The following is a 288,358-nucleotide window of genomic DNA, read 5'->3' as shown; positions in this document are numbered from 1 at the left end:
CCCTCGACTTTCCATACACTTACCCAACTCCCCTTCACAGAAAGTGAGCTCTCACGTGAAAGTCGAGGGTCAGAGGCAGTGTGGAAGGAGGGAATAGATATTTACTTGAGTGTTTTATGTTATAGAGAGATCGTTTTGAGGTGGGACACACATCGCCCCATGAGGAAATGTATATGAAACAAGCCTAAGACATCCGGGAGCTTGTTGGGCGCAAGAGCCCCCTTTGGGGGTCTCCAAGCAGTGCATCACACACCCACCTGAGGATAATATCATCTTTTCTCACCACCGACATCTCCTTTCCATTCCTCCCCCGAGGGATTTTGCATCGGACTGCATAACATCAGCGGGTGTTCTCAGCATTGAGATTTGGAATACACTTACAAAGAACAATTGCAGGACTGGTTTTTTGCTTGAGGACACGCACGCTTATCAGTCAAGGTTTACTCTGCTGTTGATATGAATTCTGTATGTAGCAGTTAGTTATGGTTTATGGCAGTGGTTATGAACTTACATGCACCTTTTGTAGTAAATAAATGTGTATATGGTGTTGATAAAAACTTTTATAAACACTTGTATTATACAGCATATTGGTACTGCTCACACGGTTCTTCTCAGCTAGGTTCAAGTAGCCAGCTCAAGGTTGACTCAGCCTCCCATCCTTCTGAGATCGGTAAAATGAGTACCCAGTTTCCTGGGGGTAAAGTGTAGATGACCGGGGAAGGCAATGGCAAACCACCCCGTAACAAAAGTCTGCCAAGAAAACGTCGTGATGCGACGTCCTCCCATGGGTCAGTAATGACTCGGTGCTTGCACAGGGGACTACCTTTACTTTACCTTTTTATCAGCATATAAAAGCTCTCTCCAACCCACACTATACATCATTAGATTATTTAGGACTACCCATTTGAGGGCTCTGTTTCTGCAGTGGAACGCTCACCCCGTTCCCAATTAACTGCTTACTGAAATGCTTCCATTTTGGCTTCTGCTTCTCTATTGTAAACCCATCCCCCACATCAATTTCCTTCCCATTTTGTGTGCATTTCAGACTGGACCCCCCTCCACTGTCTGCCACTTTGGGTCTCTGTTCCTGTGTGCACACACACACACGCACACACACAATCAATATGACATTTTAAGTGTGAATAATTCTCTTTGTTTATGTTAATTAGAAACATTTTCAGCACTGGTCCCTCTCCTCCAATAGCTTCCTTTTCCAGGAAAACCAAGGTTGGCTCTCCCTCCTACTGTGCTATATGAATACAAGCAGTGATGGCTGACTTATGGCAATGCCTTTTGGGGTTTCCAAGGCATGAGACTAACAGAGGTGCTTTGCCATTGCCTGCCTCTGCATCCCTGGTCTTCGCTGGAGGTCTCCCATCCAATTGCTAACCAAGGCTGACCCTGCTTAGCTTCCAAGATCTGATGAGATCAAGCTCACCTGGTCATAGTGTTGTCTCAGGAAGTAAACAAAAGGACATGCCTCATGACATCATGCCCTCCTCCAGCACTCCACACACTCTCTCCTGGATTTGGAGCAACCTGGTTCAACAGGATGCAAAATCCATTAATTATACTCAGAGATCAACCAAATAATACAATTAGCCACAAAAAAAGCTACTGTGCAGCTGCCAACCAGCGAACTAATCCCGGTACCAGCTCAACCCAACAGCTTCCTTCAAATGTGGTAAGTTCACCAGGTGAATTTGTTCACGGAGAAGTTTGTGGCATTTCTCGCTAATGCATGGAGGAAAAGGTCCTGTGCTTTTAATAGAGGCTTAATGGGATGTTATTTTGCAAGTGGTGTTCTTTGCCTCCATTCCATAAAAGGCTTCCACAGCTCATTTCCCACACTATTAAAGGGAAGAGACATTTTTATCCAGGGCTGTTGGCAACCTTCATGCCTGGCCTATTCTCCATCCCTGCCTCATTGACTATTCCCTGGTGCTTCTGCATAAGGGTGGCCCAGCGGCAGCTCCATGTTTTGGGTTGCCCGGGATGTACACGTTCCTGTGCGAGTTCTCTTACGCTCCAGCTTCCCAATGCTGAGCATTAAATACTGATTAACTGTGACACACTTGCTTGTAACCTTTTCATTAGGAAATTATGTTTAATAGAAATTGTTCTGACACCTCTCAGTGGCGTTTCCTTGCAATTCATTACAAGCACACAAAGGCAGGAAGGGAGAAGAGAGGAGAAAGGAGAGAACTCCTGCGGTAACGGCAGGAGGAGGTCTCTGCGTGGAGGGAAATGATTTAATTGAGGGAGGGGGGGAGAGAAAACACATGGGATAAATACTGGGATGGCAGGCTGCAGAAGCTGCCTGGAGCCTTGAGGAGGGAAGCAGGAAGAGCCGGCCTGGCAGCTTCCTTCCCTCTGATATGACATGAAACGGGGCCATGCGCTCGCAAAGCAGGACTGCCCCGCCAGAAGAATACACTGTCCCAGTTCCAACCCCGCCCCTCCCCAGGCTGCATACACACAAATATCCTTGAGCCTCATTATAAAGATGGTCCACACATCGCCTTTTAAAACACTGCATTTTTTAATAGCACAAAGTCCAGGCCAGACTCGCCTCCGAGAGGGGAAGCTGCAGGAGGCATAAATTTAGAAATAATTGGGGACTGCAGGATTAAGGGGAAGAGCTCCCAGCTTCCCACCTTTCTCCGGAGGAGATATTTTAAAACGTTCCTGAAGGTGGTTTTAGGATTTTTGAGTGTGATGTGCAACCAGTTCTTGGCAAAATGAAGCCCTTCCTGTTCAATGAACCCCTGTGACCTCATCCCATTTGGAATGTAAATTCCAATGGGGGATGGGAATAAAATAACGTTCCACATCAGATAATGGTTCAAGCTGCTAGTCCTCGTTATTGTGACGATATACTTGAAACCAGCCTAGCACTGGGGAACAATTCTTACCTAATTGGCCCCTGGCACAACCTTGTGCTTCCACGTTGCTCCAGGAATGATGCTGTTTCCAGTATCTGAAGAAGTGAGCTAAGAGACTCACAAAAGTTCATACCCTACCACAAATTTTGTTCATCTTATAGATGCTATTGGACTCTTGTTCTTTTCTACCACCACATCAGTTTCCCACTAGGTAGCTTGCCTGCGTCTTGATTTGTCTTTTGTTTTCAGCAGAGGATGTTTTGTTTTCTTTCTTCCCCTATGCCCAAGTAAAGGAATGCCACCAGAACAACCTCATAAACTATGAGTTACAGTGATGTAGCATGGGGAGGACAAGAGGGGCAGTCGCCCTGGGTGCATAATTTTTAGGAGGCACCACACCAAGGAGAGTCTGTGCTCCATCCGCGGGAGGCTGCCCACAGCACCCTGGCTGCCTGCAGTGCCAATGGGGCGACCAGCTCACTGGGTGCTGAGCTGGCCATCCTGCAGCCGAGGAGCGTGTCGAGCTGGTGGTGATGCTGCAGGTGGCTGCTGTGGAGAGCTGCCTGGAAAGGAGTGGGGAAGCGAGCCTGAATCATGGGAGCACTCCCGGAGGAGCAGCTATACTCTCCATGATGATGTCACTTCCTGGAAGTGACATCATCACACAGTCCCAGGAGCATGTGCATGCAAAGCAAGTGTGTGTGTGGTGCCAGGGGTGCCACCTCCTGCCGGGAGTTGCCCCAGGCGCTGCCAAGCCACACTATGCCACTGATGAGTTACTGTCTGCTGGGCTGTTTCAACAGATTTTTTAATTTGTGAATAGTTTTTCTGTCTTCATAGAGTCCGCCCTCTTTGGGAAATCAGTCATTTGTATCCCCATTTTACAGATAGGAAACTGAGGCTGCGAGAAAGACGGACAAGCAAGCACATAAAGAACTTGTCACAGAAATTTAAGGCTTGCTATCTGTGTGTGTGTACTATTGTGCAGCCAAAGACAAGCACTCCAAAGAGGAGCAGCAACTGGTTGTCACTGCCCCACCCCCAGCAGATTAATCAAGATTTACAGGGCAGAGGTTTTTTTAATAACAACAACAGTGTACTTATATACTGCTCTTCTAGACAGATTAGTGCACCACTCAGAACGGTGAAGAAAGTCAGTGTTATTATTATCCCCACAATACAGCTTGGGAGCTGAGCTGAGAGGAGTGGCTTGCCCAAGGCCACTTGCTGAGCTCGTGGCAGTAGCGAGAGTCAAACCAGCAGAGTGCTGATTCACAGCCCAACCACTTAACCACAATGCTATAGCAGCTCTCATAGTGTATTATTATCCCCACAAGATGGCTGGGAAGATGGAGCTGAGAGGAATGGCTAACCCAAGGCCACCTGCTGAGCTCATGGCAATAGTGGGAGTCAAACCGGCAGAGTGCTGATTTGCAGCCCAACCAATTAACCGCTATGCTATAGAAGTTCTTGATTCTGCCTATTCACTTCAAAGTCAGTGCTATTATTCTTCCCACAATACAGATGTGGAGCTGGGCCACCTACTAACCTCATAGCAGTAGTAGAACTAGCAGCGTGCTGATTCATAACCCAACCAGCACAGAACTGGGGTCACATAACCCTGCTCCTTCCTCAACATCGGAAACGTTACACCAGCAACTTCCCAGAAGAATGCTGGTTCAGTTCCTTCTTGAATTCCTTGGCAAATTGTTCTGTCAGCCAAGCTGAAAGGGCGTTTTTTCCCCTAAATATTCATATATAAATCTAGGTGGGATGATTTAAGCCTCTTGCCTCTTCACTTTCCCTCTGTGACAGCAGCAAAGAGTTGTGCTCCATCATTTTTATGGAGCGTCTTAAGTGTTTGAAAACTCTTGTCACATCACTCCTTTATCTTCTGCTCTCCCTGGGCAAAACGGGCCCCCTGATCATCATGTGGCTCCTCATATGTCTTACAGTGACTGTCCTTCAGTGTCTCTTTTGCTCTTCTCTGGATCCCTTAAACCTCCTCTGGCAACCTGGAAACACGAGGAAAGCTTCGTGAAGGCCTTACAGTTTCTAGAGGAAGGGGTGGTCTTAGTGAGTCTGGAACCCTTGGCAAACGTCCAAGATGGATTCCCCGAATCATAGCCACTACCACCATACACGGGCCACCCCAAGCAAGGGGCAGCTCTTATTCTGTGTAAGGCAGGGGGGAGACAGCATGCAACCCAGCTGCCCAAGCCCTGGAAAGAAAGATGTGTGAATGTAGATGGCAGCTGTCTGTTTCTTTGCCTTTCTTTGGGGGTGCAGGTGGGTGGGTGGGTGGCGGCCCACCAAATCTGGCACAGCTTCCCCAGATGCCCCATGAGAGGGCAGGTCTAGGGGGAATAGCTGCCATGATGGTTACGTGCAAGAGGGATACATGATCATTTCTTCATTTCTCTTCCTTTCCATGCATAGTTGGGAAATCAATTTTTGTCCTGCCTGCTTTCTTTTGCACATTTTCCTTTTTGTTTCTTTAACGTCATTTTTATACTCTTCACACCCAAATGATGCAAAAACACGGCTGTTTTTCTATCTGATTTCTTCCAACACCTCCCCCCCCCCCAAAGATGTGGCTGCATTTTCCTCCTGAGTGCAAAGCAACCGTAAAAGAAACCTGAAGCATTCCAATCAAATTCATGTTATCCCACAATTCAGTAACCTCCCTAAATGCAATCTCCATATTTAGAGCAGGGCTGCAGCTGCAGGAGAGATGGGCCCAGTAGATGAGCTCAGAGCATGCATGTACCCTACCAAAGATCTTTTTTAAAGTGGTGACATTTCCATAGCTGCTGTAGCACAGGGGTTAAGTGGTTTGCCTGTGAATCAGCACTCTACCGATTCAAATCCCACTACTGCCATGAGCTCAGCAGGTGGCCTTGGGGAAGCCACTCCTCTCAGCCCCAGCTCCTCAGCTGCATTGTGGGGATAATAACACAGGGCCAAGCTACAAGTGACAAATGGCACTTGAACGGCAAGTGTATTTCTCCCTGTTCACTTGCCCTCCACTCAATCCACTTGCTGTTCAAGTGTCATTTGTCACTTGTAGCTTGGCCCTCAGTCTTTGTTCCCTCTTGGTGGGGCATTAAGTGGTTGAATTGCAAATCAGCACTCTACTGGTTCAAATCCCACTCCTGCCATGAGCTCAGCAGGTGGCCTTGGGCAAGCCACTCCTCTCAGCCCCAGCTCCCCAGCTGTATTGTGGAGATAATAATAACACTAACTTGTTCACTGCTTTTGGTGGGACACTAATCTGCCTAGAAGAGCAGTATATAAGCACAGTTGTTGTTATAGAATGAGAACCATTTTTTTAAAAAATAGGAAGGTTTCTGGGGGGGTTCCTAATCGATGCTGGCTGGTGCCCCCCATCAAAGCAATAATTCTTCAAAATCCACACACCCCTTACCAGCCCATATCTGTCCATCCAAACTCCCTCCCATGCACATACCATGGCTCTTTATTTCCAGATCAACGTCATATTTGAGTCGTCTAGCACCAAATGTTGCTTTAACAACTGTGAGCTTGGCAAGCTGCTTAAAGGGCCTGGTTTCAAGTTAGTTGCTTAAGGATGGTGTGCCTTATAAATAGATCGGAAGTGTCTGCCGTGTAAGAAAAAAGCATTCCTGTTCACCATATGCATTTCTGATGCGTGAAATCCATAGATGTGGAAATACAGCCCAGGGCTTTGGGGTTGACAACAAGTTTTTAAAATTTCTTTTGGCTACTTGCTGATTTCCCAGCTGTCTTCAAAACCCGCCTGTCGGTATCACAGCCCAGCTTAGCAAAGAAGGTGGTCTATGATCCTTCCTTATTCAGAATGATTCCAAGACAGAGGCAGATAGTTCTTATCAGGGCTTTTTTTTCTGGAAAAAGAGGTGTGGGAACTCAGTGGGTTGCCCTAGGAGAAAATGGTCACATGTCTGGTGGCCCCGCCCCCTGATCTCCAGACAGAGGGGGGTTTAGATTGCCCTCCACGCCGCTCGGCGGCGTGGAGGGCAATCTCAACTCCCCTCTGTCTGGAGATCAGGGGGTGGGGCCACCAGACATGTGACCATTTTCAAGAGGTGCCGGAACTCCGTTCCACCATGTTCCTGCTGAAAAAAAGCCCTGGTTCTTATACCATTGCCGCCACTGAGAGCCAAGCTACAAGTGACGCCTGACCCAGGTTGGACACTTGTCAGCTTACCTCAAGTTCTGATGGGAAATGTAGTCTTTCAGCTGGTCTCTCCGTTTAATTGAAGTTTACAGAAACCCCACACACACACCCAGCAGAGGGGAAGGGGAGCGCCTGGTGAGAACCCGACACCTGCACTCCCCTCCTGACCGCATGTTCTCTCTCCCATAAACTGCCGTTCTGTAAACTTCAATTAAATGGAGAGCCAAGCTGCAAGACTAGGATGCCTACATTTCCCATCAAAACTTGAGGGAAGCTGACAAGTGTCCAACCTGTGTCATTCGTCACTTGTAGCTTGGCTCTGACTAGAACAGGGTGATTTACATCACCTGAGGGCCAAGCTACACATGACGAATGACACTTGAACGGCAAGTGTATTTCTCCCTGTTCACTTGCCCTCCACTCAATCCACTTGCCGTTCAAGTGTCATTCGTCATGTGTAGCTTGGCCCTCAGTGTTTTGTGCTCCTCCGGTTTCCAAAACTGTGGGACGTTCTGCAGGCAATCTTCTTTGGATGAAAGATCACTGGAGACGGAACTATTTCCGTTCTTGACAAGTATACACACAACTCGACCCAAAACAGGAAACCTCCTATTCAAACCGTACAGAAAAAGCCAAAGCTCAAGGAGGTGAAACGGGTTAATTCAGACCCTTCTATACATATATCACTAGTCAATAGCAATATAATATACAACACAATGTCTATCTCATACAATACAAACACTCATATCGTCCGCTTTCCCATTGCATTAACCCCTGAATTAACCCCTGTTTCACCTCCCTGAGCTTTGGCTTTTTCTGTAAAGTATACACACAACACCTAAGCAAAGGCAGTCAGACAGTCTTCCAGAGAAAAGCTCAGGCTTAATTCGCTTTGGCTAACAATGCAGCTCTCCTTTTATTTACCTACTTACACACTTCTTCCAGCACAATTGGTGCTGGAAAAAGTGTTCAGACCAGGGCTCATTTCGAGGGGGAACATGCAGGAAGGCAATTCCAGCAGTTCCCCAAAGAGGTCATATGTCAGGTGGCCCTGCCCACCTGACTCAGCCATTTTGGGCTCGTTTCAGCCTGGATTGGAGCCGAAACAGTCCGAATCGGGCCTCTGACAGGTGGTGGATCACTTTCCCACTCAGCAGCAGCCTGATCTTAACCATTTTGGGCCCCTTTTTGGCCATTTTCAGCCCTTTTTTGCCATTTTCGGCCCAATTTCAGCCCTGAATGGCCAGGATTGGGTCCAAAACAGCCAGGATAGGTGATGCCAGGGAGTGTGGCATATGCAAATCAGTTATGCTAATGAACTACTTCCGGTGATGGCAAGGGGTGTGGCATATGCTAATGAGTTATGCTGATGAATTATGCTAATGAGTTCCTCCAGCTCATTTTCTACGAAATGACCCCTACTAACCAAGCCCAACCCTGCTTAGCTTCTGAGATCTGATGAGATCAGGCTCTCCTGGGTTTTCCAGGTCAGGGTGATAGTTACATAAAACCTGCATATTCCAAAGCAGTATGCTTACGAATTCCAGGTGCAGGGGAAGCGAGGGAGGGTAGCCTTCAAGCGTTGCTTGGAGGCTTCTCAGAAGTGTTGAGCTCACCACCATTGGAACCAACATGTAGAACCAGATGGATGTTCAGGGTGATCTGCCCAAACTCTTGGCGCCTTCTTGATTCTCTGCTCTTTATCTGGTAGACAAAGGTGCCTCGGAGGACATGAGTGGCTTGGGGCTTAAGGTGACCATTCATTTGGGGTCTCTGATTCATAATCCTCTTTAAAGAGGAGCCCCTGCCCCGTTTCCTATTCAAGGTTTAGATTCACTTTCTTTCCTGCACTGTACACATTGCAAGCCCGTAAATGTATACATGTTAAGCTGAAGCAATTGTATGAATGTGGCATGTCTTCTAAGGAGGGGCGGGGGTTGGTAAAACACGTCTTTATTTATGGATCAACTAATTGTGGAGACGCTCGTAGGGTTCACAGCCAGCACAGGCAAAATGCATCCCTCAACTGTGTTCCAATTAGTCCTGATCACAGGAGGGAAAACAAACCTACAAGCCGTTCTGACAGCTAGACACGGATAAGCATTTTCGCAGCTGGAGGCGTCTCCCAGGGGAGCTGAGTGCATTGTAAGTACATGGCCGGTGCATAGAGGTGGGGGCATCATGGATTCTGCAAACACATGATCATTTTCTGGGGAGAGCTGGGAATGAAGCCAGAGCGGGCTGGAGGCAGAATTTCCAAGAGGCAGAGTGTGGGAGCTTCAGTGCTCTGCCTAAATCATCTCAGTGGCTAGCAGTTGCACGATAAAGGGTGTCATTGTATGATTTTTTGGTGTGTTGCAGAAACTGCCTTTTTTACAGCAGGATTTGGGTTCTTTGTAGGGTTGCTATGCTCTAGGTGGGGCCTGGGGGTTTCCCAGAATTACAAATGATCTCCAGGTACAGAGATCAGTTTCCGTTAGGACTGCTTCTGCAAGACCTCCAGCTGGAAACCTTCACTGCCTGCCTCTGCTCTGGGAATTTTTTTTAAAAATGCTAGTTTTACATGCAGCATGACCTCACTTCCAGGAAAAACCTGGAAATGACATCACATCACCCTAGGAGCTGACAAAAAGTTTATGGTTTTGCCATAGAGTTTCTGCTAATCCCTAGAAGGATGTGATGTCACCTCTGGTTTTTCCTGGAAATGATGTCATAGGACACGTGACATCAGCAATCCCCAAGTTCCTGCCCCCAACGTTGCCACTGGTTGGCAAACACAACCCGGCCACCCTAGCCGCCCTAGAAAAATTGCTACTTTGGACGGTGGACTCTATGGCATCATAAACTGCTGAGATTCCTCCCTTCCCCAAACTCTGCCCTCCCCGGGCTCCACCACCAAAATCTCCAGGAATTTCCCAAACCAGATTGGGCAACCTAAGTTCCTCATCATGCATATTTCATTTTCTTTTAAGCACACAATAGACAAGTACTTGTATGTGAGATTTTCTTTTTCCTTAAGGCACGTGACTCTCTGCAATGCATCTCTCTACACAAAGCTCAGCCAGGCCTCCACTTATTTAAGTTTACTCAGCACACATATATCCCAGTGCGTTTCCACTTTTGCCTCCTTGGGGGGGTTCTCAGCATCCAGCAACAACCATCCCACGCCTGGCCTCCCAGTCTGGCACCATCTCCCTTCCTCGCATCACCTTGGGTCCCTTCTAATGAGTTCTTGTCCTCCTTTTGCCATGAGTGGGTTTATTCCTCCTTTCGTACCATGAAGATAAAGTTGTCATCCATTTCTCCCATTCTGCTGGCTTGTTTGGGACTTTCAAAGCCTGGAATAGTATTAAATATTCAGGCTTTTCCTTTGGGCTGCATTTCGAAGCCTGTATTCCTCTCCTTAATTGCGCCGTCAAGAACAAATTAAATTTTGATATTGCAGCGTGGGCTAGGATGTGCTTTGCCCCTGCCTGACACATTTGTTGGAAACCACTCCTGCCTAAGCTTCCATTTGGCTTCACCCAAGATCTAATGATGGGTGGCTTTCATTAGCTACCCTGGACCCTTCCTCTTTGCCCCCAACATCACCTCTCTTGTTCCTCTTCGACATCAAAGTATCAATTCTCTATGGGTTCTTCCACCGGGCAAGTTGTGTGTTTGTTCTTTCCTATTTTCCCCTAATTATTGTGTAAAATGAGACTCTCTGGGGCTCCACCGTGAGAACTGTGGCCAGGAAGGGAGAATAAAGCTGTGCTGAACATCAGTAAGCGAAGAATTGGGAAAGAGGCCCCTGGCTGGTTGGAGGGGAATTCTCCAAGGCTGGCCATGAGATGTGGCCCAAGGCCAATATGTGTACATCTGTCACAAGGAACTGGGGATGAGGTATATAGCTCAGTAGCTGAGCACCTGGCTGGCATGCAGAAGGTCCTGGGTTTGATCCTTGACATCTTCAGTTAAAGGACTGGCAGTGTTGGGGGAAGAAATTCTCTGTCTGGGATCCGGGAGAGTCACTGCAGAACAAAGGAAATAATGCTAATTTTGGCAGACCCGGGGCCTGAGTCAACATAAGGCAGCTGTCCGCGTTCCTGTGTGGGTCATTTAGACAGAAGGGATCCACAGTCTCATGTGAATGTCCCCCATTACACTGACATTTGCACATGGAGGAGGAACATGGATGGAAATGGTGTTCCTTCCCACGTGCTGACATTTAGCTTCTAACCTCCACATTACTTCTTGTCAGCTTGCAAAGTCAGCCAGCCCAAAGAAAGTAAAGAGTCCAGTAGCACCTTAAAGACTAACTAACTAACTAACTAACTAACTAACTAACTAACTAACTAACTAACTAACTAACTAACTAACTAACTAACTAACTAACTAACTAACTAACTAACTGACAATGCATCTGACAAAGAGAGCTGTGGTTCTCAAAAGCTTATGCTACAAATAAGTTGGTGAGTCTTAAAGGTGCTACTGGACTCTACTATTTTGCAACTCCAGACTAACGCCTCTGGATCTAAGTTCAAAGAGAATGAGTGAGGTGTGGGGGGAAAAACATTTCAGCCCTCTTTTCAGTACTGAGGAAGTGTGTGTTTATGTTGTTTGTTTAAAACTGAGTTTATTAGTGTTTTCATTTTATATAGCCTGGCCAGCCCAGTTGACTGTTAACTAACAATGGAGATCTATATATGCTTACTCTGAAGTTCATCCCACTTTATTCAATGGAGATTACTCCCAGGAAACTATGTGTGTGATTGCAGTCTAACTAGGGCGAAACTAGATATGAAAGTATGCATCTTTGGCCTCTTTTGCTTTTTGTTCACATGCCCCCCCCCCTCACCATTCACCTGTAATTTTAACATCCAAAAGGATACTTGGGTGTAAGGAGCTGACCCCTTCTCTCCTCTCCTCTCCTCTCCTCTCCTCTCCTCCCACAGCCGGTTTTCCAACCACCACCACCAACCCAGCATGATTTCTATATTGAAAGGGGGCTGAGTAGGGAAAGCAGTGCCAAGGCCATTGGGAAGAGCTGGCTCTCTTAGCCTTATGTGCTTTTTCACATTACACACTGGCAGGTCATCTGTTCTGTATCTGGGGAAGTGAGCTGTCACTCATGAAAGCTCATAGCCTGCCACAAATTTTGTTAATCTTTTAGGTGCTACTGGACTCTTGCTCATTTCCACTGCTACAGATAGACTAACACAACTACACTTCTTGGGTCATCTGAAAGCCAAGCTACAAGTGACGAATTACACTTGCATGGCAAGTGAACAGTGTATTCCTCCCTGTCCACTTGCCATTCACTTGTGCTTCACTTGATCAAGTGGAGAGCAAGTGAATGGCAAGTGAACAGGGAGGAATACACGTGAGTCTGTTCACTTGCCAGGCAAGTGTAATTCATCACTTGTAGCTTGGTGGTCAAGTTACTGCCCCTGGGCAGCAAGCCTCACATGCCCACACCTGCCCTTTGAGACAAGTCTGAGAGAGGGAATGGCCCAAGGTCTCTGTCATGTCTGTGTACATGATTGTTTGGTTATGTCACTGCCATGATTGTTTGGTTATGTCACTGATGCCACAGTATATTGAATGCTAACCTGATGTATTCTCTTCTGAGCCATGTTCTTTCCATATTATAACACTGATTTCTCCAGGCCCTCTCACCAGGATGGGCCTCTCAGATTATCTCACAGAGCTAAGCATCTCCGAGCTAGAGACGACCTTGGAGACTCCAGGTACCTGCTTTTGCTACTTTGCCCAAACGTTGGGAACCTATGATTGTGTACTCATTGTTTAGCCATAACTATAAAGGGTTCTCACAGGACCCGTGTAATCTCGTGCACCAAAACCTTAACAGTTACTGAAGCGCTGGAAACTCAAGGATAACATAGACTTTTTGCAGAGGAGTTAGCCGTGTTAGTCTGTAGTAGCAAAATCAAAAAGAGTCCAGTAGCACCTTTAAGACTAACCAATTTTATTGTAGCATAAGCTTTCGAGAATCAAGTTCTCTTCATCAGATGCTGTTCGGATCATGCATCTGATGAAGAGAACTTGATTCTCGAAAGCTTATGCTACAATAGACTTTTTGTTTTGCCTTGTCACTTCTACCAAGCTCCGTGATGGAGTTCAGACCTGAACCGTAAAGGTCCTAATAAAAAACTTTCTTCTGGAATCAATGTGTGTACACTGGAGAGGGGCTGAGGGACCTACCTAGCAGGAACTGACAGTCACCCAGCAAGCTTCATAGCAGAGGCAGAATCTGAATCCAGCTCTCCCACACCCTCATCCCAACACCTTTTCCATTACACCACACGGGCTCGGGGCAGGCTCAGCCACGTACTGGTGAGAAACATGGCGGACATACAGAGGGACAAACCGGGCTGCCGATCGAGCCAGTTTCCAGCCGAAAGGATGTTTGCAACATCCTTTGCAATGCTGGTCTGACTCTCCACCAGCTTTCAAAGACAGCAGCTGGGTGAGATGTTCTTCTGGTTTTTTTTTTATTTCCAAAAGCCTTTAGCCTTAACACAGCATTTTTACAGGCTGGTAAAGGTCATCAGCTGCCAGGGGGGCCCCAAGAGGCACGAGTCACCCCAGATCCGCTTGCCCTCCTTGTTCCTTTGATGTAATTAACACCCCCTTTGTGATTGCCTGCAATCGCCGTCTGTCTGCACTTTAATCATCATCTTCCCACAATGAGCATCCTTCTCATTAGGGGCTTAAAAACCTCTATTATAAACATGTAAATGGGACACAGCAAGGAGGGAAATATTTTGCCCTGCCAATTTCCTTTTGTGCGGCTGCCAGCGCCTCGTGATTTTATTATTAAAGCATCTCTGAGTGGCCCAGGGATTACGGCACCGTTCCCACCCCGTCACACTTTTCAATCTTCTCTTATCGGGTTTTAATTACGCCTCCCCCTGCCTAATGTTTTTCAAAAATCCTCTCGTCATCAATTGATTTGGAGACTGAGAGTTTCAGCAAATGATATCAGCAGTTTCTTGAAAACGGCTGGCATTCATCTGCAGAGTAAAATCTGGTCCTTTTTTTTTTTTTTTGATGAGCGTAAGCATGTCCTAGATGCTAGCTTTGCCATTCTCCAGGCGGAGTCTGGAGTTCTCCTGCAATAACAACCCATCTCCAGTCTACAGAGATCAGCTCCTCTGGGGCCTGGAGAAAATGGCAGCTTTGGATGGTGGGCTCTATGGCATTGCATCCCTGAAGAGCTCCCTCTCATCTCCACTTCTCCAAGCCCCGCCAATCCCAAGCTCCATCCTCAAATCTAGGAATTTCCCAAACTTGGGTTGGCAACCCAGTTGCAATGTAGCTGCCTGTGTTTAATTTTGCAGAGCAGTTTTGAATTGAGAATGAAGCCAGTGAGCCAGAACTCTTTTGGATCAATTAACGTACCATAGGAGCAGATGACTATTTTAGAAAAGACCAGAGAGCTCCCGAGTCCCGACACAGCTTGTTCTCAAAGATTGTTTGTAGCCCAGATGTGCAGAATTGATGCATGTCATTGCTGATGCCCACACAGCAAACAGGGTGACGGAGCAGGGGCACAGACAGCTCTGTAGAATCGTGTGTGCAAGAATTTTTCTTTTCCCCTGAAGCACCAGGCTAAACCATCCACTCCTCTGGTGTTGAGTCCTGCATCCAAGTCCTACCATTGCGAGAGTGCTACTTTTAAAGCCCTTAGTGGACTGGGACGGGCATACCTGCAGGACCGCCTCTCATCATATGTTCCTGAAGTTCACTTCGCTCAGCAGGAAAACATCTACTGGCGGTTCCTGATCCCAAGGAGGTTCGCCCTGCCTCAACCTTTTCGGCCCTGGCACCAGCCTGGTGGGACTCTATGTCTGTGTCAGAGCTTGGTATGTTTAGCCTGGAGAGGAGACGACTGAGAGATGATAACCATCTTCAAGCATTTGAAGGGTTGTTGTATAGAGGATAGAACAGAGTTTTCCATTTCCCCAGAAGGTCGAACCAGAACCAACAAGTTGAAAATTAAAGAGATTTTGGCTAAACAGTAGGAAGAACTTCCTGTTCCCTCAGTGGAACAGGCTTCCTCGGGAGGTGGTGGACTCTCCTTCTTTGGAGGTTATCACGCAGAGGCTAGATGGCCATCTGACAGCAATGCTGATTCTGTGAACCTAGGCAGATCACGAGAGGGAGGGCAGGAAGGGTTACATCAGCGCTTAGTTCTCGTGGCCCCTTCTTACATGTCCAGGTAATGCCAATTGCCATTTTAGGGTCAGGAAGCAATTTTCCCCAGGCCAGTTTGGCTAGGGATCCTGACAGTATTTCGCCATCTTTTGGGAATGGAGCAGGGGTCACTGAGGCTGTGGGGGAGGTAGTTGTGAATTTCCTACATTGTGCAGGGGGTTGGACTAGATGACCCTGGAGGTCCCTTCCAACCCTATGATTCCATGATTCTATGAAATCCAGGCCCAGCAAAACTTACTATATTTTTGCAGGGCCTGTAAGACAGAGACTTTCTACTTACCAGGCATGTGGTGGCTGAGGCGGGCTGGCCACCCAGGAGGCCTCCTACCATAGCGGGGTGCTGCCTCCCCCCACCCAGTCTGCAATGCATCTGGCAGCTGGCCACCCCGCCCCGTGGGATCCTCTGGTGTTGAGGGATTTGTGCAATAGGTGCGCTGCTGTGTTTTACTGAATTGTATTGTGGATTTTAATGCTATCTTACCTTGTTTTTATCTTTTATGTTGTGTTTATTGATGTGATCTGCTCTAAGCCTTTCCATGGGGGGAGTGGACTGTAAGTATAACTAAATAAATAAATAAATAAGGCTTGTGGTAGGCTTGGTCACATCATTCCCTCTGTGCTTCAACTCTCCCCAAGCTGTAGACTACACTGGGCTTTGCAAATTCAAAAATGGAAGGCTGTTGTTTAAAATTTTAAATTATGTAAATGAGCAGCACCAGGAGGGGTCCTTGTTGAGCAAAGCACCCCCTTGCCACTGGAGTGTGACTGCCCATTTATTTTGGCTGTGCAGGCAGATGTTGGCGGGACGCTGTGCGCCGTGCCATGCTTTGCTTTTTTTATGCATAGTTGTTTCTCTCCACACATGATAAAGAGTGACAGAACCTGAAAAGAGCATGAACACCCTTGGAAAGCGCAACCCTATTTGAACATCTGTTTGCTTTTGCAGTATGTGGATGTGAAACGTTTCCTCAGACTTCGGCAAGCAGGGAAAACTCTTCCGCTCCAGTTCTGCTTCTCTTTTAGAATCGAGGAGGGTTTTTTTTTTTTTTCCTGAGCTCCCTCTTCAAACGGGTCGGCTGCCAGCTCAGCAGGCTGTTGATCAATTAAGACAACAACATCTTCCTCCAGGCACTTGATTTAAGGGAGGGGGAGCCCAAACCTCTTTCATACAGATCACAGAATGTTTACGGTAGAGTTACTTGTTGTCTCAAGCTGTTGGCTGAGTTTGCAAAGCCCAGAAACCTGTTTTCTCTTGGCCTGGACCTGGAAAACGGTGAGTGGAAGTTCACACATGCGTATTCACCATTTTCTCTGCCCTCCACATGCGCCTTAATTATGGAACATCTTATGGTTGGCAGCTGAAAGTGTAAACTGATACATGTCACTGAAACTGTTGCGCATCAGGTAGCGTTGTAACCTGCCAGGAGGGGGAAAAAAAGAATTTGGATGGGAGACCTCCAAAGACAACAAGGGTTTGCAGAGACAGGCAATGGGAACCCACCTCTGATAGTCTCTGGCCATGAAAACCCCACCAGGGGTCGCCATAAGTCAGCTATGACTTGAGGGCACCACACACACATTAATTTAATAAAGATTTGATGTTTAGAAATGGGAATATTGACAAATAAGAACCTACATGGTCCCTGGCCCCAGGGAGGCCCGGCTGGCCCCGACTAGGGCCAGGGCATTTTCAGTCCTGGCCCCAACCTGGTGGAACTCTGTTGGAGGACACACAGGCCCGCCAAGACCTTATATCCTTTCAGCAGGCCTGTAAGACAAAGATGTTCCTCCAGGCATACGGTTGAGGCCAGTCTTTGATCATTTAGGAGCCTCCCTACTGGTCTCCCGCAAGGAGGGGCAACGCTATCATCTGCCTCCCTATAAGTGCAGCCACCGAATTATTATAACCTGTGGCCCCACCCCACCTCTTTCTGATTTGTTGTATAAGATGATTGGGAAATTGGAGGGGGGCTGCCATCTGAAATGCTTGTATTTATGATCCTTTTGGTTTTTAACTGTATTCAGGGCTTTTTTTCAGCGGGAATGTGGTGGAACGGAGTTCCGGAACCTCTTGAAAATGGTCACATGGCTGGTGGCCCCGCCCCCTGATCTCCAGACAGAAGGGAGTTCAGATTGCCCTCTGCACTGTTGGAGCAGCGCAGAGGGCGATCTAAACTTCCCTCGGTCTGGAGATCAGGGGGCGGGGCCACCAGCCATGTGACCATTTTCTCTGAGGGCAACCCACTGAGTTCCACCACCTCTTTTCCCAGAAAAAAAGCCCTGACTGTATTTATATGTTTTAATACCTATTGAGCATTTTATTGTAACCCGCCCTGAGCCCGTTCATGGGAAGGGTGGGCTATAAATTGAATCAATCAATATGAAGCTTTTCATGGCATGGAGGTGGTTGTTGTTGCTGTTGTTGTTGTTGTTGTTGTTGTTGTTGTTAGTCTGCCTTTCTCACTGAGATCCAAAGTGGATTACAAGTACAATAAAAGCTATCAATCCATAAGCAGATTGCAAAATATGATGACTTATGAATCTAACAACAAAGATTCCTAGATTCATGTGGTTGGGTAAATAGCATCACCTGCTAAATAACTTCCCATTAAGCCTCTGTTAAAGGGTCAAGGCATTTTTCCTCCAGGCTGTTGGCACTGAAAACAGGTGCCAGAGGAGAATTTCGGTGAGGCCAGGTACAATTTAAGCTCACTCATCTGCAGTCTTCAGATGCTTCTGACAATGCTGGAACAAAATTCTCATCTCCCAAACTGGAACGGGGCTGTTGGGAGCAGATGTGAATTGAAACGGACATGAACACAAAAGGGAAACTGGGAAGAGGGCTTAGAAGGGAGCGCGTTGAATCAATTAAAGAGGCAAAGATTGTTTCCTCTCTGACACTTCAGAGTTCAGGAACATGCCTAATGAAGAGTCCCTGCTTGGCATGAGAAAGGGATACTTTGCCAGGATATAATCCTAGTACCAAAAGGGGGAAAAAAGCAACCAGTGGGATAGGTAAAGGTAAAGGTAGTCCCCCGTGCAAGCACTGAGTCATTACTGACCCATGGGGGGACGGCGCATCACGGCGTTTTCTTGGCAGACTTTTTGTTACGGGGTGGCAGAGGAAAGATTTGGTATTTACGAACTCATTGATGGCATAGCATGGTGCTGCTGGGACGTTACAGAAACAAAACCAGACCACATTTCTGCCAGGGCAGCCTCTCAGCCAAACAGGACCATGGTTCTAATCCCACCTTAACTTAACATTCCTGCAGAAAAAGAAAGCAGCAGGGTTTAGCAAATTTTTGTGGGACTTGGGCAGGAGAGACCCAGGTTCAAATCCTGACAGCATGCTAAGAAGAGCTGTGCCGGATCAGACCAATGATAACTTGGCCTATCATCCTTTTTCCTATGGCAACCATCCAGACACGCCAGAAGATCCAGCGGGGACAGAGCAGGGGGACAGAGGCACTCTTGATGGTGGTTACGAGTGGCAGGACTCTAATCTGGAGAGCCAGGTTTGATTCCCCACTCCTCCGCTTGAAACCAGCTGGGTGACCTTGGATCAATCACAGCTCTCTCAGAGCTCTCTCAGTCCCACCCACCTCAAAGGGTTATTGTGGGGATAATAATAACATACTTTGTAAACTGCTCCTGAAGGGCAGTATATAAACCGAATGTTGTTGTTGTTGTTGTTATTGTTGTTGCTCTCGCTTGCCCTCAGCAATAGCATGACCCAGCCCAGTCTGTTTGGCTATGTAGCATTCTGACATCATCCTGTTAACTGCATGGTTCCAAACTGGCCCAGCATTAACCATGTGGCTAATCCAAGAAAAAAAGAGAAGCCACTACCGGAGAAGGAGACGTGGTTCTAAAGGAACAGCATCAGCCAGACCCAACACAGAATATTTCATATTTTCACATTATGTTTATCAACTCCAGGTTTGGAAATTCCTGGAGATTTGAGTGGGGGGGAGCCTGGCAAGGACAAACTTTGTGGAGGGAGGGATCTCAGTGGGGAATAATGCCATAGAGCCCACCTTCCAAAGCAGCCCTTTTCTCCAGGGGGACTGATACCTGTCACCTGGAGATCAGTTGTAATTTTGGGAAATCTCCAGGTTCCGCCTGGAGGTTAGCAACTCTCTCTCTCTCACACACACACAAATGCAAACACAAATCTCTCCTACTGGAATCCATATTTCTGGAAAACAGAAAACCCTACTGAAAACTGAACTTTGTTATCCATGGACTGCAAATCCTCAAGTGGTGTTGCAAGCAACAATCCATTCTGTCTCTTCTGCCTTCTCTGCTGTGCTCTGATCCTGCGCAGACATTTGCCCAAATGAAAGAAGGTGTCCAGCCCTTAAGAGGCCAAGACAACAGACGGGGCACAAAACCTGGTGAACAGAGCTGCCCTCCGACCTTCAGGAGGTCCCGCCTTTCCACCGAAGGAGCATGTTCCCTCCAGAGGCCATCCAAACCTCTCTTGTGCTCTGGTTTGAAAAGCAAGAGGCATCCCCGCCCCTCTGAGGCTGTGCTTTCCATAAAACTGCCGCTAAAGATCTCTGCAGGCAGAAGTCAGGCAGAAAATATCACCAAAGGAGACGAGCCAACCCCTTGTGGAGGATACGGCAGTAAAGGTGCGGAGCAAAGATAGCAATTTCTGGACTGTCAAGCTTTCAAGTCCAATCTCCCCGAGCAAACCTGCTGATAAAAATGTTGCTGAGGTTGGTCCCCTTCTCCCAGGCTTGTGAAGTTGGCATCTTTTTGCGTTTTCTAATTTCATAAGCCATCAGCGCTTTGCCGTCTCTTCTGCGCTCTCCTGCTCTCTTGAAGCCCCCAAAGCCGAGTGCAGCAGTTCAATAATTACATGTAATTGGATCTCTTCGCTGCTGGAGGAAGGGGAACTGGTGACATGGAGCAATGAGGAAAGAAGGCTGTTTCTTTCAGTGGACGGCACCCGAGGCAGGCCTGAAGCCTGATTGGAAGCCTGCAAAGTGGAACACAGCCAGGGGCAAAGGTCCCCCCTGAGACTGGATGGCCTCAGCACAGGACCCGATTATCAGCTCTGTTTATTCCACTAACTCAATCACAGTTGGGAAGTTTGTCACTTAAGCGGACTCTAAATAGCAATGAGCTGTCTCACTGTCACTTGCAGTATCTGGGCCCATTCTGCACCAGAACTGCTAGAACTGCATGCAGGGCTTTTTTTTTAACCTGGGGATGGGGAAGTGCTCAAGAATCCCACTTGCACATCCCACTTGCTCTCTGAGCAGCGCAATCTTAAACAGGGTTAATCCAGTTTAATCTTAGGATTGCACTGGAAGTTGAATACTTCATTCTACCACCACCTTCCGGCCCCTGTGCAGAACAGATCTCAGACCAAACCACAAGTTCCTCCGGCTAATGAATGAATCCATGCAGGTCTCTGGCCATGATGAGTCTTTTGCTAATGTCCTGGCAGGGCCCAGCGACCTCTTGGAATTGCACCCGATATCCAGACTACAGTTCAGCTGGAGAAAAGGGCTGCTTTGGAGGGTGGACTTCTTGGCCTTATATCCCGCTAAGTTCCCTTCCTTTGCCAAACCTTGCCCTCCCGAGGCTCTACTCTGAAATCTCCAGGAATTTTCCAATCCAGAGGTGGCAGTTTCCAGTGCATAGCAAACGTTTGCCCTGCCGCCGGCTCTATCTTTTTAAACTACCCTTCCTGGCTAACATTGCACCTTCACCTATCAGACGTCTTGTGTAGAGAGACTCTGTGTGAAGGGGCTGTGAAATGCCAGAAGGGAAACTTCAGCCCATTATATCCTCTCCTGGTCCAAGCCTGGCTCTAGAAGGCAGCTCCAGCCCATTTCCATTCCTCGCTGCCTTCTGGTTGCCATCCCTCACAGTTTTAGTCTGGAGAGGTGAGGCAAAGGTGAAATTAACAAACCCTGCGTGTTAGGGTCTTGGCATCCCCTGCCATACTTCAGCGGGCTGGTTTGTCCACCCCCTGACCTGAAAGCGTAAGAGCCTGGGCCAAGGACTGGACTCTAATGGACATTGTGCTCTCATGTTAGAGACAGCTGTGGCTGGCTCCTCTGTCTCTGTCCTGTGACAGCATACAGAGGAGGGGGCCCCTCCTGAGCTTATCTGCCTGTCTCCTGAGAAGAAGAGCCATTGCCATGGATACATAACCTTGGAACTCCTGAACTTTCTAAAACATCCTCTTTGCTCTCATCCTTAGTTGCTTTGCTTTGTGTTTGCTTACATATACTCTGTAGCTATTGGGGGATAGGAAGTAGGAACCTAGACTAGGCTGGCAGCTAAGGGGGTGGGAACGGGCTTTACTTTGAATTCAATATAGACTTGGGGGCTTGGCGCAGAACTTCATTCCTGGCAATGAACCTGTAGTGGATTGCTGAACTAGTAAATTATCAATAAAGCTTTCACTCATGCAGTTCTGGACTCTTGTAGTGAAGTCATTGAAATCTACCTGGCAGGACTTTACACTGTGAGGAGAAATCTCTGCCAGCTCTGTCTTTTAAACTATGCTTCCTGGAAAACCATTGCATCTCCCTACACTTGAGGAACACGCGTCTCATGTAGAGAGACTGAGTTTAAGCAATATTAACCTGGGGTGTATTTGAATGCTTCCGTTTTACCAGAAAGGAGTTTTAAAATTCATTTTTGATATTCAGGCTTCAAAATTTAATCTTTAATCCCATCTTCTTGGAATCAATGTGGACCAATATACTAGACTAGCAACAAAGCCCGTTGTGTTTAACAATAAAACGGGTTCTAACAGAGCCTCAAACGGGGAAATTGGGCCAGTGGGGAGCACAGGAGCACTCCGGGGCCCATCGTGTCGCCCCAGCAGTGTCCCTGCACCCTGCACCAGCCTGATTCGGGCTCAAATGGGTGGAAATCGGGCTGGTGCAGAGCACAGGAGCACTCCAGGGCCTGTAGCTCCACCCCGGCAGCCTTCCTGTGCCCCACACTGGCCTGATTAAGCCTCAAACAGGCAGAAATCAGACCAGTGCAGAGTGCAGGAACATTCCAGGGCCTGTTGTACCACGCTGGCAGTATTCCTGCACCCTGCACTGGCCTTTGGCCTCAACCAGGTGTAAATCAGGCTCGTGCAGCACACAGGAGCACTCCAGGGCCCTTCGTGCTGTCCCAGCAACGTTCTTGTGCCCCGCACGGGCCCGAATCGGCCTCAAACAGGCAGAAATCAGGCCAGTGCATGCGAAGCTGGGGAGGGCTGCAGGCCTTAAAATGAAATTCAGAACAATAAGAAATATAGGAATTATCTGTCGAATGTGCAAAATCCAGAACGTGACAGAATCCTTCTTCCTCCCTTCCCCCATAGTTTTGAGACTTAGGCAAGTGTGTGTGTTGTTAATTGCTCGAGCCCCCTCTTTTTGCACAACCGACTACAGCCTTACCGAGCACAAGAGAGTTTTCCCAGAGCACCTTAAGCTGCAGCCGTTTGAATGCAGCCATTTGAGCGCTCTTCGGAGCCCAAGGCAGAGGTGCCAATACAGCAGAAGAGGGTTTAGAAATGACCCGAATGCGGAGTGATGAATGAACAAAGAAGGAGCAAGCGTACTTTAGTGATAGACGGAGCATGTGCTTTTCCTGGCAGACGGCTGAACTGTATTGTGTAATAAACTGAAAGATGAGAATACGTGGAGAAAAGGGACATGGATAACACGCCTGGTGATAGATAGATCAAAGCGTGGTTCTCAATAATGAGAGAGATTGAGATCTGCGGCAGGCAGACGAGCAGACAGTTAGCATATTGATGGCTAGACAGGGTTAAACACAGAGCAAAAGGGAATGATACCTTTTTTTACAGGGCCAATTATAACGCCAGCAGTCTGTGCTTTGATCTACCTATTCTTCATCACGTTTGACAAGTTCAGAACACAAATAATTTAAAAAGGGAAGATTTTTTTTTTACAAGATATCTGTAACCTGGCAGAAAATCAGGCTCCCTGGAACAATCAGAGTGGGGCGATTTGAGCAGGTATCTCTTTGTGTGCTACATTAAGTGTGAACGTGAGGTGGGTTTTTTTGTTAAAATTGTGTGCCTGGAAATGTCAAGCAGGTGTTTAAAAACATGTGTGTCACTCCCACTGTAGCACGGCAGTTTTCTGGAGGTTGGGTTGCCACTTACCCGGTTTCAGCAGGCATTCTTGTGCTCGGGCTGTGGCCCTTCCACTGTTTTGCTCTGAGCAGCAGGAGGGAAATGGGCACATCACATCACATCACAGCATCACATCCTGCAAAAACCCAGATGTGACATCATGGCCACACTACAGTGCTCTAGGAATGCCCCGCATGTCTATGATTTTTGTCATAGAGAATGGAAGAAATCCTAGAGCATCATATTGTGGCCATGATGTCACTTTTGCGTTTTTGACAGAAATGACATTGCAATGCTATTTTTTCAAGGGTTACACCCCCCAAAAGCTCCTGCTATTTGCAGACGCTGGGTTGGCTCCCCTAGCTGAACATTGCCGTACAGCTGAACATTGCTGAACCGGGAGAGGCATCTAGCAACCTTTCCAAAGGATGTCAGAAAGAATCAACAGAGGCACCAGAGCTATAGTTGCAGGACTGTGAGAGAACATGGCAGCTGAATGGCTAGCATTGCCTGGCCCTGGCTCAGGTGATGACATCATTGACCCATGCTGGGCTCTGCTGAGCCACTTGGCAGTCAAGTGCTTGCACAGGAACAAATCTGATGGAGCCAGAATCACTTCCTGAGCCCCCCTGGCAAGGGCATCAGATCCTCCTCCACATTTAGCAATGTTCAGTGGCAGTAACCAATAGACATAGGGGCAGGGGTGTGGTCATCAACCAACAGTGTGATGTCACTTCCAGGAAAAACCAGAGGTGGCATCAGTCCTCTCTAGGAATTGCCAGAAACTCTATGGTTTCCCCGAAAGTAACATCACCCTATCGGCTAACAGCCATTTTTTATTTATTTTTCTCCAGCTGTCACTCAGAGAGGCTGCGGGAAACACTGGATGGGGGCAAGGAATCCCCCTCCCCAAACAGGGTGCTGGTGGCAAGCAGCCCTATCAGCAGGAGCAGTCTTACTTATGGGGCAAGAGCCCGGGGTCACATGCTAGGTGGGCCCCTCCAGCTGATGGGAACAAGAGAAGTTGCAGTAGAAAATAGAGCAAGGTCCAAATGCAAACTGTGGTGCATTTTTAAGGGACCTGCATTGTGAAAATTGTGCACTTTATCCTTGTTCTCAGAGGGCTGGATGGGAATAAAGAGGTTGGGGGTCCCATCATGGGCTTTCATTCCGAGCTCCACAACTCCCAAGACCGCCTTTGCTTAGAAAAACACAATATGTCAAAAGGATGTTAAAAATGGCTCCCTCTCCCATTCCACGTCAGTCGGGTTGCTTGTTTTTAATGTGTTTCTTTTTCTTTCAGCTCTCCAACTGGAAAAAGCAAAGGAGCAGCGCAGGGAGAAACCGGAGCTCTTCGCTGGATGGATGAGCCCGGCTAGCAGTGCATAAAATTGCCCCTCTCCTCTCCTCTCTTCCCACATTCCCTGTATTCATTAACTATGGCAGGGGTGCTTCTCTCCCCTTTCTGCATCCTCCTGCTGCAAGGTTCGTTATTCCATGCCGGCGCCTCAGAAACAGAACCTGGGCGGTTCCAGAGGTCGAGTGTTTGGGATCTGAATACAATTGGGGTGGGGTGGGTGCTGCATGCTGGTTTGGCTTTTTGCATAATTTATTCTGATTTTGCTAGGCAAGAAGAAGAATTAGGAGCTATGCGGTCCTCTGAAACCCCACCACAACCCCTAGGAATCTTTTTTTCCCCCACACACAACACACCATTTGGCTTCTGAATGCAGAGCGAGCTGTCTACACGCGTTTTCAGGATAGAGGGACGAGAAAGTGTTTCCCTTTATCAAGCAAAACTGCTACACCCAGGAAGGTCAAGTCTGCACCCCGTCACACATTCTGCACTTTTCTCTGCACCTTGGATAATTCATGCCACACCTGCCTATTTATCCAACCAACTGCATCCTAAAGAAAGAGAAGAGTTGCGCTTGTTTTGTAAAGTTGGGGAGGTGTTAGGCTTAAGCCTGTAGGAAGCCACAGAGCCAAGCTACAAGCGACGCCTGACACAGGTTGGACACTTGTCAGCTTCCCTCAAGTTGTGATGGGAAATGTAGGCGTCCTGGTCTTGCAGCTGTAATGGAGAGCCAAGCTGTAAAACCAGGACGCCTACATTTCCCATCAAAACTTGAGGGAAGCTGACAAGTGTTGTAGCTTGGCTCACAGTTCCAACCAGACCCTGCTATTAGAAGCTGTGACTGACCCAAGGTCACCCAGCTGGCTTCAAGTGGGGGAGTGGGGAATCAAACCCGGCTCTCCAGATTAGAGTCCCGTGCTCTTAACCACTACACCAAACTGGCTCTGGAAGGAAGGAAGGAAGGAATAACAACAACAACAACAACAACAACAACAACAACAACAACAACAGCATTTGATTTATATACTGCTCTTCAGGACAACTTAACACCCACTCAGAGCAATTTACAAAGTATGTCATCATTATCCCCACAACAAAACATCCTGTGAGGTAGGTGGGGCTGAGAGAGCTCTGAGAGAGCTGTGACTGCCCCAAGGTCACCCAGCTGGCTTCAAGTGGAGGAGTGGGGAATCAAACCCAGCTGTCTAGATTAGAGTCCTGTGCTCTTAACCACTACACCAAACTGGCTTTCCCAGTTCTAAGGATTAAAGAATTAATTAATTCCCAAGACAAATACCAGTAGGGAGGACAGCAATGTTACAGCGCAATCCTAAGCAAAGTTATTTCAGTCTAACCCATTAGTTTCAGTGGGCTTAGACCGGGATAACTCTGTTTAGGATTGCACTGTTAGTCTGTTGCAGCAGAGGCAAAAGGCAGTCTTATGCTGTCTTAAGGACTAACACATTAATTTCCAGTATAAGGTTCATAGCTGGAACCTACTTCATGAAATGAATCCTCAGCCAGCAGATATGGAAAAAATGGGGAACAGCAGAAGTCATGAATGAGATGTAAAAGGTGTCATTTGTGACCTTTCTATGCAAAACCCAAAAGTACAAGATACTTACTTAAGTACTGGCCATTCACAGCAGCCATGGTGGTGTCTGTTTCAGCCCTCGTTAATACAATTAAATCTATTCTTGAATTTGAATTCAGCAATTATTTATTCAGCAATTATCCATGCTACAATAAATCTGTTAGTCCTTCAGGTCCTACGAAGTCCCTTTGTGTTTGTAAGGAAAGTGTGCAATCGTAACATCCATTAAAAATGCATTCTGCTATGGAGCTGTGATTCTTTGCTATGAGTGACTCATACATTTAATGGGAAAGAAATGAAAAGTAAAAGAAAACCGTATCTCAGGATATTGTAGATGATTTTCCTTGAATCTGGAGGTGGCGGACAAAAACTGTGCGTTGCTTGGAGTGGCAAAATATCTTGCCGTGGCCCAGATCTCCGTCAAGCTTAAAGGAGTCTGATAGAGTCACTGCTTCTTCCAGATGTGTCTTTCAGCAAGGAAATTGGAGGGCTTCCAGCGTGACTCTTTCAGGCTCTGTAGCCTTGCAATACCAACAGGAGTCCAAAAAATTGTGTTCCACTCTCTTTTGCGGAGTGGGGGGGGGAAGGTGTTGCGCCTGCGCATGTGCATGCATGGAAGGGTGACATGCCTAGAGCACACTGGAGGTGTCAAACCTGGAGCCAGCTCTAGCCCCTGTTAGATGGGCTTGGACTCTCCTTATGGCTCCTGCTCTTCAGCTCGGTGACAGCCTGTGTAGAGTAGTGGTTAGAGTGTTGGACTAGAATCTGGGAGATCCGAGTTCAAATCCCCACACAGCCATGAAGCCAGTCACATCATCTCGGTGTAGCCCGCCCCACAGGCTCATTGTGAGGATAAAATGGGGAAGTGACAGCCTCATTCCTGAGTTCTTCACAGAAAGGAGAAATTGAATAGATAGTTCACCCCGTATGGTTTCGCTGGGCTTGCAGTAACCAATGTATGTTCCCTTTCCAGGAGATGAAAGATCTGGACAAGTAATTCATGGCTTCATTAATTCCAGATTAGATGTCTATAACTCAGCCTAAGTGAGGTTGCTTTTAAAAGGTGTCTGGAAGCTATGACCCATCCAGAAAACTAGCCAGCAATATGGATCTTGTTACAAGTTTATGACATTTGGATCTACAGCCAGTGTGTTCCCGGGCCAGATTTTATGTGCCAGATTTAAAACACTGGTCTCTGCCTAGACGGTCCAGCGTGACACCTGCTCATCTATGAAAACCTGCCCACATGTTAAAAGTTTCCTTCTTAGTGCTCCCATCGCCAGAAGTCAGATAAAAGGAGGGGTGCCACAAATGTCATGATGAACAGGTCCAGGTGAACATACTCTTTTTGACAGGCACAATCACTCATGAAGCAAGCATCATATTCCACACACAGAGAGGGCTTGAAGAAGGGATTGAACAGATTTGTGGATAGGTCCATCAGTGGCTACTAGCCGTGGAAACCAAAGGAAACCTCTAGTGAATCTCTAAAACCCAGTGCTAGGAGGCACCCTCTATGTTCCTGCAGATGATACTAAATTGGCAGGGGTAGCAAAAATGGTAGAAGACAGAGTCAGGATACAGGAGGATCTTGACAGGTTGGAAAACTGGGCTAAAACAAATACCCTTGTGGGAAGGGTGGGGTATAAGTTGAATAAAATAAAAAATAAATAAATAAAATGAATTTCAACAGAGGTAAACGGAGAGGAGTTAGCCGTGTTAGTCTGTAGTAGCAAAATAGAAAAGAGTCCAGTAGCACCTTGAAGAGAACTATGGTTCTCAAAAGCTTATGCTACGGTAAAGTTGGTTAGTCTTAAAGGTGCTACTGGACTCTTTTCTATTTAACAGAGATAAATGTAAAGTTCTGTGTTTAGGTAGGAAAAATGAAAGGCACGCTTACAGGATGGGAGAGACTTGTCTTGGCAGTAGTATGTGCAAAAAAGGATCTAGGAGTCTTAGTAGACGATACACTGAACATGAGTCAGCAGTGTAATGTGGTAGCTAAAAAGGCAAATGCTATTTTGGGCTGACTCAACAGAAGCATGGTGTCCAGATCACGCAAAGTGATGGTATCACTCTACTCTGCTCTGGTTAGACCTCATCTAGAGTATTGTGTTCAGTTTTGGGCACCACAATATAAGAAGGATGTAGACAAGCTGGAACGTGTCCAGAGGAGGGCAACAAAGATGGTGAGGGGTCTGGAGACCAGGTCCTGTGAGGAAATCTTGAAGGAACTCAGTATGTTTAGCCTGGAGAAGAGACAACTGAGAGGTGATATGATAACTACCTTCAACTACTTGAAGGGCTGTCATATAGAGGATGGTGCGGAGTTGTTTTCCATTGCCCTAGAAGGTCGGATCAGAACCAACGGTTTGAAATTAAATCAAGAGATTTCAGCTAAATATTAGGAAGAACTTCCTGACAGTGAGAGCGGTCCCTCAGTGGAACAGGCTTCCTCGGGAGGTGATAGGCTGGAACTTTTTAAGCAGAAGCCATCTGACAGCAATGCTGATTCTGTGAACCTGGGCAGATCATGAGAGGGAGGGCAGGAAGGGTTACGTCAGTGCTTAGTTCTTATGGCCCCTTCTTACATGCCCAGGGTAATGCCGATCACCACCTTGAGGTCAGGTAGCAATTTCCCCCAGGCCAGTTTGGCTGGGGATCCTGATGGTGTTTTGCCATCTTCTGGGCATGGAGCAGGGGTCACTGGATATGTATGGGGAGAGGTAGTTGTGAATTTCCTGCACTGTGCAGGGGGTTGGACTAGATGACCCTGGAGGTCCCTTCCAACCCTAGGATTCTATGATTCTTTTCATTGGCTCTCCAGGGCAGCTGGTTGGCCACTGCATGACGCAAGATGCTGGACTAGATGAGCCACTGATCCAACCCAGCAGGGCTCTTCTTGTGTTCTTATATATCTCTTTGTCTCGCCACTGTCCACCTCGAATGGCTGCCCTATATCTTTGTGGATACACAGTAGCTATAGTGCATGTTTCATTTCCCTCTTCCTTGCATGTCCCTTTTGCATCTGTGCAAGAGGTGACATCTATTTCCCCCCAGGGCCTTGGCTTGTCAGGTCAGGTAGTTAAATTATTCAGGGAAGGTGCTACGACTCCCATAAGACCAGGCAAAGACTCACATGTGTAAAATAACCTTGATCGCATGCGCTTCAATATCAAACTGTGAGCTGTTATTATGGAGGCAGGTTTTTTTATTTATAATGATTGGCTGGCTCATTAATTTGCTCAATGTTTGTTTATGCAGTTGGCTGCCAAGTGACAAGCAGTCATGACAGGTCTCAGGAGGAGAGGGGGAACTAGGACTCCCACCAGCATACGCGTGAAATACTACTGATTGCAATGGATTGAGTTGTACCGTTGGAATACATTGTGGGGGGGGGGGGGACCCACCAGACAAGTTCAAACTGTTTGTGAATAGGTGAATGATTTGGCAAAAAATCGGCTCCTGACCATGAGTTGAACTAGCAGATATTCAAGCAACTACAGATAAAAGTAGAGCTTTGGGGGACAGCCTTCGAGGGCTTTGAGGGCTCTCTCGCTAGCGGTGGTGTTTTTGATCCTGTGGTTGGCTTCTCCTCTTCCCTGTTGGGTTTCCTAGTTAATATGCTGTGATGTTCTGTCTTCTTTGTTTGCATTTTAATTGGTATTGTTTGTTTTAATTGATTGCTGTTAGCCACGGTGGGGATTTTATAGAATCAAAAGGTGCAATATAAAAGAAAAATAAATCGTTGTTCCATCTTGCTGGATACCGTCTCTGCTCCGACTGGCAGCAGTTCAGGCCGTCTCAGGTAGGGGCCATCCCAAGGCCTGCTACGTGACATGCTTTCTTACTGGAGATGAATGTGAAATCTTCAGCTTTTGTAACCCCTGGGAAGTAATTGGTTTGGCCCAGTAGGCTAAACCAATTCAGTGGTGAATAGAGGCTAGCAGAACTGGGCCAGTCCGTTTGCTGAGGAGCTGGAAAAGATTTCCAGGGCTATCATCACTTTGTATAAATCAATTTAAATTTATATATGTGAGATATTAATTGGAAAAGGGTGTATAAATTTAATATGCAATCCCATTGCTATTTCAGGGCTATAATTATCAAGCTGAAGATGTAGCTGTCAGGCTATGGGTGACAGGCTATGGCAGATAGATCCCTGTACCATTGCAGCAAGAAACCCAGGTTCTTGGTTAAATGGCTTTATTCAGAAATCCGATCATTTCCACAGATATGTCCATAGAATTATTCAGAAGCAAGGTAAGCAGTAAGAACAGCTTGACAGGAATGGTAACCTGTGGGGAAATCCTTCCTCTTAACACATATGTTTGCTCCTTCCCCCTCCCAACAGTAAAACAGGACCTTTGGCGCCGAACTCGTCCTGAGATCGTCTCGCATATTTGTACTATCGAGACACTGAGAAAGCAAGAGATCAAAGTTGAGACATAGCAATGCATGGGAGTGAGCAGCATAGAAGGTCAGAAGCACTGAAAGTTTCTACAGTCCATTAGGTAAGGCACCTGCAGCTTCAATAAGCCTGAGAAAGGAAACAGTGATGGCACTGGCAGTATGACATCAAGGCTGATTCTGCACATGTTGGATAATGCACTTTCAATGCACTTTATCAATCGTTTAAGGTGGATTTTTTGTTCCACACACAAATGATCTATAAAGAGGACTGGAAGTGCATTATCCAACGTGTGCGGAATCACCACAAGTTATAGCATGAAACATTGGTTCAGAAACAACAGGTCAGCATTGGTTCAGGAACAACAAGTCAGCAAACAACAGGTCAGCATTAAGTAGCGGCATGGATGGGTCACAGACATGACAGTAGCCTGGATTTCATGATGTCTAGCAGGTAACAACAGTGGACAATGGGATGGGGGGGACCCCACCCCAAGCTGGGAGAATGGGACCCCTAGCTCTCTGTAAACAGCATTCCTGTCCACCTGGGAGTGATGTTGTCTGTAGTCTGTTGAGCTAAACAGGCAGGTGGAAGATCAGAAATGACTGTTCCACATCTAGATCCCTGAGCCGTAGTGCAAGTGTCCAGGGGTGTTTCGAAATCCATTTGTGGCCCGCAGTTGGCCTTCCTTTCTATGAGATTTGCAGACAGTGGGAAGCATTGAAAACACCGGAGGACAGTATATTAGAAAGAAGAACTGGGTAATGTATTAATTTTATTAACCTCTTTCCAAACTAAACTCATTTTCAACAAAAAATACTTTATAACAACAGTTTCTAAAGCACACCAACCAGCCGAACAGATATAGTACATTGTCGTAGATGGCAGTGATGTACTAAGCTGCAAACGTTCCACAGAACACACATTCCATTAGCAATTCGATTCAATGCGCTGGTTTCGTACAAAAACAGCTTGGAATGGGTATTTCTTAGGCTACGCTGACCAAATTCATAGGAGCAACAGAACTAACAGTGCGACCAGCCACAAAAGTCCCACGGAATACTCTTTCTGCTACCCTTTTCAGCCTATGTACTATTTTGCAGAAACACAGAGGAGTTAGCCGTGTTAGTCTATAGCAGCAAAATCAAAAAGAGTCCAGTAGCACGATGGTTGTTGTGGGTTTTCCGGGCTGTATTGCCGTGGTCTTGGCATTGTAATTCCTGACGTTTCGCCAGCAGCTGTGGCTGGCGAAATGTCAAGATGCCAGCCACAGCTGCTGGCGAAACGTCAGGAACTACAATGCCAAGACCACGGCAATACAGCCTGGAAAACCCACAACAACCATCGTTCTCCGGCCGTGAAAGCCTTCGACAATACATAGTCCAGTAGCACCTTTAAGACGAACCAACTTTATTGTAGCATAAGCTTTCGAGAATCACAGTTCTGACGAAGAGAACTGCATCTGCATCTGACGAAGAGAACTGTGATTCTCGAAAGCTTATGCTGCAATAAAGTTGGTTAGTCTTAAAGGTGCTACTGGACTCTTTTGCAGAAAGAAAAGCTGGAAAGGATACTTCCCCTTAGTCCACACCTGCCCCAGTGACAGGTGCCACAGAATTCTTCATATACTGTTAAATTTCATCCACAGCTGCTCTGGATCTTGATGGAAAGGAGAGGAAGTTGAGGGTCATCCACCTATATTGGTGACCCTCATCCAAAATCCCAAGATGGTCTCTTCCAGTGGTTTTATGTAGATCTTTAAAAGCGTTAGAGGCAAGATAGAACCTTACAGTTTGGTGTTCCCTCACTTATTTATCTTTGTTCGTGTATTTTCTGTTTTTAACCTTTATTTTTAAGTATTTTAAAGTTTGTTTTAGTGAACTTTAAAGTTCGTTTTTAATGTTTTTGCCTGTTGGCTGCCTTGGGGACCCTACATTTGGTAGAAAGACAACACTGAAATATTTTAAATAAATATATAATAGTACCCCATTGACCAGTGGACCAGAGGACAGGCAGACTTCTCCCAGCAGCATCTGTTGAAACTTCCTTTCCGGAAAGGACTCAAACCAGTCTAGCATAGCACCAACCAGGCCCATCTCTGCCACGTGGTTCTGAAAGATTGTTATCCAAAAGGCCATCTATATCTGTACCCCTTTCCTTAATGAAAGTACTCTGAGCATATTTAGGGTGCATACCAGAAACCAAAGGGTTAACATAAAGTGGGGCTCTCCTTCTATTGAAGGTGCTATTCTTGCTACTAAGAGAAATGGGAATGGGGGGCAGAGGGGACGGAGAAGCCTGGGCTTGCTGCCTCCAGATAACTCTGCTAACACAGTAGGGGGTTAACCAAACACAAGCATTTACAAGAGGAATTAACCAGACACAACTCTTAAGAATCCTCTGGTGATGCAATAGAGTCCTTGCTTCACAGCTGTGGTCAAATGGTAGAAAGGAAACAAATTGAAATTGAACCCAGATAAGATGGAAGTGATGCTGCTTGGGAAGGCAGAGATTTTGAAAACATCGTGCTTCCCGTCTGTCTACACAAGATGCCTCGGCGCGTGTTCATCAAGTGTAGGGAGACGCAATGTTAGCTGGGAAGCATAGTTTAAAAAGACAGATCCAGCGGAGATCACTCCGCAGAGGGTTTGTTAATTTCATCTTCACCTCCTGGAAGGCCTCCTCCAAGGCTCTGTCAATTTCACCTCTCTGTCTTGTTAAACTACCCTTCCTGGTTAACATTGCATCTCCCAACACATATTCTTCACGTCAGATGTCATGTGTAGAAAGACTCCCATTAAGAGAGGGAGTTATAATGAATCCAGCACTGTAGTTAGAAAGCAAATTAATGCAGCTGCAAAAAAAGGCTGGACACAGACTAGCCTTCTTGACATAGTTGCTTTAGCCACCTGGATTCATGCCATGGTAACATCTAGACTAAACTATTGTAGTGCACTCTATATAGGAGACTCCCGTGGCTGCAGAAAACTGCAGCTCATTTACTAGCAGGAACTAGGCAGAGCATGCATATTACTCCCATTCTGCAGTCACTCCACTAGCTACCCATCAGTTACCAGGCTCAGTTCAAGGTTTTGACTATCATATGGCCTTGACCCCTCATATCTGTAAGACCACCTCTTACCCTATGTTCCACCATGACAGCTTTGCTCATCTGAACAGGGCCTTCTTCATATACCATGGGAGAGGGAGGGAGAAAGCAGCCATATCTCTATGGCTGTAAAGCCTGAATGCCTTTGGTCTTTGCATATGTGAGGAGCCTTTCTCTTCTGCATCCCATTGTTTTTGATGGTACCACTATTTGTTTAATGCCCATTCTGGCCCATTTCAGCCTGTTCTGGCTTTTACCTATTCCCTGGCCTGTGCCCCATCTGGGCAGGGGGAGTGCAGGGTGGCATGGCCCCCTCCCCGTGCCTCATCTGGGTGGGGGAAGTGCAGGACACCCAGGCTGGGCTTGGCACGCACCCCATCTGGACAGGTGAGCCCAGAGCAGCCAGGCCGGACATGGCCCCCTCCCCCGCTCCCCCTCTAGGTGGGGGGAGTGGAGGGTGGCCGATCAGCTGGGGAGGGAGGCAGTGGGCTCACTTGTCACAGCTTTCCCAGCCAATCAATCAACTGGGGAGGGAGGAGAAGGAGCCAGTGGATCATAGAGGGGAAGGGCTGGGAGGCGGGCCATTTTTCCGCCCGCACTGCGCCTGTGCCAGTGAGTCATTGAAAACACGGCTCGTCTTTTATAGAATAGGATGTTGTAACAAAGATGCTTATCTGGCTAGGCTAAGTACCATGGTAATAACCCAAAAAAAATTAAGCACATCAATATGAATTTAGAGCACGCACACACACACACGGATAGAGCATACAGGTGAATTGTTAATGCCTTCATTAGTCAAACTCGCTTCTCTTCCTCCCCATCCTTTGTGTAGAAATTAATTATCCTCCAAGAGTCACGGCCTGCTGCTGCAGCTTTGACTGATGACTGAACTTTATTTTCTAAAAAACAAATGGAAATGCATTTACATAGATTTGGGCCTCTGAAGAGAATTATTTATTTAAGCTTAGCAGAGAACAGCCCAACCCATGCAAAGAGGATTCTCAAATTCCAAATCTGCCATCTATATGCATTTAAAAAAAAAAAAACACCTTCGTGTTTATGTTGATCTTTGGTAAACTCAGGTGTGTCCACATGCTGTGTGACTGAGCATGTGCAGAATTTCTTTCCAGCTGGGATTATGAGGAATGGTTTACAGGTCAGCAAATGTAAGTAACAGCCAGGCGTGACCTTCAGCTCCTCCATTTTTATACCTTTCTGTTCCCCATCAGTGTATTTGCACCTATATTGTCTGTTCAGAAAGTCCTTGAATTCACTCTACCCCGTAGATTAAATGACGGTTGCACATTTGGGAAGCAAAGGAGTGGCCATCCCACATTCCCTTGTAGCTTGTAAGGAAGCAGAGTGACATAGAAAAAGACATTGGTTACAATATTTACATTCTGCCTTATAATAACAACAACTCATCATCATCAACAACAACAACAACTGCGCTTATATACCACTCTTCTAGACAGATTAGTGCCCCACCCAGAGCAGTGAACAAGTTAGTGTTATTATTATCCCCTCCCCAGCTGGGGCTAAGAGGAGTGGCTTACTCAAGGCCACCCACTGAGCTCAGGGCAGTAGTGGGATTCGAACCAGTAGAGTGCTGATTCGCACCCGAACCACTGCACCACTGTGCCACAGCAGCTCCTTTTTGCTAAGAAACTTCAAGACAGCTGGCTGGATAACTAATAAGAGTCACATTACCAAATTAAAATTGTCAGACAATAACAAGATTATGCAGTGCAACAAGATTATACACCGCCCTTCAGGAAAACTTAATGCCCACTCAGAGCGGTGTACAAAGTGTGTTATCATTATCCTCACGACAATCACCCTGTGAGATGGGTTGGGCTGAGAGAGCTCTGAGAGAGCTGTGACTGAGCCATGGTCACCCAGCTGGCTTCAAGTGGAGGAGTGGGGAATCAAACCTGGCTCTCCAGACTGGAGTCCTGTTGCTCTTAACCACTACACCAAACTGGAACTATCATAATACCCCTCCCCAAGCGGTCTGACTCTGTGTAAGGCAGCTTGATATATGTTCAAGATCTCAAAGAACAAACAAGTTTGTGTGACAAGGCAGCATTGCATTATGGTTGGAGTGCTTACAGACCCAAGTTCAAATCCCCACTCCACCATGAAACCCAAATATTCTCTCTTAGCCTATTCCACCTTCAAGGATTCTTGTGAGCATACAATAAGGGGCAGGGGCCATGAACGTGGGCCTGAGCTAATTAGAGCAAGGGCGGGATAAACTTGTAATAAATGTCATTTATAGTACCAAAGGTGAAAGATGTATGCGATCCGAAGAGAAACCAGAATATATAATTTATAGGAGAAGGGGTTTTGTTGAAGTTTTGTGCTGTATTCTACCCACAGGTCCCAATAGCAAGCAGCTCTGGCCTGCATATCTGCCAAAAATTCTCTAGCTTGGATGTCTGCTGAACTCCAGAGCCTGGTATAGATCTCACTTCACTCTTTCTCACTTGCCCATGAGCCCTTATTTATATTGTCAAAGGCTTTCATGGCTGGAGAACATTATTGTAGCATAAGCTTTTGAGAATCACAGCTCTCTTCATCAGCATCTGACGAAGAGACCTGTGGTTGATGGTTGTTGTGGGTTTTCCGGGCTGTATGGCCGTGGTCTTGGCATTGTAGTTCCTGACGTTTCGTCAGCAGCTGTGACTGTCAATGTCAATGTCACTGAGAGATCCCTGTCTTTCAGTGCTACACCTCTGAAGAAGCCAGTCACAGCTGCTGGTGAAACGTCAGGAACTACAATGCCAAGACCATGGCCATACAGCCCGGAAAATCTACAACAACTAAAGCCCTTATTTAGTTGCTTTATATGGAATCTGACCATTGGTCCATCAAGGCCATTACATTCTAACTGGCAGGAGCTCTCCAAGTTCTCAGGCAGAGTTCTTTCACATCACCTGTTACCTGATCCTTTTAGCTGGAGGTGCCGGGGATTGAACTTGGGACGTTCTGCATGCAAAGCAGATGCTCTTCCACAGAGCCATGCCCCTCTCATGTAGGACTCACGTCACACTTAATGTGTATTTTAGCCCTAAGCCCCTTGCTTGCAAAATCCCAAGAACACAGTCCATGAAATGCCTTTTATTAGGGCCACCCTCATGAGATGTAACATTGTGCAAGCTTCAGGCTGGAAGTTACAAAAAATAGTTGTTGAAAAGGGGTTGGCGGTAGTAGAGAAAGCCCTCGAGTCATAGCTAACTTACGGAGATCCCTGGTGGGGTTTTCATGGCAAGAGACTAACAGAGGTGGTTTGCCATTGCCTGCCTCTGCAACCCTGGTTTTTGTTGGAGGTCTCCCATCCGATTAGCCAACCCTGCTTAGCTCCTGAGATCAGGCTCATCTAGGTCATTTAGGTCAGGGCTTTAGGAGAGGGAGAATGCTTCTGGACACAGTTTTGATCATGAGAGCTCTCCAAGGTGCTGAAAGAAAGAACAGTGGAGAGACTTCTTTGTAATAACAACTACAGCAGTGTGCTTATATACCTCCCTTCTGGAGAGATCCGTGCCACACTCGGAACAGTGAACAAAGTCAGTGTTACTATTATCTCCACAATACAGCTGGGGAGCTGGGGTTGAGAGGAGGGGCTTACCCAAGGCCACTTGCAGAGTTCACAGTAGGAATGGGCATCGAATTAGCAGAGTGCTGGCTCAGAGCCCAGTCACATAACCACTAAGCTACAGCAGCTCCTTTCTGCTCCCTCCAACAGGCGGGTTCCATCTGTGGCAGCCCATTCCAGGGCTTTTCTAGTGGTGGCTCCACACCTCTGAAATGGCTTCCACAGGAAGTGAAATCTGTCCCCACTTGCGCATGTTTAGGAAGGCATATAAGGTGGTATTATTTAAAAGGATTTTTATTGACTTGATCTCCAGGGTGCAAAGGGTGATTTGCTGTGTGTCATTGTGGTGGAGGAATGTTTTTATGATATTACTGTTTTTAATGTACACAGAGTAGCATGTTCCGCTGGGCCTTTGGGTGAGAGCAAGCGAATTGTCCCTTTCCTGCCCGCCACATCCCGTGCTGTGCCAGTGGCTACTCAAGGCCTGTGCCACAACTATATCCATGGTTTTTAGGGATTTATTGTAGCCTGTATTGATCAGGGCACCAGCTTTGTATTATATTTAGCTTTTTAAATTTTTGGTGTTGTTTTTAGATATTTGTGTGTGGTTTTAACGTACGATGTATTCTCCTGATTTTAGCCACCCTGAGCGTGTTTGTGGGGAGGGTGGGTATAAATCTAAATAAATAAATAATAAATAAGCATGTCTTTTAAACCATCCTGGGCCCATTTACACTGGCCCTTTTGAAGAAAGCATGCTTCTCTAGCCACTCACGAGTAGAGATGGGCACGAACCGAAATACAAACCAAAATTAAGCACGAATCAGGCCAGTTCATGGTTTGCAAACTACGGTTCGTCAGATCCCATTTCTGACGAACCGTCACGAACTTTTAGGCTGTTTCATTTGGCTCGTTTTTTGGTTCATCACTGCAGACAGCCTGGTGCCAATCAATCAGTTTCCTAGGCAACAGGGGATGAATTTCCTGCAGACCTTCTGCTGGCCCAGAAGTGACCTTCTGCTGACCCAGAAGTGAGGATTTTCTGACCTGGATGTGATGTTTTCACGAACCAAATGAACCAGTTCGCGAACTAGGGGCAGTTTCGTGAAAGTTCATGGTTCATGGTTCATGAAATTTGACGAACCACGAACCGCATGGTTTGGTTTTTTTTCCAGTTCATACCCATCTCTACTCACGAGAGGTTATGAGCCTTTCTAACCATTGTTATGGCTGCACCTGGCCTCTGCCTCCTTTTGAGCTGTCCCAAGATTCCACTGGTCAGCCATTGCAGGGGCTCTTTAGAACTGATCTCCATCATGGCATCCTTTCCCCCCTCCCTACAATGACCGCTACTCAAAGATGGGGACTTGCTCACACCCAGACAAATTGCTCGGCTTGTTAAATGTTTTCAGGCCATACCACTTCTGAAGAGACCTGTCTACACAAATTCTTGGAGAGGAATCAAAAGCTGAACATAAACTGGTTAGATATGCTGAACAAGGAGTGAAACGTCAATGCCCTTCCTTTGGTCAAGGGGCTGGACTAAATGGACTTTGATCCCCTATGACTCATTGATAATCCTCATGTATGACTTTGCAGGAGACTGTAGCAGGGCCACTGCTATTACAGAGGCTTTAAATGTTTGTTTGTGGTTTATGGCGGGATCACTTTCTTTCACTTCAGGTAGCCAGTGTGGTGTAGTGGATAAGAGCGGCAGGACTCTAATCTGGAGAATCGAGTTTAATTCTTACGCTTCCACTTGAAGCCAGCTGGGTGACCCTGGGTCAGTCACAGCCCTCTCAGAGCTCTCTCAGCCCCACCCACCTCACAGGGTGATTGTCATGAGGATAATAATAACACACCTTGCAAACCATTCCAAGTGGGTGTTAAATTGTCCTGAAGGGCGGTATATAAATTGAATGTTATTTTTATCATTCACAGACTGTGTGGTTGTTACAACAGAGGCCCAAAACCAAATGGCAGGGCTTTTTTTCAGGGGGAACGCAGGGGAACAGAGTTCCGGAACCTCTTGAAAATGGTCACATGGCTGGTGGCCCCGCCCCCTGATCTCCAGGCAGAGGGGAGTTGAGATTGCCCTCCGCGCCACTCAGTGGCGCGGAGGGCAATCTAAACTCCCCTCTGTCTGGAGATCAGGGGGCGGGGCCACCAGCTATGTGACCATTTTCTCCGAGGGCAAACCACTGAGTTCCACCACCTCTTTCCCCAGAAAAAAAGCCCTGCCAAATGGTATGCATTGTTTTTAGCTTGCCTGAAAATGACTACAAATATTGGGCTGTACATACTTTTGCAGCTATCCTTGGGGCTTCGGGTGGATGTTTGGACATTCCCAGCCACCACACTCTAGCCTTCTCCATCTCTGTTTGGCCTCTCCTTCCCCTATGATTGAGCTGCCCCCGGTCTTTCCTTCCCCTGTCTGCTTGCTCCGCCCATTCTTTTCCCCCAGTCTCATTGGTCCTCCTCCCCTCTTACTTCCCCCACAATTTCTCCTTCACCTTTTCTCCTCTTCCCCTTTCTTGCTTTCTTTTGTTGTCATTTTGGGTAGCTAGAGTAAATCAAAAATGCTACCTGAAGATTTTATTTCCCCCCACACACATACACACACTGTCTGCATGCAATGATCATGCTGTTACAGTTGTAACTGTTAGCACCACAAGCTTTTTGTATTTTTCTGCAAGCTAAGCTTCCTCCACATTTGCAGAAATATATACCTAAGCTCAAAGCGGAGCCACCCAAGGCAATTAGATATATGATAAGGTAATTCCCCCAGTAAGAATCCCATTGTGAACTTTCTTTTCCTGGACTTGAAGCATGGCTTTCTGAAAGAACAACTCTCTAGTCCTTGGATATAGTGGAAGTACTGCTCATTAATAACACCTGCTTAAGGGACAGATATTTCCCAGCATGCATTCTTGTTTCAATTGCACTGCATCATAGGTTTTGATGGCTATCCGGTTCTGTTGCATCCATCTCAGAAATTATGCACGCTTATATCCAAGAAGATCAGGAAGCTGCCATGTTAACAAGCAGATTTATATCCTAAATCATAGTGCACATACACACACACACATGCAATGTATCTTACTTCAAATTTCCACCCAGCAATTTAATTTGGACACCAGAGATTCCACTCCAGATAGTCTCTCTTTTTCACACACACAAACACACACACACACACACACAGAAAGAGTCCCATAGGCTAGCTAAAATAAGCAACCAGATCGACATCATCCGTGGTTGACAGCTGCTCCTGCAACAGCTGGCAGAGAATCCAGCTCTTTTAAGCCTAATGGCAAACAACTCCCCTCTCTTCCAAGGAATCCCTCTTCTAATTGCTTCTGCTCTCTGCTAGGTCATGGCTGCATACCCCGAAGGCAGACATGATCGGAGGGGGCATAGCAAAGTCACAGTCATTACAGCTAATGCCTTCTAAAGCCAGCTAAGTAAGTACAAGTTCATGCGCAATCCTGGAGGCTGAACTCAATGGGGATGGAAGAGCAGGTCTTGCCTGTTGCCTTCTTTCATTGCAGGCATCTAAAAAAATATGCTCAGAACCAGAGAAGCGACTAGCGGCAGGAGGCACTATTAGGATGCATTTTGCTTGTTTATCTCGGCAGGGGAGAGGCACCAGGGTTGTGCTTCACTGGTTATGCGCAATTGTTCTGTGCACGGTGCTCCCAGGAGTGAGTTGTGTGCAATGATTACACATCAGGTAAGCTGGGGGGCGGGTGATGCAGAATGAGTGCCTTTTCCAAAAAGTATAGAGAAATCCCAGTTAATAGATCTGGGGGTTTTTTATTTCATTTATGTATATAATACCATGAATGTATATGGGATTTTAAAGCACAATATAAGCAAAACAAGAATAGTCCCTGGCCTGAGAAACTTAAAATGTGAATTTGGAGAATGGGACAGAAAACAGGAAAAAAGGGGGGAAGGAAGGCTAGTAGACTAAAGTGAACAAATGGACTGATGCTTTGAAAGGGGTCCTTGATCTTGACTTTTTTTCCTCAGAACTGTAATTGCAAAATGTCTCTATCCAGTCCAAAATGGATAAAACAGTCTCTCGACCAGTGTATTTTTGGTAAAAGCCCTAATACATTTATTCCATCTTTTAGAACCGTCTAGCACTGCAGTTCTTGAAGATACTCCTTTCTCTATTGAGCTGCATTTTAATTGTTGTGTGGTTTTCGGGGCACGCATGGTGTGCGCACAAGCGGAAGCAATCAACAAAGAAGCCAGAGCTAAATGAAACTATTTTGTTTTCATTTTCTAACTAATTAAAGTTCCCAATTTGGTGGTGGCAGCCACCTCCCGTATGTGTGCGCTAAAGCAGTTGAGGTGCGCAATCAGGATGGAAGAAATCTGGGCTCCATGGGTACTGACTCTTCTATTTCTGGTCTTTTGGAGCCATCATTCTTGTACTCAGCAAGGAGGATTCTAGCTAGTTTTCTGCACAGTTAGCCATCATAAATGAGTTGGGGACTGGGTGAATTGCAACATACAGAGAGAGAGGGGGGGGGGAGGGAGGGAGGGAGTCCAGTTTTTTATGTATGTGCTTCTTGATTACTCAGACTTCTGCTGTGCCAACATATCTCCAATCGGGAGATTCTCACCAAGGTAGTAAACCTGTGTTTGGGCTTCACACAAGTAGAGCCTTGTAGGATTAAATTCTACATTCAAGAAGTTCCTTGCACAGAGACAAGTAGCCGGTAAGGTAGAAGTGATCCAGCAGAGCTAGTTTTCTAAATATAGAAACATTATGTTTAGGGAGAGCATTCTATCATGCGAGTCTCCACCAGAAATCTGACATGGTACAGTCCTGATGCACATATACGCCTTCAGTGAGAAATATGGCCAGACCGTACCATATGCGAGAGAAGGGCCCATTTGGTACAACCAAAGTACATATTGTCAGTGCTTCTCTTCCTGGCTCGTCACACTTTTGCTTGTCATATCAGCAATTCTGTCCATCAAATTCATATTTGTTGTCGAGAACGTGAGGTCTTGCGATGCCACAACACATTGTTACTGCAGAGAATCCATAGGAGATTGCTGCCATCTGTTGCAATCTTTTGTTTTCCATGTTGCCTTCCCATCTTTTTTCTCAAACTTGGTTTGAGGCAGAATTCTGGCTTTGAATGGAATGGCAATGCTAGCCAATACCAGTGGGACTGGCCGCATGTTATTGATGCACCAGGCAGGAGAAATACCCCACTATTGCTTTGTTCCATAGCCATTTTAAAACACCCGGGGAAATGGTTCTTTATCCAATTATACTTAAACGGCTGAAATTGTGAAAAAGAAACAAGATCAAAAATTTATTAGCTGGATGATGAATTGTGTAACACTGCCAATGGCCCATTAAGTCCTATTGCACTCATGAATACATGTAAGAGGGCTTTATGTGGGGAGGGGCATTATGAGATCTTCGTGGGGATATAGCAGTGTAACAAAAACACTGCAGAACCACCATAATTACCCACCAATTGCAGAAGAGCAAAGCTCAAAGGGGACTACTTTGAAGGGCAGCTGCTCTCCAAGGGTCTTTCCTAGCACGTGCCTCCAAAGATCCTTCAACCTGAAATGCTAGCGTCTAACAATGCATTGCATTGCTCTGCACAGCACTGACTTCAATGGGGTTAGACTGGAGTAACTCTGTTTAGGATTGCCCTGTCAATTCAGAAATTTCTGCATGCAAGCTAAACGGGTGCTGTGGCTATCACTGATCTCAGCTGCTCCCCAAAGTAGCAGAGGTGGGGAGAAATAACCTTTCCCTCTTGTTTCTCTTGGCAATTGGCCTTAGAGCAAAAATCTGGCTAGGCCATTTTTCTGTTCAGTTGGCAACTCTAAATCCAGATAGACTGAGATTCCTTTCTGTGTATTTTTAATACTATACTCAGACACACCAATAAATTACAGGTCTTCGTTCTTGAGATAGAATGAATATTGTTTTACTGGAGATGAAAGCCGATAGAGCCACAAAACACTGCCTTTTATTGCATTTATACTTTTTTTTAACTCCAGTTTTTTTCCAAGGTTTCTCGATCTCTGCCTGATGTATCTGTTTCGAATCAGCCAGCAGTTTAAAGAGAAAATTGCTTTTTCCACCTCTCTTTCTCCAGCTTCTTTTTTCTTAAAAAGTCTTTTCTCTCTTTTTTTCCCTAAAAGTGCATTTAAAATCTTTCAACAATGGCAAGGGGATGTACCTTGATCATTCTTGATGCACCTTTCCAACGCACAAGCACAGCTGACAGGAGAAATAGCTTGCCAGCCCGCCGGCTCTCAGATGAGAGAGGTAATACGAACAAGGGGGGGTGGAAATTAGGAGCTAAACAGAAATTGCGCAAAGAACCAGAAGTGTAGAAATACCCCCAAACTTGCCTCTTTCCACCACACACAACTCTAAGTCTTCAGATCATATTTCTTCTTTTAAAACTCCTAGGCATCGAAAGGGGAGAGTATATGGTAACAGAAAGCAGAATAAGGCTCAGTTATCCCATAGAAGGTTTCTTTCTATGGCTGTATGAGTTAACTTCATATAATCCCATCTCTGTAGTAAAGAATGACCTGACAAGGTGTCAACATTTCTCTGTATTTAAAAAATGGTTATAGATGGAAGACCACATAGCTCTTCATTTCCCTCCCTTTTTCCCTACTATTCACAATCATTGCAGCTACTCAGAGAAAGCTGGCAGAAATAGATCATTGACAAAATAGAGTAGTTCATGTGAGGAATCTTGCCATATCAGAAACTAACATAAAAATCTGGGCTGACACAAATTAATTGTCCCATTTGGGGACTTCAGAATGACTTCTAGACTTTTTAAAAACCACCCTATTTCCAACGGGGTTGATGGGCTGTTAAGGGATAATTTCCTTATATTTAAATGATCCTAACCAGGGATTTTTTTCAACGGGAACGCGGTGGAACGGAGTTCCGGCACCTCTTAAAAATGGTCACATGGCCAGTGGCCCCACCCCCTGATCTCCAGACAGAGGGGAGTTTAGATTGCCCTCCGCGCCACTCGGCGGCGCAGAAGGCAATCTAAACTCCCCTCTGTCTGGAGATCAGGGGGCGGGGCCACCGGCCATGTGACCATTTTCACCGAGGGGAGGGCGATTTAAACTTTTAAAAACTCCTGCCTTGTTCCAGCTGACCCAAAGTGACGTCATTGTGCGGTCTTGAGTTCCACCACTGAGTTCCACCACCTATTTTCCCAGAAAAAAAGCCCTGATCCTAACTATGTGCTATAAGACTAGAGAACAGTGATCTTTCAAGAAGGCGACAGGAGGCTGGGGGAGAGAGAACATTAATGGAGGTCCCACAGAAGGAAAAAGATCTCTGTGACCCACTGGAAAGGAAGGCAGCCACAGGCTCCTGAGCCTTTGCTACATGTATAGAAAAAGGGATTGGGGATTGAATTTTTTCCCCTTATCCCTCTCTACTCTGGGCTTCCCCTGAACCTGATCCGGCGGTTACAGCTGGTACAGAATGCAGCAGCATGGGTCATCACCGGAACGCCGATGTGTGCGCATATAACTCTGGTATTGCATCAGCTACACTGGTTGCCGGTGGAGTACCAAGTCAGGTTCAAGGTTTTGGTACTAAACTATAAAGTCCTATACGGACTGGGACCGGCGTATCTGCGGGACCGCCTCTCCCCATATGAACCCCAGAGGACTCTTCGCTCTAGAGATAAGCATCTATTAAAGATTCCTGGCCCTAGGGAGGCCCTCCTGGCATTGGCCAGGGCCAGGGCCTTTTCAGTCCTAGCCCCAGCCTGGTGGAACGCTTTGTCCAATGAGACCAGGGCCCGGCGAGATTTATTAGCATTTTGCCAGGCCTGTAAGATGGAGCTGTTCCGCCAGGCATATGGTTGATGCCGGGCGGTACCCCCTAGCTGGGGGAGCACAGTATATGCCCTCCCTACTACTGATACCTCCATCTCTCATACATCCCTGGCAAAATACTCTGGCGATGGCTAAATAGGGGGTCGTCTGGATTATGTGCCACTGTGTTTACATACATACATACACATACATATGTGTGTATGTGTGTGAATATGTTTAGATGTATTTTAATCTATGTATTGGGATGTTTTATGATTTTAAATTGTATATATGATGAAATATGTTTTTAAACTTGGTTGTGATCCACCCTGAGCCTGCTGAATAAATAAATAAATCTATAAATAATATAAATAAATAAATAAAACATGCTGCCCTGCTTAAATTATCCTGTTCTGCAAAAAAGGGGGCAGAATCCCTTGGAAGCTGGTCACCCTACTGACCCCCCCCCTATTTACCATGACTCATGGAAAGAGAAATAAACAATAATCCAAAGATTGGTATGCACATCATTGCTGCGATACTTACAACAGCCCTGAAAGGTAGGCCAGCATTCTTAATGGCAAGGGCCTATAGTGCAGTAGAGCATGTGGTTGGCTTGCAGGGAGTCCCAGATTCAGTCCCTTGTGTTTCCTGTTAAAGGATCTATGATATCACAGGTGGGAAATCATCTTTCTAGCCTCTTGGTGAGCTGCGGTCATTCATACCGGATGGCACTGGGCTAGATTGGCCAACAGGGCAATGTTGTATAAGGCCGGTCCACCAAGAACCACCATGGGTCCCAAGAAAAAGATTCCCTCCTTTAGGCCCTCCTTTCCACCTCCTACACCCATCCCAAACCTCACATGCAAATATGACTCGCTGTTTGCATGAATTGGCTCATCGCTGTCTATCAACTTGTCCTCAGCTTCAGCAGGTGTCAGGTCCCTGAGAGAGCTAGTATGGTGTAGCAGTACTGAATTAGGATTTGGGAGTTCTAGGTTCAAATCCCCACAATGCCATGAAAGCTCATAGGGTCAGTGGTGCATTCTTTGCCTAGCCTACCTCACAGAGTTGTCGGAATGATAAAACAGAGGAACGGAGAACCAGGTCCGCTGCCGTGAGCTCCTCGGAGGAATGGCAGAATAGATTTTCAGGGAGTGTGATCATTGCTGTGCAGAGCATGTAGGTCAAAGAGATCCCACACTCCTCTGCTGCTTCCTTAAGTATTCAGTTGCACAGAGAAGTGCAGGGTGGTAACAGAGGAACTACTCGCATGAAGCTGCCTTACACTGCATCAGGCCCTTGCTCCATCAAGCTCAATATTCTTAGACTAGCGGCAGCTCTCCAGGGTATCAGGTAGAGAAGTCTTTTTGCATCACCTGCTGCCCGGTCCTTTTAAATGGAGATGCTGTGAATTGAACCTGGGACCTTGTGCATCCCAAGCAGATGATCTACCACTGAGCTATGGACCCTCCCCGAAAGCCATGACCCTTGAAGGTGTAACAGCGCTGCCTTGACCAGTTCCCCAGGCCTCCTAATATTCCTCCTTACCCTGATTAGTGTCACATTATTATGAAGTAGTGTTCTTTCAATATTCCATCTTTGCAGCTGTAGTGGAGCTGGGGAGGGGAGATCCGAAGCGGAGAGATGGCAGCTTGCATCATGCAGCCACAGCCAAGACCAGATTGGAATGCTGGACTTCCTAGTTTGCAGCCGGGGGGTGGGGGGGTTTGCCATGGTGTTCTGCTTGGGCCAAGGGAATAAAGGGAGAAGAAAGCTGGACTTTTTCGCCCCAGATGTCGCTCACCAGATGAGTCAGTCGAACATGCGTAAAGACCTAAATATAGTACAAACACAATTCCCTCCTCCTCCCTCTCGCTTTTTCTGGGCAGTGAAAGCCACTAACGATCTCCCCATTACAACATGAGACACAGCAGCAATAAGATAAGATTGCTGTTTCATTAGGAGGGTATTGTTCCTGTGATTGACAGCTGGCAGGCCAAAGAAAATTGCATCTCTCTCCACAGCTGCACATCCCACCAGGTGCCATTGACACTTCAGGGTGGGGGGAAATGAGGAGGAAGAATCTCGGGGGACGGAACAGACTTCTCTCTTTGACTGGTCGCTCGGCTTCAAGGACATGGCTTCATCTGACTCAACAGTCATCGCTTCTCGAAATCGGAGCATGGAGACCTGGAGCAGGGAGGAATCTTTAAAATCCCAGGATCCTTTTGGAGGAAGTAATAAATGTTAGCCATGGTAGAAAGCCAAAGCACAGTAACCAATGTGGTACAATAAGAACATAAGAGAAGCCATGTTGGATCAGGCCAATGGCCCACCCAGTCCAACATTCTGTGTCACACAGTGGCCAAAAAAACCAGGTGTCCTCAGGAGGTCTGCCAGTGGGGAAGGGACACTAGAAGCCCTCCCACTGATTGCCCCCCCCCCAAACACCAAGAATACAGTGCATGACTGCCCTAGACAGAGAGTTTCATCTATACCTTGTGGCTAATAGCCACTGATGGACCTCTGCGCCATATGTTTATCCAATCCCCTCTTGAAGCTGTCTATGTTTGAAGCTGCCACCACCTCCTGTGGCAGTGAATTCCATGTGTTAATCACTCTTTCGGTGAAGAAGTACTTCCCTTTATCCGCTCTAACCCGACCACTCAGCAATTTCATTGAGTGCCCACGAGTTCTTGTATTGTGAGAAAGGGAGAAAAATACTTCTTCCTCTACCGTCTCTGTCTCATGCATAAACTTGTAAACCTCCATCATGTCACCCCTCAGTCGTCGTTTCTCCAAGCTAAAGAGCCCCAAATGCTTTAACCTTTCTTCATAGGGGAAGTGTTCCATCCCTTTAAGCATTCTAGTTGCCCTTTTCTGCACTTTTTCCAGTGCGATAATATCTTTTTTGAGGTGTGGTGACCAGAATTGTACACAGTATTCCAAATGAGGCCGTTCCATTGATTTATACAGGGGCATTATGATACTATCTGATTTGTTTTCAATTCCCTTCCTAATAATCCCCAGCATAACATTGGCCTTTTTTATTGCTGTCACACACTGTATCGACATTTTCAGTGAGTTATCCACCACGACTCCAAGATCTCTCTCTTGGTCAGTCTCCACCAGTTTGGACCCCATCATTGTGTATTTATATTTGGGGGGTTTGGCCCCAATGTGCATTACTTTGCACTTGGCCACATTGAACCTCCTTTGCCACGCTGACACCCACTCGCTCAGAACATTCTCCCTAAGCCAGGGAGACCCAGGGGCAAACCATAAAGAACAAGGAAAACTTACTGGGTGAACCAGGCCAGTTTGGCTGGGGATCCTGATGGTGTTTTTTTCATCTTCTGGGCATGGAGCAGGGGTCACTGGAGGTGTGGGTGGGGAGGTAGTTGTGAATTTGCTGCACTGAGAGCCAAGCTACAAGCGATGCCTGACACAGGTTGGACACTCGTCAGCTTCCCTCAAGTTTTGATGGGAAATGTAAGCGTCCTGGTCTTGCAGCTTGGCTCTCCATTTAATTGAAGTTTACAGAGCGGCAGTCTATGGGAGGGAGAACATGTGTTCAGGTGGGGAGTGCAGGTATCGGGCTCTCACTGGGCCCCCCCTTTCCCCTCTGTGTGTGTGGGGGGGGGGGGTCTGTAAACTTCAATTAAATGGGGAGCCAAGCTCTAAGACGAGGATGCCTACATTTCCCATCAAAACTTAAGGTAAGCTGACAATTGTCCAACCTGTGTCAGGCATCACTTGTAGCTTGGCTCTGAGTAGGGGGGTTGGACTAGATGGTGCTGGAGGTCCCTTCCAACCCTATGAGTCTATGAACTTGGGATGTCATCATCTTCCAACCTAGCCTGCCTCACAAGGTTGTTGTGAAGATATTATATTGGGTTTTTGTGTGTGTGTTTATTTACTTTATTTATACCCCAAGTTTTTCCACAATTGGGACCCAAAGCGGCTTACATCGTTTGACTCTCCTCCACTTTATCCTGACAATGACAACCCAGTGAAATAGGTTAGGCTGAGAGTGGATGACTGGCCCAAGGTCACCTAGCAAGCTTCATAGCAGAGCGGGGATTCGAACCTGCTTCTCCCAGATATTAGTCCAGCCCTCTAACCACTACACAGTGCTGTCTCTCAGATAAAAGGAGGGGAAACAACCATGCTGCTGTAAAAGAAGGAAGGAAGGAAAGAAATAAGGAAAATGCAACTGCTGTCCTAATTCAGAAAATGTTCATATGTTGGGATTAAATTGCCTTTGAGCCCGTCACACGCTATGCATGTTCACATCTGAGCATCATTAGTATGAAAGAGAATGAAGCGGATGGGAGGAAACATTTGTAATGCAAATCAACATCTTGACCAATTGAGTTATTTTGGGGGTTTTCATTCCAATGGGTTTTAATATCATTTAGTACTTGGCTTTTGTTTATTTTTGGTTGGTTCCAAGGTTAGTTCATTTTTCACTTTCTTGGAATTTTGCAAAATTATATCTGAACGAGAGGAACAATGCACTAAAAATAATAATAACATTGAAATACTAGGAGAAGTGAAAGGGCAGAGGAAGGGAGGAACAGAGAAAGGATTGCTGTTTGTATATAACATTAAATCTTAAATTAGCCAGGATAGTCAAGAAGAAACAAAAGATACCACAACAAGGGCCACATAGATTTCAATACATTATTACAAGTGAAGGGTAGGAATGGAATCATTTGGGAAGAGTTGCCCAAGAAGTCCAGAAACGGCTACCGAACAATGAGCGATTCCGCGCACATTGGAAAATGCACTTCCAATCCTCTTTATAGATCATTTGGAATGGATTTTTTTGTGTGCGGAACAAAAAATCCACCTCAAATGATTGATAAAGTGCATTGAAAGTGCATTATCCAACATGTGCGGAATCAGCCAATGTCAAAAGAATCTGCTTCCGCACCAGTCTTCTTGCCTGAAATATCTGCCGTGTACCATTGTCCATGATGCAGGGGTCCCCAACCTTTCTGATCCCGCAGGCCCCTTTGGAATTCTAGCACAGGCTGGTGGGCACAACCACAAAATGACTGCTGCAGGAGGTGGATCCAACCACAAAATGTTAGGGAGTGCGGTAATGCATAACTCTAATAGTAACTCTCCAACCGTTCAGATAGACGTCCTGCTTAACAGAAGGCCTTTTGAAATGAACATATTATTGAAAAATAATTTCTGGCTTGCACACGGCTTACCTTCAGTCCTGCAATGAAGGTGCTGAAAGCTGCTGCCAAAAGTAATTTTTTTTAAAAAAAGTGCACAACCAATCAAATCTCCACTAGCCAATCAGAAGCCCTGTTGGGAAAAAGCCCCACCAGGTATTACCAATTTTTAAAAAATATGTGGCAGGTGCCAGGAAAGGTTTCCGTAGGTGCCATGGTATCCCGAGGCACCACGTTGGAGATTCCTGCCATAAGGAAACCAGATTTTAGCAAGCCAGGTAGATAGCAGTGGTGATGGTATAATAATAATAATAATAATAATAATAATAATAATAATAATAATAATAATTGTTTAACTTCTATAAATAATACTAACATATCACATTGTATTATTATTATTATAACAATTTATTATATTGTAACAACTTATAATAATAATAACTGCACTTATATACTGCTCTTCTAGGCAGTGCCCCACTCAGATCAGTGAACAAGATCAGTGTTATTATGATCCCCACAATACAGCTGGGGAGCTGGGGCTGAGAGGAGCAGCTTACCCAAAGCCAGCTGCAGAGCTTGTGGCAGTAGTGGGATTCGAACCAGCAGAGTGCCAATTTGCAATCCAACCACTTAATGCCTCACCAAGAGGGAACAAAGTCAGTGTTATTATTATCCCCACAATGCAGCTGGGGAGCTCGGGCTGAGAGGAGTGGCTTACTCAAGGCCACCTGGTGAGCTCATGGCAGTCATGGCATTTGAATTAGCAGAATGCTGATTTGCAGCCCAACTACTTAACCACTATGCTACAGAAGCTCTTGATTCTGCCTTTTCCATATGCATATTCTCTTCAAAGTCAGTGTTATTATTATTCCCAGAATACAGCTAGGGAGTTGGGCTGAGCTACCTGCTGAGCTCAGAGCAGGAATGGAAGTTGAACCAGCAGAGCTCTGATTCACAACCTAACCATCTAATCGTTATGCTACAGCAGTTGGTTTGTTTGCCAAGGCAAGATGCATTTTCTCATGATAAAGCGCATATTACCTTGACTACGCACACACTCATACCCCTGGTAGACTTTATTATTTATTATTAGGAAGGCACAAAAAGGGTAGAATTTTAAAAATCAATCTCACTCTTCCAAAAATTCCAAAAAGAAATGGCTGTAGAGGGATTCGGACCAGCAGAGTGTTGATTCACAGCCCAACCACAACCACTGTGCTACAGCAGCTAGACTCCACTGCCTAGGGGGCTTCCCATTTTGCTATATAACTAACACCGAGTTAAAGCCCAGATACTGTCTTCTCATGGAGATCAGTGGGAAAGAGATTCTCAGATGATCTCCCACTTTCAAACTGGGGGACACAGCCTTCCTTGTGAGGGGGCGGGGATGCCTTATTTGCAGATGGGGCTTCAAGTGAATGGAACTCCAGTGGTTTCCTGAAAAACCAACAGGAACATCTATCACCTGGACATGGAGCCCAAGTATATCTGACTATTTTAGTGTCTCCCAACCTAATGTCATTTTTGAGTAGAGAAGGTTTCTCTACTTACTAGTAACAAAGCCTGTTGTGAGGAAAAAATACAACGGGTTCTAGAAATGGCAGGACAGGCAAGGCAGGCGTTGCCCCCCCGCCCAGTACCCTGATCTGGGCAGGGGAGGGCAGGGCAGACAGGCCGGGCATTGCCCCTCCCCCGCACCCAAATCTCAGCAGGGGGAGGGCAGGATGGCCGAGCCAGGCATTCCGGCCTCCGCTGCTGGCTTGGCCTGATCAGGGATGGGAAGGGCAGCGCAGGTGCACCAGGACTTCCTGCCACCTGCGCCTGCACCAATATAAAGGTGAGTCGTCGCCAATACGGCTCACCTTTTATATAGTAGTAATGAAAACCACCCTTAGTTAAATAACTGCTGTAACTTACCCCTTATTCCCTTCAATCACCTTGCTAGTTTACAATTCTTTTCTTGTTCCATGGCTCCAGTTTTGCCCACTAGATTCTGAGGCTCACTGGCAAATTAGATGAGTCTCCCACTTCATCTAGGCTGTTTTGCCTTATATTGAGTTCTCTGGCGTATTTCTCAACATCCAACTCCAGACGAGGCTAAATGTTGGCTGGAGTCAAGGAAGCAAACACCATCTGCTGCAGGCAGGTCTCTGAAGCCAAAGAGGTGGGGCTGCAGGGAGGGTAGGAGAGCCAATCACGTCCCAGAGAGACCCCAGCGTCTCCTTTAACATCTGCTGTATCTGTTCCCATCCGCCTGAAGGTAGCCGACTCTCTAACTTGAGACCTGCGCAGCCCAAACTTCCTGCACTACAGCGACTCGTTTATGCAAAGCAAAGGCAGGTGGGTAAAATGAGCAGAGGCCTTCCAAGGCAATGGATGCCCAGCACCAAGCGCTTGAAAAAGCTGTTTATGCAACTGCCATTTTGCTTTTGCACTGCTGAGATTTGGGCTGTGCACTGCAATCATCTTGCCCCAAGCAACTGGGCTGAGCTCAGCCGATATTCTAGGCCTTTCAGTCCCCTCTGCTTCAAATGGCCAAAGGGGCTTTCTTATAGCCTTAAAGCAAATAGTTCACTTTGGGGCAAGGGGTCTTTTTATAGAACAGTCAGTGATGCTCTTCCTGGAGAGATGGGGGAGATGGATCTCTGGTTTGGATTTGGGACCGGGTTTGATGCCAAGAGGTGATTCTTGCGACCTTCTTGATGCCTCTTTGTATACTGACAATACTTGTAATGTATGCATTTAGTTAATAAAATAGTGTTGCCAGCTGACTGTTGGAGGGGTGGAATCCTCAATCCTTGTTGCTTACAAACTGTCAAGAAAAGAAAATGCTTGGCTTTTTTTTAAGCTTCACACCTTAGGTGAATTTATTTATTTGGGAAAATATATCCTGCCTGTCAGTTCACAGAATTCTCAAGGTAGCTTACAGTACTTTTTAAAAGCATGATGTAAAAAGCAAAATAACTAAAACAACCCCATAAAAACAAACACACAAGGTCAACAGTTTCTATGGTTGCTGACCTTTGGGCTAGACGTAGAGATCTCCTGGAGTTATCCAGACAACAGAGATGAGTTCATCTTGGAGGAAAGGGGAAGTCTGGGACGGTGGACTCTACGGCAGTAGACCCTGCTCTTAGATCCCTCCCCTCCCCAAACCCAGGCACCGCTCCCAAATCAACAGGAATTTCCCAGTCTGGAGTTGGCAATCTTAGTGGTGTCACCAGCAGAGAGCAGACCAAAGTTAGATACCAGCAAAAACCTCAGCCAAGGAGTGAAATAGCGCCAAAATCGCAGAAGGTCATAGCCCCACTCTACAATGCCTTGGTCAGGCTGCACCTGGAGTACTGTGTGTAGTTCTGGAGGCCTCGCTTCAAAAAGGATGTGGATAAAATCGAGAGGGTGCAGAGGAGAGCCACGAGGATGATCAGGGGTCAGCGGAGACTGAGCCCTACAAGGAAAGGCTGAGGGCCTTGGGAATGTTTAGTTTGGAGAAGAGGAGACTGAGGGGGGACATGATTGCTCTCTTTAAGTATTTGAAAGGCTGTCATTTGGAGGAGGGCAAGGAGCTGTTCCAGTTGGCAGCAGAGGGTAGGACCCGAAACAATGGGCTTAAATTACATGCACAAAGGTACCGGCTGGATATTAGGAAGAACTTTGTCATGGTCAGAGTAGTTCAAAAGGGGAATTAGCTGCCTAGGGAGGTGGTGAGCTCCCCTTCACTGGCAGTTTTCAAGAAGAGGCTGGATGAATATTTGTCAGGGATGCTTTAGGCTTATCCTACATTGGGCAGGAGGTTGGACTAGATGGTCTGTATGGCCCCTTCCAACTCTATGATTCGATGATTCTATGAAATAAGTAACTCTGCACTGCACTCCATTCCCAAATCTATCAGAAGCCCAGGGACAATTCATCCTGACCCACTCTCAGTTCCAACCTGACCACATGCAGGTATGACAATTTTTCATTCTGAGAACTGTTAACCTATATGTAAACTGCCATACAGGCTCTATGTACCAAAAATGGGTTAGAACTAGGATTTCCAAATCCATCTTGGGAAATTCCTGGAGATATCAGGGTGGCACCTGGGAAGGGAAGAGCTTGGGGTGGGGAGGAACCTTGTCAGGGTACGTGTCATAGAGTCCACCCTCCAAAGCTGCCATTTCCTCCAGTATCTGATAACGTTGGCCAAGTTGCCACGCCAGAAAGACAGGAAGCCCTGCTCCTTGGGGGTCCGGACCACACAGTCAATGATGCCCTTGTACTGCTTATCTGCTGCGATCTGCTTGCTTGCGTGTTGCACCTGCAGAAGCAGCTTGACCCTCTCAATGGGGGCCACCACCGTTTTGGAGATGGCAGCGGCCACTCCGCCTGCCAGGAAATCTTTCAGGAAAGAAACGGCCACGTCGGTCATGATGCTGGCAAGAAAGCGGGGCACGCACAAGAATCACTTCGCTCCAATGGAAAGGGAGGCCAATACCACTCTGCCGCTGATGGAGACTGCCGGCTCACTGAGAGGGTCATTTCCTCCAGGGCCCAGATATTCATTGTAATTTCAGGAGAACTCCAGCTCCAATCTGCCAGTTGGCAATCCTTGTTAGACAATCTCTGGCAGTGTGTCTGAATCCTCTGTGGTATTAGGATAAAGAGAGTAGACAGCTTATGGCTGGGAAGCCTTGGAGGTTCTATCAGTGACCTCGCACGGAGTGCTGAGGTGGGATTGGACATAGCTTATAGGAGCTTTCATCATAAAGGCCAGATTGGAAGTCAACGCTGGACCCTCGACATTAGACCAAGTTGGCCAAACATCTAAAAATTCTGTTCCTAGTGCTGATTAGAGATGGGCACGAAACGGGAAAAAAACAAACCATGTGGTTTGTGGTTCGTCAAATTTCACGAACCACGAACTTTCACAGACCTGTCCCTGGTTCGCGAACCAGTTTGTTTGGTTCATGAAAACGTCACATCCGGGTCAGAAAACCATCACTTCCAGGCCAGCAGAAGGTCACTTCCGGGCCAGCAGAAGTTAACTTCTGGGTCAGCAGAAGATCTGCAGGAAGTCCATCCCCTGTTGCCTAGGAAACTGATTGATTGGCACCAGGCTGTCTGCAGTGATGAACCAAAAAGCAAACCAAAATGAACCAGCCTAAAGTTCGTGGCGGTTCATCAGAAATGGGATCTGATGAACCACGGTTTGTGAACCACGAACCAGCCTGGTTCGTGCTTAATTTTGGTTCGTATTTTGGTTCATGCCCATCTCTAGTGATGATATGACTTGGAAGAGATGGGGGAGTGCTTTCAGCCAATCAGAAGATCGGTCCAAGAGTTGTTGAGTGCCAAGCTCCACCTTGGCAGGGTGCGCAAGTGGCTAACTGGTGGATGTTGCCTCTAAAGCATTCAGCTTTTATTTCCAAGAGGACTGGCACTCTTCGGATAATGTTTGGAGACATAGCATTCGGATACCTCACAATAACTCCTTTGTATGGTGACATTTTGTCTCTGGCCACCTTGCGAACACAGAGCCCTTTGTGCCATTGCCAAGCGAGGCCTTCGGCATCACCTCCAATGCCAGAGAAGCGACGTGTCTGTGACAGATAAACCTGCTTCCAAGCGTCCCTCCCCTCCCCGCCATATTGTGTCTGTGTACGAACATCCCAGCAGCAGGGCCAAGCTCATTTCCATCCATTGTTTGCTCTTCGCCCTTCGTCAAAGGCAGCTCTCGACAAAAGGAGGCCTCAGCAGGATCATAACACTGTTTGGAGAAAAAAAAGAATTAGTTAAAAAAAAAACCACCTCTCAAACCATACGCAAAAAATTAAAACCTCATTTGCGTCTGCCGAGCGAACAAACCATGGCTAATTAAATCCGGTAACAATGGGCCATTATACAAATGGCTGCTGCCGCCACAGCTGGGCACGTCAGCTTGCATTTGTACCTCGTCCTCTGGAGTGGAAGGGCTGACGCATCTTCTGCCGAGAGTGCAGGCGGCTGGCTGCGGAGGGAGCTCCCTGGCCCCCTTTTACAACCATAGAAAAATAATGATATTTGCTACAGAGAAGGTGGGGGCAAAGAGGCACGCAACCCGTGATTATTCTGTCGACGGCTCCCTAGGAGGCAGTTCTGCCTCGCTCGGAAATCAGCATTACTTTTTGGGGAAAAAATATATACATATTATTGCTTGTGCCTTGTTGGCTTTCTTTTGATTTCATTTTATAAGGCTCTTCTCTCTCTCTGCTGCTTTTCTCTATGGCAACAAGCAGGAGCTGAAAACCTTGGCTGCAGGGAGGGGAAGTGAAGCTCAGGGGACGGACGGAGGCGTGAGATGTCAGCCTGCCCGTGACGGTAGTGCAAACTTGGAAGTGGCATGGAGAGCCGCAGGTCAAGCGGGATTTCATGTGAGCATGGAAGGAGCGGAACCTTTGCTTTTCCAACCCCATGCTGAAAGTCAGTGTGGTGTACTGGTGAAAACGAAACCTGGGAGATTAAATGCCTGCTGATCCCTGAAGCTTATCAGGTGGCCATGGGAGAGTCACTCTTGGCCTAACCTACCTCACAGGGCTGTTATGAGGACAAAAGGACGAGGAGAACCCTGTACACCTCTCTGAACTCCTTAGGGGAAGGATTGTAGGGATACCAACTTGAAAGAGGCACCTGGAGTTCTCCAGGCATGACAGCTCATCTCCAAACTACAGGGATGGATTCCCCTGGAGGAAATGGGAGTTTCAGAGAGCAAGAATGGAATAAAAGCCAAGAGACAATTGGTGCAGGAAGAAGTGTTCAGACCAGGGCTCATTTTGAGGGGGAACACGCCAGAACACAGTTCCGGCAGTTTCCCAAAGAGGTCACATGTCAGGTGGCCCCACCCACCTGACTCTCGGCCATTTTGGGCCCGTTTCAGCCTGGATTGCGGCCCAAACAGCCCAGATCAGGCCTCTGACGGGTGGTGGATCACTCTCCCACTCAGCAGTGGCCCAATCCTGACCATTTTGGGCCCCTTTTCGGCCATTTTCAGCCCGCTTTTGCCATTTTGGGCCCAATTTTAGCCCTGATTGGCCAGGATTGGGTCCAAAACAGCCGGGATAGGTGATGTCAGGGGGATTAGCATATGCAAATCAGTTGTGCTAATGAGTTCCTCCAGCTCTTTTTCTACGAAATGACCCCTTGTTGTGAGTTCTACTAATAGTTGTGCTATGGCATTTTACAGGCCCCCCTGATGACGTATATGCAAAAGGCACAGAGGCCTTCAAGTGAATTACAATTAATTATTCTGCGACACCAATTGTCTCTTGTTTTTAGCTTCAGAGAGCAGACACTATGGCTTTATATCCCTGCTTAAACATCCTCCCCTCTCCAAAACCCTCAACTCCACCCCCGAAATCTTCTGGAATTTCTCAAGCAGAGTTGGCATCCCTAAAGGGTAGTACAAGAATTGATGCACATCCAGATGGTGTTGGTGGACAGTGTCCTCAAGTCATAGCTGATTTATGGCGACCCCAGGGGGGTTTTCATGGCAAGAGATTAACAGAGGTGGTTTGCCATTGTCTGCCTCTGTGTTGGCGGGTGAGATTAAAAAGAGATAAGTAAGGTAGCAGATTTTGGTAATAGTGCATTGGAAATAAGTCGACAGACTTCTGTGGTTTTAGCTCTATAAAAATACTTTGCTACATAACAGGGAAAAGGATACATTTGGTGAGAAAATAAAGAACAGCTAAATAACTACATCTTGATGGCTGGACTAGGAGCTCAGAGAGAGAAACCTAGAGACTGAGACTGAACAAGATTTAGACTAACTGAAACAAAAAGCAATAAAACCTTAGTATATGTTGCTAGCTAATTGCCCCCAATAAACTGGCTCATCCAATAGACAATCCTAGATTCCTTCATTAAGACTAAAGACTCCCCTTTCTATCGTGGAAACTTTTTCTCGAGGCCTAAGTGGTCCTGTGCTAACTAGCTATCTGACTAAACAAACAGAATAACAACTTAAATCTTTCATGACTGAATGCAGGACACTTGCAAAAACCCCAACACTCTGCAACCCTGGTCCTCGTTGGAGGTCTCCCATCCAATTACTAACCAAGGCTGACCCTTCTTAGCTTTCAAGATCTGACGAGATCAGGCTCACCTGGGCTATCCAGGTCAGCATGCACATCCAGGTAGAGCTTCCTAATATTTTTGGACCAGTGGCATGAGGCTTAGCAGGTGACTTTGATGCCTGCAGAACCCTGCAGATTCCCTACAAAAGCACTGGGTTTAGTGCATCAGTGGGGCATGATGTGATACCACTGAAGCTAAGCAGGTCCCATTTTGGGCATCACCTGGAGATTGGCTGAGTGCCAAAGGGGAGAGCAGACTGAAGGAGGCATGAGCCAGACAGAAGATCCACTGTCTATATCAGCAGCGAAGTTTGGATCTGCCCCAAAGCAAGGGGGGGCTATCTTGAACTGAGGGACAGCCCCAGATCAACACTGAACAAACATTATCAAGAATTTGACTTTGAGGGAATGTCAGTTGTATCCCCTGGAAAATTTCCCTGAGGTCTGTACTATTGGTAGAAGCCTTTTCCTGGCTTGTCAGTTTGCCTGCTCAGTAATTTGCATGCAAATAACCACTGGCAATTAATTAATTAATTCATATTGGCACTGTAGAACCTCTTAAAATGACCACCAGGAGATCCCAGGGGTACACATGCTCAAACTGAGGCGTGTGTCTCTTCAGCATGCTGTACATTTCCTGACACACCATTGGTACTGAATGAATATTTAATACCTACCGAGTTCACGGGAAAACAAGCTTCGTCCTGTCTTCTCGGGGTCCATTATTTCTCAACAGACACAAACTTCAATAGATCGAATTGACAGACAAATCAACGAAATCTTTAGCTGATTAATCAGCAAGGGCCGGTTTTAATCCGTGAAGACAATAAACATTCATTTGGGAGACTGTGAATTAAGTACATGCTTTAAAAAAAAACAAACCTGAAGCTCTTATAGACTGAGTTTGTTGCTGTAATGAAACTGTGAAAGAAAATATTATTAAAGATGGCTTTTCTTTCTCTGGATGAGAGGGAACGCTTATTCATTTGCAGCTTGTCTTTTGCTTCCCTCGTTATCTCGACCAAAAAAAGACACCTAGTTGGAAGTTTGGATAATATGCAAATGCATTTAAATGTAATTGATGTCAGACTGTGGCTAAATAAGGCACTCACTACAGGGTTCCCTTTAGAAGCAAACACAAGTCCATTGTTTGGAAAAGGAAACTTTACTGCAGAAAAGGTCCATTATAGTCCACTGTCCTGAATAGGAGAATCAGGATGGTACATGATCATTGTTACCAATGAAGAGCAAGCATAAGATACAGAGTAACAATACCCATCTGGATCAGCCTCCCCCCACAGTTCTCAAAACAACATCTCTCAGTCCTGGGAAGCTGCTCTCCTTCAAGGCCAATGCTTGGTAGAACGGTGTTAGACAAAACAGTCTCCTCCGGTGGGAATGCTGCATGGGAACTGGTGCACCTGGGAAGAGAACACTCAAACACTAGAAGCATTAGAAAATGGAGTCAGTACAGTTTAGATATACACTGGACCTGACATTCTGCCCCCCTTAAAACAGATCCCCCCCTGGCTTATATGGGTAGCGAGTATGAAAAGCTTTAGTTAGTCTAGGAGCATGAACATGTGCAGAGTGTACCCATTCATCGTAACCAGAATCAAAGTCCTTCCATCTAATGAGGTAAAAAAGCTGATTTCGTTTGAGTTTAGAGTCCAGGATTTGCTGTACCTCATAGTGTATTTGGTCGTCAATTAAAGTTGGAATGGGTGGAGCTTTGACGTGCCATTTGTTGTCGGTGGGAGCTTTCTTTAGAAGACTGACATGGAACGTGTCATGCACATGGCGCAGGTTCTTGGGCAAAGTTACAGCAACAGTCACTTTATTTATTATCTTGCGCACAGGAAAAGGTCCTAGGAATTTCAGAGCGAGTTTGCGGCTGGTCTGAGCAAGTTTTAAATTTTTTGTGGAAATATACACATGATCACCGGGTTGTAATTCCCATTCGGCCGCACGATGGCGGTCTGCGTATTTTTTGTAATCCAGTTTGGCTTTGTCAAGGTGCTTCTTAATAAGAGTCCATTGCTGCGCCGCCTCCCCCCACCACGAAGATACATCCGGCAATTTAGAGGAATGGAGAGGGGGGGCATCCAACGGGAAGGGATTGAAGTGAGTTCCGTAGACAATTTTGAAGGGGGCCTCCCCCGTTGAAGCGTGTACACTGTTGTTATATGAGAACTCGGCCAGAGGGAGAAGGTCCACCCAATTATCTTGTTGAAAATTAATGTAGCAACGAAGAAACTGTTCTAATATTTGGTTTGTTTTTTCGGATTGCCCGTCGGTTTGTGGGTGGTGGCTTGAACTGAGGCCTTGTTCAATATTCAACATTTTCAAAAGCTCCCGCCAGAAGTTGGCAACGAACTGTCCGCCGCGATCCGAAATCACCTTGGACGGAAAAGAATGTAATTTTACGATGTGTTTCAGAAACAAATCTGCTAGTTTTCGAGCGGAGGGTATAGTAGTACAGGGGATAAAATGAGCTTGTTTGGAGAACAGATCTACCACTACTAAAATGCAATTATGTCCTTTTGAGATAGGTAGATCAGTGATAAAGTCCATAGATATTATTTCCCAGGGTCTGTTTGGCGTTTCCAATGGTTGCAGGAGACCCGGAGGCTTCCCTTTTCTGGTTTTGGCGCTGAGGCAAATGGGACAGGAACTAACGTATTGGGAAATGTCTTTGCGCATGCCCGGCCACCAGAATTGTCTTTGGATGAGGTGCAAAGTTTTCAGATACCCATAATGTCCAGCAGTGGGAGCATCATGACAGCGCTGCAAAACTTCCAGTCGGAGGCTGTCTGGGACATAAAATTTGCTCCCGGCTAACCAATCCCCTTGTGGGGATTGGGTCAGTTTGCTTCGCGGAGCCCTATCCCCCTCCTTCTCAACCTCAGTTTTGAGTTTCGATTTCCACTCTTGGTTGGCCGGGAGGGGCTGCTTGGCATGGCTGCGAGTAGTCACCACGCCCCCAAGTTGCGTAGGTGAGAAGACAGTGTCGATAGTCTCCTCCCGTTTGCTCTTATGTTGGGGCATGCGCGATAGGGCGTCTGCCAAAAAGTTAGTTTTGCCCGGGAGATAATTTAGAGTGAAGTTGAATTTGGAAAAGAATTCCGCCCAGCGCAATTGCTTGGCATTCAGTCTGCGTGGGCTTCGGAGGGCCTCCAGATTTTTGTGATCCGTCCAGACCTCGAAAGGGTATCGCGCCCCCTCTAGCCAATGTCTCCAGTTAGAGAGGGCCGCTTTTACTGCAAAGGCCTCCTTCTCCCACACATTCCAATTTCTTTCCGCCTCCGAAAATTTTCTAGACAAGAAAGCACACGGCCGCAGCCTACCATCCTCCCCCTTCTGCAGTAAAACCCCCCCTATCGCCGCATCGCTGGCGTCAACCTGTACTATGAAAGGGGAGTGTTCGTTGGGGTGGGAGAGGATGGGTTCTGTTACAAATTGCTTTTTTAGACAATCGAAGGCCGTTTGGCAATCGGGGGTCCATTGCAGTTTAGTAGAGGGTTTTTTAGCTTGGTCCCCTTTATCTTTGGTTTTCAGCAAGTCTGTTAAAGGGAGCGTGATATGGGCGAAATTTGCTATGAAGTCTCTATAGAAGTTGGCAAACCCCAGGAAGGATTGTAGTTCTTTACGGGTGGTGGGTTTCTGCCAATCCTGGATCGCCTGTATTTTGGCTGGATCCATTTTCAGACCTTCTTGGGAGATACAGTAGCCGAGGTAAGTGAGTTCGGTTTTATGGAATTCACATTTGGACAGTTTGATGGGCAGTTTATTCTCCATCAGGGTGGCTAAAACTTTTTGTACCGTTTGAATATGTTCTTCCTCGGTGTCCGAGTAAATTAACACATCATCAAGGTACACTACCACCCCTTTGTACAGAAATTCGTGTAGAACTTCGTTTATCATGGACATGAATACTGACGGGGCTCCCGTCAAACCAAAAGGCATAACTAAGTATTCATATTGTCCGAGGGGCGTATTGAAAGCGGTTTTCCACTCATCCCCTGCCTTGATACGAACGTGGAAGTAAGCATCCTTGAGATCTAATTTCGTAAAGATCTTACCTTGGGCCACGACGTTGAGAAGGTCTCGGATGAGCGGTATAGGATAGGCGTTGTTGGTGGACACTGCATTCAAGCCTCGGAAATCTGTGCACAGTCGAAGTCCCCCATCCTTTTTTTTCACGAAGAGGACTGGGGCGGCGTGGGGGCTAGCGGCTGGGCGGATGAACCCTCGTTGGAGGTTGGTGTCGATGAATTTCCGGAGCTCTTCGCGTTCATGGAGACTCATGGGATAAAGTCGTCCTTTGGGCAGTGAGGCTCCGGGTAAAATTTCTACCGCACAGTCCGTTCGTCGGTGCGGGGGTAGAGTATCTGCTTCCTCTTCAGAGAAAGCATTTAGAAAAGGCCAGTACGGTTCGGGTATTTGGTTGACTTCTTCTTGGGTGAGGAGGGCCTTTTCTTTATGAGTTGGATCTTCGCCCCAGTTTTGATTCCAACGGTGATTTTTGCAGTTGGTATGACTGAAGGTAATACATCCTTGTGCCCAGTCTATGTAGGGATTGTGATCACATAGCCATTTGCTGCCTAGAATTAACGGGTACTTGGCAGTCGAGCTGATGACAAAGGACCTCTTCTCCCAATGTTGTCCCATGCCTGTGATCACTGGGATGGTTTCAGTTGTTACAGGATTCATGTTGGTACCATCCATTTGCTCAAAGATTACTGGATTTTGTAGATCCCGAGTTGGTAGGACTAGTCCATTGACTAGAGCAGGGGCAATGATGTCTCTTGAGCAGCCCGAGTCAATAAGAGCTTGCACCCGAATATGCATCTTCCTCTCTGGGTTGATTAGAGTCACTGGCATGAATAAGATGGACCCAGGCGGCCGGTTCCGTGCAGGGACTGGCTTAGGGCGGATCTGTCGCTTGGGTCCTTTCACGACAGATCCATTTCGTTTCCCGACTGGGGACTTTCTGGATTAGCTTCTGCGGTTGGGGAAGCGGGATCATATTCCATGACTTCTTCCGCTTCCAGCCCTCTGTCCGAGGCTGGCCTTTGGGAAGCGCCGCGACCTCTATTTGTTCGTGGTGCTGGAGTCGGGCGTTGGAGCGTAGGAAATGGAGCAAGGGTTGGACGCCGTAATTGGAGCGGAGGTCTTTGCACAGGCCGGTAAGGGCATTGTGCTGCAAAGTGACCAGCCTGTCCGCAATGCAAACACAGCCCTTGTTGCCATCTAGCATCTCTCGCTCCACGGGTGGCGTAGCTAGCTCCCCGTGTTCCCCTCTGTAAGGTCAATGCTCTTCTTTGTCCCGTTTGTTGTTGTTGTTCAACCAAACGGACTTCCAAAATGCGATTTTCTACTTCGCAAGCAAGTTGGATCCACCCTAACAACGTGGGGGGATTGTCTTGCATGAGGGCTCTGTCCAAAAGTCTCGGGTTAAGGCCTTGTTTGAACAGGATAATCTTGGTGGACTCCTCACACCTAGGGCACTTGGCTGCTAATTGCCGGAATTTTGTGACATAGTCTCTTGCTGACATGCTGCCTTGTTTGATGGCTTGCAATTCTGTTCGGGCCCGGGTTTCTTCTAAGGGGTCTTCATACTGCGCTCGGATAGCATCCACTAACCCCTGAAGAGTATCGAGTTCTGGGGCCCCGACATTGTATAGTCCTACATACCAGTCTGCTGCTTTGCCCTGTAAACGAGATCCAAGATGTTCGATTTGACTGGCCTCACTGCCGAAGAGGTGCCCCCACCGGTTGAAAAACTGTACCACTTGGACTAGGAAAAATCCCAATTTGGATGGATCCCCATCGAAGGTGGCTTCCAGCTTCACCCAACCCATCGGGAGTTCCTGCCTCGGAGCAGGCGCTGGGTAAAAGTCCATCGGCAGTCTTAGTTGCGCCTGAGGAACAGGAGGAGGTAACTGGAGTCTCGGTCGGGGCAACGGTGCCGGCTGTACGGGTGGCGGTTGAACCGGCATTGCCGGCTGGGGTTGGGCTGGTTGTGCGGGCGGAGGTTGCCGTGGTTGCGGTGTCGGGGTTGGTCTTGGTTGGGCCGGAGGCTGTAGTGGCAGGCGAGCAGGAGGCGGCAGTCTCGGTCTGGCCGGTAACACGGGAGGCGTTAGTGGCAGCTGTCGAGGTGGAGGAGGTTGGAGTGTTTGAGTGGAGATCGGCCGCTGAGGAGGGGGTTGAAGGTGTCGTAATGGTGCAGGCCGTCCCGGTTGGTTCGGGGGTGGTAAGACGGGCTGGTCCTGGGGCTGCTGCAACAGTATGAGCTGCGGTCGAGGTGAGAGGGGCCGCAGCGGCGAGGGTTGAACAGGTGGAAGGCCGCGCGGGCTTGCCCCTCCGGGTGTTGTTAATCTGGGAAGCAGCTGCTGGCTTCTTGGCGCTGTTAGGCCGTCCCCCGTAGGTTGCCCGACGGGGACAAGGTCTCGCGGTTGACGAGGGGCTCCCTCTTCGGATGGAGCCGCGTGTGCTCCCGCTTGGTCCGGCCGGACCGTTATAGGAGAAGTAAGAGGGGGTCTCACCGGTGTATTACTGGGCTTTTCTTCCCCTTCCGTAGGCCTCTCAACGGGAGTTTCGTCTGGCGGCGCCTCCCCTGTCTGGTTAGGAAGTTCGGTGGGGGTGTCTCCGGGTGGTTCAACCGGGTCTTCCTTGCTCGGTGGAATTTCCTGCTGTGCTGGAAGTTCCTTGGGTTGCTCTCCCGCTTCGCCCGAATGGGTGTCCCCCTCGCCGGTAGGTGACGGCCGCTGCTGGACATCCTCCATCGGATAGGAGATAACACTTTGAAGGGTAGCTATCTGTATCGCCATCTCTTCAGGGGACAGTCTTTCCCCTGCTCCCATTGCCGAAATTAAATGGATGGCATGAGCCAAACTTTCTTCCATATCCATCAGTTTAGCTTCTAACTGTTGCATTCGACTTGCCCCCGGTTGCTCGCTTATTGAAGCTTCATTCGTTGCACTCACCGGGGACAAGGGGCCCCAAGGAGGAGGGTCCCCTTGGACGACTCTCGATCTCGCAGCTAGGATTCCCTTGGCCATACCCGTCACGGCCGAGATGCTGGTATCCACCGCATAGGTGCGACCTTGTATCTGCTCCCAACTTTGTTCAGGGACCTCCGTTGGCTCTTTCCATGAAACGAGTTCGGAGTAATCCCAACTCAGGGCGCCGCGGCGAGACGTGTCCCCCTCCGCCTGCTCGGATGTCCTGTTCCAATATCTCCATGGTTGGCTGCTGTCTAGCTCCGGGACGGTTCTTAGGCTTCGGCGCCCTTCCATCGAAATTAGTGGATGGAGTCCACCTGCCCGACGCTCTCTGGTTTCTCGGGGTCTGGCTCCCCACTCCGACGGGGTGGGTACCGAAATCAAAGGGAGAGCAGTCGCTTTCGGCCTTGCCCCGAGGTCAGCTTTGGTCTCGTCCCGAGTATTGAGATCGATGAGAGGCGGGGTGGAAGTGGAGGCTCCGGTTCCGTTCCCGGCTGCTCCCAGCTCCTGGGAGTCTTGGGCTTGCACGGGTTGATTGTCGGGAGACGCATACGGATCAAACAAAGGATCCCTGTCCGGGACAACCTTGGATTCCGTTGGGTCCGACTTAGACATGATTGGTAACAAAATGTCAGACTGTGGCTAAATAAGGCACTCACTACAGGGTTCCCTTTAGAAGCAAACACAAGTCCATTGTTTGGAAAAGGAAACTTTACTGCAGAAAAGGTCCATTATAGTCCACTGTCCTGAATAGGAGAATCAGGATGGTACATGATCATTGTTACCAATGAAGAGCAAGCATAAGATACAGAGTAACAATACCCATCTGGATCAGCCTCCCCCCACAGTTCTCAAAACAACATCTCTCAGTCCTGGGAAGCTGCTCTCCTTCAAGGCCAATGCTTGGTAGAACGGTGTTAGACAAAACAGTCTCCTCCGGTGGGAATGCTGCATGGGAACTGGTGCACCTGGGAAGAGAACACTCAAACACTAGAAGCATTAGAAAATGGAGTCAGTACAGTTTAGATATACACTGGACCTGACAATTGATTCATCAGTTTTAAGGCAGCTGATTAATCAATGAAAAGTTCTTTAATTGGCTGACAGCCTGAGTAAACAGGTATGTGCCTATGCGTTCATTATGAACATATTCCCCCATAGGGAAGCTTTGGATCTTTCTGGTTTATTAAGGGAGAGGGAAATATCCTTCCAGCTGGTTAAAAAGAGCACAGCTCCCCCCCCCCCACAATGTTGTCAGGCATTGACTGAGAAAGGAGGAGGCATTTTAGTGCATCTATTCTCTGTTGAGAAACGACGGGGACCAGCTAAGGGCTTCAGTCTCTTCCGGCTACTTTTTGGCATTCAACAGCAACAAGCAATTCAGAATATATATATCACAAAGCAACTCCAATATACCTTGTTAACTTTCTGGAGGTTTGAAAGAGTCCATTAAACATCTGGGCCCCTCCAAGGTCAGGGACTTAATGTACTTGCCAGGTGCTGCCAAAGAGAGTCTATAACGGTGGCTTCAAATGTTCAGGAACCAGGGAACCCTTACAAATAAAGTGTTTAAACAGCTTTCTTTCCACTGCTGGCTTTTTAGCCACCAAAGCGGCTTCCCTCGAGGAAGCGCACATTCAGTGTTCAGCCTGACACGTGAGCACTTCATCACTGCAAGGAGATTGGCTCGTTTTAATGGGCCTGCCTGAATGTCTGTAAGGCAATTGGGTATTTTTTAGTCCCATTTGGATCCTTCGCTTTCTTAGGGTAGCTCAGGGCTAGAGATGGGCACAGACTGAAAAAAACCCCAAACCATGTGGTTCGTGGTTCGTCAAATTTCACAAACCACGAACCATGAACTTTCATGAACCTGCCCCTGGTTCACGAACTGGTTCGTTTGGTTTGTGAAAATGTCATATCCGGGTCAGAAAATCATCACTTCCAGGTCAGCAGAATGTCACTTTCGGGCCAGCAGTAGTTCACTTCCGGGTCAGCAGAAGGTCTGCAGGAAGTCCATCCCCTGTTGCCTAGGAAACTGATTGATTGGCACCAGGCTGTCTGCAGTGACGAACCAAAAAACGAACCAAACGAACCAGCCTAAAAGTTCATGGCGGTTCATCAGAAATGGGATCTGACGAACCACGGTTTGTGAACCACGAACCGGCCTGGTTCGTGCTTAATTTTGGTTCGTATTTTGGTTCATGCCCATCTCTACTCAGGGCCATGCACAGGAAGTGATCATAATTTATCCTCACAACAACCTTGTGAGGAAGGTAACGCTGAGAAAAAAAGGAAGCAAAGTTTATCCTGACATGCAGGTGGGCACAGAAGCCAGGGATGCTACTTTTGTGGGCAGCTGGATTTAATAAGGAGCTGGACTGTTTGCTTTTAAAAGACAGAAAATAAAAAGACATAGGAAATGAAAACTCTCTTTTCTCTTTCCTCCAACTGTTTTGTCCTCTGTTATTTTTCCTTTCTCTGTCAAGGTCTCTTTTAGTTTTCTGCCTAGAACATTTTTGTCTGTTCTTTCCTCCCAGGAGCTCAGAACAGCATGTATAGTTCTCCCACATTCAGTCCACATCGGTGAGGTTCTTTAGGCTGAAAGAAAAAGACCGGCCCAAGGCCATAGTCACCCCATGAACTTTAAGGGAGACTGGATACTTGAATCCATACCTCCTAGATCATAATGCACCAATGAAGTCTTTTCCTTTTTTCCCCTGTCCTGGTCTCTGTTATTATTTCTTCCTTCCTTCTGGCTGCTTAGAAAAAGTTCCTCCTTTTGGACTTGCAGGGGAACATGTGATGGTTCTTGGCACAATGGGTGTGCAGCAGGGAAAGTTTAGAATACACTCTGCCACCCCCATCTCCTTCATGGAGATCTGAGCCCAAGCGGCCTTTCCTGTTGATACCCAACATCATATTCCCTTCCACTGGCTCATGTGTTAGTGAACACCACCCCCCTCTATCAGTTTTCCAAGGACAGTGACCAGAGCTTCATTTTCTCCAGAACAGACTTATACTAACCCATCCAACCAGCTGAACACAGTTTACCAGGCAGAGATTGTGGCCTGCCTGGTCCTTGTGCCCTGGCAGGGCCCCCCTCCCATTTTTAAGGAAGTGTATATTAAATATAGATAATGATCCAGTTGATATGTGGCAGTAATCTTCTCTGACTATCATATGAGCCTGTACATAAACAGTGAATAGTTTAACTTGGATTTTCCACCTGCCCCAGTTGGTTGTAAAGGGGGGGGGAATCAATCCCAAAATTCCAGTTCTGCAACCATTTTTTTCCATCTTGGGTTTAGGAGAAGGGAATAAACTGCAGCGGCTCAGCAACTGCCAGGGTTGCCGGCTCCAGGTTTGGAAATTCCTGGAGATTCGGGAGGTGGAGCCAGGAGAGGGTGAGATTTACAGAGGGGAGCAACCTCAGTAGGGTATCTTCCAAAATAGCCATCTTATCCAAAGGAACTGATCTCTGTGGCTTGGGGATAGGGCTGCCAGGTGTCTGGTTTTCACCGGACAGTCTGTTGTTTTAGGAGACTGTCCGGGGGAAACATTCCCCAAACACCAGACTTCGAGTCCCTCCCCATCACCCAGCCTAGCTGCTCAGCCTCCTGTGGCTGCATGATGCTGCTAGCAGTCCAGGGAAGTAGCCAGCAGCCCAGGCAACGTCCTGTGGTTGCATGGCTCCAACAGGCCTGGCCAGCAGCCTAAGCACCTGGGCGGCCTCCTGCAGCTGCACAGACCTACCCAGGAGTGGCCAGTAATCCAGGCACCCAAAAGTGGGTTGTTGCAATGACATCATGTTCAGTAGTGATGTTATCATCCTGGACAGGAGAGCGCGTGCACTGCGGCAGGCAATTGTTAAACAAAAGGTTAGTCTGCCCCACTCCCTCTCCCCTGTATTATTCCAGACCCCATCTGGCATCCCTCCTTGGAGATCAGTTGTAATTCCAGGAGACCTCCCGGAGGCTGGCAACCCTAGCAACTGCCCTTCCACCCACATCCAGCATAACAGTATCTGGGGTACTGTCTGTGATTGCCTGGCCAATTCAGACTGTTTCCTCGGCCATCTGTGCCACACACCGTACACTCTGGTGGGGGCAGGAGGGGGAGACAGCCATGGGGAGGCCCACAGAATTTAGTTATTCCCAATATTGATATACCACCTTTCCCCCACAGACGTGTACCTACCTGGGGGCTGCTCACACAATATACTGAAGAACAACTAAAATGATGAAGAAGGTGAACAAGCACACGCTAATAATTTCCAAAAGTGGCAACATTCCAAAAATGCTACCAGGTCACAATAGTCAGTAGCTAAATCCCACACAGCCAACTTCTGCCTTACCAATTAGTGTGCTCTTTCAAAGTCATAAACGATATCTCCACTGGGAGCTTGTTCCAGAGCATCAGTGGAAGATGCTCTAGAAGGGGTCAGTGCTGTTGCGAGAACCTCCATGTTAGAAGATGCACCAGAGATGTATTGGCTAGAGGAGCAGAAGTCCGGGATCTCCCTCATACCGGGAGATGCAAAATTTCAGAATCCTGGACAAACGTCCCTTCTATCCAGTGCTTGGCCACCCACAGATATGCCCCTTTCATAAAGCAAAATAGTAAAGAGTCTAGTAGCACCTTTAAGATTAAGCAACTTTACTATAGCATAAGCTTTAAGAACCACAGCTCTCTTCATCAAATGCATCATCAGAAGAGAGCTGAGGTTCTCAAAAGCTTATGCTACAATAAAGTTGGTTAGTCTTAAAGGTGCTACTGGACTCTTTACTATGTTGCAACCACAGACTAACACAGCTATGGTTTCATAAGGCAGTATGAGTTTCCTCAAATGTACTAGCACCTTGAATAGGCCTTAGTTCAGTTTTCTTGTTCCCTTAGGTTAGACATTGTCTACATATTTGTGTTAACAGGAATTTCCCTTCCAAAACTGAACCCAGAGATGAGGGGAAACGGGTGGACAGATGGCGGGATGTCTGCATCAATGAGATGCAGCTTTTCTCTGTCTTCTCTCCCACTTTCCAGAAATTATTTTAAATGACACACCTGAAACGTTATTTTTCTGGCAATAAACAATGAGCAATAAAGTGCTGCTTTTTAATGACAAGAGACCCGGTGAGTTTGGCCTATTTTTAATTTTAATGTTGTGTTTAATGAGCTGGAGTCCCCAGCCTAACCCTCGAATGTCATCTTTTTTATGGCCAGCCCTATACGAGCCCAGTGGGGCCGCTGGGAGAGGCAGCTCGGAACAGGGATAGAGGGAAGCTGCCTTAACTGCCAGTGCGGGGAGAGGAGAAGGGTTTATGTAAGTGTTCCAGGAGATCAACATAAACAAAAGAGCTTTGGGAAGAGATGAGGAAGACTGATGACTTGTCGATATTTTCCTGCATTTGTAGCCATTCTAGTATTCATGAGTGAATATGTGAGTTGTCTGGGGGTCAGAGCAAGGCTAAGAGCTGCAGGAGCAGGACTCTAATCTGGATGGTCAGGTTTGATTCTCCACTCCTCTGTAGGGTTGCCAGCTTCCAGGTAGTGGCTGGAGATCTCCCGTAATTGCAACTGGTCTCCAGGCCACAGAGATCAGTTCACCTGTAGAAAATAGCTACTTTGGAGGGTGGACTCTATGGAATTATGCCAGCCAAGGTCCTTTCCCTCCCCAAACCCCACTTTCTTCAGGTTTCACCCCCCAGATCTCCAGGAATTTCCCAAGTTGTAGCTGGCAACCCTACTCCTCCATTTGAAGCCAGCTGGGTGACCTTGGGTCAGACACAGCTTCTCGGAGCACTCTCAGCCCCACCCACCTCACAGGGTGATTATCATGAGGATAATAATAACACACTTTATAAACCGCTCTGAGCGGGCATTAATTTGTCCTGAAGGGCGATACATTAGTCAAATGTGGTTTGTGTTGTTGTTGTTAGGACAAGTTTTCAGCCCAAGGGCCCCCCGACCCTGAAAACAGGAAAACCCACATCCAATTCAGAGCCTTCAAAAGAAAGCAGAGACGAGACCCAGATGTGGCCCTGTCTCCTAGACTGCTGCTTTTCCTACTAAGCCTGCCTGGCAGGGTTGTCGTGTAAAGAAAAACTCATGATCTCTGGAAGAAGAGTGGAATGCTAATAGGATAGAAAATGACTTAACCTAGTGCCAGGCTTTAGGTCTGCCTGTGTAAAAGAGTGCCGCTCAGTGATTACAGCATAGAGACACCATCGTGCTACGAAAGGATAAAACTCAGAATGCCCAGTAGGGCTTTTTATTGTAGGAAATGGCTGATTCCACACACGTTGGATAATGCACTTTCAATGCACTTTATCAGTCGTTTGAGGTGGATTGTTTGTTCCGCACACGAAAAAATCCGTTCCAAATGATCTATAAAGAGGATTGGAAGTGCATTATCCAATGTGTGCGGAATCAGCCAAAGTTTGTGGCGGTGACTCCTAGGGTTGCCAGGAGTCGGTTTTCACCCGGATAGTCTATTTTCTTGTACTGTCCTGGGGAAATCGAGTCAAAATACCAGAAACCAGGAGCCAGGCTGGAGGGAAACGAGATGAAGAGGAAGAAGGGAAAGGCACGGAAGGGGAGGGAGCAGAGTGGCAAGCAAGAAAATGGCCATGGAACAGGCAGGACTTTGCACAGTGCACCTGTTTCTCCAGAACTGACATCCTCACGCCAGGCCCAGGAGCAAGTGCGAACTACTATGGTGGGTTCCAGGGGCTCCCGATATCCAGGATTTTTTAAAAAAAGAATCTGGCAACCCTAGTAGTTTCTAAGCCACTGATTATGAAAGTGTCTTTTTCCCGAATTAAAATTGGAGGTGCACCCTGGGAAGGAATGGACCGGCACGTCCCTCCTGTTCCTTCGAGTCTCTCCCCCCAAAGATGGAAAAACCCACAGTATCTTCTATGACTCACAGGAGATTTTACTTCTTTACATCTTATCAAGAGGCACTGAATTTCAGGATTTAATACATAAAGAACTCAGGCCAAGGCTAGAAAGAAAGAAAAAAGCCACACTGGTTGTTACATGTCTGCAGGGCTTTTTTTCTGGGAAAAGAGGTGGTGGAACTCAGGACCACACAATGATGTCACTTTGGGTCAGCTGGAACAAGGGGGGAGTTTTTTAAAGTTTAAATTGCCCTTGGTGAAAATGGTCACATGATCGGTGGTCCCGCCCCCTGATCTCCAGACAGAGGGGAGTTTATATTGCCATCTAAACTCCCCTCTGTCTGGAGATCAGGGGGCGGGGCCACCGGCCATGTGACCATTTTCAAGAGGTGCCAGAACTCCGTTCCACCGCGTTCCTGCCGGAAAAAAGCCCTGCATGTCTGGAGCCTTGGGGGTAATGATTAGATTGCAGAGCTTCGACTGGAGAGACTGGGTTTCACCTGGGAGATTGTGGTCTCGCCCTCGTTTTAACCTACATCAAAGGATTGTTGTAAGGAAATATGCTGAAGAAGAAGTCAAGAATCGTGTAAATTGTTTGAAGCTCCTTGGTGGGATAAAAATATACAAGACAGGAAGCAACCTAAAAGAACTGTCCATTCCAAAGGCTGCCCCTGCTCTAACTGCTGCTGTCTTCGAAATATATGAGTCATGCTCGGAGCAGCAGCGTGGAGCAGGATTAAACACCTCCAAAGGCAGGTGGGAGAATTCGTGTTTGTGATGGTTGATTTGAGCTCAAGTCCTCTCCCAAAAAATACTCTGCCTTGCCAGAAGCATGGGGGTTTTGTGTGCGTTGTTGTTTTTGCAAGGTTGGGCAGAAGGGAAGACCCTGTGAGAGTCTCTCTACATGAGACATCTGACACATGAAGAACACGTGTCGGAAGATGTGATGTTAGCCGGGAAGGGTAGTTTAAGAAGACAGAGCTGGCGGCAGGGCAACGGCTTTGCTATACATTGGAGCAGTGTGAAGGGGCTATGAAACGTCAGAAGGGAAACTTCACCCCATGATAACCTCTCCAGGTCCAAGCTCGGCTCTGGAAGGCAGCTCCAGCCCATTTCCATTCCTCACTGCCCCTCTGGTTGTGATCCCACAAAGTTTTAGACTGGAGAGGTGAAACTGACAGAGCCTTTGGGGTGATGAAGATGAAATTAACAAACTCTCTGTGGCACAATCTCTGCCAGCTCTGTCTTTTTAAACTACGCTTCCCAGCTACCATTGAGTCTCCCTACACTTGACAAACACATGCCGAGGCATCTCCTGTACAGAGATTCTCAGTTGGGCTGTTACCTCTGAATGGGAAGAAGCCCTGGGAAGAGGCCCAAACTCACAGGAAGAACGCATGAAGAGGGTTCAGACCCTGGTCCATCAAGGACACTCAGACTGGCAGCAGTTTGTGTATTGAAATATGTATAGCCCAACTTTCCTTTTGGCTCATGCCTGAAGCCTTCTTCCAATCCAAAGAGACTTCCTCTGAATTAAGTGGCTTATTGATTGGTGGAAGAGACGTTGAAGATGGAGAAGAGCTACCTGGAGGATAGTTGGATCTACCCCAGGGTTTAAATCAATTAGTTGTTTTTAAATGCCATCATAGGCACCATGATTCTTCACAGAAGAAAAGGGGGTGAAAGGCGCCTTCCGCAAAGCAAATGCAATAAATGAGTTACATGCATTAATGTCACCTTATCTCCTACTATATAAAAGGCAGGCCGTGTTGCCGATGACTCACTTTTTATCCTAGCGCAGGCGCATTGCCAACAACTCTGGCCTCAAGGCTGCTGCAAAGCACCCGCTTGCCACCAGGAGGGGACTGCCAAACCAACAGCCTAAGAACTCCTCCCCGCACCTCCCAGCCAGAGCATGGCAAGTTACTTCCAAATTCCGAAAAAAATGTTTACAAAAAACATTGTATACAAAGAAATCTTTCAACATTGATGACTGATCGTTACGTTTCATGAAAATTTTTTAAAAGACCAAAAACAGTTTTCTAGAGCCTGTTGTGTTTTTTCACACAATGGGCTATGTAGTGTCCATAATAAACCTTTGTCGTGTCCTTAATAATCCTTCAACTTCAACCACGCGCACCCCTTTCAAGTGCCCATTGTTTAAAATTTTACTTTGGACCCACGTGCCGTAGGCTTCGTCTGGGGCCAAGGAGCCATTTCTTCAGAATGGAGCAAAATGTCTAGCCAAGAGTTTACAGGTTTTGCAAAGTCCATTGTAGAAAGATGCAAACTGTGAAGTGCCTTTTGTCTCAAATTACTGCCCGCCCAGCCCATTTCTTGAAGGACCTCTGCAAGTTCTTTTTCCAAGGAGGTTGAATTTTGTGCCTTTTGACTTTTCATACTTAAGCTCTGCTACCCGGTCACGGTGCTTGACTTTCAGGCCCCGTCTTTTCCCTGGCCCTCCTTTGATTTCTTGGCTGGGTCTCCCTGGATACCCTCATGAGATGCTGTTTTCCATTCATCATTGATAATGATGGTGGATAAGGGACAAATACAATGAAGGCAAAGTCCCTTGGGATGGCACTTGTGAAAGTTCAACAGCAGAGCAAATGACAGTGCATAGTTGCAAGCAATGCAGTTGTGTCAACACTGGGCCAGAAGGACAAAGAGCTCTCCAGGCAGAGACCCCATGACCACGCCAACTCTCCAGACTCTAGGGTGAACCAGGCAGGCTGAAGCAATACATCTCTGGGGGCAGATCTCGGCATTCAGTTACAAAGCAGCCAACTCTTAATTAAACGCTTTGCAAGAGGGGACCTGCGAGAAAATGTTGCTAATTGTGTTGGGATGATGTTGGGGCGGGGGAGAGCTGTGCCAGGCGGGGTGGTTCAGGAGGGTGGCAGCAGGGGTGGTGTTGGGGTGGGACAGGGCAATTGCAAAGAGGGGGGATTCCATTCCCCGCCTTCGCTTCACCTCTAAAAAAGATCATAACATCTTCCTTCCTCCCTCCTGCCCTCCAGCAGCATAGTGGTTAAGGAGTTGAGCTGCATATCAGCACTCTGCTGGTTCGAATCCCACTCCTGCCATGAGCTCAGTACGTGGCCTTGGGTAAGCCACTCTGCTCAGCCTCAGCTCCATAGCTCTGTTGTGGGGATAATAATAACACTGACTTTGTTCATTGCTCTGAGTGGACACTAATCTGTCCAGAAGGGAGGTATATAAGCGTAGCTATTATGATCAGTATTTTGAAAGAGCCCACCCTGTCTCTTCCTCTGCTCCCCTTTCCAAAGCGTGTTCTGAAGTGGCCCCAATCCTCAGATATAAACATCAGATATAAACAGGCGTGCCAGAATGTGTCCCCTTCTGGAGCTTTTACCCTGCCGCCCTTGCTGCTTAAAACTTTGAATTTAATGAGCCTCCACAGGGCAAAAGCTCCGGAAAGGGAGACACCAGAGGCGGTGGAGGGCTGAGAATCCACCCCCTCCGGAGCTCTGTTGGCTCTGTCTTTCAAAATTACACTTCCCAGCGAACATTCCATCTCCCGACACGTGAAGAACACGTGTCAAAAGTATTAGGTAGAGAGACTGGCAGAGGCAGCTTCGTCATTGTTATGGTTGGCTAAAATTCTTATCACTCGATGCTCTTAGCTGATCGTTGATGAGGCACCTTACGACCCTTTAGTATTATTAAAAACAAGAAATAACACTTCAGATCCCAACATAACAATATATCAGCACCACCTATAGAGGCTAACTACAAGAAAGCGGCAGCAACCAGTAAGAGATCAACGGTAAAGTTAATAAAAGTGATTCTTTTGCATGCTCCCGTTTGGGCTTTGGGTTCTTTTTGAGCATCTCTGCCTTGGCAGGGATGTCATTGGACCCCCTTTTCTCCACCAACCTCTGCCCAGGTCAGCAGAGACACCTTTCCAGGCCTCTCAGGATAAAAATAGACCAGTCGATGAAAAGTGATCCGACCCTCTGGTCCTGCCAATAAACTCTCCAAACTCATTTGCCTCTTTTTTTTTGTTAGACGGGCTTTGTGCTAAACAGTGTACAGATCGGGAGAATAAATCTGTTCAAGGGCTAAGGATTTTCTGACAGGAAGACGGATATTGAGATCGCAGCCTCCTCCACAGCATGAATAGAAGTGCTCACAAAAGACCTGCTTCGTGAAAGCCCGTGAAAGCCACGGCCTGCGGTGCTGTTCCCATTCAATGGTCCAGACCCGTGGGCTGTGTTGCTCATGTTGCTTGTCCTTTCCTACAGGGCTTGTGACTCCCATTGTTGGCACTGAAGCTTTCCTCCTCTGCCTCCCTCCCTCCCTCGCCAGCAAATCTCACTTACTGAAACTAGAGCTGGCGCCAAGGCTGGCCCAACTGCACAAGCAGACCAAACGGTCTCTTGGGGCACTAATGAATCGGTGTTCGCATCGCAATGGAGGAAACTAACTGCAGGAGCCCTTTCAATGTCACAGGAGGCACCAGGGAGCAAATCCGCAGGAGTGCGTGACCAGAGACTTTCTTCACGACATCCTGTACCGGGCACAAGTGCCAATCCCTTCTATTGGCATGCCACACGGAAAAGGCCAAGCAAGTTGCAACGTTCATAAAGGCTTTTGAGGCAGGCCTTTGTCATTCCTAATTTGTAGGGCCTCAGCTTCTGGTAGGGCTGCCAATCTCCAGATGGAGCCTGGAGACCTTCCAGAATTACAGCTGATCTCCGCACTACAGAGATCAGGTGCCCTGGAGAAAATGCAAAGGAAGGAAGGCCACTGCCCACCGGAGGGTAACAACGATGAAGATTTAGTCACAATTCAAAAGTGTCAATTTGCAAAATCTTTAAAGTGCTAGAAGTGCTCTATTATGCAAACAATGAATACAATAAATACAATTTTATGCATACAATATATAACAGTAGGATTTCTAGGAAGAGTTCGAAAAGTAGCTTCATATTGAATGCCAGTTTCCAATAGACACACCATACATAAGTGAACAGCTTAATGCAATAAATACTAGTCCTTGCACATAAATAATCAAATGCTAGAAATAAATTTTGCAGGTAAGTAACAAATTTTCTAGTCCATAAATATGTTGTATCTTCTTTCTCTATAGGTCCATATAGGAAAAGATGTAATGTCTGACTTCTTCCGAAGGAACTACTTGTACAGAATCTTGAAGAAGAGACTGCCCAGATGGGGTCTAGCGGGCATTTGCCAGCCTTATTAATCCCGTTTCGTGATACCCACTTTCTCAAAGGCTCGGCATTATCAAGACCATCAGAACATCATATTGCCAAACAATTTCAGTGACCAAATGGTGTGTATTCTAGATGGAGGACAACTTAAGTTAACACCCACTCAGAGCAGTTTACAAAGTGTTATCGTTATCCTCCTAACAACAATCACCCTGTGAGGAGGGTGGGGCTGAGAGAGCTCTGAGAGAGCTGTGACTACACCAAGGTCGCCCAGCTGCCTTCAAGTGGAGGAGTGAGGCATCAAACCCGGTTCTCCAGATTCGAGTCCTGCTGCTCTTAACCACTACACCATACTGGCTGTCTAGGAATTTCCCGACGTGGAGCTGGCAGCACTACCGGGCCTGCATGAGTGCTGCTCTCTGCCCCTTTAATACCTGCTCAGCTTCTGCACTGAAAAGAAGCTCTTCTGAATTTGTTGGGCAGGACTTGGCAGCAGTCTGTCAGGGATATAGATAGATTTCCTGCACCAAGCAGGGGGTTGGACTAGATGGCCTCTAAGAACCCTTCGTCACTCACACCCTGAGCCCAGCTGCAGCATTCCAGCAGCAGAGGGGCCTGATGCCTCTGGGAAGCCTGCCAGCAGAACACAAAGGCTGTCAGCCTCCTTTGCTTTTCCCCTCCTGCCACTGAAGCTCAGAAATGTAATGCTTCGTCTTCTAAGATGCATATAAAGTATAACAGCTGATTGACTGATGCAAAACTGACACTCAAAAATGTACAGTTTCAGGTGAGCAGCCATGTTGATCTGTAGTAGAACAGCAGGATTCAAGCCCAGTAGCACCTTAAAGACAAACAAGTGTAAGCTTTCAAGAGGTGTCTGAAAAAGGGAGTTCTGACTCTCGAAAGCTTACACCCTGAAAATCTTTAGTCTCTAAGGTATCATTGGGCTCAAAAAGAAATGCTTATCTACGGGACCATCACTCCCCATATATTCCCTGGAGGACACTCCGATCAGGGGACAAACAGCTGTTGGTGGTCCCTGGCCCCAAGGAGGCCCACCAAGCCTCAACTAGAGCCAGGGCCTTTTTGGTCCTGGCTCCCACCTGGTGGACCGCTCTGTCTGCTGAGATCAGGGCCTGGCAGGACTTATTATCCTTCCACCAGGCCTGCAAGACAGAGTTGTTACGCCAGGCATATGGCTGAGGCTGGGCCTCCACCAGCCTGAAAAAAGGAGTGTATAAAATCTGAACCCTCCCTGTGAAGGCTGTCCACCCTCCTATTTTAAATGTGTATTAATACACTGCTGTTTTAATGCAGATGATTTTTTATCGTATTTTAATATGTTGCTATCCGCCCTGAGCCCGCTCGCGGGGAGGGCAGAATAGAAATTATAAATAAATAAAATAAAATAAATGATTATTATTTTTAAAAGATTTCCAGGGTATAAGCGTTTGAGAGTCACATTTCTGTATCAGACAAAGGGAAACTTGAAAGCTTCTACCATGAAACTGTTGTTAGTCCATAAAGTGCTACTGGACAAAAACCTTGCTGGAAAATGTGTGCATTTTATGAGGGAAATTTGGTGCAAAGACACAGGAAATGGTTCAAAAATCAAGAACCACAGGCTCAATTTGGCACACAAAAACAGGTAAATTAAATATAGCTTCAAATGAGGTTGGAACAAAAATGGGAAAGTATCCCACCGCAACCCCAGTTCAGTTGTAGACCAGAAGTGCTAACAAGTTCTGCGTGGAGATTGCTGCCCCCTGGCTCCGTGCCCCAGCACCTCTTCTTTGAGAAATTAATGTCACGCAGTTGGGGTTAAATAAATCAACAGCCAGGCTGAAGTAAAGGCTTTGCAGCAACAATGGCAACTCTTCGGGTTTTTTGTGAGTCCAGACACACACTCCGATGGCTCACAGGCGTCTTCTGTCTCAGAGGTTCCATGTTGCATCAGTGTCACCAAAAGAGCCAGGAGCATTTCCTGCCATCTCTCTTGGACCTTGCTTAGGTTGTTCCACATTTCATAGAATCATACCGTTGGAAGGGACCTCCAGGGTCATCTAGTCCAACCCCCTGAACAATGCAGGAAATTCACTACTGTCTCCCCACACCACCAGTGACCCCCTGCTCCATGCCCAGAAGATGGCAAAACACCGTCAGGATCCCTAGCCAAACTGACCTGGGGAAAATTGCTACCTGACCCCAAGGTGGCAATTGGCATGTAAGAAAGGGATATATCAGGATATAAGCTTTTGAGAGTCAAATTTCCCTTTGTCAGATCCAGACATTTTTCTGTTTGGTGCCATCTGGCCCATGAAAGATATGACAGATGTGTGGCCATCGTGGCCAAATCTCACTCGGCTTTTGGGGAACACGAGAGGTCATCTTCCTCTGTCTTCTCCTTCCAAAGCACCTTCTTCGGTAGCACAGAGAGCAGAGAAAAAAAGCAAGCCATGCCTTCTCACAGCAAGCCACGTTGCTGTGTCATGCAAAATGGCTAGATGCCACTTTCCACCAGCACAGCACGGCCTGGCCCTGGTTATGGATGCAAATGGGCAATTATTAGTTGCGAGGTTCCAGAAAGCAAATTCTATCCAGCAGCCACTGCAGCAGGCACTCTATGAAATTATTGAGCAGTCGGGTTAGAACAGATAGAAGAAAATACTACTTTACACAAAGGGTGATAAACACATGGAATTCGTTGCCACAGGAGGTAGTGGCAGCTACAAGCATTGCCAGCTTCAAGAGGGGACTGGACAAATATATGGAGCAGAGGTCCATCAGTGGCTATTAGCCACAGGAGATAGATGGTATTCTCTTTGTGGGGAGGTGATGCTCTGTTGTCTTGGTGCTGGAAGGAAGGCAGTGGGAGGGCTTCTGGTGTCCTGGCCTCACTGACAGTCCTTTAGATGGCACTGGATTTCTAGCCACTGTGTGTGACAGAATGTTGGACTGGATGGGCCACTGGCCTGATCCAACATGGCTTTGCTTATGTTCTTATGTTCTTATGTTCAGAACAGGGTCAGAACCCTCGGGAAGACGTGTGGAGCAGAAGAGCAGCAGTGTGAACCTGGCTGGGATTTGGACGGGGCAAGAGAGATCATGCTTTGGGATATACCCTGCCTGCTTCCTGTGTCTTTGCTTCTATACCCCACCCCCTTATGCTGGATAGGAGCAAAAGCAATCTGTAAAATGGAAGAGAATGTCCCCAAAGTAGGCAGGCAGTCACCTTGCTCGCAAATATCAGAACTTCAGATGGAATTCTACCACCCAAAAGGGAGGCAACAGAATCTGCAGGCACATAAAGCCTTTAAAATTTTCCATGCAAGCTTCTCTCCACCGCCTCTTCTTCCATGCCCAAAAAGATCTTGTCACCTCTCATTAGACACAGAGCTCTGAGAAACTGACTGCCCTCCTCCAGGGGAAGCAGCAGCGCTGGTGGCCTCCTTCCCTCAGCAAGCTGCTGTTAACGACGAGAAATCTCTCCTTTACATCAGGAAAAAAGCCCTTCGGTTAAAAGCCACACTGCTGATTTCTCAGGGAGAGAAGCCACCTCGGATGAACCCACAGTAAAGCGTAAGGGTTTCTTCCTGTTCTTGTTTTGGAAATCAAAATATCAAAGCCTTCATTCCTCTGTGGTTTGGATTCCTACAGCATGCAGCTTCTTTGGCCCTGGGTTCAAAGCTTCTCTATCAACGCACCACATCACACGATCCTTTCTTCATTCAGGCAACTGGAGTTCTTTCTTTTGTGCATGAATTTCTTATGGAGCTTGACCTGGCCAACTAGTAGCATGAAGGAAACAAGTACAAAAAGATTCCTTTGAGAGAGCCAGTTTGGTGTAGTGGTTAAGAGTGCAGGACTCTCATCTGGAGAACCGGGTTTGATTCCCCACTCCTCCGCTTGAAGCCAGCTGGGTGACCTTGGGCTAGTCACGGCTCTCTGGAGCTCTCTCAGCCCCACCCACCTCACAGGGTGATTGTTGTGGGTATAATAATGATACACTTTGTAAACCATTCTGAGTGGGCATTAAGTTGTCCCGAAGGGCGGTATATAAACTGAATGTTATTAGTATTAATAATGGCAGCCAGAGACCCCAGTTTCTCATCCAGAAACAGGATCAGGTTGGAAAGCGGGCAAAACGCCATTCCAATAAATACAAAATATTCCAATAATCATCATAAAAACTGTTTTTTTTGGATCAGACGCAAGGTATCTCTGGCTCAGTAGTTCTATCCAAGTATCCAAAAGAAACCACTAGAGATGGGCACGAACCACCAAAAAATGAACCATGAGGTTCGTGGTTCGTGGGTTTTCACGAACCAAGAACCATGAACTGGCACGAACTAGGGCAAGTTCGTGGTTCGTGGGGTTTAAATATCCCTTTCTGGCCACTTAACAGCGGCAGGGAAAGGGGCATTTGACAGTTTAAAGGGCCCTTTCCTGCCTTGCAAGTGGCAGGCCCCTTTAAACTATCAGCTGGCAGGCGGCGGCGGGATCCCCGCCTTGCCGTCTGCCAGCTGATAGTTTAAAGGGCAGGAAAAGTTTGTACAGCCATTTCCCTGGGGAAATGGCCATTTAAACTGCTGTTTTTCTACCCAAACGAACCAGTAGACCAGTTCATGGAAGTTCGTGGAAGCAAGCTTCCATGAACCATTGGTTCGCGAACCATGAACCGGCCTGGTTCGTGCATTTTGGGGGGCTGTAATTCGATTTGTGCCCATCTCTAGATAGGACCAGGAAGCTGATAAGCAGAAGGGGAAAGTTAGCAATCCTTGCCTCTTGTTCAACCTCAGCATCTGCAATACTGCCTCTGTACATGGAGGTTCCATTGAACTACCACACAGGTACCCAACCTTTTTGGAATTCTGACACAAGGTGGAGGGCACAACCACAAAATGGTTGGCATGGGGGGGGAGCCAACCACAAAATATCAGGAAGTGAGGTAATGTATAACTCTAATAGTAACACTTCAACATTTCAGGCAGAGGATCCATTGAACAGGATACCTTTTATCAGCCTATTGCTTTAAAATATTTTCTAACATACGCTCAGTTTACCTTCCATAATACAGTGACAGCTGCCACAAAAGCAACTTTTAAAAAATCTACACAGCCAATCAGAAGTCCGGCTGGACAAAAACCCCACCTGGCCCCACCTATTCTAAAAACATTTGGTGGGCACCAAGAAAGGTGTTGGCACGGAGCCCAAGGACACTACATTGGGGAACCTCAAACTATCGCCACTGAGTGTTACTTGAATTACTTGTTTTCTTTTCAATATAACCTCTTCACCTTTATATGTAGTCAATTCCTTTTATTATAGAAGCTAACCACACAAAGCGTCTGCTCGGCTTATTCTGCTATGTCTTATTCACTCTGCTTCAAAGATCCAACACGAGGTCTATAGGGTCGGCCTGAACTCAGCCTAGTGGCCAACGAAACACTATCATTGAAGTAGCTGCAAGCGCAAAGAACCATTGTAGCTCTTGTGGGTTAGTCCAGGTCCCTGGTAACATTTCTTGTGTATGCTGCCTCAAAAACATCATTGCCGCAAACAGTCTCACTCGAGTTGTTCATGCTCTTAATAAGTTTACCTGTCCTTCACATCCACGAGTGTGAGTTGGCTGGCCGCCCAAGCACATTGCTCCAAGCCTGAGTGCTCCAACCACTATTCCACACTTCCCCAGGAGGCACATTACTCCCTCACATCTGAATGCAGGCCTGAAATCAGCATTGCTGGGGGGGGGGGTGCCTGTAATCCCTCTAGGATCTTGCCGTAACAAGGAACTCGTTGAAGAGGTAATTGCGTCAATTCTTTTCATGCCACGTTTTAGTCATTAAGAGAAAAATCGCAGCTTGGAAAATCAAAAGTTACCGAAGTTGGAGAGACTCAAGGGGCAAACCTTTTCTACTACTCTTTTACATTTCTGGATGATAGATGGGAAGGAGTGCCGCGCTTTCAGGTTTTCTACTTTAAGATTGCCAGCAGAGACAGGATCAAAATACCGCACCATGAGCTCAAGAGAGCAGAAAGGCGACCGTTCTCTCCAACTGTGGTGTGCCAGGAGGTCTTGGGCAAAAGGCAGCCAGTTTACAGTTGCTAACTGCAGAGTTACTGCAATCTTAGCCCACTGGTTTCAGTAGGCTTAGTAGGGAGTAACCCTGTGTAGGTAAAAGGTAAGGGTAGTCCCCTGAGCAAGCACCGAGTCATTACTGACCCATGGAGGACGTCGCATCACAACGTTTTCTTGGCAGACTTTTTGTTACGGGGTGGTTTGCCATTGCCTTCCCCAGTCATCTACACTTTACCCCCAGGAAACTGGGTACTCATTTTACGGACCTTGGAAGGAGGGAAGGCTGAGTCAACCTTGAGCCGGCCACCTGAACCTGGCTTCTTCCAGGATCGAACTCAGGTCATGAGCAGAGCTTGGACTGCAGTACTGCAGCTTACCACTTTGCGCCACGGGGCTCGTAACCCTATGTAGGATGGTACTATAAATGACAAAGATAAAACCTGCTAGAGAAATTCTGCTTTGTGATTCATCTCCCAGTTTGGACTCCAGAGGCCAATCTGAATTTCAGTGAGCTCGAGTTACACACCAACCCATTCAATACTATCAGCACCTTATCTTAAGGAAAGACCCCAGGTGTTTAGGGGCACGGATGCTTCATTCGTTGTTGCACTGCATCCTGAGTTTTGTAGCCTTGAGGCTGCACAGGTAATCAATGAAAGCCCCTTTTTCAATGTCAAAGCTCAGCTTTGATTCATAGAAAATAACATCAAGAGTACCTCTTAACAGATGCAGAATGTGTATATCTCAAAAGATTAGAGGCGCAAGCAAGGCTTTCAGATCACTGTCAAGCTGGCTTGATTTCCATGCTTTTGAGAAATTAACCGCCATCTGCAAGACTCATATAAAATACCAAGAAAGGCCACCTGCTTCATGGGTGGTTAATTTGGCAAAGGTGACCTTAACTTCAGTGATTACTCCAAAGAAGAAAGTTGCATCCTAATTTTCATCAAGCTCAAGTGGCACTCTCATTATTTCATTATCAGCGACTTGCTCTAAGAAAAAGCCCCTGATGGTTGTGCTCATGCACGTGGTTAAACTGCATCATGGGTTCTGTAGTCTACACAGACAAGCCGTTGTGTTTACATTTGCTTACATATGTATGTTTTACTGGTGAGATTACAACTATTTTAGAGCCCAAGGGATTAACCATCCCAAGTGGTTTGGGTACAAAAAGGCTAATGTTGATAGAATGCAGATAGTTGGAAGAGAAACTGAAATATTATTTGGTGTGCAATTAGAATTTGCATGTTTCGAATTTACAGATATAAGAAGCTGCCGTATATTGAGGGAGGCCAATGGTTTACCTAACTCAGTATGGTCTGTTTGGACTAGCAGCTGCTCTCCAAGGTCTCTGAAAGAAGAGGGTCTCTTCCAACTCCAGCTACCTGAGGCTTTGTTTAATTGGAGATGTCAAGTGTTCAGCCTGGGAGTTTCTGCATGCAAAGGAGGGCTTTACAATGCAACCTCAGCCCCTCCTCAATTCAGGCCCACCAGCCCAGATCCTTAGGCTAGATTTATTTATTTATTTATTAGATTTATTATTAATAATAATAATAACAACAACAACAACATTCGATTTATATAGCGCCATTCAGGAAGATTTAACACCCACTCAGAGCGGTTTACAAAGTATGTTATTATTATCCCCACAACAAAACACCCTGTGAGGTGGGTGGGGCTGAGAGAGCTCAAAGCTGTGACTAACCCAAGGTCACCCAGCTGGCTTCAAGTGGAGGATTAAATTAAAGGAGGATTATTAAATTTATAACCCACTCTCCCTGCAAGCAGGCTCAGAGTGAGTAACACCAATTTTAAAAATCACATTAAAATCCATTAAATATATTTTAGTTACATTAAAACATTAAAACCATAAAAAATCAATGCAAGAGGCAGCAACTTTTAACTACAACTCATATGCCGAACCCGATCTAATACCTCCCGTGATATGAGTGGTGGCGTGCCTGTTAAGTTGGTCGACATTCTCCCCTTAAACAGGAGACTGGCAAGGAGCCATTAACTGGTATGGCTCATTCTCCTCTGCCCTTCGCACTTTACTGGTGTGGCTCTCTGTCTCATTTCTCCTCTGCCCTTCTCACTTGCTCTGTTGCTGGGTAAGAGTCTTACAAAATGCAAAACTGATATGCAAATCTGACATTTCATTTAGACATAAAGAGGCTGTGGGGAGATTCGATGGCTCGCAGCCCCCACAGTCCAGAAACTGCCACCATGTGCATTCTTTCCCCCACCACCCCACATCAAGTCTGTTTTGTGATTTTGGCATTTACGGGCCCCGTTTCTCCTCTCCCTTCCCAAGTAATACAAAGAACAAAGCGTTTTCTGTTGTCACCACCTGCTTCCTTCTGTCCACCTTTCCCTCCCAGATGGAGCCACTGAAAATAGAATCCCTTAAATTGCTTCCCTGTACTTTTGGATCTTGCACAATAATGGAGCGCCCAAAAGACAAGGCATGGCGTGTCCAAGTGGAATATCTGCTGCAGGCTTTAGTGACCCACCATGGCTGTACCAGGTTTAGATTGTAACCCTAGTTGGGGGAGCAGCAGCCTGGTAATGTGTCTGCATCCCCCCAGCCTGCAGTGATTCTTTCCCACCACTGGGAGTGCTGTGGCCCATCCCTGGCTCCTCTGCAGGCTGAGGTGAGGCTCAGAGATGACACAGCAGCAGCTAGGCATGCTGGAGCCCATCAGGCCTAGCTGCTGCAGTGGTGAAAAAAGAGCAACCCAGAGACCTTGTACTCCACTACCAGATCAGGCCACCAAGAGCCTCTCAGCTGGGCTAAAAGAGCTCCCTGCTGAAAGGAAACGGTTTGTTGCTCCATTTTGCATATTGCATCACATTTTTATTGAAATCTCTTTTGGAGACAGGAGAAGGGGAGGAAGAGAAGGTAATGAGTTAGGAACCATAGACTTCACCGCTATGTTGCCTTGTATATTAGCTGTTGCTTTGAATATGTATTCCTATATACTACCTGTGCTTCATGTTATCTAATGTCAGTCCGAGAACTGATTATATCCTGTTTCAGCAATTCTTCAACTTTGTATTGGATCCTTGCTAAAGCTATATCTTTGTAAAATTCTATGACTGTTTATGGAAATGTCCTTGACACTGTAGGGAAATATCCTTGATACTGTATGGAAATGTCTTTGATACTGATTGTACTAATCTCACACTATGTAATCTGCCTTGAGTCTCAGTGAGAAAGGCGGACTACAAATGACATAAATAAATAAATAAGTTTGGATATGCAGTGAAATATGAACACAGTTCTTCCAGTTGTGTGTTTAATCGTTGCTTATATTCCAGTGGCCTGTTGGGGGAAGGAAGCAGCCCTAGGAAGTTACCTTCCATGACACAGAGAAACTATGGCGGGTCACCAGAATGCCAGGGCCGGATCGAGGGAGGGCAGGGGGGTAGTCTGCCCCCCGGCGCTGCCAGGGAGGGGGCACCGGGAGCAGCTGCCAGCTGCCGGGAGCACGCAGGCGGCAGCATGGGCAGCCTTGCAGCCCCCCGCGCTGCCTTTCGCCTGCCCCACAGGACAGGGAGCGGCCAGCTTGCCCTAGATCCGGCCCTGCAGAATGCAGATGCTATAGCAAATTAGGGCAAAGAATTAGGGCTACTTTTGAGAAACTGCAAGGTTGGGGCTGATTGCCAGCACAAGAACTCATGCCAGGCTGTATCTCTCTTCCCCTCCACCCTCTCCCCACCATCTGCACTCACTTACTTTCCAAGGCTTCTGGTCTCTTGTAAAAACACAGCCTGGATGAAAGAGGCTATGGCTGGGTCAGTCGACACACACGGTAAATGTCAGCGCTTTCTCCCTTTCTGTCTCCTGGGGCAAGAGGTCTTGCCTTGTGAAACAGGAATCCTCGCCGTCTCTCTACAGATTCCCCAGCACGTTAATAACCATGGCTGTACATCCTCCACGCTAAATGTCATGTAAACCACTGCCCAGAGAGGTTAAATTCTATGCAAGGAGGGCAAATCTGCAGGATATTTTTGCTTTGCATCTGGCTTTCTTAGTCATGGAGGAGGAACAATAGGAGCTCAGCGGGTCACTGAACCCCTCCTTGGGTTGCCAACCTCCAGGCGGTGGCTAGAGAACTCCCAGAATTATTACTGCTCTCCAGGCTACAGAGATCTGTTCCTCTGGAGAAAATTGCAGGCTTGGAGGGTGGACCCTATGGCGTTATACCCTGCAGAGTTCCCTCCCCCTCTCCAAACCCTGCCCTCCCCAGGGTCTGCTCGTACATCATCCAGTGGAGCTCTCATTTAGTTGCCTCTCTGGCTTCTGAGGTTTGAGTAGACATGGCCTGCATACTTTCCAGCAGGGCTTTCCTCACAAAAAGGTTCCCAAAAGCAATTTTTCAAATGTTTAACATACACATGAAGCTGCCTTATAATACATCCAACCTTTTGGTCTATCTAGGTCAGTACCGTCTAATAAGATTGGTAGCAGCTCTCTGGGATCTCAGGTCATTTGCATCCTCAGAGAGCCAGTTTGGTGTAGTGATTAAGAGCAGCAGGACTCTAATCTGGAGAGCCGGGTTTGATTCCCCGCTCCTCCACTTGAAGCCAGCTGGGTGACCTTGGGTCAGTCACAGCTCTCTCAGAGCTCTCACAGCCCCACCCACCTCACAGGGTAATTATTGTTGTGGGGATAATAATGACTTACTTTGTAAACCGCTCTGAGTGAGCATTAAGTTGTCCTGAAGGGCAGTATATAAATCAAATGTTATTATTATTATCTACTGCCTGGCCCTTTTCACTGTTGAATCTGGGGGTTGAACCTGGGACCTTCTGTGTTCGAGTCAGATGCTCTACCACTGAGCCACGGCCCTTCCCTCTCATCTTCCATAAATGGTCGAAAGTGTCCACCCGTTTAGAGTGAGGGCAGTGCTAATCCAGAAGCCTCTTCACTGAGTCGCCATTGGCTTCACTTGCCCTTAATGATATTGCCATGCAGCCTGATCTAATTGGTTCCTTAGCACTGTGACATCACAATGTACAAGATGGCTGAGATTCCCCACATGGCTATACCCAAAAAACCATAGTGCCAAAACTGCAGTGAAAGAGGCGATTACAGCAGTGGGCCAGACGGAGAGAAACGGTGAACATTCATATCATTTCGGAGGTTTTGTGGAACCACTTCAGCTTCCCCGAAAGCACTTCTTCCAATATGGGGGTGGGAGAGAAATGTGTGAATATTTGATGCAGCCCGAATTGTAACCTGAGTGAGTGGATTATCTGCAGGGCTGTGTGTTTTGGCACTAATCGAACACAGAAAAATCACAGATGGAGCTGGAGGCTGCAATATCTGGTCACCAACACCTCTTCCAGTTCTACCTAATGTTCCAGGTAGATCCAAAAGAAAGTCATACCTCTGCACATAAACACACACACACACACACACACACACACACACACACACTGAGTAGGAGGGCACCTTGAAATCTGGAGCCAGAACTGGAACAAACTGGACTCTCAATCTGCCTCTTTAACACCAGTCTCTACTGTTCCATTTTTGCAACACATTCACACACATGTGCCGCACATCGCAGTTGTGTTAGCCTAAATGAGGGGCTTGTGGGGAAGAATTTCTGGGGTGCTACCAAAACTCAGGCAACCCTTTAAGAAATGTGAGCTGGCAGAATTCTACTAAGAAATATCCCATGCAGGGATTCCTGACGGAGATATTCTGAAGTATAAATGACTGCTCTTTCATCGCTGGAAAGCTCAGAGTGGCTTCCGGGGGGCTCCTAGAGGTCTCCCACCTGAACACCATTTCAATTCACACCTGTATTGTGTTTCATTAGCAAGAGATCCCAGATCAGTTTGATGTAGTGGTTAAGAGCATGGGACTCTAATCTGGAGAGCCGGGTTTGATTCCCCACTCCTCCACTTGAAGTCAGCTGGGTGACCTTGGGTCAGTCACAGCTCTCTCAGGGCTCTCTCAGCTCCACCCACCTCACAGGGTGTTTTGTTGTGGGGATAATAATAACATACTTAGTAAACCACTCTGAGTGGGCATTAAGTTGTCCTGAAGGGTGGTATATAAATTGAATGTTGTTATTGTTATCATCATCATCATCATCATCATCATCATCATTCCATGGACCCTGATGGACAAGGGTTTCTTGTGTTGACTGTGTTGAATGCCAAAATGGCCATCCCAGACCCAATTGAAGACCCGTTCTCAAGACTAAGAGACACAGAAGTTCTGTATGGGTATGCAATAGGGTCTAGATTTGGGTTGTGATACAATTGTGTGTATTGTGTGTATTGTAGATGGGCCTACATGCATTCAGTCCACACACTGCATCGTGAGTGGTATATAACTCCCCACCCCCTCCCCAAGTCTCCCTTCCCATCAGTGAAGAGGAGGCACATCAACCCAGAGCTAAAGCTAAAGGGAAGGAAGCCCCCTTCTCTCCACAAGCCCAGTGATGTTGTGGATTTCTGAATATTTACCCTCCAACTGAAACTCTACAATCAATCCTTCATCTATTCTCTCTTCAAAGGCATTAGAGCTCCTGGATTCATGCTCAGCAATAGAGTTTATCTCATTAGTGTCCCTCTTTGACTTGTTCAGCTGAATGTGCTCGTCTTGGAAGATGAATTCCATGAGTTTACACCGAATTCTGAAATTCCAAGCGCTTAACATTTGGGGAATGAGAAGTTGCGTGTCCACAAATCCGTGCACACTGGCATAGAAAACAAGGGTAGAAGAATCACGTTTTCTGCATTCTAGAGAAATGCAACACTTTGAAGACACCCATTGGGCATGCACAGCTTGCTACAGAGCCTTTAAAGTCACTTGGAGAAAAGTGTGAATGTTGCCCTTCTTTCTAGTTGTGGCTGGAAATGGTCAGAAGGCTGGGCTGGGAAAGAGGGGGTCAGCATGCGGCGGCAGCTGGGGGCGACAGCACTTGTTGATCCGCCATTCTTTCTTACCTCCCATTTTATCTGATCCTGACTGGGCCAAGGTCGACAGTGAGCTTCAAGTCCGATTGGGGGTTTAAACTCGGGTCTCTCCAGTCAAAGCTCAGCAATCTAACTACTAGGAAACATCGACTCTTTCTCTCAGGCTGTTGTCTGTTTCAGACCAGGCTCACACATGTAGGGAAATGAAGTAGCAGAAACCTTTGATGGTAGAACGGACTGTACCACTTCAGACTTCCAGAAGATAATCATGCAGAGTCACATCCCTACACTAAAAACTCCCTGCAGCTAGAAAATCAGCACAGCAAGCTGAGAGGGGGGCTAAAACCTTTCCCCACACACACACTGAATAAGATTTCTGCTTGCATGGATTTTTTTTTCTTTTTACTCAAAGGAAGATTCAAAAAGCTGGAATCCACCCGCTGTAGTTAGAAGGGATACAGTCCATTCTATCCCTTTTTTGCCCTACAGGTGAAAACCAAGCCTTACTCAGTGATGCTGGAAGGTGCTTATTAAACCTTATTATTGTCATTACTTTGCGTGCTTCTTGCAGTGCCATGAGCTGTGTGCGCGCGCGTTTGTGTGCATACACCAGCAAACTCCCACTTTCCTGATGTTGCTCCCTGATAACCATTGATTCCGTTTTTCATTTTACTTCATTTATACCCCTCCTGCCTCCCTAAAGCTGCTTACGTTATTCTCCTCTATTTTATCCTCACCACAACTCCATAAGGTAAGTTAGACAGATTGTGCATGACAGGCCAGAGAGCTTCCATGACAGAGAGGGGATTCAAACCTGGGTTTCTCAGATCCCAGTCTGACACTCTAACCACTACACTGCACTCTCTCGTGCCTTAGGAGGAGAATTGAGGGTTGCCTTTTTCCAGTGTTACTAAACACACCCAAGCAGTGGACTTCTCGGATTTCACTAGAGGCTACGTCGGAGCTGGTGTGGGAGGGTGACGGTGGATGCAAGTTGCCTGTTATGCTCATGTATGTAAATTAATGCGCAAGAGCACTCGAGAGCCTTACAGTGCGTGACCTCCCCTGGCGATCGAGCCGCGATGCTCTATGCAGCGTGCAAAGGCTCGTCGCCTCTGTTTCATTTGTGATTTGCCGGCAGGGATGCAAGAGGTTCTGGGGCGGAGGCCTAATGAGTCCTGTTCCAAATGACTCCCTTGGACACCAGGCCTGGTTTGTCCAGGCAGGTTTGGGGATTATATATTAATGCTGCGTTCTGTTATGGCAGCATCTCGCATCTGCGCCACGCAGTCATGAATAAAAGATGGGCCAGCAAATGGCGGGGAGCAGCAAATTAATTAATCGAAGCACAACACTCTCCGTTTCTGTGAAAGTGCCCGAGAGTAAAATAAACCCCAGCCCCAGCCAGCTGAGGCTGGAGAACCAAGCAAAACTGAAGGGAAAGGAAGGGCCTGAGGTGGGCAAAAAGAAGGGGAGACTTGTGGGTCCTGACCCCAAGAGCATCAGCAATCCAACGGCCATTCACACATGCTGCAATTCCATTGATCGTATGCATGCGTGAACAGGTCAGACAGTGTACCTCACACTTGGCAAATGCATGCCGAATATATTATGCAATGTATGCAAACGTTCACTCATTACTCATTTGAAATGGTGGCATTCCATCATGTTCTGCATCCGGATTCAAACAGGGTTGCTATTTTCCCACTCCCAGATCCAAACCTTTAAAGGACTTTTTGAAATCCACCCTGTTTTTGACGCATCCATAAATGACACACGGGCGAGCATCGTGCATGACGGAATATCCAAATCCTTGCAACCCTTCTGCTCTCCTCCGCAATCAGTCTATACTCTCGAGTCAACCTGCTTACACCAATTCTTCCTGCAATTCCTTTTCATGTGAAACATTTTCATTCTTGTGAGCAAAGCACTTGTGTACTAGAGCAATACATGGATCTGCCTTATACCTAGTCAGGTCCATTCAGGGGCGGTGCCAGAGTTTCTGGCACCCGAGGCTGGGGGCAGTGCCAGGTATGTTGCTGCCCCTACACACGCACACAGAGCACAGGTGCACCCCAGACTGCATGATGATGTCACTGCGTGTGACATCATCATGCAGCAAGCTGGCCCCATTGGTGCGGCAGGTAGCTGGGATGGCGTGCGGAGGCTGCCCACGCTCCCAGTTGGGCATGACTGGTGGCTGGGGAGGTGCATGCATGTCCTCCCAGCCCTCCTGCTCCGTTGTTCTGCATGCCGCCCTGGACGCCTGCCATGCCTGGCCTGCGGCTGCTGAGCCCAACCAAAGGCATGTGTTGGCGGTGGCGGCAGCGCAGGGGGGGCTGGCAGGCTGTAGTAGCTGTGGACCAGGCACGGCAGGTGGCCAGGGTGGCGTGCGAGCAGCTTCCCATCCCTCCCACTCAGCCACCAGTGCTGCTGCCACCATCTCCGCAGCACGCGCCCACTCCGGCGCCCCCTTCAGCTCCTCAGCACTCAAGGCAGGGGCCAGACCTGCCTCAATGGGCACGCCAGCCCTGGGTCCATAGAGCTTTCTGTCATCTATTCTGACTGGCAGCAACTCTCCAAAGCCTCAAGGCAGAAAAGGTTCTTTCTCTGAACATCCACCTGAGATCTTTTAACCAGAGGAACTGGTGGTTGAACCTGGGACCTTCTTCGTACAGGATCACTGCGCTACCACAAATCTCGAGCCCCTTTCCAATACAGACTGGAAACAACACAAACCATGATGCATTGCGATGACGAGCAAAGAGCATATTCATGAAAATGTCTGCCAGCATTCAGGGCAGGCAGCCGGAGAGATGCAGTCTAAGGACCGTGTTTTTTTCCTTGCAAGCTCGACTCTAATTATTAATGCTGTGACAATTTTTCCACAGTATTGCCTTTCTCAGCTGCATTGCCAGCTGGTTGCTTTGTCAAAAGGCCTTGTGTGCCGGAGTTGCTCAGTTGGCTGCCTTGAGTAGAAAGCTTTCTTTTTCAATGCACTTAATTAAACATCTAGCCTCCCTCCACCCACAGATTTAATATGGGTCTCAAGATGAATGCTCTGACCCTCTGCCCGTGAACTTTGGAATAAGTTCCCTGGAACTTAGTGGCAGCATTAAGAGATTTATCAAATAAAAGCATAAAAAGACAGTTACACAAAAACTAACTAAACAAAATATCAGCTAATAAACAAACAAAAATAATAAAGCATACAGACAAAACAAAACAAAGAAAAAGAAAAAATGAAATAAACTAAAGGAAGGCTTCTGATTTTCTCTGCGACAAATATTGCTATCATTTTCAGATTTCCTCTCACCCTTTGTTAAAGATATAGGATCTTTTTTTAAAAAATCAAAATTCCTTAGTCCATAAATCTACAAATCCTCAAATCATTCTTGTCTGTCTTGTATAGAAAGTCTATACGAGTACAGTTTTCTCATTGAGTAGATCAAGATGGATAGCCATGTTAGTCTGTCTGTAGCAGTAGAAAAGAGCAAGAGTCCAGTAGCACCTATAAGACTAACAAAATTGGTGGTAGGGTATGAGCTTTCACAAGCCACAGCTCACTTCTTCAGATACAGCTAGAATGGGAGTCCATCTGTCCTTATATCTTGGAGAGTGGAATGATTACAGAAGCTGAATGATAATAGCCAGCGAATGACAAAGGGTGGGGTTTGAAGACGGGTAGTGAGTGCGGAAATCGGCATTGGTAATGAGACAGGAAGCCTAGGTCTCAATTCAGTCCAGGTGAATGCATTGTCTTGAGCTTAATTATCAGTTGCAATTCAGCTTTTGTGAGTATCTGAAGAAGTGAACTGTGGCTCACAGAAGCTCATGCCCTACCACAAATTTTGTTAGTTTTATAGGTGCTACTGGACTCTTGCTCTTTTCTACTCAGTTTCCTTGAGCAAACACATGTAAGATCATGTTGTAAAACAGCAGTCCAGTCAAGCAGCCTTACAGAGAGGCAAACTGACACCAAATAGATATTTGTGATAGTCCCGCTGGCATTTGGCTAGAGATGGGCACGAACAGCAATACAAACTTTAAAAAAGCCACAAACAGCCCAATCAGCTGTTTGCGAACAAGCTGTTCATGAGGCCCCATTCTAAATGAACAGGTGGTCGTTGCAAGCCTCGTTAGTCGCTGTTCGTTGCTGTTCGTCAAGCCAGACAATCTGGCACCTGCAATCAATTCCCTTGGCAACTTAGGCAGAGATTGTCCGAACTCTGTCTGAACTTCTGCTGTTGCCCTGGAAACCCCAATCTAAGCCCAATTTAGCTTGATAGGCAGGTCTTCCTTCCAAGTGTGGAGCTCCAAATTTGTTACAAGGAAGCAAAGAGCAGGGGGGAGGGGGGCTCCCAGCTCCACTTTTGCAGACAGTGAGGGAGAGACAGTTGCTGTTCGCGTTTTGAGAGCGAGACAGGGAAAGTGCATTGGAGCTTGATTTTTCTTTGTGTAGTGGGATAGGGAACTACCTCTTCAAGTTCCAGGGCTGTGGCCAGGCTCTGGGCCAAGCTATTATTTATTACTGGTACCTTTCCTGCTGCCTGCTCAGGTAAGGTTTCTGGGAGTGGTGTCGTAGGAATCTACCCGTTTGGGTTCCAGGGCTGCTGCCAGGCTGGGGCCAAGCTCTGGGCCAAGTTATTATTTATTATTGGTACATTTCGTGCTGCCTGCTCAGGTAGGGTTTCTGGGAGTGGTGCGGTAGGGATCGTGTTGGCTGGAGGAGAGCCTGCTGGCCCCCATGAACAATGAACAACAAACATATTCATGTACAGGTCAGAGGCCCAATCCGGGCCGTTTCGGCCCCAATCCAGGCCAAAACGGGCCTAAAATGGCCGAGAGTATGGTGGGCGGGGCCACCTGACATGTGACCTCTTTGGGGAACTGCCAGAACTGCATTCCCGCACATTCCCCCTCAAAATAAGCCCTGGATGTGTTGATTAAATCAGAAACTCCGGGAAGGGTCTATTGGATCAGGATCCTTAGCGCACCCCCGGGGCAAGGGAGGGGGTTGACCTGGCCTCGTCTTTTTCTCCCCGTTTGCACGTTCCATCTCCTAGGCGGGATCTGGCTTCCTGCTTGGGCAGTGGCTTCCATGTTTTCTGCTTGCTTGGGGGGTAGTTTTAATGCTGGAAGCATATTTAGAGAAGAGGTTCATGGCATAGCCATAGCCTTCTAATACCATGGGGACAGTTCTGTCCGCTTACACCGGGAGAAACAATGCTAAGCAAGACAGACATTTATGAGAAGCAGCCATGGCTCTGTGGTGGAGCACCTGCTTGGCATGCCGAAAGTTCAATCCTGTTTCAACCCTTGGCCTCTCTCTCTTGAAGAGACTTCCACGGGTGGTGCTGGGCAAGGCTTTTCCTTGCCCGGGAGCTACTGCCAATCCGAAGAGATGCTCTTAAACTTGATTGGCCAAGGGACTTTCACATTTTCGATCGTCCCTGCCTGCCTTGGAGGGGAGAAATCCTAATGCAACAGAAATGGATTGGCTTGGGGACAGAGAGTGATGCTCCGTTTCTGGGACTAGGGCTGACAGTCCACCCAGTAAACCCCTGAAATGGAGATCCCTACACTCTTCGGTCAGTGCACAGAAATAAAATTGGGTGAGCTACTTGGAATTTTTTTTTAATTCTAGCATTTCCAAAATGGACATTCCTATGGTCTGACTTGGATGGCCCAGGCTTAACTGATCTCACCCTATCTCAGTAGCTAAGCAGGGTGGGCCCTGGTTAGTGTTTGGATAGGACTTCCATCTAGGAAGTCTCAGGGCCAAACTACAAGTGACGAATGACACTTGAACGGCAAGTGTATTCCTCCCTGTTCACTTGCCCTCCACTTGCTCTCCACTCGATCCATTTGCTGTTCAAGTGTCATTTGTCACTTGTAGCTTGGCCCTAAGGCTGCTACGCAGAGGCAAGTAATGGTCTCTGCACATCTCCTGCCTTGAAAACCCCATGATGGGGTCGCCATAAGTCGGCTGCGACTTTATGGCACTTTCCGCACTGAATGGGAAATGCTGTCCAGCCATCTCAGCTCTTCCCAAGATTATAGCAGCCCCACGTGGTCCCCTCTTGAGTTTCTTGTAATTAAATATATCCGTGCTGAATATTATTTGCATAGGATAAATATAGCACCTGCCACCCACCCAAGCTGTTTGCCATCCACTTTAACACATTTATCCATGCCGGGCCTCTTAGTATTCCTGAGCTGGCAGCTTTTTTTGTGCAGATTCATCTTGTCAAGCTGGCTGCACCAAACGGCTGCTTCCCCTTCTCGGGCTTTCCCGTTCCATTTGGGGTGTGTTAGTGACACAAGATGCATGGCATTCCACTTCCTAATAATAATAAAGCCAAGCAGGGGGGAGAGAAACAAGAAGGGCTCTGTGTTTGATTATATACCCAAAACGGCTGCCAGGTTGATGGATCCCCTGCGCCAGGAAACACTTTTTATCAAAAAGAAGAAAGCTCTTTTGGAATGCAGGCGCAGAAGACGGATGGCCTCAGCCCTGTCACATCATACTGAGTTGCTTTGGAAGCATCTGCAGCCACCGTTCTGGGGGGGGCAAGAGAAACGTCAAAAAGTTCTGGAAAAAAAGGACAACCCCCCCCCCCCCCGCTCCTCCCACCTCCTATCTCGAGGCCAAGCAAAAATCAGAAGCTTGCAGTGGGAGATAAGAGCTCAAATCCCCACTCCAACACAAAGTTCACCCTCTCTCAGAGCCGAGCTACAAGTGATGCCTGACACAGGTTGGACACTTGTCAGCTTCCCTCAAGTTTTGATGGGGAATGTAGGCAGCTTGGCGGAATGTTGGACAAGTGACAGTTGAAAAGTCCATTGGACAGCAGTCGGAGAGCCAAGCTGCAAGACCAGGATGCCTACATTTCCCATCAGAACTTGAGGGAAGCTGACAAGTGTCCAACCTGTGTCAAATATCACTTGTAGCTTGGCTCTCAGGCTACTCTGTCCCACAAGATCATGAAGATATAATGGGGAACAAGGAATCAAGTATGGTGACGTGTCAGGTTTCAGAGGGGGACAAACCAAACAGTTAGAAAAACAGAGAGATCCGGGCACTCTGTTTACTTACTATTGTTACTGTTCTGACTGTCCTTTGATATATAGATTGCTATTCTCAGGACTTCCTCCTCCTGACTTCCTCCAGCTCCCTCCTTCTCTTCCTGGCTTTGTTCCAGGCAACACCTCTCTCCTTCTCCTCCCTCCATCTTGGCAGCATGGATGCAGGTCTTGCCCTGCCATCCATGCCCATCCTTAGACTAGATAGGAAGTTAGCATCTGTCTCTCCTCCTTTCCTATCAGAAGATGGAGTTCCTTCAATAAAGAACTCTCATTTCTTTTCTAAATATAAACCAAGTATATGTTTGTACTATTTTCATTCCTGCACACACACCAGCCAGCAGAACAAGTGCACAACCACATATAATCCCACTTCCTATGCCGAACGATAGCCTCTGCTAATGGCCCAAACATAGAATCTTTTAATTAGGTTTCTGGGGCCTACATAACGATTTATTTATCAACATGTTCTCCTTGGAGGAAATAGATAGATCCCTCTTGGGCCTGAGAAGATCTCAGTGCTTTGCTGATTTGTCCAGGTGAGGCATTAGCAGATGAATCTGAGAGAACCCTGCAAAATCCAACATTCTGTTTCCCACAGTGGCCAACCAGCTGCCCCTGGAAGCCTTGCAGCCGAGGTCTAACACACACACCCCTCTCGCCCCCTCCAGCAATGGGAATTCTAAGCTCCACTGCTTCTAAACATGGAGGATCCCTTTAGCCATCACGATTATAAACCTATCCCACAGGAATTTGTCTAATCCCTTTATAATCCTGTGTCTAACCCACTTGAAAGTGGCGCTCAAAGCACTCACCCTGGCTCTAGGCCATACATAGGGTGGCCAACAAGAAACTGGCAAATGGCAGGAGTCTATAAGGTTACCAGCCTCCAGGTGGGCACAGACCTAAAGAGGACCAACCACAACCGAAGGCATAGGAATAGAAATTCTCTAGTAATATGAATCCAATATATCACCAACAATTGTAAATTCTTTAAAGTTTTTTTAAATGTGTGTGTGTGTATACACATGTGTGTATTTATATATACATATATACACATACACACATACACACACACACACATATACACACACACACACACACACACACACACACACACACACACATATATATATATATATATATATATATATATATATATATATTTTGCAAGGTGATTAAATACATATTACAAAGGTAAATATCCATAAAATTCATACAAAAGTCAGTTCATTCCATAAATATATATCAATCCAGCAAATACAATTCATATATAGTTAGCTTTGGCCATCAGTGGAAACGATGAAAAATTGAAAGTTTAACAGAGCATTGAAAATTATCGTTCTTTCTCTTTTTGGTGCATTGTGGAAGAACCTGAGAATATCCATCCTACGGACCCAGGTAAGTTGGAAGCTGATAACTGAAGAGTGAGTCTGAATTAACAAAACTATTTCTTCTCTTTACAGGTAGGACCCCATTCCTGAGGTGTAGGGACCACCATCCGTATACTCCCTGCCCAAGGGGTTATTCAGACCGCATGTTTTCATATATAACTTTTTCAAGGGCATTAATATGCAGGGCCAATCTTTACTCACATCCAACAGTAAACGCCAACTTTATACATCTCAAACAAAGACTCACTGAGCAAATGGCCCAGGTAGAGGCCTGGCAGTATCCTGGAATTACTGGTCTCTGGACTACAGAGACCGATTCCCCTGGAGAAAATGGCTGCATTGGAGGGTGGGAAGGCTTTATAGTATTATATCCCACTGAAGTCTCTCCCCAGGTGTCACCATCCAAAATCTCCAGGAATTCCATAACCTAGAGTTGGCAACCATAGGGGCAGGAAGATGTGGGCACCATTAGGCAACTTCCAGGGGAAGCCCTCAAGTTAGTAACATCCAGAGCTTTTTTTCTGGGAAAAGAGGTGGTGGAACTCAGTGGGTTGCCTGCAGGGAAAATGGTCACATGGCTGGTGGCCCCGCCCCCTGATCTCCAGACAGAGGGGAGTTGAGATTGCCCTCCGCACTGCTGAGTGGTGCAGAGGGCAGTCTAAACTCCCCTCTGTCTGGAGACCAGGGGGCGGGGCCACCGGCCATGTGACCATGTTCAAGAGGTTCCAGAACTCTGTTCCACCGCGTTCCAGCTGAAAAAAAGCCCTGGTCCCATCTCTCTAGGAATCACTGGAAACTCCATTATATAACCAAAGAGTTTTCCCTATAAGTGATGTAACACCATTGCACTGACAGCAATTTTTAAAATTTATTTTTCTCCCACCTGTTAGCAGACCCCTGGTGAGCAGCAGGAATGGCTGTAGCAGGAGACCTGACCTGACAGCCCTTGCCAGACGCTATCCTTTTTCAGTGGCTCTCTTGTTTAATCACTATGAAGCTGGTTCTCAGAGTGGCTAAAGAAGATGGAAGGAATTGCTCTCCAAGCCTCTTCAGCTGGATAGGGGGAGCCTGATTAAGGTCTGGGAGACCTTGGAGGGAGAGTCATTCCTAAGAAGGGAGCTAATTGGATTTGAATCAGCAGGCCAGATTCTCTAAGGTTGAAGGATACAATCAGTGCTATCAAAATGCCTCCTGGGGACGAGGGGGCTTGAACTCCAGGCATTCTTGCCCTGGCTGCTTTTTAACCAGCGGGGCACTGGTTCTGAACCTTCTGTGACAGCATTTCCAAAACATCAGAAAACTGATGGGCACACCCTTTTTAGTTGTGGCATTCTTCCTTCTTACACCCGCCAAAAGGTTACTTCTAATATGCGAAGAATGAAAAAATTACACGCTCTTGCAAAGATTTGAGTCCAGTTGCGTCTTAAGTTATGCGACCAAGGGAGCTTTGACTCTTGACAGCTTATGTCCTGGAAATCTTGCTGGTCTTCAAAGTGCTTCAGGTCTCAAATCTTGCCGCTCGACTGCAAACCTACATGCTACCCACCTGAAACTATCTCAAAAGGAGTCATCCCTCAACTTCTGTATGAGTCACCGTACTTATTGGGAAAAGAACACTTAGTAAAGCAAAGTCTGTGGGCTGCTTTCCCTGTGAGTGGCTACTTTGGGCCACAGGAGTCTTAAATAAATAAACTCAATGACTCACCGCTTACAGTTTGGAAATTATTGTTGTGTAATCCTACTGCCTTTGTCCACCCCATGCTGTTCTTCCCCCCTTCCTCCTTCCACAAAACCAACTTGTCAGTTGCAAAGGCATTCTAACAGTTATAAGGAATTGTGGGTTACATTCACAGGCTAGCAGCAATACAAAATATTTTTCAGGCCCTCTCGAGGCAAATCTTCTCCTTTGCAAAACTCGCATTAGGATGCAAAATCAACGCTTGTTTGCAATGAAGCTCACGGCAGGGTTCCCCGCTTGCTGAAAGGAATCGAAAACATGTGGCTCTCAGACTTACTTCCTAATCTTCCCGGGCAATGAAGAGGTGTGCACTGCCAGATTTATTTGCCAACTGTTGGCAACTGTAGGTTGCACTCAAGCTATCTGGATCAGGGCTGAAGGAAAAGACTAGGGAAACTCCAGTTGGAGAGAGAAATTGGAGGATTTTTCACAGGTCACTGGCAAGCAGCGATCTTGAGGCGTTCCAAAATAGGTGCCGTTGCTCCTGGGAGGACTGACGGAGCTTCAACAGCTGCCTGTTTCCTCCTCGCTCGAGTCTCCATTCATTTGAATGCCGTCTCTACCTATTGAGATTCCACACACCTGTGCCATTATTTTATATCTTTATTTAAATCTTTTTTCCGATTGCCTCTTAAGTTTGCACAGCGCAAACCTGCGCTGAAACAAATGCGATATTGTAAACTGCATGGTTATTTTTAAAAAATACTCAGTAGCAAATTCAACAGGCAGCCAAACAGCAATAAAAACCTCTCCAATGAAAAGGGAGATTTGAAAACCACCGAAAACACCCGCCATACAATTCTTGTGATCACCGAGTGCCTAGACAATATAAAACCCTCTTCACAAAGCACGAAACACTCAAAAGAGGCAAACAGGGAGAAAGTCCAAAAGGAAAGGCGCCACCACCCAAAAGGCCCTGTGTCTGGTAGCCACTCCTAAAGATACAAGCCAAGCCAACCAATGAAAAGCTTAACAGCTGGGCAGGTTAAAGGCCATGTTGGAGGAGGGCCATATGTGGCAAACTGCCCCCTTCTCCATCTCCACCACTGTGAAAGATGCAGACACCCTCTCAGTTCAGGAATTTCCTTCTCCTGCCTGCCTCTCTCGTCTTTTACTGTGTTCAAGATCCAGCCAATTCCTCGCCCAAACGCTCTTGTTTACAGCTCTTGTTTACAGCGTGACATCCACCAAAATAAATTGCTCTGTTGTTTGTAAAATAAATAACAAAACTCCATCTCCCTGCCTTGTCTGGGGACTCACTTAGCGTGCCACGAAGGCCGCAGCGCATGTTTATGGCCAAGTTATAAACCCTGGCGCAAGCAAGGTTAGTAATGCTGGCAGGCTCTTCCGCAGAGCAGCTTTAAGGCTTGTGCGTATGCAGGCAAAGAAAGCACATGAGGTGGGGGATGCAGAGATGTGCCTAGGTAGGCAGGGACAGGTGTGGGTGGATCTGGGAGAGGAGGTGGGTTAGCAAAGGTGCTCACCCTCCTTCTTCCAGAGGTGCTGTTATTTCTGCAAAGATGAACACCGGACTTGCAAATTCATCCTCTTTTTAGTGGTTCCCTTACTTCCCAAGGCATTGGGATTCCCACCCCCCTGAGGTTTACCCATGGTTCCCCCCCCCCCGAGCCCAAACACTGTTGCCTGGATTCCCAGGCTGGAAGCTCAAGACATGCCCAGAACAGAAGCTTCAAAAGCCCTTGGGCTAGCTCTGAGATAGCCAAAATGTTCTGTAATGGGTTTGCACACTGCACACTTTTGTGTCTGGGCTGTGGACAAAATGCTCTACTTACATTCCAGCACAATTCCACTTATAAACAACCAAGCAATGTGATATTAGTACAGCAGGTAATGTCTATGTATCACAACTGCTTGGAAGCCACCTTTCTTTCTTCCAATTTCCAGGTACGTGGGGTAAGCTCAGATTGGTCAGTGGGGAGGGCGGTGCACTCTGTACATGCTCCAGGAGGGATGTTCTTCATGTTCCAGGGCACAGCCCTTGTCAAAAACCGGCTTCAGTACAGAACCAGATGAATGATGTCCTGGATTCAGATTCCATAATACAGGACCCAAATCTTGCTCTGTAGCAATACCGCACACAAGTAAAGAAAGGAACTAAAGGAAACGACAACTCACCACAGCAGCCACGATGACCAAACACACACAACAGCCAGTGTGGAGTCCCTGCAGAGCGTGCAAAGAAGGGGAAGTTGGGGGAAAGACAAACTGTGCCGCAAAGTCCCAGATCTGAAAGCACCAGTGCCACTGCATGACTCTGCAGCTGCAGTTGCTATGAAAGCAGTGCAAAGACTGCGAGCATCTCCTTACAAAGACACTCACTTCCTCGCCATGTTCATCATAATCTCTCCAGGCACTGCAACAGACACTACTGTCTTAAGAGCTCGGTGCTCGAAATGGCAAGCTGGAGCATCTACCCAGGAGTAAACACACTTGTGACGATACACCTCCGCTTGCTATCTCTCCGGAGGTCATTGTTCCTGAGATCTTGAAGAGCCTTATTTTTCCGTTAAAAAGGGGGGGGGCGCCTGGGGTTACCTTGGGCTCTTCTTGTTTTCTCTCGGAGCCTTTGGCTCTCTCTTTATCATAAATCAAGCAGGCTTTAACTCCCAGCCACTGATCCTTCTGACAGTAATGGACCATTAACCAACTAGACATAAAATTGAAAGTGTAAATCTCGCTCCTGCGGGGAATTCGAATGCAGGTTTTAGGATGCAGGCCATGAAACACAAAGAGTTCGTAGCCTTGGCAAATGAGGCCTGATTAACGCTCCCTCCCTAGAATCCTCCACTTGGTGATGATGTTGGATCAGGGAAAGCCTGGGGCAGAGACGCGATGGCAGCAGCGAGAGCAACCTCAGTAGGGGACGTTCCAGAGAATTTGGCAGCCTCTGGAGCCAAAGGCCTGGCTTTCCCCCAGCATAAACATGCTTTGCTTTTGGAAGCATGCACGCGCACACACTCTTGCACAGTAAGTCAGGCAGATCCACAAAACGTCCAGTAGAGCACGCACAAACCCTTCTCAAAAGAGTTGTCATCGGGGCTTTTTTTCAGCCGGAATGTGGTGGAACGGAGTTCTGGCACCTCTTGAAAATGGTCACATGGCCAGTGGCCCTGCCCCCTGATCTCCAAACAAAAGGGGGTTTAGATTGCCCTCCACGCCTCGGTGCAGAGTGCAATCTAAACTCCCCTCTGCCTGGAGATCAGGGGGCGGGGCCACTGGCCATGTGACCATTTTCGCCGAGGGCAATTTAAACTTTAAAAAACTCCCCCCTTGTTCCAGCTGACCCAAAGTGACATCATTGTGCGGTCTTGAGTTCCACCACTGAGTTCCACCACCTCTTTCCCCAGAAAAAAGCCCTGGTTGTCATAATGCTAGGAAAGGTGTAGGGAAAGGAAAGTAAAATGTATGAGGAATTGGCGCATCTTCCCTACAAGTAGAGGCTTCAGAAAAAATCACAAAGTGGACCCAGCTGGGGTTCTTTTTAGTCCCAGTGTGGCTGGACTGCAAAGAGGGCCAGCAGCCCACTTCCTTATTCAGCTTCACAGAAGAATACGGGCTGCAGATGCAATTTTTTCCTCTTTTTTTGAGATTTCCCCTTTTTCCAACCATCCTGGCTCTGTGTCCCACCATGCATATATTTTAGCAAAAGGCAACAGCGACCTCTGCTGGCTGTTGACAGAAAGATATTCCCCCTCCAGTGCACCTTTTTCACACCTAAAGCTGTCTAGCATGGATCACGTTGACCTACACTAAAACTTGACACCACAGCGCGCCAAAGGCTCTCACAGACACAGAACTCTGTTCCTGCCATTGCCCTGATGTGACCCGAGAGGCGCTGTAGACATTTGCAGAGTTTAGCCTTTCTTAAAGTAGAATGTTGTCTGGGCTGGCAACAATTTATAACCTACCGAGCTGGCGGGACCACCAGAGCTTTCGGAAACCTAGCTTTGTTGCTTTTGAGGGGGGAAACGTATAGGGTGCTGTGGAGGCAGCAGACACAATCGGAGCCATCTCTGTAAATAAATAGTTGCTAGTTAGGTTCACAGACTTAGCCTGTATACACAAGATACCTCGGCACGTGTTGGTCAAGTGTAAGGAGACGCAATGTTAGCTGGGAAGCGTAGTTTTAAAAGACAGAGCCGACAGAGATCGCTCCTCAGCGGGTTTGTTAATTTCATCTTCGCCTCCCCAAAGGCTCTATCAATTTCACCTCTCCAGTCTAAAAATGTGTGGGATTGCAACCAGAAGGCAGCAAGGAATGGAAATGGGCTGGAGCTGCCTTCCAGAAATGGGTTTGGACCTGGAGAGGTTATCATGGGCTGAAGTTTCCCCTCTGGCATTTCACAGCCCCTTCACCCCACTCGAGTCCAGTGTATAGCAAAGCCTTTGCCCTGCCGCTGGCTCTGTCTTTTTAAACTACCCTCCCTAGCTACCATTGCATTTCCCAACATGGGATCTTCACGTGTCAAATGTCTTGTGTAGAGAGACTCTATGATACCAGTGTGAAACTTAGATGGGGACAAAGCAGCAGTAAAACTTTCATCTAGCATCTGGGGGTGGGGGGGCGCCTAGCTCATCCTGTGTCCTTCAAATGAAAACAGCACCAGCTACTGGCTGAAGATGGGACTGAATCACTGCTGAAAAGTGCTGTGAAACTTCTGTAAACCTGCCAAGAAACACACAGTTGAACAAATGCACTAACCTGATTGCCTGTGTAAGGCAGACTGTAATGAACTGTATTCAGCTTGAGGGCTCTTGAGTTCCTCTAGCTAGTCAGTGCCTAACTCATTGATAGGATTCATTGGCACTAAATGAGGGAGTCGCCTGGGGTTTGAAAAGGGTGGAAAACATTCCTGGAGTAGAGGTCTATCAACGATTACTAGCCGCAGCAGCTATATCTTTTTTTAATATACTAGCTTAGCGATTTCTAAAGTGGTTGCAGAGTTTTTAGTGGGTGTGCTTAAGATTCATACAAGTTTTGTATAAATATATTGACTTCTGATATTTTATGTAATTTTATAGTGACTTGTTTGCTCTCTTAGATCTTTGTATGCCATTAAAGGTATTTGAATTGAATTGAATTGAATTGAATTGAATTGATATACTAGCTTGATACCCATGTTTTGCTACGGTATTTAACTACTTTATATCCAGTATAATACTTATGGGTATGTAAGATTTGTTTTTGTTTGTTTGTTTGTTTGTTTGTTTGTTTGTTTGTTTGTTTGTTTGTTTGATTGATTGATTGATTGATTGATTGATTGATTGATTGATTGATTGATTGATTGATTGATTGATTGATTGATTGATTGATTGATTGATTGATTGATTGATTGATTGTGTTGGTTTTGTAATATAATAGCATAGTACTTGAGCTTCACAAAGGTGTTTGAATAAAGCGAAGCGTGTTATCCCTATTCAGGAGTCCTGAACATCTTTCTTCAACTGTCTGCAGTTTCCTTTACCTGATTTTCACCTCACAACACAGAGTTCCATAGCTGACCAATTGGGGGGGAGGGGCAAGCAGGCAGAAGCCTGCAGGCCACATAGGAAAGCCAGGCCCCGCAGGGAGATTGGCAACCCTAGTGAACTTTTAGGGGAAGACTGGGAGGTGCATTTATCTCAGGACACATTCTATGACTCCCAATAGCATACTGTTTAGAATGTGGAGGGCGAGGACCAATCAGGCTGCATATGCAAATGACCTGTGTTCCAACTGTCTCTGAGGGGAGGATGATGTGTAGAATGTTGTGAGCCCCAATCAGCCTGCATATGCAAATAACCTTGAAATGTTGGCTCAATCAGGGAAGAGTGGCCGAGCTGGCAGTGGGCAGGGATGCAAGTAGGCATCAGCCTGCCAGCCACACAGGGAAGCTGTATCCCTTTGGGAAAACACATTTTACCCCCTTTTACCCCCTTAGGGGGAAAATTTCTTAAAATCCCTTCTTAGTGGGTGTTTACATCATGAAAGGAATGCTCTCCCCAAATTTCATGTTTCTAGGTCTGGGCATTGATGAGTTAGTCAGAACATTTGTCTTTATATAGATACTAGAAACAAAGCCCATTGTACAAATACATACAACAAGCTCTAGAAAGCTGGGGCTGGGGAGGGCTGGAGTGGGGGGATCTGGGGAGGGCTGGCAGGTAGAGGAGCAAGGAGAGTCTTGGAAGAGCTGAGAGGCAAGAGGGGTCTGGGGAGGATTGGCAAGTAGAGGAGCAAGGGGGGTCTAGGGAGGATTAGCAGGTAGAGGGGCAAGGGGGGGTCTGGGGAGGGCTGAGAGGCAGGAGGGGTCTGGGGAGGATTGGCAGGTAGAGGGGGAAGGGGGTCTGGGGGGAGCTGAGAGGCAGGAGGGGTCTGGGGAGGATTGGCAAGTGGAGCACAAGTGAACAGGGAGAGGAATACATGTGAGTCTGTTCACTTGCCGTTCAAGTGTCATTCGTCACTTGTAACTTGGCTCATAGATATATAGATATAGATATAGATATAGATATAGATATAGATATAGATATAGATATAGATATAGATATAGATATAGATATAGATATAGATATAGATATACACAAACACACACACCACTTTTAAAAGCTACAATCCTGGGCCACCTTTCACTAAGCTACTGAAACATATATCCGAAAAAGAAAAAAACCTCCATGTACACAAGCACTACCTCTGATTACGGGATGCTGGGAACAAACAACAAGCGAGAGCTGTTTTCAACATCCTTATGGGGGACTGGGAGGCCACAGTGGCTCTGGTACCATAAGACTCTTTTTTTGTTAATATTATCAACAGAACTGTCAGTTCCGCAATCAGATTACACACCCAGAGTGGTTTTATTTATTTATTTACATTATTTATAGTCTGCTTTTCTCACTGAGACTCAAGGCGGAACACACAATGTGGGTCAGTACAGTCAGTTTCAAAGACATTTCAATGCTCGTGCAATCGGGTATCTGCATGCAAATTTGCAAAGATTTAAAATCAGCAGAAATTCAATACAGTGTTGAAGAAATGCTGAAACAGAGCATAAGGAATTCTAAGGCTGACCTATTAAACAACATGGGATCTATCCAGTAGGATCATGCACCAATAGTAGTAAAGTCTACAGTCTATCATACTTACAGTAATCATAGTAAAGTCCATAGTGACTCCCTATCTCTTTACTGATGCATCTCTTTGAGACCATTGAAAGGTACTGGAATGGACTAGACTCATTCATTCATTTATTTATTCATTTGCTTTGTTTATACCTCATTTTTCTCCCCAATGAGGACACAAAGCAATTTACATCAGTCTTTCTTTCCATTTTATCCTCACAACAACTCTGCAAGGTAGGTTTGGCTAAGAGCCAAGCTACAAGTGATGCCTGACACAGGTTGGACACTTGTCAGCTTCCCTCAAGTTCTGATGGGAAATGTAGGCATCCTGGTCTTGCAGCTGTAATGGAGAGCCAAGCTGTAAAAGCAGGACGCCTACATTTCCCATCAAAACTTGAGGGAAGCTGACAAGTGTCCAACCTGTGTCAGGCGTCACTTGTAGCTTGGCTCTAAGAGTGTACGACTGGCCCAAGATGGCCCAGTAAGCTTCCACCATAGCAGAGTGGAAATTCGAACCAGGGTCTCCTAGATCCTAGGGCAACCACTAGACAACGCTGCCCATACACTGGCCCAAAGCAATCCTTATATTCTCAGAGGCAAGCCAGACATGGCGGTCTCATAGCAGCTCCCCTCGTGTGATGTTCTTCACTCCATCATCAGAAGTCCACGGTTTCCAGGTGAGTGGCCACTTCAAACGGCCAGCCCACCCAACTTTCAGGGGATAAGCGAATGCCTCATTTGGAGGCTCTTTTTTGCCCGCATAGTGCTTTGGGTCTCAGACATCTACCCAGCTGTCAGTTCTTTTGCTAGTGAAGCATTTGGGGCCCTGAGCTGCTTTGCTTTCAAGATGATGAATTTCCACAGTGTACCCGAGCAAGGACAGTGACCCGCGATGGGATCGAATTTTGCCTGGCATAGCAGATCAGAGACTCGGCCTCCATAGCTCCACCTTCTCCTTTTTTGTGATTCTCAGTTTACATGGAGGCAAAAGCAATTAAAATAGCTTTACACTGACTACTTCGAGCCCCCTCTCCCCCCACCTCAAAGATTCAAGTGGGGGAAAGAGAGGAAAGTTCAGAACGGTTTGAAGTATTTATGGCATTTTCACACTTGATTTAATTCCTGTTTGCAGATCTTTGGTGGCCTGTAATGCCTCTTTTCTTGATTTATCTCAAATATATTTTTGCAAATGGAGTTGCAGAGCTGGAGAATCGTTGCATTTAAATTGTCCAGAGCGGTGTATGTTAAATATTACTACTGCAAAAGGCAGATTACACTCTGCCAACTATTTCATAAATCTCCTTTTCATTAAGTTGCAGTGTGTGTATGTGGGGGGGGGGTTACGTGTGCAGCTTGCCTTCTCTTTATTCTCTTTCTCTCCCTGACTGCAGTCAGTTTGTCAGAACCAGAACTCACAGAATTGATGTGAACTCTGGGTCTCTTTATTCGCCCCCAAACGTGCCTGCACGTGTGAGCTTAGATACTTTCTTGGGTGAATACCAGCATGGTCATAGATATAGGAAAGGTCACCCCTTGAGGGGGGGGGGCGCTTTCTTCGTAATGTTTTAACCTGCTGATGCCTTCTTACATATGCCCCTCCCTCCCACACACCAATACACAGCAAAATTAAGACACAATAAGAAAGGTCACCACATGGTAAGCTGCTAGGGACAAACGATTCTGAGTTTCTCACTCGCATCCCTTTCGCTTCTGCAAACGCATTTCCCCATCTCCTCCTTTATTCGTGATGGGCAAAGTTCCAAGTTTAAACATATTGATCAGCCACCCTCCTACTTCTAGATAAAAAGTAATGACTGTTGTCAATTTTAAAGCTGACAATGAGGAAATTGAAAATTGTTCAAGATTTTTTATTCCTTGGCTCAATCATCAACCAAAACCGAGACTGCAATGAAGAAATCAGAAGAAAATTGAGACTTGGAAGAGCAGCTGTGAGGGTACTAGAAAAGATCCTTAAAGATAAAGATGTCCCTCGGGGGACCAAGATCAAGATAATCCAAACTATTACTATGTATGGATGTGAAAGTTGGACGGTGAAGAAAGCTGAGAGGAAGAAAATTAATTCATTTGAAATGTGGTACTGGAGGAGAGTTTTGCAGAATCCATGGCCAGCCAAAAAGACAAATAAGTGGGTACTAGATCAAATCAAGCCTGAATTCTCCCTAGAAGCAAAAATGACAAAACTGAGGCTATTGTACTTTGGTCACTTCATGAGAAGACAAGATTCTCTGGAAAAGTCAATAATGCTAGGAAAAGAGGAAAGCCGTAGGAAAAGAGGAAGACCTAAAATGAGAGGGCTTGACTGAATAAAAGAAGCCTCATCCTCCAGTTTTCAGGATCTGAGCAAGTCTGTTAAGGAAGGGACATTTTGGAGGCCTTTCATTCATGGGGTCGCCATAGGCTGGAGGTGACTTGACAGCACATAGCACACACACTCTTCTACCTGGTTTAGCAAAGACAAACCATGTTTCTATACAGAGAGAGAGAGAGAGAGAGAGAGAGAGAGAGAGAGAGCACTCAAGCAATTAAAGCACTTTTAGTTGATTGATCAGTTGAAAGGAAGAGGATTAATCAATACCTTTAAATCAATGCACAGATTACCAAAACCTCAATACAGACACTCCAACGTAGGTGCACGCTAGAACCAAAATAGCTTCCATCAAATAAACCACACGCAATCTTCACTCTCAGATGCACCCTTTAAATGCATGACCCCTCTCAATCAGTTTATTAAATGACTCCTGAGGTTATGGTGGAAACCATACGGCGTGTCACGCACTGGTTTATCCTCCTCTGTCCGGAGTTCTTTTTCTTAACCCTCCAATATGACAGCTAAAGGTGTCCTTTGAGGGGCTGGATTCAGGTAACTAGCTAGATATGCAGGGTATGAGCTTTCGAGAATCAAAGCTCCCTTCGGCAGAGCCCCTAGTTAGCCTGCTGAAGGCGCCCATGTCCCTTTAGGGAGCAGGGTCAAGGAAACGCCTGAGTTCCTAGAGAACCAAGGCCAGTCCATACGGAGCTAGATGGACCAGTAGTCTGGCTTGCAGTTGCATCTCTTGTGGCATCTGTCTTTTCTGCCCCCGGGGACAAACCTGCAAAGCATGTCAGCGTCACAAGTCTGTCCCCTCCTTGTGTTGTACCAGAAAGGGATGGCCCGATCTTCTAGACAGTGGCCACTAGGTGTCAGGCGTGGATTGCTAAACGCGTCTCAGGTGGCAGACAGATTCCTGTCCTCTCTTATTCTTGCAATCTCATTGCTTTGGGTGGCATGTCAATGGTACTTAACTGCCCTGCAGGGCTGGCTTGTTTGCTTGCTTCTTTAATCTGGTCAATATGAACGCCAGTAGCTTGAGTCCTTGCAAGCCAGAAGGGGTAGCAGAGCCCTTAAGTCAAGCTCTTTCCTTCATTACACACACACTGATCATTGAGGCAAAAAACACACCTGGACCCTCCAGCAAAAAGCAATCCTACCTGAGCAGCCTCATCCCCCAAAAGCGCCATTTCCTCCCCCAAGGAAAGAGGCAACTGGGGGGGGGAACCCTTTCTCAAGCGATGCAAAATGTCCTGGCATGTGTGACGTTGTCAGTAATAGCGCTCCTTCCTCTGCACCATGCCCAGGAAACAAAGCACTTGTCACTCGACCAGACCATCTAGGTCAGCAAGTTGAACGTAGGCCCCCTCCTAAGCAAGACTGCTCTTTCGAGAGCTCAGATTGAGGCAGATCCAGGAGGAAGTTGGCAACAGCTAGAGTTGCCAACTCTGGGTTGGGAGAATCCTGGGAAGGGTGGGGTTTCGGGAGAGGGGTCTTCAGCGGGTATAATGCCATAGAGTCCACCCTCAAAAGCTGCCATTTCCTCCAAGGGAACTTCCTTGTAGTCCAGAGATCAGTTGTAATACCAGGAGATCTCCACCGTAGGGTTACCAGCTCCAGTTAGGAACGTTCCTGGAGACTTTGGGGGTGGAACCTAAAGAGGGCAGAGTTTGGTGAGAAGAAAGACCTCGGCATAGAGCTGCTGCAGCATAGTGGTTAAGTGGCTGGGCTGTGAATCAGCACTCTGCTGATTCGACCTCACGACTGCCATGAGCTCAGCAGGGGGCCTTGCATAAGCCCCTCCTCTCAGCCCCAGCTTCCCAGCTGTATTGTGGGGACAGTAATAATGCTAACTTTGTTCACGGCTCTGAGTAGGCAGTAATCTCTCTAGAAGAGCATTAGAAAAGCTCTATAAAAGTTTGTTGTTGTTGTTGTTGTTGTTGTTGTTGTTGTTGTTGTTGTTGTTGTTGTTGTTGTTGTTGTGGGAATTGAACTGATCTCTGTCATCTGGAGAGCAGTTGTAATTCCGGGAGATCCCAGATTCCACCTGGAGGTTAGAAACAAAAACAGGACGGCTCTCCTGGTGATAACAATGTGCAACAGGAAGGGAAAAGCTTGCCAGGAGGAATGTAATTGCACTACTCAACCATATAAACAAAAGAATCGTTTATCAAAGTTAAAGTGCCCAAGTCCTAATTTGGCGTGACTGAAGATACGAGCGCCGCTTTCCAGGTTGTAAGAACGAGTTCTTCGTGAAATGGTAACTGATACTGTGGAGTAGACCCATGCCCCTGAGGAAGTCCGTTGTTGGTTGAAATCTGTGTGATCTAATAGCCGGCCCCAGTTTGGGCTTGGAAGATTTTTGCCACCGTCCCCTGGAACATCTGTGAAAAGAATTAAAGAGGCAGCATTTAAGAACTGGATACAAGATTTTCTACAATTTTGAAGGACTTACCTGCTGGATAGCTTTTGGACGCTCTTGGAATTGTCATATATTGGGATGAACTGTGTGATGTTCATTCCTTGTTGAATGTACTGAGATTGTATGCTTTTACTATGATACATTGTATATGAACAGTTCTAGAAAACTAGCACTTAGGCACCCTAACTTTGATAAACGATTCTTTTTGTTTATATTGTTGAGTAGTGCAATTACATTCCTCCTGGTAAGGTTTTCCTTCCTGTTGCACATCACCTGGAGGTTGGCAACCCGAATCTCCAGGCCCCATTTGGAGGTTGGCAACGGTACCAACGGCACATACCACGCAGTGCCTCCTCCTCAGCCTCTCTGAAGAGCAAAAGCTGTCTCTGGTCTGGCCCCCACCTTCAAATGAAGCTGCCCCTGTGTTCAGCACAACCATCCCCTTGCTTAGGTTGCCAGCGCAGTAGCACCTTCAAAGGGAGACGGATTTCTTTGGGATCTCGCCCTCTGGGACTACACAACCAAGCTGGGACTACACAGTGCACTCTGTATCCAAGGATGTCTAGAATTGCAGCTAATTCTAGCAGTATGGGTCAGAAAATGCAAAAATGAAGCAGGAACTGAGAGAGCAACCATTCAGCCACTCTGGTTTGCAGGGCTAAAAATCAAATTACGGGGCATCTGGTCTAATGCATTTTGACTCAAGTAAATTCTGTGGAGGAATAGAATTTATGGTCAAGTCAGGGAACAACAAGATTGCAATGTAAAAGAACCACTGGACTATAGATCCCTCTTGATCAGATCTTCTAATATTCAACTTAAAGAAAAGATGCTGAGAATTACTAAAGGAGAGTACAGAAGCAGAAATGGCCAAATTAACATTCCAATTCCATACTCTTTGTGTAGGAGTAAATCTCATTAAATTCAGTCAAACTTGCTCCTGAATAAGCAGACCGAAAATCAGGCTTCACCTCATTGTATAAGAACAACGGAAGAGCAAAAAACCAGTGAAAATTGGATTCGTTCACTTGGCACGTGCATGAATCCATGTGCAGCATGCATTTCATTTGTTGCAATACTTGGCATCCTCTTATACAATACTTGGCATCCTCAATGTACAATTTATTTTTTAAAACAACATTATTTACATTCTGTTTTTTGGGGGGGGAACAATTTGTGTTCAAAGCAACTTACACAATAGTTAAAACAACCGTAGTAATAATTCGTGCAATTAAAAATGACAAAAATAAATCAAGGAAATCACCAGCAAATGAGTTGATTATTAAAGCTGATTGAAACCTGAAAAAAACAGACCAGCCATCTACCCAAAGACTCCTATAGAATCGAAAAGGGGTTGCCAGCATTAATGGCACTGAGAGCCAAGCTACAAGTGACGCCTTACACAGGTCGGACACTTGTCAGCTTCCCTCAAGTTTTGATGGGAAATGTAGGCGTCCTGGTTTTACAGCTTGGCTCTCCATTACAGCTGCAAGACCAGGACGCCTACATTTCCCATCAAAACTTGAGGGAAGCCAACAAGTGTCCAACCTGTGTCAGGCGTCACTTGTAGCTTGGCTCTGAGTGGTTCCCATCGGAAAGGGGATTCCAGAGGTCTTGAAGGTGCTACTTAGGAATCTTGCTCTTCTACTACAGAACAACACCGCTACCCACCTGAACTGGGATTCCAGGGGTGTGTCCCCATTGCCACTACAACAACAACAACAACAACAACAACAACAAAGCCTTTATTGGCATATCTCAGGTTGTCGATACAGGCAGTAAACAAATATAACGGTAACAAGGGTAATTTGAGTGAAAGCAGAGAGATTTTTCAATCGATCCTTGATTACCAGACTTAAAAACAGAGCAACCTTTTCAGTTATTTTGGATGATGAATCATTCAGAAGATGGTACACCATTAAGCCCTTCACATGGCCCAGCATATTAATCAGGGCTCATTTCGAGGGGGAACATGCTGGAACGCAGTTCCAGCAGTTCCCCAAAAAGGTCACATGACAGGTAGCCCCGCCCACCTGACTCTCAGCCATTTTGGGCCCGTTTCAGCCTGGATTGGGGCTGAAACAGCCCGGATCGGGCCTCTGGCAGGTGGTGGATCACTCTCCCACTCAGCAGCGGCCCGATCCTGACCATTTTGGGCCCCTTTTCAGCCATTTTCAGCCCCTTTTTGCCATTTTGGGCCCAATTTCGGCCCTGAATGGCCAGGATTGGGTCCAAAACAACCAGAATAGGTGATGTCAGGGTGTGTGGCATATGCAAATCAGTTATGCTAATGACACACTTCCGGTGATGTCAAGGGGTGTGGTATATGCTAATACGTTATGCTAATGAGTCATGCTAATGAGTTCCTTCAGCTCTTTTTCTACGAAATGACCCCTGATATTAAGTAAAATTGGGTCTAAAAGATTGAAACTGTATATCAGCATACTGGGAACAACGGCGTAGGATATGAGGAACCTACTCAACTGAATTTGAATTACAAGCACAAAGTCTTGCAGAATATGTGATCTTATTATATCTGCCACAGGTGACTGCACCGCACCTAGCGAGTCCGAACGCTCTGCGCATTTGTGGGGCATAAGAGGCAGATAAGTAAGGAGCCAGTCGGCCAGTAATTAAAGGGATTTCAAAATTCAGAGGAGACCAGGATTTTGGGGCAGAACTGGCAAGCTTTTGCAATTCAATGTCCAAAATTCAGTGTTTAATTGATTGATATGCATTGGGGAAAGGGAGCATAAATAATGACTCTAAAGATAAGCCCACTGTAGGTTTTTTTTTTCTTTCCCTATGGAGGGATTGCCACTAGAAAGAATGTCCTGGCACAGAATATTTGGGCACTACAGAATGAGAAGTCTGTGTGGCAGGCAGACACCAGGCACTGGCTCTGCTCCCAGCAGAGGAGATGCCACAACTATTGTGTGGGAGGGGGTCTCAGATGCTTCGCAAATGAGTTAGGGACCATAGACTTCACCACTATGTAGTCTTGCATATTACTTGTTGCTTTGAATATGTACTCCTATATGCTACCTGTGCTTCATGTTATCTAATGCCCAAGAACTGATTATGTTCTGTTTCAGCAGTTCTTCAACTTTGTATCGGCTCCTTGCTAATGCTATGTCTTTGTAAAGTCCTATGACGTTGTTTATGGAAATGTCCTTGACACTGTAGGGAAATGTCCTGATGCTGATTGTACTAATTTCACACTACGTAATCAGCCTTGAGTGAGAAAGGTGGACTATTAAATGACATAAATAAATAAATAAATAAACCAAACCTGCCTGCATGGAGCAGAGGGTCCCTTGGAGATCACAGATGCACAGTAATTGAGTTGCCTAATGTTGAACCAGTGTAGTATAGTGGCCAGAGTATTGTACCAAGATCCGGGAGACCCAGATTTGGTTCCTCAGTCTGTCATGGAAGCTCATTGGGTGATTCTAAGCCAGCCACACCCTCCCAGACTGAGACACCTCCCAGAATTGTGATAAGGACAAAATGAAGAAGAAAATGATATAAACTGCTTTGAAGCTAACACATTTTGCATGCATTTATTTCTACGTTACATATAGCAAATATTTGCACTTGAAATACATTTTGGCATTTTTGTAGGGTTTTTAACATTTTATATGTGCGTGCTTTATTTTGTAGAACTTGAAATGATTTTGAAAATCGAGTAAATTAGTGGAAGTAGGTACATCCAAGTGGTGGAAAGCTCTGTGGTTTGGAAAAATAAATGAGTGGCCAGTAGGAGATATATAGTCATGGTGGGCAAATGATAAGCAAACTGAACATGGAGCTTTTGTGAATGATACTGTTTCAGATATAGCTCTGCCATCATGAGGGCTAGAATCTCAATTTTTAAAATGAAAATTGAGATTTTTATTGGCCTGTGTCAAGTACCAAAGTATTTTTGAGGGTATATGAGGCATGCACATACTCCCAAGGCACAGGCCGGCAAGCCCAACATCTTGGAACACGTTTGTGGACACTTGCTTCCTGCAAAGTGTTTCTTTCTGGCAAACTGCATAAAGCTTCCCAAATCCTGTGACATTTCTGCAAAGAGCCCTGCTTCCATGGTAATGGTGGTGACGATGGCGTTCCAGAAGCAAAGGTTTGCGTTTGCAAAATGTCTCGGCAGAAGGAAGTGGGAGAAAGAAGCCCGGGGTGTAGAGAGCCGTCTGCAGGAGAGAGATTTTTTTAATGAGCTCATGGCGCAGGGGGGGAAAAAAACACCTAAAATTGAATTCATTCCATTATCATGGCAGAAGTGAAAGGACTGAGAAATCCTCTCTTGGGCCCTTTCAACAGGTGGAGGAGTCACGCTCACTGCCAAAGAGATTGTTTTGCGGGGGTTAGGGGGACAAACCCCATGGTATACATGCTCCAACTTGCTTCCCTCTGTTAAGTCAAAGTTGTCTCCTCCATGTCTTATCAAATTTAGACACAAAGATGAATGGAGAGAGTGGTCTTTAAAACTTTATTGCAATAATAGAAGAGTGAACCCTAGGCAAGTTGAAGCCAAAGCAAAATGGTTCCCTCCAGCTCCTCCCTTGAACAGCAGAGTTTTTGTAGCAATTATGACATCAGAACATCCATCTAATTAATTACAATATGATTGATTCACAGTTACGTTGCAGTTTAGCACACGTCACCTTTTAAAGTGCAAAGTCAGCTCTGATGATGCATCTGATGAAGAGAGCTGTGGTTCTCGAAAGCTTATCCTACTATATAATTCCCTTAGCGTCTTTCCGATGACACACATTGATCCTGGTGTGCCTGCGTGGGTGCACCAGGATAAAAGTGCGCTGTGGAACACCGCCTCTGGAGGGCGCCACTGGCGGCGGATGGCCCGGTGAGTCTGCCTGGCCCTCTGCAGCTGGGCTACATAGCCCAGCTGGAGGAGGAGGGCGGTGCAGGAAAAGCAAAGCACCTGCAAGCCTCAGTGGAGCCCGGGTGACGGGGCAAAGCGTCCGGCACCCTCTCAGCCCCACCGGAGCTGCTCCGCACCACTCTTGGTGGGACTGGGGCAACAGGGCGGAGGTGAAGTGCCCAGCGCTCTCTCAGCCCCACTGGAGCCACGCCGTGCTGCTCTTGGTGGAGCTGGGATGCGTTGTGCCTCAGCTCCAGGGGGGTTCACAGGGCTACAGGCGCATCGCTCCCCTGCGTCTCAGCCCTCCCCAGACCCCCCCTTGCCCCTCTACCTGCCAACCCTCCCCAGACCCCCTCTTGCCTCTCAGCTCTCCCCAGACCCCCCTTGCCCCTCCTCCTGCCAACCCTCCCCAGACCCCCCCCCCCATGCCAGCCCTCCCCAGCTCTAGCTTTCTAGAGCCCGTTGTAGTTATTTGCACAAAGTGCTTTGTTTCTAGTGCTACAATAAAGTTGTTTGTCTTAAAGGTACTACTGGGCTCTTTGCTATTTTACTGTTAGCTCTTTAGCTATTGAACTCTTTGCTCTTTTGCAAAAAATCACTGCTTGTATTAGGTCTAGCAGTATACAATTAATTGTTAATTAATTATTATAGCTGAGCTTGGCTGTGGTACCACCTCCTCTCTCCTTCGACCCCACACTTGAGGTTTGCTCCGCAGCACATTCCTCTTTGATGCCAGAATTGTCTGGCGCCATAAAAGTAGTGCGCTCAGAGAGCTCTCAACTCCCACCTTTTCTCTTTTTCAGTGAGGAAACAGGAACTTCTAGACTATGACTGGTTCCAGGAGATCCGATGAGTTATACGATGCCTGCTTCCCTTCCTAGTCAGCACTGCAGCCAAAGACCTTTTCTGGCAGCCAAAAAAGGACTTTGTGCAGATACTGGCAGGAAAAAAATGTTCTTTAAAGCAGTGTGGAGGGACGTAGCCTGATTGAAGAGCACGCCGAAGCAGGCTGACACCTTCTTCCGTAGCCTGTATGCCTTCTGCAGCAGCCTGATACACAAGAATTAAGCACTGGAAGTGTTGCCCGGCCCTTGTATGCCAGGAAAGTGACGCTTGCTCCATTCCTGCGTGTCAGGATACTGCAGAAGACCCAGGGAGGGCTCCTTGGAAAAGAGTTTGCGCCTCCCGCACAACCACCCAGCACTGAACTCTTTTTGATTTACCAAGAGAAGAGCCCAGGAGCTGCCAAGGATGATGGGCAGTTGCGGTCAGCATTTATAAAGCCAGAGATGCAGTTTTGCAGCTGTAGGAAAGGTTTGCTTGGCTCGCTTGTGGCCCGTCAAGGAAAACAGCAAAGAATGCCAAGAGGTACTTAGCAAGTACTCCAGATGCTGCACACAGACTGGAGGAAGACGCTTCTTTAAAAAGGAGGCTTAGATGTGATAAAGTAAGAGCCGTGGAATTTGTGTCATCCAAATCTGGTGACTCGTTAGTTTTCAGTTTGGCAATTTGCTCTCGAATGGCCTCTCTGTGGTGGCAGAGAATGCCTTCAAGTCAAAGCTGACTTAGGGCGACCCCTGGTGGGGATTTCATGGCAAGAGACAAACAGAGATGGTTTGCTGTTGCCTGCCTCTGCAACCCTGGTCTTCGTTGGAGGTCTCCCATCCAATTACTAACCAAGGCCGACCCTGCTTAGCTTCTGAGATCAGGCTCACCTGGGCTATCCAGGTCAGAGCAGAATAGCATCTCTAGTCACCTCAATTTGACCTAGTTCTTCAATTACACTCCCCCAAAACAGTAATTCTGGGAGAGGTAACTATGCCCAGTGGAAAGAATGCAGTTTGCTTCTCTACAATCTCCCTCTCTTCCATTCTCAATCTCGTCACATCATCTAACAGCCCAAATGCTTCTCCTGAGATATTTAAAGAAATCCTTTCCGATTACTTCTCTTGACGTTTCTAGCAATGTGTTTACCCAGTTCTCATTAACTTGACATTGTTCATCAGCCACGCTAGCATCTTCTTGGTTTTGCCACTATTTTTTCTCATCTGTGGAATGTCCTTCCCCCTGAAGCCCACTTGGCATCTACACGCTACTTCCTTTTAGGTGCCAGGGGCCAAAATAGTTCAATTCCCCCAGGCTTGTTACTAAGGGGCTTATTGTTTTCACATCATTTTACAGTCTGTTTTTATCCTGAGAAACAGGTTCAACGTTGTTTTATGATCTGCTGTGGTCTGAAGGGTGGGTTTTAATAACTTGTATGATCCAGAGGAGTTAGCCATGTTAGTCTGTAGTTGCAAAATAGTAAAGAGTCCAGTAGCACCTTCAAGACTAACCAACTTTATTATAGCATAAGCTTTCAAGAACCACAGGTCTATGTATTGTCGAAGGCTTTCACGGCAGGAGAACGATGGTTGTGGTGGGTTTTCCGGGCTGTATTGCCGTGGTCTTGGCATTGTAGTTCCTGACGTTTCGCCAGCAGCTGTGGCGGGCATCTTCAGAGGTGTAGCACCATCTTCAGAGGTGTAGCACCTTTTGGTGCTACACCTCTGAAGATGCCAGCCACAGCTGCTGGCGAAACGTCAGGAACTACAATGCCAAGACCACGGCAATACAGCCCGGAAAACCCCCAACAACCATCAACCACAGGTCTCTTCGTCAGATGCTGATGAAGAGAGCTGTGATTCTCAAAAGCTTATGCTACAATAAAGTTGGTTAGTCTTAAAGGTGCTACTGGACTCTTTACTGTTTAATAACTTGTATGATGTTTTATGTTTTTATTGGTTTCTGGCAGGTTCCCTGGAGAAGCATCAAACAAATAAACCATCTGTGGTCTGTCATCCATCTGAGCATCGGTGACTGTGATTTTCAACAATCTCCGAGTATCCTCTGAGAGCCAAACTACAAGTGACATCTTACACAGGTTGGACACTAGTCGGCTTCCCTCAAGTTTTGATGGGAAATGTAGGCATCCTGGTTTTACAGCTTGGCTCTCCATTACAGCTGCAAGACCAGGACGCCTACATTTCCCATCAAAACTTGAGGGAAGCCGACTAGTGTCCAACCTGTGTAAGACATCACTTTTAGTTTGGCTCTGAGAAAGGCAGCTTCTCCACCTCACTCTTTGGCCTAATCATCTCATTTTTGAAGAAAATAAATTTTGTGGCTTTTCTTGTTCTGAAATGAAATGTAGCCATGTTGGACTTGGGAGAACAAACTGAGGCTATCCTACTTTGGTCACATTGTGAGAAGACAAAAGATTCAGTGAGCAGTTTCTTTCCTGCAGCAAGTGAATAAGTCTTTGGTCTATTGAAGAGTTCTCAAACTTTGCCCAGAACCTATCCCTGGAGGTACTGTAAAACGCTGCTCTGAAATCTACAAAAGCAGCATAGAGTGCTCCGTTTGGCTTAGAGCAAGATGGTGCAAAATGGAACACTGATCTATTGTAGAACAGCCAGCTCTTGGAATGGAAAAAACAATAACGCTGGGAAAAGTTGAAGGCAGTAGGAAAAGAGGCAGACCCAACCGGAGTTAGGGTCAAGCTATGAGACGAATTACACAAGGAGAAGCACGTGAAGGGAGTCGCAATGTTAGCCCGGAAGCTGAGGTTTAAAAGAGATCGGAAGGCTTTGTCAATTTCCCCTCTCGACAGAGCCAGGGAGATGCTGCTCAAAGGGTTTGTTAATTTCCTCTTGGCCTCCTAGAAGGGGAGGTGAAACTGACAGAGCCTTCAGGAAGCAAAAAGGAAATTAACAGCCCCTCTGAGCATCATCTCCCTGGCTCTGTAGAGAGGGAAATTGACAAAGCCTTCGGATCTCTTTTAAAACTCAGCTTCCCAGCTAATATTGTGACTCCTTTCACATGCTCCTCCTCGTATAATTAGTCTCTTGTAGCTTGGCTCTAGATCTGCAGGTTTTTCCCAAACCCAACTCAGGTTTCCTGCAGCCACACAGGAGCTGTTAAAAAGTAAAAGGAGAGCCTGAACGCCTCAGAATGTCTTCATGGGGGGTGGGGGGAGAAGAAGTTCCCCCCTTCCCCCTCAAGCCATTTCCCTGTGTCAAAATAGTACAGGAGGGAGGGTTTTTTCCTTTTTTTTAAAAAAAATTATTGGTGAGTATACTTTTCAAATTCAATACATTCATTCCCTCAATATCTAATTAACCCTATCCCCCACCCTTTTCCTTCCCCCTCTCTATCGACTTCCAACAGCTTTCCAACCCTTAACCCCTCTTATTACTTAATAAATCCCTTACTCTAAGCACATTCTAATTTTTTTCCCCCAGGTATTCTATCATATATATCAAATATCCTATCAATATAATATACTTCTATCAATTATGCTATCAAATATTCTATCAGTATAATATACATCTATCAGTTATACTATCAATATAGTATAAATCTTATACCCCTCAATATAGCAGACCAGTATAATATAGTATAATATAACAAAAGTCTTAATTTAAGCATATTCTATTTCTTTTAAACCTATATTCTATCAAATATACTGTCGTCATTATAATATGTATTAAAACCCCTATTGTGTGCCCTGCCACCAATGTGGCACAGCATACAACACCGTACTACACATTCATTATATAATATATAATCTGATCCACTAGCATTATAGTATATATAGTATAACCCATCAGTATATTTATTTAACTATTTCCTTATTCATATACTCTAAAAAAGATATTACTTATCCTAACCTCCCTATCTTATTCTTTACAAAATCAGTTCTAAGAGGGAGGGTTTTTTCCTTGCTTTTTCTGCTCCACATGGAGTATTCTGAGCACGTAGAGCAGTAAAAACAGGAGGGGGGATGGAGGAGCCCTTCGTCACTCCATGAAGGCATTCTGGGCCATGAAGGCATTCTGGGTCATTTGGGCTCTCCTTTATTTTTTAGCAGCTATTTACCAAAGCATCTTCATGGCTGCAGAGAACCTGAGTTGGGTCTGGGAAACACCGAGCTAACTCTTTTAAAACCTGCATGTATAGCTTGACCCTTCGATTGACTAAACACAGCAAGCCACAGCCTTCAGTTTGCAAGACTGGAGGTCATTAATTCATCAGGTCACCCTAAGGAAGGCCGACTATAAATAACGTTAATAAACAAATAAGTCGTAAGCAACCTGATGGCACATAACACAGAGATGGCCTCTCAAAGTCTTGTCCATGTATCTCTCTGCCTCAGATCAGCACCCGGGCTCCAAGAGAACAAACTCATTTCTTGAGAGTCTGCAATGCATTGCACATCCACGGCTTCTGATTTGCAGGGAGACTCATACACGTGAAACTGTGCAGCAGTTCACTGCAGTGCTCCAACCCAAAGTCCAAGGCAGCCACTACAGACCTCCAGACAAAATCCCTCCTGCCCCCCTGCATAATACCCACACCCTACCCAAACACCAGGGCCGATTCCAGACGACTAACCTGAAGGCGCTGCATGCTGCCATGTTCCGGATCGCGATGGGGAAAACGCGAAATATCGCGTTTTCTCGTGCAAGTTTGGCGTGACGTCGCGCCAAACTCGTGCGAGAAAACGCGATATTTCGCGTTTTCCCCATCGCGATCTGGAACATGGCGGCATGCAGCGCCTTCAGGCTAGTCGTCTGGAATCGGCCCAGATCAGAGCAAACTTCCTGTCCCCCTAAAGTGATGCCTACAGGCTCCAGGAAATGTCCGCTTTCACTTCCCTTCTGCTAGCTTTCTATCTTCATAGCTCATGTTTGTCTTTAAAGCTAACTTTAAAGATGTTCATTACAAACTGCGTAGTTCTACTCAAGCATCTTTTAGGAAAGGAAGAGATTCTCCTTGTTCTTCCTTATCCTGTTGATGAATTTTCACCAACGATCAGGGCTTTTTTTCAGGTGGAACGCGGTGGAACAGAGTTCCGGCACCTCTTGAAAATGGCCATATGGCTGGTGGCCCTGCCCCCGATTTCCATTTTCACCAAGGGCGATTTAAACTTTTAAAAACTCCCCCCTTGTTCCAGCTGACCCAAACTGACGTCATTGGGTGGTCCCGGGAATGCGCGCGCACTTTGCGTATGTGCATGTGGTACCAGGGGCATCACCTCCTACCAGGAGTTGCCCCCTGTGCTGGCAACCCACTGAGTTCCACCACCTCGTTTCCCAGAAAAAAAGCCCTGCTGACGATCAGTTCACACACACACACATACACACACACTGTCATGCTTATTTTGGAACCTGTATGGGTAGGTGTTGTGGGAGAAGTATTTGTTGCAGAGGAGAATATGCACAGGAGATAAAGAATCACAGTCACGTGTGTGTTTTCACTTCTAAACTAAAGTTTACTACATATAAAGAAAAATAGGTTACATTGGAGATAAAATAAAGAATAGCTAACAGCTCCTATATCCTGAAGATCTAAAGGTAATGGTCTAGAGAACAATGGCATTCCAAGAATTGGAAAGAATGTCAGTTGCTCCCCAACAAAACTGATCAGCCAATAAAAAATCTGCTGTTCATTAAGCATGCATGCTGTTGCATGCTGTTCATTAACCATGCAATTCCCCTTTTACCCTGACAGGAAGAACAACTCGACAGCTAACTAGTCTCATGCAAACTAGTTGACTCTAACGAAACACAAACAATTTAATTCTTTCATGACCGAAGAGAATGACACTTATAAAAATCCCATCAGTAGGACACTTCTGACACAAAGATGATTGTTTTAGCTTGTTTGTTGCTGAGTAGGGTTTGGCTGGACGGCCCATGCTAGCCTGAGCTCATCAGATCTCAGAAGCTAAGCAGGGTCAGACTCTATTGGCAATTGGATGGGAGACCTCCATGAAAGACCAGGGTCTCTATGCAGAGGCAGGTAATGGCAATCCACCTCTGTTAATCTCTTGCCTTGAAAATCTCAGCAGGGGTCGCCATAAGTCTGCTATGACTTGACGGGGTTTTCCACCACCATAAGAATGTGGCTGGAGGAGAGGAAGAAAGGTTTACGCACAAACACAGAACACGAGCTCCAGCTTGTTTGTGAGATCTCTGTCATCATTCTGGTTTAGACAAGCTCCTCTCTGAATGCAGCTTCTTTGTGGAATCTTTTAAAGCAATCCAAAGGCCGTGCCAGGAATTACAGAGCAATTCTGGAATTCGGGGACATTTCAGCATTTAGAGGGAGGCTGCCTTTCTTGCTTTCTTCTAGACACACCCTATTCAGAAACCAATCATCTTTGTTCAGGCACTGCCTCTCCATTCAAGTTTCAAAACACAACATCAACATGTTCACTCGCTGTGTAGGGAGGGAGGGAGGGTATGAGCACGCTGGCGCTGACCCGTGCCTGCTTGCAATCACTGAGCGATCCACACAGGGCAATTGTGCAGGGGAAGTGCCCACCTCTCTCCCCATGATCAGCAATGCTGCTTTTGGAACACTGCTGATCGTGGAGAGAGGGTGTGCATTTGCCCCATCCAGAATGCTGAGCAAACGGGGGGGCGGGGGGAGCAGCCGGCATGCTTATATCCACTGGACCTCCCTACATGGCAAGTGAACATGTGGATGGGTAAACTGCATGGGTCTAGAGTGTACACTTGATTTTTAAAAGAGGTACATTGAGTCATTCTCATGTTACATTCAATGCGCATGCAGCTGAACATGTGATAGAAAACCCACATTTATCCAGATATTTGTCCTGGTTTGAATTGCAAAGTGGACCTGCATTGGCTCTTTCTTACAAATAGATGTATAATAACATTAATAACATTTGATATACATACCACCCTTCAGGACAACTTAATGCCACACTCAGAGCGGTTTACAAAGTATGTCATTATTATCCCCACAACAATCACCCTGTGAAGTGAGTGTGGCTGAGAGGGCTCCGAGAGAGCCATGACTCTCTCCACGGCTCCGAGAGAGCCGTGACCCTCTCTCCACGATCAGCAGTGTTCCAAAAGCAGCATTGCTGATCATGGGGAGAGAGGTGGGCACTTCCCCTGCACAAGGTCACCCAGCTGTCTTCAGCTGGAGTGGGGAATCAAACCTGGCTCTCCAGATTAGAGTCCTGCCGCTCTTAACCACTACACCAAACTGGTACGTGAAACATACGAACAGGAGCTTGTGAGTCAGTGAGGACAAATGAGGGCAGCACTTTCTAAGCTAATAGTATCAGTTATCAGAATGATGTCACAATGCTGAGCAGCCAATCAGTTTGGTGATGTGATGATATCATTGAGGGCACATGAAGGCAACTGAAAGTGAGAGCATGAGGGCAACAGAGATCCAAAGAACTTTTCTTGAAGAATGCTAACAAAACATCAAAATGGTAGCTGTTTGTTAAAATTGCCTAAAATGTTCCTGAGAAATTGTGAATAGGTCCAGCCCCAAGACTGATATTTAGTCCCCCGTTTTTACTTTAGGACTAGGGAGAGCCACCCAAGAACTCAGACCTCACCTGGTGGGTTCAGTTGAGCAGCTGTTTTTGGGTTTGTGGATCTAGCAAAACTCCGTGTTTTTTTCCAGCCAGTTAGCAAAAAGCAAATCTGACCATGCGAATGTCAGAGGAAGGACTCATGACGACGTCTCACGTGCAATACATACGTAGTATGAGTTTCCTCACTGACTTTCAACAAGAGTCAATGAATTCTGCAGCGTTTCAAGAACTCCCAAGTCCTTGAAACATCCTCTCTAGGGATACAGAAAATCTGTTCCCTGGGTACGGAGGTTTACGAATAAGATGAGAAATACTCCAGTATTCAACTGACACACACTGTATTATCCTAAGGACATTTTCCTGGGAGTAAGCTCCATTGAGTAGACTTGAGTAAGATTCTGAGTAGACCCCTTTATAATTGCTCTCACAATGACAGGGGCTTTGGGAGCAGCAGAAATGGGATGCTCCTTGCACAATCAGACAGCTTATAAACGACTTTAAATATACAAAATATAGAGGGAGATAGGGAGAGCACAAGATAGGGAAGACTACAGAAGATAAGGAGATAGGGGTAGAGGCCCAGGGAAGAGCTATTGCCCCCATGTATTGCTTCCATGATGGCTGCTTTTGGAAACTGAATACTCAGGTTAGTTACTTTCACTCTGATACGTTGAAGGTCTTCTTGTAGGCGAGGCCAGGGCAGTTTAGAAAAGGGGGTGACTCATGTATGTTTTACTCAGGGCTTTTTTTCAGGTGGAACGCGGTGGAATGGAGTTCCAGAACCTCTTGAAAATGGTCACATGGCCGGTGGCCCTGCCCCCTGATCTCCAAACAGAGGGGCGTTTAGATCGCCCTCCGCACCACTGGCGGCGCGGAGGGCAATCTAAACTCCCTTCTGTCTGGAGATCAGGGGGCAAGGCCACTGGCTATGTGACCATTTTCGCCAAGGGCGATTTAAACTTTTAAAAACTCCCCCCTTGTTCCAGCTGACCCAAAGTGACGTCATTGCACGGTCCCGGGAACGTGTGCGCACTATGCACATGTGCGTGTGGTACCAGGGGCATCACCTCCCACTAGGAGTTGTCCCCTGTGCTGGCAACCCACTGAGTTCCACCACCTCTTTTCCCAGAAAAAAAGTCCTGGTTTTACTGGTCTGGGTTCCAGTGTGGTTCAGATTCATGCAGTGCATAAGGAAAATTCTTCATCTACAGCCTCTTTCTCTTTACGCTGAAGTAGGTGCTGGCTTAGAGTTCACACTTGGCTTGAGGAGATGACACATGGAACCAGTCACCAAGGGAGCATTTGACAAAGTCTCAAGGCTTCTAGACGAGTTTGGAAGGAACAGCTAGACTTGGAATAGAGGCAAATGCGAGAGAGTTTTATTGAGGAGGAGAATAATGCATTCCAGCAAGAAATCATTACAGCAAGCACCTTGGAATAGTACCAAATATTAGAATGCCAGTGTTGAAATGCAAGTATTCCAAATGCACTCACGTGTACACTTGTACACACACACACACTGTGCAATGGTTATCGCTCAAGAAAGGGGAGGCAGTGGAGAAAGAGGCAGAGCGAAAGGGGAAAGCAGAGGCTGGTAACTTCCTGTCTGGGCAGGCTTGGCAAGGAACGATTCGTAACATCAGACAAGGGTTCTAAGCATCTGGGCAGCCAATAGCCCCAAAAGGAACCTTCGCAGTTATACAAACTGGGAGGGTGCAAAGACCATGCCAAGGTTCCCCCCCTCCCAAACCCCACCTTCGTCTAGCTCTGCCCCCAAATAACCAGGAATTTCTCATTCTGGAGTTGGCAACTCTTCCTTGATTCAATGAGGGCAACTGGGAAATTCCTAGAGGTTGGGGGGAGGGGCAGACCTGGACGAGGGTCGGGGTTTGAAGAGGGGAGGGACCTCAGCAGGGTATAATGCCGTAGAATCCACCCTCCAAAGCAGCCATTTTCTCCCGGGGAACTGATCTTTGTTCTCTGGAGGCTGGCAACCCAAAATCAAGGTGCCAAGGGATGACCTTCTAGAGCTGATTGCCAAATGAGAAACTAACAAGTCAGTGGGTATGGGTGGCATATATTCAAGGAACTCCAATGTAGCCATTCATACCTTGGTATCCTCAAGTTTAGATTACTGCGAGGTTTCAGCCAGCACGAAGCACTGAAACTCGCCCTTTGTGTGTGCTGGCCAGTCAGGGTACATGAAAGAAGTGGTCCAGCCTCACCTGGAAATACACAGAGTGCTGAATCAGGAGGGGTGGGGGGCCCATCTGGGATAGGTCAGCCAGGGTACCAACCCAGGCACACATTTCTCCCAGATGTGCAGATCCTCCACCCAGCCCCGATACCACAGATGGCGCATATGCAGTGGACGCGCACAAACCCACATGCACCGTTATGCAGCCAACATTTTTGGCCTTCCCCTTCGCCTAACTTCCCACTACCTCAGAGGCCCTGGCTGGGTGAAAGATTCCCAGATGGATTCCTTAAAGGATCTTGGATTGCAGGGAAGAACTTTCCCTGCTTAAGACCCTTGAGAGCGGCTGCCAGCCACCCAGAGCAGACAATCTTGACACAGAGGGACCAAAAGGGGCTGCTATGGCACAGCAGCTTCCCCCAAAACTTTGGCATTTCTGCCCTGACCGCTGCTTCCGTGCTAATAAGGAACAGCCTGCTTCTCTTTAAAAAATGTTAGTTTTTTTCCAAATGTCCGGGGTGGGAGGAGAGAAATCCAGGATGGGGAAATGAGTCAGGAACAGAGGGGGGGGCTGGAACTGTGACGAGAACAGAAAGAAGAGCTACAAGCTGCAGCCTTTGCAAGTTTGCGTTTTTACCCCACCCTTTCTCCAAAGCACTCAGGGTTGCATATGTTGTCTGTCCTTGCACCCATTTTATCTTTATAAAGATCTGATGAGTTAAGGCCCGTTAAGGGAAATAGACTGACCCAAGATCTCCCAGGGGCAGCTGACAGGATTGGAACCCAGGTCTTCTGTGTCCTAATGTGATATTTGAACCATCACATTGCACTAGCTGTGGAAAGTGGGGCCCAGGGAACCACTCTGAGGCCACCCCCCTTCACCCTCTGTAACTCCTGCAAAGGTTTCACTCCCACTCGAGCTGCTGTTCCTATTTGGCACGGGGCAACAGCTGCAGGAAGTATATTTGATCCAGCCTTGCCATGAAGAAATGAACGATCAGAGTCACGTGCCAGATGCGCGTCAATGCACACTGCTCAGGCATGCTTCTCCAGGGAGGAAAGAGCCTTTGCCTGTAGGAAGGGTAGCACCACACCTGTAACCGTCATTAAAAACGGTCATTCCCAGCACCTTCCAGATGCCCCCCCCTCTGCTTTTGTTGCTAACCTCCCTCCCTTTTCATTCTTGCTTCCGTTATCTCCCAAGAGATCAAAAGATCTCCCACAGCAAAAACTTACAAATCCTGTATACAGTTGAAGTGCACCATGCAAACAGCAAGTGATACTTAATCATTTATATTTAAATATAAAATGCAAGATGCTCAGTGTTCAACAAATAACAATGAATAAATAACAGAAAGCAATATATAGTTCACATCCAACAATGAATACAATACATAATTTACAACAACAGATCATGCCGCCAAAGAGTACACTTCTACTTCCCGGCCATAAACGCTGGTGATGTTGAACAGAAGACCTGGTGTCCTGATGTTAAGTCCTTTTGGTAATGAATATAATTCCTATGATATTAAAATGTTCTTCCTTCTTCCTTTACAGGTGCATACTCGCCCACCAGGAGAAAAGAGGACTCCTGGGTGGGAGAATACGAGGACAGTCCAGTCAATGAGGAGCACAAGGTCCAAAGCCGCTGAGAATCGCTCAACAGGGGGCTAGCTGTTCTCCGGTTTCAGTACGCTTTTTCAAGAGCATTCAAAGACAGCAATATTCTACCGGTCTCCCGTCAGGGGGGCAACAAAGTCATCTGCCCCAATAAGTGCACTTATCAGAATATTATCAAACTATGGCCCCCACCCACTCCTCTTGGTTTGTTTATGTTAAGATTGGGGAAACTGGAGGAGGCCGCCATCTGATATGCCGTTTTATGTATTTATGTATTTATGTTTTCTGCATTTTAAAATCTATTTATATATGTATACGTATTTTAAATGCTCATTGAGCATTTTATTGTACTCCGCTCTAAGCCCGTTCGCGGGGAGGGAGGGCTAAAAATTGAATTAATAAATAAATTAAATAAAAATAAATAAAAGTTTTTCAATAAAGAATTAATTATAAAATACAATACTCACGTCTCCAATTAAGCAGGACTAACACATTCTGCAATAAACAACCATAACAGGCACCCATATACAGAGTGAGGGTGAGGGCTACCACCCATTGCATTTAAGCATATCATTATCACTTCATCAATCAGATATAGCCAAACGGTAAGATTTAAAGGTACAGTAACATCAGACGGAGAGCACAAGTCAGACATTCACAGATAACAAGAGAAATCTAATGTTTGATTTAGACCTTTGCGGGTGACTGTATTTAACTCTAAGGTCCAAAAGGATCCCCTTCTCAGAAGTTCACGCTGTAGATCATTTTTTATTACCTGCAGAACAGAGAATCTAAACTATCTAGGCTCTTTGTGTGCATCCAAGAAATGCTGCACTAATGGTCCTTTTGCTACTATTTCTAATGTGTGTTCTTGGGTTCTTATTTTCACAGGCCTAGAGGTAGACCTTATTTTCACAGGTATAGAGCCCCGTGGCGCAGAGTGGTAAGGTGCAGTACTGCAGGCCAAGCTCTGCTCACGACCTGAGTTCAATCCTGGCGGAAGCCGGGTTCAGGTAGCCGGATCAAGGTTGACTCAGCCTTCCATCCTTCCGAGGTAGGTAAAATGAGTACTCAAGTGCAAATGTGCACTTGATGACATATATAACTCCTGCCGTGTTGCAAGTTGAAAAGTCAACAGAGCCGAGAGTCTCTCTCCCTTTACCTGGTCCTAAAGAGGGCATCTCGTGGTGTACGTGATGTCCTCAACGCTGCTGTCTCCAGAACATACCTAGGATAGCTCCTATTGTATAAGTCCTTGCTGAGTCTATCCCTCTCACCCGCATAATCATATTTCCTAGAGGCATTCCTGGAGAGCCGAAGATACTGTCCATATGGTAGGTTACGTTTAAGATGTGGGGGGTGAAAGGAGTCAAACTGCAAGTATGAATGTCTATCCGTTTTTTTGCAAAATGGTCTAATTTTAATTACATTTTAATTATTTCTAAAGGTCACCACATCCAGATAGTTAACGCTAGTACTGCTGTACTGCCAGGTATATTGGATATGTGAATTCACAGAGTTGAGTCAATTCCCCATTTCTTCAACTGTTTCAATATCTCCGTAAAGAAAATACAGATCGTCGATGTACCGTCTAAAGAAAAGAATATTGTGAAAGAAGGGGTTCAGGTCTTCATTCATAATGAATAGTGTCTCCTGTCTGATCATATAAAGATTAGCGATGCTACTCCTTTTGTCTGAAAGAAAAACAGCTCATCAAAGCGGAAATAGTTCTTCTCTAGGATAATGTCGAATAAATTCATCAAAAATGAAATGGAAGGGACGTGGTTGGCGATCAACGCCTCCTCAACCACCGCACGGGCTTCTTCCAGTGATACAGAGGTATATAGCGCAGTGACGTCCATGGTAACTAAGGCTGCATTCAGAGGGACTGGGACATTCTCAATGGCTTTAATAAATTCTCTCGTGTCCAGAATGAAAGATGTCATTTTCCTGGCCAGAGGCTGTAAAAAATACTCAAGATATTGGGCTAACGGTTCCAAGATGGAACTCGACCCCAATAAAAAGGGTCTGCCTTGTGGTGGGAAACCACTTTTATGAATTTTTGGAAGGAGGTAGAAAGTGGGTACTCTAGGATGTTTATTTATTAGGAAATCATAAACAGCTGGTGTAATGTCCCTTGCTACTAAAGCCTCATCGACAGTCACCTTAATAATCTTCTCTATGTGCATAGTGGTATCTCTCAGAATAGGCAGATAGTTTGTCCGGTCCTGTAGCTGTCGATATCCTTCAAACAAATAGTCGTCAACATTCAAGATCACAATCCCACCCCATTTATCGGTCGGTTTATTTTTATTTATTTATTTTATTTTCTTCAATCTATAGTCCGCCCTCCCCACACAAGTGGGCTCAGGGCGGATCGCAACAGACTTAAAATACACCACACAACTAATCAACATCACCATTAAAAGCATAAATAATACATATCATTCAATTTAACTCAATGTAACTTAATGATTACACTAGGATCTCCGGCAAGATTCTTTAAAGCCACTCTTTCAGCCTTAGACATATTATCCCATCTTTTTTTTCTTTTTACTTTTGAGTGTCACAATATCCCTAAGGATGACTCGTTCAAACGTGTCTATATTAGCATCATGAATTTTAGGAATGAAGGTTGATTTAAGTCTAAAGGATGCACTAGAGGAATCATCCAAACTGGTTTGGTTTGCAAAAAATTTCTTTAACTTTATTAGACGAGTCAATTTAAATACATCTATACGGCTTTGCCAAGCATGATACCACGGGGTGGGTACAAATCCCAATCCCTTGTTGAGGACACGTCCTTCTACAGGAATTAATGTCCTCCGGGATAAGTTAAACACCAGGTGTACCTCTTCCTTTTCTTTTGGGGACAGGAGCCTCGACCTAAAAAACGCTCCTTACTTCCAGACTCAACATCCCTATTCCTCAGGGTGTGGGATGAGGTGCCCTCATCACCCAAAGTGTCAGGGACGGAGGGGCCAGTGGTTCCCATATCCGAAGCGGTCTCAATACTTTTTGCCCAAGAAACTCTTCCTCCAAAGATGCAGTCAGCTTCACCCATTCCATAAAGTCTGTTCATTCTTTCATTCTCATCTCGGAAGCAATGCATTAAGACCAATCTCTCGAGGAAGAGGATGAAACAAAGTTCAAGCTGGCACTTTGTTGAGCTGCACAGCTTTCACAACGTGATTGGTTCTATTGACTGGCCCCTGAAGGTGTCTTTTTTAACTGTTCCAACAGCCTGTCGAGACCATCTGATAAGGAACAAGCGTGGTTATATTGAAAATCCACAATCCCACAAAGCAAAGGAATCCAGCCTTCCCTCCACTCCAGTGTGTACCATTGGCTGTTACTCCGGCCTTGACACATTGGTATTTTGTTCAAAGTTTTCATCAAAAATAGGAAATGGCATGTCAGAATGTCAATGTCCGTTTGATTTAGTAACCTGTCCAGGAGGCAAACTCTCTCTTCCTGGTTGTTCATGCAGCGGGAAGGAGACAAAAAGGCTCTCATTTGTTCTCAGGATGCAGAGGAGCTGCATTCGAGAATTTTCACATGACATCCACATATACAAGGATTCTGGCATGTGCTCCCGCAGCTTTGTACACACACATATGGAGTATCAGCAGAGACACCGTATCATATCTGACTAGGGTAGCCAGGTCCCCCAACTGTCCCGGCGGGAGATCAGGGGCCTGGCACTTACCGCACTGTTTGTCCTGGGTTGTCACTTCTGGCTTGCGTGATGATGTCACTTCTAGGAAGTGATGTCATTGCGCAGGTCATTGTGCTCTCGTGCTCACCAGGGGGCCCATTGCAGGGCACGATTCAGCCTGAATCGGGCCCACTGGGGCATAAATCAGGCCACTGTGGGTATGGGGGTGCACCACACCTCCTGGGGGGGCCTGGGAAGCGTGCCCCCCACTGCCCAAGTAAGTAGGGGTAGGGGGAGGGTGAGAGCAAGGGAACAAAGTAACCTGACCTATCTGGGCAGCCCAAATCCTAGGCGGACTGACAAGCTCTAGGGCCAATGATCTTTTCTCTATCCCACAGTCTTTTAATCAGAGTTGCCTGGTGAGACAGACTCCATACAAAGCATGTGCTCCTTTAGCATGCTACAGCTCCAAATCCAGCTGTCTCAAGAGAAGCTGACAGGAATGAGTTGTGCCAGAGGTCATACTCTCTGCCCCAAAAGCCACCTCGAGCATCTAAGGAGGAAAGGCGGCTAGTAAATATTTGAAAGAAATGTATTTCAGTAAAAGCCTTTATCTTCTAAAACCCAACATACAGGGTCATGGAAACGCTACTGTGCATGTGCTCAGCATTCGGTGTGTTCTGACATGACCGATGCAGCTGTAGCATACGGGATAAGTGGTTGGCATTTCAAATCTCACTACTGCCATGAGCTCAGCAGGTGGCCTTGGGGAAGCCATTCTTCACTGATCTGTCTATGAAAGTGATATACTGTATAAGCACAGTTATTATTATGACAGCTGCTGTAGCCTAGTGGTTAAGTGGTTGGGTTGCAAACCAGCACTCTGCTGGTTCGACTCCCGCTCCTACCATGCGCTCAGCAGGTGGCCTTGGGGAAGCCACTCCTCTTGGCCCAACTCCTTAGCTACATTGCGGGGCACTGATAGAGAGGTAAATGTACTCTCTATATTCCAAGGCAATCTGCCAGGGCTTTGATAAACCCTTTTTGTATCATCCTTTTTAAAAAGCCACTTCCGCTCAACTAATAGTCACCTCCAAATGCCGCAAGAAACTTTGTGAGTTAATTTCTCTATTGTGGGTAGAGAGATACCTTAGAAAGCTTCTACCTTGCTATTCTATTATTATAACAGCACTCAGAGCGGCTTGCCGTCCTAGAATAAAAAGAAATAAAAGGATTAGAGCAATACAAAACTGATCAATAAAAGCAGCAGGTCAACAACAGCTAAAGAGGACGGCGAGAACAATTCGTCCAAATGACAGCCGCCAACACAAAACTGAACAGGTTAAAAAGGCATCAATAACATGAGAAAATCAGCCAGGACAAAGAAGCTTTAGGCAGGTTTTTTAACATTGACAGGTTGCCGCCCACCACATGCCTGCTCCCAGTCAATCACACCGGACCGTCCAGAGGCATGCTTGAGGGTGTTTTAAACACATTCGTTGCTTAAGACAGCTCGGGACTGCAGCTCCCAGAAACTGGCTGCAAGCGCCTCTCTCTGACGTGCATCCAGCCTTACATGCCTATGCCAGGGCCAGCACTGCCAGCTTTTCAATCAATCAATGACCATGGCACTGCATTTTATGTGAACAAAAGGCTGCATTTAATAGAAGAGTTCTACACAAGGTTCCTGTGATACCTTCCATAACTGCTTCAGGGGATCTTATGTAAGCCTGTACTGGAAAAAGGGTTTGGGGTCTAGGACCTAGGCCTGATTAATAGACTGCAGATACATTGACCAGACTAACAGATAACTGAGCTGTACCTAGGGTTGTTTAATTTGCATGTTTAGCAAAGGCCCATGGGGCATGTATATAAAAAGGAGGTCACCATGACGAAGAGAAGTGGTGTTATACAGGACTAGGCTAGCTGGAAATACTAAAGAAGAAAAGAGCTGCTACTGCTGCTGCTGTTTGGAAAGCAAAGCTTGTTTCCAAGCTTTGGAGCTAAGAGCATCACAAAGCTGAATTCTTCTCCCTGGAAGAGCTGAAGAAGCAAGAGCAGGAATTGCTGGCAGCTGAACTCATTGACTGCTTGAGACCAGCGCCCTGGCACTGAGCTGCCCCACTTCATCTTGCTAGGAGAATAGCGGAACTGCTCCTAGGGCAACAAGCAAGCCCCAGGATTCAGACAGCATCTTCCCAAGAAGAGTCCTGCTGTGGCAAGGCCTGCTAGATATTTGGGACGCTGTTCCAGGCCAAGCCTCTGGCCAGATCTACAGAACTCTCTGCACACTTTACCAAGGGCTTGTGAGTAGGACTGTACTCTGGGATCACTGGTTTCTGATCCAGTATTAATAACCTTGGGAATGTTTTCACAGTTGTGTAAAAATAAATTGCATTTATATTTGAATTGGTAAACATATTGAACCTGGTCCTTGGGACTCTGGGGGTTACACTTAAGTAACTCGAGCTGGTGGTTTGACATAGTAGTTACCCTGCCCTTACCACAAAAGCTCTGAGTGGAATACAGCTCCGTTTCTCAGCAGCTGGACGTTAGCTTTTGTTTTTAAGAACTGGAGGAGTAAAAACCATATAGAATCTGGTGCAGGAATTTTGTTACTGAGTCTAGAGCATTCGGCTCCCCGCCCCATTCTCATTTGCAGCCCTCCAGTGCGAAGTATGGGAAATGGGACGCTTGACCGTGGCCTGGAGATCCAGGAGGCTAAACTGAGCTTCCAAATGGGTTTTAATCCAATTTATTGGACACTGGTGGACTATTTCTGTTGAAAAGAGCAAGAGTCCAGAGGCACCTATAAGACTAGCAAAAATTGTGGTAGGGTATGAGCTTTTGTGAGTCATGACAGCTCATATTCTACTTCAAATTTTGTTAGTCTTGTAGGTGCTACTGGACTCTTGCTCTTTTCTGCTGCTACAGACAGACTAACAGGGCTTCCCATCTTGAATTTCTGTTGAGACAGTCAAGTGATGCAATTGAAGTCCTTTCCTGCTGTGCCCTTTTCCCAAGTTCAAACATCGCTGTTTCATATGGGGAAACATGTATGGAATTGGGTCCCTGTGGATCTATAACCAGGGCTTTTTTTCAGCTGGAACATGGTGGAACGGAGTTCCGGCACATCTTGAAAATGGTCACATGGCCAGTGGCCCCGCCCTCCTGATCTCCAGACAGAGGGGAGTTTAGATCACCCTCCGCTCCGGTGCAGAGGGCGATCTAAACTCCCCTCTGTCTGGAGATCGAGGGCGCGGCCACCAGCCATGTGACCATTTTCGCCAAGGGTGATTTAAACTTTTAAAAACTCCCCCCACCCCATTCCAGCTAACCCAAAGTGATGTCATTGCACAGTCCCAGGAACGTGTGTGCAGTTTGCACATGCGGTACCAGGGGCACCACCTCCCGCCAGGAGTTGCCCCCTGTGCGGGCAACCCATTGAGTTCCACCACCTCTTTTCCCAGAAAAGAAGCCTTGTCTATAACTGAATTTTAAGGAACTGAAGTTTCTACTCACAGATTTACAGGGTTTATCTCCAGGCTGCAGAAAGCAAGACTTCTGCATACGGAGCTGCTCTTACTGGACCCCGGCAGCGCTGGGCTCCCCCTCCCCTCTTGGCAGTCCTGGCCTCGCTGACTCAGACTTTCCTTCCCGAGATCCCGAAAAACATCTTCCATTCTTCACCGAGCTGCATCTGCGCATGTGCGCAAGATGCCAACGCCGCAGGGAGAAAGGGACCGGGAGCGCAAGGCGGCCAATGACCCGCGGGCTTCATTCGTTGCTCCCCCCTCGGACGTATCTCCGCACACGCCAATTGTCAAAAAGAAAAACCCGCACTCGATTCGTCTTCTGCATGCAATGATTCCCCCCCCCCAAACACACACACACATTTTGTCAAGATGCTTCGAAAAGAAGAGATGGGCGGGCTGCATACAGGAAAGACACGCTAGGAAAAGGTGGGGGGGGGGCGCACGTCCTAAAAGATGCTCCGAAAAAGAGAGGGGCGGGCTGCGTATCCCAAAAGATGCTCCCAAAAGAGGGGTGGGCTGCATATTCGGAATCTATGCTAGGAAAAGAGGGGTCGGGCTGCATAGCCGAAAATATGCATCTCCTCCCCCAGCTCCTTTAATTTTTTCTGACCACGTGCTCCCCCCCCCGGCTCCTGCGCACCTCCCAAATTGCGGCAACCCCAGCCCTGCAGAAGGGCGGAGCCGTGCGGCAGGGGGCGGGCCCGGTGGGCGGAGCCATCCCCGCCGCGGAGTCGCCCGGCGTGCCAGTCGCTGTCCGCACCAGGCTGCCGGAGCGGGCGCGTCGTCGGAGCTGCAGGTAACCGCGCGCCTGGCGGCGTCGGGCGGGCTGCGGCGCTGCAGCCTTCCCCGGCAGGGCTGTGCGGAGGCGAGGGCTGCGGGCGGGGGCGGGCGCGTTTCGCGGCTTGGAGAGCCGTCGAGGGTGGAGGGACGCCGAGCCCGTAGCCGAGAGCGGCGCGGGGGACCCGGAGACCCGCCTGCCGCAGAGGGAGCGTGCCGAGGCGGACGGTCTCCTGGCCACTGGCAAGGCGCCCGCCCGTCTGGGCTGCAGCGCGGACTGTGCGGCTGGCGGTGCGGCTGCAGTCCGGCCTGGGGGCGGCGCGAGGCGCGGGACCGGCAGAGCCCCGCAGAAACATCCCTTCTACGGAACCCCGAGCTTGGAAGGGGATCGGTAAGGCGCCCCCTGCGGAGACCCGCAGCCGCCTCCGCGCCCTTGCAGCCCCGCCCGGACACGGGCTCGAGGCCGCGCGACGCCTGACGTGAATGCTGCTCGTAGGGTTGCCAGCCTCCCGGCGGGGCCTGGACATGTCCCCAAATGCAGCTGAGATCAATTCTGCCTGGGGACGTGGCAGCTCCCCAAACTCCGCCCTCTCCAGGCTCCACTCCCCAAATCTCCAGGAATTTCCCAAGCTGGAGCTGGCAACCTTGCGGTAAAGAGCCCCAACAAGGCTTCGGGGGGGGGGGAGAGAATGGGGATCCCGAGGTGAGTCTCAGGAAGGGGGATTGTAGCTCCCTCCATGCCTTTTGGCTTTATTCGCCTCTTCCAGAAACAAGGCAGGGAGGCAGAATATAGACCCCACCACCAGCATGTCAGCCTCGATCCCGACCCCCCCCCCCGCCCTCCGCAAACACACTTTTAAGGTCCAATAAAACATTTGGGGCGCCAGGCAGGGAAGTGCAGAACCGTCTAGATTGGTGCTTGTGCTAAAAAAAGGCTTTCTGGCCATACAGGGGGGTGGGGGTTGATGTTCTTCTCTTTGGTGGGGGCAAGCCCTGCTGCATACGTGAGGCCCAAATGAAGCCCCTTGGAGGCGCTCAAGTGAAGTCCCAAAGACGCTCTCAGATTTACGCTAATACAGGTGTGAGAGAACCCTGATGGCGGTGAGGGGCAGGGTTCGAGTCCAGCAGCACCTTGGAGACCTGCAAGATTTTCAGGGTGTAAGCTTTCGGGCGTCAAAGCTCCCTCCTCGGTCTCCAAGGTGCCACTGGATTCAAATCCTGCTTTTCGACTGCAGACCAACACGGCCACCCACCTAAAACTCTCCGGGTGGTGGGGGTTGGTTTTAGACAGAGAAAAGGCGCCTGCCAAGAGATGTTTATCTCCTGTCCCCTTTTCATCTCGTTTTGCAGTTGTTCTGCTTTCCCGCAATTGCACCACGCAGCTACCTTAGGATGAGGGAGCAGTCAGCCCAGTGGCACCCACAACCAATTTGAACTCGGGTTCGTTTCCTCCCGCTGTTCGTTCATTCCAGCTGCCACACAACGCTGGATCTTAGTATTTAGAGACAAAAAAGGGTGCCAAAGACTCCTCGTTTAGCTGTGCCAGATTCCTTCCTCCCTTTCTCCGGCATGGGGTGGATCTCTCCGTGCTTTTCACAAGGCAGTTAATACAAGCCCCAGCCCTCCCCAGGACCCTTTCCTGGATTTTCCATCCTCTTCCTCTCAAGTGGCTCATCTCCGTTTTTTCTTCCCACTTCAGGGGCAGAAAAACAAAACCTGAAAAGCCGAGCCAGAAGGGAGGAGCAGGGTGCCCCAGTAGCCACTCAGGCGGCACACGTGGCCCCCACAGGTAGACCAGTGCTGCACTGGGGACCCAACCCAGAAGTAGTGGTGCTCTGGTGTGTGGGGATATGATATAAACCCCCTTAAGATAAAATTCTACACATAGAAAACTAGGTTGTCAGGGGAGGGTTAGGAAGGCGGTTGCCAGCTTTGTGCCTCTGCTTTTAACAGCACTGTGATGTACATACCTGAGCGGGTGGTCAAGTCTATCTCTGTTCTCTGCAAAGTCTCATCTGCTGCTTTCTGCAGACCCAGCTGCTGCTAAAGGCGTAGGAGCAGGCCAGGCTGGGCTTTCTGTGGTCAGTTGGCATCCTGGCTTTTCTGACTTGCTGGGGGTTTTTTGCATGCAGCAATTATTTCTGAATTCAGACATCATCTGTCCTAGGCTCATACCCTGAAGGTCAAGCTAGCTGAGACACCAGGGGATCTACTTCCAGGTCTTTAATCCCATTTTCCTCACTAGGACCCAGATTTGGTCAGTAAAGCAGTACAGCGAGACGGCCATTTTTAACCACCACCACCCCAATGCCATTTTCTAAATGTAACCCATTTTTACCATTTGTTCTATGGTGGGGCGTGGAAAGGGGCACACAAGGATGGCTTACCAGGGTTCATCTCTCAGAACTTAATTATAGAAGTATCTCTGAGCTTATGCAGAGAGCCTCTTCCAGCTCACAAGGCTTTTTCAGCGCATGTGCAATTAAGCCGAGCACGGGTTCAAATGAACCTCTGTGGTCTGTTCGGTGTCCTTGACCGGAGTCTGTTTTTGTTTTCCCATTTCCTCTCTGTTCTGAATTGTCCTTGGGAAATCCTTGATTCTGTCCTGAAATCTGCCTGCATTCTTCTGAATTCCCCTACGGCTGCATTTCTGCTGCCAACAGCGGCTGGATGAGGTGTTGTGTCCTTGGAATGTGTCGAGCAACGGAGAATCTCCGGCCTGTCAGTGGGTGAATGCAAGCTAGAGAGGGAGACGGGCATCACATGACCTCCATCACGTATATAATCTTGGTTCAGTTCAGCATTAACCCCCCCCCCCTTCTGTTCCCCTCCCCAGTATTTAGGGAAACCAAATAATTTTCCATGCAATGAAGGACATTCTTGTCAGATTATTTACAGTTTGCTCTTTGTCTTTTTAAATCTTTTGTTGTTGTTTGGTACATGAAAATTCTCTTTCTTGAGCTCTTCTCGCCAGCTCTTTCTTCTCAAGGGCCCTTTTATTTAATAATTTTAAGGGAGGGTTATATTGATAAGGGTCCCCCCCCTTGGGGGGGGGAGGTGGGATCAGCTCTATTTGGAAAAAAAATGAGCGCTATTGCGGGGTAGCCATTGGTTAAAGAGTGCGGTACAAATCTTGCAAAATGTCAGCTTGCCACCGGATGTATGTGACCGTCTGATAACTTCATTTACCCGGGTGATGGAAAGAAATTTAATGAGCAGATATCCAGCAGAAGGAAGCAGTAACTAGCTGTGAGATCATGACTAGATTACTAACCAGTTACGCACATTCTGCAGTAAAGTATCTTTTCCTGGGAGACTATATTCACCTGCCCTCTACCTCCATTTCCAGGCATTCAGAGTGAATCCAGACCAATTGCCTAGTGGAGACTTACTATGGTATATATTAATGATTATATTTTTATCTGGCCCATATTGCAAAGAGTTCAGCATTGCAGGCAGCCCCCCCCCCCACCCTCTTAATTTTACAACAATGTGAGGTGGGTTAGGTTGAAAGAGCACAAGCAGCCCAGCATCAACAGAGAACTTCATGGTTGAGGGAAGGTTCGAACCCAGGTTGTTAGAGGGGAAACCTAACTAGAGCTGGGGAATGGGGGGAGATTGACCAGGACTTTCCCCCACACTGCCCCATCCAAACTCCTGCCGGGATCCATTTCAAGATGCACATGACCAGAGAGAGAGAGAGAGAGAAAAGACAGTTCCTTGAAGGTGAGCTATAGCTTTATTGATTACTAAATATATTTCATTAGCAAGCTTGCATTTGCAGTTACCCAAATTGGCTAATTAGGCCAGGGAATTCTGCTGTTGGCTGATCAGAAGGAAGCCAACTGACCAGGAGAAAGCTTTGAGGCCTTTAATAAGAGTCCAAATAGCTGGTCAGGTTCTTCATTGCAGATCGGTCAGGATAAATCACTCAAGGGAGATTTCTGAAAGTGCTCTTGGACTCTCCTTTTGTAGTCTTGACCTGCCTGACCATATGCCCATATATGGCTGTTGCTTGGGCACCTTTTCCCATGTGGACATTCTCAGATGCCCATCTTGGCATGTGCCAATCACATAGCCTGGGCATTTTCTGGAACTACCACTATAGACCCTTGACGGGCTCTATATGACTCTATATGCATAGACCCTTGCATATGCATAGACCCCGTAGACCCTTGACAGGCTCTATATGACTCTATATGCAGTCCTAGGGTCTTTCTCATCCTCTGGGTGAGGCTGTCCTGGGCCCGCTCGGCCTGGTCTCACTTCCCAGGCTTTTAGCAACGTGTGCTTTGCTACATGTCTTTATACAGATAGGCACAATTATAAGATACAGGCTAACATTAAATCAAAGCTCTCATGCTAAAGCAGCTTTGCAAGTCTGCATCTTTACAGTGGCAATAAATCCAGAGGTTAAAGCCAGGCAAGATGGCAGTCAGGCAGCTGGCATCCAGTTGAGGTGGGGTTGCCAGCCTCCAGGTGGTGGCTGGAGATCTCCCAGAATTACAAACTGCTCTCCAGGCCACAGAGATCAGTTCCCCTGGAGAAAACGGCTTCTTTGGAGGGTAGACTGTGTGACTTAAGCTTTTGCAGTTAACATTGGCCAGACAAGCTTAGACTAGAAAGTACTACCAGATCTAGATAGTCACTGATACGAGACTCCCCCCCCCCCCTCCCATCCAACTTCTGTTTCTAGGAAGAAGGGGATATTATGCTTGAACCAAGATAGGTTCTGTGTTCTTTGTTAGTTCTGCATTCTTGGGCCCAAGGTAGAACTTCTCCGTTTCCTTTCTTCAGATAAACTTCTCAGAACGGGTTCCTCTGGTCCTCCTCCAGCCTTGATCTTCTGTGGCTTTTACCTTGAAAAAATCTAGCAGAAGTAACTGTTTTGCGGCCACTTTTGGCTTTGACTCAGCTGATAGTTACGGTGAATACCTCAGCCTTTGTGGTTAGCGATTTCTATTTCATAGTGGCATAACTTCCGCCTGGAAAAGCTCTGGAGGCTTCGTAAAGAGCCCTCCAGAGCCCCCTTTTTATTCATTTCTTCCAGGCCCAGATAAAGTTTATATCTAACAAGGGCTTCTTAGTCCATCAAGAACCATTATACCACACTGGATACAGTCACAGAAAGCTCTTTGTTGTTGCTGCTGTATATAGAAATTTTATTTAAAAAGATATAACAGTAGAAAGTGCTTAAAAACGTATGCAAGCGCTACATTTAAAATTAAACTGATAGGAAAATGCAATCAGAATATATAACAACACAACTTAATCCTATTATCTAAAAGGGTAACCACGTTCCCGGCGACTCACATTTGGCACAGGCACACCCTCCCCAGCTGGTCAGCTGGGAAAGGGTGGGACTGCCAAGCACACGCCTGCCCTCTCCTGCTGACCAGCGGGCAAGGGGGGGCAGCAAGCCTACCACCTTCACCCTGTCCAGTTGATCAGTGGGGAAGGAGGCGGGCACCTTTGCCCTCCCCAGCTGATCCGCTGGGGATGGGGCAGGAAGGGCAAGCAGCCCTCGCCAGCCCACCCACCTGCCAGCCCTCCCCGGCCCGCCTTGCTGCCAGCCCTCCCCAGCCCCAATCATGTGTGGCTAGGGGCATGCCTGACCCACCTTCCAGCCCTTCCCAGCCCCAGCTTTCTAGAGCCCGTTGTATTTTTCCCCACAACGGGCTTTGTTGCTAGTTATATAATAACTCTCTTGCCCTCTCCTTGGTTACTTATACTCAAACTTTGATTTCAGCTATTTTAATTAATCATTACCATGTGTTTTATCTTCTCATCTTTGCATCGGTCTTAATTTTAGCCTAAGTAATCAAAGAAATCCTTCCATTTTCCCCAAAATTCAGCTATTGGTCTATTATGTACATAAGCGGTTAGTTTGGCCATTGATGCGTATTCATCGGTCTTCTCTATCCACTCCGACACATCCGGGCCTGTATCTGTTTTCCATTTCACTGCATATAACACTCTTGCTGCTGCCACCATGTAACGGAAGATGTCTCCCTGTTCTTTTGTAACATTATTTGGTCGAACGATTAATAGCATGTTTTTTTGGATTTAGCTCAAACCTGAGCTTGAAGATCTTTTGCATCCCTTCATATATCTTTATCCAGTATTTTCATGCTTTCTTGCATGTCCACCACATAGGTAGCTCATTTTTGACGCAAGTTCCTACCAGGTCAGAAATCTTGGGAAGCATAGAAGGAGTTATTTACTATTAATTTCCTTGATTTATGCCCTGCCATTCTCCCCAATGGGGACCCAAAGCAGCTTACCTCATTATCTTCTTTTTTTTATCCTTACAACAACCCTGTGAGGTAAGTTAAGCCAAGAGGGTGTGACTGGCCCAAGATCTCCCAGCAAGCTTCCATGGCAGAGTGGGGATTTGAACCTGGGTCTCCCAGATCAGTCCGACTCTAACCTGTATACCGTACCGGTTCGTTGCCATTGGGACAATATGGAAGGAGCTCGTACAGACAACCAAACTGCAAGGTGAACTCTCTCAACCCAGGGTGACTTAGTCACCTGCGTCATCCTGCCAAGTGGATTTTCTCACCCATCACAGTGAATGTGTGCTAGAAAACAGATCCAGAGGGGTTAGCCGTGTTAGTCTGTAGTAGCAAACCGGAAAAGAGTCCAGTAGCACCTTTAAGACTAACCAACTTTACTGATGCATCTGACGAAGAGAGCTGTGGTTCTCGAAAGCTTATGCTACCGTAAATTTGGTTAGTCTTAAAGGTGCTACTGGACTCTTTTCTGTTTTGGTAGAAAACAGTGGCCCGTGTTTAAGTGGATAACCATAGAGGAGGTTCCACAGCTCAGTGGTGGAGCAGCTGCTTTTCGTGCAGAAATCTGGGGTTCTTCCCCCGACATCTCAAAGGGAAAGGCCTTTCTCTGCCTGGGACCCAGGAGGGTATCTGCCAGTCACAACGGGCTACAGCAGAGGAGATGGCTCCGCGGTCTGGCTTGGCATGTGGCACTTTCATGCATTTAGAACCAGTTTGCCAAGTTGTTCCCTGCCCAAAGGGGTCAGTTACCACTTGGAAAAGAGAGTTCATGTGATGCAAACGTTCTGGCTTCGTTTTAGCGTTCAAGGGTGGAGCCTTGAGCCTCCCCCCCCCCAGAACAGAAAATCTGTCATAAGAACACAAGAAGAGCCCTGCCGGATCAGACAAGCGGTCCGTCTAGACCAGCCTCTCACGCAGCGGCCAACGAGTTCCTCTGGAGGGCCAACGACAGGCCATAGCGGCCGAGGCCTTCCTCCGATGTTGCCTCTTGGCATTGGTACTCAAAGGTTGACTGAAGAGGGCACAGGTATGCTGCAGCAGGTCTGAGCTTGCTCCCGGCCAGGCAGGTAGAAGCAGAGACCTCAGAGCAGCGCCCTGAGACTGTGGCTTGGACCCAGCTGGCAGCCCTGCGAGCATAGCTGGTGATGGGTGTACCTTGTTTGGGATGGCAAAACACCTTGAACGGGCTCTGGCAAACAGGACGCCTTCTGACTTGCAGTTTATTTCAAAGTGCACGTCAACTGAAGTTATTGAGATCCCCTCTGAGGATTAGGTTGCCAGGTCCCTACACCTTCCCGGTGTAGTGTTTTTTCACACTAAGCGGGCACGTGTTCCTGTTCCTTGTGTTATGACATCTGGAAGTGACGTCACCATGCCAGTTGCAGGGGCGCATCCATAGCCAGTGCCATGATGTCACTTCCGGAAGTGCTGTCATCGCGTCTGCTGGGAGTGCATGCACCATGTGGGTTCTGAGGGTGCCTGCTAGTGGCAGGCGATCTCCGGGCAGCCCAAAACCTCCCAGCGGGCAAGCAAGTAAACCACTGGGAGATTTATTGTCGAAGGCTTTCACGGCCGGAGAACGATGGTTGTTGTGGATTTTCCGGGCTGTATAGCCGTGGTCTTGGCATTGTAGTTCCTGACGTTTCGCCAGCAGCTGTGGCTGGCATCTTCAGAGGTGTAGCACCAAAAGACAGAGATCTCTCAGTGTCAAACTGTGGAGAAGATGTTAGCAGGTCTCTGAGAGATCTCTGTCTTTTGGTGCTACACCTCTGAAGATGCCAGCCACAGCTGCTGGCGAAACATCAGGAACTACAATGCCAAGACCACGGCAATACAGCCCGGAAAATCCACAACCACCACTGGGAGATTGCCTACCACCCACAGGCACCTGAGATCCCCACTGAGGATATAGAGCTACAACTCCTATAGTCTCCTGTCTTGATTTCCCGTACGTTCTCCTGGGACACCATACTAAGTCTGATTTTGATTTGAGAGATGGCATATCCCCTAAGTCCCTTATTTGGGGGATGGCGTATAGCACTGCAGGATTTGGTTGGTAGCAGTGGACAGCCAGGCCCCTGTCAAAGGCTTGAAGCTGGAGTCCCGCCTCTGTCTCTGACATCTGGGACTTTTACCTCGTGGCCAATAGTTTGTGTTTTAAAGCCAGGGGTCCTCTGGATTGGGGACAAGAGGAATGAAGACGGGCTGAGGATTTATTATGTGTCTTATTTTTACGCATCTATCCTTTGCAGGATCCCCAAAGCAATTTTAAACAACGCTGCGCATGGAAAGCGAAAGCCAGCAAGAAAACCACTATAAAAGCTTGCAAAGTAAAAAGATTCATCCGTTGTGCACCATCAGCACGAAGCAGCTCCCCTCGAACAGTTTAAACTCCCAAATCCCGTTTTTAACCTGTCCATCTTCAACACCCACTGAAACAACAGTAAAGATGAGATAAATAGAGAAGGAAATGCAAACCCATTTGCAGTTTTTAGCCTTATTTTGTTCAAAACAAAAGGTGCCAAAGGGAAGCGAAAGTATGCCTCCCTTTTGAGATATTTCCATTCCCCTTTGGCATCTCTTGTTTGGAATTCGGGATAGCTGATCTGCAATTTCATTCGGTGGAGAAAAATATTACAACCTTGATTAATGTTCTGGGTTTCACATATGGATCTACCAAGAAAGGTCAGGGGTCTGTGTTTCCTAGTCATATCTCTGAAACACGAAGAGTTCACATGATGCTCCTAGGAGCAAGGACACATCAGAGTCATGTCCTTCCATGTACATCCAGGCAGCCGGGTCAGGTGCATTGCTCAAATGCAAGCATTGCCCATTATGTACGAAGGGGGAGGAGTGTTGGTTAACGCGGACGCCCCCAAACAATTAGCCCCATCAGGGGCCAGGAGGAGGCTTGTCTAGCTGAAGTCCTGGCCTTGGCTAGAGGTCATAGATCCAGAGGAGTTAGTCTGTAGTTGCAAAATAGTAAAGAGTCCAGTAGCACCTTTAAGACTAACCAACGTTATTGTACCATAAGCTTTCAAGAGCCACAGCTCTCTTCATCAGATGCAACTTTATTGTAGCATAAGCTTTCGAGAACCACAGCTCCCTTCGTCAGATGCAACTTTATTGTAGCATAAGCTTTCGAGAACCACAGCTCTCTTCGTCAGATGCAACTTTATTGTAGCATAAGCTTTCGAGACGATGCATCTGACGAAGAGAGCTGTGATTCTCGAAAGCTTATGCTACAATAAAGTTGATTAGTATGAAAGGTGCTACTGGACTCTTTACTATTTTGGATAGAGGTGTCTCTCTACCTGGGCCCTCCTCTTCCTGCTTCTCCCTTGCCCTTCTGTTCCTTCCGGCTTTCAACCAACTCTCTTTTGGCTGGTTCTCCTCAGGTGCCAGAGGCTGAACTACACCCAGCCCTGTCGGGTTGGGCTGCCTTTAAAGGGAATATGGCCTAGGTTCAGTATTTCTTGGGCCCATCAGTAGAGGTAACATAGTCAGCCAAGGCAGGGGCCTCACCGTTCCTTGGGTCTGCAAGCAGAAGGTGTGGCAGTTATTTGTTGGGGGGTCTCCTGCTCTGCTGCTTCCGCAGCCCATGGCCTTCTAAGGTAGATTCCACCCTGCTGGACGAGAAGGTTGACTCAGGCAAAATGAGGGTCTCTGTCACAGTTCAACATTTGTTTGCATCATAAATTATGAATGTAGATAGAAAATAGAATTAATGGTTCGTATTCTCTGGCCACTCCCATCCATTTCTTCTAGCGGAGAGAGAGCTAAACTCATAGTTTACAAGTGAAGCATGTGGGGTTTTTGGTGGTCTTTGTACTACCTTGAAAAGCTGATTAAGGGTAGCCTCTGAGCACTGGCAGAGTGCAAATGAAACTCCTTCCCCTTCTGCACACTGCAAGTGAACCTGTTCCCTTTGGGGGAAGTATCATTCTATCAGACTGGGTCTCAAGGTCATCTCTGTCTGCAGCAGTCTTATGGGGTGGGCAAAAACAATTAGGTTAGATGCGGTTTGGTGCAGGGAGATCTCAGGTTGCACCAAAGCTCCAGGGACTCAAAGAAGCTGCAGGAAGTCCCCCCTCCCCCAGGTTCCAGCCAGCAGTGATCCGGCTCAACCTCTGATGCTAATTAGAACAGCACCGCCCCTTATAAGGAGCAAACAAAACGGTTTCTGATAGTATCAAAGCTGGCAATTGTGCCTCCATTCACCCAACTAAAGATTCAAAAGAAGTAATCACCATCCACTGCTCAACTTTGCTTACATCCAGTCAGCATGATGCGGACCAGGCCGTGGCAGACATGAGTTCAATCCCCCACTTTGCCACGTAGTTCACTGTGTGACGGTAGACCAGTCTCACTCTATCAGTTTCGGGAGGGAGCATCGTTTAAGTTCCCCTGACCTTCTGGAAGGGAAACGTGGGATAAACAGGAGTATGACAAAACAGGTTTCATACGCTTGGCAGAAGAGCTCAATCTCTAGTGCCAAGTTGCCTTTTCTGGTGTGTGCCTTGGCTTGCTTGCTCAAGCCTCGAGTGATACAGAGCTCTGTGCTGCTCTGCAGACTTGGCATTTCTTTAGTGGGGCCTGTTCTGCTATGTCAGAGCTGAGGCAAGGTTTTCTCTGCTGCAAGGGAGGGATAAGAAACCAGGCTGCAATGACCTCTGTTCAGGATTCAGTAGGATTCTCCACAGTTCTTCTCCCACTGCCTGAGCAGTTTAAACATCTGTGGAAAGCTTGTTGCAGAGTGCAAATCCTTCCTTCTTCCAGAAAGGCCTGTGCCCTGCCTGGCACGCCCACTTCCTTTTCGCCTGTGCCCCATTCTCTTCCTCTACTGCACTATCAGGATAACTCGTCTCTGCTTAGCTTACCCAGAGCTGCTGTCTGGCCATGGCACAGAACCGGGGTGGGGGGAGAGGCACCGGGTAGGAATCTGCATGGATAGACGAACTTGGTGGTTCGTTGCAAGACCCTCTTTACAAATCCAGTTCTTGTTCTCCAGCCACAAGGCTGTCTGTTTGGGTCACAGCAAAAGATCAGGAGGCAAAACATTCTGTTTCCTGACAGTGGCCAGCTGCATGCTGTGAGATGATTTGCAGGCAGAGAATTATAGTAAGAAGAGCCTTGCAGGATTGGACCCAGCCTCCATGCATTCTGGCTTTCTGCATCCAACAATAGCAACGCAATCTCCTATTCAGGGCTCAAAGTAGGCAGGGTGGTCCTTCTGGCTGGTGGGCAAAGCTGTCTTTATTTATTTACTTCATTTATACCCCGTCTTTCTCCCCAATGGCAACCCAAAGTGGCGTCTGTGGTTCTCCTGTTTTATCCTCACAACCGCCACCCTGTGAAATAGGTTAAGCAGAGAGTGTCGGGCTGGCCTAAGGTCACCCGGCAGGCTTCCATGGCCTAGAGGGGATTCGAACCTGGGTCTCCCAGATCCTAATCCAACACTCTTAACCTCTACACCACACGGGCTCTTGTGCATGTTGCACACCAATGGCACTGTGTAGTATGTATGTAAAGGCGGAGGGGGTGAGATTAACGTAGGCATTTGAGAGCCTGCACTCGGCTTCATTGGTAATCGTCCCAGCGGGCATTCACACTTGTGCTTGCACACGCAACGTGCTTTGGATGTGCCAGTCCCTTTTTTACCATCAGTCTTTTCTGGGCTAAACAGATGCTGCTTTTCTCTCCTAGGTCTCTTCCAGCCCCGTGCTGTCTTCCAAGGCACAGACGAAGGAAAGATGAAATCCACCATTGGCATTGCTGTCCTTGTGACAGGTAAAGGGCATTGCCATCTAGTGGCCATTCACGGCATCTGCATGGCTAAAATCAGCCTTGCAGAATGCTTCCAAATATCTGGTAACAATTAAGGGAAAAGACCTCCCTCTGAAGGGAAAAGAAATTATTGAGATTCTTCAATAGTACATTAATAAATATTTTTGTATATTTTTTTAAAAATACTTCTTGTTATGTAAAGTGCAAAGTGCTTTTCTCTTATTCTCCAAATACCTGGTAGCTGAGAGCCTCTCTACACAAGACGTCTTGGCGCGTGTACCTCAAGTGTAAGGCGACACAATATTAGCCGGAAAACGTAGTTTAAAAAGACAGAGCCCGAGATCACTCCTCAGAGGGTTTGTTAATTTCATCTTTGCCTCCCCAAAGGCTCTGTCTATTTCACCTCTCCAGTCTAAAACTGTGTGGGATCACAACAACCAGAGGGCAACGAGAAATGGAAATGGGCTGGAGCTGCCTTCCGGAGCCAGGCTTCGACCTGGCGAGGTTATCATGGGCTGAAGTTTCCCTTCTGGCCTTTCACAGCCCCTTCACACAGCTCCAGTGTATAGCAAAGCCTTTGCCCTGCCGCCGACTCTGTCTTTGTAAAATACCCTTCCCAGCTCACTTTGCATCTCCCAACACATGTTCTTCACCTTTCAAATGTCTCGTATAGAGAGAGACTCTGATATTCACACACAATTTGCCTGTTTCACAAACGTTTAAACACTCTGGCATGCAGATATTGCTGTCGCTGCAAGAGGCATTCCTATGAGGAGGGTGCATCTCAGAAGCTGTGGGAGAGTTCAGCTTTCCCCACTGCATCTCTCTCTCTAGGGCTGGTACCTTTGGGGGATTTTTAAAAAATTCTTTTATCTTTAACAGCCGCCTGCGAGGCATAAACGTAGCAAGCCAACCTTCTCATAGCCTGGAGCTGAAGCATCCAGAGAAGCTTGGCCTAAATTTCTGTGTGTGGGACAGATGTTAGGCAAGGGATCTGCTTTTTTAAAAGGTTGCCACAGTATCCCTTCGCAAGGCACTAGTGTTTGCACCCCGGGCCTGGCTAACCCAGCGGCTTTCTACTGCCTCCTGCTGGGGGAGGCTGCTATTTTAAGCTCCTGCTCCATTCAAGGTCTGCCAAGGTCCCTGACCAGCATTAGCCATAGGATAACTCACAATTTAAGGCCTGGTTGACACAGGCAGGAACCAACTGCTGCTTTGGAGTGTAGGCAGAAGATCCCATTTTGTAACCGTCCCACCTCTTTGGAATGCCTGGCAAATAAAAAACAGTACAGCAAGAGTTAGCAGGCCTGGCCCTCTTTCTTGGAGTTTTCAATGCAAAAGAGCATCTCAGAGCCAAGCTACAGGTGACGCCTGACACTAGTTGGACACTTGTCAGCTTCCCTCAAGTTTCGATGGGAAATGTAGGGATCCTGGTCTTGCAGCTTGGCTCTCTGACTCCTGTCCAATGGACTTTTCAACTGTCACTTGTCCAACATTCCACCAAGCGGCCTACATTTCCCATCAAAACCTGAGGGAAGCTGACAAGTGTCCAACCTGTGTCAGGAGTCACTTGTAGTTTGGCTCTCAGTCCCTCCACCTGCAGTCTAAGAGCCAAGCTACAAGAGACAAATTATACGAGGAGGAGCACGTGAAGGGAGTCACAATGTTATCTGGGAAGCAGAAGGAGAGATGAAACTGACAGAGCCTTCGGGAGGCAAAGAGGAAATAAACCCTCCAAGGAGGGATCTTTACTGGCTCTGTAGAGAGGGGAAATTGGCAGAGCCTTCCAATCTGTCTTTTAAACCTCAGCTTCCTGGCTAACATTGCGACTCCCTTCACATGCTCCTCCTCGTGTAATTCGTCTCACAGCTTGACCCTAACTCTGGTTGGGTCTGCCTCTTTTCAAGTGATGGGGCCCAGTTACCCCTTATGTGAACCAGGCTGGGCCCTGAGCGGGCAAAAACACTTGGCCAGTTTCAGTGACGGACGGGGCAAGTGCAAGTCCCTCAGGGAAGCGCTTTTGCCTCTGTTAGAATCACGTCTCAGTCTGGCCGGAGCTAGCGGGATTCTGACTAGCACTGTGTGGGTCAGAATTGTGGCTCCACTTTGGTGAACTGTTCATCCCTTCGTTGTTGGTGACAGAGCGACTGCCTTGCTTTCCTCAGTCTTTCAACTTGCTCAGTGCCAGAACATACGGGACCTGAAGGCTTGCTTGAGCGGTCAGAACTTGCGCTTGGACTGTCGCTATGAGAAGAAGACCGAGAACCCCCTGGGTTACCAATTCCGCATGAGCAAGGACTCCAGGTCGATGCGTACGGTGGCCAGCAACCTTGGTATGCCCGACAGCGTCTTCAAGAACCGCGCCAATGTCACCATTTATGAGAACCTGGTGTGCCTCAACGTCTATGGGTTCACTGCTGCCGATGAAGGCATATACGAGTGTCAGGTGAAAATCACCAATGACTTAACTGGCATCCAGACCCAGAACATCACTGTTGTCAAAGGTGAGCAAGACTCCAGAACGTGGGGTGGGTCAGGCAGCCTGAAGGCTCCTTCTAAGTGAAGAAACACCGATGAGTGGAAACTCTTGGGATCAGGCTTAAATAGTTACTTATTTGGTGGGAATATTTTCATCAGTGTTGAAAGGTGTGTACGCATTCGCCTCTTCGTTTACGTTGGCCTCGCTCAGTTGCCATCAGGGATATCTCGAATTCTGATTGGCTACATAGCACAATGATGAAATCCGTGATTGGCTGGGATCACCCATGTGACTAATCCAGAAATTGTTGCCCTTATGCTTAATTGACATCGCTTGCCTTCAGTGACCTTATCATGTAGCTAAATCTGCGTGGCAAGACGGCATCGGGGTGACGTTCGCCAACCCACACCTCAACCCTTTTCTTCCCTTGTGTATGGTGGGCAGGGACGGGGGGAAGGGTGCACCATCTGGAATGCTGAAATCCATGCTGGTACTGAGATGCATTTTACTGGTTTTACCTATTGTAATTTATTTATGATTGTAACCCGTCCTGAGCCTACTTGCGGGGAGGGCGGGCTAAAAGTTTAATAAATAAATTGTTCACTACCATGGGTAATCCCAGCCAATTGGGGATCACATGATCAACCCAGGAATGAAAAAGGAGTGATCTGGAAGAGAAATGACATTAGAGCAACAGGGAGATAACAAAAGGGACAAATATCCTCAAATTAACACATATGGGACTTTTTTTTAACATATGCACACACCTGTAATTATTGTTTTTGGCTTGAAAATCAAATTTTGTGCAGCCTGCAAGTGAAGCGTACAGAGAGCTTCTTGGATTGCTTTGCTTGTTTTGCTGGTCATATATCTAGAGCTGTAATCTATAAGGGGCAATTGCTGCACATGAGCCCTGTTGAAAAGTCAGGAGGGTTTGTGGGGACGCCATCTTGTTCCTGCCCTAATTCATCTTGAATCGGAGATGTTCTCAGGTTTCCCTGCCTTTCCGTCTTGACATTAACATCTTTTTCCATTTAGTTTCTCACTTGTGCAATTCAAACTTCTTTCTTTTTTTTCCCCGTGCATCGTTGAGTTTCCTTGTGTTGAAATTTCCCTATAAAATCAATGTCTTTTTCAACACATTTTTAATTTGTGCCTTATTATGGCACAAATGTGCACTTAATGTATAAATGGCCTGACATAACAAACTAATCAGAAACGCCCCCAGTAAACATGGGAGAAACTCCAGGGTTCTTAATGCCAAAGAGGAGGAAGGGGTCATGTTTATATATCTCTATTTCTAATGGATTTGCCCTGGAGAACTTCCCGCTAGACAGTGTCTAAAGGATCAGTTGTGTCCAGTACCCTTCCCAGGATAGCTGACAAGGAGGTTGATAGCAACAGCCTTCGTCTGCCTCTTATTTACAACTCCTGGTAACTAGAAATGTACAAGTTTTTCCATCATAGATTTCAAGGAGGTTTCCATGGGAGCTTTCCAGAAAACCTCCCAAATGGTCACAGAGCAGGCTCAGATGTACTGAGTTTCGGCAAGGTTGCTATAGCATATGCCTTCCCACCACACCTGGGAATCAGGGCTGAGTCTGCAATAAGGCATGGTGGGATGGTGGCCTCGGGCAGCAGATTTTGAAGGATGGGAGCCTCCACCATCACAATTGCCTCACTTTTGCTGCACCGGATCTCTGCACCGGATCTCATCTTCTTTCAGGCATCCCACTATGTAAAAGGCAAGCCGTATTGATGACGACTAACTTTTTATCCTCACGCAGGTGCAGTCGGGGATAAAAAGTGAGTCATCGGCAACATGGCTTACCTTCCTGCCACCACAGCAGCCTCCTCAGGGCCTCTGGAGGCCTGGGAAGGCCCAGCATAGCAGTGGGAAGGCCTGGTGCCACAGCACAGCACTCCAGAAGCCATTTTCTAGAGCCCATTGTGTAAACAAAGGGCTTGGTTGCTAGTTTTTCACTACAGTGCCAGGTGTGCATGCCTGATAGGACTTTGCAAACTGTCAACATTTGGGAAGCTGAATTAGGCATGTTTGGTGCTTTTGTTATTATTATTTTGCCATCAAGTCATAGTAAGAGACATTCAGAGCTGGTTTGCCATAGCCTGCTTTTGCATAGCAACCCTGGACTTCCTTGGAGGTCTCTCATCCAAGTACTAACCAGGGCTGCACTGCTTAGCTTCTGAGATCTAATGAGATTAGTAGACTCCAGGAAAAGCAAGACGCAGGTGTATTATTTGCTTGGGGCAGTAAGAGGTGGGTGGAGGATGGCACCTGCGGGATGTAACCTACCCATCAAACTGCTGCTCCATGGGATTTTAGCATGTCTAATGACTTGCAAGTCCCCAGGTCAATCTACAAGCCTGCAAAACCCCTAATTGCATCTTCTCTCTCCTCCCCTCCTCCCCCCTCCTCTTCTATATTTGACCAGTTTCTGTACCATGCATCTGACGAAGAGAACTTGATTCTCGAAAGCTTAGGCTACAATAAAATTGGTTAGTCTTAAAGGTGCTACTGGACTCTTTTTGATTTTGCTACCACAGACTAACACGGCTAACTCCTCTGCATCTCTGCCATTTGTCATCCTTAACCTCAAATATCAGCTAGTGTTTCACAAAGGTCGCAAGGCAGCTTTTAAGCGTAGCCATTCCATATAGGATTTTAAAATTAAACTCAGATTTCCTTTTCAACCTGGTTACTTTTTTTTTTAACTGATACTGAATTTCAGGTAGTCAGATTTGTGTTGTCTACCTGTCGATGAACTAGAATCTCCACTTTGTGGCACTTAACGGCATCCCAGCACAAAATAATAGCAAACATTTCTTGATTTGGGATGGGTAACATTTGGGTTTGGTCAACAGTGACACCACGAGATCTAGTGTAGTGGGTAAGGGATTGAGCTATGAACCATAAGCCACCAGGTTGACTTCCACTGCTGCTGCCCTAACCCAAAGCCATTTTCCTGGCTAGGCTTCTTGGTCCCCACAGCCTGGTTTAAGGAAGAGATTGCAGATGGGACACGCCCCGCTCTCGACCACAACTGCTTCTCTGCCCTAGTTAGTTTGTCTATCCTGCCGCAATTCAACTATACATTACTTAAACATTTTCTCCTTTCCAAATGTAGCCTCTGGGAGTGTTTTGTTAAAGAGTGGGCATGGAGAGAGGGAGAGAAACATAAACCTTTTCTTGCCCTTTTCTCTAGATGGGGAAAAAACACCCTTAGCTGTTTTTACCCCCATTGGGAGAAAAGTGCAAGGACCTGTAAGTTTTCTGCCATTGGGGTAGAAGCAGCTCAGAGGCAGCTTTTTCTGGTCAGAAAATGGCCTGTTCAAAACTTCCTTCTGCCCCCCACCCCAGTCTGCTTCTTAACAAAGCAAGCCTGGAAGCTAAATTCCCCACCCCCACCCTGCCGCCAAGAACATCCTATATAACATAATTGTCTTAGCATTTCAGATGACTCGCATTTATCCTGGTGCGCCTGCGCAGGCGCACCAGGATAAAAAAGGTGCCATGGAACACCGCCTCTGGAGGGCGCCGCTGGCAGCAGATGACCAGGCGAGTCTGCCTGGCCCTCTGCCGCCAGGCTATGTAGCCCAGCTGGAGGAGGAGGGAGGCACAGGAAGAGCAACACGCCTGCAAGCCCCGGTGGTGATGGGGCAAAGCACCCACAGCCCTCTGAGCCCTGCTGGAGCCGTGCTGCGCCCCTCAGTGGAACTGGGGCACGGGGCGCCCTGGCTCCAGCAGGGTTAACAGGGCTACAGGCACGTCACCCCCCTGCATCTCAGCCCTCCCCAGACCCCTTCTGCCTCTGAGCCCTCCCCAGACCCCCCTTGCCCCCTACCTGCCAACCGTCCCCAGACCCCTCCTGCCTCTCAGCTCTCCCCAGATCCCTCTTGCCCCTCCACCTGCCAACCCTCCCCAGACCTCTCCTGCCTCTCAGCCCTCCCCAGACCCCCATTGCCCCCTACTTGCCAACCATCCCCAGACCCCTCCTGCCTCTGAGCCCTCCCCAGACCCCCCTTGCCCCTCTACCTGCCAACCCTCCCCAGACCCCTCCTGCCTCTCAACTCTCCCCAGACCCCCCCTTGCCCCCTACCTGCCATCCCTCCCCAGACCCCTCCTGCCTCTCAGCCCTCCCCAGACCCCTCTTTCCCCTCCACCTGCCAGCCCTCCCCAGCCCCAGCTTTCTAGAGCCTGTTGTATTTATTTGCACAATGGGCTTTTTTTCCAGTTTGTAATAAAGAAATGGAGCGCTGTTGCTTGTCTGAGTAGACAATACTGAGCTCGATGGACTGATTCAGTATCAAGCCGTTTCATGTGGGTTCTTGTGAACTTTTCTGGGGAGGGGGGGCTTGTAAAAACAGTTTGGATTCAAGGGCAAGAAAGGAGCTTCCTCCCCCTGCAGCCAGGCTCGATTCTCCTCCTGGCCCATCTTTCCTTCCCCAATCTGACTGGTCTCTCTCTTCTCTTTTCCCCTCCCGTTGCTTTTTACAGACAAGCTCGAAAAATGTGCCGGAATCAGCGTTCTGCTGCAGAACACTTCGTGGCTCCTCTTGCTGCTTCTTTCCTTGCCGCTTTTGCAAGCTGTGGATTTTGTGTCCCTCTGAAGACAGAACCAGAAGCAAGCAGAACGGGGGACGGGGGGCTGAGATGAAGAGGAAGGAAGAAAGAGCTGAGAAGCACACCGACCGAAACCCACCACCGGAACGTGGCCCTTTTTCTGGGAAAGTCGGCCAATAGGCATGCTGGTTTAAAACCTTACCCCAATTGTATCTCCATATTACCTTTATATATATCTCTATATAGCCGCATAGCTAACAAAAGTGACTGATTTGCGCTGACCATCGGCACTGCACCATCGCATACTAGCAACGCATTGCGGGGGAAGGGGGTGGCGATCGAGGGGGGGAGATCCCATGCAAGCATGGCAGCGTTTTTCTGTGGCACTGCTGTTTCCATGCCAACTTCTTGCCTTTTGGGTTGTTTCGCTCCCCCACCTGAGCAAGCTGGTGGAAGAGCCACGCATACAGGGCTCGGCTTGCCTTGTCCAATTACGTCTTCCAAATTAGGTGAGTCGCTAGCCTAGAGAATCGAAGGAATGGAGAGGATTCTCACGAAATGTGTGTCTTAAGAGGCACGGAGCAAAATGGGAAGCGTAGAAAGAGGGGGGGCAGACATTTAGCCCCAGCGGGGGAAAGGGAACATTTTTATTTTACAGATGTGTGGGGAAGGGGCAGGTCAGGCCTTCATGTGCTTTTGTGTGTGTGTGTGTGTGTAGGTGGGATGGGGGGGCACTTACCTAGCATCTTCTGCATAAGCCTCTGATTGCAGGAGGCAAGCGATCATTTCTACCGGGGAGAGTCAGGGAGGAAAGAAAGCTTTCCATAGCCTAGGAAACAAAGGGAATTGAACTAAAGGGACCCTCTCCCATAGCCAGGAACAGGGAGGACCGATCTTGGCCCCTTAAACCATCTGTAGACTTCTGGCACCGGTTGTTCTTTTCAGTGGCTCTCTTTTCAGGCTGCCAGACTTCTTGGGTTAACCCCACCCAAAGCAGTGGCAACCAGGGCTTTTTTTCAGCTGGAATGTGGTGGAACGGAGTTCCGGAACCTCTTGAAAATGGTCACATGGCTGGTGGCCCCGCCCCCTGATCTCCAGACAGGGGAGTTGAGATTGCCCTCCGCACCACTCGGCGGCGTGGAGGGCAATCTAAACTCCCCTCTGTCTGGAGATCAGGGGGCGGGGCCACCAGCCATGTGACCATTTTCTCCGAGGCCAACCCACTGAGTTCCACCACTTCTTTCCCCCAGAAAAAAAGCCCTGGTGGTAACCAATTTTCTTAGGAGGACTGCAAAGCCCCCTCTGATCTCGTCTCTGAGGGAAAGGCCGAGGCATCTTTGTGCTAAACAGGCAGAGAGAAGGTGTTTTCTCAAGGCAGTCTTGCAAATAGATGGTCGCCTGGGGTGAGCAGAAGAGGGGACGAGGGAAGAAAAGTTAGTTCCCATTTGCTTTTTACCACAAATGGCTCTCACTGACATTTCGTGGCCAGGCAAGCCAGTACGATGTAGTCACTTATCTGGGTAGTACCCGTGGCATATCAGAACCGTTTTCACCCTTCAGGGCGATCAACACGCTGGAAACTTCTTGCCTGATAGGTCAGCCACCAAACAAATCTCTCCACTAGGTTGCAGCCATGGAGGTTGCTGCAACTGTCTCCCTCAGGAATGTTGCTGAATTTGCAGCTTTTAAAAATAGCGTTTCTTTATCCCTTTTTCTTTAGGGGCGGGGGCTGGGACACCATGCAGCCTACAGTTTGCTTCATAAAATGTCTTAACAGTTTCCAGCCAATGAATACGAAGTGACTGTGATGGCTGACGAGCGCTTTGTAATTTTGTGAAGTTGAATCAAAGAAAAGGTCATGCACCTCAACTCCATAGAGGTAGCCATGCCAGCCTGCAGAAGCAAAATAAGAGACCGGTGGCACCTTAAAGACTACCAAATCTTCTAACATAAGCTTCCATGAGCCAGCACTCACTTCCCCAGATCGGCTGGAATAAATCTGAAGTCTTTAAATTGTCACTTGGCTCCTGTTTTCTTAAACGTATTAGAGTAATAGTGTCTGTGCTTGCTTGCGGGCATACACACACAAACCCCCCAGGCCTCTCCCATAATTTCTAGCTATGGGCCTGGCATTCAAGGAAAGAGGGGAAATGCAAGACCTTGCTACCCATGAACCTTGTGTTTGGGATATGAGCCTACTGTGGCTGAAAATTTCATTCCGAGCACCCACTTCTGGCTGGAGCCTCCGTTTAACTGTGGCATTCCTGGAGAAGTTGATGTACTCAGTTGCTACCTTGGACTTGACCCTGTAAAAATATTTCCTGGACAATCCCTCCATCTTGGACTGACTGAGTAAGCTGTTATGGGATGGCTGATAGTTGCCCTTCCCTGTTAGCCAAGATCTGAAGAGAAATTTGGTCTCAAACTACAAAGAGTTCGATCCGTTTCGCAGTCCGTCATGTCAGCAGAAAGCCACTAGCTACTTCCAAGAAGTGTTCCCTTTCATGGCACTTTTAAAAAACAAAAATTAATAATGGCAGCTTGTATTCCTGGACGGCAGGCTTGTAAATTGCCCTGGTAATCTATGGCAAATAAAGACTGCCTCCGGGCAACCAGAGAAACCTTGCAGCAGTTGTTTTCTCCTCTTCAAGTGCCATTTACTCAGATAAACCGGTTTGTGGCCTAGTGTTCCAGCATGTTTGTAAGGTATCGCATCACTGGAATAGTAGTTGCCTTACTCCACCTGTTTTAACGCTAGCTTTAAAAAAACGAGTTCTCTTCTGCACAACCCACAAACTAGATACCATTTGAACACTGTTGGAAGGGCAATGCGTGCGTCTTGTATGCACTTTTCATGGGGTAACAAATCAAGTGTGTCTGTGTGAGAGAGAAAGAATCGTAGAATCACAGGGTTGGAAGGGACCTCTAGAGTCATCTAGTCCAGAGAGAGAGAGACAGAAGTTAGTATTGTCGATGGGTCCCTGCAGAAGTAAATACCATTCGCTGATCCCCTTGATGTTTTAAAGGAACTCTTCTGGGAACAAGAAAGGAATGGGTAACTTTCTTAGAGCCATAGGAAAATAATATATTTATTAACAAAGGGCATGCTAGTTGGGGACGGGATTATTATTATTATTATTATTATTATTATTTCTTTATAGTCCACCTTTCTCTATGAGACTCAAGGTGGGTAATAGATTCCGGTGGGTTGCCGGGTTGGTCTGTAGTAGAAGAGCAAGATTCAGGTCCAGTAGCACCTTAAAGACCAACTAGGTCTTTCTCGAGCGTGGTTTCGGGGTGCCCCTCCTCTGGTTCGGCCCTATCCTGTCTTGCTGAGCTGTGTTTTAAGCCAAGAGGCACATAGCACCACTGCTTCCCTGCTCTTCTGTCTGAGCTAATGTCTTGTGTGAATCCTTCGCTTCTTTCTCATCACTTGGGATTTTACTGCTCAGGTGTCAGCATAGCCTCTCCTTATCCATCTTCTTGCTCTTGATTTCTACGTTAAATACAAACGCCGAGGATCGAGGCCCTGGGGGTTGGGGCAAGCCCAGCAGCCCACACTGCTCTTTGTCCTTGTCTTGTTTTGTGAACATTTGTGGAGTGTTTTTCCACAGCTTGTGGTCAAAAGAAAATCCTGTTAAAGATTTTAAAAAAAAAGTCACTGCGCACAATAAATCCTTAGATTGTTTGTTGAAATCCTGGCCTGTCTGGAGTCTTCTTTCTTTCGTGAGGATCCCTCAGAAAGGCCTGCTGAGGTTCAGTGCCATCGAGCGCTGCTGCTGTTCTTTTGAAAGGGGCAGAGGGTGTGTTGCCACCGTTTTTCCTAGCCGCTGCTCCTGTGCATAGAATGACACTCAGACATGGGAAAGCGATCGTGGTTGTACCATGAAAATCCGTAACGATTTGTGCAGAAATCAGGCGAAGGTAGGAGGGATAAGGAGTTATTTCATGGGGGGGAGGGGGTTGGTCATTTGGCAACCTCGGTAGAATCCTGATTGACTTCTGGAAAGCTACCTTCCCCTTGGCCCCACAGGCCAGTCTGGAGGAATACAAATTTACAACAGTTCTCTCTTATATTAAAGTGCTCAGTGCAAAATGTATAGTACTATACATATATAGTACAATAGTATGCGCCCTTCAGGAAAGGGTTTCCCTTATCAATTTCTAAGCATATCATAGTGCATAATAAGCACAGGTGCATTTTCCTTAGTGGCAAGCTTGCTCGGTAAACATGTCTAGTGCCCTGGGTTATCCTCATTGCAGGCAGCAGGTTTGTCCCAGCGCTCCCAGTGTGTCTTAAAGGCACTGGGGACCAGTTACTAAAAGTCTTGGCAACCTGGAACATCTGTAATAATGAGCTTGGCTTTTACAGCATGTCACCTTTTTCACAAGATGAAACTGAAGATCTCTCAAAAAACAAATGACTTCTCTTTCCAGAGCCTATTTGGCGTTCCCAAGCCTGAACCCCACGAGCTCCAAGCACTCAGTGGGATTACCTCTCTCACCCTACAGCAAAGAGAAATTATTCTCCTTTTATTTAATAAAGCCTGCCTCCCCGACTGCAACTAAGTGAGCTTGCAACATGTCAATTTTTCAAAAAACAAGCTCTTTAAAACACCCGTAACAACCTCTCTGCCCCTTAAACCAATATCTATCAGGTCATTCTCATAAGTGAATTCCGTCTGTCCCCCAGTCGTCTGTTTGGGGTCAACCCCAGAACCTCTTCAGTCCAGTTTAAGCTGAGCATTTGTGACGAGCACAAGTCCACTCTTATGCGTTTCCTCAAAAGTAAGACCCACTGAGGGCCAAGCTACACATGACGAATGACACTTGAACGGCAAGTGGATTGAGTGGAGGGCAAGTGAACAGGGAGAAATACACTTGCTGTTCAAGTGTCATTCGTCATGTGTAGCTTGGCCCTGAGTTACAATGGGATTTACTGAGGCCGGCGGATCGCTTGAGGTCGGGAGTTCGGCAATGCAGTCAGCATATAACTCCCAAGTAAATGATCGTTCTCCCTCCCCCATTGCTTTCTTTTTCAAGAGTGGGTGGGTTGACAGAAAAGTGACAGCTGCATCCTCACCCAATCCCAAAACCCACTGAAGCAGCAGCTGCCCTGGGGCATGTGCAGAGTGCGTTTCACCTCTGCAGGCTGGAGCCACGGGGGATGCTTGCCAGACTCCCGGTGGGGCCTGGAGTTCTCCCAAAATGACAACTGGAGGAAATCGGAGGGTGGGCTGTGTGGCATCCATCCCTGCTGAGCCCCTTCAAAATAAAAACCCTCTGCCCTCTCCAGGCTCCAGGGATCCTCCTCCCGGAGTTGGCACCGCGCGCAGTCACCTCCTTCCGCTTGCGCAATTCGGGCCGCCGGGGCTCGACTCGCGAGGAGACGGCTCCCCGGCGGCTCCGCGTCAGCCGCGTTCCGGATTGTGACATCAGGCGCGGCGGCGGCCAAACGGCCCCATGGAGCCGGCCGGCTTCGGCTCGTCCCCGCGGAGCGCGCCAGGTGAGTGCGGGGCCGGCCCCGATCCCCGCCCCTGCCCGCGCGGTGGCGCCGCCCTTCTCCGGGCGCAGCCGCCGCCGCCCCGGCACAGCCCCGCCAGCCTTAGGCGCGGAGGAGAGCCGAGCCTGCCCGGCCGCTGGGTAGGTATGCCGGCTCAGCGGGCGCCATTCCCACGCCCCTCGACACGACTCCGCCCCCTTGCGCGGCTTGCGCCCCGCCGAGGCCCCGCCCCTATACAGCCCCAAACCCCCAGGAACAGCCCGAGCCCGAGCTGGCCGGCCCGGTTGCCAACCTCCCCGTGTTGGCTGGAGCCTGGAGATCCCCCGGAATGACAACGACTGAGCTCCGGGTGACAGTATCAATTCCCCTGGAGAAAGGGGACTCTATGGCATAATATCCCTCTGTGGTCCCGCCCCTCCCCAACCCCCGCCCTCCCCAGGCCCCACCTGATCAGGCGGCACGGGTTGCCAGCCTCCAGGTGCTGGCTGGAGATCTCCCACGATGATAACTGAGTTCCAGGTGACAGGTATCAGTTCCCCCGGAGAAAAGGGTTGCCTTGGGAGATGGGCTCCATGGCATTATATCCCACTGAGATCCCTCCCCTTCCCAACTCCTCCAGGCTCCACCCACCCACCCACTCCAATTCCAGGAATTTCCCAATCTGGAGCCGACAACTCTACCCTCTGGATGCGAATACACCGTTGCAGGATAAATATCATACTAACCATAGGAGTGGGTAATAGGAGACCAGAGCAGAGGAGAATGCCCCCCCTTGGCCCTTGGAAAAACCCGGCTTGTGATCCCAGGTTGGCATCTAAAGCAAAGGCTTGCCAACCTACAGGTAGGGCCTGGAGTTCTCCCAGAATTACAACAGATCTCCAGCGGGCAGAGATCAGTTCCCCTGGGGGGAAACGGGTGGATTCTCTGGCATTAAACCCAGCTGACATCTCTCCCCTCCCCAAACCACCACCACCCTCCACCACCCATCACCACCCTCCAAAAATCTTCGCCGTGGACCTTGAGCCAGTTGCATACTCTCAGCCTAACCTACCCCACAGGGCTGTTGCGAAGCTAAAATGGCAGAGAGGAGAATGGTGAAAGCTGCTTACGGGTCCCCGTTGAAGAGAAAGGCAGGGAATAAATGAAGTAAAATAAGTAACAGCAAGTACTTAAAAAAAAGAGAAACCACCAAGCGCCAGTTTTTGAAGGCAGCTGCGTTAAGCGTCCCACAGGGGAAATCCCACACAGTAGCATTCTTGAAGGATTTGACCATTTGTTAAAACCTGGCCCATTGTGCCGACCCTTTCTCTTCTTCCCTTGTACATTCCACAGACGAGCTTTGGCACTGAAAACTGACTTTATGGGGTTGCCAGCTCCAGAGTGGGAAATTCCTGGAGATATTAGGGAAATGGCGGGGTTTGGGGAGAGAAGAGGCCTCAGCAGGGTATAATGCTACAGAGTCCACCCTCCGAAGCAACCAGTCCTTCCCCTCCAGGGGATTTGATCTTAACGGTCTGGAGATCAGTGTAATTCTGGGAGATCTCCAGCCACCACTTGGAGGCTCATCACCCTAAAACTGAGTCCTGACATGAGTTGAGTGGTATGAGCTTTTGGCTGAACAGCATTTTGAATCCGACCCATAAGAGCAGCCCTGCTAGATCAAAGCAGGTGCCTGTCTTGTTTATTCTGTTTTATACAGCGGGAGGTTCCATTTGCTGATCAGAGCTCATAGCATTGATGGATCTCTGTCATGGATTTGCCTTTAAAAGCCGGCTAAATGCTGGCAGCCACCACTACATCCAGTGGCAGTGAGTTACCCAAGAATTCCTCTTGGAGTGCAAATAATTCCAGAGGGGCGGCCGTGTTGTTCTCTTGCAGCCCAAATAAGCAAGCGTCTTGCGGCACCATAAAGACAATTTTATTCTAGTGTCGTGCTGTTTGTTCTTAAGGTGCCACCAGACTCCAGTTCGTGTTTAAGTCAAGAGGAGCACGTTTTTGTCTGCCCCACATCTGTCGCTTTTTTGCCTGCATTGGTGCCCTGAGTCCTCCATGGCTAGAGGAGGAGTCTCGCTTTCTCCCCCAATGCATAATTTTATGAACCCTGGTTGTGTTATCTCCCCACCACCACCATCTTTATCTTGCCTGTGTCCTGTTTTCCATCAAATTGAAGCGAGTTGGCTGTGTGTGTGGTGAGAAAGAAGGGAGCTGTTCTTACACCAGGAGTGATGTCAAAGTTTTCCTTGAACTCGCCCTTCTATTGCGAGCTGAGTCACTGCCTAATACATGCACAGCGCAGCAATTGGCCTGGAGGCTTCTGCGGTGTGCTTAGACTTCTTGGGTGTTCTCCCAACTCAGGGTGTTCCAGGAAGAAACTTCCACCCCAGATCCCTTTTCAACGAGTTCCAAAGATATTAAAAGGGCTCCCTGAAAAAGTCTGCTTTTTAAAACCTCTGGATCAAGAGACTGCAGAGAAAAAGTGAGATTCCGGCTTGGGTTTCCACAGGCGGAAGAATTTCCACCCGCTGAGTGTGCTTTGCTCACCTTCTGCTTCCTGAGTCCTGCTACAGCCCCAGACGTCCCCCAGAGATTCCTAGGAGCATCATTGTGGGGGTAGAATTTATGTATAGTGGGAGGGGGGATAAGAAACACTCACTTTGTGGGCAGAAAACTCTCTGCCCATGGAAAAGCTTGGCTAAATCCAAGCCACTACAATATAATGGCTGGAGTGTTTGAGTCTCTCTACAGGAGACATCTTACACGTGAAGAACATGTGTCAAGAGATGCAATTTTAGCCGGGAAGAGTAGTTTAAAAATACAGAGCTGGCAGCAGAGCAGAGGCTTTGCTATACACTGGAGCTGTGTGAAGGGGCTGTGAAAGGCCAGAAGGGAAACTTCAGCTCATGATAACCTCGCCAGGTCCAAGCCTGGCTCTGAAGGCAGCTCCCGCCCATTTCCATTCCTCGCTGCCCTCTGGTTGCGATCCCACACAGTTTTAGACTGGAGAGGTGAAATTGACAGAGCCTTTGGGGAGGCAAAGATGAAATTAACAAACCCTCTGAGGAGTGATCTCCATAGCTCTGTCTTTTTAAACTATGCTTCCCGGCTAACATTGCATCTCCCTACACTTGACCAACACGTGCCAAGGCCCTCCGTGTAGAGAGACTCTTAGACTAGGATCTATGGGTGGAAATCCTTCCTCTTTTATGAAGTTTCCTTGGGCCCATCTTTTCTCTTACCCTCACAGGGTTGTTGTGGGGACAAAATAGATAAAGAAAAATCATGAATACTGCCATCAACTGTTTGGAGGAAGGATAAATTGAGTTATTTTCTTGTGATAGATTTTTGCCTTTGAAGTTCAGGGTGGGTGATGGCATTACTTATTCCACAATGATAGTGCTATTAGGGAAGCAGGTGGCTAATAATCCCATTGTACAGATGACTACACAAATGGAAGCAGAGAGATATAATCTGTGGCAAATAAATGGCTGGGTGCACCCATGTTTTCCGCATTCTCCCTGCACAACCATTGCATCTGGTACAATAGTGACTATTATTTTAAAATAACTACATACACACACACACATGTACGCATGAACACATGCTTCAAAATAAAAGAAAATAATCTTGTATTGCTCCTTCTTGTCTTTTCTGTGTACAGCTTAAAATTAATTTTTACAATGGCAAGAAGTGATCCAAAGATTGGTATTTGTTTTTCAGTTTTAATTTATTAAAAGACAGGCTTCTAGTCCTTATGGCAAGATAAGCATTGTTCTGCTGTTCTTCTACTTTTCACCGTATCTCCTTCTGCCATTCCAGCCATCCCCTTTGTCCCCTCTTAGCCCAGTCTGGGCACGGCCAGCAGCTTCTCCAATATGGGCTGCTGGCCGTGCCCCCTTCTTGCCAGAGCTGAGCCCCCTCCTCTTTTCCTGGGCCCCACATGTGCTGCCCCTTTAAGTTTCCCTGCTGCTGGAATGTGAGAGTTCTCCAGCCATCCTGTGAGGTCAGATAAGACGCTATATTTATCTGGTTGGTAACCTGAGCTGTGAATTTCTGCTGTGGGTTACACCACTATCTGATCAGTTCGTTGGCTGTTTCCAGCCTTCGGGTCCACTCTGTGTTGGGGAAGTCGCTCCCTTTGGACTTGCAAGCAGGTTAGTACCTCCTTCTTCTTTATAATTAGTTTGTTCTTGTCTTTTTTTCTCTCCCCCTCCCCCCTCCTACCTGGTTTCTTCACTAGAAATAGCATCTCAGTGATACCGAACTGAGCCCTGCCGCGTAACCAGAGCACCAGCCCTATGCCAAGCCACTCCACTTCGGGTCTGTCGTTCCATGCGCAGGTGTGTACAAAACCCTACAGAGGCACGAGGGGCTACTGGGTGAGACCCTGAAGGATTGCAAGTAGCCCAAAAGGAACTCTTTTTTTGGTTGTTGTGGTTTTTCCGGGCTGTATTGCCGTGGTCTTGGCATTGTAGTTCCTGACGTTTCGCCAGCAGCTGTGGCTGGCATCTTCAGAGGTGTAGCACCAAAAGACAGAGATCTCTCAGTGTCACAGTGAGAGATCACTGTCTTTTGGTGCTACACCTCTGAAGATGCCAGCCACAGCTGCTGGCGAAACGTCAGGAACTACAATGCCAGGACCACAGCAATACAGCCCGGAAAAACCACAACAACCATCGTTCTCCGGCTGTGAAAGCCTTCGACAATACAACTTTTTTTTTCTTGAGCTGAGAAACTTTGGAGAGAGGGGAGATCGTTGCAACACTTTCCCCCCCTAGATGATGCTAGCAATGACTTTTAGACTCTGGAGTATCACTTTGAGAAATGTTGCAAAGAGCAGTAAATTGGGTAGAAAAAAATGAACCAACTTTGTGGGAGTCTGCAAGCATTAGGGTCTCACAGAATGCCTGGTAAGAAGAATGCCAAAGTAGTGGAAAGTCGGGTAATCATACAGCAAGCTTGCCAGGCGGGCGCTGGCAACCTTCAATCCTTATTTAAATGAACAGCATGTCAAGAGGTTGCATGTTTGACTTGGCCTCTGTCTTCTTCCACTGGTTGCTGAATCTATTATTCCATTATTTATCTGCCCTTGTTGAGCACCCCCCCATTTTTCTCCCGAGGTGAAATGTTAATGGAAATGCAAACACAGTCACTGATAAATTGGTTGCTGCTAAAACAGTTGTAAGGTGCTTCACTTGAGGAAAGAAACAAAGGTTCTTGGCCTACATCAAAGAAGAGGGGAAAGCCTGTCACAGTCTATCCCACTTGTTCCTCCAAGGAGCTCAAGGCAGCAAATACACCCTTGTTCATTATATCTTCACAACAACCCTGCAAGGTAGGGTAGGCTTACACAGAGTAACTGGCTTAAGGTCACTCAGTAATTTCATGGCCGAATGGGGCTTTGAACCGGGGTCTCCCCCAATTCTAATCCTACACTCTGACCACTCCACAAAAAATTGAGGGTTGCATCGATCGTGGGAAACCGAGGGATGTCACACAAGCCAAGTCCTGCCTGTTGGGACCAGAGGTCCATCTAGCGTAGCATTCTGTTCTTCATAGTGGCCCACTCGATGTCTCTGAGAAGACATGAAAGTTGAAAGTGTCCCTGTCAGTTGATTTCCGCATCACCGCCTCTCCACCTGGTGGGTAGCTGGTCTGCAGTAAAAGAGCAAGATTCTGGTCTGGGAGCACCTTAAAGATCAACTAGATTTCCAGTGTGAACCTGGAGGTTTCAGTTAGCCATTGTGACTAACTGATGTTAGTGGCTCTCTGCTCATTGATTGTATCTAGTACCTTTTTTGAAGCTGTCTAAGCTTGCAGCCGCCATTATATCACGTGGCAATGAGTTTGGTAAGCTGTGTTTCTTTTGTCTGGCCCGATGTGGCTGCCCATCAGAACCCAAGTCTTGCCATTGGTCAGGGCTAAATAAAGATGCCTGCAGGACAAAATTTATTTATTTTATTATATTTCTATTCCGCCCTCCCCATATGGGCTCAGGGCGGATTGCATCAATTAAAACACATAATCAGCAATATAAACAAGGGCCGTTTCCAGACGGCCCCCCCGCCTCGCGAAACGTCGTGCGTCGTCGCGCGTCGTCGCGCAGAAAACGCGAAATATCGCGTTTTCTCACGCGAGTTTTGCGCGACGTCGCGCAAAACTCACGCGAGAAAACGCGATATTTCGCATTTTCTGCGCGACGACGCGCGATGACGCGTAACGTTTCGCGAGGCGGGGGGGCCATCTGGAAACGGCCAAGAATTCATAAACCCATAAAAGCATTATTAAAATTACAATTCACATTTAAATAGTTTAAAAAGCTATCAGGAGGGCGGTAACCATAATATAACTTGACTTGTCTTTACTCCATAAAGCACATTTCTAAAGACAGAAATGGTGGTGACTAGACTTGGGCACGATCTGAATTACGATTTCAAAAAAACCCGAATTTTGGCATGTGCACCATCGTGACTCAGCTAATCGGTTCCGTCCACGGCAACCGATCCAGCAGTCGGGGGTTTGCTTGTTTGGGACTTGATCGGATATATCGGTTTCTGTTCAGAATTGCAGACACTCTGGCACCAGTAATTTATTCCCAGGGCAATGGAGCCAGGGGAATGAGCTGTGTTTGCCCTCCTTCTGTTGCCCTTGAAACACGAATGGAAGCCCAGCTTTCCTTGATTATCAGGCTTCCTTCCAACCATGGAGCAGCAACCCAGGGGAGGTAGGGGGAAGGGGGTGTTCTGAAGCCATGGGCACAAAGGAAAGGCAAAAGGTAGCGCGGGAGGCCGGGAGGCCACACGCGCCGTTCGTCTTCCCCAGGACAAGCCAGCCGCCCCTTGTCCTGGGGAAAGGCAAAAGGCAGCGCAGGAGGCTGGGAGGCCGCCTGTGCTGTTCGCCTTTCCCCAGGACTAGGGGCGCGCAGGCAAGCTGGCCGCCCCTTGTCTTGCGGGGCAGGTGAATGGCACGGGCAGCCGCCGAGCCACTCGTGCTGCCGCCAGCTCCACAGCGCACCAGGACAGCCGGCTTGCTGCGTGGGCGAGGAGGCCGACCCAGGAGCGCGCGCGCACGTGTGCAAGAGCCTGACTATGGTTGCCCTTGGTGCTGGCAACCGTAGATCCGCCCCTGGGAATGTCCCCTCCCTGAGGGGAGGTGGCTCGTTGCCAGGTTAAAAACTTTCCCCCCCTCTACTCTAAGTGTGTGTGTGTGTGTGAATGTCTTCTCCCTCCCTGAAGGGAGGCGGCTCATCGCCACCTCCCCCTGCCCGCCGGGCCTGGCGGCCGCTGCCACCAACCACCATTCCTATATCGCTGGAAACAGCGGGGCGCCCTCCCGCTTTGGCCTTCCCGATTCCAGCTCGGAAATGGGACTTGATCGGTTAGAATCAGTGGCCTGGGTTCAGCAGTGGCCCGGATCCACAAACGGCTTAATCAGTATTTTTTTTTGGATCGTGCCCATCTCTAGTGGTGACATCTAGTGTGTGTGGGGAGGGGGGGGAAGTTAAGCACTAATTTTTTATCGAACCCCATTAACTCCCAGGAGCTCCCAGAGAAAGGGCAGGATAAAAATAAAAGATTAGGATGTTGTGTGGTGTGACGATAAGGACTAGAAGATACACTATGGCTCTGTCCGTCCCACAGCGCCCACGCATCAAGGTTTTTCATCTCCTGGCAGCTCTCTTTATCTTGAATGCAAGATAATGCAAATTCAAGCTCCTTCCATCCAAACCCATCTTCTTTCATCCACCCTCCTAAACACCTCTCTTAAGGCTTAGATCCAGAGGAGTTCGCCCTGTTAGTCTGTAGTCACAAAATAGTAAAGAGTCCAGTAGCACCTTTAAATCTAACCAACTTTACTGTAGCATAAGCTTTCGAGAACCACTGCTCTCTTCGTCAGATGCACAGTTCTCTTCTTCTTAGGGCTTAGGGGCTCTATAAAAAATGCCCACCCTTAGCCCAGGGGCTCCTGATACAATGACAATGGTGATTCTGTGAACCTAAACAGATCATGAGAGGGAGGGCAGGAAGGGTTACATCAGCGCTTAGTTCTTGCGGCTGCTTTTTACATGCCCAGGGTAAGGCCAATCGCCACCTTGGGGTCATGGAGCAATTTTCCTGATGGTGTTTTGCCATCTTCTGGGCCTGGACCAGGGGTCCAAGTTGTGGCTTACATTTCCGCTACTATGGCGGAAGGTGGGAGGGGGAACTGATGTAGTAGAAGACAGGAAGTACCACTTCACTCATTTTCTTACTAGCATTGATTCCCTAGCGGCTTGCACTGGCTTACTTTCACCCCTCCTCTGCTATCCGGTACAACGTTCCCCTTGTCCCCCCTTGCACATCTCCTGTTTCAAAGGAGGGCCCCTCAAGCCATATTTCTCTCAGTTTCTGAAATTCGACAGCAGTACAACCTGCCCCGTTTGTTGAAAATTCTTCCTTCATCACAAACATGACCCGCATATCTGGTTCAAAACAGCAGCAACCGAAGCCAGGGCATGCACTCAGTTCAGCCCTGTTGGAGGGTCTCTTTGCAGAGCCCCTCTGGGCCTTTTCCCACAACTAACTCTTATTTTCAAAGTACAGAGAACTGAAAACATCTTGCGGGATTTTTGAAAAAAGCGTTTGGCTGTTGACCCCTTGCACTGGGACAGCTAATTACAGGGGACAGCTGCTAAGGAATGCTCTATTTCTCTAGCTCACAGTTGAGCTAAGGCCAAAAGCAAACTCTGTCCCAGCGAACAACAAATGTTAAAAGAGACATAACGTGGTTGTCTTTCGGCCAACTGTTAGATTTGAACCCGCAGAGCTCCTTAGGGGGCACCAAATCAACCTTACAAGTCGTTCGTGAGTGTTAGACTAGGATCTGCCAGAGGTTAGAGCCAGGTTCAGATTCCCACTTGGAAGCTGGCCAGGCAGCCCTGGATCAGTCACTCTCTGCCTCACCCTGACCTACCTCACAGGGAGGTTGTGAGTGTGATCATCAGGGCTTTTTTTCAGCTGGAACACAGTGGAATGGAGTTCCAGAACCGCTTGAAAATGGTCACATGGCTGGTGGCCATTTTCACCGAGGGCAATTTAAACTTTAAAAAACTTCCTCCTTGTTCCAGCTGACCCAAAGTGACGTCATTGCGCAGTCCTGAGTTCCACAACCTCTTTTCCCAGGAAAAAAAGCTCTGGTGATAATAAAACAGAGACAGGGAATGGATGCCATTTTGGTTCCCCATTGAGGAGCAAAGGGGGGTAATAAATGAGATAAACAAGTGACTTGCTCTCCATTTTCATTTTCTGACTCATCTGCTTGTGTTAGTTGCTGATAGCGCAAAAGAGGGGAAGGAAAATGAACGGGCTGTGTACAGCTTCCATGACTGGCTCCTTGAAGCAATTCCCACTTTCCCCAGGCAAATCGGTGCTAGTCTTTGCAAGCCAGCAAGAATTCCTCCCTGCACGTGTCAAATTTTGTTTCTCACTGTTGAAATAGCTGCTCAATTGTTCTTATCGTTGCTTCTCTAGATTGCTGCTGAATTCTTGTAGAGCTTTTTTACTACTGCTTTTCTAAACTGTTTTACTCTTCTTTTTCTAGCTTCTTGATTTGTATTGGTTATCATGTCTTTTTAAGTGTTTTTTTTCCTGCAAGCCGCTTAGGACTTTTGCAGGGACAAATACCTTAAATAAATAGAATAGATTTTATTTATTCCTTCTTTCTAAAAAGTATGTATGCGTAGTGTTCTTACCATTGAGGCAGCTTCCTGAAGACTGAGCATAAAAACAATCAGAATCACAAAAAAAGCCTCATCAAAAATGCAGAAGGCTGAGTATAAAAACAAGAGACCAGCTTCAAAGCAGTTGTTTTAAAAGGGACTTTAAATACAATGAACTTTATGCCTTTTTGTGTTCCAAAAGGCCCAAACAAAACTGCTTTTTCTTGGTGACTAAACCTCAACAAGCAGGCCCCGTACCACAACCAAAAAGGCCCTGTCTCTGGTGCTTGGCCACCTCTCCTGCACAGGGGAGGGCACCTGATGAGGCCTCTGTGGTGGATCTCTGCTGGTAGGTAGATTCTTATGAAAGGAAACAGTCCTTCAAAGTCCCTGGTCTAAAGTTGTTGAGGCTCTTTCCTCTGCAAGTGTCTCCATAAAAAACAAGGAAGAGAGTAAGAGCCCAGTGGAACAGGCAATTAAACCTTTCCTTCCTTAGCAAGAATGATTTCTATGTGTAAGACCTTCCAGAATGAGTCCTGGTAATGGACCTAGAGGTGCTTCTTTGGGGCTTAGCATGTCAGGGGTGGGTGTCGTGGGCCTGGCTTTCATAGGCTGCCAACCTCCAGCTGAGGCCTTGAGTTCTCCTGAAATTACACCTGATCTCCAGACCACCAAGGTCAGCTCACCCGGAGGAACCAGCAGCCTCAGAGGGTGGGTTCTGAGGCATTGCATCCCTGCCGAACTTTTCCCCCAAACTTCACCATCCCCAGGCTCAGTCCCCCAAACCTCCAGGAGTTTCCCGACCCAGAGTTGGCAACTCTAGGCCTTGGCCAGCATTCATCAGCTCTGTTCTCAGGAGCTGTGGTGCTGACTTCAGCCCTGTTTTCCTGCATTCCGATGACCTTAGCAAGCTGGTGGGGAGGGGGGCGGCGGGGACGTGTTGCTTGTTTTTGTGTACATCACCAAGGAGAGGCAGGATTGCTGCAGGCCTCGTTTGCAAATAGCTACTGGGCTTTCTCGGGCCAGCTGGTCTGTTTTCTTGGGATGGGGAAAGTGTGTTGCAGAACAGGTACGTAAGGGCTGCTTTTGTGATGGGGACAAAAACTCTTATTTCAAAACTGGAGGGAGGAAAACAGAAAGAGCTGAGCTGGAACTAGGGTTGCCAGCCTCCAGGTAGTAGCTGGAGATCCCCCGGAATTACAACTGGTCTCCAGGCCACTGAGATCAGTTCACCTGGAGAAAATGGCTACTTTGGGGGATGGACTCTATGGAATTATGCCATGCCAAGGTCCTTTCTCTCCCCAAACCCCACTTTCTCCAGGTTTCTCCAGGTTTCACCCCCTAGATCTCCAGGAATTTCCCAACTTGGAGCTGGCAACCCTAGCTGGAGCAGTGGTGAGGGTTGCCAACCTTCTGGTGGGGGGGGGGCTGGAGTTCCCCCAGGATTACAACTGATCTCTAGACTACAGTGAGAGGAGCTTCAAAGGGCAAACTCTATGGTTTATCATAGATTCTAGGTAAAATCCCTCTACAGATTCTCCCCTCCACAAGCCCCCTCCCCCCAAAAAATCTCCAGGAATTTCCCAGGCTGAACTTGCCAACCTTAGCAGTTGCTTGAGTGAAGGCTGGATTTTTAAAGAAGCAGGCATCAAATCCCATGGTTTGGCTGGGCTGGCTGTGAGTCCCCCGGACAAGCTTCTCTCTCCTGGCTTGCCTGTCTGTCCAGTACTTATTCACCCAACCTTTAGCATTCACTACCCATTTCTGCCATCCTTCCTTCCCCTTCCTATCTCTTCTCCACTATAAACCGAGGTGGTTTGGCACTGCCGGCCTCTGCAACCCTGGTCTTTGTTGGAGGTTTCCCATCCAATTACTAACCAAGGTTGACCCTATTTAACTTCTGAGATCTGACAAGATCAGGCTCAGTCAATAAAAACAAAAACAAAAAAGTAATTAACAAAGCAATAAAACAACCAGTGACAAAGCTGTCAATAAAACCCAGCAGTGCTGTAACTTAAAATGTTAGTAAAACCCGCTATTCTATGCTGCAAGTCAGTATGGTGTAGTGGTTAGAGTGTCAGAGTAGGATCTGGGAGACCCAGGTTCGAATCCCCATTCTGCCATGGAAGCTTGCCAGGGGTCCTTGGGCCAGTCATAGATTGTCGGCCTAACCTACCTCACAGGGTTGTTGTGAGAATCAAATGGAAGAGAGGAGAATGAGGTAAGCCATTTTGAGTCTCCACTGAGAAAAGGGCAGGATATAAATGTAGTAAATAATTAAATAAATAGCAGGCAAGATGTGAGAAAGATTAAACCTCCTTTAATAAGAGAAGCAGTAGAAACCCTCTTGAGAGAATGAAAATTGTTTTGCCTGGTGCTTGCAACCACATGATTCTCCATGGAGGGAGGAATTCCTTCGTTGAGGTACCCCAACAGATAAGAACCGGTCTTTGGTGCGTCCCCCTTGGGCACACAGAATGGGGCAGATGCACTGATGTTAGATGCTCGCTATTAGTAATTGGAGGCATATGGAGGGCCTGAAGGCGGCAGAAGGGAAGAAAGAGCTGCCCTCCCCCAATGTATGGATATTTCTATGTCTGGTCACCGGAAGGTGATTCGTGCTTGCCAAAGGCAACCAGAACTGTGGCTGTACATGTGTGTGTTATGCGCCGTCAGGGTGCTTCCGACCTATAGCGACCCCATGAATGAAATACGTCCAAAACACCCTATCCTTAACAGATTTGCTCAGATCCTGCAAACTGGAGGACGTGGCTTCTTTTCTTGAGTCAAGCCATCTCGTTTTAGGTCTTCCTTTTTTCCTACTGCCTTCCACTTTTCCTAGCATTAAGTACAGCATCATGGCTGTACATAAGCAATGCTTAAAATATAAAAGGAAAGCCAGTTCTTCGGATAATAAGCAAGCTGTTAAAAAGTTTTCCTGAGAATTCTTATACAGTAGTGACCCTGGATTCACTCTCAAAAAGTATTCTCAACAGGCATTCTCTAGAAAAGACATAACTACGCTCACTGAGTAATCCAAGACTGAAGAAAGTTAAACATCTACAACAATAAAGAAGAGCAATGTTGGTTAGTGGGGCTGCTGTGTCATGCTAATCACCTGCCGGCTTTCCGATCAGGCGCTCTTCTTTGACGTGCCTCAAAGTCCCAACCTGTGCTTTGGGAATGAGGATTGCATACCTGTCTAAGTCAGCACCAATCGCAGCACCTCCCCAGCCCTTTGAAGCCATTAGATGAGGAGGTGTTCCAAAAATGCAGCAGGCATCATTATCCTTGTGACGCTTCGGAGAGAAGCTGCACCGAGGCCCGGAAGTGGCACGAGGCCCCTCGGGGGCTTTTCCCACACTCGGTCCAGAGCTCACCTGCTTGCACCTGAGTTCCCCGCAGGCCACGTGCCGTGCTCACCTTGCACTCCCTCTTTCTCTCCTGCAGTCCCAGCAGCCAGGATGGTATGAGGCGAAGTCACTGCTAACACCACAAGGGACAAAATTCTCATAGAAGTGGCAGTCACAGACGGTAAGCATCCTGCGTGGGGTGTATGGCAGGAAGAACTTGGTTTCCCTGTGGGATCTGGAGGGGGTACTGGGATTTTTTCCCCTAGGTGGATCAAATGATGTTCAGTGACCAAGTATGGATTTTTGGTCCTTGTTGGGTCTGTGGGACAACTTTACAGATGTTTGCTTGGGATGCCTGTGGCTGTTTGGAGTTAGCCATAAAGCTCTTTTGTTTCTCCACTTCTTGAAGAACAAGTGAGATGTTTCCAGCTTCATGCTCACACTCATGCCCTGTGAAAGGGCTTTTGGGATCCATGGTTGCATTAAAACAAACTATCTGGTTGGAATTGCTTACCTAATGACGCGTTAGCATTATGCTCTGAGCTGGCGGCTTTATTGCCCCAGCCAAATTCCATCGGGCTTAATTATATCCTGCCTTGCCAATTTTACTTGCAAAGCTCATTTACATTCTCCTTCTAACCATCGGTTAGAGCGTGTTCCACCCCAGAAGCAGCTGCCTCCCAGAGCTAGGAAGCAAGCCATGACCCCCAGGGATCAAAAAGGTATTTCCATCCTTCCTTTTCACCAGGACCAATTTGTTTAGCTGCGAAAGGACAACCCTGGGGGGAGGAAAAACAAAATTGATACAGAATCTTTAGCTCTCTTGAACCCAATAAAGAAGACAAAGTCACCCAGCGGGTTGTGTTTTGGGGTGAGAAGCTTAGAAGGTGATGTGGGTAAGTAACAATTAGTGAAACACGGAGCCTAGGAGCCAACTTTCTGCAAAACTACCTGGGCCCCAAAAGTGTTATGTACTTGGGGATCCATCCGGTAGCAATCTCGCTACAAAAAGCGGCCGCCTCAGTGTTCCTGACTGTAAATGGACCCCTCTCCTCATGTTGGTGCAAAAGGTAGCCATGGGACCCCGTGGCGCTTCAGAGTTGTCTGTGCAAAGCCACATGGAGGTGGCCTAAGGCATTTAAAACCCACCGATGCTCTCTGCACTGGGCTGTGCGAGATTCACAGGGAATCATGGAGTAATCTGCGCTGTCTCGTGGGGAGATCGTGGCAATGTGCGGCTTTGTGCCAGTCCTCTCAAGCTCTGTGTCTGGAGTTCTTGCTGTGGCCTGGGTTTGCGTTGTGTGGTTTGCGTTGTGTGGTTGCGGGGCGGGGGGGGCTTGTGATATTTTAATGGTATATTGTGGTTCTTTTCAATGGTGGTGTTTCAGAGGCAAGGTTTGTGTGTGCACATTTCTGGAATTTTCAAGGAAAAACTGAATGTCTCCCTTGGCTATGGCAATGCTAGCATTCATTTTTTTAAAATCATGTTTTTGGTGTGACAAGCAAATGTGTGAATCTGCCCTGATTTTTTCGTAGAAATGCACTTGGGGAGATTTGGCTAGCACAGCCCAGGCGGATGGGATGATGGCTTTGCTTCTTTTGGGCAGGCCATCATTTTGCACTGATATGTACCCTTCATCCTCCATGGGTACAATTTTGTTGTAGAGAGAAGCAAATTCCCTGTTGTAGGGTCCAGTGACCAGCTCGACCGCAGGGCCAGAACGCTCCATCTCACTGATGCAGAAGACAGAATTTTGGCGGGCAATTCTGCAGCAGTGAAAAAAGCTGCATTTTCTGAAATTTTCCGTGTTCTAGACCAGTATGAAATGAACAGAAGCCTCCTTTCCCTCTACATCTGGTAGAGGAGGAGGGGTTGGGAGTCAAGATCGATTGCCTTTTCAACTCTCTTGCCTACCAGCTCTCTTGCGTCACTGGAGGTATACATAGAGGGGTACTGCTTTTGCGAACCTGTATATTGTATTTTTAACCCCAGTTCTGAGCTTGCCTGCTGTTACTGACCCTGGAGGGGAAAGAAGACAGGCTAAAAGAGGGTGCTTTGGTTTTACCCTTCCAGGATTATGACCAACCCATGGATGGGTTTATTTTAATATCAGTAAAACTATATGGGGGAGAAGGGTTAGACCCTGTCTTTCCTTGCACTTTGGCCTCCATCCAGTGAATTTCCGCACGGCTGCTATTTCCATTTTAAAAACACCTGTCAGTTTTTAGAAGCGATCTGTGTGGTTGTCATTTTAAATGCTTTGGGGTTTAGCCTGACTTTTTATTTTTAAAATGATGGTAACCTGTTGGTCTAAGTCTATAATCCTTTTGTGGGGTCCTTTGGGGAGAGAGGTGGAAGGAGCAAAGGCAGTAAATAAGGTGGAAAGAAAGGTGGAAGGAGCACAGAGAGGTGGAAGGAGCAAAGGAAGTAAGTAAGGTGGAAAGAGAGGTGGAAGGAGCAAAGGCAGTAAGTAAGGTGGAAAGAGAGGTGGAAGGAGCAAAGAGAGGTGGAAGGAGCAAAGGCAGTAAATAAGGTGGAAAGAAAGGTGGAAGGAGCACAAAGAGGTGGAAGGAGCAAAGGAAGTAAGTAAGGTGGAAAGAGAGGTGGAAGGAGCAAAGGCAGTAAGTAAGGTGGAAAGAGAGGTGGAAGGAGCAAAGAGAGGTGGAAGGAGCAAAGGCAGTAAATAAAAATGGCACGTAGGAATAAAGCAAATAGGAAAAAATTAGACAATCACTTCCAGCTGGAAATGAAAATGTAATGTACCTTTTGAAGAGGGGGCTGCCAGCTGGCATGGAAGAAAAGTGCCTGCTTTTCCCAAACTACATTCTGATGGTCTCAGTAGTGGAAGATGGAGGGGGGAAGCTGTTGGGGGGAGTAGCTGGTTTCAGATTTAACTATCCTGACTAATGACACCCCCTTGCCTAATCCGTTGTGGTATAGTGGTTAGAGTGCTGGACTAGGATCTGAGAGACAGACCCCCCCCCATAGCAGACAAACCCCCATAATGGAGGAGAAACTTCCCACTCTCCCATTGCTACCAATCTCCCTCTACAGAGGCAGCCGAGAATGAGTATTGAGTATGCCCTGCGCTGCACTGTCAGTGCACACAGAGTTTCTTTACACGAGATGCCTCAGTGCGTGTTGGTCAAGTGTAGGGAGACGCAATGTTAGCTGGGAACTGTAGTTTTAAAAGAGCCAGCGGAGATTGCTCTTCAGTGGGTTTGTTAATTTCACCTTCACCTCCCCAAAGGCTCTGTCAATTTCACCTCTCCAGTCTAAAACTGTGAGATCACAACCAGGGGACAGCAAGGAATGGAAATGGGCTGGAGCTGCCTTCCAGAGGCGGGCTTGGACCTGGAGAGGTTATCATGAGCCGAAGTTTCCCTTCAGGCATTTCACTGCCCCATCATATAGCTCCAGTGTATAGCAAAGCCTTTGTCCTGCCGCCGGCTCTGTCTTTTTAAACTACCCTTCCCGGGTAACGTTGCAACTTCCAAGACATGTTCTTCACATGTCAGATGTCTCATGTAGAGAGACTCAAAGAGAAATGGCAGACCCACAATCAGTGCCTAATTGGAACTAAGTGTGGCCTGAAGAAACCCCTTTCTGGAAGAAGTGATTCCACACACGTTGGATAATGCACTTCCAATCCTCTTTATAGATCATTTGGAATGGATTTTTTTGTGTGTGGAACAAGAAATCCACCTCAAATGATTGATAAAGTGCATTGAAAGTGCATTATCCAACGTGTGCGGAATCAGCCAAGGTGTCCATGGCAGGCATTCAGATGTGGACTAGAATGAGATTTATCCTCCATTTTATCCTCACAACAACCCTGTGAGGTTGAGAATCTGTAACTGGCATAAAGTCTCCCAGCAAGCTCCCATGGCACTGCAGGGACTCGCAGTCGAATCTCTCCGGTCCGAACAGGGTACTGTAACCACTAAACAACATAGGTGTGCTCTTCTCTGGGCTCAGAGTCAGTTAATCAACAATAAGTAGTCATGGGTCCAGGTGAGAAAGCTAGACTATAAATGAAAATAGTAATAATAACAGAAAGATGGAAAATATGATGGGAATCCCTGAGGGGTGCAGGCAGTGGTAAAAAGTGATTAGAGTTTTCGAACTGGAATCCAGGAGAGCAAGTCCAAATTCTCCTGCATGAAGCTTGTAGGGTGTCTTTGGGCTCATCACTCTTTTGCTCAGCTTCCCCTGCCTTAGAGAGTAGCTGAGAGAATAAAATGGGAAGAGACAACCAGCTTCCCTGTTCTGAGCTCCTTGATGAACAGGCGAGATAAAAATGGATTAGACAGACAGGGCTTCGTCTGAGTTCAACTGCATCCTCAGACCTGAGTAGTAACAAAAGGATACCTGAACATGTGCAAAATGTCTTTGTGTCAGTTCTGACTTAGCCACAGCTTTCGGTCTTGCTTGAATGCTCACACTTTGTTGTTTTCACAAATCGGCAGGATTGCTGGGGGTCTCTTGGGTCTGCCCTTCTTTTGAGACATCTCACGTTGTGCAACCCGCTTGGGATCTCCCCATGACGGCACAGTGCCTTAAGCATTTGCCTTCCAGATGCTCTGCCTTTCCAAGAGACTAGTCCCCAGGCACAGAGCATGTTGCAGGGAATGCTCCGTCCTGAAATTAAGCCCCACTCTTGGTTTGTGTAGGGCACTGGTGGGTCTTGTTAAGCATCACTGTTGCCCTCCATAAACCAAGGTCTGGAAGGGATGCAAACCATGCTCCTTCTGTTGTGTATTGCAGGACAAAAGGCTAGGGTTGCCAACCTTCAGGCGGTGGCTGGAGATCTCCTGAAATTACAATTAATCTCCAGGCCATAGAGATCAGTTCCTCTGCAGAAAATAGCTGCTTTGGAGGGTGGACTCTATGGCATTCTACCTTGTTGAGGTCCGTCCCCTCCCCCAACCCTGCCCTCTCCAAGTTCCACCTCTGAAATCTCCAGGAATTTCCCAACCTGGAGTTGGCAACCCTACCAAGACCCAGACAAGCAGGGACAGTTTTTTTATTTTTCACGGGACCCTTTTAAGCTTCAGAAGCCTCTCCAGAGTTACCCAGCGGCAGGTTGAGCGCCACAGACTTAAACCAAGGCCTTCTCTGCCTGCATTTCTTGTTTCCCTGGCACACACCAATGCCCAGCTGGCGGCCGGCCAGGGAGGCCAGCCAGTCCCAGAGTTTACGCCGGGCATTCTAAAAGGGCTCGGAAACAAGGCTGTTTCCCGAGCAACCAGAGACTCTCACCCATGTGAGCCTCTGACTTGAAAGTAAAGGGAAGCAAGTGCGGGAGGGAGATGGCAGGCCGAGAGAACACGCTCGAGTAACATGCATGCCGGATCCTGAGGGCTGCATGTCTTCTGCAGCACTTCTTGGCACCTCTGGGCTTGAGCTACCTGGTTGAGACCCCACCCCCACCCCAGGCCAATTGGACCAGGACCCAGGAGAGGACTTTCTTTCCAAACTGTGGCGTTTCCCTGTGGCAGGTCTGGCTTCTTCCTCTTTTACGGTCAAAACTGTATCAAGGTAGGTAGAGTTTGGACAGAGTTTCATCCTGAAGTCTTGGGGCAGGGCCCCGACCCACCACTGAAAGCAACAAGCTTCACCATTTAATACTTTTTCATATGCCTCCCAAACTGTTATATTCCCTTTGGCACTCTTGGCTTAATTTTGCATGGAAGATACCAAGACTTAAAACAGTATTAAGGTGGAGAAACTCCACCTTAAGTGGGAGGGGGGGGTTGAAACTGGTAAATGGAGAGGGAAAGATACTCAGCACGTCAAGAATACTCTTTTGATGCTACAGGGTGTACACCCAGAGCCAAGCTACAAGGGACGCCTGACTCAGGCTGGACACTTGTCAGCTTCCCTCAAGTTTTGATGGGTAATGTAGGCTTCCTGGTCGTACAGCCTGGCTCTCCATTTAATTGAAATTTACAGACCCCCCCCCCCCACACACACACAGCGAAGGGGAAGGGGGCGCCCAGTGAGAGCCCGACGCCTGCACTCCCCTCCCGACTGCATGTTCTCCCTCCCATAGACTGCCTCTCTGTAAACTTCAATTAAATGGAGAGCCAAGCTGCAAGACCAGGATGCCTACATTTCCCATCAAAACTTGAGGGAAGCTGACAAGTGTCAAACCTGTGTCAGGCGTCACTTGTAGCTTGGCTCTCTGTCCTAAACTAGAGCACAGTCAAATCTAGTCTGGTGATCTGCTCAGAGCCACCAGTCTATCACTGCTCAGATTTGACAGATTGTCAGAAAATGCAGACCTAATTCTGATCTACTTATCTTCTTTCCTTCCCGCACTACCATGACCCCCACCCCATATCATTATGTTGTGGCTCACTTGCATAACATTTCTTTTAAAAAGCTTGCAAAACCTAACAGAGGCTTTATAAAGAAGGTCACCATTATTCCCATTTTAAAAATGAGAGTTGTTTCATGCATAGTTGACCCCCCCACACACACACACACAAATAGCACTTTAGTAAAAGTGCTCTTAACCACTACACCAAACTAGCCAAGGAACCTGCATAAGGCACACCTTTGCTTAGCTTCCTGCTTTGTGTACTAACCAAACATGCTCAGAGGCACCAGCTAGTTTTATCCCAGGCCCTGGACCCTGGGGTCAACAGCATCTTGTATTCCTAGAGTGCCTGCTCCTTTCCCACTTTCTGTCGCAGGCTGGCAAGGCAGTGTGTGGTGTGAGGAGGTGGGGGAGACACACTTCTCTAACACCAGAAGCGAGCCAAAACACACGTTAAGAAATACCCAGGTTCAGCACGTGTTCTCTTACCTCAAGGTTTGCCGGGATCTGTAGGCGTCCTGGAAGCTTAAAGATCTGTAGGCGTCCTGGAAGCTTAAAGTCCTGGAAGCTTAAAGGATCTGTAGGCGTCCTGGAAGCTTAAGGCGTCCTGGAAGCTTAAAGCTTAAAATACAGGCGCCTGTATTTCCCTTCCCCTTTTTGCTGCTCTGTAAATGCTAAACTTTAAGCTTCCAGGACGCCTACAGATCCCGGCAAACCTTGAGGTAAGAGAACACGTGCTGAACCTAGGTTTTTCTTAACGTGTGTTTTGGCTCGCAGCTTCCGCACAAAGCTCTTTGGCTGGTTCTCTTTCCTTCCTTATTTGCATCCACCTGGAGTCAGTGTGTTGAATCTGAATTATTGATGGGAAAACAGCTTACGCTGGGCCTGAACAGGGCAGCCAAGCTGAGTGGTGTAAGGCAGGCTCTATTCCTTACCCCCCCCCGCCCCCAATTCGCAGTGTTTTATGATAGCAACACACACACCCCTCAGATCTTTTTATGTTCTAGTTGGCTTTAAAAGAGGATTCGACAAATTCATAGAAGAGAGGTCCATCGGCGGTTGCTAGCCATGGTGAATAAAGGGAACCTCCACATTCAGAGGCAGTCAACCCCTGAATCCCAGTGTCAGGAGGCAATATGAGGGGAAGGACTCGAACTCTCCCTGCCCTGTCCTTGGCCTTCGAAGGAACTGGTTGGCCACTGCTTGAGACAAGAAATGGGACTAGATGGCCTAGTCATCTGCTCCAGCTGGGGTCTTACATTCATATGGTGTTGCCCACAGTAGTCCAGACTGCTCTCTCCTTTAATTCTCTTTCGAATGCCCCCACCTTAATCCTAGTCCTATTCACAGTGGACAAAAATCAGCAACATTTTGTTAAAAACTGGATTTTTAAACTTAAATATTGTCACGTTTTTCTCTCTTTAAAAAGCTCTTTTCTTTTTCTCTTTTTTATTTTTTATGTTTTTGCACTAATAAATAATTTTTTTTTAAATCAAGTGATTTAGAAACATGTGGCAGTGCCCTGCCAGCTGAGTTGCAGCAAACCCCAGGTACTGTACTTGGTATCTGAAGAAGTGAGCTGTGGCTCGTGAAAGCTCAGACCCTGCCACAAATTTAGTTAGCCTTATAGGGGCTACTGGACTCCTGTTCTCCCTGAAGAAGGGAGCTGTGGCTCACGAAAGCTCAGACCTTACCACAAATTTTGTTAGTCTTGTAGGTGCTACTGGACTCTTGCTCTTTTCTGTTGCTACAGACTAACACGGCTACCCATCTTAATAAATGTCGTGAGCTTTCAAGATTTAAAAAAAGGGGAGCCTGAAATTAACCCGAAACGACTGAATTAAGAACCAGGAAGGTTAAAGAAATCCCAATCAATAGGCCAAGTATTAAAATTACTAAATATAGAACATAAATATATATATCAATATACAAAAATACATGTATTTATTAAAAGGTAATACAAAAACTATGACAGGCCCAAATATATCCTCAATTCTGATTAAAATCATCCCAAAAAATCAGGGTTGCATAAGGTTCTTGGTTGGGTTTTTGGGATGATTTTAATCTGAATTGAGGCTATATTTATGTTCTATATATTTATGTTCTATAATTAGTAATTTTAATACTTGGCCCTTTGATTGAGATTTCTTTAACCTTCTTGGTTCCTAATTTAGCTAGCCTTCAAGGTACCTCTGGACTTGGCTTCCCCCCCCCCCCCCGCACTACAGCAGAATCACGTGGCATTGGCGACCCCTCGGCAATCCTTCTCTCTCTGGATGTTATGGGACCTTGACGTCATCTGACTGGCTGTCCCAGTGCATCTCACTGGGCCCCAGTGCTGCTGCTGCTACTGGGGAAGGCGGATGGTTAAAGAGGGGGTATGTGAGCTGCCCCAGCTCCTGTTTATATGCTTGTAACCATTTGAGCCCTGCTGCTTGCATTGTTCTCAGATTCTGGATTCTCAAGGAGCTTTGGATCAGCAGGAAGAAGTTCTATGTGCCTTTTCTTGGGGAGCCACAATTCCAAGGGGGACCCTGTACAGTGGGTGGGGTGTTTTCCTCTTTTGCTCCTTTCTTGCTGGAAACCATCCTTCAGTACTGCTTTTATCCCTGCTTGGGTACCTGTTAATTTTATCTGGGTGGGTGGGGCGTAAATACAGTGTAGGGAGCTGACAGCTTTCAGCAGGCGCGTAGTACAAAGGGAAAGAATTTAATATCCCACGCATCTCTCCCTCTCTCTTTCTCTCTCTGCTCGGTGCAGTACTGAGCAGTCAGGCTTTGCATCGGGAAAGTTCTGCTTTGCTTTCAAGCAAACAGAGACATGAAGGTTGCAGGGGCCAAAGCTTTGAATTTGGAGCCATTTTTCTTTTCTGGAGTGTGGCAAGGCAGGGAGGCGCATGGGTGGTGTGGGGATCTGGGACAAACTGGGTTTAAATCTCCACTCTGACCTTGGGGCAGTGACAGGCTCTCCAGTTCATCAACCTCACAAGGTTGTTCTGAAGATAAAAGGTGGGAGAATCGCTTAGACTGCTCTGAGCTTCTTTGAGGAAGGGCGAGATAAGAACATGCTAGTAAGAGCCCAAAGGGAAACAAAATCAAGGAGACTGGAAACAATTAGACCTTCCAAGACGTTGGTTTTTAATTAACACATTTAGTGTGAATTGTTGTATTCTTCGTTGCTTGAAGTGTCTTGATTTAAATCAATCCAGTCTGATTCTACTATTTGTTTTGTTCCCCAGGCCAAACAAAGCCCTGTTAGAAACAAAAGAAATCTTTAATGTTTGTTCGTTGCATTTCCTAATGTGTGTTGCCTTCTCCTTGCATGTGAAAGCAATATAGAACTGATTCTTGCGGCCACATTTTTCTTATCCCTTCCCTGATTTTCTCTCTATTTTTCCTGTAATTTTGCAGTTTGGATTGTAAGCCCCTGAGGGCAGTGACCCATCTTTCTATTTGCTTTTTTCCCCCTCTTCGCTTCTCTTATTTTTTAAAAATGTGGAGTGGGATCATGATTAGAGAGATTCAAATCTCCAGTTGGCAATGAAGCTCACTGTTGAGGACGTTGGGTCAAGTCACTCTTTCTCAGCTTAACCCGCCCCACAGGGCTGTAGTAAGGGTGAACTGTGGAAGGGGAGTCCTCATAAGCAGCCACAAGCGCCTTGGAGGAAGGATAAGGGGGAAAAAATGTTCTGATTGATAAGCAAAGATGTTAACAACAACAACATTCTTTTTATATACCGCCTTTCAGGACAACTTAATGCCCACTCAGAGCGGTTTACAAAGTATGCTATTATGATCCCCACAACAAAGGTGGGTGGTGCTGCGAGAGCTCTGAGAGAGCTGTGACTGACCCAAGGTCACCCAGCTGGCTTCAAATGGAGGAGTGGCGAATCAAACCCAGTTCTCCAGATTAGAGTCCCGCGCTCTTAAGCACTACACTAAACTGGCTCTATAGAAAAGTTTTAAAAAGATTATAAGATTTGCAATTCAGGCCTCAGCGTGCTGCCAGGAGGTACACTGCAGACCACAGTAGTAATGCGTGACTCGGGCCAGTGAGCCAAGCCACATGCCTGGAACAGTAAGAAGAATGCAATCTCTGGAAGTCATCAGCATGCATGTCTGAGAGGAAAACTCTTCTCATGGCTCTGAATGCGTGATGCTCAGTCACAGCATGACCAAGGCAAGCCACTGAGTCATCTCCTGAGACAATTACTTTGGGGTGCCAATCCACCCTGGCCACCACCCTTTTTCTTGGGTTATGTGGCAGCCCCTGATGTCGGTGGGATGGGCGGCGGGAGGGGGTCAAACACTGCTGTGGACTCTGGAAAATAGCAAGTTTTCTTTTGTAAATGGCTGCTTGAGGGCCTCTCCGCACATTACTTTTTTGTACTTTTTGTTCTTTTTTCCTTTTAATTTTTTTTATTTTTTTTATATTTTTGGTTTTTTCTCTTTTTTACTTTTTTTACTTTTTTGACTGTTTTTTACTTTTTTTGTTCTTAAGGGTATGCCTAACAATGTCTGACTGAGACAAAAACATTTTTCAAAATTCGTTTCTCTTCCAAGTGCCTGAAAGCCAAGATTGGCCACACATCCATGCTGAGCAAATGTTTGTCAATGAAGCTTAGCTAGCTGATATATTTTTTTCCCATCCTTTCTCCGAAGAGCTCAGAGTTCTCCCTTCCCCATTTTTTCCTTACAACAACCTTGTGAGGTAGGTGAGTTTAAGAAACTAAGTGATTGACCCCAAATCAACCAGAGGGCTTCATGGAAGTTTGGAGAGTCAAACCCCCTTCTCCCATAGCCCAGGTCTCATTTTGAGGGGGAACACACAGGGACGCAGTTCCGGCAGTTCCCCAAAGAGGTCACATGACAGGTGGCCCCACCCACCTGACTCTCAGCCATTTGGGGCCCGTTTCAGCCTGGATTGGGGCTGAAATGGCCTGGATCAGGCCTCTGACAGGTGGTGGATCACTCTCCCACTCATCAGCAGCCCAGTCCTGACCATTTTGGGCCCCCTTTTGCCATTTTGGGTCCAATTTTGGCCCTGACTGGCCAGGATTGGGTCCAAAACAGCCAGAATAGGTGATGTCAGGGGGTGGGGCATATGCAAATCAGTTATACTAATGATACACTTCCGGTGATGGCAAGAGGTGTGGCATATGCTAATGAGTTATGCTAATAAGTTATGCTAATATGTTCCTCCAGCTCTTTTTCTACGAAATGACCCCTGCCATAGCCCAAGCTGATACTCTGACCACTGCACCACGCTGTCTCACACCTGCAATGTGTGCAGAACAACTCTTAAGGCCAGTGAAGTTATTTTTGCTCGTGCTCATTGCACACTTGAGAACAAGAGGAAGATTATTATTTTCTTGCTGCTTGTCATTTTCCATGAAGGTGCCCACAGCTTTACAGGGAGCCAATGAGAACAACCACAGAGCCCTATTTTGTGCAGTGAAATTGCCATCGAAAGCATTTTTTAAAATTGTACTTCATGTATACCAACCTTTGTCCTCAATGAGGTCACAAAGTGACTTCTCGTCTCAATTTTTGTTCTCACAACACCCCTGCGAGGTAGGTTAGGCTGAAAGAGTGTGACTGGCCCAAGGTCACCCAGCAAGAGTGGGAGTTTGAACCTTGGTTTTAATTGAACAAGAGTCCTTGTCGGTAGAGGTGGAGAAATGGACGTGATTTGCCTTAGCGTTCGTTGAAATGTGAGAACTCGGAGCTGTAACAGTGGGAAACAAATTCCATAGGGTTAGACGTGCTCGTCCGTGACCCCTGAAACAAACAAGAGCTTTGTGGCACCCTGAAGACGTACAGCTTTTGTGTGTGTGGCATGAATTTGGGGGGGCTGGAGCCCCTGGACTTTCAGGTGCCACAGGGGTCCTCTTTGTCTTGGAAGAAGGCTTCCAGAATATTTAGTTGCAAAGAGCAAATTGAAGTTTGTTGTTGTGTTTTGTGACTTCTCAGGACAGCAAAATGTGTGGTGATTCAGACTTGGATTGTCCGTTGGGGAAGCGATTAAAGTAGCCGGAATGAGTAACATTAATACTCTAGGGGGCACCCTTTCACTTCCACAGCCCCGTGCATTAGAGGACCAGTCGGTAGGCCTTGGAAGTTGCTGTCAGAGGCTACGTGGGTGGCTGCAGTCATGCATGGAATGTGCCGTGGCGACCTGTTTGCTTTCCACCCTCGTGATTGCACCTAATGGGCCAGGAGCACGCCATGTCGTGTCAGCATAGGGTCACATGGGGCTGACAAGCTGTCTGGGAGGATCTGACAGGGTGGGGGGAAATTTTTTCCCTTTTTGATGAACATTTAGCTGAAAATGAGCACTCACAGCAAGGGAGCCAAATAGCTTTGCATCTCCTGCCTTGGGGGATTAATTCCACTTTCTGGAGTCCTAGCTTGAATGACTGGGTGACAGGCAGAAGTCCCACCGGTGTAGTGAGCCCCATTTCCCTGCACATGCCCAGTTGCAGTCAGTGGAGGAATAAGAGAAGAAGAAGGGATTGGTTTGGGGAATTGACTTCAACAATTAGACTGGCAAGGGCTCATACCCAGACTGGGCGTTGCGCTCTTTGGCCCTGCCTGCCGCTCTTTGATGCAGAAAGACTAGTTGTGGCTTGGCGTAGCTACATTATGGAACTACCTACCACAGTGGTACGACTAGTGGAGATGTCATTTTAAAAGTCTTTGATTCGTGGAGGACAAAGCTATCAATGGCTGTTAATCATGATAGCACAGTGGAACCTCCATGTGCAGGTGATGCGTATCTCTGAGGACCAGTTGCTAGAGCACACTGTTGCCCTGATGCCCTTTGCAGGGGAGGTCCCAGAGGCCACATAATGATGGGCCAGATAGTCCTGTGGTCCAGTCCGACAAGGTAAATGTTAGAATCAGTGACAAAAGTGCTGCCATCTGCACGTGCTCAGAGGCACATGCATCACGACTGTTTCATTATGTTTGGGGGCAGGACTGAATCGCTGGAAGTAGTTTTCATGGCTGAATTCAGCTAAGTCTAGCTGCACAAACGAAATTTTCTCTTGGCCTGAAGAAGAATTTTGCATCACTTGCTTCAAGCATCTTAAATGGTAGCTCCAGATTCTGAGAGTGGGCTTGTATCTCAGGGGCAATCTGACATTGAGGAGCTGGAATGTGTCACGCGATTGCAACAGGAACGGCTTAGCTCCCCCTTCCTGTGCTACCTCCCATATCAAAATGGGCCCCTGGATGACTTTTTGCACCAGTCAGAAAAAACTAAAGATAGGTATCTTTCTCCCCCACCCCAAGGCTTAAAACACCCCAAGGACATTTTTAATTAGAGAAATAGCACAGAGGAAGAAGAGTCCCCTCTTTTCGTCGGTAATCTCCACCTATAATTTGTCCCCCTACAGGCTCCAATCATAGCTCCCCAATACGTGGCTGTTAGAAGGAGCATCTCATAAGAATATAGATCCAGAGGAGTTAGCCGTGTTAGTCTGTAACAGCAAAATAGTAAAGAGTCCAGTTGCACCTTTAAGACTAACCAACTTTATTGTAGCATAAGCTTTCGAGAGCCACAGCTCTCTTCGTCAGATGCATCATCAGAGAGCTCGAAAGCTTATGCTACAACTAAGTTGCATCTGATGAAGAGAGCTGTGACTCTCGAAACCTTACGCTACAATAAAGTTGGTTAGTCTTAAAGGTGCTACTGGACTTTTACTGTTTCATAAAAATATGCAAGCATAGGAAGCCTGGACGGATCAGGTCAAGAGTCCATTTAGTTCAGCATGCTGGTTCCAGAAGGGGCTAACCAGATGCCTGCAAGAAGCCCACAAGCGAGTGCATGGAGTTAACAGCCAGTCTCTGCCTCTGCTCTTCAGCAGCTGGTGTTTAGAGGTACACTGCATATACCCATAATAGGGAATAGCCATTCATGGACCAAACCTCCATAAATGTGTCTTATTCCCTGTGTATGTTAGTGGCCCATCAATACCTCTGTGGCCATGAGTTCCACAGGTTAAGGAGAATAACTTCCTTTAGTCCATCCCGAATCGATGGCTGTCAACTTCATAGGATGCCTCAAAGTTCTAGTATTGTGGGAGAAGGTTAACAAGTTTTTCTCTGTCCCCTTTCTCCACTCTTGTGTGTATGTTTTTTAATAAATTTCCATCAGGTCTCCTCCCCCTTCAACGGGGCTTTTAAGTTTAGAGAAAAGGTAAATGCCCTTTCTTCACAGGAAAGGTGCTCCCAGCACACACACCCCTCCGAATAATTTTTGTTGCCTGTTTCCTTATGACAATTTTTAAAATGTTCATTTCTCCCACAAAGACTCCAGTGGACTGTAGTTTCATTGAAGGGGATTAGACTTCTCTGTTGGTTCTCTCTCTCTCTCTCATGGGCCTACAATTCCCAGAGTTCCCTCCTGGTAGAGGGGGCGTTTATCAAACCAGTATGAAACTATGGTGTAAAGCCACACAACAGGGAGAAGACTGCCAGATGTGGTTTTCCCACTTCAGTGCTAAGTTGATGAGAGAAGCTGCCCGGATAGGATTTTCCCATTTCACCGATGCTTAAAGGTTTCTCGATGACTGGGCAAAGCTCTTTGGACATATTGAATAGTTTCAGGCGGGTAGCTGTATTGGTCTGTAGTAGAAGAGCAAGATCCGGGTCCAGTAGCGCCTCTTTCAAGTGCTACTAGACCGGAGTCTTGGCCATCTTAAAAGATCCCCTAGCATTGTCTGTGCGATCTCTGCCCTTGTACAAAAATCCCCTTTGCCAGCAGGAGGCGCTGGCACCCTTTGCATCTCCTGGTTTTGCTTGTAAACAAAAGCAGGGTATTGAGTTTCTGTTTATGCCACCTCTCTGAAACTGGCTGCCTGGTGTTTATTTCTGCAGCATACACACACACACACACCAGTAGATTTCATAATAATAATCCTTACCAGGGCTTTTTTTGGGGGGGGGGAAGAGGTGGTGGAACTCAGGACCGTCACTTTGGGTCAGCTGGAACAAGGGGGGAGTTTTTTAAAGTTTAAATCGCCCTCAGCGAAAATGGTCACGTGGCCAGTGGCCCCGCCCCCTGATCTCCAGACAGAGGGGAGTTTAGATTGCCCTCCGCACCGCTGGCCAATCCAAACTCCCCTCTGTCTGGAGATCAGGGGGCGGGGCCACTGGCCATGTGACCACTTTCAAGAGGTGCCAGAATTCCGTTCCACCACGTTTCCGCTGAAAAAAAGCCCTGATCCTTATGCGTGTGTAATGCTTGGCTGCTCTTGTATGTTTCCTTAGTGTAAAGGGTTGGCCATAGATCTGGGAGATGCCAGTTCGAATCCCTTCTGGTGATCAGATGCCAGAAGGGGACTTGTTCTGGCACAGGAAGAGGGAATTTCATGTGGGTGCAGCTGTCTAGTTTGGCAAGCCGCACCAGTCTGAACATCTTTTCTTCAAGCTCCCGAGAGCCCTACTGGATCAGATTAGCCACCATCTAGACCAACCGAGGCCTCCAAAACCTCCCAAGAGAGAAGGCAGCCACGGTCCTTTGTGTTGTGTCCAGATCGGCAAATATATGGGAAGCTGCTGGCTGAGTTCCCCTGGTTTAATGTTGTTTACTCTGACTGGTGTAGATGCCCCAGGGTCTCAGTGAGGAAGGATTGTTCCTAGCGCATGATACCATTGGCTATCACATACAAAGCCCTTCAAGGCTTTGGTCCCTCATATCTTCAAGACCAGCTCTCTTCCTCTGCTCCCCCTTGGCAGCTTCACTCAATCTGGACAGGACTGGACAGATGCCACCATACTAGTGGTCGAAATCCACAACTGTTCACGCACGGGCATTCTCTGCGGCAGCCCGCTTCTTATGGAACTGCCTGCCTGATGAGGTTAGGAGAGCCCCCACACTCCTGGCTTTCCGCAAACTGTACAAAACTGAATTATTCAGGAGGGCTTTCTTCCACAGGTAGGAGGGCTGCCCTGTAACAAAATGGTTCAGAAAGATTCTGTAGTAAAGGAATAAGGACAGTGATCTATGCGACTGTGTACTGTCTGCCCAACTGTGTAATTTCTGCATCGTTTAACATACCATGTTTAAATGCTAATATGCTTTGTTTCAGGGGTGTTTGGGCTCTGTTTCGAATTTCTGCTTTTTTTCTGAGTTCTAAAGTCCAAAAAAAGATTTCAGTGTTTATTGGATGTCCCATCTCTTTGCACGAATGAGTTAGGGGGCATAGACTTCACCATGTTGCCTTACTTACTACTACTTTTAAATATGTACTGCTATGCACTACCGTGCTTCATGTTGTCAGATGTTAGTCCTAGAATTGATTATGTTCTGTTTCGGCATTTCTTTTACTCTGTATTGGATCCTTTCTAATGGTATGTCTTTGTAAACTTGTTTATATTTACCCTATGGCATTGATTATGGAAATGTACTTGATATACTGCATAGAAATGTCCTTGATATTGTATAGAAATATCCTTGCTACTGATCTCACACTATGTAATCCGCCTTGAGTCTCAGTGAGAAACAAACAAACAAACAAATTGTATTTGGCTTAAAATAAAATATAAACCCTCCCCTCAAGTCATAGTTGATTCATGGCGACCCCTTCTGGGGTTTTGTTTTATTTATGTCTTTTTTAGTCTGCCTTTCTCACTGAGACTCAAGGCAGATTACACAGAATGAGATAAGTACAATCAGTATAAATTTCCATATAGTGGCAAGGACATTTCCATAAACAATGCCACAGGGTAAATAGATACAATTTTACAAGAGATAGCATTAGCAAGAATCCAATACAGAGTTGAAGAGTTGCTGAAACAGAACATTAGCAATTCTAGGACTGACATTAGACAACATGAAGCACAGGTAGTATATAGGAGTACATATTTAAAGCAACAGATGATATATAAGGCAACATAGTGGTGAAGTCTGTGGTCCCTAACTTATTAGCGAAGCATCTGAGACCCCCTCCCTACAATACAGCCTTCCTATCTGAGTAAATAGCCTTTTTGAATAATTCAGTTTTGCATCAATTGCAGAAGGCAAGAGACTAACAGAAGTGGTCTGCCATTGCCTGCTTCTGCCACCCTGGTCTTTGTTAGAAGTCTCCCACCCAATTACTAACCAGGACCAACCCTGCTTAGCTTTTGAGATCTGGTGAGATCAGGCTCTTCTAGGCTATCAAGGCCACATAAAAAGTTGGGTTCCCCCTTAACAAAAAGGCCCCCCCCCGCTTCAGTCTTTCCTCTTAGGGAAGGTCCTGGAATTCCATTATCATCTCAGGGCTGATTCATATTATCAAGTCTTTGCGATAGCCAGCCAGGTGTGTTTCGATCAGACATGTCCTGGACTCCCCTGCAAGAAACTCAGTTCCCAGGTGTGTAAGATTCTGATTTGAGATGGGAGCATGGCACTCGGGGAGAAGGTGCCTAAGCTCCACCACCATCACCAGTCCCGCTTTCCTGGCCAGAAACGCCCCCAGGGAGCCACTGTTTGCCCCGATAAGGCGACTTGCATATCAGTACTGTTAATCTTCCCAACGGGGCAAATACCTGTCATTTCAGGTTAGGAAAATCGCCCATATACTGCTGTCCCAATCCAAGCCAGGCTCCTGTGCCCCTGGGAATTGAATTCATAGTGAGGAACTCCAGGCATGCATCTGAATCTGATAGGAAGTCCTCGTAAGGTCCTCAGGAGCTTTGTGATCTGAGAATCAGCCCGCAGTTGTTCTTGCTTGTTACCTGTATCTAGTACTTCAACTAGGAAATGCAGTCTGGATTTCTTTTCCTTTTTTTAATTTTCATCAACTTTATTTAAATGAGAAAACAGAGACATTTCAAAGTGCATAAAGGATCTTGAACAGAATAATAGATGTAAGCGACAGCAAAAAATATAAGCAAAATATAGAGTTCCAGAGGAGTTAGCTGTGTTAGTCTGTAGTTGCAAAATAGTAAAGAGTCCAGTAGTACCTTTAAGACTAGCCGACTAATTTGTAGCATAAGCTTTCGAGAACCACAGCTCTCTTTGTCAGCTTCTGATGAAAAGAGCTGTGGTTCTCGAAAGCTTATGCTACAAATAAGTTGGTTAGTCTTAAAGGTGCTACTGGACTCTTTACTATTTTCTACCCAAAGTTTTATACTTCTAATCCTGTAATCTTAATCCAATTGCAGAGATGGATTGGCCATTTAACCTACAGGGAAATTTCCTAGTGCGCCATGATCGAGGCATTCTATATTCAATCACATGCATCACATTTTATATTCAACATTTTTCTATAAACATGTTTTGTTTTTAAAATGCTTCCCCCATAAAGAATTTCTCTTTCATATTTTAAACACAGAGGAATAGTTTGTATATTTAGGATCTGGGAGATCTGGGTTCGAATCTCCACTCTGCCATGGAGGCTCTCTGGGTGACCTTGGGCCAGTCACACCCTTCAGCCTAACCTACCTTGCAGGGTTGTAGCGAAGATCAAATGGAAGAAAGGAGAATTACGTAAGCCACTTTGGAACCCTATTAGGGAGAAAGGTGGTGTAAAAATGAAGTAAATAAATAAAATGACTTAGAACTCAGTGTTTCAGGGGCAGAAAGTAATGTGTGAACCAGCCCTTTGTGAATGGGTTGTACAAACGCGTCTTTCCCCCCATTTTGTTTAGTTTCCTAATGTCATTGGGTGGGGTTTTGCATTTTGCCCATTTTCAGTGCCGCGGATCCCAATCCGTTTGTCTTTTTGCCACCACGTATATCACAAATGGCATTTAGACTCCAACAACAGCATGCATTTAATGGGGAAAGATTGGCATGGCAGCACAGGCTATGGAGCGACAATAAAGTCTGTGGGTTTTATTCACAGAAGAGAAACAAAATCGAAATGGGAATTTTCCAAGTCTGACTGGCAGAGTTCAGAAATTTGGTCACATCCCTGCCAGTTTTCGGTGCCAACCATTCCCATCTAATGGATCCAAAAACCAAAACCTTTACCAATATTAAAATAGAGATTAATATAATTATTAATTAATTATTAAGCTTAACTAGTATATATTTTCCCATCTGTACTACACGAGCAAGATTCAAGCCTATTCCTGCTTATTATTTAATATTAATAATAATTTTAAAAAGACCTCGTTATTTCACTATTGCTCCATGCTATCGTTTTCCTTTTTAACAATAACAATTATTGGCAGTAGCACTACTTGTTTCTTGATGTAACTGATTACCCTGGCCTTTGTTATAAATATGAAATACTATAAAAGATTTTAACCTATTTCTATGCCTTACCTTGAACCAAAAAAATTCTTATATCCCTTCTGCATCTCTGTCTTCTTTTCTTTCCAGTCGATGCCACCCACGCTGCCCCCGATGCCCCATCTCTCAGGATGTCCCAGTTGTCCTCCAACTTGAAGCGCTGTTTAGATTCATCCCGCTACTCAGATAGTTCCTACAGCAAGAACCCCACCGGCTATGGCGCCTACTCCTCGTACACTTCTAACCTGTCCTCCTCCTATCTGGACAAAGATAAAGTCAACTATAAGCCCAGCACGACCTCTGGCATGTTGGCCTCCAGTTACTTGAGGACTTCAGGAGCAACGACCTCCTCCTCTTCCTTGAACTATGATGGGGGCGGGCGCCTGCTCCAGCGCCCAGACTCTGGCACCAGACTGAGCCCCAGTTACGGTCGGGTCCCAGTGAGACCGCCTGGCAGCGGAGGCCTGAGTGGCGGATCCAGCTACTCATTTGGCAGCACAGCCTCCACCAGCTACAACACCGCTTTGGGCCGCAAAAAATCCAGCAGCCATTCGGACTTGGCGCGAGACTTGTCCGGCATGCACTTGTTCGACTCATACCGTGTTGACTCCACCACTCGGGGCCCCACCATTGCACGGACCCGGCAGGAGTTATGCACCCTGCAGGGTTTTTACCAGCAGGCCGCCAGGCGCTCGGATTACGTCAAGGATTATCTGGAGTCCTACAACCGCAAAGGGGGCCGCTCGCCGGTCAGTCCTCATGGCAGCAACCCAGAGGTCATCACCCCCACCTTCCGCCCCACCAGCAACAGTTCCCTTCAGCAGTGGGAACGGACAGATAGTCGAACAGACATCCTAGCCAGGGAGTCTTCGGTAAGATGTTACGGTAGCGTCGGGCATGGTTGGGGCTAAGGTGGATCTTCTATGGGACTGGTCAAATCTCTTAGGTGGAGGGGGTGCGGCTCAGTGGTGAAATCCCCGGCTTTGAGTACCAGAAGGTATCTGGTTCAATCCCTGGAGTCTCCAAAGTATCTTAGGAAACATGCTTGGGAAAGAGTTTTCTTGTCCCAAAATCCTGGAAAGCTGAAGGCAGTTGTAGTACATGGAGCTGTGCTACGCTGGACCAGTGGTGTTGCTTATTATAGGGCAGGTTTATACATCCATATATGATCAAATATGCTATAGATTTCCCTACCTGGATGGCCCAGGCAAGCCCGATCTCATCAGATCTCAGAAGGTAAGCAAGGCCAGCCTTGGTTAGTCACTGGATGGGAGACCTCCAAGAAAGACCAGGGTTGCAGAGACAGGCAATGGCAAACCACCCCTGTTAGTCTCTTGTCTTGAAAACCCCTGCAGGGGTCGCAGTAATTCAGCTATGACTTGATGGTGCTCTCCACCACCACACATGCTATAGATCAAGATTCGTTCTAGGCCTGGACACGCGCTCAGGTTGAATCCCTAAAGGGAGCTGGCCAGTTTGAGAAGTTTGCAAATTGATTCTGCTGCGGCCTCTTTTTTAAATAAAGAAAAATTCTCACTTAATGCCTCCCGTACTGTCATTCCAAAGTAAGCACTGGCTTGCTTTATTTTGGAGGATGAATACTGCAGAATTAGCAGAAACAGAAAGATGTGTTATCATTTGGAGAAATGTAGACGGATTACATATTTTGGCTCCCTTTGCGATCGTATGTAGCTCTGCCCCCGAGAGTTTGGGACAAGTCAGTAACTGTTCCAGGCAGGACAGGGGAAATCTTAGTAAACTGGAACAGTTTGGAGCGGGGGATGTTTTCCTTTCAGACCACCACATGTGACTGACATCATTGAGCAAATGGTTAAAAAAAAAAATCCGTTTCTGTGAGATCTGAGCATTTGCCAGGTTGCAAATTGCAAAAGGTTGTTTGTGTTGCAGCCCTGGACCTACAAAGCAACCCGTCTTCTCCCTTCTGTATGCAGACTTGGAGTATCTCATCTATACACACATGCACACACACACACACACCATGGCTGAGCCGCTGCTGTGGTTTCTCCCCAGCTCTAGAGGACACGGCACGGTGGCTTTCTTTTCCTGTGCCAATGTCAGGTCACCTGTTCCAATGCCCAGCCTTTGCCCCGGGCTCTTTGTGTTCCTGGGTTCAGGACACTTGTTAGTGAGAGGTCCAGAGAAGTGACTGTACAATGCTCTGGGTCGGTTACCCGTTCACTCCTCTTACTTGAGAATGCCTGGTGGAGGGGAAACCAAATGTCCTGGGAGAAGGATGGCAATTTTTGTTGGATTCAACTCTCTGACTTCCACTGACAGGACAGCAAAGTTCAGGGGAAACTGGCTAGCCAGTTTATGATTAGCAATGGCAATTAATCACATTTGTATTATGCATCTGGCAAAGAGAGCTGTGGTTCTCAAAAGCTTATGCTACAATAAAGTGGGTTAGTCTTAAAGATGCTCCTGGACTCTTTACTAATTTGTGTTCCTGCCCCCCAGGAAAAGAGAAGCGCTTGTGTTTTGAACAGTGCCCACAGGGAAGTTCAGCTTCCCTTGTGCCCCCACTGCTGCTTCTAGGATCAGACACCGACACCATAACATACACAGCAGAGGCTGATCCAATGTGGTGTAAAGATCAGGGCCTCTGCCTGGAACCATTTCAAGCATCTGCTCCATCATGAAGCTGCTTGAGTAACCTTGGTGCCAGTCTGACCTACTTCTCAGGGTTGTTGTGAGGGCAGAATGGCAGGAGGAGCCATATGCGCTGAGCTCCTTGGAGGGAGGGCAGGTTAAAAATGTCCCGGACAGACAGGGAGACACAAAGAGCTCTCCCACCCACTAATGTCAAAGGAGCCCTGCTGGATCGGTCCAGCGTCCTGTCTCACCCAGTGGCCGACACTGGGAAACTGCATTAGCTGAAACAAGAATTCGGTGCACCCTCTGCTCTAGGCCTGCAAAAAGGAATTGCATGCACAGAAAAAAATGCCTTCCAAGTCCCTCAAAGCATTCCCCTGCGGCTGGGCTGTGGTGTCCTCACCCAGATAGACGCGCGTGCACACACACACCCATCTGCTGAGGCTGCTGGCTCCAGCGCTTTGCAGGGGGCTCTCCAGCCCGGCCAGCCCTGAGCCCAATCTACTTTTCAGCCTGTTGATGGGTGTGTGTGTGTGTGTGTGTGTGTGTGTGTGTTCTCTCAAGCGAGTATTAAACAATTATACCTGTTATATAAACTCTGGGGACTGGAGCCAGGGAGAGAGAGACTGAATTAGAGGCTCGCTGCCAGAAACCACGAAGTTTTGCATCTTGCTGGATAGGAATAAAATGTCCCACTTTTCCGATGGGCTTGCAGTTCAGGCCCCATCCAGCTCAACTCGGAGGGGATTCATCCGCGTCAGTTAGCTACAGAGCTTGGTTTTCTTATGAACAGCATCTCCAGGTTGTGTTTTCTCCCTCTGATGTTTATTTGGTACATTTGTATCCCACCACAGAGCTCAGGGTGACCTACGTTTTTTTGTGCCGCTCCTTTTTCCCCTTGCAACAGCCCTGTGAGGTTGGCTAGGCTGAGAGTGACCAACCTGCCAGCTTCTTGATGAGATGGGGATTTGAACTCAGGTCTTTCAGATCTTCCCACAGCGCTCTAACCGCTACACCACACTGGCTGTCGCACATAAGAGACGTCCAGGGTGAAAATGGCACACGTTGCACCATCTATGCTTCTGAAACAGGGACTTAACCCATGTGCAGAACAGGAAATGTAGCTATAAAGCAGAGTCCGAGAGAGAGAGAGAGAGAGAGAAATAAATACATAAGTGGAATTGGGCCAAGCCCACATTGGATTCAACAGCAAAGAGTCTTAAAGACTAACAAATGTTTTGTGGCGTGAGCCAGAGTGCATGATACGGCCTCCGGCTCCTCAAACCCAACGCTGCATGAATTGTTTAGTCTTTACAATGCCACAGGAGTCTTTGTTCTTTTAACTGTGACAGTCTGACACAGCTGCCTGTCTAGCGTTTCAAACACTTTTTTAAAAAAAAGTCACACCTCCCCCAGACACACACCTCAAAAAAAGACAGACATCCTTCAGTGCTTTTCTTCATACCCTGCCCCAAATTGTACAAATTCGTCTTCACACTCCAGTTTGAAGGGTGTTGGGCATGGCCTTATTTCAGACAAGCCAGATTCAAAGCCTGTTATTGAATGATAAGTGTGGAGAACGGTGGTAAAGAACATGGTCCTCTGGGCATACACAGAGTGGATTCTCATCTTCCCTGCATAACAATGTGTCTAAAATTAGTGGTCAGTTTTGTTTTTGGGCCACATTAAATGTACAAAGCACCCTTGTGGTCTGGGATAGGGATGCCAACCTTCAGGGGGTGGCTGGAGGTCACCTGGAATTACGGCTGATCTCCAGGCAACAGAGATCAGTTCCCCTGGAGAAAATGGGTTCCTTAGAAGGTGGACTTTATGGTCTTATATCAAGCTGAGGTCCCTCCCCTCGCCAAGCCCCGCCGTCCCCAAGTTTCTCACACACACCCCAAATCTCCAGGATTTTTCCAACCCAAACTGGCAACCCTAACTGGGTAGCTGAGTGTTGTCTTCTCTGCCTGGCCATGGTTCTTCAGGGGTCTGCATGAGTTGGGGATTAAACATGACTTTCTGCGTGCAAAGTTAGCCCCGGAGTCCCAGCCCTTTGCCGCTTATAGTGCCTCCAGCAATGTTTTTGCCCAGTAGTTGACATGGAAGCAAAAGTGATGGGGGGGGCAAACTTTGGTTCGAAGTATTGCTTTCTGTGGGTTTTGCAAATGAATTGTACCAATTGCTTCTTATGGAAATCAGCTAGCAGGGTGGCAGTGGGTGACTGGGACTTGAACGGATGCAGCGGGGGGTGGGGGGGACTGAAGTGTGAGAAGAGTGTTTGGGGGTGGCGTGGGAAGGAGCTGGACAATAGAGAGGGAGAAGTGTCTGCCCTTCCCCGCTCCCCCCCCCCACACACACACACACTTGTGTTTCTAGATTAAGCTGCGCCTGACTAGCCCTGAGCTGGCAGCCCTGGCAGAGCTCAGAGCAGGAAACAAAAGAGGGAGGCAGGGGCGTGAAGAGGCAAAGCGGCAGAACAAGCTACGCCACTACGGGTACATTCAGTGCTCAGACGCCTCCGTGTTGTTGCGAACACAGAGCGGTGACATAACTGGGGCTGGGCAGCACACGCTGCTGCCAGAGAAGGCCCGAAACGGCACCTCCCACGGGCTTTGCTTTTCAGGAGCAACAGAACTGCGCCAGCCTCCAGGTGGGGCCTGCAGATCTCTTGGAATTGCAAACTCATCTTCAGGTTATAGAGATAAGTTTGCTGGAGAAAAGGCAGCTTCAGAGGGTGGGCTTTATGGCGTTATATCCCTGAGGTTCCTCCCGTCCTCAGGCTCCACCCCAAAATTTCCAGGAATTTCCCAACCCAGAGCTAGCAACTGTAGCTGCATCCATGTTCTTGGAAATGGCTTTCTCTACTCCTCTAGGCCCTGGGGCATGCTCATTTCCAATGCGATTGACAATGCAGCGCGGCCATGAAAAGTGCATACCGAGAGTGTAATGGAGCAGGGATTTTATCCCTAGAACCTATTCCTGATGTATGAACAGTTATCCTGAAATCATGTGGGTAATAGTACAACTGAGCTGGTGCAGTAGGAAAGAGCAAGAGTCCAGTAGCACCTCTAAGACTGATAAAATTTGTGGTATGGTAAACCGGATATCTGAAGAAGTGAGCTGTGGCTCACGAAAGCTCATACCTCACCACAAATTTTGTTAGCCTTACAGGTGCTACTGGACTCTTGATCTCCCTGACGAAGGGAACTGTGACTCACAAAAGCTCATACCCTACCACAAATCTTGTTCACCTTACAGGCGCTACTGGACTCTTGCTCTTTTTCCACTGCTATAGTGTTAACTGTGAGAGAGCATTTTTGAGGCATGTTTAGAATTTAAAGAAGTGTGGGCAGAACACACTGCTGGACATCGCACCCCACCAAAGTTTCCATTTGCCTCTGGTAAAAACTCATATCTGAGCAATATCATAAACATCAGGGCTTCCATCAAAGAAATAGCCCATTCCTTCCACCCCACAGTCTTATCTAAGCCCCACAGCACTGTCTTCTCTCTCAGTGCCCCTCTACAACTAGGGTTGCCAGCTCCAAGTTGGGAAATTCCTGGAGATCTGGGGGGTGAAACCTGGAGAAACCTGGAGAAAGTGGGTTTGGGGGAGGGAAAGGACCTTGGCATGGCATAATTCCATACAGTCCACCCCGCAAAGTAGCCATATTCTCCGGGTGAACTGATCTCTGTGGCCTGGAGACCAGTTGCGATTCCGGGAGCTCTCCATCCACTACCTGGAGGCTGGCAACCCTATTTACAACCAGGGCCCTCAGAATCTCCTCCATGGCGTCCATCCTTCCAGACGCTTTCTTCCTACAGTCTCCTGTGTAATGGGTGGTGGACACACGCTTCTTACCTCTGCTTCCCCTTGCTGACCTCACCAAGCTGTCACACTCCCAACAAATGACAGGTTGACAGTCCAAACACACGTGACTCTGAAAGCCCTCCCAGGTTGCCCTGTTCCCCCACCCCTCCAGCAAAAAGCCTACGGGGAAAACTTTGAGAAAATGGGGAAGGACTAAACACCCTCTTCGTGCTCTCCGTCCCCAACGCTTTGAGCAAATTGTTGCCCAGCAGCACCGGGGGAGAGGGCACTGGGAAACCAGTCACGGTTCCCCTGGCCTGCGGTGAAAATGGCCCTGAGGGGATCTCTGATGCAAAGGGAGACATGCAGGCACCCTCCACTGGAGGGATGTGGCTTTCCCGTTGTGCATCTTTACCTCCAGGAAAAGGAAGAATGCTGCAGCCGTGTTTAATGCGGGGCTAATCCTAATCCCAGACCCACTATTAATGGGTCAGGGCGCAGACCTGGGAAAACCCCACAGATGCTGTTTGCTGGAATCCACACATGCACATTTACACCCAGCAGTGGATATGCAGACATTACGTTGTATTTGGTTTAAATTGAGCCTCCAGGTTTGTCCGTTACACCCAAGACAACTGATCGGCCCACCCCCAATCTCTCTATGCATTTTTATCCCAGCTTTCCTTCAAATTGCTCAGGAGCAGCAAAGGAGGTTCTTCCCTCCTCTGCTTTATTCTCACAGCAACCCTTTGAGCTCAGCCAGTGACTGGCCCAAGTAGAGTCGCCAGCTCTGGGTTGGGAAATTCTTGGAGATTTGGGGGGTGGACCCTGAAGGGGATGAGGTATGGGGGAGAGGAGAGACCTCAGTTGGGTATAATACCATAGATTCCACCTTCCAAAGCAACCAATTAGCTCCAGGGGAACGGATCTCTGTCATCTGGAGATCTGTTGCAATTCTGGGAGATCTCCAGCTGCCACCTGGAGGCTGGCGACCCTACCACCCAGTGCATTCCATGGATTTGAACTCATGCCTTCCTGGTAACAGTCTGATACTATAACCACTACACCACATTGACTTTACCTGCTTTGAACCATTTCAGAATATTAAATCTGGGCCAGCCTGATTCTCTCCCTGCCTTTCATGCCAGGGACCTTCCTTCTCCACCCGCCCTCCATGCTTGATTGCAGCTCAGTTTTTTTAAAACCATCTCCCATTTCTTTCTTTTCACCCTCCTTTCTGGCTGAACTTGCCTGAGATTTGGCTGTGTTGGGGGGGGGGGAGTGGCAATGGTGAACCAGTCTGCAGCCCGCCTCTCTTTGCCGGCACCACAGACACCCCCTCAGATTGTCACGCATGCCATCTGGCTCCATCTGGCAGGAGAAAGCAGCAGGAATGGGGGATTTTACAGGACGCTTTTGACAGTCCCAAAATGGGAACTTGTCTCATCCACCTGTACACAGCAGGAGAGGGGCTACATCGAGATAGAAGAGCAAACCAGGTGCAAAAGATGGCAAGATAAAGGAGAACTTCTCTGCTTTCAACTGCCTGGTCAGAAGTTGTACTCCTTCCGCCTTTGAGCACATGTTCTGAACAGCTGGAGTGTGACTGGGTAGATAACTGATTCCCAACAATGCCCTACCTTTGGAAGAGCCGCCAGCCCCTCCTCCACCTCCAAAGGTGTCACACTGTTGTGGGGTGTACACACATCACCACCAGCCCGTCTAGTCTACTGTTATCCTTCCCTTCCTGGAAGGAGCTCGAAGTAGCATACATGATTCCAGGAGTCATTTCGTAGAAAAAGAGCAGAAGGAACTCATTAGCACAACTCATTGGCATAACTGATTTGCATATGCCACACCCCCTGACATCACCTATCCAGGCTGTTTTGGATCCAATCCTGGCCATTCAGGACCGAAATTGGGTCCAAAATGGCAAAAAGGGGCTGAAAATGGCCGAAAAGGGGCCCAAAATGGTCAGGATCGGGCCGCTGATGAGCGAGAGAGTGATCCACCACCCATCAGAGGCCCGATCCAGGCCATTTCGACCCCAAGCCAGGCTGAAACTGGCCCCAAATGGCCAAGAGTCAGGTGGGCGGGGCCACCTGACATGTGACCTCTTTGGGGAACTGCCGGAACTGCGTTCCGGCACGTTCCCCCTCGAAATGAGCCCTGCATGATTCGTCCCTCTGGGTTGTCCTCACCACAGCCCTGTAACGGGTGAGGCTGAGAGAGTGTGGCTGGACTCTACTATTCTGCTTAGGATTTCACTGTTAAAGGACAGAGGGTGGGTGGGACGGGGAAGGGGCTGAACCCTTCTTTACTTCATTCCCCTCCGCAAAACTTCTTTGCCCCTGTGACTAGCCTCCTGGGAGGAATAAGTGTTTGGGAGCCCCAAATAGCACAGATGACTGGGCGGGGGGGGGGTGGACATACGGGGGCTCAGCTCCACGCACACACTTATCCTATGTTTTGTGTCTCCCAGCTCTACTTTTGTTTCCCCTCTAGACTCTCTTCTTGTGGTCCACCTTTGGGTGTTAAATTTTCTCGTACAAGAGAACGTCAGCTCAGGATCTCTGAAAGGACTAACGTGTAAATTGTTAAATGGTGTTAAAGGGATGGTGCCCGCTTACTTAATAGAAGACAGGAACCGACCAGCTGTGCCAAGCTCCAATCTAGGCAAGAAGTTTTATGGGGGAGGGGGGGAGGTTGCAAAAATCCCACCAACCAGCAAGTGGCAGGTGATCCATCGGAAAGTGGCCGGTGCTGAACTGGGAGACCACCATCTGCCTTCTGCCCTCTTGTTGGTCTAACACAGGAAAGGCCCCCCTGCTGAAGCCAGAAAACTGGCCGCTCGGCATAGCAATCCAGTTCTCCGCCGGCACCGCCCCGTGCTGACAGGTGTCCCATGGTGGAGTCCCTGTATCTTTTGAGGCTTAATATAACCGTTACTCCTTGGTGCATTTCTTCTAGGTCACTTGGGGTTACAGCAGATCAGACTGGATCTTTCTGCAACCTTGTTAAGACTGCCAGTTGGTAATCTGAGATGGCCCCACTTGGGGGTCCAAAAGTCATATGCAGGCCACTTTCACATGCCCTTTCACTCTTTTCCCACATTGGCTTCTGATTTTCCAAGCCAGGAATTAAAATAAGGGCAATTTTTAATGAACTTGGAAGCGCACTGCAGATTTTTGGAAGTGATATGAGAGTTTCATTATGGGGAGGGGAGCTGCAGCTGACAGCCAGGATTGCATTGCACACCATGAGAGTAGCACCAGTGTGGTTCATGCCATTTGCTTGTGGTCACACTGTTTAATGCTGCCAGGGCACTGCCCTGTAGAACTGGCATGTGACCAGCAGTCGTTTGAGTTAACTTAGTCCTGTTTTGCCTCTGCATCTCCTGAAATGCTTGAAAAAGACAAAACTGAAGAATTCTTCTCAGTTAGACACGAAGTCCACTGAGTTCAGTGTTTCTGTCCATGGCTGGTCAGCTTTGGAAAGGTTGCAAGAAGGGCAGTATATCAGCGTGGGGTAGGGGTTAAAGTGTTGCACTAGGCTGTATAAATTAATTTAAAAATTGGCACAAAGATGAGGGCCAGCTGAGCAAGTGTCTGTCACCATGTTATTAGTTTATTTGTTTACTAGCTCAATACCCGTGCTTCGCTACGGTATTTAACTACTTTAAATCCAGTTGTAATACTTATGGGTATGTAACATTTTTTGGTTTGTGATTTTTTTTGAGTTGGCAACCGTAGTGAACTTTGAGGGGAAGACTGGGAGGTGCCTTTGACCTCAGGACATATTCAAGGACTCCCAATAGCAACTGCAGACTGTTTAGAATGGGGGGCGGTGAGAACCAATCAGGCTGCATATGCAAATGACTTCTGTGTTCCAACTGTCTCTGAGGGGGGGATGAGGTGTGGAATGTTGTGAGCCCCAATCAGCCTGCATATGCAAATGACCTTGAAAGGCTGGCCCAGTCAGGGGAGAGTGGCTGAGCAGGGGCACAAACAGGCAGCAGCCTGCCAGCCACACAGGGAAGCTGTATCCCTTTGGGAAAACACATTCTACCCCTTTTTACCCCCTTAATAGGTCGAATTTCTTAAAATCTCTTCTTAGTTGATGTTTATATCATGAAAGGAATGTTCTCCCCAAATTTCATGTTTCTAGGTCCAGGCGTTTGGGCTGAACATTGATGAGTCAGTCAGGACACTTGTCTTTATGTATATAGATAGATGAAGTGCAGAACAGAAGACAGATTGTATGCACAGATTGGCAAATGGAGGTCACTCAGACACGGCCAGACTGAAATGGTCAGTCATTTATAGACCCTCACGTCCAGCTTGGGCTTGGCTGGTGTTGCATTTCTTGGGGCAGTGAGTTCCATAAGCTTGCTCTGCATTCCATGAAGAAGGCAGTAATGCTGGTTCTGGAAGGGAAGGCAGCTGCTTCTGGAGAAAGAATGGAATTCTGATGTCCTTCCTTTAGGGCAGTCTGCTTGGCTATCTTGTATGGATGCAAAACAGGCAGACTGTAATCTCTGGCAGTTGGTGAGAATGTTGCAATACCTGCCTGGTGTTGGGAGAGCAGGAGTGAAAAGATTAGATATGAACGTCACACTTGGCCTGGCAGGGGACAGCAGCTTTCAAGCTGTATTCTGAACATAAGAAGGGCCCTGCTGTATCAGACCAGTAGTCCATCTAGTCTAGCATCCTGTGTCACGCAGCGGCCAGCCAGTTTCTGCAGAGGGCCTGGAGACCCCTGGAGTTCTTCAAAAGCTGATCCTCCATTAGAAGACTAGAGGAGGAGGACAAGATTCTTCTCAGAAAACAGCGACATCCTGTAGACTGTGGCAGAAGACATTGCCTGCACTCTAAATCCCACTGACAATGGATGCAGGGAGGGTCTTCCTTAGGAGGGAGTCCCCCAAAGTAGGTGCCACATTTGAAAAGGCCCCGTCATGCAGAGGTGCCCTCCATGCAGAAGAGTTTCCCAGTTTTCATCTGCCTTGCCCCGAACCATCCAGATGTCTCCAGGAAACTTAGAGGAACGGCAAGATGGAAACAGCCTTTGGTTACATCAGAGGTGGACAGAAGATAGATCCTGATGGTCCAATGGCATGGGTTCCATGTCAGATACATGGCATTGAGTCAAGTTGATGTGGATCGCATTGCCTTAACTTGGAAAGTTCATGCCATAAGACTAGAGTTTTCACAGAGAGGAGAGCTTTCCTCGGAAAACATGTACATGCACACACACACACCAGCTTCTCAGCCAGGTCCTTCCAGGACTGGTTCAGGCCTGGTTATTCACCTCTTTGATGACCCGCTTGCGTGAGTGAATGAAATCCTCCATACAAAGCATTCTTGCTCAAATCAGTCGAGGTGCAGTATTTTTCCTATCCAAGTGCTTCACTCTTTCAGCAGTTGGTCCCCAAGGGATATCCGAAGATGGGCGTGCTTGAGGGAACCAGCTCTTGGCTTCCTTTCCGAGAGAGTCCCAGCACCACCGTGAGATCCAGCACACTTTCTGATCTTTGTGAAGCTCTTCTCCTCCTGGTTCAACCGCAATTGTATTCCGTTCCACCACAGCACCCTTTGCTTTGCACGTCTGCCTCGCTCCCAGGGCTGATGCTTCCTGGTCAGTTCCCAGCTGCCTCCTGACATCCGTGGTAGAATTTCCAGAAATGCTTCACCGCCTCCCAGGCCTGTGAGTTCAGCTGAGGCCAAGTAGAAAAATCCCTGCAAGACCAAAGGCCAGCAAAGGCCTCGAGGGCTGCCTAAGACCTAAAAGGAGGCCGGTTATTGAGTGGAGAGGGGAGGGCTCCCAAGTCTTTTTGCACTGAAAAATCCTGCACCTCCGCTCAAGTCTTAATTTATTTGGAAGATTTCTATCTCACTATTCTGCCCTGCAAAATGGCACACAAGGTAGCTCTCAGCAACAAATTACAACAGTGCAAAATGATAAAACAGATTCTTTAAAAAAAAAAAACAGTAGCAGAAGAAACGACAAACATTAACCACAGCAAGCAAAGAGACATGAAAAGGAGCCGAGATTTTTTAAGCAAGTAGCAGTCAAGTCATAAAATGAGTTCCCAGTGTTGGAAGCTACAGAAGCAAACAGCTTCGGGGAATTAAGAACACCGAATGATCTCTGGAATCACATTGTTTTCTGCAGTTTCTGAAAGGCAAAGGACGTGCTCATAGATTTCTTGGGGCGGGGAATTCTAGGGATGTTTAGATATGCCCCCTTCCCATAGATTTCTGCTTTTTGTCTGTAGTCATTTCAAGCCTTTTCATTTTACCCATTTCTTGGTTTGTTTCTTTTATGCCATTTCTACACAACTGGTGCATAAACAGGCTTCAATGTGGGTGGTAAGTTTTCTATCAAATTTCATTAGTATGGTCTGGAATAAAGATGGCAGTAGTATTAACCCAGGCAGGAAAGCCCATGTCAGAAAGTGGGATTCTGGAATTAAAGCTTTAAATTCATGAAATGCAGCAATCTCCTTAGAAAACACCACTCTTTGGGGGCCTCTGCTGAAAAAGCCCTGCCCTGTGCACCTGCCAATTGCATCTCTGTTCTAGTAGATGTGCAGAGCAGGGCACTAGTAGTCAATCTTAATCCCTGGTAAGGATCATAATAATTGGCCACCATTCTCTTTGCAGTGTTGTGTAGTGGTTAGAGTGCTGCTTTAGAATCTGGGAGATCCAGGTTTGAATCCCCATTTTGTTGTGGAAGCTTTCTGGGACATGCACTCTCAGCCTAGCCTACCTCACAGGATTGGTGTGAGAATAAACAGAGGAGAGGAGAACAATGTAAACTGCTTTCAGTCCCCACTGGCAGAAAGGTGGGGTATAAATGAAATCAAATAAATCTGGTTAGGTGAGTGGGAGCTGTTGGGGCATGAGAGACCCCATAGACCCACATGTATTTGCCCTCCTATGCTATCTGTATCTTGGTTTCCAGGAACCCATTGGCTAGCTGATACTTGGAGGAGGTTGCCTTCCCTACAGGCTCTGAAGCAGCTCAAAAAGTTACAAAACCAACAAAGGATAGCTCTTTTTGGTCCTCTCATGCTGGCTTTCATGTTACACAGAGAAATGGATATTTAAGAGAGCCAGTTGGTGTAGTGGTTAAGAACAGCAGGACTCTAATCTGGAGAGCCGGGTTTGATTCCCCACTCCTCCACTTGAAGACAGCTGGGTGGCCCTCGGTCAGTCACAGCTCTCTCAGAGCTCTCTCAGCCCCACCCTCCTCACAGGGTGTCTATCATGGGGATAATAATAACATACTTTGTAAACTGCTCTGAGTGGGCATTAAGTTGTCCTGAAGGGCGGTATATAAATCGAATGTTGTTCTTGTTATTAAAAGTTGTAGAGATCCAGGGATATATTGATAGGTATTTTTTCATGAGAGGTAAGTGGAGCCTCCACATTCAATGGCAGTTACCTCTGAACCTAGAGAGCAACAAAAGGGGAAGACCGTTGCCTTCCTGTCCAGCTTGCATTCTTCCCAGAGATATCTGGCTGGTCTCTGTCAAAGTTCTGAACAAACTTGAGTGTTTAAGAAAATTAAGAACAATAATAACATTTGAGTTATATATTGCCCTTCAGGACAACTTAACTCACGCTACGAGTGGTTTACAAAAAGTGTTATTATTATTCCCACGACAATCGCCCTGTGAGGTGGGCAGGGCTGAGAGAGCTTTGAAAGAGCTGTGACTGACCCAAGGTCACCCAGGTGGCTTCAAGCGGAGGAGTGGGGAATCAAACCTGGCTGTCCAGATTGCAGTCCCGCCGCTCCTAACCGCTATACCAAACAGGCAAATTCTCCTGTACAAGCCCATTGAAATGGATGGAGCAATGCAAGAAGCCAGCATATAGCTAGTATGGTGTAGTGGTTAGTTAGAGACTAGGATTTGGGAGACACCGGTTTAATCTCCACTCTGCCAGGAAGCTTGCTGGATGCCTTAGGCCAGCTACACATTCTAACCCTCACCTACCTCACAGAGTTATTGTGAGCATGGTGAAACCGTGTTCACCCCCCTGAACTCCTTGGAGGAAGGGGGCAGGGTCTATAAAAGAAACGCTAGAGAATATTGACTCAGTTTGGGGCCACATAAGCAAGTGTATGCAAAAAGTCTCTTGATTTGTATAAGCGAGCCTTGGATGGCCTCCCGAGTCTTTGAATGCTGTCTGTGTGGGAAGTGCGTGTTCCTGGACTCACAAATATGGGTGTGTGGGTAGTGTACTTGCAGGCCAGCTGTGTGCATGATTGCTTCCCTTGCGCATGGCAAAGGAGAGTTTATGGACAGCCACATTGCCCCATTATATTTTCAGCATGTCCCTTCTGTCTGCGTCCAGTTTTAACAATGCCCCATACGTTCAGCTTTGTGCGCGCATGTTTGCGTCTTGCCTGTGGCTCCTCCGTCAATGTGTCCAATGCGTCCTTCTCTGCCTTTGTCTCGCTGCCTTCTCTGGAGTGACACCTGGCATGCTGATGAGGAGTTTAAAATCCCTGTAGGTAAATAATGTTATAAAAGACGGGGTGGGGGTTGGAGGGGAAGGCTCTCTTGATTTATTTTTAACGCTGCCAAAAATAGTCCTACTTCATCCAAGCTAAACTTAGTTTCCTGCCGCGTCTGCACAAAGAGGTTTGGTTGGAGGTCGGAAAAGGCGGCATAAGCAGCTTTGAAAAGTGGTTGATTGATTCCAAAGGAACGGCAAGGGGTCTGTTTGTTTCCCGGAGCCACACAGCTTGCTTGGCTTTTGTGCTCCAGCTATATGGAAGGTGGTTGTGATAAGGGGAGAGTACTCTGTACATGGTTAGAGTTGCTCTTTCAGCGTACAGAAGTAGCTCCAGTTAGAACATGGTGCCGAGGTTTAAGAAGATGAGGACTAGTTTGGGGGCTTTTTCAGTAAGAGCCAAACTGTACAAGACTTTGAGGGAGCCACGATCAGATCTCCCAACATTTAACAACTTCAGAAACAGACAATTGGATCAGTGCTACAGCACTGGGGAAAGAGGAGAACACCTGCCCTTCCCAGTCTTATAGCAACTCAGAACAGGGTGTGGGGAGCTGTTTTGCCTGTGGAAACTGAATGGGACGGAAAGGAGGACAGGACTCAACAGCTGCCATAGCTTTGGTTCCTGTTGGGAACGCAGATGAAGAAATGGCTATCGCCACCCATTTCAAATGTAATTAATCTGCCTCTGTGATGTTCGAAGGTTTGCAGTGGTATCTTTACCCACCTCCTGGGGAGACCCTTTCCTGGATTTGCCCACCATCTTGTCCAGTTCTGCTCTTAAAATTCCTTCCCGATGGGTGTGGATGGACCAGTTTCCCCTAGAACTTTTGCATTAGAGATTGCTTAGAACTTTGGAACAGAATTTCTGAGTAAGCCGATAGACGGCTGGATGGCAGTGGAAGAGCTCATCGCTTGAAGCAACCTCTAAATCTAGACACGGATCAAGATGGGTAGCCCTGTTAGTCTGTCTGTAGCAGTAGAAAAGAGCAAGAGTCCAGTAGCACCTATAGGACTAACGAAATTGGTGGTAGGGGATGAGCTTTCGTGAGTCACAGCTCACTTCTTCAGATACAGCTAGAATGGGAGTCCATCTGTCCTTATATGGTGGAGAGTGGAGTGATTGCAGAAGCCAAATGATAATAGCTGGTGAATGACAACAGCAGGCATGATTGGATAGGGTGGGGTGGTGGGTGTGGAGAAATCAGCATTAGTAATGAGACAGGAAGCCAATGTCTTGATTCAGTCCAGGTGGATGCATTGTCTTGAGTTTCGTTATCAGCTGCAATTCAGCAGTCTCTAGATCTGGAGTAAGCTCTTTTGAAGAGACTTTTACAGGCCTATAAATCTCTGTCAATGGTTTCAAATAGCACTTGGCTGCTTATGGATTTCATTTGTTCTCTTTTTTGTACGATAGAATCGTAGATATCTGTTTTTATCTTCTGCTGGAGGATTTGTGGAGTTTGTTCCAACTGGGACAGATGGGTGTGTTCAAACTGAGCCCAGTCACAAACAAACCCCAATTTCTTTTCCTATTGGGAAGGCGGAGATCCTAGGTCACGCACATACCCAAAGAAGGTCGAGGTCCCCTTGCAAAACTATATTAAGTGGACCAGATTCTAAGGAAGACTCATATGTATTGTTTGAGAGAGAGGCATGTTGGTCCGGCCCAGACCAGACTCTGCCTTCTGAAACTTCAACCAGAATTTTGAGGACATTTTATTCACAAGCAATGGAAATTTACTGGGAAACAATTAGGCCTGTCACCTGGAATTTATAGGCTCTCGGCTGGTTTGATCAGGGAATTTTAAGAGGTCAGCAGAGAAGGTCTGTTGCAATCATTCAGGAAAATGGGCCCCGCAGTCTCTAGGCACATGGTCCCCCTGCTGAAGCCAAGACAGTGTTGTGTTGGTCAGTGCCTGGATGGGAAACCCAAAGCCCACCGCCTGGGATTGCATAATGGAAGAAAGTCCTGGTAGAAATAAATGGCAGGCTTTGCAGAGAAGTCCAGCAGCCCAAGTATTGCAGCTGCAGAGCTTCTATTCTGCCACTGATCTTGGAAGTAGCATGCCCCGTTTCTGTGCCTCAGTTCTTCTCTTGGCACAAACAGGGTCGCTGTCCTACTGAACAGAGGGTGTTCTATCTGACAACTTGCCTCGTTGCAGGGGAGATCCTTGTCATTGAAATTCAAGCTGGTGCTGAATTTGGCATCATGCTTTCACCCTCATGCAGAATGCTGACCTCAGTATAATGCGTGGTGACAGACCAGCATTCTGCGCTAGTAACGAAATGCTCACAAAATGGTGGGAAGTTGCATGGAGCAGCTGTTGTGTCAAGTATTGCTTTCCAGTGCATGCCCACGCTCTTCTTTGAGCCTCTGCTTCCAGGCTTGTTAAAGAGCAACATCCTTTGCAAACAGGTATGAGGTGAGAGTTCTTATAGGTGAGATGGCAGCTGCTCTTGCAAAGATACCAATGCTTCCCTTCAGGGCTTTTTTTCTGGGAAAGGAGGTGGTGGAACTCAGTGGGTTGCCAGCACAGGGGGCAACTCTTGGCGGGAGGTGGTGCCCCTGGTACCACATGTGCGCGTGCAAAGTGCATACATGCTCCCAGGGCCAATGATGTCACTTTGGGTCAGCTGGAACAAGGGGGGAGTTTTTAAAAGTTTAAATCACCCTCTGCGAAAATGGTCACATGGCCGGTGGCCCCACCCCCTGATCTCCAGACAGAGGGGAGTTTAGATTGCCCTCCGCACCACTCGGCGCGGAAGGCAATCTAAACTCCTCTCTGTCTTGAGATCAGGGGGCGGGACCACCAGCCACGTGACCATTTTCAAGAGGTTCCGGAACTCCGTTCCACCGCGTTCCAGCTGAAAAAAAGCCCTGCTTCCCTTAAAGCATGGGGGGAAGGACATCTTGTCTCAAGTGAATCTCTTTCCTGTATAGCGGTGCTTCTCTAGGTGCAGAAATGCATCTTGGATTTAAGAGTGATATGGGTCTACAGCATGCCCACTTTGTCTTTAAAACTTTTCACTCATTCTAAGAGAAAATACTGCATAAGTGGGTGGGCAGGGGGGAGTTCAGTACTCCACAAATTTCGAATTTGTTTCCATAAGAAAAAGTTTTAAAGCCTCAGGAGAAAAAAACTGGTTTTGTTCCAAATGCTCTCAATTGGTTCCCCCCAGGCCTTCACATCTCTAGGTATTTCTCCCACCCACGCTGGCAAGAGAAGAACGTGGCCAAACAGGCTCACAGCTTTGCAGAGGGGAGGCACGTAAATGTAGAAGGTTCAGCAGAGTAGTGGGGGAAGGCACTCCAAATGGCCTTTCCCAGCAGCCTGCTTCCACCTTGCGCACTGTGCTCTGGTTTGTGGTGGAATAAATGTGAACTAGATGGACTCCTTTGCTGCGCTCTCATGTTAGAACGTCACATCTCTGCTGGACAAAGGCTGTGGAGCCTGAAAGCTCAGTTTGCACACCCTCTCCTCTCTATGGGGCTAAGCACTGGCATATGCAACCCCAGAGGAGATGGTCTCCCTCAGAGCCAAACTACAAGTGACGCCTGACACAGGTTGGACACTTGTCAGCTTCCCTCAAGTTTTGATGGGAAATGTAGGTGTACTGGTTTTACAACTTGGCTCTCCATTACAGCTGCAAGACCAGGATGCCTACATTTCCCATCAAAACTTGAGGGAAGCTGACAAGTGTCCAACCTGTGTCAGGCGTCACTTGTAGCTTGGCTCTCAGATGAGTCACGGATCACCACCTGCTGGGACCTGAGCCCTTGCAGAACAACTATTTTTTATTGCTTTGGGGAAGGATTTGCTCTCCATACAGATCTGTAAGAGTAAAAGCACCACGTCTGCTGCCTCGCTTGGCACACACCCTGAAAGGAGCGGCAGAATGGCAAGTCACTGTCATGTTACTACCTCTCCAAGAGATGCTTCACTAACAAGTTAGGGACCACAGACTTCACCGCTGTGTTGCCTTACGTCCTACCTGTTGCTTTAAGTTTGCGTTCCTATGTCTTGCCCGTTGCTTTAAGTACATGCTCCTATGTACTGCCTGTTGCTTTAAATAGGACCCTACTGGGTAGTTCTATGTTGTCCGGTGTCAGTCCTAGAATTGCTTATGCTCCGTTTCAGCATTTCTTCAACTCTGTGTTGGATCTTTTGCTACTGTTCTCTCTTTGTTCTGTCTTCCATTACGTCCCCTGCAGGGTGTTGCGCTCTGCAGACAAGCAACTCCTGGTGGTCCCCGGCCCGAAGGACATCTGTCTGGCCTCAACCAGGGCCGGGGGGTTTCCTGCCCTGGCCCCGGCCTGGTGGAACGCTCTCCCGCTGGAGATCCAGGCCCTGCAGGACCTGTTACAGTTTCGCAGGGCCTGTAAAATGGAGATGTTCCGCCGGCCCTTTGGCTGAGTGCCAGCGGGTGTCCTCCTTCTTCCATCTAAGACCACCACTTCTTCTGGGGCTGCCCTCGGCCATCAGCTATGCCCGCATTTGGACTCCCAATATTTGTTTAAATAGCCTGCTCCTGGACTATTTTAATGACTTTTAAAAAAATTATTATTGATTTTACATTTCTGTGACTTTTAATGTATTTTTTGAATGTTGTTAGCTGCCCTGAGCCCATCTGTGGGGAGGGTGGGGTATAAATCAAATCAAATAAATAAATAAATAAATTTGTAAACTTGCATTTATGCATTGATTATTGAAATGTCCTTGATATTGACTGAACCAATCTCATACTATGTAATCCACTTTGAGCCTCAGTAAGAAAGGCGGACTATAGATGATGATGATGATGATGATGATGATGATGATGATGATGATGATGATGATGATGATGATGATTCTGTGGGTTCCCTGTTGCCACCTGGGAACTGAAAGGCCAGTCCTGGGTATGGCGACCGAAGACCCCTGCCATCGGACACTCTTCATCTTTGCCTTGTGTCCTTGGGCTCCCCCCTCTTCCCAACTGGACATGGGGGGTGGGGTTCATGGGGGGGGGCGGCAGCCACAGGATTCGGCAGCCCCCACAAGCTGGCACTCTGTTGGGGAACAGGCAGTGCGTAGCATCTGCTGACTGTGTCGATTTGGGGCTGACTTCATTTGTTGTGCACCGCGGCACCCAAGTTTCTGTGCCAAGCGCTGGCACTGACTCACTGCGTGGACTCGGGCAAGTCACTGCTTCCTACCGCTTGGCTGGTGAAAAGAGAAAGAAAGACTGAGATCTGCGGGTCGTCCTCCCTGCCCAAGGAAGACCGCCCTGCGCCTTGGTTTCGCGTTCATTGACGAGTTGAACTTCCACCCAGAGGGCAGCTGCTGCCGGGGCCTGTTGGGCCCCAGTCGCTATAGCAGCCGCGGTTGCTGCTCGCTGGCCCGGGCTGCCCCTCGCGCTCCCCCCTGGCCGCCCCCCTTGGCAGAAGGCGCCGGCTCTCTCGGCTGCGGGCCCGCCCTCGGCGGAGCCCTGCCCGCGGGCCCGCCTCCCCGCCTTGATGTCAGAGTGATGCAGGTGGCTCGGCTGGCGCTCCGCTCGAAGGAGGCAAGTGCGCAGCGGTGCCGGTGACAGCTCAGCAGCAGCCCCGGCGCTCAAGGCGGGCCCTCCCCCTTTCCTCCGAGAGCCAAGCCAGAGCCCCGGAGCGCAGCCCAGCAAAGCGGCACCGGAGAAGCGCCCCCGCCGCGCAGCCGAGAAACCCGGCACAGCAGCAGTCGAGAATCGCACCCAGCGCAGCAGCGCAGCAGCGCCGGAGGATCGCCCCTTCTGCGCTTACCCGGCACAGCAGCGCCGGAGGATCGACCCGGCACAGCAGCGCCGGAGGATCGCCACTTCTGCGCTTAGCCGGCACAGCAGCACTGGAGAATCGCTCCTTCTGTGCTTACCCGGCACAGCAGCGCCGGAGGATCGCCCCTTCTGCGCTCCCAGCCCTCCATGCGCAGCCAGGAGGAGCGGGTAAACTTTGGGCAGGTGGACAAGGCGCTCCGGTAGCTGCGCGCTGCTGCTTCAGCAACTCCCCCCTGCCTTGGGCTGCCTCCAGAAGCGACCTCGTCTTGCCACCCAAGCGGGCAGAGCCAGGGGTCTCTTGGGCGAGCCCTTCCCCCTTTGGTGCCAACTCCCCCCTTAGAAAGCACGCGGAAGAGAGGGGGGGTGTCGCCCTGCAGCATGAGGAATTCCTACACCGTCACCCTCCCCGAAGAGCCGCCCGTGTCGCCCTTCCACGGCATGCCCAAGGACTTGCGGACCAAGACGTCCATGCCAGGATCCCTGCTGGTCTCCACCTTCGTGGGCCTGGTGCTGAACAAAACCAAGGTACCCCGCGGCTGCCCCTGCTCCCCCCACCCCCGCCTTGCTTTCCTCGTGACATTTTTGGCTGGGAAGGCTTGGGAAGTTGGCAAGCTCTGCGCGGTAGTTCCTGGCTGGCAGAACGGAACGGTCGGAAATCAGGGTGGGAGGGGAGGGTCATTGGGTCAGGCGGTGGGGGATGCCTAATGGGCAGTATGTGGGCATTCCTTGGCAAGGCAGTCCACTCTGTTCAGTGTCTGGGCTGTGCTCTGCTCTCTGCCACTGATTCTGCTGCGTGGACCTGGGAGAGTTTCTGAGCCCGGCTTTACACAGCAAGAACCACAAGCGGTCCTTATGTCTGTCCTTTCACTATTCTGAAAGGACTGTGCAGATACAGCAGGGGGCTGTGGGAGGTAAATGCCATAAGAAAGTCTTTCGGAGGAGGACAGCTTGCAACCCACAAGCCGCACAGTCCTGATTATCCGTGTGGGCACATGTAAGGAGGAGGTGGGCAGGTACCTGAAAGTGCAGGGAGCCCCCCCCCTCCCTCCCTTCCCTTCTTTGGGGGTGGGGAACAGAGTCTGCAAGAATAGCGTGTGCTTGTGGAAATAATCACTAAGCAGCCAGCCACCTCCCGTGACTGACCTCAGTTTCGGACATCCCACACAAGGGCACCGATTAAGAACAGTTGCATTGAGGGCAGGGTGCCTTGGCATCAGGAATCCCGAGTTCTGATCCTGCAGCTTTGGAAAGGGAAGAGGTGTACCGAGTGATCAGCTCCCCCAGGCAGGTTACCCTTTTAACTCCTTCGGCGGCCGTTCTCCAAGGAGGGAAGGTCACCTTTAGATGCATTCCTACAGGTGACCAGAGTAGGGTGGAGTTAGTGTAAGGGGCAGTTTAACCGGAGGGGAGCATTAAGTCTTAGGGTGTATCTGGGGTGGTAGATAATCTGGATTAGTTGAAGGGGATCATAAGGCTGGGGTTTTGTGGGACAGGGACGGAGGCTGTGCACCAGGACTCCTGGGTCCTCTTGCTGCTCTTCTGTCTCATCTCTCCGCCCCTCCTCCACGCAGCAGCGAGAATCTTCCTGACCTCGCTGGGTCACTGCCCTTCAGGAGTGCCTTTGTTCCCTTACGTAACAAGCTCCCTGGAGCGGTGGCAGCAGAGGCAGCACCTGTGGCTCAGGGCAGGTCAGCTCCTTTGTCAGCGGATGAATGAACCAAGAAGCCAGGGCAGTTATGTAAGAGCTGTCGTTGCCTCTCACCCACTTTGTGCACAGGCCGGGGTTTCTTTGGCTCCATCCTGCTGTGCCACAAGCAATTGGAACTCAAGCGTTCCAATCAGAGCTGGCCAGAGAAGGAGAGGAGAAGAAATGCCCATCAGGAATGGAGGGTGGCATCGCCAGGGGGCAAAGAAGCTGGGTGGCAAGTTGCAGGGGGCAGGAAATGGGATGGGGGGGGTCTTTGTTTTCCTTGTATTGCCACAAAGGATGTGTTTCTGCTATCCTGGAATAAGGTGGGGAGGGATCAAGGTAAGACAGAGAATGTAAAAAACAGTGCCGGGCTTGTACAGTGACAAGTGCTCGCCTTCGTTCAGTTTGTGCTGAACTTCCCTAGGGATGCGACTGAATTTTACCACCCTTGCCATTTCTTCTTTCAATTTCACTGCTCCTTGGCACGAATCGAACGCATGAGTTGTTACTTTCATTTCCTTTCCCTCTTGAAAAATAGCTCACTTTGGACATCGTTTTTGCATTTGCTCAATATGAGCGCCCTAACGTTAAAATGAATGTTTAAACTTTGTGTTGAAATGGCAGCAACAAAACCGATGAATCAAGAGTGCCATCTGTGATTGCTGGTGGCGCAAAAGGGCTCGTAGCGGCACCTCGATAAAAATCAAAAAGGGTTTATTGGTGCATTAGATATCTCTAGCTATCTTCTGTATCCTGTCAATGGATGAATCTTGTTGAAGGTTCACATGCCTTGGTGATAGGCACCAAGCTTCTCATGACACGAGGAACCACTTGCATACTCAAGCATTGGTTTGCTAAAGGAATGCATCCACATCCGCGAGATCCAGGGGAGTTAGCCATGTTAGTCTGTAGTAGCAAAATAGTAAAGAGTCCAGTAGCACCTTTAAGACTAACCAACTTTATTGTAGCATAAGCTTTCGAGAACCACAGCTCTCTTCATCAGATGCATCCTCAATAAAGTTGCATCTGACGAAGAGAGCTGTGGTTCTTGAAAGCTTATGCTACAATAAAGTTGCATCTGACAAAGAGAGCTGTGGTTCTCGAAAGCTTATGCTACAATAAAGTTGGTTAGCCTTAAAGGTGCTACTATTTACTATTTCACATCAGCAAGAGGGGCCCAAAGCGGGCTGTAGCCTTCCATTTGAAATATGCATTAACCATCTAAAAAGAGAGCCTAAAACTAAACAGTCCAGAATCTATCATTATTGAATTATTGAGCATGCCGCTCAAGAATGATTGAATAGCCCAGGTGAGCCTGATCTCATCAGATCTCAGAAGCTAAGCAGGGTCGGCCTTGGTTAGTAATTGGATGGGAGACTTCCAATGAAGACCAGGGTTGCAGAGGCAGACAATGGCAAACCACCTCTGTTCGTCTCTTGTCATGAAAGCCTCACCAGGGGTCGCCATAAGTCAGCTATGACTTGAGGGCACTCTCCACCACCATGCCAGCAGAAGCTTGGCAAAGGGTCGTTGTGAATCCCTCACCAGTCCTTGGCACAGAAGTGGGGATAGGTATGAGGATTTTGGTTTTGACCCCAGGGCACACTGGAATGCATGCTTCCGAGCATGTGCAGAACTCCTATTCGCCATTGGGTGACCTCCGCCAGATCCTTCATTTCTGGAATGAGAAGCAATAATAATATAATAACAATAACATTCAATTTATATACGGCCCTTCAGGACAACTTAACACCCACTCAGAGTGGTTTATTATCCTCACAACAACCACCCTGTGAGGTAGGTGGGGTTGATAGACCTCTGAGAGAGCTGTGACTGCCCCAAGGTCACCCAGCTGGCTTCAAGTGGAGGAGTGGGGAATCAAACCCAGTTCTCCAGATTAGAGTCCCGCCACTCTTAACCACTGCATCAAACTGACAAGGGCCTCTGGGTCACGGAGCCTGACCTCTAAATAGGCGGGGTTTAAACATGACGTTCCAGTTTACTGCCGAGTATCTACTGCATTCCCTGTGCCCATTCTCTTTGTGCAAGAGCTTCTTTCGAGCACTGTGCAAGAGTGCTGACTGTGAGGGATTTCTTAACTTCTCCAGTCATTCATTCCTAGCACGAGATGCAGGTGCTTCAGGGCAGGGCAAATTCCGCCTTTTCTAGGAAAGGACTTTCCCCGGTGCTTGTCTTCTTTTGCTGGAATCTTATGAATTGGCTGTTCACTTGAAGCCTACCAAGTGGGAAGGAATGCTGGCCGTCTCGTCCCGCATGCTCCAGTGATGTGCTGTTCCCCAAATCACTCTGTGTTCCTGATTCTCTTCCATAAAATAACTCTTGGAAAATCTCTTGGGAAAGATGCATCGAAAGCAGAGCAAGGCTCACTAGGCAGCGCTGCCCTCAATCTTTTGAGACTTCATGCTCTTGTCATACATTTCCTGCCTTTCTAGAATTCTTGGCCCACGTCCCGCCGTATTCACCGCTCAGGGCCATTTTCACAGGCCTAACCCTCCAGAAAATCGCGCAAAACTCACAGCACAATGGCGTCTTCATAGCGTGATTTCCCATCATTATCCCATTTTATGCCACAATGACATCACAAATCGCGCCATTAAACGGGATCATGATGGGACATCGCGCTAAGAAGACGCCGTCGTGCCGTGAGTTTTGCGTGTTTTCCAGAGGGTTACAGGCGTGTGAAAATGGTCTTGTTTTACGATTTTGACAATCAAATTGACAGTCCAATCCGAAGAAAATTTACAGTGCTGTGGAAGGGACTTGCTTCCTGGTAGGTGCATTGAAGGATCGCATCTCTGAGCCGTTTTTGAAGCTAAAGTTCAGGGTTCTTTATATGATTTTTTTAATGCAACAATTGTGCAATTGCTACTTGCTGGGTGGTTATGCAAGAACCAGACATCGTTCCATAGGGCTGGGTTTCTGTTGCCAGTTTGATGTCCTTTCCTCATACTCAAAGAGCAAGAGTTTGATGCAAGAAAAATGTGATTCTTCTCCATCTGTAGCTACCATTTTCCGTATTGCCCTGTTGCTTTCCCCTCTGTATTCAGTAATTAATTCCAGGTGTTCTGTTGTTAGTAGCACCCCAAAAATTTCACATCATGAAGGGCTGAGTTTACCTGCCTAGCAGATAAAGGGTTCTGCTCATAGGTGGACAAGAGCAAGTATCCTCTGTATCATAACAGCTGAGATCTGTCAGTATCAAGGAAATCCAGGGGCATTTTATTCTAATCATTCTAGCACAGTGGTTAGAAGAATGACCTGTGATCCAGAGAGGTCTCCAGTTCAAATCTCGCCTTCACCACAAACTCACTCAGTGGTCTTAGGCAAGCCTCAGTCCCCCGTCTGTAATATGGAGATGATCGCCCTTTACAGAGATGTTGTAAAGCTTAGAGAATAATGTACATGAAGTGCTTTGAACAGTGAATGCTTTATAGAAATGCTAAATAATTATATCATTACCCTGTTTATCTCCAAACACCCAGGCAGGTTAACAATTTTTTTTGGGGGGGGTGTAATTTTACATTTGAAATGTGGTATTAGATACCATGGACAGCCAAAAAGACAAATAAGGGGGCACTAGATCAAATCAAGCCTGAATTCTCCCTTGAAGCTAAAATGACAAAACTGAGGCTATCGTACTTTGGTCACATCATGAGAAGACGAGATTCTCTGGAAAAGTCAATAATGCTAGGAAAAGTGGAAGGCAGTAGGAAAAGAGGAAAGCGAGACAGCTTGACTCAATAAAATAAGCCATGTCCTCCAGTTTGCAGGATCTGAGCAAGACTGTTAATGATAGGACATTTTGGAGGTCTTTCATTCATGGGGTCGCCATAGGTCAAAGGTGACTTGACGGCACATAACACACGCATAAAGATAAGACCTGCTCTTCCAACTGCTCTGTTCATCTGCTTAAGACTGGCCCTTGTGCAGAGAGCTTCTGGGGTTCTCCAGAGGTGTTCGGGGCACAGACTTTGCCTCTCCTCTTATTAGCAGGGGCTGTGGCCCATCTACGGACCCACCTCACCTTGCCATCCCCTTGCACAGAGGCTGAGAACAAGGATCCGTTTGCTTCCTTCCCATGTGACGCGAGCCTCCGTTGCCAGAGTGAAGTGTGTGCAGTTGGAGCCGGTCTATTTTGAGCTGTTGTCAGGAACAGGAGAAAGTGCTGCTTTCCTCCTACACAGGCAGGCCAAATGCGGCTATTTTGGAGCTGCCAGCATAGCGCAGCAGCCCCCCCCCCACACTCCTCCTCAGTTTCTGGGGTGTCAGTGATGCAAAGAGCTTACAAAGCTGCTTCAGCCAATTGAGCCCCCTATACCAGCCAACAGCAAGCAGTGAGAACACAGCCTGGCCCAGTGTTCTGATCCAGAACATTGCTAGATTAGGGAGAGGGGAGGCAGCATGGTATAGCCTGGCCTTGTCAGAACTCAAAAGCTAAGCAGGGCCGGTACTAGGATGGGAGACCACCAAGGAAGACTCTGCAGAGGAAGGCAACGGCAAAGCACCTCTGATTCTCACTTGCCTTGAAAGCCCTTTACCGGGGGTCCCCATAAGTCAGCTGTGACTTGATGGCACTTTACACCTATGCTCTGCAAGACTAGACCGCCCAGGTCAGGATTCCCTCCTCCCTGCTTGTGCAGCCTGGGAAGCTAATGAGTGGGATGAAGGGAAACAGCCACTCCAGTCATCAGAGAATCAGAGATACACTGCTGCTGACTACAGAGGCTCTATTTCATGATCATGACTGACGGATGCACCATTCAAGAATTTGTCTAATCCCTTCTGTTTTTTCCATTTTATTATTATTATTATTATTATTATTATTTAATTTTTAATATAAATCAAAAATTTGGCAGGTACAGGCTTTTAAAAAGTTAAATTGCAGAGCAGTGGTACAATTTAAAACAGCTAAAAATGCGCAGTTCAGAGAGAGAAAAATCATCAAAAGAATGTATAATCCCACTGGAAGAAAAACTTCTGAGCGACAGGAGCCCCAGTGTGACAATGGCCGATTCCAGATGGCCCCCCGCCTCGTGAAACGTCGCGCGTCGTCGCGCAGAAAACGTGAAATATCGCGTTTTCTTGCACGAGTTTTGCGCGACGTCGCACAGAACTCGCGCGAGAAAACGCGATATTTCGCGTTTTCTGCGCGACGACGCAGGACGACGCACAACGTTTCGCGAGATGGGGGGCCGTCTGGAATCGGCCAATGTCCCAAACTCTGTGCTTTGAATTAGGCAATGAGAGATGATGAAACCACAAACGACTAACAGAAGGGAAGTCCAGTGTTAAGAAGATCTCTTCCTAAGAAGTCACCTAAGCTAGGGAACGTCACAAAAGCTATTTTGGGTGCAGGTTCCTTGTGTGAAGGATCCCTGTGGAGAAATCCACCTCTTCTCTGATTTTTGCATGCCCTGGGGCACTTTCAGTTAGCAGCTCCCTGAAGTTTCATTTGTGCCACAGGGTCGGAGCTCCTTTATATCAATGGTGGTTGTGGATTTGCCGGGCTGTATAGACATGGTCTTCCACGGCCATACAGCCCAGAAAAACCTCAACAACCATCATTCTCCAGCCATGAAAGCCTTCGACAATATATCCTTTATATCAAGTTGGATTATTGGTCCATCAAGCCCACTATTGCCTCTTGTCACTGGTAGCATCTTTTCAGAGATTCAGATGTTCTTTCTTTCCCAGCCTCGCTAACCAAAAGGTTATGTGCTATCAGATTTATAGGCTTCTTTCTAAAGGCTTACAAGGTAGCTTAAGTACCAGGAACAATTATATACATTTTTAAAAAATGAATATCAATAAAACAGCAAAGAACAGCTATCACTGCTACAACCTAGTAGGTAAGTACAGACCCAGCAGGTTCAAGAGCATGGATGAGGGACTAATTTTTTTTAAAAAAAGATAGAAATGCATCAAACAACCCAAATCCTGGGTAAAGAAGAATTATTTGCCCTAACATATCAAAGGCTGGGTGCCTTTGAGTGACTTCCATTGTCAAGGGGCATAGATCCAGAGTAGTTAGCCGTGTTAGTCGGTAGTAGCAAAATAGTAAAGAGTCCAGTAGCTCCTTTAAGACTAACCAACTTTATTGTGGCATAAGCTTTCGAGAACCACAGCTCTCTTCATCAGATGCATCGTGCATCTGACGAAGAGAGCTGTGGTTCTTGAAAGCTTATGCTACAATAAAGTTGCATCTGACGAAGAGAGCTGTGGTTCTCGAAAGCTTATGCTACAGTAAAGTTGCATCTGACAAAGAGAGCTATGGTTCTCGAAAGCTTATGCTACAATAAAGTTGGTTAGTCTTAAAGGTGCTACTGGACTCTTCCCTGCGGTGGTTGTAGCTTCTCTCCCCTCTTGGTCCCTGGCCAGCAGACTGGGCAAAGGCAGTGTGACCTCAGTCCATTGTCAGGTGCCAGCTGGGCTTCTTTATAGATCTGGCAGCTAGAGTTTGTGCCTTTTGCATGCTGATGACTGAGGTGCTGTGACTGCTGCCAAGGAGTTGCTGAAGTTGGTTCTCCACCGGCTGCGCTTTGGGCCGGCACATGCACAGGAAAAAGGACTTTGCCTCCTGCCAGCTCTTTTCTCGGGAAAGAGTTAATAAAAACCTTCGGGAACGCTTTGAACTTTGCATCCCTCCCCACGTCCTGTGTGTTCCATCCAACAAGACCTGGAAGGGGGAGGGGGGCGGAATTCTTGCAGAATTTCCTCCCCGGGAAACCTGTCTGAAAGGCTAAAAAGCCCTTCTTAGCCTACCTTTCTTGGTTTGGTTTGGTTTGGTTTAGCCAGCTCTGTCCTTCAGGAGGTATTTTATTCCTGTCTTCTTGGTTTTGATTCTCTCTCTCTTTCTCTTACTGCTTTGTTTCTTTATATAATTGTGATTTTGCTTTTTATTGCCTGCCACACTGATGGAAAGAGACAGATTAAGGGTCACAAAAAATAATGTTACTGGAAAAGTGGCTTTACCTAAGGCAGAAAAGAACTGGAAGGACCAATGCAGGACTCCGACTTAGCATTTGTAGCTCTGAGATATGCAGAAGGCTTCACCTGCCTGATCAGTAATTGATATATCAATTCTGCAAAGTGTGTGTGTGGGGGGGGTCAGTATTATTTTTCCCGTGTTGCAAATGGGGAGGCAGGGCTGGGAGAAAAAGACATGTCTAAGGCCACTGGGTGAATTTGTACTGAGATCTGCACCCAAGACTCCCTCGTTCACAGCTCAGTCTTTTGGCAACTGCTACTCTATCGGACAAGCATTTAGCACATGGCTTCTAGTATTGTAGCATCTTATCCTTCAAGGAATGCTTGATTTCTCCAAGAAGAGGCCTGCCTGGAAACTCCTAACCCCCACCTCAGATAGGTTTGGGTCTGATTGCATTTCCTGCTCTTAAAAAGAAAGAGTCCAGTAGCACCTTTAAGAATAACCAACTTTATTGTAGCATAAGCTTTCAAGAACCTCTTCGTAAGACTCTTTACTATGTTGTGACTACAGACTAACATGGCTAACTTCTCTGGATCTATTAAAAAGGAAGAACTCTTTGAACCTCCTCCTCAGTTTTGTTACTTCCCTGTTCCAGGTGTGAATCCTGGCATTGCAAACAACTTCTGACAGCTACAGGCTCATTTCAGGTGATCCTCCAACATCTGGTTTGGAGAATCCCGAAACCGAATGATGATCAGCTCTCATGTTCCCATGTCCCCATTGCATAAAAGTTCCCTTTTTATTTCCTGTTTGGTGCCTGTCCAAATTGGTGGATTCAAGTGTTACAACAAAACTGGATTAGGACTAAACAGGATATTGAAAGGGAAGCTTCCAGTCCCCCAAACCAGTCTCAGGCTGAAGAGAGGGAAAAGCAGAGATTATCCCTCTCCCTTGAATTTAACCATTTGCTCCTAATGCTGCAAATCTTACACCGGTTCTTCTTTCTCCACAGAACTCCAAGACGGTGCAGGGTCTGACTGGCCTCCGTAACCTCGGCAACACAGTAAGTCCCTTCCGCTCTTTTCTTTCCCTGTGTATTACTTGAGCATATCTACACTACGGACTGGATGAACAATTACTCATTCTCCTCTGGGAACTCTGGGGGTTGTATTTCTGCAAAGGGGTAAATGGGATCCTCTGTCTGCTTACCAGACTACAATCCCCAGAATTCTTTGCGGGCAGCTGTGTCAGTTCAAGTGACACAAAGCTAAGATGTGTTGTAGTGTGGATGCCGTTTGCTAGGCAAGCCTTTTGTTGTAGAGGCTCCTATTGGCCCTTCTGGCGGGACTTACTTAAGTGACGCCATCTTGGAGAAAGGGTTGACGTGACTAAAACACCTCAGGTGTTTGGTGGTCAGGTTCCTGGAGCCCCAGAGTGTATTATGGATGAATTTCCTCCAGGACTGGTGTGCCACCTCCTCATACGCCAGCTGTGACTGAGCTGTGCCACTCTGAGTGCCACGGTCTGATAAGCAGGGTGGCAAACTGACTTAGCCTTCCTCTCTGTCAGCCTGTTGAGTAGGTTTATGCTGCCAGCTGAGGAAATTTCGACAGGTCTTTCCTCAGCCTCTCAGTTCCTCTTTGTGACAAGAGTTCTGGGAATCCCCCGCCTTTTGTACAGGCCGAGCCCTGAAGGCTTGTCCTGTAACCGCCTCAGGAAACTGTCACACAGCAGCGTCTCCTCTCGCCCACCACCACCCAGTTCTGTTTCAGCCCTCTAGTAAGAGGCAGAGAAGTCTCCAAGGCCTGCCAGGGGGTTCCTTACGTGTCTCTCAGGTGTAAGAGAGCAGACAAGACCTCTGCAAAGTCCGAAAAGCTCTTTGCATGTCCATGTGGCGGATATGGGGAATCAGGGGCTGCACATGAGTGACGCGCTTCATGGGGGCGGAGGAGCACATTGAGCAAAAATCGGCTGCCACATCATGGTTCTTTTTGGGGATATGGCTCATCACCCCTGCAGAGCAGGGGTGGTATGCTAAAGCATGGGGCATGGAGTTCAAAACCTTCCACCCACCCACGTGCTTGAGGTTTTGAGGCACTATCTTGCATCAGGAATCCCACATCCTTAGTGAAATATTTTCTCCACCCTGGGAGCATGTCTGTACCACAAACTCATTTTATGCCTGTTTAACTCTCATAGTATAAAGATACCCACCTGTCGGATATTTTACCTGCCCGTTCTGCAATTTGTCAAACAAACTAGGGCCGATTCCAGACGGCCGTCTGCAATCCGAAACGTTGCGCGTTGTCGCGCGTCATCGCGCGGAAAACGCGAAATATCGCGTTTTCTCGCGCGAGTTTTGCATGACCTCGTGCAAAACTCACGCGAGAAAACGTGATATTTCGCGTTTTCCACGCGATGACGCGCGACAACGCGCAACGTTTTGGATTGCCGTCTGGAATCGGCCCAGGTGTTTTTGGACTGGCAAAACAGGGAGGGAAGACAAATGTGGGGGGTAAATGTTAACCTCACATTGTGATCGGAATTCAGCCTATGGATCTGTCCATTTGTTTGGTATTTCAGCATCACAAGTGGGTAAATTTTGAATTGTCAGTTAGGGAGGTAACAGAGAATTCTGTTAGAAATCCCCAAGTCCCCTCACAGCACTGCAATTCCCAAAGAGTAGGGATTAATTAATTAATTAATTAATTAATGTGCTTGCTTGCTTGCTTTGTCCATGCTCCACTTCCCCCCCCCCGGGACCCAAAGTGGCATACGTCTTTCTGCTCTCCTTTTATCCTCACAACAACCCTGTGAGGTGGGTTAGGATGGGAGTGCACAACTAGCCCGAGGACGCCAGTGAGCTTCCCTGGCACAACAGGGGTTTCAAGCCTGAGTCTCCCAGATCCTAGACCAACACTCTAATCGCTACCCGCACACAGGCGGGAATGATCAGTCCAGTCCGTAGGAGAATTTTTTTTTGCTATGATTGCAGCATTTGATTCAGTCTGTTCATTACTCACCATCCCTCCCACACTTAGCTTTCCTCATCTTCATTGCGTGTCTTTCAAAAGGTGACACATGAGGTCCTTATTCCTTAAAAGGCAGTGGAAGCAACAGTGATCCACTCAGGTACTCTCAAAGTGCTTTAAATGTTCCTGGCTGGAAGTACGATCCAGCCAGCCCCTTCCCCGTGGCACGCTACTCCCCCATGACATGTTCCAAAAGAGGGCTAACTTTTTAGCAGACCTCTTCCCTGTCAAAAGGAAAAGAAGCAAGTCTTCTGCAGAAGGAAGGAGAGGGAGGGACTATTTTCCCAGAGCAAAAGTGCCCTGTTGTCCCATACACACACACACCAGAGAGGACCCCCAGCTGGGGAGCCTGGAGCAGCCCTGATGGTAACCTGCCATCCCACTCGCAGCAACACGAAGCAGGGGCAAGCCTCAACTGCTGCCAGCCGAGTGAGCTGTCCTTTGGCTGATAGCAATTGCAGAGGTGGGCGAAAGGAAAAAAGAATTGTTTTTGAAATTTAAAAATAGCTTATCGTTCGGATCTTCTCCTGCAGCAGATGCTCAAGCAGGAAGAAGTCAGGAAGATGCACTCACGCACACACTCGGGGGGAGGGGGGAGGGGGGCAGGAAAGAGGGGCGGCTCCAGCCGTTCTCTCCACCAGTTTGGTCAGCCTCCCCCACCCCAGCATCTTGGATCAGTGGAAGGCAATGGGGGCTCTGCTGGTTAACCTGCAGATAGTCCAACAACCCAAGCAAGTGTTTGGTGCGGCACAGTTAGGGAGTACTGCTCCATCCCAAGAGCTCCCCACCAGTGGCATGGATGGTCGGCGGGGGGAGTTTCCAACAGTGACTGTGCTCTCCCAAAAGGGGATGGTGGGTGTACCTGGCTTGGAGTGACCAAATACTTTGCATCGGCCCTGCTCAGATGTATTCCTCTTCTTCTGGCTGTGCAGCTTCTCTATTGGCAATGAAAGCAGTAATAATAATAATAATAATAATAATAACATTCAATTTATATACCACCCTTCAGGACAACTTAATGCCCACTCAGAGCAGTTTACAAAGTATGTTATTATTATCCCCACAACAATAATCACCCTGTGAGGTGGGTGGGGCTGAGAGAGCTCTGAGAGAGCTGTGACTAGCCCAAGGTCACCCAGCTGGCTTCAAGTGGAGAAGTGGGGAATCAAACCTGGCTCTCCAGATTAGAGTCCTGCCACTCTTAACCACTACACCAAACTGACTCTAGAGGTATGGTGAGTTCCCCCTCATTGGCAGTCTTCAAGGAGTGGCTGGACAAATCCTTGTCGGGGATGCTTTAGGATGTTCCTGCACTGGGAAGGGGGTTGGACTAGATGATCCGAAAGGCCCTTCCAGCTGAATGATTCTATGATCCCAGCTACCCTTTCCTAGATCTGGGATAGGCTTTCTACTTCCTCACTTGCTGTGGGCACTGGACATTGAAGCCGCCTTATTCAAGCCTCTCCACATGCAACAATGACGCATGTGCAGAGATGGAGAAAAGGTACGAGCTGGTGAGTACCAGTGTGGTGTAGTGGTTAGAGTGTCAGACTAGGATCTGGGAGACCCAGGTTTGAATCCCGCCTCTGCCATGGGAGCTTGGTGGGTGGCCTTTGGCCCGTCACATACTCTCAGCCTCCCTCCCAAGATTGTTGTGGGGATAAAATGGAGGAGAGGAGAATGATATAAGCCACTTTGGGGGTGCCCTTTGGAGAGAAAGGTGAAGTGTAAGTGAAGAAAATAAATAAATATGCATGATCGATGATGTGTCGGCACAGAGCCTGGGTATAGAATGTGCACAAAAGTAACCCTCTTCCCTGTGATTGGGTACGCTGATGTTTCAACCGTTTCCGCTTTTAAAAATAGCATTCATATCATTGCATTGAAGGAAGAATTCTCTGCCCCCCTCACACTCTTTGAGATCTGCCAAGTTGAGTAAAAGTGGGAACGTTGGGCGGCATATTGTAGGGGGGAAGGGCAGCTTACTTCTTTAGGGGGGCAGTTTTGACCCAGGCGCAAAGTGTCCCCCCCTCCCCGCTCTGTTCTGGGGTTTGCCTGGCCTTTGATTGACTCGCATTCCGTGCCTCCCACAGTGTTTTATGAACTCAATCCTTCAGTGTTTGAGTAACACCAAAGAGCTTCGGGATTACTGCCTCCAAAGCCAGTACCTCCGAGACCTCAACAACAACAGCCGCATGCAGATGGCCCTTATGTCAGGTAAGAGTTTGCTGTGCCCTCCTCTCTCACTCCTCGGAGATTCCTGCCATGCAAATGACAGAGAGCCAAGCTACAAGTGACGAATTACACTTGCCTGGCAAGTGAACAGACCCACGTGTATTCCTCGCTGTTCACTTGCTCTTCACTTGATCAAGTGGAGCGCAAGTGAATGGCAAGTGAACAGGGAGGAATACACGTGAGTCTGTTCACTTGCCAGGCAAGTGTAATTCGTCACTTGTAGCTTGGCTCAAAGTTAATACAATGAGGAAATGCTCCCAGAATTACAGCTCATCCCCAGACCTCAGAGGTTAATTCCCCTGAAGGCAGCGGCAGTTTTAAAGGATGGAGTCTATGGAATTCTAATCCCACTGAACCTTCTTCTCCTCCCGAAACTCTGCCCATCTCCAGTCTTTCTTCCAAATCTTCAGGAATTTCCCAAATTAGAGTTGACAGCTCTAAACTGGCATGCATGAGGCAGTCCCCTTGGGTGACTTGCAGTGCAAAGAAAGCTTTTCTTGGTCCTCACAGGTGTTTCCTATGCGGCAGGCCCACCCAAGCTGTGACCCACCAGGCATAACACCATCAGCCATGCATGGTGGCCCATCCAGAACTTCATCAACTTTCTGGATGTTTGCGGCTTGCCTGTGGCTGCCATAAAGGGAGCTCTTCTGTGCATGGGCCAACATGCTCTGCAGTCATACTGGAAGGGTTTGGGGGCAAGGAGAAAAAACAGCTTTCTCCCTAGATAGGGTGGGATTTTGCAAAGCTTCCGTCCTCCCCTACACTAAGGGGTCTGTTAAAGAATCTTCCCAGCAGTGTTTTAAAGAGACATAATAGCAAAGAATCCAGTAGCGCCTTTAAGACTAACCAATTTTATTGTAGCATAAGCTTTCGAGAACCACAGTTCTCTTCGTCAGATGCATGCACATCTGACGAAGAGAGCTGTGGTTCTCAAAAGCTTATGCTACAATAAAATTGGTTAGTCTTAAAGGTGCTACTGGACTCTTTACTATTATGCTACTACAGATTAACATGGCTAACTCCTCTGGATTAAAGAGACATTACAGCCATAAAGGGTTCCAATTTGGGCAGAAGGAGACTGGGCGAGTTAACCTTTATTCCCACCCCCCAGTGGAATTTAGTCAATTGATACCACCACCGCCCTGCTGTTTTTGTCTCTGGTAGGGAAAAAGAGACACTTCATTTTTTCTGTTGTTCCTTTCCAAAGATAACAACAGTGTAGAGGGTTTCAGCTGAAGAAACCATGGGAGAGGAACGGGTTAAAGGGCTGCCCGTCCCAACATCAGTGCCCAGTCTGAATCTGAGCATTGCACAGCTGCTATATCTCTTTCACCAAAAAAAACCCCCAAGGGTTACCCATCTCTCAATGTCAGGTGTTGCTTGGCTCTAGTTTTCAAGCTGACCAGTGAAAACTTCCATCCCATTTGGAAGGCACATTTTAATGTGCAGTGAATGGGAAGTGGGGGGTGTTTGTATGGTTTTTATAAAGAGATATGCGTATATATGATTTTACTGTACTTTAAAGGACAAGAGAGGAGGTAATATTGGATGGGGAACTGGGGGAAAGATAACGGGGGTGTGTGATTTGTCTGTGGGCTCAAGGCCCCTCAAATTGCTGATCTGTCCTTGTCCAGCTTGAGTAACACTTGTGCAAATACAGCTGCCACACAGTATTGGGGCCTACCAGGGCCTCAGCAAAGCCCCCTTCCCTAGTTTTTTTTTCCATTCTTGGCAAGCAGCAAAGCAGAGTTTTTATTGAGTGCTTGGTGGACCACCATGCACAGCTCGTGGCTCCGTTTGGCTTGACAAGTCGCAGACATCATTCAGACCAATTGTGCTCATTTTTGTCCAATGTATTCCGAGGAAATATGATTGATCTCTCCCAACAAAGCTACCCTATCAGAATTCACTCTTTCTTCCTTCCCCGTTGTGCTCCAGAGTTTGCCAAGCTCATCCAAGCATTGTGGACGTCCTCTCCTAATGAGTCCGTGAGTCCTTCCGAATTCAAGACTCAGATCCAGAGATACGCCCCTCGCTTTGTTGGCTACAAGTAAGAGATCTTCTCACCTGTCCATTTCCCCCTTTCTACTTGGCAGTGATTCGTTTTGAGAAGGAGGGAGGAGTGATTAGGTTGTGTGCCTCCTGGAATGTGCACATGTTTTGAATTCCTCCAGGATGGCTAAGAGAGCAATCCTGAGCAGTCTGCTACTCAGGTTATTCAGTGGGGCTTATCACCAAGAAAGGACAGCACTGTAAAGGGTAAAATCAGACCAGATGCTTGGAAGATCCCCAATCAGGTCTCCAACACATTTCCCCCTTTTACATATCACTTAAGGGCCCTTTTCACACTACTTACTTGCTTCCGAAACATTGCGAGATGTAGCGCAAAAACACGGAAGATAGCGTCTTGTCACGAGAGTTTTGCATGACATTGTGCAGAACTCGTGAAACATTGTGCAAAACTCTTGCGAGAAGACGCTATCTTCTGTGTGCGCATGCTCCCAGGGCTGCTGGAGTGGCGCGGAGGGCAATCTAAACTCCCCTCTGTCTGGAGATCAGGGGGCGGGGCCACCAACCATGTGACCATTTTCAAGAGGTTCCGGAACTCCGCAGAGGGCAATCTAAACTCCCTTCTGTCTGGAGATCAGGGGGCGGGGCCACCAACCATGTGACCATTTTCAAGAGGTTCCGGAACTCCGCAGAGGGCAATCTAAACTCCCTTCTGTCTGGAGATCAGGGGGCGGGGCCACCAACCATGTGACCATTTTCAAGAGGTTCCGGAACTCTGTTCCACCGCATTCCGGCTGAAAAAAAGCCCTGCTTACGGTAGACACTGATTTGGATAAGAATTGTTTATAGGAAGGAGGAAGGGATCAACATTCCCGCTGTGCCGTTTTCCCAACTTTAGATGCCCCACCTAGCCAATACTTTCCCCATTGGGGGGAAATATACAAATGGCCTGTATGTTGCTGTGGGACAAATGCCAAATCTGGGGTGCTTATTCTTTCCAGCCCCCAGCAGTTCTCATATTCTTCTGCCAGCCCACCCCAGTCATTGGTCATTGCATGCTGATTTTTTTTTCTATCTTAGAGCTTGGATGGTAGAAAAACAGTAAAAAGGGAGAAATGCCTTGATGGCACTAAATGTTCCTTGTTAATCCCACTCCACCTCCTTTGGCAGAGCCTACAAGCGAAACGGGGCTGGGAACTCCCTTCCTTCCTCCGCCCCCCCCCCCCCATGTACTGTTTTGCTTCCATTTGCATTTTAAGGTGTTGGGTGCCAAGTGAGGTGAGCCACAGAATCCCCACCGCAGCCAACTGCTGTTAGACATGTGGTAGAGAGGGGTCAGCCAAGAGCAAAGTGCTCCACACAACATCAAAGCAGTGTCACACACACACACACACACACACACACACACACACACACTGAATGTGTACACCAGGATGGAGTGCATGGTCTTAAGAGCTAAGGTGGACAAAACACTGGTGATCTGTAGTTGGATCTTCCCAGGGTATTTAAAGCTAAACTACCATTGCAAGCCGTCCTGATTGGTATTGGAGAAATGGAGGTTTATTCTTCCTCTCCTATGCAATTTGAAACTGTCCAGTGCTTCTCTTAACCCTACAAGAGTGGGGGGAAACACTGACGCCTGTTTGCTTTTCTACTAAGGTTAATAGCCACATAGGGAGGGCAGTTTCAATGGCAAACCCATGCTGGTTCGAACCTTCTTTCTGCAAATTAGGACTATGGCTGCTTCCACACGTTGGATAATCCACTTTCAATGCTCTTTAGTGAACATTTGAAACTGATTTTCCATGTGTGGAACAAAAAATCCACTTCTAAAGGATTGCGAAAGTGCATTGAAAGTGCATTATTCAACGTGCGTGGAAATGGCCCTTATGTGGCTGCAGTATGGATTTAAAATAGTGCCAGGAAGACCCCATTGCAGACCTCCCATCCAGAGTCTGTTCTAGTCCAATCCTAAGACTGACAAAGGAGCAGGCAGAGAGTAGGGGGAAATTGGTGATGGCAGAGTACGAGAAGGCTCACCTACATTATCTCGGGAATTCTTGCACCGACCCTGTAAGGTAGACAAGATGTATTTTATATTAGTACATGGTGGAGGGTGCCATAAATACATGTACGTCTCTTCAGCAGGGCAAATAGCGTCTCTGTGGGGCTGTGCAGGTCAGGTAAAATGATGTGGTGGGGGGAGAGTTTAAATCCCCCCCTGCGCACTGTAATCCTGATCCAAACCGGGCTCCTGTGTGTCTGGGAACTGTATTCCAAGCATGGAATTTGCAGCACACGTCTGATTGGAAATCCTCATTGTTGATACAGAGAGGACATAAGAAAAATGTTGCATATAGTTCAGTTCCTGGAGTGGTGGCAAATGGATGGCTAATGTGGGAGTTGCCGAGAGCCACTGGATCCTCTCATTATGAGCTGCCATATTGCGTTGATTCTCAGGATCCCATTTGTAGCACCTAATTGGCTCTCAGGAGGCCGCTGGGTAACTCTTGCCTCTCTGCTCTCTGCAGCCAACAAGACGCTCAGGAGTTCCTGCGGTTCCTCCTCGACGGGCTCCACAGTGAAGTGAATCGGGTACTGGTGCGCCCCAAGGCTGGCACTGATAACTTGGACCATCTCCCGTGAGTTGCAGGGCAATGTGGCAAATCAGGGAAGAGCAGGCAAAGGGGAAAGGGGTCGCATATAGATTCTGGCAAGCAGAGGACCTGTAAGGACCTGTGGGGGGCATCTAATTTCCTCCACATCTTCACTCCCACTGTTTCCTCTTTCCCCTCCCCGGCAGCTCCAATAGCATGTCCCTTTTTCCTGCTTCCATCTCTCCTTCTCACGCAACCAGCCTACCTGCCTTTATCTGCCCCCCTCCTCCAGCTTTCCCTCCTTCCCTCCCCTAGGAAGCCTCTCCCTGGGAAAAGTTTGGCTGGGTTTGTGCTGTGGCTGCCACCCATGGGTCAGATTTGGGGCAGTTGCACAACGGCCCAGTTGCACAGGTTTTTTAGATTTCAGATTTTTCTGCAAACCTGGACTTCAGGTTTGTACAAAAATCCCCCCTTCTGTCCCTAGCTCCATTTTGTGGATTTGTTGATCCACATTCTATGGCATGGTTCAGAACTACATATATGATTCTGCTCCATTGCAAAATTTGGTGAGGATGTTTATGTTTGAAACTACCATTTCTTCATGGCTATTACATCTGAGAGAGTGGCCATCACATCTGACAAGATGCTTAGGTTTCTTGCAAGCCTACAGGTTCAAGGAGATATGCACCACAAACTTGAATTGGGCTGGCATTAATTTCCTCTCCCTGTGGAATTTTGGGAATTATAGTTCTGTGGGAGAGAACTGAAGGCTCTCTAACAAAGCATTATCAGGATTGCACCAAACTCCAGTTCCCAGGATTCTGGGAGGAAGGGGGGGCATGACAGTTAAAGAGGTAAAAACCAATTTAAAATGGAAGTGTAGATGAGCTATAAGAGTCTCTACCTCTGTACAGAAGCATAAGTAGCAAGGAGAAGAGGAGAAGAGAATTGACCTCCTGTCAATTTCACCTCTGGGGAAAGGGGAGGTGAAATTGACAGAGCCTTCAGGGAGAAGAAGATGAAATTAACAAACCCTCTGAGGAGCAATCTCTGCCGGCTTTGTCTTTTTAAACTACACTTCCTGGCTAAAATTGCATCTCCCTACACTTGAGCATCCCCGTGTAAGACGTCTTGTGTAGAGAGACTCTTAAAGTGCTGTTGTTCTCTGTTGCTAAGTTTTATTGGTAGCGTGCTTGTTTCAATGGCATTTTAAGCAAGTTAGCTGCTTCAGCAGCCATCTGACAGAGAGATGTGATGGGTATCTGTTAGAGTGAGAAATAAGAAGCGGGGATGTCCTACAGCCCTGAAATGGGCTAGGGTGGGGGAGGGAGCCAGTTGGTGAGCTTCTTCCAATTTCTCTCTTTCTCTTCCAGTGATGATGAAAAAGGGAGGCAGATGTGGATGAAATACCTGAACAGAGAAGACAGCCGGATTGGGGGTGAGTGCCTGGCAGGAAAACCAGGTGACAATAGGAAGGAGGTTTTGAATGATGGGTGGCAGGTAGGAAATAAGGTGTGGCTCTGGAGACCGACCGCATAGTCGTTTTCAGAAATCACCCTACAGGTATAGGGAAGGGGTTACTGTCATCAGGAGAATCTTAAGTAGAGGAGATTGAGATACAAGCAGTTTCAGGTGGGTAGCCATCTGTAGTAGAACAGCAAGATTTGGGTCCAGTAGCACCTTAAAGACTAACTAGATTTCCAGGGGATGAGCTTTGTAGAGTCAAGCTCCCTTCTTCAGATACATAAGGGCGAAATCCTAAGCAGAATCCTAAGCCATTGGAATCAATTGGCTTAGACTGGAGTAACTCTGTTTAGGATTGCACTGTAAATTATAGGGCAACCTTTTTGCAAACACAGATATAACAGAAGAGCAAAATCGAGGTCCAGTAGCACCTTAAAGACACGCTAGATTTCCAGGGTATGAACTTTCGAGCGTCAGAGCTCCCTGAACCAAGCAGTAATTGACACTCTGAATCAACTTATTGTCTGTGCTCTGAACAAGATGGGATGTTGTGATTAGCTGAACCGCAGAGTGTTTGGGTACAAGAAAGGAGCTGCACTTTCCTCAGAGGCCACAACTTAAACGTTGTTTTGCACAGCAGCCCCCTGATGTGGTTATTTGCAAATGCACAGAGAAGAGGACGCCACGTTGGCAGTGAGCTCTTGATCTGCTCGCCTCCGGGTGAATGCAGGTGTTGCAGACCAGTTTGAAGAGCTCTTGAATTTCAGACTCGAAGAGGTGCCTAATGAAACTAGGAGGGCTCAGATAGGTTCCTCCCCAGGAAGGGTCATGCTCAGAGCAGAGACTGCTTCTTAGTAATTAAGACAACCGAGGAGGACGAGTCACTGCTGCAGCCTTTAGAAGCCAGATGTCTTCCAAGATGGAGTCTAAGAGTGGAACTACAAGTGACAAAAGGCACAGGTTGGACACTTGCCAGCTTCCCTCAAGTTTTGATGGGAAATGTAGGCAGCTTGGCGGAATGTTGGACAAGTGACAGTTGAAAAGCCCATTGGACATCAGTCAGAGAGCCAAGCTGCAAGACTAGGATGCCTACATTTCCCATCAAAACTTGAGGGAAGCTGACAAGTGTCCAACCTGTGCCTTTTGTCACTTGTGGTTCCGCTCTAAGGTTCAAAATGGAACTTGAACCAGCATGTATATACAGAAAGGCACAGATTAGCCATCCTCACACACAGATCAGAAAGAAGGTGGCCACTTTTTGATATGGGGAGAAAGATAAATTGGTAGGTCTACAAATGGCCAAATAAAATTGCGTTGGGGGTGAATTTGGCCTGAAGACTGCCTGTTGACCCTCCCTCGCATCTATCTGAGGGTCGGTTGATGCTGCTGCTTACGGGAAAGGAGTTGAATTTCAACAGCCCCTCGATACTGTCCGGGACTGGCCAGTGGCTGTCAGCAGACAGCCTTACCTGCCTGCTTCCCTCCTCATGGTCTCCTTTCCTCTGCAGATCTATTTGTGGGGCAGCTGAAGAGCTCCTTGACATGTGGTGCCTGCGGATACTGCTCTACGGCCTTTGATCCCTTCTGGGACCTGTCGCTGCCCATTGCCAAGGTAATCACGCCCTAGGCTAATGTTGCATTAATAACAGCATCATATCTAGGTCAGGAGAATAGTTCCCTCTTAGAGTCTCTTTACGCAAGACGCCTCGGTGCGTGTTGGTCAAGTGTAGGGGGACGCAGTGTTAGCCGGGAAGCATAGTTTTAAAAGACAGAGCAGGTGGAGATCACTCCTCAGAGGGTTTAATTTCATCTTCACCTACCCAAAAGCTCTGTCAATTTCACTTCTCCAGTCTTAAATTGTGTGGGATTGCAACCAGAGGGCAGTGAAGAATAGAAATGGGCTAGAGCTGCCTTCCAAAGCTGGACTTGGACCAAGAGAGGTTATCATGGGCTGAAGTTTCCCTTCTGGCATTTCACAGCCCCTTCATACAGCAAAGCCTTTGACCTACCGCTGGCTCTGCCTTTTAAACTACCCTTCCTGGTTAACACTGCATCTTCTGACATATATTCTTCATTCTGTGGCCATTTCTGGGTGACACCTTTTAAGAAAGATGTAGACAGGTACAGAGGCAAGCAACTAAGATGGTTGGGGGAAGCTGGAAAATATCCTACAAGAAGAGGTTTAAAGAACTGGGTATGTTTAGCCTGAGGGAGACATGATCATACTCTGTGACTACTTGAAAGGCTGTCCAGTGGAAGAGGGCAAAGACTAGTTCTCTGTTGCCCCAGAGAGTGATACAAGAGCTATGGGGCTTAAGTTAGAGGAGAAAGAGCTATAGGGCTTAAGTTAATTAGAAAAAACACACGCATGTTAAGAGGTTCAACAGTAGAACCAATTACCTCGGGGTGGGTGAGCTCTCTCCCTCTCTGAAGATCTTTAAGCTGACGCTTGACAGCCATCTCTCTGGAATGTTTTAGATCAGAGGGTTTAATTTCATGGCCTTGAAAGCCCTTTTCAGTTCTAGGACTCGACTCTGCTTTCTCAGCCCCTAAACTTCTCACTCCCAGATCTCCCGCTCAATGGTTCTCTAACCCCAGCTCCTGGGTGCGTGTCCTTTTCTTTCTCTCGTTTCCCAGAAGAGCTACGGGGAGGTGAACTTGATTGACTGCATGCGGCTCTTTACCAAGGAGGACGTGCTGGACGGAGACGAGAAGCCCGTAAGGAACGGTCCAAGATGAAAGTCCAGGGGGGGAGGGGAGAGAATGTACTGATGAAGTGAGCAGATTGTGTTTCTGTAAGCAGCCTTCCCTAACGTGCATGGCATATACCAGTTTCAGAAAGGATTTTATGAGCAGTGAATGTCAAGATTTTCCCCTCTGCCCTGTCTGAAGTGTACACGCTTGGAGGGGGGGGGGCGTTAAACCTACACATTACACTTTCCTTCTGTTGTCCCCAGGTCCTAATGATCCGACATGCACTTGTAAGGTTTTCTTATTATTTATTTATTATTTACATTATTTATAGTCCACTTTTCTTAATGAGACTCAAAGCGGATTGCACAGTGTAAATCAATACGAGCAGCGGCTGGGACATTCAATAAACAGTACGATAGTGTTCGGGTTGCAGAAAATGGGAAACAAGTAGAAATCCACATCGGAGCCGAAACAAAGCATTGGAACTATTTCTAGGTGGATGGGGCTGATACGGATCAGGGCTGTGTTCTCTTTCACACTCCCTTGCATCAACCTGAAATAGCCCCATTAAGGAGGGACAGATTTGCCCTCTTGTGGAAACTTATGTGCAATCCATTGGTCTATGTGCTTTCCTCAATGGGGCAACTTGTGCCTCCCCCCCCCCCCCCGCATGAGGAACCAAGGGGAGGTTTAAGCCTCCTGTCCCAGCCCACCATGGTCCCAATCGGAATCGACACATGCACACCTGGAAATGGAGTTCCGAGTGTGGAATTTCCAGCACATGTCCAAATGCCAAGGACCTGGGGGGGGGGGACTCAAGGAAAATATAATGTGAATTTAGGCCCACTGTCTCGGGTGCTCAGGAGTTTTGCACAGTCTGTCTCTCTGGTACATTTTTATCCTGCCCTTCCTCCAAGGGGCTCGGAGTGATGTACACACAGCTGCCTAGTTTTGAATGAGGTCTTTTAAGGTCAGTGTGATCGACTCTGACTGGTGATGGCTTTCCCACGTTCCAGAGGTTTGTCACATTACCTGATCCTTTTAATGGGAGATGCTGGGGACTGAATCTGCGTGCCGAGGAGATGCTGTACCACTCAGATCCAAGCTACAAGAGACAAATTACACGAGGAGGAGCACGTGAAGGGAGTCGCAATGTTAGCCAGGAAGCTGAGTTTTAAAAGAGATCGGAAGGCTTTGTCAATTTCCCCTCTCTACAGAGCCAGGGAGATCCTTGCTCAGAGGGTGTGTTAATTTCTTCTTTGCCTCTTGAAGGCTCTATCAGTTTCCTCTCCCCTTCTAAGAGGCAAAGAGGAAATGAACAGACCCTCTGAGCAGCCATCTCCCTGGCTCTGTAGAGAGGGAAATTAACAAAGCCTTCCGATCTCTTTTAAACCTCAGCTTCCTGGCTAACGTTGCGACTCCCTTCACGTGCTCCTCCTCGTGCAATTCGTCTCTTGTAGCTTGGCTTTCAGTCACAGCCCCTCTTGTGCATGGTCCTCCCTTCGTCACTTTATCCTCAGAGCAACTCTGTAAGCTAGAGACTTGCCCTGCCCACTTCGCATGTTTCGCTTGCCCTGAAAGAATGTGCTTTTTTCAGCCCCTCATTCCTCAGCTAGAAGCTCGTGTCATATTTCAGGCTCTAACAAGCCCTCTGGCCTCCTCTGATCCCAGTCATAATGGACATGTGTCCTTATGGCGCTGCTGCATATCCTTACATAAACAGATGTCATTTTGCGAGGCAGCGTGCCAGCATGGCAGGTGTGTGTGTGAGAGTGTAGCACTGGGTCCCCTGCAAGCAGCAGCACAAATAGCCGTTGGGACAGCAGTTCAGGGCATGTCGCTAGTGTCTCCCCACACCACCAATGCTCAGTATGATTTCTTCCCCCTCTCCCCAGACTTGTTGCCGCTGCAAGGCCAGGACGAAGTGCACGAAGAAGTTCAGCATCCAGAGGTTCCCCAAGATCCTAGTGCTGCGTATCCTTTTTCTACCATGTGGCTCTGTCTCCATTCAATGTCCCTATTAAGCCCTGAGGGGCAAATTTGGAACAAGGGTCCCCTCAGGGCTTAACAGGGACATGGGATTCTTCTCTTACTACAGATGCTGAATTTCTGCTTTTCACACCCCAACTCTATCAAGCTAATTACAGTATCATTATACTTTACACCCTTACTTTAAATACTCCTCCTACTTTCTGGCTGGATAAAACCCTACACTCTTTCACTCCTAAATGCAGGGCTCATTTCGAGGGGGAATGCACAAGAACGCAGTTCCGGCAGGTCCCCAAAGGGGTCACATGTCAGGTGGCCCCGCCCACCTGACTCTCAGCCATTTGGGGCCTGTTTCAGCCTGGATTGGGGCCGAAATGGCCCAGATTGGGCCTCTGACAGGTGATAGATCATTCTCCCACTCAGCAGCGGCCCAGTCCTGACCATTTTGGGCCCCTTTTCGGCCATTTTCAGCCCCTTTCTGCCATTCTGGGTCCAATTTCAGCCCTGAATGGCCAGGATTGGGTCCAAAACAGCCAGGCTAGGTGATGTCAGGGGGTGTGGCATATGCAAATCAGTTATGCTAATGACACACTTCTGATGATGTCAAGGGGTGTGGCATATGCTAATGAGTTATGCTAATGAGTCCGTCCAGCTCTTTTTCTATGAAATGACCCCTGCCTAAATGTATCTGAAGAAAGGAGCTTTAACATTGAAAGCTCATACCCTGGCAGTCTAGTTGGTCTTTTTGGGTGCTACTGGAGCCAAATCTTGCTCTTAGCAGAATGAGCTTTTCCAAAGAAGCAGATTGGCTTGGAGTGTATAATTTATACAGGACACAGAAACTAGCTTTTCATAGAATTTTGAGTTATGGCATAGCAAAACAAGCTAACAGACCAACCCATTTCCACTGAGCAAGGAAAGCAGTTTTTCCAGTGCTAGGAAGCACCAAATAGGAACAGCTCCCTGCTTTGATGGAAAGAAAGGAATCAGAGGAGCTTCCTTTTCACCCCATAAGCCTGCCCTTGTAGTTTCTCTTTTTCCTTAACTTCCTGTACCAGACCTGAAGCGTTTCTCTGAAGCCCGGATGAGATCCAGCAAGCTCACCACCTTTGTAAACTTCCCGCTCAAGGATCTAGACCTGAGAGAGTTTGCTTCCCAAAGCTGCAGTGAGTATTTCCAACAGGATGCTGAGAATAGGAATACGCAGATGGAGTGAACAGGAGGAGCCCAGGTGAAGGGGTGCAGAGGAAATAACGTGATTCTTGGCTCCCATAGGTTCCTATGCGACACAGCGTGACTAACATGTCACTTCCTGTTAGCCAGGATATGGGAGAGACGGGATATAGAATGTTCCAGCTGTACCAATCTGTTGTCCAAGTGTGCAGGTCACATCACCCAACAAAAATTCTGCCTTTTGTATATCATCATACACAGAAATTTGGAGGAGATTTGCCCACAGTGGAATTTCAATGCTAATTTACAGATTCCTACTGAGAGCTAAGCTACAAGAGACAAATTACACGAGGATGTGCTCATGAAGGGAGTTGCAATGTTAGCCGGGAAGCTTAGTTTTAGAAGAGACCAGAAGGCTTTGTCAATTTCCTGTCTCTGCAGAGCCAGGGGAGATGCTGCTGAGAGGGTTGGTCAATTTCCTCTTCCCCACCTAGAAGGGGAGGTGAAACTGACAGAGCCTTCCAGAGGCAAAGAGGAAATTGACAGACCATCTCAGGAGCATTCTGGCTCTGTAGAGAGGGGAAATTGACAAAGCCTTCCGATCTCTTTTAAAACTTAAATTCCTGGCTAACACTGCGACTCTCTTCATGTGCTCCTCCTTGTGTAATTCATCTCTTGTAGCTTAGCTCTTAGTCTAAACACATTTCAAGGCAAGCAAGTTTGACTTCAGTTTTCCAGGGTACCTCTACACATCCCCTCCCTGGGACTCATAGAAAACATGAACAGGACATAGTTAGCTTAGCTTTACCTGCACTGGGAGTCAGGAGCTGGTGAAGAAATTCCCCCACCTCATAGCCGAAATTGGTAAAGCCTAGGAGCCAAGCCACAAGTGACACCTGACACAGGTTGGACACTTGTCAGCTTCCCTCAAGTTTTGATGGGAAATGTAGGCATCCTGGTCTTGCAGCTGTAATGGAGAGCCAAGCTGTAAAACCAGGACGCCTACATTTCCCATCAAAACTTGAAGTAAGCTAACAAGTGTCCAACCTGTGTCAGGCATCACTTGTGGCTTGGCTCTAAGACTTAAGTTACCACCAAGTGAGTTTTGAGGTTCATGTTGCTTGGGGAAAACATCCAACAAGTTTTCAGAGAAGCAGAGACTACTATTTAAAAGTGCTGAGGAGGATATGTCGATCAATGGCTAATAGCCCTGATGGCTAAATGAAGCCTCCACATTTAGAGGCAGTGTACCTCTCTCTGTCAGACGCTGGCAAGCAGCAGCAAGAGGGAAAGCCATTGCTGCCACGTCCTGCTTATTTCCTTAAGTGCCACCCATGTGCGTTTGCAGTGTACCAGAAGGCAGGGGCCTGCGCTGCGGAGCTTGCAATCTAAAAAGTCTAAAATGCAAACAAACAAAAAATATTGTTTGGGTTTTGTACATTTTTAGCTCTGGTTTAACTGTTTTAATGTGTTGTTGTTATTGTTTTGGTTGGTTCTGATCGTTTTAAAATGTGTTAAAAATCATTTTATGTTTATATTAACTGGTTAGCTGCCTTGGTGGCCCTTATGAGGGCCAAAAAGCAGAATATACATTTTGTTAAATAAATAAACTTTGTTACAAAGTAGACCACAGAGGGAGGGAGAAGGAAAGAGAAGGCTGGGATAAACAGTGGGAAGCATCCCCATTCATTCCACTTACATATACTTAAGTTTAGTTTGAGTAGGGAAAGATGGGGGGGGGTGGTCCTGACCTGGAGAACCCAGACAGGCCGGATCTTGTCGGAGCTCAGAAACTAAGCAGAGTCGGCCTTGGTTAGTCGGCCTTGGCTGGCAGACCTCCAAGAAAGACCAGGGTCTCTGTGCAGAGGCAGGCAATGGCAAACCACCTCAGTTAGTCCCTTGCCTTGAAAACCCCAGCAGGGATTGCTGTAAATCAGCTATGACTTGATGGCACTCTCCACCGCCAGGGAAAGGGGGAATTAAAGGACGGTGCCAAAGATTTCACGGAGCAAAATGGGTTTTGCGGCTGGTTTTGCTTGTAGGCCTTCTAGGAACAGTTTTGGGGCACTGCGCGAACATTGGGGGGCAGGAGAAAGAGTGTCTGCAGGTCTTTTGTTTGAGACACAGAAAACCCAGCCAGTGGCCTCCTGACATAAGAACGGGACAGTGATCGTGTGTGTCTCCTTTACCCTACAGATCATGCTGTTTACAACTTGTACGCCGTCTCCAACCACAGTGGGACCACCATGGGGGGCCACTACACGGCATACTGCAAGAACCCCGTGTCTGGAGAGTGGCACGCTTTCAACGACTCCCGGTAAATCTGGCCTTTTAGGAAGGACTTGGTCACTCCGAGAGCTGTGAACTAGTGGAACTCACTGCCACGGGAAGTAGTGGTGGCGGTGGCTTTTAAAAGAGGGACTAGACAAATCCACTGTGGCTAGGTCTCTCAGTGACAACTAGCTGTGCAGACTAAATTAAATCTCCATGTTCAAAATAGCAGGGGCAGTGAGGGGTGGGGAGACACAAGAGGAGATTGCCTCTGTGCCCAGCTTTTAGACCTTCCGAGGGGCATATGGTTGGCCACTGTGAGAAACTGGATGAACTTTTAAACAGCATTTTTTGTGCCAGGCTAGGGCTCTGTTTTATAGGGAGGGTGAGGTGGTTTCTCGTAAGCCACAGTGATCTATAATGTTTGGAACTAAAAATAAAAAGGAGTCCTAGTGGCACCCTAAATGCTAGTAGAGCACAAACTGCATATGATGGTGTTTCACAAGACCGATCTGGGTTCCCAACCTGGCACTCAAACAGCAGCAGCAATTCCTTCCTGGGAACTCAAGATCTGGGTCCGACAGCTCTTTAAAGACCAACTGGATTTCCAGGGTTTGAGCTTTTTAGTTTCAATCTGGTTGGTCTTTAAGGTGCTATTGGACCTGGATCTTGACCTTCGACTGCAGACCAACACAGCCACCCACCTGAAACTACTGGGAACTCATTTCCCAAACAGATACGGTCTCAATTCAGTAGAAAAATCAAGAGTCCAGTAGCACCTATAAGACTCACAAAATTTGTGGTAGGGTATGAGCTTTCGTGAGTCACAGCTCACTTCTTCAGATATCAAGAAGAAGTGAGCTGTGATTCACAAAAACTCATACCCTACCACAAATTTTGTGAGTCTGGACTCTAGGAGCTACTGGACTCTTGTTTTTTTCTACTGCTACTGACAGACTAACACGACTACCCATTTTGATTGGTCTCAAGTCAGATCAGTATCGCTGCACAAGGCAAGAAGGGATTCTGCCTCCCCTGTCTCTGTGCCATTTTCCTGACCTGAAATGGCCCAGGGGCAGGGGGACTGTTTGTTCCCAGGGCCTGCATGATTACTGATGGGGGGTGTTTTGGTCCAGAAGATGTCATATGAAGGAAGACAGAAGCCCCTTCTTATCTTAGTCCCAATCTTAATCATGCATTTTGGAAATGAATTTGCAAGAAGGATTCATTGGCCGTTTTCACACTAACATCGCGCAAAACTCATGGAACAAGGGCGTCTTCATGGTGCGATTTCTGACGTCACCCCATCATGATTCTGTTTTCGCGCCATGAAGACACCCTCGTTCTGTGAGTTTTGTGCAATGTTAGAGAGTGTGAAAACGGCCATTGTTGCCCTTTGCTTGAAGGAACATCTGAGTTGGGAACTCAGGCCCAGCCTTTGAAATACCATAACTCGTTCTTCCCTAACAAGTTTTTATTCCAGCACAAAGGTTCGTGGACTAGAGCCTGCCATCAAATGCATTCAGTAGGTCCTTGCTAGGTGGACATGTATATAGGAGGTTATGAAGAAAAGATTATTTTTAACAGCCAGATAAAAGAGCCATGAAATACAGGAAGTACAGGTTGAGATATAACTATTTGAAATGCAGATGTGATCAATAGAAAAGAATCCAGTAGCACCTATAAGACTTAACAAAATTTGTGGTAGTCCAGGTGCTTCTGGGCTCTTGCTCTTTTTTACTGCTACAGACTAACACAACTAGCCAGTTTGGTGTAGTGGTTAAGAGCGCGGGACTCTAATTTGGAGAGCCGGGTTTGATTCTCCACTCCTCTGCTTGAAGCCAGCTGGGTGACCTTGGGTCAGACACAGCTCTCTCAGAGCTCTCTCAGCCCCACCCACCTCACAGGGTATTTGTTGTTGTGGGGATAATAATAACATCCTTTGTAAACCACTCTGAGTGGATGTTAAGTCATCCTGAAGGATGGTATATAAATCAAATGTTGTTGTTGTTGTTAACTACCCATCTAGATGTGATCAAGAAAAGGACGTAGACTGTTCTCTGCAACAGTCATTGGCAACCTCTCTCATTTGGCTACGCAGGTTAACGAAGGGGGGGAAAGAATTTAAATTATAGAATGTAACTAAAAATAAGGATTTAAAACACCAGTATAAAATTTAATAATCCGCTATAAATACATATACTATTATACCTGTATGTGAGTGATTTTATTGTGTGTATATATATACCAGGTGTGTGTGTGTGTGTGTGTGTGTGTGTATACATACACACACACACACACACCAGGTTTATGCAGAACCATAAAAATCTAACTGGTGTATTTCTAATTGATTATTAAAATCTATACCAGTGTTTTAAATTCTTATTTTTAGTTACGTTCTATAGTTTTTTTAAAAAAAAATCTTTCCTTTGTTCCAACATCTTTGGTTGCCTTTGATTTGCAGGGTTTTGTTTTTTCTCCCCTTCTCTTTTCCTTAAGCAGGTTAACCCCTGTAGTATCTGAGGAGGCCCAAGTTTAGAAAAATGTTCCTAAAAATCTAATTTTGAAATTGAGAATTTAGTTGCTGCATGTCAGAAATAGACAGATTTCAGATTCATTTATTTATTTATTTTATATCGTATTTGTATTCCGCCCTCCCCACAATTGGGCTCAGGGTGAATAACAACCTTAAAATCAGGGCTTTTTTTCAGGGGGAACGCGGGGGAACGGAGTTCCAGAACCTCTTGAAAATGGTCACATGGCTGGTGGCCCCGCCCCCTGATCTCCAGACAGAGGGGAGTTGAGATTGCCCTCTGCGCCGCTTGGCGGCGTGGAGGGCAATCTCAACTCCCCTCTGTCTGGAGATCAGGGGGCGGGGCCACCAGCCATGTGACCATTTTCTCCAAGGGCAACCCACTGAGTTCCACCACCTCTTTTCCCAGAAAAAAGCCCTGCTTAAAATCATTTTAAAACGTTCCACATTAAAACATTAAAACTTCATATACAAATAGCTGCAAATAAGATTTTTTTTTCCTGCACAGATTTTGGGGTTACCCTCAATAACAGCCGCCTCTGGCCTTCTCCTCCGGGGTCTTTGGATACTCGAAGACTCTCTTCCACTTCCAGAGCTGGCTGCTAACACCTTTCTTCTTCTTCTTCTTCTTCTGGCAGGGTCACGCCGCTCTCTTCCAGCCACGTCCGGAGCAGCGATGCCTACTTGCTCTTCTACGAGCTCGCCAGCCCATCTTCGCGCATGTAGCTCCCCCAGGCCCCCTCCCTTCACCCCGTCCCTGCGGAGGGAAGGGAGCTTGGCACCAGCTCGTTGACAGAGACACCCAGGACAACTGGGGCTCTTGAGGGATTTTTCTAAGCTGGTTTTTTTTTTCTTAAAAAAGAAAAACAAAACATCCAAAAAAAAGTGGGAGAAAGAGAGTCCTAATAAAGCATTGACTTATGATGCCGACTTTTACGGACAGGCCTTTGTCCTGCTTCAGGGCTAATCCCGAAGAGTCACTCAGCACAGCAGCATGGCCTTGCGGACTCCGGGGACAGAACCACCGATGGGGCAGCGCTTGGCTCCCCAAATCTCCTACAGATTAGGGAAGGGTTTGCATTTTTTCCTTTCTTTTTCTCTTTCTCTCCCTTTTATTCTCTCTTACTCTCTTCTTTCATTTCCCCCCCTCTCCTCTCTTTTGGTGTGTAATAAACCATGAACAGTTGTTCTTGTGGGGCAGGAACCTGTCTGTCCCATTTTATCTACACAACCCGTTCTCTTCCCCAAGCTGCTCCCTTGCCGGAAAAAGGCCCATTGAGAAGGAATGTGAGTGGCGCTTCGAGGAACAAGGCCACCATCTTCCCGACTTTGGACAACCGTCTTTTCTTCTCCGTGTCCGACGGCACCACCTGGAGAGTGCCGATGAACATTGCAGCTTAGAAACTGTTCAAATTGCACTAGGATTCTGGGTCAGCATTTCTGCACAGATGGCTGGGTGCGCACCTGGGGAAAGGCCACTCGTCCAACCCATCAAAGAGGACAGCCGCTTTAGCTGTCCTCTCCTCCCAGTCACGGGTGCACGCTGTGTCAACGTTTCGCAGAAGGCAGCTTTGAGGGCAGCTTCGTAGAACCCGCAATGGGTGCACCAGCTTGATTTCTAACTGGAGCTGCGGATCTGGAATAACTGTAACCGTCACTCCCTTATGTTTTGAGGGATGCCTGTTGGTTGTGTTTTGTTTTATTTTTAAACAAACTTTGTCCAAAAAACAACAACTTTTGACTGGAATTTTAGGAACTATGACAAAGAGGACATGGGGGGGGTTGGGGGAATGGATTTTTAACTGCCTCCTTTCACGACAGTGCCTTAAACCCTCTGGGGAAGACGTGAGGTATTCAAAATGAACAAAAATGCTCTTTGAAGGAGGGCTAGGTGCAAGCATGGCAAATGCTTCCTGCTTTCCCTACAGACAATCAGGCACCCCCCCCCCCCCACACTGATGTCGTGGGACAAAGTCCTCTCCAACCCGTTCAGAAATGCTTCGGGCATTCGGTCTGGGCCAAGTGCCAGAGGTGACCGGGACGATCCCAGTGACACGTTGGCTGGGATTGGCATTGCTTTGGACTTTCTGAGGTAACAAGTCCTCGCTACAGGCTGGGGGTGGGGGCAATGACTTCTCCTGCCATCTCCACGTCCCTCGCAGAGGTTAAGGAACTGAGCCAGTCTCCGGTCAGCTGATGAACGTCAGTAGCCTTATTTGACCTTTTGTCTTAGTGATTCCCTTCACACACAAGCGCTGAGCCTTTTGATGCTTGCACAGGCCGTCTGGTATTGTACTTGATGGGCTCGAAAAACCCACACAGGACTTTGAATGGTTTTGTGATAGGCAATCGTTCAACGGGTGTGAACATTTTCTTATTGCTGCATTTCACTAAGGGGGGCAGGAGGGGGGGAATGATCCATAGGGATGAATATTTTTTTTTCTTGTTATGAAGCTGCTGACAGCACAAGAGTTCAACTTAGGAAACAGTGGGGGGCAAACTGAGCCCCTCAGGGTCCTATAAGGCAGACCCCCTCAGTGAGCATACTGTTCGACTGTTTCCACTTCCTGAGATGACTGCAAAATTCCCTCCATACTTTCCGTACATCCCTGGAGCAAGCTGAACCCAATGCTCGTGTGTTCCCACCCCCCTCAACCCGTTGTAGAGGGTCCCTTTGTTTCAGCTTGTTCTTGGCCATTCTCTCGGGCAACAGCCCCCCCCCCCCCGCCAGGCATGTTCCCCATAAATTGAAGGCCCAATCCACTCCTGTGTCATTTCCCTGTGAAACCCACCCCCTCTGGGCCACTTCAGTGGCTTCAAAGGGAAAGTCCTCTCTTTTTTTTGCCCCCCTCTTTGCAGTTTTCACTCCAAGGTCAACGTAGATAGGGGTAAAGAGCCCCCCCCCCTCACAGGGGAACAGAGAGGGTAATGCAAGATGTTCAGGGTTTGCAAGAGGAGAGAAGCCCCCTCTCAGCACCTTTCAGGTTGATTTACCGTCTTGTTTACTGTGTAAGCAAGAATAGGGGAAAGGCTCCTGTCATTCAGAAGGGAGACTTGTACAGAAATAAAATTGGAGTGTGACAAACTCCTCACCGGGTTCTACGTGCATTCTTGTGTATGTACTTGTGCCTTTGAAGCGCTGCTTGTTGATTTTGTTTCTGCCTCAGTTGTGGCCCCGCGGAGTGACCAGAAGTACACACACACAAGATCTATGAATATCCACTTTCTGGCACCTTAAGAATGTAACATATTTCCTACAGTATAAACTGTTGTGAGTCCAAACCCACTCAATCAGATGCATGAAGTGTTATTCTCAGACTACATATATGTTTGTGTGCGTGTATACACACACACAAAAGATAAACAGAATAGATGGGGAGACCGGCACACCGAGCTATTAAAATGGCCAGCAATAATAATAACATAGAAGTCCAGTAGCATCTTAAAGACTAACAAAATTTATTCTAGCTTGAGGTTTCATGAGTCAAAGCTTACTTCTTCAGATGCAAATGGGGAGGAAATCTTTTTGGAAAATTTTATAACAAAATGACACAACAGGGTGGGGGGGGGAAGCATCTGGAGCAGAGAGATGCCAGGTGTGGATCCTGCTATAACTCTTTCAAGTGTGATTTCCTCTAAGGAACTGCAACTGGTTTGGTTGTTACATATGATGAATGATGAGAAGTCAGTCTCCAGTCTCTCATGGGATAGGGATAATCTATTGAAGTCAGATAAACCAAGAAAGAGGCAGAAGCATGAGATAAAAATATCATCAGTAAAGGGTCACAGCTACAACATGTTAAGAAAAGACAGTCCGTATACCTAAAAAGTAGGTCCTGTCAAGCTATTGGCAATTATAGTGAGTATGGAAGTCCAGTTTAGGCTAGAGTGTGAGGAGAATAATTTCTTAATGAGTTCTAATCCAGCACTTTCATGTTATGTTCTTCCTTTGAAGTCTGTGGTAGAGGTGTGTGGGGGTGTGTGGAACAATGACTTTCAGATCTGCAACAGCAGGGAGATCGAAGTCCAGGATGCTTAAATTGTTCTCCCACTGGTTTCTGAATATTGTTTCGTATCAGATGTGTGTTCCTTGATTCTTTCACCTAGGGAACAACCCATTTGCTCAAATCAGATAGTTGAAGGATATTGTAGATACAGGTTGGATGAGCCCAAGAGATCCTTATCCTACAGAGGCAGTAGGTAATTGGTGATACATTGAACCAGTTTAAGTCCTGAGCTGTAGGTGACAGCTGGTGCTAGTCTGTTGTTACCTCCTTTGGGTTTGTCTTATAGCCAGCAGCCTCTAGGTACCAGTCCGGCTTTATGGATCTGCTTCTTTACTTTACTCGGAGGATCTCTAAATCCTAAAAATATTTCCTATAAATCCTTCAGGTAAGGGTCCCTGTTGAGAGCAAATGTGATCGTAAGGCAATGCTTGCCTGTAGACTGTGGATCATTGTATGTGTTTTGGAGGGTAGCTGGAAGCATGCAGGTGTGTTTGGCCGTTGCTGGGTTTTTGATACAAGGTGGTGTTTATGGGTCCATAGCATAGCCTCTTGGTGATGTCCAGGAAATGTATTTGTTGCATGGACTGGCCTTGATGTGGTTGCTGCTGGGGTGAAAATTGTTGACATCCTGGTGTCTCTTGAGAGCTTCCTTTCCATGAGCCCAGTTGATGAGAAAAGGTTTTCCTATATGTTCCCATGCATCAAATGCAGTCCTCTAGGGGTGATCTTCTGGCCACCCCCCTACTTAAGGCGGGCTGCCTGGACTCTGCCAGAGCCCATTCCTTTCCACTAGAGCAGGGGTGGCCAAACTGTGGCTCGGGAGCCGCATGCAGCTCTCCTAGACATATTGTGCGGCTCCCTGAGGTCTCTGAGTATCGCCATGGCTGTACAGTTTTTTTAGTTTAGTTTATTTCCTTCCCTCCCTTCTCTTCTTTCCTTCTTTCTTTCCATGTCTTTCCCTCCCTTTCCTTCTTTCCTTCTTTCCATTCTTTAATATTTTCAATAAAAATGTTGAGGTTGCCAGGTCCGACTCAGAAAATACCTGGGGACTTTGGGGGTGAAGCCTAGCAAGGATGTGATGTCACTTTTGTCAAAGGTCAGGTGATGGCTCTTCCCAAGCTCCACCCCTTCTGATTATGTCACTTCCAGCATACTGCTCCAAAACCCCACCCCTTCCTGTGATGTCACTTTCACGGCACTCCCCCAAACCCGCCTCTTCCTCTGAAGTCACTTCAGTACTTACTGTCTTGCGGCTCTCAAACATCTGAGGTTTATGCTATGTGGCTCTTACATTAAGCAAGTTTGGTCACCCCTGCACTAGAGGCTCCTACTGTGTGGAACAAATTCCCAGAGGAGGAGGTCGTCCAGAGAAGTTTTTAGGGGGTGCTACAAGGAAAAGCGGCAGACAGTTTCAGAGTATACCAGTGAATACGAGGATCGTTCCTCTAGAGAACGCTTAAAGAAACAGGTGAATGTTCCACAGGAAAGGTTTTTATTCACAGAGTGATAAAGAGCAATTGCATAAAACACAATACACATGCAGAGCTAACTGAAAAACAGAGGAAATGGGAGGGCAGTTCAGCAAATGTGTGATATTTACCAGTCTTGAAGATGGGGTCACCGCCTTGTGAATGTCTAGTTACTGGGCGGGGATAGGTAGTATTGTAGTTGCTTTCTTGCTTCCCTGTGATTTGCTAGGCTTTGTTGCCGTTTGAGCTGAGCAGTGTTATCAGTACAGCTGGGACTGAGCATCTGGGAACCAACCAGCCTTGAGAAACTCAACTTTGCATCTCTGCCAGGATTCTCACGCTTTGCAGCTCCACGCCAACTTCAACTGACTGTCATTTGAACTGTGGGGAGGAGACGGGGGGGGGACTTTTCTGGGAGGACTTTGCTTTGGCATTCCAGGCAATTGCTATGTACAGTATATTTCTAGGGAGCAAATCTCTAATAAAGACCTTTAACTCATTCATCTGTGGCTGATGACGTGGAGACTCCGAGAGAATCCCCTAGCCAGGCCTGACACAGAGAGGCTCAGACACCCGTCTGAGGGTGGGTGTAGGATCCAAGGACACGCACACACAAGTATGGTGGAGGGTAGCCCAGTTATACTGTAGAACATCCCCTGGGGCAGGGGGACGTCTTCTGTCCAGAAAGGAAAGGTTCGATTAAACCTTCCTGGGTGTTACTAAAGGAAAAAAGTGCTTGATGACCCATGGAGGATGGACAGGAGGACAGGTGGGTTTTTTCAGATCCTGAATAACCCAGATTGGGAGAGCAGATAAGGGAAGACTGGCAAGGTGTGGATGCGATTAACTGAGGAACTCCTGGAAGGCTCTTTGTCTTATGATTGTAAAGAGTCCAGTAGCACCTTTAAGACTAGCCAACTGATGCATCTGACAAAGAGAGCTGTGGCTCTCAAAAGCTGTCTATGCATCTGATGAAGAGAGCTGTGGTTCTCGAAAGCTGATGATGCATCTGATGAAGAGAGCTGTGGTTCTCAAAAACTGGAGATGCATCTGACAAAGAAAGCTGTGGTTCTTGAAAGCTGTCAATGCATCTGATATAGAAGGCTGTGGTTCTCAAAAGCTGGTGATGCATCTGACAAAGAAAGCTGTGGTTCTTGAAAGCTGTCAATGCATCTGATAAAGAGGGCTGTGGTTCTCAAAAGCTGGTGATGCATCTGAAAAGAAAGCTGTGCTTCTTGAAAGCTGTCAATGCATCTGATAAAGAGGGCTGTGGTTCTCAAAAGCTGGTAATGCATCTGACGAAGAGAGCTGTGTTTCTCGAAAGCTGACAATGCATCTGACAAAGAGAGCTGTGGTTCTCGAAAGCTTATGCTACAATAAAGTTGGTTAGTCTTAAATAATAACAACAACAACATTCAATTTATATACCACCCTTCAGGATGACTTAACACCCACTCAGAGCGGTTTACAAAGTATGCTATTATTATCCCCACAACAAAACACCCTGTGAGGTGGGTGGGGCTGAGAGAGCTCCAGAGAGCTGTGACTAGCTCAAGGTCGCCCAGCTGGCTTCAAGCGGAGGAGTGAGGATTCCAGATGCTCCCATGCTCTTAACCACTATACCAAACTGACTCTTAAATGTGCTACTGGACTCTTTACTCTTTTGCAGCTACAGACTAACATGGCTAACTTCTCTGTCTTAAGATCTTTACACATCTGTGAGGCTTATGACTCACATTCCAGTAATTTTCCAACTCCCGGCTGGGGGTTGGCAGCCGTTTTCTGCCTTGCTAGACAGTGTTTCTGTGTTTAAAACACATGAGGAGAAGGGCTTATGATATAGCCATATTCATAAGCTTCCCCATTAGCGTGAGGGTCAAGGCCGACTGCTAACACTCTCTCCCTACAGTTCTGGTTTTCAAACAATGACCTCTTTCTCCCCTGCTTTAGGAACATGGAAAAAGGATTTTGCATTAAGAGACTTCAGGAATGTACATGACTTAGCAACAGTGCGTGGAAAACTTGCCAGATGCTTACATGTTAAAACGCAGTTCCAACAGGAGCCGCGACATTTGTAAAAAGAAGGATGCACAACAGGGGGGAACCAGCAGGGTAATTCTGTTTAAGCGCTTTGAAAATACAAGTCCTCTGCAATGTTTTTATACAGCTGAAGAGGAAGGAGAAAAGACTGGAAAAACACACTCCAAGGGATGCCCCCGCTTCTCTCCAATCCTCTTCCCACCATGTCCCAACTTTAGAAATTCAATGCTTGGAAAATTATTCTGGTATCAGGTTCCTAACTGGGCTGAGAGGATTGAGTCAATAACTTCAGAATTGCATGACTGCTGCTCGCTAACGCTCTTGAAAAAGAGATCCCAAAACAGGAGCGTTTGGTGGCTGCTATTCCTTCAGCAAGTTCCACAGTTCCACTGTGGGTTCTCCTGCCCGGGAGTTGGTCTTCGGAGCGCACCACGTCAGGGGAGCACTCCAGGACAAGAACAAGAGAGATTGCTCTTCTATTGAAATTCATTAAGACTTGGGACCGTGAACTTAAATTTTCATGCTTTGGGGTTGTGTAATTTTGTGAATTACCTTTTTAATTACAAAGCACCTAGCACTTTAAATTATAAAAAGAGTAGTTGATTAATTCATTTAGGATTCATCTATTTGTTACACGGTGCTGATTAAGGAATTGTGGTCCTCAGACCATTCCGCTGTGGGCTCATCCTTGTTATCCTAGGTATGGAATCAGGGCTGGCCCAATCACTAGGCAGACCTCGGTGATTGCCTAGGCCGCCCGATTTGAGGGGCACCAAAAGAGACGAAAGGAGCCGCCTCTACTGGCAGGAAGGGAGGCTTAGCATGAAGTGGCTTCTAGACTCTCCATATCTGTTGATACTGCTCATCTGTCGCTGCTAGTATGGAACATGGAGGGCTTTTGAAAGGCTCATCTATTTTTATTTTTGGTGGTGGAGAGTAGAGATGGGGACGAACCTAAATACGAACCACAAAAAATGCACGAACCAGGCCGGTTCGCGGTTCGCGAAGCAGTGGTTCGTGGAAGCTCATTTCCACAAACTTCCATGAACTGGTCTACTGGTTCGTTTGGTTCATATTAAAGGGGCAGTTTAAATGGCCATTTAAACTTTTCCTGCCCCTTGCAAGCGGCATGGTTCGTGAAAACCCACGAACCATGAACCCCATGGTTTGCGGGGGGGGGGGGGGTTGGTTCGTGCCCATGTCTAGTGGAGAGTGCCCGCAAGTCATAACTGATGTACGGCAACCCCTGGGGTGGGGTTTTCACGGCAAGAGACTAACAGCGGTGGTTTGCCATTGCATGCCTTTGCAACCCTGGACTTCGTTGGAGGTCTCCCATCCAATTAGTAACCAAGGCTGACCCTGCTCAGCTTCCGAGATCTGATGAGATCAGGCTCACCTGGGCTATCCAGTTCAGGGCATTTTTTTTTTGCTACATGGTTCGTTTTGAATGTCCAGTTCATTCTAGGCCTCACTTTTCTTTCTCTTGCACCAGAAACCCTTGCGTGAGCATGCCCATGAGGTCTACGGTGATGTCGGCACTACATACAGTTGGCCAGTCTCAGGTGGTGCCATCTTGGAAAATATGCCATCCTCTCTGAAAAAAGCAGGGGGAGGAGAAGGAGGAGGACTGGGGAGAGACAAAGAACGGAGGAGATCTATGGGAGGCTTCCAAAAAGCATGGGCTTGGGCTGGGCATTCTCTGGGGCTTATTGGATGGGTGTAGGCCTGCATCGGTGGCCATCTTTCTGTTCTCGGCCCTAAGGCAAATTCAAGAGAGGTGGCACAACCCCTTGCCATACTGCAAAGGGACAAGACCAGGAAGGCAACTTGCAAATTACCTTTTCCAGCTCCTGCTACCCATTCCCAGTCTCTCTGGGAATGCAAAAAGCCAAGATAAGGGACTCCTCTGAACGTGAACCGAAAAGGGAAAGGCACCGCCTGTCGGAGGGACTACAATATATGCTACGCATTTTTACAAATTTTATATAAAGTGCAAAAAGTGCTCAATAATACAAAGCATCACAATAATACAATAAATACATTCAGCACTTTTCCACATTTGCAAGAAGAAATATTAAGAAAACAAGATTATATACTGTTTCAGGATTGCAAATTTACCTTATTTGACTTCTACCAGTGGTGTGATTGATTGTTGGACCTCTTCTGAATATTATCATTGCAGTATGTACTGAATGTATTTATTGTATTATTGTGATGATTTGTATTATTGAGCACTTTTTGCACTTTATATAAACTTCGTAAAAATGCATAGCATGTATTGTAGTCCCTCCGACAGGCAGTGCCTTTCCCTTTTTGGTTCTCTGGGAATGCAGGCAACTAAGAAAAGGTTTGGCAATGCTGTGCCTTTAAGGCTGGTGTTGCCAACGCCAGGGTCTTTGACCTCCGTGTCCTCAGCTGAGATGGATTAAGAAGTAGGAGGGAGGTTGGTGACTTTAATGCTTGCAAATTCCTTGGTCTCCCAGGAGCCTGTGTCGCAAGGCACTTTGTCCCGCAGAATGTGCCTGACGGGGAATGGTCTTTGCTGACAGAGGCAGCAAGTGCCGTTCGTTTGATTCTGCATCAGACTTTTCGGGTCAGAACGCTGAGCCTGGGGTGCTGCCCTGACTCTTGCCTCTGGGGGACCCTTTGCTGACCAATGTGGTGAGAATTGGAACGGCCAGTTGGCCACCACAGGGAGCCTGATGCCGCAGGGGGTGCGGGGATGCAGCGACTTTGGCAGGGCAGGTATCTTGGCAACATTCCACACACCCTCTCCCACAGCCATGAAGGACTACACCGAGATCATACTCTACCCTGACATGCTGGATCCAAGCAAGGTAAGAGTGAGATGAGGAGGGCCCATCGGTGTTGTAGGGAGCACATGTGCACCTGGACTCCAGGATAACTCCTGACCAGGCACCTGCGCCTGTTAAAACGCCCCTTGTTTGTCCTGTGCGGAGATGTGGAGGATGCTTTTTCAAAACTTGGGACTGCTATAAGTGTTCAAGTTTTGGTACCATCCCCCAGGACTGTCGAATTAAGTTTCTGAATGGAAGAGGCTGCATCTCAGCTTCAGTTTGCAGAGATGCAAATGTGAATGCTTGAACACAAAAACATCTCTCAAGATTATATCTTGCCTCCTTCTGCAGCCGTACGCTATAGCTTGTGTGGGTTGTTCTCAACTGTATGTCAGTCCTAGGGTGAAAGTCCCTGGCAGTTAAATCCCCAAGCCCCTCACAGCAAGCACTCAGGTGCATTGGTTGAAGAAACTTTATTCAGAGATTTATTCAGTTCTTGTTTGCACTCGTAGGTAGAAGTTGGCAGAAGTAATTATTCAAACAATAGGACTACAGATTATAGGGGATGTTCTCCCACCCTCTGGCCCGTTTGCATTCAGGAGCAAAAACCCAAAAAGTTACATGGGAACAGAGTAGTTTAGTCTAGACAAAGTACAAAGTGGAATCATTCTCTCCTGTGAAAAAGATAGATTTCAGTACACAGCTGCAGCTCCGGTCCAAGGACACTCAGAAGTGAAAGTGCATATTTCTTAGAGATAACAAAGAGGCCACTGGCTCCTCTGGAAATTAGTATTAGCAGTCTAGACACCCTCGGGTGACTTATATAAAATGCATAACATACAGTATTTAACTTTGGTGTTATATCAGTATGTGTTTAAGATGCAGAACACAACAATGGCATGGATGCTTGCATACATGACACTGTAGTTATACTGGGCTTTGCTGGTAAGACTTTCACCCCAAGAAATAACCTTTCTTGCTTTCAAATTGGTGCAAAATAGACTATTCTAGAGAGAGTCTTCAGGAACATGAGCATTGGAGGGTGCTTTCTTTGATGGAAGAAGAGGGGCTGTTAGACATACTTGTGAGTCTCTCTCTTTTCATCACTGAAATATTTAAGGACTAGAAATATTGCCCGTTGTGTAAAAAAAAGACAATGGGCTCTAGAAAACTGATTCGGTGGGCCTGCTCCCAACGGCATGTGGGCGCTTTGCAGTGACCTGGAGGGCACTGAGGGTAGGCTCAGGGAGGAATGCTTAGACCGTTGATTCAGCGGGCCTCCTCCCAGCAGCAAGCAGACGCTTCGCAGCAGCCTCAAGGACAGAGGCATCAGCAAAGTGCCTGCACGAGGATAAAAAGTGAGTCGTTACCAATACGGCTTACCTTTTATATATGGTAGGATATGGACCCAGTGGCCACTAACCACCAGGGCCTTTGGTCTGAATACCTATGCCACAATTCTCCTCTGGGATAGACTACTCAGGGCTAAGGATGCTCTGCTGAGGAGTAAGGATTTTCTCATATCCTTTCCTATCTATGCAATTTCAGGATTTGGAATAGGCATCTTTTCTTCCCTGACGTCCCCACAAAGCTGTGTAGGGGGAAAGTTTGGAAGCAATGGGATGATGCAGTGTACTGTTTCTGTACATCTCTACATCTGTCTATATATTGTCATCCCTCCTTATCTCAAAGGTGTTTAGGGTTGTTCTCCTGTTCTCATTATATCTTCACAACAATCCTATGAGGGAAGCTAGGCTGAGAGGGAGAAAGACTGATCCAAGGTTGCCCAGGGAGATTCATGGCTGAATGGGAATATGAACCCAGTGTCTCCCAAGTCCAAGTTTGACACTCTAACTACTACTTCACACGAGCTGTACTCTGAGGCTTCCTGCCTAATGCACAAGCTATATAAGCCAAAACAAGAGGACTGTGGTGTTCTAAAGCTAATATACACACAATTACCACTGTGCTAAGATTGAAATCCAAATATTTTTAGTAACCTCTACCGTACACTTGTCTTTACAATTCTGTTCTTACAAGGATACACAACTCCTTAAAGGGACAGTTCACAATTCCAAAGATACAGATAATTGTACAAAATTCCCAAAGGTAAGTGTGAAAATAGCCGAAGTCCCTTTGGGCCATCACATTAAGAAGCAGACGGCTGCCTGTACCGCTGGAGGAATTTATCCTATGGAGAGCAAACTGATGACAGAAAATAATATATAAAGGCTTTGGTTCCATAAGACGTTTGTGTATGTTAAATGACTTTGAGGAAGTTCACTAAAACGCACCCACACCAGAAACACATTTGGGCATTGGAAAGCTGGAAATTCTCTCCAACAAGAGTTTGGAAGAAAAAAGAAGAAAAGATAAAACGTTAAGAGACTTCGGTTATTTTCACATTTACCATTGGAATTTTTGTATAATTATTTATATCTTTGCCTGGACCTGAATAGCCCAGGAGAACCTGATCTCATCAAAGAAGTTTAGCAGGGTCAACCTTGGTTAGTAATTGGATGGGAGACCTCCAAGGAAGACCAGGGTTGCAGAGGCAGGCAATGGAAAACCACCTCTGTTAGTCTCTTGCCATGAAAACCCCACCAGGGGTTGCCATCAGTGAACTATGACTTGAGGGCACTCTCTACCACATTTGTATCTTTGGAATTATGTACTATTGCTTTAAGGAATTGTGTATCCTTGTAAGAATGTAATTGTAAATACACATGCATGGTAGAGATTACTAAAAATATTTGGATTTCAGTCTTAGCATGGTGGCAATTGTGTTTATACTAACACACAAACTAGCCATGGTGTAGTGTAACAGCTTATGAATGAAGATCTCAAGCAAGACATTGTGGCCTCCATCCCTTCTTCACGACTGCTAGATGTGCATAATAGCAACTATCTTCCATGCGGGGTTGTTGTAAGAATACTGGATGCAGCGCTTTGAAGACTCCAAACGTGCTGTGTAAATGCTATTAATAGCTTGATCTGCACCTCAGATACTGCAGAGAGTAAAATGTTATTAGTCCTCAGGGGCTCCTTTAATCTGAGCGAGTGGTTGTTGACTTTAATTTTCGCTCCTAAAAATAAGCCCAATTATCCCATTGTGCAAATATGCCAGAATGGCTTTAATGCATTTATTCCCTGTTAGAAGTCTCGTTGTCAGGGTCGGAACATCCACCCAGCAGAGAAGGGAAAGCATAGACGACGCTTTGAAATCCGCTCAGTCTGCCTGCATTATTTTTTCCGAGGCCAGGGACAAACGTGTAATGCCAGCCTCTTAGCTTGGTAGCCAGAGATTTTACACTTTTTAAAAAATATGTATCTGAGCAGTCATTCATGTTCAGGTGTGCACGTCAAAAAATGCTTCGATGTGTGGTTTTTAAAAAGGCATTTCCAGAGGTTGTTTGTATCGGTTGCACTCTACTGGAGAGAAAGGAGCTCTGGCACAGTCATACTTTCCTGAGTAACCTTCAGAGCGAGCTGTGCCACAATGCACTTTGAAAAATATTCAGAAGTTGCATCTGTTCCCAGGGCCAGTTCACTAGCCAGCCCCCCACCCCTCTTCAAGTGGGGAAGCACAATGAGCAGTGAAGCCTCTCAACAGGGGCGGTGCCAAGGTTTCTGGTGCCCACGTCCACCTCCACGTGCATGCGCGTGCAGTGCACACACGCCCCCCCCCAGACTGCACGATGATGTCACCACATGATGATGTCATCATGCAGCAAGCCGGGCCCATTGGCCAGCGGGTGGCTGGGATGGCACTCGGAGGCTGCCCGAGCTCCGCATGCCACCCCGGATGCCTGCCATGCCTGGCCTGCGGCTGCTGCGCCCAGCTGGGGGCGAGTGGCGGCAGCAGCGGTGTGGGGTTGGCCAGCTCTATGGCGTGCGCCTCCACCCCCGACGCCCCCTCTGGTGCCCTCTCCAGCCCCATGGTGCCCACCTCACCACCTCAATGGTGGCGCCAGCCCTGCTCTCAGGGGCTCGGCTTGCCTCTGGCAAAGAAAATGGGCATCACCCCTCGATCCAAGCTGCTGCTTGCAATTCCACAGGGGTTCCATTCAGAACCAGCTAGCAGGGTATGGGAAATGGCAATGGCCATACTTTTGCATGGGGTGACAACTCACCCTGAACTGCCAGTGGTTGTTCCAAAATCCAGTTTTGAGGTTACCTGCCTGGAGCTGAGTAATCCAGTTTGGTAACAGCTATCTTTGGTTCTCACCCAAGATCCAATTCAGAGGTGCTGTTTTGTTTTGTCTTGTTTTCTTTTCCCTCGTAAAGCTCTCAATAACCTGGGCCCAGGAAAACCTCCCAAATGGTCCTCTCTGAACAATCAGATTATCTTCCGAGGACTTGCCATATGTGCCCTGATTGTTGAACGTGAGTGCTGGGCGTCACACGACAGGGCGTTTTTTGTGGTGGCCCCTTGGTTGTGGAAAGCTTGCCTCACTTCTTTGTGATTCGCAAGCATGTAAAGGTGGCTTTGTTTTCTGTCTTTGGAGCGTGTTTAAGTTTGCACACTGTGGCATGTATTTAATACTGGAGGCTGTGGTGATCATCAACTGTTTACTTTTCAATTATATTTTATTTTATTTTGCAGTTAAAGTAACATGGTTTTATCGTTTGCATTGGTTGTTGTAGGTCACCTTGAGGTCCTTAAGAGACAAAAAAGCAGAGCATGAATATTTAAGTCTGTAAATGCATTGCTCATTCTTTCTTTTATTTTATCCTGACCTTCCTACATGAAGTAGCAGCTACTGTGCTGAACTAGGGTACAGGAGACCCCGATTCGAATCCCCATTCTGCCATAAAAGCTCGCAGAGTGACCTTGGGCCAGTCACACGTACTCCATCTAACTTACCTCACAGGGTTGTTGCAAGGATAAAATGGAGGAGAGGAGAACAATATGAACTGTTTGGAGGAAGAAGGGTATAAATGAAGTAAATAAATAAAGAGCTGAAGCCAAAATACACAATTTTCATTTTCTTCATAGTCTGTCTTTCACTCTAAGACTCATGAAGGATCACACGATGTAAGTTGTAAATCAATGAACTCAAAAGAACAAGTTATCTAGTAAACAATGTAATAGACTCAGGACTACAAGAACCTGAAATTCACCCTTTATTCTCCCCACAGTGGGCTAACCATAACCCTAACCAGGGCTTTTTTTCAGCTGGAACGCGGTGGAACGGAGTTCCGGCACCTCTTGAAAATGGTCACATGGCCGGTGGCCCCGCCCCCTGATCTCCAGACAGAGGGGAGTTTAAATTGCCCTCTGCGCCATGCAGTGCAGAGGGCAATCTAAACTCCCCTCTGTCTGGAGATCAGGGGGCGGGGCCACTGGTCATGTGACCATTTTCGCTGAGGGCGATTTAAACTTTTAAAAACCTCCCCCCTTGTTCCAGCTGACCCAAAGTGATGTCATTGTGCGGTCCTGAGTTCCACCACCTCTTTTCAAGGAAAAAAAGCCCTGACCCGTCCCTAACCCTGTAAGTTAGGCTCAGTGAGAACAACTAGCCATAGTCACTAGTGAGTTCTGTGGCTGAGTAGGTCTCCCCTGTTCATGTCTACTACCTCAGGGGTGGGCAGAAGATACACTGTGGCTTGCAGCTATGGTTGCCAACCTCCAGCTGGGATTCCGGTGTAAAGGAACTCAAGGGTTCCACAAACAAACAATAATGAAGTTTTTATGTATTTCCATATATTTTTTAAAGGTGCAAAGTGCACCTTTAAAAAATATATGGAAAGTCAATATCATCAGGATCGATCAATGATATTGCCTGACTATTTATTGTGAAGAGCTTCATATTTATATTGTATATAGTTGGATTGGTTGATTGTTGCACTATATTAGCACTTTGCACCTTTAAAAAATATATGGAAATACATAAAAACTTCATTATAGTTTGTTTGTGGAACCCTTGAGTTCCTTTACACCGGAGTTTCTTTAGTATATTGGCTGTTTTCTCCGGTGGGGCCCATTTTGGTTTAGTTGTAACCACCAGGTAGGGGCTGGAGTTCTTCCAGAATTACAACCGATCTCCAGAGCATAGAGTTCATTTCCCCTGGAGAAAATGGCAGCTTCAGAGGGCAGACTCTATGGTATACCATAGAGTCTAAGAGAAACAGAAGTACTTCCTCGGGTATTACCCTCAAATCTCCAGGAATTTCTCAAGCTGGCAATCCTATGTGAAGATGATACATTATTAGGTCAGTTCTCCACCCCGCCCCACATGATCACTTCCCTGTTTCCCCCCACTCCTGTATGTCTCACCACTGCCTGCTTTTCTCACAGGAAAATGCTACTTCTCCTGCTCTGTCCTTGCCGCATTTTCTGCTGACTGAGTTTTCCAACCCCGTATTCGAAGTAGAGGACGAGGCACCGTCCCCAAGTCACCCAGATGGGGAAGACGGAACCAGTGTGAAGCTCTCCGCCAATGGCTTTGGTATCACCGTGGGGGGGAAAGACTATGTGGAGAGGGTAGTTAAGGCACAGTTGTACTCCTCTGGGCATGGAGACTCGAGGGCAAGAGAGGAGAATAGGAAGGATGGGGAAGGATTGCTTCAAAGGTCCCTGCGCACAAAGCTGAATGTGGCTGAGGTGCTCCGTGACCCAGCACACGCCAGGCACGCACAAGGTTCCAAGTCCAGTTCCCAGCATAGCAGGAGTTGGGGGAGACGTTTCTCTGCCTGGAGATCTGCTGCCAGTCACAGCAGGCAGTACTGAACAAGCTGGAACACTGGGTCAGATTCAATACGGAGCAGTTTCCCCTGTCCAAAAACTGCCTCCCTTTGGTCCCTTGCCGGAAGCCCGGATTTTTGAATCAAAATTTGTTACCCTTTCTGTCTCCCAACTTATCCCATTTTCCAGTCAAGAGAGTGTAGTGCTGTGTAGTGTTGTAGTTATGAAAAATAAAAAAATTTATAAAAAAAAAAAAGAGAGGGACTTCCATGCCATTTGTTGGAGGTTCCATGCAGCAGCTGCACAGGGGGCTGCTGCTTGTGGCTCAGTGATGATGCCACACGCCGTCCACCAGGGTTCGATTCCTGGCAATTTCAAGGGACTCTGGTAGCAAGTGCTGAGTAATAACTCTCTCTGCCTGAGACCCTGGGCAGCCGCTGCCAATCAGAGGAGACAACAGTGAACTCGATGGGTGAAGGGGCTGACCTGAGCAGGGCCATTTGGTATGTTCAAATGACCAAACTGTGACCTGTGCTCCTCTGTCCCAGCCCAACAGGTCCGGGATGTGGCGAGCAGGAAATTCAAGCCGGACTGCAAATTCTCCTGGTTGTGCGTGGCTGTCCTGAGCATTGTTCTCTTGGTGTTACTGACCTTGCTGGTGGGAATTATTGTCCTCTCCCGTAAGTTCCTGGTCCAGACGCTCCTCAAGCGCTCTTCCTCCTCCAGGGCAGTCCTTCAGGTGCAGCCAGGTGTCTTCAAACTGGCAATCTGCAGCAATTTATTTGGGATAGTTTTTTTTTTTTGCCAAGTGTCCTTTACCCCACAGGAGCTCTGCTAGAGAACCTTCTGCTGTAAAGATTGCAGAGAGGGAGGGCGAGCTTGACTAAACTCCGTTGGTATGGGGGACGAAATGGGAGAAATCGTGTGGGTATGCCCCAGGAAACTGCCAAAACTTTAACTCTGCCTGTCGGGTGCCAGGCTGGGGCGGTGCAGGCCACGTTCCCAGAATGCAAGGGGCTCAGGCAAGGGGCTAATTTCAGCAGCGTAGTCAAAGTCCAGTCCTAGGTCGAAAGCACAGAGTCCAAGAGCTGGTCGTAGTCTGGTCTGAGAGGCAGTCCGAAATGCAAGGTCGGGTTCTGAGAGTCGTCCGTATGCAAGTTCCAGGGCTGGGCAAGGGCAGAGTCAGGACCAGTCAAAGGACTCGCATGAAACAAGGCGGGATCCAACGCAAGAGTCAGAGGAGTGACAACTTGTGGCCTTCACACCTCATGGTCTTCCTTGGCTGGGTTTTTTAGTGAGGGACGGGAGGGCTGGGCTTGCAGCCAGCCGCTTGGGAGTTATCCTGTGGCTATTCCTCATTGCCAGGGCTTTTTTTCAGCTGGAACGTGGTGGAACAGAGTTCCGGAATCTCTTGAAAATGGTCACATGGCTGGTGGCCCCGCCCCCTGATCTCCAGACAGAGGGGAGTTTAGATTGCCCGCTGCGCCGCTCAACGGTGCAGAGGGCAATCTCAACTCCCCTCTGTCTGGAGATCAGGGGGCGGGGCCACCAGCCATGTGACCATTTTCTCCAAGAGCAACCCACTGAGTTCCGCCACCTCTTTTCCCAGAAAAAAGCCCTGCTCATTGCTATCTGCAAGCAGCTGGTGTCAGGCCAGGAGACGTGCGCTGTGCTGTCTCTCCTGTAGGCTTGTCATTAGCCTCTGGGTGGAACTACACGAGATGAATGGCACGTGAATACACTTACACGTGTTTCCCCACTGCTCCCCTCTCGCACAGCACGGCCACACTGCACACATCGTGTTAATTCCAGATCAGGCTGGCACGGGTTATTTTTAGCATTCCTCCATCATGTGGGATGCTATCCCATCATGCACCTCCATTTTCCCAAGCATCCCTTTTCCTTCTTTCTTCCCCCTCCCCTCCTTTCTCCTGGTCAGGAGATGGACCGTACTGATAATTTTAAGAGAGAAAGTTCCACCAGGCCTTTGCATTTCTCTTCAGGCTTCCCGCAAAGCATCCCTTTTCCCTCTTTCACCCTCTTCCCTATCTGCCTCCACCTGTTCTCCTGGTCAGGGAGCAGAAGCAGACAAAAGTGGCCACTCTGCAGCAGTGAATCGCTGATGCTGCCCGCAAGCACTCACCACTGTAATTACACATATAGCCCATAAGTGCACGGACTAGGGCTACAGGACACGTGCTCACCTCGGGGAAGATGGACACGAGCGGGTAGGAACACACATGATTATATTCACTCACATAGACACATGTAATTCGTCTCTTGTGGTTTGGCCCTCTGTCTGCGGCACTCCAAGGGGGTGGGTGATGCTGGAGGGCTGGGCACGGTCAACCTGTTGCTGCCTCCAGGCTGGAGGGTGTCAGTGGCTCTGCCTCAGCTGCTGGCTGGGAGTCTTGACAAGCCTGTGGCTGGTCAGCCTGCTTGCTAGTTCCTGATTTGGGGGTGGCTACCCAGGGTTCCTCTCCTCCTGAGGAGCCCTCCATGCTGCTGTGACCTGACTGGCCATGATGCGACCGCTCTTTTTCGTACCATTTCCTCCATCGTTGATCATTCCTTGCAAGTGGTGTTTGATTCTGTCCAGGCTCTGAAAATTCTTGCTGCCAGTCCATGCAGGCCTAAGCAAAATGCTGGTTTAGTTGTGCGTTGGGCAGAGGGGGTTGCCAAATAATGATGAATTCAGCAGCAAAATGGTCAAGACCATTCCTGGCTGCACCGCCTCCTCTCCCAAAGGTGGACAGTGGGCCCGAGAGTTCATTCTCGCATACTTAGATTAACGTGAAGGTCTGCACGTTCAGAAAAGAGCAAGAGTCCAGTAGCACCTACAAGACTAACAACATTTGTGGCAAGGTATGAGCTTTCATGAGTCACAGCTCACTTGTATTTGAAGAAGTGAGCTGTGACTCATGAAAGCTCATACCCTACCACAATTTTTATAGGTGCAGAGGGGTAGTAAGTGTGGAGATCTCTCTCTCCAAGATATAAGGACAGATGGACTCCCATTCTAGCTGTATCTGAAGAAGTGAGCTGTGACTCCCGAAAGCTCGTATCCTACCACAAATTATGTTTGTCTTATAAGCGCTACTGGACTCTTGCTCTTTTCTACTGCTACAGATAAACATGGCTATCCATTTTGATCTATGTACATTCAGAGTGAGTGTGAAGAATAGTAAAGAATCCAGTAGCACCTTTAAGACTAACCAACTTTATTGCAGCATAAGCTTTCGAGAACCACAGCTCTCTTGCAACTACAGACTAACACGGCTAATTCCTCTGGATCTAGTATTAAAAATGGAACTCTGGTTGGGTGGCAGAAGGCTCCTGCTTCACACATGCCGGGGCAAGAGAATGGACTGCCGGACTTCCGAAGGGGAGATACCAGATTTGAACTGTTTCTTGTAGAAAATAGATCCTGCCAAGAGACCTCCGATTTCTTGCCACCTAACTTTCCCGCATGTGTGAACCACGCCTCAGACACCCCTTTCTAGCGCCGGTCTTCTCATTGCTCCACTTCTGTTCTGTGAAAGCAGAGCTGAAATCTTCGCACTTGGCCAGTCTCTCACCGGGAGCGTCTTACGCTCACCCCGTCTCCAATGCTACCTCAGCTCCCTCCACTGGGACGTCCCCGGACTCCACAGCCGCAATGTCCCAAGGACAGCCACCCCAAGCCATGACGTCAGCACCCTGTGAGTACCAAACTGCTGTCGAATCTGCTTTGCTGTGCTCAACAAATGTGAGTCAGAGCCAAGCTACAAGTGATGCCTGACAGAGTTTGGACACTTGTCAGCTTCCCTCAAGTTTTGATGGGAAATGTAGGCATCCTGGTCTTGCAGCTGTAATGGCGCGCCAAGCTGTAAAACCAGGACACCTACATTTTCCATCAAAACTTGAGGGAAGCTGACAAGTGTCCAACCTGTGTAAGGCGTCACTTGTAGTTTGGCTCTCACACATCCTGTTTATGGGCCTGTTTTCTGGAAGATACAGTTCTGGAATTAAATCTCCCAGGGGGACCATTTGTGCAGGCTCAATGCAACCATATCTGTACGACCAGTCTCTTACAAAAGGCCTACAGAGAAAGGAGCTGATTCCGTACAAGGGGGATTTTCCACAGCAGTCATGTTCCTCTGGCCCAGTTTGCACTTGCGGCTCCCTCTGCACATACTCAAGGAACTAGATTCTTAGGTCGTTTTTTTATAGAAGAACGTTTCTTCCCTCCTCTCTTTGAGGCACACACTGCACATGTTCAGAGAAGCCCCGCTTATGAAACTAGAATGTGCCACCCCGTGCATAGGCAAAATCAACAGCAGCCTGTCCATGGGCTTTCTGGGTAGTGGAACGGCCTGCCTGAGGAGGTCAGGAGAGCCCCCACTCTCCTGGCTTTCCTCAAACAATGAAAAACCAAATTATTCAAAAAGGCTTTTTAGATAGGAGGGAAGTATTGTAGGGAGGGAGTCTCAGATGCTTCGCGAATGATTTAGGGACTGTAAACTTCACTAGTCTGTCGCCTTATGTACTACTTGTCTTAAATATGTGCTCCTATGAGCCACCTGTGCTTCATGTGGTCTAATATCTGTCCTAGAATTGCTTGTGCTCTGTTTCAGCATTTCTTCAACTCTGTATTGGATTCCTGCTAAATTTGTGTTTATTTACCCAATGGCATTGTTTATGGAAATGTCCTTGATATTGACTGTACTCATCTCATACTGTCTAATCTGCCTTGAGTCTCAGTGAGAAAGGCGGAATAGGAATGATATAAATAAAGTAAAATAAAACAAGATTTTTAACTCAAAACAATTATTGTATTTTCACCCACTTTTCAGCCCTCTCCCTCCAAAATTAATTGGCCTATACTTAAAATGTATAAATAAAATATAGGAAAAGTTTGGTTCAGCAGTATGTCGAGTAATCGCAACGGACTTTCCAAATGCTGCTTTTCTTTGTGCCCAGCACAAGTTTAGCAATGTTCTCCTCTTGCTTTATTGTTGAGTCCATAAGATGTTTCTTGGTGTCTCCCCTTGCAGCCTGTGGAGGGATCCTGCATGGTCCCAAGGGATCCATCAGCTCTCCCAATTACCCAGCCCCCTACCCCCCCAATATCCTGTGCACATGGCGTATCCAAGGGGCACAGGGAACAGTAATCCAGCTAAAAGTGGAGGCATTGGACATAGAAAGCTCCATCTCCTGCTTATATGACCGGCTGGAGATATACAGCGAACGTGATTCTCCCTCTTTATCCCATGGGATTTCCAGGTAAGGAGACCACCTTCCGGGCTGGTAGCCGCCAGTGGACCGAAGCAGATCTGATGGGAGAGAAACGAATGTTGAGAGAACAGGGTGTAGCACCGGGTGATATCAGACAGCCAGTGTGACATAGTGGTTAGAAGACTGGGCTAGACTCCGGCAGACTTGATGTCAAATCTTCCCTCTGACATGAAGCTCCCTGGACAACTTCGGAAAAGCCTCTCTCTCTCTCTCCGCCTCACCCACATTATGGGGTTGTTGTGTAGATAAATGGGGAAGGAAGGAAGTCCTGTATACCACCCTGTGCCCACTGGAAGAAGGGCAGGGTAAAAATGTACGATGTGTATAAAGTTAACGCAGCTCACGTGTGGTGATTTCTGCTGGGGTTTCCAGGGCAAGCGTATTGCCAGCCTCTGCATAGAGACCCTGACTTTTCTTAGCAGTCTCCTCCACATTCAGAGGTAGTAAACCCATTGCCAGGAAGCAACAAGGGAAGGCCTCAGCCTCTACGCCCTGTTGTCAGTAGGTTTGCCAGCCTCCAGGTGGTAGCTGGAGATCTCCTGGAATTACAACTGGTCTCCCGGCAACAGAGATCAATTCCCCTGGAGAAAATGGTTGCTTTGAAGGGTGAACTCTATGGCATTTTACACCTCTGAGGCCCCTCCCCTCCCCAAACCCCACCCTCTCCAGGCTCCACCCCCTCCCAAATCTCCAGGAATTTCCCAACCTGGACCTGGCAATTCTAGTTGTCAGTCCTCTAGAATAACTAGTTGGCGGGAGCTGGTCTGATCCTGTCGGGTTTATGATTTATCTTATGATCTCATGGCTTTTGCAGGTTCTGTGGCTCAGATGTACCTGCAACGATCAACACCAACTCTAGCCTGGTGAAAGTCACCTTTGTCTCATACGGGATCACAGCTGCTTCAGGCTTCTCTGCCTGGTATCGAGCAATTGCACCAAGTGAAAGTAAGTGTACACAGCTGCGGCTGGGGGGGGGGGACAACTCTTCTAGCAAGTAAGTAGAAGCCCTTCCAAATGCCCTACCCAAAGCCTGCATGATTTGGGGAATGTTTCATTATTAGAGCCACATCACCGTGCAAGATGTTTGCAACAAAAGCTAAGGGCTGGTCCCAGCCTCATGGAGCTTACGGCCTTAGTCAGTGGAGATCAGGGGGAAGGGAGGGATGAAATTAAGGTAACTAGTGGAGGAAGTTCTAACAAGGCTCGGCAGTGAATCAGCACTCTGCGGGTTCAAATCCCACTACTGCCATGAGCTCAGCAGGTGGCCTTGGGTGAGCCACTCCTCTCAGCCCAGCTCCCCAGCTGCATTGTGGGGATAATAATAACACTTCCTTTGTTCCCTCTTGGCGGGGCATTAAGTAGTTGGGTTGCAAATCGGCACACTGCTGGTTCGAATCCCACTACTGCCACAAGCTCAGTAGGTGGCCTTGGGTAAGCCGCTCCTCTCAGCCCAGCTCCCCAGCTGTATTGTGGGGATAATAATGACACTAACTTGTTCACTCCTCTGAGCAGGGCACTAATCTGTCTAGAACATTATACTGGTGGTGGAGGTGGTGGTGGTGGTGGTGCTGCTGCTGCTGCTGCTGCTGCTGTTGTTGTTGTTGTTGTCATGGTCGGGCATCTGCAAAGCTCCACAGCCCAATGGAACTGACGGACCCAATTGCTCCCACCCACCAGGCATAGGGAACCAAGACAGAAGGCAAGGCAGAGCTCCCTGCTGCTCTGGGGCAATCTCTCCTATTTCAGGCTGGGAGAGGTGATGCGAGGGAACACAGTGTTTAGTCTTTCACTGGCAACACCACAAAAGGGATGCATTCCACTCCATATTCCTGGAGGGTGTGTGTTTGTACGCAAGGAGGGCCATTGGATGGATACTTTGCCACTGAAGAGTGCACACACGTACCCAAGTATAAGAGTCACAAACAGATTTGCCAGTTCTGAACTGGGAAATTCCTGGAGATTTTGAGGGTGGAACTTGAGGAGTTCGGGGTGTGGGGAAGGGAGAGACCTCTCTTGTAATTCTGGGAGATCTCCAGCCACCACCTAGAAGTTGGCAAACATAGACTCAAAGGAAGGATGGGGGGGTTGCCATTGTTATTTGAAGCAAATTTGATAGCTGTCTCTATCCAAAATAGTGAAATAGAAAATTCAAAGTAAGGTCCCATTCGTCAGTTATCCAAACATTCAATTATAACATGGCAGCCTGAGTCCTTCTGTAGATTTTATTCTCTAGGCATAGGAATTTCTAGATGTTGGGGGAGGAACCAAAAGATAGTTGTTGTGGATTTTCCGGGCTGTATAGCCTTGGTCTTGGCATTGTAGTTCCTGACGTTTCGCCAGGAGCTGTGACTGGCATCTTCAGAGGTGTAGCACCAAAAGACAGAGATCTCTCAGTGTCACAGTGTGGAGAAGATGTTGGCAGGTAATTTATATCTACTCAGGAAGGTGGGTTTGGGCTGAGTCATCCTGTAAGAGTTTCCCAGGGTGTGGAATGCTAATGGAGGGAGGCTTCACTGTATCCTGAGGAGGTTCTTTTGCATATGGATTGGTGCTTGGCAGGATGCCTGAGCTCATGGTGCTTACAGGATGACTCAGCCCAAACCCACCTTCCTGAGTAGATATAAATTACCTGCCAGCATCTTCTCCACACTGTAACACTGAGAGATCTCTGTCTTTTGGTGCTACACCTCTGAAGATGCCAATCACAGCAGCTGGCAAAACGTCAGGAACTACAATGCCAAGACCACGGCTATACAGCCCGGAAAATCCACAACAACCATCGTTCTCCGGCCGTGAAAGCCTTCGACAATAAACCAAAAGATACTTACTCTAACACTCAGGCTAGTTTTAAACAAGTTTAAAGGGTCATGTTCCCCCACCCCCACCCCAAGAAACCACGGGATTGGCTCTTCCAAAACTGGGCCGAGGGAATCTAACAACAGGCTCAGAAAACCACAGTCCCCTAGGTTCCTTGTGGTTTTCAAATAGTTTCAAATTGGTTTCAATTATTAGCTTCTCCTCCAAGATATTCCTCTGTTCTAGAGAACTGTTCCTGGGGTGAGTTCCTCTGTGACCACGGACTCTGCCTTCTTCCGGCCTTGGTGTGCAATGGCCTGTACAACTGCATGGACAGGAGTGACGAGGCCAACTGCAGCACCAAACACAACGGTACGCTGCACGGCTAATGCGAGAAACCCACATTGCAATGAGGCTATGCAAGAATAGTGGCAAGGCGGGGAGGCTTTTCTCACCAGGTGGGGCTGCTCCTTTTCCAGGGGGGACTAATCCCTCCTCGATCAGTTTCTGGAGGTGGGGGGAACTGAGCAGCGATGCTCTTGCCAGTGACAGCTCTGTTTTAAGAGAAGGAGAAGCACACAGCAAATAAAGTGACCATTTATCTAAATGGTCTAATGTTTGTGGGGTGCTCCCCCCTTTCTCTGCTCTGCTCTCTGCTCATAATGCAAGCCTGTTCACTTCAGGGTGATGATGTGTCTGTCTCCTTGCAGAATGTGGGGGGACCCTGACTGGCTTGGAGGGCCAGTTCTTCAGCCCCAATCACCCCCAACAGTACCCAGACCTGCAGGTGAGTGACAGCTGTGATCTGGTTGTGAATCGGAGGAGGGAGCCATGCAGCGCTTGTCTGTGCAAGCACAGTTGGCCATTTCCCAAGTCCTACAGCTGTTTCCAGTGGTTTTGCGAGGATTGTGGCTGGCTTGGTTCCAGAGACACTAAAAATTGTTGTGATCTGCCTTCTGTTAGATCATTTGCCTACTGGCAGGTAAAAGTTATCAGCCTCGCCTTTCCCAGCCTGGTGTGGCAGAAGGAGATGGATGGAGTGAGTCATTTTTGTCCTTCATTGACCTCAAGTGAAATTTACTGATCAGCTTTTTTTTGAAGCTGTAACTTTCTTGCTGGAGGACGAAGGATTTGGCCAGCAGTGACAGTAGGATGCGGACTGAGTGCCCCCTCTGCCCTTCTCCCGACACACTCCCACATAAATGTTTCAAGCGAAGGGCAAAAAGGTCATTTTGAGCACCTCATGCAATAGATTTTATTTATTTATCTGGTCTTCTCTCCTTCAAGGTGGCTAACAAAACAACAACACATAGCAAAGGCTTTAATCTCTATAAAACAATCAAGCTAAAAACAAGATAAAACCAGGGCAGCCAGATCTGCAAAAATCAATCTATCCTCTGCCAAAGGCCCTCCGAAATATAATTATTTTATGCACCTTCCTGAATGTGGGAACTGACGATGCCCACTCTGCTATGCCATTCCAGAGAACCACACCTGCCACAGGAAGAAGAAGAAAAAAAACCCTTGACCTGGCTGTTGCTATTTGGGCAACCCTAAGAGAGGGCACTGCGAGCACAGCAGGGCCGTATTAACCCATGGCCAGCCCCCTAGGCTTTCAGGTATTTCGGCCCCCCTCTGGCACTTCAGTCTTTTACCCCACTACAGCTGACAGCCTGGCCCTGGTACCGTAGGGTCCATTTTGAGGGTCTCCTGAAGAATTCTATTCACAATTTTTAAAATACTTTTATTGCTTGAGTAGAACTCTTCAGGAAAGCACATTTTGGGGTATAATTGTTCAATAGTGTAATATTTTGAAGTGAATAAATGTTTTATTATTTATTTTAAAATATAATTTATGGATAATTGTTTTAATATAAGAGACCATTTGTTTGACTTCAGTAAGGAAGCAGTTAATTATCTTATTAATAGAGGTTAGGTAAGAGACTCAGTTAATTGTAATTTATGTGGGGGTGTGCCTCAGCAAAAAAAATTGATGGGCCCCTAGTCCCTGCGAGGCTCCTAGGCTTCGGCCTAGTCGGCCTTATGAATAATACGGCCCTCACCTAGGCTTTGGCCTAGTCAACATTATGAATAATACGGCCCTCACCTAGGCTTCGGCCTAGTCAGCCTTATGAATAATACGGCCCTGACCTAGGCTTCGGCCTAGTCAACATTATGAATAATACAGCCCTGACCTAGGCTTCGGCCTACTCAGACTTATGAATAATACAGCCCTGGAGCACAGGCTGTCTGAATTTTAAAAATTAATTCTTTCCAATGCAGTTCCAAAACCCACAGACTGCCACAGAGGCATTCCCCCTTGCTCTTGCTCGTAGGTGACACTTGCTACTCCTGTATATCCCATAAGGAACTATGTTTTTCCCTTTCAGAACGGTTTTTATTTGCAGATTTAATCAATTAGCAGCCATGCTTCTAAGATTTCTTTAAATGGGTGACAGCCACAAGAACTATTCATCTCAGCAGATCCACGTGCTGCTTCCCCATCTGGAGTGAGTCAGTGTGTTTTGAATCCACAACCTTGCTTTGATGCAGTGTTGCCGGGAGAAGAAATCTCCCTCCATATTGAATAGCTTTCAGCAATGGGCTAAGAGGTGTCTGCAATTATACAACCATTATAATGAGCCTCTTGATGGCAGGACTGTCCATAATTTCATTTGCCAAGTGCAAAACAGGAACTCCCTAGCACAGGAGGACAATCAACCCAGGGTGCTGCCAGCTAGAGGGAGGGAAGAGGGATCTAGGAAAGGTTTTTGGAGAGTCCATGGGATGAAGTAAGACAGAGTCATCAGCCAAGTCTCTTGGCTGCTCTCTGGCCCAAGTCCTTATGGAGGGTATGGACCAGATTCAATCCTACATTTGGAAATACCTTGAAAAATTTGCTTGCCTTCCTGGAGATCCTCATTTTGGCCTCAGCACTGATATTCAGGCTGGCTTGGTCACTGACTCCCATTAACATAAAGCACATTGACGTCTAAGCAAGTGCATGCTTGAGATGGCATTTAAAAAGTCCACTCGCATGTTACAGGTGTTGGCTAGTCCAATAAGAGCTGCTTAAAAAACGGAGCTTAAAGGAAGGACCTGGCATCTCATCTCGAGCAAAAGCCTTGTCGATACCTCAAACACTGTTTCATAGCACTACGACATGATGCAATTACTACCTGCTTACCTCTTGCTTATTTACCCTTGCCACTGGTGAACCAAACAAACTCATTGCCTTGTCTTTTTGATTCAGCTCTGCCACTGGCATATCTCAGTGCCGGTAGGCCATGTGATCGACCTGCAGTTCCACAACTTCAGCCTAGAGCCTCAGAAGGATTGCACCTTTGACTTCGTGGAAGTATTTGACAGTGCGGGGATGGGACGTGCCAGCATTATGGGCAGGTAGGGCAGCTTCTCGTTCCAGAAAATGCTTTGGAAATCAGCCCATCTTCAAACGGGTGCAGCTTTCAGAGGAGTAATGCTTCCCCTACTATGGTTCCCTCCCAGCTGTTTTCACAGCAGACGGTGCCAACAGGGAGTCTGCTGTTGGGGCAGCTGAAACGACCCAAAGCCCACACAATGCTGTGAATGTCATGTGCACACTTCAGTGACCACGTTTTCCCACAGTGCACATGGAAGCTGGATCCCAAATGGCATTTCCATGTTGATCGTGGAGATCTCTGGTTATGCGTATCAACAGTCGCAATGTAAGGTGCCGAAAGCCTTGAAAAAGCAGTCCCTGAGCCTGATCTTGTCAGATCTCAGAAGCTAAACAGGGTCGGCCTTGGTTAGTAGTTGGATGAGAGACCTCCAACAAACACCAGGGTTGCAGAGGCAGGCAATGGCAAACCACCTCTGTTGGTCTCTTGCCATGAAAACCCCACCAAGGGTCACCATAAGTCAGCTATAACTTGATGGTATTCTCCACCACCAGCCTAGGATTCCCAGGTGCCCACCAGTGGCAGGTAAACTCCCAGGGATTTGCCCCCTTGTCCACCAATCACCCAACGATTGGTGGGAGGTGGCAAGCTCTCAGAGGTTGCCCACAACCAGCAGGCACCTCAGGAACACACCGTGCACGTGCACTCCCAACAGGCGCGGAACATCACTTCTGACCACAGGAGCGTTCCTGCACTTCGTTCGGGGCTGATTTAGGCCCCAAACAGGCTGAATTGGCCCCGTGTGGAGCACGGAAGCGCTCACACATCCAGCACAGTGACGTCACTTCCGGAAGTGACATTATCGTATCGGGGTGCATGCATAAAGGAGGACCTCGTGCTCGGCGTAAGATAAGTGCCAGGGACCCTAGCCTCCCAGCAGACACCTGGCGGGAGGGTAGAGGAACCTGGCAACCCTACACCAGCCCCCATGCCCCCTTCCAACATGCTTTAGTCTCTGCAGAACCATGGTAGCTTGCCAGAGGGCTCTGGCCCACTCTTTGCTGTGCACCAGCACCACCAGAGCTGCAGTTCAGAAGCGGTACTACAAGTACTCGCTCAGTGCTGTCAGGAGACAGAAGGAGGCCAATAGGTTTCCACCTGGTCCTAAAAAGCCTCTGATTCCAGCCTTGCTCTTCCGTCTTATTAATCCATCGCTTGAGTTGAGGATAAGCTGCTCTTGTCCTTCGCTTGCCGGTTTGTGGTCTCATCTGCCAGCTTTGAGCTCGGTTTGCCTCCAGCCCTCAAGCTGTGCAAATATTTTCCCATTTTAAACATAGGTCATTTTTTTCCCCTTCAAAATAGAAGTCAAGTTTCTTTTCTTGTTTGGCAGGTTCTGCGGCTCAGAAATACCCCCGGTTTTGACCTCCTCGCAACACTTCATGACGGTCCTGTTTGTGGCAGATGAGGGAATGGTGGATGATGGATTCTTTGCCACCTACCGTGCCCACAATGCCACGGAAAGTAGGTGATGACCGTGGCTCCTTAGGACTTTGCCTCCTGCTGGCAGCAGTAGAATGGGCCGAATGGCTCTCTCCTCTGTCCAGGCGGCCTTCTCCTTTCTTGATCTCCCTCTCCGGGTTCCCTTCTCTTTCTCTCTGCTGCAGAAGGGAAATGCCACAGAGCAAGATCCCCGGAAGCCATTCTCTGCTAGGCCTAGCTCTGTAATGGCTAGCTGCGAATACACACTGCTGCCTGAAAAGCACTTCGCATACGCTCAGAGAGAGAGAGACTCTCCTTTTTATTGTTACTGGTTCCTTGTGAGTCCAAGACTGAGAGTCTGTCTACACAAGACATCCTGCAAGGGGATGCTCAAGTTTAGGGAAACCTAATGTTATCTGGGAAGTGTAGTTTAAAAAGACAGCACTGGTGGAGATTGTTCCTCAAAGGGTTTGTTGATTTCATCTTTGCCTCCTGAAGAGGAGGTGAAATTGACAGAGACTTCAGGAAGGCAAAGATGAAATTAACAAACCCTCTGATAAGCGATCTCCACCAGCTCTGTCTTTTAAACTATGCTTCCCGGCTAACTTTGTGTCTCCCTACATTTGAGTGTCCTCATGTAAGATGTCTTGTGTAGAGAGACTGAGATCCAGCCTTCAAAAATAAGCCCTGAGGCTTTGCTTTGGTGTTTAGTCTCAGGTTCAGCTTCCATTATTGGCTAATTAACCATTTGTCATTCTAAATGGGGGTGGGGGTGGAGAGGTAGATTGATGGGGGGGGGTTCCCAGCTCCTGGTTGGGAAACTCCTGGATATTGGGGGGGGGGTGAAGCCTGGGATGGTGGAGTTTGGGGAGGGGAGAGGCCTCAGCTGAGTATAATGTCATAGAAGCCACCTTCCAAGGCAGCCATTTTTTCCAGGTGCCCACCAGTGGTGGGAAGACTCCCAGGGGAGTCCCAGGGGGTTGCCTGAAACAGCGAACCCTCTGCACCCATCCCAATTAGACACGAAGGGCTGGAGTGAAGGGAGTGGTCTTGAGAACTTTAACTGCAATTATAGGAGAGAGAACGAAATGCCAAAAATGGTTCCCTCTGGCTCCTCCCTTGAGCAGCAGAGTTTCATAGCAATGACATCACAATATCTGTGTACCTAATTACACTATGATTGGCTTACAGTCTAGATCACAGTTAGAAATTTCAGAACGCATTTCACCTTTTTTAGTGCAAAGTCAGCTCATGTTACGTTTGAGCTCGTGTGATCCTGCAGAATAAGCCATTGTCTGAATACATTACTTTTCAAGAATTCCTTTCTGCCTGAATGTATCTGGCAAACACAATGCTAGCCTGTACCGTCATCTTGCCTTCGGTACTCAATGTAACTAAACACAGCTTCTCAAAGTTACTAAGCAATTGTGAACTGCTTATTGCAAACACACGGGGCTTTTTTTCAGCTGGAACGTGGTGGAACGGAGTTCCGGCACCTCTTGAAAATGGTCACATGGCCGGAGGCTCCACCCCCTGATCTCCAGACAGAGGGGATTTGAGATTGCCCTCTGTGCCGCTGAGCAGCACGGAGGGCGATCCCCTCTGTCTGGAGATCAGGGGGTGGGACCACCAGCCATGTGACCATTTTTGCCAAGGGCGATTTAAACTTTAAACCCTGCCCCTTGTTCCATCTTACCCAAAGTGACGTCATTGTGTGTTCCTGGGAGTGTACGCGCACTTTGCACATGTGTTACCAGGGGAACCACCTCCCTCTAGGAGTTGCCCCCTGTGCTGGCAACCCACTGAGTTCCACCACCTCTTTTCCCAGAAAAAAAGCCCTGCAAACACATAAGAAATCACTGCTTGTATGAGGTCCATCAGCATACAATTAATTATTAGTTATTATAGCTGAGCTTGGCCATGGTATCGCACATGAACATTAAAGAATCCTGCCATTCACATGTTTAGCCATGATTTTGCATGGGTGCTCTTTCAGACTAAATAATAGTTTCAGCCTTGTGTAGAAGTGCCTAGCCTTGGGCACCGATCCCACAACTCTGAGTTGTGGGATATCACAACTCTGACTCCCAGTTTTCATCTGGGAAATGTTGGAAGATATATTTTGCCACGTTCCACTTTTGACTTCTCTCAGCACTCGAATTTTGGACTGAGCCTCAACCACAGATTTCAAAAGGGGGTGGGGGGTTGGCCTGTGCGCCCACCTCCCCCACCAGATATGCATGTGTTTATTCACAAATGAGCTGCTCTGAGATTACATACAGTTTGCCAATCAGAGGGTTTTCTTCCTTTGCTTGTTTATTTGTTTCCATAATTATTGCTTAGTCTTGCAGCCAGAAAGGCTCTTCCAGGACAAAGAAAAATCCCAAACTGGAGGCCAGCTCACAAATGAAGTTTGCATTCTCATGCAAACATGTCACAAGAATAGGGGAAGGCTGCGTGGCCTTTGTGAACTGCTAAGCCTCTTTCCAGAGGGTTGAAATCTACAGGTCTGGCAGGGACCAGGCACATAGTTTACCTCCTGGGATGCAGCCTTTACATTCCTTTGAATTGTTTCCTGGGAAACAGCTTTCCAACGTCAAATCACGTCAGGATCTGTAATCAGTTCGACCTGTATTTTAACCTGCTTTGTACCTTCTGAATACATCTGAGCTCTGACTCACAAAAGTTTGGGCAGGAATAAATGTGGTTGGCTTTTGGACTCCTAAAGTACATGTCAAGACATCCAGGCACGGACTCCTGATATAACGTGTAATTTGATTCTGAGATGGGAGCTATTTTAAAAAGCCTGTTAACATTAAAGATTCCCCTGTAAACTGTTTCAGGTGGGTAGCCGTGTTGGTCTGTAGTAGAAGAGCAAGATTTGGGTCCAGAAGCACATTAAAGAGCAACAAGATTTCCAGGATATGAACTTTCAAGAGTCATAGCTCCCTTTGTCAGACATGAGGAATGGAAAAGGGAAGCAGTCCTTACAATCCAGGCAGAAAGAGGGAGGTTTTTTTTAAATTAGTGTGTCAAGAAGCTAGCTATAATACATGTAGTAATTAGCTTGATAGAGCATGGGTGCAAAGTGCAGAAAACTTAGCATCTGTAACGTGAAAAAATTCTAGGATGCTATAGGATTGCCAACATTGGATTTTAAATCTAGTTAGTCTTTAAGGTGTTATTGGACCCTGATCTTGATCAGTGCAAACTGCTAATGCCTCACTTATCCAGACAGGGAGCGTCCTTGCAAGATCTCAGTTCCCACACAGATTAGAGCATAACCTTGCAGAGGTTAACTGTAAAAGGTAAAGGTAGTCCCCTGTGCAAACGCCGAGTCATTACTGACCCATGGGGGGACATCGCATCAGGACATTTTCTTGGCAGACTTTTGTTATGGGGTGGTTTGTCATTGCCTTCCCCAGTCAGAGGTTAACTGAAGCGTAAGCAAAAGGGAGTCTGTAGAATGTCTCCCAAGTGATGTTCAGACATTAGGTGGCACAGACCTTAACCAAGCCTGCTGATGGAATTCTAAGAGCACGGATGTTGTGAGGAGCGAGGCGGACAGTTGCAAGCAAGTGCATTCTGATGTGTATAAGGATTTACACTGAGAAACATGGTCTGACTTGCTCCTCAGCCTTGAGACAGAATTTCAAACTTTTAGTCAGAACTGGCCCCCCTGCAGAGGATCAATATGAATTTTGCAGATGGAACAGCGGAGGGCAGGTTCTAAAACAATTTCTTCTTAAAGGGATTAAAGGAAGTTCTTGCAGTCATTCTGCAAATTCAGTAGCACAGCTGGGAGCAGAAACAAAGGCTGGATTCTCTGAGCCTTCTACATGAGACACCTCAGTGTGTGTTGGTCAAGTGTAGAGAGACACAGTATTAGCCAGGAAGTGTAGTTTTAAAAGACAGAGCTGGCAGATATTGCTCCTCAGAAAGTTTGTTAATTTCATCTTCACCTCCTCAAAGGCTCTGTCCATTTCACCTCTCCCACACAACTAGAGGGCAGAGAGGAGTGGAAATGGGCAGGAGCTGCCTTCCAGAACCTGGAGAGGTTCTAATGGGCTGAAGTTTCCCTTCTGGACTTTCACAGCCCCTTCACACTGCTCCAGTGTATAGCAAAGCCTTTGCCCTGCTGCCGGCTCTCTCTTTTTAAACTACCCTTCCCAGCTAACATTGCATCTCCCGACACGTGTTCTTCACGAGTCAGATGTCTCATGTAGAAAGATACTCAGAAAAGTGGCTGTATAGCTGAGGTGGTGTCAGAGCATCTTTAGGGCTTGGGTGCAGAACTAGCTGCCTGTTTTCCTCTCCATTCCCCTCCCCCCCCCCCGGCACTCCAGAAACATGCAGTCCCTCAGAGTTCACCTGCAGAAATGGTGAATGCCAGGCGGCGGAACTGGTGTGTGATGGCTGGCATGACTGCCCAGATGGAAGTGATGAATATAACTGTTCCAGCATCACCTACCCAGTTGTCGGTGAGTGGTCTTTCCCAGAGAACTGGATCCTACATTGGCTACGTCTCCGTTGCTGCTATGAATCGGAAATCCACCTCCTACCCTTTTGAATCTCATCTTTTTTACCAACAGGGCTTTTTTTCAGCAGGAACGCAGTGGAACGGCGTTCCGGCACCTCTTGAAAATGGTCACATGGCTGGTGGCCCCGCCCCCTGATCTCCAGACAGAGGGGAGTTTAGATTGCCCTCCACGCAGGAGCACGGAGGGCAATCTAAACTCCCCTCTGTCTGGCGATCAAGGAGCGGGGCCACCAGCCATGTGACCATTTTCACTAAGGGCGATTTAAACTTTAAAAAACTCCCCCTTGTTCCAGCTGATCCAAAGTGATGTCATTGTGCAGTCCTGAGTTCCACCACTGAGTTCCACCACCTCTTTTCCCAGAAAAAAAAGCCCTGTTTACCACCAACTCCCTCCATGGTCTTCAGCAAGCTATGGTTCCTTTCTCTTAGACCCTTTTCCCGCACCATCTGCAATGTGAGCATGACCACACTGGCCTGCTTTAAAGGGCTGTGGTAATAAAAGCAAGAAGTTAATGTGAGCAAGAAGTTAAGGAGAAGACAAGATTCTCTGGAAAAGTCAATAATGCTAGGAAAAGAGGAAGACCTAAAAAAAGATGGTGTGACTCAATAAAAAAAGCCACATCCTCCAGTTTGCAGGATCTGAGCAAGTCTGTTAATGATAGGACATTTTAAAGGTCTTTCCTTCATAGGGCCTCCATAGGTTGGAGGCGACCTGATGGCACATAATGCACAACGTGAGCAAACTGATTTGAACACTAAAATGTTGCTGTTGTGCAATCTGTAAAGCCAGCAAAGGCTCCCACCCAGTGCATTCAGCAAGCCCCCCTCCTCACCAACTTGGCCCTGGTTAAAAAAAAAAGAACCTGCCTATTCAGAGGCAGTCTATCTGTGTTTACCACAAACTGGAGACAAAACAGGGGCTGCCTGACACCTTAATACCTTGCTTGGGGTAGGATTGCCAACTCTGGCTTGGGGAAATTCCAGGAGATTTGGGGGCAGTGCCTGGGGAGAATGGGGTTTGGGGGTGGCAGGTCAGTGGGGATATGATGCGATACGAGTCCAGCCTCCAGGGGAACTGATCTCTGCAGTCTTGACGATCAGGTGTAATTCTGGACGAACTCCAAGTCCCACCTGAAGAGCAGCAAACTTAGCTTGAGGGCAACCTAGAGGCCTGGGTTGGCCACTGTTGTAACTGGGATGCTGGGCTATGTTTGGTTTGGGTCTGCTCCAGAAAGACTGGTCGTCTCATCCCAAGGGAAACGTCTTCCTTTCTCTTCCCACCTCCTGCAGGGTCTACCTGTGAGCCAATCATAGTGGAGATGTGCCTGGGCCTCAGCTACAACACCACCTCCTTTCCCAACATCTGGCTGACCATTGCAGATCAGCAGGGGGCTGCCGAATTGCTCCAAGATTATCAGGTGAGCCAAGAAGAAGGCCAAGGAGGGGAGGGTAACAGCAGCTGGACTGTCCTGGGTGCCTGGAAGGAGAAGGCTTCGCATAGGACAGCCAGTGCAAGGGGCAGAGAAACGAATGCTGTCCACATCAGCACCTCTCTATTGCAATCATAGAAACCAGCTCCACTGCTCTGCTGGCAGCAATTTGAAGAGGAAAAACAATTTCTGAAGATGGGAGCTTTGACTCTTGAAAGCTCATATCCTGGAAATCCACGATACTGGGCCCAATTCTTGCTCTTCTACTGCAGACGAACACAGTGATGTGAAAGACGTTTATCGGAGTCACTGGAATGCCTCTGCCAGTCAGAGGAGACACAACTGGCCTCAGTTGACCAATGGCCCCAACTCAGGATAAGAGCAAGATTGGTGCAGTAGCTCCTCAAAGACCAACTAGATTTTCAGATACATAATGTATCTGAAGAAGGGAGCTTGGACTGTCAAAAGCTCATAACCTGGGGATTTAGTTGGTCTTTAAGGTGCTACTGGACCCTAATCTTGTTCTTCTACTGCAAACCAACATGGCTACCCACCTGAAACTATCTTTTCCTTTAAAATGCTAACCGCAGCTGGGGATGACAGAACTTTTGTTTTCAATTAGCAAAACCAAGTGTTGGTTAAAGAAGTACATTTTCTTCCCTCCGTGGCCACGATTATATTGAGGCAGCACAAACCTCCAATGTGCATTGAATAGACAGAACCAGGTCTGATTTTGCCTTTTAGCATGTCGATCCTTGGGGTTCACCCACCCCAGATGGTTTTGACACTCTCTGCTAGCGGTATTTGTCCCAGGAGATAGCACAGTCCACCTCGTGTCTTAGATCCAGAGGAGTTAGCCGTGTTAGTCTATAGTTGCAAAATAGTAAAGAGTTCAGTAGCACCTTTAAGACTAACCAACTTATTTGTAGCGTAAGCTTTCGAGAACCACAGCTCTCAAACCACAGCTCTGACGATGTATCTGACGAAGAGAGCTGTGCTTCTCGAAAGCTTATGCTACAAATACGTTGGTTAGTCTTAAAGGTGCTACTGAACGCTTTACAGTTTTGCACCTCATGTCTTATCACTGCTTGCATTTCACTTCCTGAATTCTTTTTCTCATTCAAAAGTTTCTGCCCCTTTTGGAAAGAGAGTGATGTGAAAATGGCAACAACATCCTCATTATTGTGTTTTGATCTGACCTGCGTGTTACTGCTACGGCTAGGGAGCCATTCCCTTTTGGGTTCTTCCCACATCTCCTTGGTACCATTTAGTGACACTGAGAGATCTCTGTCTTTTGGTGCTACACCTCTGAAGATGCCAGCCACAGCTGCTGGCGAAACATCAGGAACTACAATGCCAAGACCACGGCAATACAGCCCGGAAAACCCACAACAACAATCCTGATTTTCCTGGATCCAAACAGTTCCAGAAGGATGTAAAAACCAAGGCCCTCCAGGCCACTGTGCAAACCTAGGAGTTTATTTATTTTACTACCTTTACAGTCTCCCTTGCTCACTTACTGTTTCAGGAGGGTAGCCATGTTTGTCAGCAGTAGAACAGAAAGATTTGAGTCCAGTAGCACTTTAAAGACCAGCAACACTTCCAGGTTATGTAAGTGTTTGAGAGTCAAAGCTCTGACAAAGGAAGCTTTGACTCTCAAAAGCTTATATCCTGGAAATATTGTTGGTCTTTAAGGTACTACCAGTCTCAAATCTAGCTTACTCACTGAGAGTCTCTCTATACAAGATGCCTCGGCGTGTGTTCATTAAGTATAAGGAGAAGCACTGTTATCTGGAAAGCGTAGTTTAAAAAGTCAGAGCTGGCAGAGATCACTCCTCAGTGATCACTCCTTGTTAATTTCATCTTCGCCTCCCCGAAGGCTCTGTCAATTTCACTTCTCCATGCTAAAACTGTCTGGGATTGCAACCAGAGGGCAGTGAGGAATGGAAATGGGCTGGAGCTGCCTTCCAGAGCCGAGCTTGGACCTGGAGAGGTTATCATGGGCTGAAGTTTCCCTTCTGGCATTTCACAGCCCCTTCACACTGCTCCAGTGTATAGCAAAGCCTTTGCCCTGCCGCCAGCTCTGTCTTCTTAAACTACCCTTCCCGGCTAACATTGCATCTCCCGATACGTGTTCTTCATGTGTCAGAGGTCTCTTCAAGAGACACCCTGAGACTACAGGAGGATTACACAGTGTAAGTCAATATGATCAGGAGAATGAAATGTCTAATAAGCAATGTACTAGAACTAGGATTACAGAAATCTAAAACAAACATAGAATATTAGGCATGATTCAGAATTCACATGCAATGCAGAAAAATGGTTACGGCATTACATCATTTGCTATATTTGCTAAATGATATTACATCTATAGAAAAGAATGGAGTGACGGCAGAATAATACACAAAAGAAACAATGGGGTTAGCAGATGTCATGCAGGGTTTTCAGGACCCGTGGACTCCTCAGGAATGGCCACGGCAGGTGATTTTCCAGCGAGCAGCCTCTGTTCCCAGCTTCCCAAGGTTCTAGGTCTGTGCACACCAGCACCTGACAGAGCCCTTCCTTCTCTTGCTTTTCAGGTGCTGGAGAGCCTTGCTTGCTACCCATACCTGCGTGCCCTAATCTGCAGCCTCTTTGTGCCCAAGTGTACCCATGACGGGGGCATCCTCCAGCTATGCCGCTCCGTATGCCTGGAAGCGGAGCAGCACTGCCAGCAATCTCTCGGCCTTCTAGGCATCCCGTGGCCTCTGAACTGTAACGTCCTGCCCAATTCCAACAACCCTTTGGAGTGTTTTACGCCATGAGGGGACCACTCCAGCACGGACGGGATTTGTGAGCTTGCATTTAAGATGCTGCAGGGCCAAACGCCCCTATGTGCCCCCCAGTTCCAAGAGGGCTTGGAGTCTGCTCAAGTCAAGATCTGCTTTAGGGAATCGCTCCCAAACATCTCTGTAAAAAATTGATGGAGCAGGACCTCCACAAGGGGAATGTGGGGGTGCTATTACATTTCAGGCAATGGAGCTGCATGGCACCCCATAATAACTTAGGGGCACAACATTTCATCGAGGAGTCCATTGTTTAAAAACTTCAGCCAAGTAAAAAGCTGTCCCAGATTAATTGGACTACAGTTTTTCTTTGGCTGTTATTTTCAAAGTGGGAGCCTGCGAGAAATTGGGAACGGGGGTATCAATGGCACAAGACTGCTGAGCAGTTTCCGACTCATTCTATCGGTCTTGATCCTCGGCGATCTAATGCAGCCATAGCACAATTGCCCTCCAAAAGTGGCTATGGAAGATTTTAGGGCTAGAAGAACAGGAAACGCCTCCCTCCCCCGGCACCACCCCCATATCTCCAGAATTTCCTGTGCTGGAGTTGACAACCCTCCTCCCATTTCATTCAAGTCTCCTGTAATTTATAAAATGTCAGAAACAGACCGGATCTCAGCTATCAGCTTGCAGCCTGGCCGAGGCCACCAGGATGCCTGCCTCCCCACCCCACAGCTGGCCCTTGTTTTGGGGCTCCCCCACAGATGAACCTGACGGTACACTGTAGCTGCAGACCCTTTAATGTATTTTAGATAAGGCTGCTGACGGCATCCCTCAAAAACCACCCAAAGCATCTCAGGCGGAACCACACCCAGCTGGGGCGGTGGGGAGGGGGGGGGTCAGAGTCCAGCATCAGCCAACAAAAAAGAACCAATAACAGGAACAAAACAGCAATCAATAACTTGATTCGGAAAAAAGCTGGCCCCCAGCATTTGCACTAGGAGCCAGTTTTTCCCCAGTCTGACGAAGAGAACTGTGATTCTCAAAATCTTATCCAAAAGAGTCCAGTAGCACCTTTAAGACTAACCAATTTTATTGTAGCATAAGCTTTCGAGAATCAAGTTCTCTTCGTCAGATGCATGGTACAGAAGTTTCTGTACCATGCATCTGACGAAGAGAACTTGATTCTCGAAAGCTTATGCTACAATAAAATTGGTTAGTCTTAAAGGTGCTACTGGACTCTTTTTGATTTTGCTACCACAGACTAACATGGCTAACTCCTCTGCATCAAAATCTTATGCTACAGTAAAGTTGTTTAGTCTTAAAGGTGCTACTGGACTCTTTTCAGTTTTTCCCCATTAATTAAGTTAATTAATTCCCTTCTGGAGAGATGGAATGCTTTTGTCACGACACTTCTGGCAAGGGCTTAGTCTATGCATACAGAAGTATCATGTATCATGTAGCACTGCGTTCCTGGGGCCGTGGAGCTAGACTGCAGGTGCGGGAGCGCACGTATGTGTGTGTCTCCTGAGGTCCTGGAAATCTCTCTGCCCATGGAAAACTAGCCTAGCCTTCTCCTTGAGGTGCTATATATTAAACATGGAATTCAATCATGCAATTCCCAACCTGAAGAAGGGAGGGCCCAGCACTCCTGGACCGTATGGCTGATCTGGATGCAACCTCCTTCCCTTAATAGCCAGGTTCTCAGAGGTCATCGATAGCATGCTGAAATCTGGGAAGCCTCACACCAGGAGGAGGGAGGATTTGCTGGGGAAGACAGCTGGCGAAGGCAGAGTCTGCAAAAGCCATCGGGGAGGCCACGCCTGTCCAGCCGCTGCTGTCGAGTCAGAAAAACACCCCGGAGTTCAGTCCAAGAAGTGTGAGCTCATCTCTGGTCTGTCAAATAGGTCATGGGTGGCACGCATGCTGGTGTGCGTAAGCGCACGTGGGGCTTGTATGCTGCATTCGGAGCTTGGAGTGCATGCAACGCTGATGCAGCATAGTGGTGAAGAATATGAGCTGTGTTCCCAATTAGCAACCAATTCAGGAGGTGGCCTGGAGCAAGCTGCCCTTCTCCCCTGGATTGGCCATATGGCATTAATAATACTGGGCTACCTCAAAGGGCTTTGTAAGGATTATTATTTGTGAAGTGGCTTGAAGGCTGAAAATGCTCTACAAATGCAAAGGATAATTGTTGCCGCCTTTCCCTGGGAAGATACATTGATGCATTTTCTACCTGTTGTGCAGCGGAAGGAGCAGCCCGCAGAAGTTTCCCCCAAAGTACCTGGAGGAAGCAGGCGGGGGCATAGAATGCTGACTTGTCCACTTGCCTACTGTGCGCATCTTCATCGGACGGCTTGGTCCTCCCTGCCCATTCCAAACTTTTCCTTCTGGTGTGCTTAAAAGGAGTGCGGACTCACTGAACCCAAGAATTTGTTTATTTTATTATTTCTTTTCAGAATTTAAACCCTGCATTTCTGCCATCATCAGGGCCACCAAGGCAGCTAACAGATTAAAACTATACATAATAAAAACCAGGGCTTTTTCTCTGGGAAAAGAAGTGGTGGAACTCCGTGGTGGAACTCAGGACCGCACAATGACGTCACTTTGGGTCAGCTGGAACAAGGGGGGAGTTTTTTAAAGTTTAAATTGCCCTAGGAGAAAAGGATCACATGGCTGGTGGCCCCGCCCCCTGATCTCCAGACAGAGGGGAGTTTAGATTGCCCTCTGCACTCCTCTAAACTCCCCTCTGTCTGGAGATCAGGGGGCGGGGCCACCAGCCATGTGACCATTTTTAAGAGGTGCCAGAACTCCGTTCCACTGCGTTCCCGCTGAAAAAAAGCCCTGATAAAAACAATTTTTTAAAAACCACATTAAAACTAAGCAAAACCACATCATTCAAACAATGAAAACCAAGTTAAAATACACATACAATTCAATGAAATACACATACATGAAAACAACAATGGGAAAGCTGGATGGAGGGATCGTTGAGGAAATGCCAAATGAAACAAAAAAGCCGTCACCTGCCAGCTGGTGAAGACCACGGAAAGGAAGGGGGCAGGCTGATCAGCATGCAGCCACCTTCCCTCAGATGTCATCTGAAGCATGCCGAAATGTGGGGAGCATCACACCATGAGAAAGGAGGATTT

The 288,358-nt window shown here is 47.5% G+C and overlaps 3 protein-coding genes across 4 annotated transcripts; all 3 read left to right on the top strand.

Annotated features, from left to right (window-relative positions):
* Positions 1-137,860: 137,860 nt before the first annotated feature.
* Positions 137,861-158,105, top strand: THY1 (Thy-1 cell surface antigen). The gene is made up of 4 exons (XM_054997906.1): positions 137,861-137,930; positions 149,914-149,997; positions 152,160-152,498; positions 156,990-158,105. Exons 2-4 carry the CDS (start codon positions 149,961-149,963, stop codon positions 157,100-157,102), a joined length of 489 nt encoding a protein of 162 aa, XP_054853881.1. The 5' UTR covers positions 137,861-137,930; positions 149,914-149,960; the 3' UTR covers positions 157,103-158,105.
* An 18,192-nt stretch (positions 158,106-176,297) lies between these two features.
* On the top strand, positions 176,298-252,487 carry USP2 (ubiquitin specific peptidase 2). 2 transcript variants are annotated; one of them, XM_054998195.1, is made up of 13 exons: positions 176,298-176,327; positions 195,252-196,033; positions 225,549-225,599; positions 229,662-229,785; positions 231,745-231,856; positions 234,348-234,458; positions 235,787-235,851; positions 237,386-237,489; positions 238,515-238,595; positions 240,467-240,545; positions 241,619-241,726; positions 243,930-244,050; positions 247,176-252,487. In XM_054998195.1, exons 1-13 carry the CDS (start codon positions 176,306-176,308, stop codon positions 247,261-247,263), a joined length of 1,848 nt encoding a protein of 615 aa, XP_054854170.1. In that variant the 5' UTR covers positions 176,298-176,305; the 3' UTR covers positions 247,264-252,487. The 2 variants fall into 2 exon arrangements, with proteins under 2 accessions (XP_054854170.1, XP_054854171.1); XM_054998196.1 differs by lacking the exons at positions 176,298-176,327; positions 195,252-196,033 and adding an exon at positions 215,675-216,422 and having other exon boundaries at positions 247,176-252,486.
* A 4,349-nt stretch (positions 252,488-256,836) lies between these two features.
* On the top strand, positions 256,837-285,245 carry MFRP (membrane frizzled-related protein). Its single transcript, XM_054997989.1, has 13 exons — positions 256,837-256,890; positions 263,153-263,338; positions 264,096-264,219; positions 267,085-267,240; positions 268,576-268,804; positions 269,631-269,761; positions 271,859-271,984; positions 272,323-272,399; positions 274,866-275,014; positions 276,383-276,513; positions 280,818-280,952; positions 282,302-282,429; positions 285,021-285,245. Exons 1-13 carry the CDS (start codon positions 256,837-256,839, stop codon positions 285,243-285,245), a joined length of 1,851 nt encoding a protein of 616 aa, XP_054853964.1.
* Positions 285,246-288,358: the final 3,113 nt, after the last annotated feature.

The sequence above is a fragment of the Eublepharis macularius genome, chromosome 14 (genome assembly GCF_028583425.1).
Source record: "Eublepharis macularius isolate TG4126 chromosome 14, MPM_Emac_v1.0, whole genome shotgun sequence".
Taxonomy (NCBI): Eukaryota; Metazoa; Chordata; class Lepidosauria; order Squamata; family Eublepharidae; genus Eublepharis; species Eublepharis macularius.
Note: the sequence above shows the minus strand (reverse complement) of the source record. Positions and strands in the feature narration are given on the sequence as shown.

Excerpts from the sequence above, each read along its gene's own strand:
- MFRP (XM_054997989.1), top strand. The coding sequence starts at position 256,837 with ATGAAGGACTACACCGAGATCATACTCTACCCTGACATGCTGGATCCA. Across the intron at positions 264,220-267,084 it reads GGGAATTATTGTCCTCTCCC|AGCTGAAATCTTCGCACTTG; the intron begins GTAAGTTCCTGG and ends CTGTGAAAGCAG. Across the intron at positions 282,430-285,020 it reads AATTGCTCCAAGATTATCAG|GTGCTGGAGAGCCTTGCTTG; the intron begins GTGAGCCAAGAA and ends CTTGCTTTTCAG.
- USP2 (XM_054998195.1), top strand. The coding sequence starts at position 176,306 with ATGACCCCCAGGGATCAAAAAG. Across the intron at positions 176,328-195,251 it reads GACCCCCAGGGATCAAAAAG|TCGATGCCACCCACGCTGCC; the intron begins GTATTTCCATCC and ends TTTTCTTTCCAG. Across the intron at positions 196,034-225,548 it reads TCCTAGCCAGGGAGTCTTCG|AACTCCAAGACGGTGCAGGG; the intron begins GTAAGATGTTAC and ends CTTTCTCCACAG.
- THY1 (XM_054997906.1), top strand. The coding sequence starts at position 149,961 with ATGAAATCCACCATTGGCATTGCTGTCCTTGTGACAG. Across the intron at positions 149,998-152,159 it reads CATTGCTGTCCTTGTGACAG|TCTTTCAACTTGCTCAGTGC; the intron begins GTAAAGGGCATT and ends TGCTTTCCTCAG. Across the intron at positions 152,499-156,989 it reads GAACATCACTGTTGTCAAAG|ACAAGCTCGAAAAATGTGCC; the intron begins GTGAGCAAGACT and ends TGCTTTTTACAG.